At 43.3% G+C, this 251,600-nt stretch overlaps 4 protein-coding genes across 12 annotated transcripts; 2 read left to right on the top strand and 2 right to left on the bottom strand.

Annotated features, from left to right (window-relative positions):
- Positions 1-18,313: 18,313 nt before the first annotated feature.
- GLG1 (golgi glycoprotein 1) lies at positions 18,314-168,025 on the top strand. 3 transcript variants are annotated; one of them, XM_060650141.3, is made up of 27 exons: positions 18,314-18,784; positions 106,628-106,660; positions 117,370-117,456; positions 120,811-121,026; positions 127,212-127,415; positions 128,132-128,203; positions 129,113-129,296; positions 132,762-132,976; positions 136,794-136,915; positions 138,356-138,457; positions 140,035-140,188; positions 141,433-141,570; positions 143,782-143,868; positions 145,165-145,227; positions 145,944-146,057; positions 147,099-147,187; positions 148,311-148,428; positions 149,632-149,724; positions 153,285-153,422; positions 155,504-155,627; positions 156,550-156,692; positions 156,883-156,984; positions 158,168-158,275; positions 160,096-160,216; positions 160,835-160,941; positions 162,921-163,084; positions 164,127-168,025. In XM_060650141.3, the coding sequence occupies exons 1-27, from the start codon at positions 18,344-18,346 to the stop codon at positions 164,200-164,202; spliced, it is 3,615 nt and encodes a 1,204-aa protein (XP_060506124.1). In that variant the 5' UTR covers positions 18,314-18,343; the 3' UTR covers positions 164,203-168,025. The 3 variants fall into 3 exon arrangements, with proteins under 3 accessions (XP_060506124.1, XP_060506122.1, XP_060506123.1); XM_060650139.2 differs by having other exon boundaries at positions 18,315-18,784; positions 162,921-168,025; XM_060650140.2 differs by lacking the exon at positions 143,782-143,868 and having other exon boundaries at positions 18,315-18,784; positions 162,921-168,025.
- A 1,215-nt stretch (positions 168,026-169,240) lies between these two features.
- On the bottom strand, positions 169,241-179,882 carry LOC132690150 (uncharacterized). 2 transcript variants are annotated; one of them, XM_078438981.2, is made up of 5 exons: positions 179,266-179,882; positions 171,703-172,062; positions 170,859-171,152; positions 170,476-170,532; positions 169,241-169,804 (listed from the first exon to the last, which is right to left on the bottom strand). In XM_078438981.2, the coding sequence occupies exons 1-5, from the start codon at positions 179,573-179,575 to the stop codon at positions 169,500-169,502; spliced, it is 1,326 nt and encodes a 441-aa protein (XP_078295107.1). In that variant the 5' UTR covers positions 179,576-179,882; the 3' UTR covers positions 169,241-169,499. The 2 variants fall into 2 exon arrangements, with proteins under 2 accessions (XP_078295107.1, XP_078295108.1); XM_078438982.2 differs by having other exon boundaries at positions 169,242-169,804; positions 171,703-171,837; positions 179,266-179,880.
- Positions 179,883-191,743: 11,861 nt separating this feature from the next.
- Positions 191,744-217,411, top strand: LOC132690151 (pyruvate dehydrogenase phosphatase regulatory subunit, mitochondrial). 4 transcript variants are annotated; one of them, XM_081791564.1, is made up of 12 exons: positions 191,744-192,265; positions 198,384-198,677; positions 199,835-199,968; positions 205,348-205,429; positions 205,526-205,689; positions 206,359-206,480; positions 207,275-207,392; positions 208,124-208,273; positions 209,347-209,539; positions 211,705-211,785; positions 212,254-212,495; positions 217,253-217,411. In XM_081791564.1, exons 2-9 carry the CDS (start codon positions 198,454-198,456, stop codon positions 209,535-209,537), a joined length of 1,185 nt encoding a protein of 394 aa, XP_081647690.1. In that variant the 5' UTR covers positions 191,744-192,265; positions 198,384-198,453; the 3' UTR covers positions 209,538-209,539; positions 211,705-211,785; positions 212,254-212,495; positions 217,253-217,411. The 4 variants fall into 4 exon arrangements, with proteins under 4 accessions (XP_081647690.1, XP_081647688.1, XP_081647689.1 ...); XM_081791562.1 differs by lacking the exons at positions 191,744-192,265; positions 217,253-217,411 and adding exons at positions 192,311-192,854; positions 193,778-194,036 and having other exon boundaries at positions 212,254-212,306; XM_081791563.1 differs by lacking the exons at positions 191,744-192,265; positions 217,253-217,411 and adding exons at positions 192,963-193,264; positions 193,778-194,036 and having other exon boundaries at positions 212,254-212,306.
- PDPR (pyruvate dehydrogenase phosphatase regulatory subunit) lies at positions 212,489-247,833 on the bottom strand. 3 transcript variants are annotated; one of them, XM_081791559.1, is made up of 19 exons: positions 246,984-247,517; positions 245,802-246,060; positions 241,161-241,454; positions 239,870-240,003; positions 234,409-234,490; positions 234,149-234,312; positions 233,358-233,479; positions 232,446-232,563; positions 231,565-231,714; positions 230,299-230,491; positions 228,480-228,604; positions 226,621-226,776; positions 226,292-226,425; positions 225,560-225,708; positions 224,957-225,069; positions 223,752-223,846; positions 222,107-222,196; positions 216,605-216,787; positions 212,489-214,865 (listed from the first exon to the last, which is right to left on the bottom strand). In XM_081791559.1, the coding sequence occupies exons 3-19, from the start codon at positions 241,382-241,384 to the stop codon at positions 214,461-214,463; spliced, it is 2,637 nt and encodes an 878-aa protein (XP_081647685.1). In that variant the 5' UTR covers positions 241,385-241,454; positions 245,802-246,060; positions 246,984-247,517; the 3' UTR covers positions 212,489-214,460. The 3 variants fall into 3 exon arrangements, with proteins under 3 accessions (XP_081647685.1, XP_081647684.1, XP_081647686.1); XM_081791558.1 differs by lacking the exons at positions 245,802-246,060; positions 246,984-247,517 and adding an exon at positions 247,573-247,832; XM_081791560.1 differs by lacking the exons at positions 231,565-231,714; positions 232,446-232,563; positions 233,358-233,479; ... (2 more) ...; positions 245,802-246,060; positions 246,984-247,517 and adding an exon at positions 247,573-247,833.
- Between the last annotated feature and the right edge of the window lie 3,767 nt (positions 247,834-251,600).

Raw genomic sequence — 251,600 nt, 5'->3', positions numbered from 1 at the left:
GCAAGAGAGGACTTACCCTTTTATTCCTTTCGGTCAGCGGCAGCAGCCCTGGGCAAGCGTGGACTCTGGGTTCCTGCTCGGCACAGTTCTGGCCTCTTGCCTCAGCGTCTTTTTTTGCGTTTAGTTGAGGTATTTCTGTTGCCACAAATCACGGTTCCGGGATTAGGTTGGAAAGGCTGAAGATGTTTTCCAGCTGAACAGCAAACGGAGTATACTCGATTCCAGGAGGACCAGATCCATAGGTATAGGCTTGCTGTTGTCACGGAGCCTGGTGCTCCAACAGCGGATGACACAGGTCCTGGGAGTAACCCCCACATTCCTAAGAAACCAAACGCCATTATTTTCTCTTCCACAGTACTCTTGTCTCCCATCTCGGTGACTGGCTGTCAAATGAAATTCTGGAAACAGACATTTGTATGTCCTTGTCTTTTAATGAGTCAACTTCTGTGTGTTGGTAACAATTGCTTCTGTTTATTTATCCCTTTATAGTTTACAAAGTCCCTTCCTAATGTATTGATTAATTTTTAAGCAGTGTTGCAGAACAAGTATAGTTCTTCCAATTCACAGGGGAAGCAACAATTAAAAATCCTATTAAAGGAGAATGACAGTAGGTGGCGTGTAATTAAATTTTTCATATCCTCATGTTTACATCCTGTCCTTTACATTACTGACAGCTAAGCAGGATTTGGGAAACCTGGGTGGAAGTTCACTTTCATTCCTGACGTCTCCGTCTCCGGGGCAGCCTAGGCTGATTGCCCCACAACTTATTCCTCCTACGTTTAAAATGAAAATAAAGCAGACAGTCGTGAATATTATCGTTGATACTTTACCCTCTTCTGGGTGCCGCGGCCGGGAGCACCACCGCCCAGTGGAAGAGGCTAGACACATAGCTAGAACCACCCAGGTCAGGGCTCATCACAGAGGTCAACTGAAGGGGGAAAAACAGTGGTGGAGCTGTGTGTTTGCCCTAGAAAGCAGGGTGCAAGGCTGACTAAATAAGGAGGCTGGTGTTGGGATGGGATGTGAGGAGGGCTGCCATGGCCATGAACCTCACTAGCCCCTAAAAGTAACACTAGCTTTATCCGTATATGGCTACAATAAGCAGAAGGGCTCACCTACAGGCTGGACGTGGGCCGAAACTAACAATATCTGGATTTGGTTAAAAGGAAATGTTCTCCTCTGAGAGGAAAACAAAGGAAATTCAGGACTTAGCAGATGATTGGGTCAAAAGACCTGGAGGTTCTGTTCTGTAAGCTAAGCTGTGTGTGAGTTGCCAACAGTTGGGTGGACTGTGAGTTCATGAAAGTGGCAGGCTTGGCAGACCACTTGTTCTTGAAATAAAGGAGGGAATACCTTCCCCGGAATAAAGACCCTGCCGTCTGATTAAAATGCCACCGCTAGGTTAAAGCAGTGTTTCCAGAAGGATCCTGGTCAATTCCTAGGCTTGAGCTATGGTGGGGCTGTGAGATGTTGGTGTGGCTCAATCGTTTCTCTTACACGTGGTGTAGAAAATTGGTTGTCACTCAAAAGGTCGTATCTGGGGATATGAATCTGGGGCCTTACGAAAAAGACAGTTGATTGTTAAATTAACCAGGACCACGTAGGAAGGAATGAGGGCCTAACTTAAAGGGTGTGAGGACAGGAGAGGAGAAATTGCTGCGCAAGCTTAAGCCCTGTGAAGTGCTGACACCTGACTTGTACCCCAGTGGAAACTCTAGAATTAACCATGCCACCAGTTGGCCTCATGAGAATGGTATCCTGTCAAGAGTGACACTGCTTCACTAGGCGAACAATATGCTCCTTCCCTCAGCTCACATGAGTCATTTGCTACCTGAGTCAAGGAAAGGAAACCCACGTTATCAGTTGCTAATATTAAATGTCTCTGATTAAGACCCTCCCTCCCCCTCAAAAAAGGCATGAAATTCCTTTAGAGTAAGGACCACAGTTTGTGCAACTTGGCAAATTGTTGTAAGGGAGGTAGGGACATCCATACCCTAAAATGCTGGGTTCCTCTCCGGATCTTAGATTCTCAGCCTAGATAATCACTGACATGTCTGGGACAGACAAGTTGAGGTCCCTTAGCTGCATAACTTGGGCATGCCTGGAAGCATGTTATTACATTTTTTTTTTTAAGTGTATTTATTTTGAGAGAGACAGTGTGAGTAGGGAAGGGGCAGAGAGAGGGAGAGAAAGAATCCCAAGCAGCCTCCGCACTGTGAGCACAGATCCCAAGGTGGGGCTCAAACTCATGAAACATGAGATCATGACCTGAGCTGAAACCAAGAGTAGCACGCTTAATTGACTGAGCTACCCAAGTGGCCCTGCTTTTACATGTTTCATCCCCTAAGTCCCAATGTTATATGGTACACCTTTTACAGAATTTGCCCAGGTATGGTGGCCATGAAAATGAGCCACTCAGAACTCCCAACAATGGGGAGCATAATTGCTGTTCCAGCTTGTAAACTCTGAAAATCCATAAATGCATCCACAGTAGGGCCACACTTCCCAGGGGTTATTCCAGGCAATGACTGAGGATGGCAGGGACACTGAGGCCCATTTCTAGGAAAGGCTGAACAGTTCAGTCTCAATTCAGTCTAAGTTTCCACCCACACATCTTTCCATCCTTCTCCATTTCACACAGGGTCAGACCTGCATCATGTTTAACGGCTCTTTCACTCACCCAATTTTTCCTACAGATGTTATCCAAAATAATTTTTTTCGCATAGCTAATTCCTCCTCTTTTTTTTTTTTAACGTTTATTTATTTTTTAGAGACAGAGTACTAGGAAGGGAAGGGCAGAGAGTGAGGGAGCACAGAATCTGAAGCACGCTCCAGGCTCTGAGCCGTCAGCACAGAGCCGGATGCAAGCCAGAACTCATGAGCCATGAGATCATAACCTGAGCCAAAATCAGATGCTCCACTGACAGAGCCACCCAGGCGCCGCCCTGCTCCTTTTTTTTTTGCTAATTTTTGTATTATGGTATGGTAAAATGCACGGGACACATCTGGGTAGTTCAGTTGGTTAAGCGTCCGGCTTCAGTTCAGGTCATGATCACGGCTCATGAGTTTGAGCCCCACATCAGGCTCTGTGCTGACAGCTCTCAGAGCCTGGGAACTGCTTTGGATTTTGTGTCTCCCTCTCTCTCTGCCCCTCCCCTGCTCGTGCTCTGTCACTCTTTCTCTCAAAAATAAATATTTAAATTTTTTTTTTAATTCTTTAAATCTTATTTAGAGAGAGAGAGAGTGTAAGTGGGCAGGAACAGAAAGAGGGAGACACAGAATCTGAAGCAGGCTCCAGGCTCTGAGCCATCAGCACAGAGCCCAACGCAGGCCTCAAACCCACCAACCATGAGTTCATGACCTGAGCTGAAGTCAGACGCTTAACCGACTGAGCCACCCAGGCACCCCCCAGAAATTTCTTTTTTAAATGCACATAACACAATATACCATGTTACACATTTTTTTCTTTATTATTATTTTTTTAAGTAAGCTCTGTGCCCAATGTGGAGCTTGAACTCACGACCCTGAGATCAAGAGTTGCATGCTCTACCAACTGAGCCGGTACAGTTCAGTGTATTATGTTCATATTGTTGTGCATCCATGTCCATAATTTCTCATCTTGTAAAACTGAAACTCTATACCCATTAAATAATAACGCCCCATTCTTCCCTCCTGCCACCCCCTGGCACCAACCATTCTACTTTCTCTATTTTACTGCTCTAATTACCTCATATAAATGGAATCATACAGTATTTGTCTTTTTGTGACTGACTTAAGTCACTTAGCATAACGTCCTCAAGGTTCACCCATGTGGCAAGATATGTTAAAAATTTCCTTCTTAGTGGCACCTGGGTTGCCCAGTTGGTTAAACATCTGACTCTTGATTTCAGCTCAGGTCATGGTCATTAATTTGAGTCCCATGTCTGGCTCTGTACTGACAACGTGGAGCCTGCTTGGGATCCTCTAAACATGGAAAGGAAAGGAAAGGAAAGGAAAGGAAAGGAAAGGAAAGGAAAGGAAAGGAGAGGAGAGGAGAGGAGAGGAGAGGAGAGGGGAGGGGAGGGGAGGGGAGGGGAGGGGAGGGGAGGAAGGAAGGAAGGAAGGAAGGAAGGAAGGAGGAAGGAAGGAAGGAAGGAATTTCCCTTCTAAGATGGAATGATATTCTATTGTATAAAATACCACATTTTGCTTATTTATTCTGTCAGTGGGATACTTGGGCTGCTTCCACATTTTAGCCATTACAAGTAATGTTGCTGTGAACGTGGGTGTACAGATATCCCTTTGAGACCCTGCTTTCAGTTTTGTTCACCCAGAAGTGGAATTGCTGGGTTATGGTAATTCTGTTTTTAATTTTTTGAGAAACCACCATACTGTTTTTCCATAGCTGCTGTACTATTTTACATTTCCACCAACTGTGCACAAGGGTTTTAATTTCTCCACATCCTCTCCCACCTTTTTTATTTTCTGTTTTTTTTTTTTTTTTTTTTTTTTTTAATTTTTTATTTAAGTACCCAACACGGGGCTCAAACCCAAGTTCTAAGATCAAGAGTCGCATGCTCTTCCCATTGATCCATCCAGGTGCCCTCATTTTCTGGGATTTTTTTGATGGTAGCCATCCTATTGAGTGTGAGGTCATGTCTCACTGTAGTTTCGATTTGCATTTCCTTTATGATTAAGGTTATTTTAGTTTTATAAAGAGCTTGAGTGGGGGAGAGGGGCAGAGGAAGAGAAAGCTAAACAGGCTGCATGATCAGTGCCGAACCTGACACAGGGCTTGATCCCATGACCCTGGGATCATGACCTGAGCCGAAATCAAGAGTCGGATGCTCTCTTGATTTCAGCTCAGATCATGATCTCATAGTCTGTGAGTTCGAGCCCCACATTGGACTCTACGCTGACAGTGCAGAGCCTGCTTGAGATTCCCTCTCTCCCCCTCTCTCTCCGCCCTTACCCCCACTTTCTCTCTCTCTCTCTGGGATAGAGAGAGAGGGATAGCTAATTCCCTTTTATTGTCTGCTTCCTGGCAAACATAAACCAATAGAAGCTGTTCTGGGAGTGTTCCAGAAAACAGGTAGTAAGATGGGGACGATGGGACCCCAGAATAATAAAGACCAGACGGTGGTACTTAACTGCAAGCATTGAGGAGACCACAATTACCATTAATGCCACCAAGACTGAAGAGGCAACCGAAGGGTCAATCATCAGGGAGTTGTGGAGAGGGTTAATAAAAGATAGCATCCCTAGGGGCAAAATAGACGCAATCAACAAGGGTGATTTTTAACATCCATTACCAAAAAAGTCCATAGAAATGGAAGAGCGGGCACTAAGGGTGGCCATCTCCAGTAAGTCATGTTCCCGTGCCCAGTTTCTAGACCTGAGCCAATTTTCAGATCCAGAACAAATCAATGGATGAATAAGTAGCTGGGAGCTTACAAACAAAGATCCTGCAACACCAGGGAAGATGTATACCACCACAGTGATTTCCTCAGTCCTTCCCCCAGAGAGATTCATGGCCATTTACTTGGGTGACTGGATACTGGTGAAAGGGAAATAACCAAATATTTTGAGGACCATTGGACACTCGATCTGAGTTGACCCTCAGAGACCAAAAGTATCACTAGCCCCCTGGCCTCTGGGGGCCAGTAATAAATGGGATCCTAGCTAAGGTATGGTTCATAGGGGCCCCCCTTTGTCCAGCGATCATTTCCCAGTCCCAAATATATAACTGGAAATGATCTAGAATAATGCCACATTGCGTTTCTGGCCTGTGGGATAAGAATTATAACCGTAAAAAACAGATGTAAGCCTTGGAAACTGCTCTCCACCACTGGCCAAAACAGTAAATTAAAAGCATTGTTTTATTGGGGGATGAAGGATGGTGGAGATTAGTGCCACCATTAAAGACATGAAGGATACAAGTGTGACCCTGAAAGATGACGGAGAATGAAAAATATTCCCAACAAATGGAATTGCAAGCTGTGCCCTTGGCTTTCCGCTTTGTATGGAAGGGCAAGTGGTCTAAGGTGAGATTATGTACAGGTTCCTGGGCAGGTTCCAGTGGACTGGTGGATGTAGATGAACTGTATGGAAGAAGGTACAACATATGATTTTTTTGATATGCCAATGTGCACCAGAAAGCCTCCACCATAGAAGAAACACAAACAACCAAGTAGGCAAAATGACTAGGTCAATCGACATTAGCCCGTGTTCAGTCCTTGCAGACTTGACATGCTGGGCCCGTGAACAGAGTGGCCATGGTGACAGAGATGGAGGCTACATATGGACCCAAAGTCCATATGGGAGAATGGGCTCCCGCTTACCAAGGCTGCCTCTGAACGTCCACCCTGTCAGCGATAGAGACCGACACTGCATATCTGATATGCACTATTCCTAGAGAAGATCAAGCAGCTATGTGGTGTTAAGTCTGCTACAAAGTGCTCCTTCCTTCCGAGAAGGCCCAAAATTCATCCTTGTAGGGCTATTCTGGATATGGATTTGCCTTTCTTGCTCTCAGAGCGTCAGTCAGCAAAACGCCTAATTGAGGCACAGATTACCACACGGCATAACATCTCACCCAGGGGACTCAATTTACAGTGAACTCACCACCCAGGGTTGCAGAAGGGGGCCCATGACCATGGTATCTGCTGTTCATATCATATACTACATTCTCCAGAAGCAGCCAGCTAATAGAACACTGGTAATGACCTTCTAAAAGCACAGCTGAAGCACTAGCTCAGAAACAACACTCAAAGCATGGGGTGCCATTCTTCAGGGTGCAGTACTAAATAAGAGACCTCCATATGCTGCTGAATCCCTAGTAGGAGGAATACATGGGTCCAGGAACCAATGTGGGGAACAGGAGTGACCCCACTTACCATCACTCTCAATGACCAGGGTGATTTTGTGCTTCCCATCCCAACAACTCTGGGCTCCATATGGTTGAAGTCCTGTGTCCCTACAGGGGGTGCACCTTGCCAGAGGACACAGCAAAGGTCCTCCTGAACTACAAGTTATGACTGCTACTTTGGGACCTTGTGCCCAGGGACCAGTAGATATAAAATGGTGGCAGAAACTAACCCTGATCAATAGGAGGAAGTAGGGCTGCTTGCACATGGTGGGGGGGCGGGCAGGAGGGAATACCCAGGTGGTCTGCTTGGGTGCCTTCTGGTTCTCCGTTGCCCCTCTGTAAGTATAAACAGATATGTGCAACAATACCGCACCAGACTGAGAAGGGTACAATGACCAAGAATTCAGACACTACCACCACCAGCAACCCAGGAATGAAGTCTTGGGTCACACTACCAAGTAATCCACCGAGACGTCTAGCTGCTCGTTGAGGGTAATAGAAATTCAGAATGGAGAAAAGTGAATACATCGCAGCCCTGAGACAACTTGCAGCAGTAGATGGTAGTTTATCTCGCTGATCTCCCTCATCTGAGTTCTTACCTCAGAAAAAGAGATCCGTGGAAACCATGGAGTAGCTGTTCACCACACTAATGGAGAGAAAGAACTCTGCGGGGTCCAAAGGGTGGAGTATGGTGGTCATGAAAACTTGCCTCTCAGATCTCCAATGGTGGGAGCTCAGTTGACCGACAGACTGACAGTGCTCTGAAATCCATCACCGCGTTCACGCTGAGGCCACATTCCCCAAGGGCTACTCCTAGCCGATGACTGAGTGTGGCAGAGGTGCTAAAGTGGGCTCATTCCTGGGAAGGTTTCATCCTCATGAATCTCTTCCATGGCTCATCCTGTCTGGAGACTTCTTCTTCTCCTTCTCCTCCTTCTCTCCTTTCTCCTCCTCCTTCTCCTCCTTCTTTTTAATTTTACTTATTTAAGCAATCTCGACACCTAGCATGGGGCTCGAACTCACAACCCCACGATCAACAGTCACAAACTCTTTTGGCCGAGCCAGCCAGGCACCCTTGGAGATCGCTTCTCAGAGAACCCAGAATAACCCACCAGAAGGCAAATGGTGGAGTAGATAATGAAATGGCTGTGCTAAACCACAGTGCCATCCCCAAGGCAGGAAATAAGAGGTGCTCAGAAAATAAGTGCTATATAAATGAATATAAAAATGACATGTTGACAAGGGGTTAATCTTCCCAGGGAGGCTTCAAAAACGTTGCAACCTTTTGAGAGGAGTGTTGAGGAATAAGAAAAAAAGTTTCAGGATGAAAGTGTTAGAACTCCACGGGTCAGTGTGACTTCTCTTTGATCCTGAAACCTTGGATATGGCAAAGGTCAGGCAGTTGCCTGAGGAGAGGGAGGCCACCAGAGCAGCCCTATACCACAGTACCGGTTACTGAGGACCCGCGGGGATCAGTGCCAACTTAGTTGGAAAAGGCACACTCCTGGACACCGTAATCAGACACGTCTGCAAATCGCTCCAGTGACTGAGCTGCACGGCCAAGTTTGGGGAAGTGGCGCTGAACTGTGGAAGCCGCCACAGCCCTCCAATCAGAAGACTGTAGGAAGGGGTGGGCGACTGATCTACCCAATCACCTCTTTTCACCTTGTTTGCCCAAACAGCAGATGACAGAGCAACTGGAGGGTTTCAGGCACTTAGGACCCTTTCAGGCATCCAGCGGTAGGAGAAGCAGCTTGGCCATTCAGTAAGTCCTCACCGATTGCCCTCTGGGTGCCCAACACCACACCGAGCACTATGGGGGTGGTTGTGACGTGTTTAAGACTCTACCTTTACTAGCTCTTGCTTGGCGATCAACTCACACCCCTGCTGAAAACCTCCAAGGGCTTCCCGTTGCCCTTATATTCTTTTTCCCATTGCGCTTAAATTTAAGTGGATTTATTATTTTTTTAAATGTTTATTTAAAAAAATTTTTTTTAACGTTTATTTATTATTGGGACACAGAGAGAGACAGAGCATGAGCATGGGAGGAGCAGAGAGAGGAGGAGATACAGAATCCAAAGTAAGCTCCAGGCTCTGAGCCGTTAGCACAGAGCCCAACTTGGGGCTCCAACTCACAAGCCTTGAGATAGTGACCTGAGCCGAAGTCGGACACTTAATTGACTGAGCCACCCAGGTGCCCCAATGTTTATTTTTAAGAGAGAGAGACAGAGTGTGAGCCAGGGCGGGGCAGAGAGAGACAGAGACAGAATCCAAAGCAGGCTCCAGGCTCTGAGCTGTCAGCACAGAGCCCCACACAGGGCTCGAACCCATGACCCATGAGATCATGACCTGAGCCAAAGTCTGATGTTTAACCAACTGAGCCACCCAGGCACCCCAAACATGTGATTAACCTAAGCGAAGACAGTGCAGAGCCTGCTTGGGATTCTCTTTCTCTCCCTCTCTCTCTGCCCCTTCCCCCACTCACTCTTTCTCTCTCTCAAAAAAACAAACTTAAAAAAATCACATTTTTTAAAAAAATTTTTAATGCTTTTATTTATTTTTGAGACAGAGAGAGACAGAGCATGAGCAGGGAAGGGGAAGAGAGAGAGGGAGACACAGAATCTGAAGCGGGCCCCAGGCTCTGAGCTGTCAGCACAGAGCCCGACGCAGGGCTCGAACTCTTGGAGTGTGAGATCATGACCTGAGCAGAAGTCGGATGCTCAACCGACTGAGCCACCCAGGTGCCCCAAAAAATCACATTTTTAAAAAAATTCCAGGGTTTATTCCATCCCTGATTATACACTATGGGAGTCATACATTCCACTATTACACCTGTTATAAATCCCTCACTATTGTTGCTTAAAATCATATTCATTGTCCACATATTTATTCTGTCAGTGCTCTTTATTCCCTCCCGCAGTCCTAGGCTTCCATCTGGGGTCATTTTCTTTCAGCCTAGACTAGCGCAGGTCTGCTAGAAACGAGTTATCTCACTATCTGAGCTTCAGTTTTCGGAAAGTATCTTCACTTAAACTTTTTTAAGTGGATCCAATTGTATTCAAATGTTTTTATTGAGATAAAATTCACACAATATAAAATTCACTACTTTAACCATTTTTAAGTAAGCCATTCAGTGTTTTTTAGTATATTCACAAAGTCATGCAACTATCACCACTATCTGATTCTAGAGTATTTCCATCACCCCCAAAGGAGAAACTCCATACTTTTTAATTCTCCCTCCCACCTCCCCCCCGCCATCTCCTGGAAACCATTAATCTACTTTTTTGTCTTTATGGATTTGCCTATTCTGGATATTTCATATAAATGCAGTCATACGACGGATGACCTTTTGTGTCTGGCTCTTTCATTTAGCATTATATTTTCTTTTTTTTAAATTTTTTAATCTTTATTTATTTTTGAGAGAGAGACAGAGTGTGAGCAGGGGAGGAGCAGAGAGAGAGGGAGACACAGAATCCGAAGGAGGCTCCAGGTGCTGAGCTTTCAGCACAGAGCCTGACACGGCACTCAAACTCATGAACCGTGAGATCGTGACCTAAGCCGAAGTCGGATGCTCAACCGACTGAGCCACCCGGGTGCCTCTAGCATTACATTTTCAAGGTTCATTCATGTTTTAGCATGGATCAGTACTTCATTCCTTTCTATGGCAGAATAATATTTCATTGTATGAATATACCACATTTTATTTATCCACGCATCATTTCATGAACGTTTGGGTTGTTTCCACTTTTTGGCTTTTATGCATAATCCTTCCATGAACATTTATGTTCTTGTGTCAACACATGTTTTCAGTTCTCTTGGGTATATACCTAGGGATGGAATTGCTGGGTCATATGGCAACCCTACGTGTAACTTTTTGAGAAACCGCCTAACAATTTCCCATAGTGGCTGCACCATTTTACATGCCTGCAAGCAATATATGATGATTCTAATTTCTCCATATCCTGTTCAACACTTGTTATCTGGGTTTGTTTGTTGTTGTTTTTTTTTGGTCTTTTTCTTTTTTATTATATCATCCTAGTGGGTGTGAAGTGGAATCTGGTTGTGATTTTGATTTATATTTCCCTAACGACTAATGATGTTGAACATCTTTTCATGTGCTTATTGCCTTCTGTATATCTTCTTTGGAGAAATGACTATTCAGATCTCTTGCCCACTTTACAACTGGATTATTTGTGTTTTTATTATTGAGTTATAAAGATTCTACACATATTCTGGATACTACATATATACTTTGTAAATATTTTCTCCCGTTCTGTCGGCTGTCTTTTCACCTTGATAGTGTCCTTGATGCACAAAGGGTTTACGTTTTGAGGAAATCCAACTGTTGAGGAAATCCAGCTGTTCTCTTTCGTTGCTTGTGCTTCGGATGTCATATTTAATTTACCTTCATTTATGAAGTCCATGTTCTCTGGGTGTACAATTCCAGGTTAGCAATAATTTGTGGGTTTTTTTTTTTTCTTTCGGTATTTAAAGTATGTCATTTTGCTTTCTGGCTTCCATAGTTTCTAGTGAAAAGTCAGATATTAGTGTTAGTGCTACTTTGAAGATAATATGTCTTCATCCGCTTCTAAGATTTTTTCTTTCTTTTTGATTTTCAGCAGTTTCATGATGATGTACTAAGATGTGGTTTTCTTTGAGTTTAACTGCTTAGGGTTCATGGAACTTCTTGAATCCAAAGGTTGATACCTGTCATCAGTTTGGGAAAATTCAAAGCATGTCTCTTCAGATATTGAGCTGTGCCACTGCCTTTCCCCTCTCCTCTTGGGATTCTAGTTATATAGATGTTAGAACTTAAAAAAAAATTTTTTTTAACGTTTATTTATTATTGAGAGATAGAGAGACACAGAGCATGAGCATGGGAGAGGCAGAGAGACAGGGAGACAGAATCTGAAGCAGGCTCCAGGCTCTGAGCTGTCAGCACAAGCCCAACGCGGGGCTTGAACTCACAAACTGCGAGATGATGACCTGAGCCGAAGTCAGATGCTTAACTGACTGAGCCACCCAGGTACCCCAGAACTTTTTTTTTTAACATTTATTTATTTTTGAGAGGCAGAGACAGAGCATGACCGGGGGAGGGGCAGAGAGAAATAGGTTGACACAGAATCCGAAGCAGGCTCCAGGTTCCGAGCTGTCAGCACGGAGCCCTATGTGGGGGTCAAACCCACGAACCATGAGATCATGACCTGAGCCAAAGTCGGATGCTTAACCAACTGAGCCACCCAGGCGCCCCTAGATGTTAGAACTTTTGACTGTGTCCCATGTATCTCTTCCACTCTGTCCTTTTTAAAAATCTTTTTATTCTTTCTGTGCTTCCTTTTGGATATTTTCTATTGACCTGTTTCCCTCCAATAATTCTGTCTCTGCCATATAGACTGTTTGTGTCCCCTCCCCAACTATGAAATCCTAACTTCATAGTTTCTACTGAAAAGTCAGATATTAACGTTACCGCTCCTTTGAAAACGATGTGTCTTTGTTTTTAAGAGTTTTTTCTTTCTGGGCGCTAGGGTGGCTCAGTTGGTTGAGCATCTGGCTTTGGGTCAGGTCATGATCTCACAGTTAGTGAGCCCAAGCCCTGTGTCCCACTGGGCCCGGTGCTAGCAGTGCAGAGCCTGTCTGGGTTTCTTGCTCTCTCTTTCTCTCTGCCCCTCCCCGGCTTGTGCTCTATCAGGTGTGAATGAATAAACTTAAAAAACTTAAAATTTAAAAACAAAAAACAAAAACCATTAAACATTGTTTTTCTTTCTCTTTGATTTTCATGAGGGTACACAGAGTTCTCATGAATGGGAACAGTGTCTTAGAAGAGACCCCAGAGAGCTCCCTAGCGCCTTTATGCCGAGTGAGGTTTATAGCAAGAAGATGGGGCTGTCCGTGAACCAGGAAGTGGGCTCTCGCCAGGCACGAAATCTGCCAGCACCTGGATCCTGGACTCGCAGCATCCAGAACTGTGAGAAATAAATTTCTATTGTTTTAAGCCACCCAGTCTATGGTACTGTGTTACAGCAGCCCAAACAGACTAAGGCACTGATGTTAAAATCATCTAAGGAAATTTAATTCAGTTCTAGAACGTCCATTTGATTATTTGTAGAGAATCCAATTTTCTGTTGAAATGCTCTCTTTGTCATCTATTTTACCTTCTCTTTCTCTTAAGATTTTTAAAAAAATAATCTCTGCACCCAAGGTGGGGCTCGAACTCACAACCATGAGATCAAGGGTCACACATTCCACTGACTGAGCCTGCCAGGCGCCCCTGTTTTATCTTTTATTTTCTCTATTAGTCACAACTATTTTAAAGTCCTTATCTGATTAAATCCAATATCTGAATCATAGGGAGTTTGCTTTTGTTGACTTTTTTGTTCTTTTGGTTTTGGTTATTTAGTTCAGTTTTGCTTTGTTTTTAGCATGCCCCATAATTTTTGATCCAGTGCTGGATCGTGCAGATTAAAAATTGTAGGGGCAGGGCACCTGGGTAGCTCAGTCAGTTAAGCACCGACTTTGGGTCAGTTCATGATGTCACGGTTTTTGAGTTGGAGCCTCTCGCATTGCGCTCTCTGCTGTCAGCAAGAGCCCGCTTTGGATCCTCTGTCCCCCTTTCTCTGCCACACCCCCACACGTGTGTGCGTTCTTTCTCTCAAATAAACATTTAAAAACATCTTAAAATAAAAATAAAAATAAAAATAAAAATAAAAATAAAAATAAAAATAAAAATAAATAAAAGTTGTAGAGGCTTTCGATGATGTTATCTGTCTCCAGAAGGATTATGTTTTCTTCTTACTGAGTACTGGTGGGTCACTTAGACCCCACGGAGGCATGTTTTTATTAGGGTTGAACTATTGTAATTTTGCCTTTTCTTCCTGGCCAGTATCCTCACTCCTCGGGTGTTGTCCTTTCTCCTGGGGTGTGGCCTTTGTTCCCAGGGTGTAACCCTTCCAGTTTAAAGCCTGAGGTGTTTACCAAGGCCTCTGTGGGTCAGCCGGCTTTAAACTCTAACTTGTATTTCTTTCTTTAGCACACATGAGGCTCCTGAAAACGCTCTCAGTTTATTGCTTTCTCAGCTATTGTTTGCTTCTGAGTTTGCGGAGTCTCACTCTGTGCTTGCACAGCTTAGGAGTCAGCCAGAGACTTGAGAGAAATGTATTCGCAGATTTTTGGCTCTTTCTCTGTGGTTTTCTTCTCTCCAGTATTTTGACCCTTAAGCCCCAGCCACAATGGGTGCTTTGAACTTGTACCTGTGTATTTTCAGCCCTATGAGATTGCTGCTTTCTGTATGGGCTCACTTCTTTTGAGCCACAATTTGGATAGTACAACTCTGAAAAAAATCTGGGCTACGGAATTCCCTTTTCTCAAAGATTGTAGACCTTCATTTCCTGATTGCATCTGTTATTTCTTCTAAAAACAATTTTTTTTAATGTTTATTTTTGAGAGAGAGAGAGAGAGACAGAGAGAGACAGAGCTCAAGCATGGGAGGGGCAAAGAGAGGGAGACAGAATCTGAAGCAGGCTCCGCTCCGGGCTCTGAGCTGTCAGCACACAGCCCCATGCAGGGCTGGAATCCACAAACCACAAGATCATGACCTGAGCCACAGTCGGACTCTCAACCGACTAGCCACCCAGGCGCCCCTGAATTACTTCTAATGTCTTCAAAGACATTTTATTTTATATTTAAAAAAAATTTTTTTTAACGTTTATTTATTTTTGAGACAGAGAGAGACAAAGCATGAATGGGGGAGGGTCAGAGAGAGGGAGACACAGAATCTGAAACAGGCTCCAGGCTCTGAGCTGTCAGCACAGAGCCTGACGCGGGGCTCGAACCCACGGACCGTGAGATCATGACCTGAGCCGAAGTCGGGCGCTTAACTGACTGAGCCACCCAGGCGCCCCTTCAAAGACATTTTAAACTTTTTTTTTTTAAGTTTATTTATTTTTATTTTTTTTTTAATTTTCTTATTTTTTTAAGTTTATTTATTTATTTTGAGAGAGAGCACAAGCAGGGGAGGGGCAGAGAGAGAGGGAGAGACAGAATCCCAAGCAGGCTCCATGCTATCAGTGCAGAGCCTGATGTGGGGCTTGAACTCACGAACCATGAGATCATGACCTGAGCCGAGATCAAGAGTCGGACGCTTAACTGACTGTGCCACCCAGGTGCCGCTTTAAGTTTACTTTTATTCATTTTGAGAGAGACAGACAGACATCAAGCAGGGGAGAGGGAGAGAGAGAGAGGGAGGTGGAATACCAAACAGGCTCCACACTGTCAGGCAGACCCCATTGCCAGTCTCGAACTCACGGATCGTGAGATCACAGCCTGAGCTGAAATCAAGAGCCGGTCATTTAACCAAGTGAGCCACCCAGGTGCCATTCAAAAATATTTTATGTATGTTGTCTAGCTTTTATGATTTTCTTTCAGTGGGAATACAAACTCTTTGTTTGGAATCAGAATCCTCCCCAATTACATGGATATATAGGGTCTACAGGGCCCTCCATGATCTGCCTCTGACCAGTTCTCTGACTCCTTCCTCTATTCTCTTCTTTCCTCATTTCAAGTCAGCCATATAGGTCTTTATTTTGAAAGCTTATTCCCATGCCAAGGTCTTCAACTTGTTACTCTCTGCTTTTGAACATTTTTGCCGTGGTCTAAATGTTTGTGTCTGCCCTAAACTTATATGCGGAAATACTGATAGCCAATGTGATTATATCAGGAGATAGGCCTTTTGGAGGTGCTCAGGTCGCGAGAGGAGAGCTCTCATGAATGGGATTAGTGTTCTTATCAAGAACCCCAGAGAACTCCCTAGCTCCTTCCACTGTATGAGAACGTGGCGAGAAGTGAGCAGTCTGCAACCCAGAAGAGGCTTCCCCAGAACCTGGCCATGCTAGCCCTCTGATCTTGGACTTCCCACCTCCAGAACTGTGAGAAACAAATGTCTATTGTTTATAAGCCACCCGGTCTGTGATATTTTGTTATAGCAGCCTGAGTAGGCTAAGCCAACTTGAGATCCAGATGTTTTACGTGGTTGGCATCTGTATGCCAATTGGCTCTTAGTTCAGTTATCACTCAGAAAGCCTTTCCCCACCTGCCTTTCTATAAAAACCCTCCCTGCCTCAGCCACCGCGCATACCTTTTATTTTCTTCAGAGCACTTAAACCATCTGAAATGATCTTGCTCTTTATTGTCTTACTGTTTATCTCAGCCAGTTTTTGAGCAATGCCTGGCATAAACAAAACAAAACAAAACAAAACAAAACAACCCAAACTCAACCTATACATATTGAGTGCATCAAGGAAGTGAGGAACAAGAAACAAAAGGTACAATAAAGGGTAAACTGAATTCAGAGTTTGTGATAGGGACAGTCTATTTTGTACTGAAAAGTCACTGAGGTCAGGAGACCCAGGTTAGCTCAACCCTCTTCCCACTGGCTCAGGGGTTTGTGCCTTATATAAAGTCTAGACTTGCCTAACACAGTCTGGGCTGGCCAGGTTCCCAGATTTCTCTGGGTTTCTCGCTTCTTGGTCATTGTGATTTCAAGATCAGCACATACACTCCTCCCTATCTTCAGAGGCAATCTGTGGCTGGGTATGGGGTTTCCTCAGTAAGGCTGAGAGATAGGCAACTGCTGGCTTCTTTTAACAGACTGTCAATTGCTAGCCTTAAACTATTTATCTTTTAAATTTTTAAAAAAGTTTTATTTATTTAAGTAATCTTTACATGCAATGTGGGGCTCAAACTCATGACTTTGCGATTAAGAGTCACAAGCTCTTCTGACTGAATAAGCCAGGTGCCGCTAGTCTTAAATTAGTTTAAAATAATCTCCCACTTGTCTGAGCGCAATGCAGACCCATTACTGAAAATTAACGGCCCTTAGTGACTTTTTAAGAACTTCCGATGACTCCAGCCTGCTGACAACTTACCTATGCCATGTATCTCTTCATGAATATGTACATTTATGTGGCTTACCCTGGGCTGACTTAGTCAATGCTGAAGTTCGGCAGCAGCCTCAGGACCATTTTATGGCATCAGCAGGGGTGAGTGTTGCCAGAGAGGCCAACACACCCTCATTCCCAGTGATAGAGGCCTGCTGTCAGCCAAAGTGGGCAGTTTGTACCCCCAGAACATTCTCAATCTCAGGGGATCCTTATGGGTTCCCTGAGTCCACCTGGCTTTTTAGACTAGTTATGTCTGATCTGATCTTCACTGCCCATTCCTCTGTGCTATTCCTCAGTTGAATTAGAATCCAACCCAGGCCTGATACAAGGCTCAAATGACACAATGGGTGTGTAGACCTTTGAGAAGGTATCCTATCTCTTAAGGACATATCCTATCTCTTAAGGAGAGGGAGGGACACCAGTGTGAAGTCAATCAACCATTCCCTAAAGTGCCCAAGATGCTGCTTTCGGGTAAGCACAGTTCACCCTGAGCAACTTGAGGCCTCAAAGATCTTTTTTCTTCTCCTCCTTTATTATTACTTTTTAAAAAATGTTTATTTTTGAGGCAGAGAGAGAGAGTGAGAGAGAGAGCGGGCAGGGGAGGGGCAGAGAGAAAGAGATACAGAATTTGAAGCAGGCTCCAGGCTCCCTGTTGTCAGCACAAAGCCACACATGGGGCTCAAACCCATGAACCTTGAGATCATGACCTGAGCCAAAGTTGGATGCTTAACCAACTGAGCCACCCAGGCGGCCCTTCTCCTCCTTTAAACAGGAGGTTAAGTTCTAGTCTATAGTCTGGACTCAGGCGCAAAAGTCTTCCCAGCTTATTCATAGTATTGGCTATAACTTTTTGAATTCTATATTGTGGGCCAGGCACTTTCCTTATTATTATTTCTAAACTTCACAATTATACTTTACGTTAGAGCTCCTCCTCTTCTTCATGGGACGAGAAGAATAAGGCTCAGAAGTTAAGGGGCTTTCCTAGTCTTCAGAGCAGCAAAGATTATAACCGGGTCTTTCCTTAACTCGGAACCTGTGCTCCTAACCGGGGCTCCTACCCCTTATCCAATGCTGCCTTCTTCCCTGGGTAAGAAAGGTTCTGAGGCAGGTGGAAGGCAGCACGGAGAGATGCAAGAAGAGACTCTCAGGTTTCGGAATACACCTGATCGTGTAAAGTTCACGTCTACACACAAAGTTTTTTGTTTTTGTTTCCCCCCCACCTACCCCCGTCACTGAACAGGCGACATACTCTACCGGCCATCTTGGTTGTGGCAATCCCAATTCCTTTTTATTCTCCTGTGACGACAACGAAGGGAATTATTCATAGCCGCCCTGCCCAGGCTTTTTAAGGAACTCCAGCAATTTCCCCGGCAAAGAGCCTCTAAGGCCCAGGGCGTGGGCCGTTTCAAGCGCAGCCTCCTCCGGGGCTCTGCTCTCAGTACCCCAGTCGGCGCCAGCAGAGGAGGGGCTCGGGTGGGCCCCACCGGGCCCCGCCCGCGCCCCGCCCCCTCATTTAAATACGCGGCGCCGGCGGGTGCGTCGAGCTCGCCGCGGACCCAAGATGGCGGCGTGTGGACGTGTACGGAGGATGTTCCGCTTGTCGGCGGCGCTGCAGCTGCTGCTGCTCGCGGCGGCCGGGGCCCAGAAACTCCCGGGCCAGGGCGGCCACGGCCAGGGCCAGGGCCCGGGGGCCAACTTTCCGTCCTTTGTAGGGCAGACTGGAGGAGGCGGGCAGGCGGGTCAGTCGCTGCTCCAGATGCCTCAGTCATCTCAGCTCCAGCACCAGCAGCAGCCACCGCAGCAACCGCCTCAGCCGCCGCAGCCGCCTTTCCCGGCGGGTGGGCCTCCGGCCCGGCGGGGCGGAGCGGGGCCCGGCGGGGCTGGCGGGGGCTGGAAGCTAGCGGAGGAAGAGTCCTGCAGGGAGGACGTGACCCGTGTGTGTCCCAAGCACACCTGGAGCAACAACCTGGCGGTGCTCGAGTGCCTGCAGGACGTGAGGGAGGTAAGGAGGAGGCGGGACGGAGCCGGGAGGGCCAGGCCTGGTGCGGGCCTGAGGGTGTTGCCGGCCTTGGAAGCCGCTGACGCCGGTGCGCTGCTTCTCTGTCTTCCTCCGTGCTGCACTCGCTCCTTCCCTCCCCGTCCCTAGCTAGCTCCCCGGCGCATTCCGAGAAGAGGACCCCACCCCCACTCCCCATTCCCTCGCCGGGGCGGGGGTCTGGGAGTCAGACCCTGGCTCCTGGCCGCTATCTGCGAAGGCCCAGAGCGTGTTTATGTTTGCTTCGGTCTTTTGTGTGATGCTCTAAGCACAGTAGCTCCTCGCCGAAGACCGGCTTAGAATTTTCCTATGTGTTTCGACTTGGACAATTTGTAGCAGCCGTTTTAAACATGAAAAAAAAAAAATGGTTGTCGTACTTAAGCCGTTAAGAAACGCTCTTCTGTTTATTGGCAGTAGGTAAGGTTTGTTTAGGTAGCTCGGGTTCTGTTCTGATGTGTATTGTAGTCCAAACATCGAATTTACTGTCTTTACCCTATTCTTTTGTAATTCGCAAATTCTTACTATGAATACGTGCTGAAACTAATGTATGCCTTTTATTTTCTTAATTTCTTTTGGTCAATTTGTAGTGCATCTCAAGTTTAAGCTGTTACTCCAAGTAATTTAGAGTCCCAAAGCTTGAAAAGTTGGGACAGCAGTCGAAGCTGTAATACCTATACAGTATTTGTGATTGGGTTGTGGGATCTTGCCTTTCTGACGTCTGAATATGATTTTAACAGGACCTCTTAATGAGATCTAGATTTGATATTCTTTAATGTGATTCAGTTAAGTGACACAGAGAATGTCCTTTCTAGATTTAATGCTGCAGAATATTTGACAACTATCAAAGTGTCGGAGCAAATCTGGTAGGGGTTTGTTTTGTTTTAAGGTTTAGGTGTATAGAATTAGGCCCAAAGGTTGACAAATAGAATGAAACTGCTCTTGATAACAGTTTTATTTGGGGAATTGTATCATCAGAATTGTCTGGGGTGTTCATGATCATGGGAAGACCCCTGGTTTGTAGAAAATTTCTAGCTTTGGCAGTACACCCCTACCCCCATCCCAGTGTGGTATCTGCTTTATCTAGTATTCTATACAGAGTAGTTCACAAGAGGAAAAGACATACATAATCAGAAGACAGAAAGGAAGTTTCCAGAGCCAACAGAAATGTGGGGCCGCAGATGACTTCTCATCTACAGCTTGAAGACTAGAAGGATAATCCATTGCTATTCCTTGTTTTTCAGCTACTTCTCTTGTAGATACAGCTAAGATTCTTAACTGTCAGGCTTTTTGGAATTTTCTGTTTGGTCTCTGAGGGTATATAATAGATGTTGTTCCCTCAAAGTAGGACCCTGATATTGGTGACTGAACACTTTGTTAGTGGTTGTGGCAGAAACAGGATGTTATCAGGGAAAGTAGCAAAAAGTGGCCCATGCAGGGAGTACATGTCTCTTTCTTTGTGTGCATTAGGGGTGTTTGGAAACCTCCACTTATGGGAGCTGGCTTCCTTTGTCATGCATGTAGAAGTGTGTAGCAGCATATGTAATCCATAAATAACTTAGATTTGGCCACTTTTTGGAGTGTGTTTAATTTTGTGGACACTGTCTTGCATTACTTAGTGTAAAGAACCTGGCTTGAAGATGTAGTCTTTGCTCCACATTGACTGTGAGATTCTCAGCAAAGATATTTTTCAGTAACTATGTTTTTGTTTTGTTTTTTTTCCTTTATGGGGATGATATATAAACTCCTTGAGGGTAGTTAGTAGCTCCTGTATTTCCTTTGTAACTTTCCAGAGTACCTAATTCATTGCTGAGACTTAGTAAATATTGCCGACTGATTGAGGATGAATAAACTAACGGAGTCAGTTTTAGCTCCAGAGGAAGAAAGAAAAGGTGTCATGTAGTTTGGAGGTGGGGTATTTTGGAGAGCAGGGCTTTCCAAACTTCCAATTTAATTAATTTTCCTATAATTTTATAAACTTAAAAGTTGAAAGAAGAGTACCATGAATGACTGTTATTTCTCAGGAGGTGAAACCTTTTTTTTTTTTTTTTTTCTTCTGTTTTAAGTAGGCTCCACATCCAAAGTGGGGCTTGAACTCACAATCCTGAGATCAAGAGTTGCACGCTCTACAGACTGAGCCAGCCAAGCATCTGGAGGTGGAACTATTTTGAAACTACTTTTTCTTCCTTTAAAGACGGCAGAAGGAAGTTTTAACACACTTAGTTTGAGAATTAGTTAAATCTCATTTATATGTTTGAAAGAGTATATCTGAATTAAAGAAATAAACTGCCTAGGCACATTTGAAGTGAAATTATGGAATATGTTTTGTCTTTGCCTTTTGGTAAGTGGGACTGTTTGATAGGGAAGTTGACATAATGTGCTTCTTTATCCCTTTGGATACAAATTTGGAGAAGATTGTTCTCTGTGTACTTGCTATGAAAATTATGAAAAGGCAAAGCGTGTGAGTATTTAAATGGTAGTATAGTAGGGTTGCCTAGGTGGCCCAGTCGGTTGAGCATCTGACTCTTGATTTTGGCACAGGTCATGATCCCAAGGTTGTGGAATTGAGTCCTGTGTCAGGCTCCGTGCCCTCTCTCTCTGCGTCTTCCCCACTCTTGTTCGCTCTCTCTCAAAATAAATAAATAAAACATAACAAAATAATAATAATAAATGTTAGTATAGTAAACATTTTTATTTTGAAAAATGTTGTTTTTAATGTTTATTTATTTTTGAGACAGAGAGAGACAGATCGTGAATGGGGGAGGGTCAGAGAGAGAGGGAGACACAGAATCTGAAATAGGCTCCAGGCTCTGAGGTGTCAGCACAGAGCCCGATGTGGGGCTCGAACTCACACACCGCGAGATCATGACCTGAGCCAAAGTCGGAAGCTCAACTGAGTGAGCCACCCAGGCGCCCCAGTAAACGTTTTTATTTTGAAACAAGATTGGAGTATATAGTGTTAAGTCTTAAGTTCAGATATTTTAAGGTTGTACTGTAGTGTAGTGTTCAAAGTTTTATAGTAATTAACTTACAAAAGTTATTTGCAGGTATTTATGGTTACCTTTAAATAATTTCAACTGATACTTTCAGTTTATTTAATGCATCATGTGCCAACAAATTAAAAATCTATGTGTAAAGTATAGTAAATTTGCAAATGGGCTATAGTTCACAGCTTTTCCTCACTTTGCCCATTATTTTGAAGGTTATGTGTTATGTGAGGGATTTTTTTTAATCCTTTCAGATGAATCATGCTTTTTTAAAAAAAAATTTTTTTAATGTTTATTTTTGAGAGAGAGACAGTGTGAGCGAGGTAGGGGCAGAGAGAGAGAGGGAGACACAGAGTTGCAGCAGGCTCCAGGCTCTGAGCTGTCAGCACAGAGCCTGACGTGGGGCTTAGACTCACAGACTGCTAGATCATGACCTGAGCCGAAGTTGGATCAGCTGCCCCAGATGAGTCCTGCTTTTTAAAAGGTCAAGGATAGGGGCACCTGGGTGGTTCAGTCAGTTAAGTGTTCTAATCTTGACTTTGGCTCAGGTCATGGTCTCACAGTTTGTGATTTCAGACTCTGCACTGACAGTGTGGAGCCTGCTTGGATTCTTTCTGTCTCTCTCTCTGCTCCTCCCCTGCATGCTCTCCATCTCTCTCTCAAAATAAAAATACATAAATAAACAAACAAACAAACTTTAAAAGGTCAAGTATACCCGATGGGTGCACTATTAAATAATAGATGTAAGAGTAGTAATGGTAGTATAGTAATCCTAGTTATTTTTATATACATATACATATGTATATGTGTATACATTCATGTATATTTACATACTTGTTTATACATATAGAACTAATGGTAGTTCTAGTCATTAAAAAAATATAACAAGGATGTATAAAGGGGAAAAAGGAAAAAATATACTGTAGGCTATTCTACCAGGTGGAGGAATAATAATACCAAAGAAAGAGAAGATACTGCTGTTTAGTTAGTATTTAATAAAGAGATAAAACATGCTTTGTATTGAGAGTAATTTTAAGATACTTTATTTTGGCTGAAATGACCAGTATTATCTTGTGTTGAGAAGTTTCTGATGGAGACATTAGTTTTTTGGGAAAAGTTTATTACTTATGTGTATAGTTTTTCTTAGCTTTTTATTTGTGTTGTTTTTTGTTGGGTTTTAAAACAAAAAACTTTGTGGGGCATCTGGGTGGCTCAGTTGGTTAGCATCTGACTCTTGATCTCAGCTCAAGTTTTGATCTTAGGATCGTGAATTCAGACCCTGCATTGGGCTCCATGCTGGGTATGGAGTGTACTTAAAATTAAGTAATTAAGTAAGTAAATGAATAAACAAATAAATAACTTTCTGCTATGGAAAATTTCAAGTATATACATAAATAGAGTAGTATGGTGATTCTCCATGGTATGCATCACCCACTTTCACCTATCTCTACTAATTTTGTTTGTATGGCACAGGAGTTGGGAGACTGGCATCCTTTAAAGCAAGTCCCAGATACATGTCATTTCACTTTCTAACTACTTCAATATGTATCTTTGACAAGGACTTAAAAAAAAAAAATGTAGATACTTATTTAAGATATTTTATGTATTGAACAGGAATTAACATTTAAACATTGCAAACCATAAACCTGCTCTTAAACTCATAGGTGAGAATTTTTGTTACTCTCTTCTTTAAAAAAAATTTTTTTTAAGATTTCTGTTTTTAAGTAATTTCTACACCCAATATGGGGCTTGAACTTACAACCCTGACATTAAGAGTCACACACTCCACAAACTGAGCCAGCCAGGTGCCTCTATTCTCTTCTTAACCTTTCACTTAACTGTATCCTAAGATCATGTTCTGCACTTTCTATATCATCTCATTTAATGCTCTTGATAGTCCTGTGAGGTGAATATCTTATTACCTTAGTTGAGAAACAGGTTCAGAGAGATGGAGTGATTTGTCTGATGTTATGTCCTAAGTGGTAAGACCTGGTATTCAGTAAGTTCTTTTTGACTTCAAAAGACCTTATGCTTTGCAATCTGCCATGGATGGTTGCAGCTAAGGAAATTGAGACTGTTGAGAATGCCAGGGGTTCAGAAATGTACACAAAATAAGAAGAGTCACCTGGAATTAGAATCCTCTTTTCTTCACTACCAAGAACAGTTGGGTAGCAACAGCTCCTATGCATTGGAATATTGTAGGTTTCTCAGGCAGACAGACCAGCATTATTAGACAAAGCTAATTTAATTTATTAGTTTAAGTCCATCATGAGCAGAATTTCTGCTTAATGAAAAGATTTTCAAATCCGATCTCACCTTAAGCAGGATTTGTACTAGTATAATGGAAAAATTTAGATATATTTCTCTACTATTTGTATTGAATCCATGGAACGGCACAGTGAACTAGGACTAGAGCTGGCACTGCCGTTAGGAAACCATATGACTGTGAGCAAGTCCTCTTACCACTCTGAGTCCCAGTTTCCTCATGTATTAAATGACAGGTTTGGGTAATACAATTTGTAAGACCCCTGTTATTTAACCTGTACAAGTTTCTTATATCCTCTGCATGCATATGTCGTATGGTCGCTAGGATTTATAGGCATACCATCTCCTGATTCCTTTTTCATTCATGGGAGGAAATAGTGATATGAATAATGCAAATGGCAGTTAATCCAAACATTGTTTGAGTTTAGGATATATTATGATTGTTCTGTTTGAGCCAATGTGGAATTTCCTCCAGTGCTAACTCTCAGTGGTTGGAAGCAATCTAACCACAAAATCAAGGTATTTTTGATCTCTTGTTCTGCACCTGTCATTGTGAAAGAACACTAGTACTTTAAGACACCGCCACTGCTTATAATTGGTTTGATAAATGAGATTATAATCAAGAAACAATTATATAGGAGAGTGTTAATCCCTTGATGTCGTATAGACAGTAGATTCTTTAGGGCAATGAAAAGAGCAGAAAATTAGGATTTAAACTTGGGTGGACTCCAGCTCTGCTACTCTAAGCTTAAAAGTTTCCTGCCCCCTTGGTACTCCTGGGTGGCCCAGTTGGTTACACGGCTGACTTCTGCTCAGGTCATGATCTTGCAGTTCGTGAACTCCAGCCCTGTGTCAGGCCTCTGCTGTCAGCTTGGAGCCCATTTTGGATCCTCTGTCTCCCTCTCTCTGCCCCTCCCCCGCTCACACATGCTTGTGTTTTCAAGCCCACTGTTTCTCTCTCTGTCTCTCTAAAAAATTAAAATTAAAAAAAAAATTTCCCCTCGCTTAAATTGTGACTGTCTACTTTAACCATGTCATAAGTGAAGATATACATGAATTTTTGAGTTTGATGTGACAGTTATATTTTTCTAATATACACTAAACAAAATATATGGCAGTTAAAGTATACAATACTAATACCATCCGAAATTATCTTGCTTACCTTTTATGTACCTTTTACGGTACATGCTTTGGAAAATGCCAAGACTGGAATATCTTTTAATAGCTCTGATACTTTGCGATTCTGTGATCTGTAAGAAAGCAATTATGTGCAAGTGAATTCTAAGCACAGGTGAAAAGGGAAAATGCTTTAAGAAATTTAGGGGGTTGTACTGTCTGAAATAGAGAGCTTGAGAATTTTTTGAGTCCAGATTGTAAAGGGTTTTACATATACCACTGGCTTGTTTTTCAAGTAAAGCCCAGAAATGGGATGTGTTTTCATCCCAACCTGAGATAAAAATATTCCTGCAGATAATTGAGAGTTACCTGTAAAATACCACTGTTATTGATGAGGAATACTTTTGTTAATCTCTACACCCCACATGGGGCTCGGATTCATAATCCTGAGGTCCTGAGTCACATGCACCCCAAGAAATACTTTTTTAAGAAGTCTCTTGATAAAGAGTGCTTAATAGCATATATTTGCTTAATAATTATTGTTTTTTTGGAAGAAAGTAAAATACTTGAACAGTCTGAAAGATAAAATGGTACATTTCCTTTTGTATATTTCGCCTAATGTGTTCAAAAACAATTTAGCCAGCAACAATCCAAAAAATAAAACTTACCTGTTTATTTATTTAAATATTTATATTTGAGAGAGTGCAAGTGCAGGAGGGAGGGACAGAGAAAGGGGGACAGAAGATCTGAACGGGGCTCTTCGCTGGTGGCAGCGAGCCCATTGCGGGGCTCAAACTCCCAAACCATTTGATCATGACCTGAGCTGAAGTTGGACACTCAGCTGACTGAGCCACCCAGGTGCCCCAAAACTTACTTGTTTATATGAGATATTTATATATTTGAAAAAGAAGCAATTAAAATGGGTTATAGGATGTCATGCAAATTAGTTTTTCTTCCTTCAACAAACATTTATTGAATACCTACTATGTGTAAGACACTGTGCTTAGTGGTAGAGGGTATAAATACATGGTAATTGTTAGCATTTATTGAAGGCTTTTTGTGTGCCCTGTGCTAGCTAAGAGACCAGATGTTTTCTGGGCATTATGTCTCATTTAATCCTATCAGAGATGTATTATTATTATTATTAATTATTTTTTAATGAGGAGACTGCCTCAGGGCTAATAAGTAGTGGAATTAAGATTTGAAAGCAAGTCTGTCCAACTGTAAAATAGCTCATTCCTCTTCCTTCTGTCCCTGTGGTAGTCCAGTGTGGTAGTCACCACTTACATGTAGCTGTTGAGAAACTGAAACATGAATTGTCTGAATTGGGATGCCCTATAAGTGTGAAAGACACACTTGATTTTAAAAACTTAGTACAAAAAAAAACAAATTTAAGATGTCTCATTAATTTTTTATATTGATTACATGTTTAAATGACAATTTACTTTGGATATATTGGGTTAAGTGCTTTATTAAAGTCAATTTTTTTTATTTTTTAATATGACTATATAACAAGGTTGAGATGTGGTTTATATTATATGTCTATTAGGGCTGATCTAGAAGAAGAAAAAGATAGTTTTACTAAAAATTATTAATATAAGTTATAAAATAGTATCATAGAAGAATGGTAAATTAAATGCTATGGGCATTTATGATATGAGTAGAAGAAATGGTTGGGAGAATCAGAAAAAAGCTCTTCATTCTTCTTAAATTGGTTATTCATATCATGAAATTCCTTTTTTTTTTTTTTTAAGATTTTATTTTTAAGTAATCTCTACACCCAGAGTGGGGCTCAAACCTACCACCGTGAGATCAAAAGTCTCACGCTGTACTGACTGAGCCAGCCAGGTACCCCCATATCATGAAATTCTTAATTTAGCTACCTTAAAATGTCTCCTAATCTGGTTTATGGATGAATCTTGTCTTCCCTGTGTCTAAATTATGAATTGTAAGGGGCGCTCCTTTAGCTTGAGAAGAGCAATACTCATAAAACTGGAAGTCAGTAAGTGGTTCATCTTTGGTTGAGTTACATAAATTTGAAACCTACGAAGGAAGCTCAAGTGATGGTCCTCTGAACAGTGCCAGTACTAATCCTTGTATCTGCATCAAAATAGAGTGTGGAGGAACAAGAAGTGTGGACTGGAATCTAAAAACAATTAAGAGAACTAGGCATCTATTTTCATTCAGTTTTAATAATTTTATTGAAATTGGAAAGTTATGTTAGATTGAATTCATAGTATTTATAGTACCTTCTCCTAATGAAGGCTTGAATAACATGTATAACTCTTTGTAGGGGAAGTCATAGTGAAAATGGGTGCTGACTTGAATTCCTGGATCTGTACACTTATAAAATAGAACAGACTCTGAAACTGTTTTTGTGTCCCTTTAAAAAAAAATAACAAGTGTGATATATTTAGAATCAGAAGCAAGATAAACAGTGAGTTGAAATGGTATATAAGAAAAATTAACCAGGAGAATGTGCATACAAGCTATAAATCAGTTTAAGTGCAGAGTAACAACAACAAAGAATAAAAGAAAAAGAAATGTTTAAAGAAAGATACAGAAGGTATTTTCATTTGTAACTCAAGTTTAACTAGAAAGAGCCTGTAGGTCACTTAACAGAATTCCCAAAGTTCCTGCACTGTCCAAAGCAGCTCTGTAATGTGATAACCACTCTGAAGTGGACAGAAATTTCAAGGAGGGAGAAGGGGATGTAAAGGAGGGCTTTAATTATGAACAAAATCTGCCATCTATTAAATTAGTGCCATCTACTGAGCACACCTATTAAGGGAAGATTTAAAAATCAGAATTACAATCCTGGATTCAAATCCCAGCTCACTTATCGCTTACTGTGACCTTGGACAAATTAATTTCTCCAACTTTCAATTTTCTTATCTATAAAACTGAGATATGAAACCTACTCCCACAGGGTTATGGTGAGGATCAAACTTTTTAAAATATGTAGACCATGCATCAAATTGCATTTGCCCATAAATGGTCTTTGCCTTCCCTTTCTCTTTGTTGTTGCAGATGAAATTGTTCAAGATGAGGTTTTATGTTCACTGTTTTAAAAGAAATGTGAAGTGAAATGTAATGTGTCACACCTTTTATGTAATTCTTCCTAGGCTCCTTCATGAAAACTTTAGTTGAACTTACTTGAAGAGGAAGATCAAGAACATTTAGTCTTTACTGAGTATTAAAAATGTGTGCACTTTGAGATTATGGAGTGCAAAGGAGTGAATTCTCTGGGTAGAGGAATTCAGTTCTACCAAATGTTCTTCAGTTCTCATGGCCTAAATGATGCCTAAATTTGGAATATACTGCCAATCAGACAAAGAGGAAAGTCCCGTTCTTAAATAGGAGAGGAAAAGAATTAGTTCTTGTATTCTGAAGACAGCATTACTTAACGCAGATCCTCCCTCTGTAGAATGGAATGACTAAGAACATAGCTTTTTATTAGCTGAGAAAAAGAACGCATTGATTCTCTTTTTGCCCTTTGTAAAACCAGATAAATTTCAAAATCACTAAAATTTTCCTGAAAATTGGCAACTTTTCAGAGGGGGAATAATATGTAAAGACTTTGATATTGCTAAGGTTGCAGCATTCTCTGGCTTGTGAAACAATCTATATTAAAGTATAAATACATAAATTAATCATACATTAAGGGCATTGCGAAATATTTGCAGTATGTAAGCCTTCTTCTTGAGGTTATTTGGTAGCAGAGTTCATTTTGAATAAGTGTTGAAACAGTTAAAATTCCAGTCTCCTATTACAGTTGATTTGTTTATTAGGAACTCACAGTTGTTTATCATTTTAAGAAGTTTCAAGAATTTATACTATTGTATATTGATTTCCAACTTGAAAGCATATCTAAAATGGGAGAAAGTAGAGCAGTGAAAGCAGAAGTCAGAAGACATTGGTGTGGTTCCCTTCCTCTTGTGGAGACAAATTTACATTCTTTAGTGGGATGATCTATGCCTCTTTCTCCAGCTCTGCCTCCTGCTAGCTCATGCAACATCCTGCTGTTCTCCCACACAAATACATAGCCTAGTGGGGTAGGCTTCCAGAAAGCACTGCCTTATAGCTTGTGAGTTTACAGTTTTTATGTAAACAACATTTGTTGGTAAAGATTTTATATTCAGTGATTTGGGAATATTCTGCCCCAGCATATTGTTTAGTATCTTTCCCTTTGCTTGGTCCACTGCCCCTGTCCCCCTACCAGCACTTCTAATATTTGATCATATTTGACTTACAAAAAAACAGCAGTTTCATATGGTTCATCACAGTAGTTCCGATTTTGAGTAAATAGTATATGTGTCTGCAGCAACTTCATTGTTTACTCTTTTGTATCTTGAAATCTACAGCTAAGAGTGAGGAGATAGGATGAATTAGTCATTTTTGTAGGGCTTCACCTTTGGAGTCTTCCTGAAATTTTTCCCCCAAGATTTTCATTTGGTTTATCTGCCCCCAGAAAAAAAAAGAAGAAAATCGGTGTAGATTCACTCATCACTTGTAAATATTTATTGAGCACTCACTGTATGGGTTAATTGATGAGTGGGATTATCTGGCATAAAAAAGATGACTTGAGAGTTTTGTTTCATATAAAATGATGTATTCCAAAAAACTTCTTAGCTCTTTTTTTTTTAAAGAAGAATAAACGTTTTTGTTTTTGTTTTTGTTTTTAAACGTTGGCACGAGATCATGACCTGAGCTGAAGTTGGATGCTTAACCAACTGAGCTACCCAGGTGCCCCAGCTTTTCTTAACTCTTGGCATAGGGGAGGGGAGATGTGGGACCAGGTGTAATGTCAGAGAGGAACTCACCCTAATATGCTTGCTTTTTATAAACTAAGTGTTGGCCTAACAATCTTCTCCCTAAATAATTACTATGAGTCATGTAAGTTGCTATTCAATATGTGATTTATGGAATACTTTTTATATTATTTCCAACTCTTGACAAAATATACGGTAGATAGGATAGGACAGATTACCAGCCTTATTTTACAGATAAAAAAATGAATCAGATGGATTGTGATTTGTCCAAGTCATATAAGTTTTAAGAATAAGAGCTAGACTCCAACCCAAATCTTTTTAAATTTAAAGCCTCTGTCTTTCTGTGTTACCACATTGCTTTTCTTTTCTCTTTCCTTTTCTTTTCTTTTTTGAGGGAGTGCATGAGTGAGGGAGGAGCAGAGGGAAATGGAGAGAGAGAATCTTAAGCAGGCTCCACACACACCGTGAGATCCTGACCTAAGCAGAAGTCAAGAGTCAGACACTTAACCCACTGAGCCACCCAGGCACCCCTCCACAGTGCTTTTCTGATAACTTTTACATTTACATACATATTTTCATTTTGTTTTTTATAACCCTTTTCCATGTTTAAATAAATCTGTCAATAAATTTTGAACATATACTATGTGCCTGTTATTTCTTCAAATAGTTTTTCTGTCCTTCCTCTCCTGTGCTCTAATTTTTCATAGGTTAAATTGCTTGCTATTGTCTCAAGTCTTGAGGATCTGTTCTTCACCCTCCCCTCTCCTCTCCCCCTCTCCCCTGCACCAACAATTGTTTTTTCCCCTCTCTGTTTCATTTTGGATAATTACTATTGCTGTATCTTTGGGCTTTCTTCCGTGGTCTTCAGTCTGGTAAAGCCATCTAATGTATTTTTCATTTTTGATATTTTATTTTTCATCTGTAAAATAGATTGGGGTCTTTTATATAATATTCTATAGTATCCCATTTCTCTCTTTTATTATGTTCATGTTTTCCTTTACAGTCATTTTTTCAATTTTACTTTTTTTTTAATTTTTTTTAACGTTTATTATTGAGAGATAGAGAGATACAGAATGTGGGCAGGAGAGGGGCAGAGAGAGGAGGAGACACAGACTCCGAAGCAGGCTCCAGGCTCCGAGCTGTCGGCGCAGAGCCCGACGTGGGGCTCAAACTCACAAACTGCGAGATCATGGCCTGAGCCGAAGTTGGTCATCCAACCAACTGAGCCACCCAGGCACCCCTTTAATTTTACTTTTAAGTAATCTCTACACCCAACATGGGCTTGAACTCAGAACCCCAAGATCAAGAGTCACGTGCTCTACCAGCTAAGCCACCCCTTCCGTTATAATCTTTTTATTTATTTATTTTGAGAGAGGGGGGAGAGAGAGAGAGAGAGAGAGCACATATGTGTGCATGCATGCGTGAGCAGGGAAGGGGCAGAGAGAGAGAATCCCAAGCAGGCTGTGCACTGTCAGCGCAGATCCTGACATGGATCACAAACTGTGGGATTTGACCTAAGCTGAAAGCAAGTGTTGGACGCTTAACTGACTAAGCCACCCAGGCACTCCTACAATCTTCAGTGTATTTATAATAGCTGTTTTAAGGTCCTCATTTGCTAATTACATCAGTTGTCATTTCTTGGTCTTTTTCTACTGATTAATTTTTCTTCCTGTGGGTCACATTCTTGCTTCTTTGCATGTGTGGTGGTTTTTTACTGAATATTGACCACTGTGCATCTTACATCTTTGAGTGCTGAATTTTGTTGAGTTCCTTTAAAGAATGTTAGATTTTGTCTGGCACAGAGGTTACATGCAGATCAGTTTGAGCCTTTTGAGGCTTGCTTTTAAGCTTTGTTAGGGTAAGTCTGGAGCAGCCTGTAGTCTGTGCCTAATTGAATTCTACTAGTAGGATGTGACTCTTACGGGACTCTACCCAGTGTCCCAAGTTATTTAAGGTCTCTCTTTTCTGGCTGCTGGGAATGAACTACTGCCTTCCTTGTGTGAATGTCAGGAATTAATTGGTCTATTCGCTTTTCAGTTTTTTTTGTTTGCCACCACACGTGCATAGATAGGATAGGACAAAACCCAGGGTGATCCCTCCACAGATATCCTGTATTCTCTCTTTTCCAGTACTCTATCTTGCAAGTTCTAGTCCCCTTAAATCCATTGAACTTTTGATTTCTCTCCTCTTCTCAGTGAGGACACTAGATTCTGTCTGGGTTCCCCGTCCTGTGCTGCAGCCTAGAAACCACCTCCAGGCAGTAAGCTGGGGTAATCATCAGGTACACCTTGTTCGTTTCCCTTCTCTTAGGGATCACAGGCCTATGCTGCCTGTTGTCCAGCCACTGAAGATTATTTTATATTTTGTCTACTTGGTAATTACTATGGGGGCAATTCCAGTAATCCTTCATAAGCAGTAGTAGAAATCACTGTGACTTGAATTTTAATTTCTGACGTATCAAATGGGAATGAATAGGGGTAATTTGTTAGAAAAGGAGATCGTGAATTATTTATAAAAATTGTAAAAAATGTATAGATCTTTTGACCCAATAGACCTTCTTCTGAAAATTTATATGTAACAGTATGAACAATGTGTAGGAAGTATTTGATTGATGATTTCATTTTTTTTTTTTTGTAATAGCAAATAATTGGAAACAATCCAAAACCTCTTAATAAGGGGGTGATTAAATAAGTTATTGTGTATCCATACAATGAGCTATTGTATTACTGTAGAAAAGAAGGTGTTTATGCCAGGTATGGAAAGATCTCCAAGATCTATTATTAAATGAAGAAAGTAAAGTTACCACTTGGTATAGTATATTACCTTTTTTGTAATCAAAGACAAAGTAAAAAGAAGAAAAATATTTATTAGTATTTGCTTGTATTTGCATTAGAATGCTCTGAAAGGATACAGAAGAAACTAGGCTATTGGAGGATAAAAATGTGTGAGAACTTTCCAATATACCCTTTATATTTTTAATTAAAAGAAACTTGAGCCAGATATGTTACCTATTTGACGTTTTTAAAAATTAAGTTAAAGATCTTTATTGCCCTATGTTGACAAAACTACTTTAGCAGGAGAGTGCCATAGGTATAATTTTGTTAAGTGCCAAGGGGTCAGCTTCTCTCTAACTGGGTTGAGCCAAGCCTTTTACTAACTTAGAAGATAAAAGATTTCCTTTCAGTTAATGTATTATTTAGGGCAAAACTAACTGCCACAGTGAATTCCAAAATATCAGTGGCTTAACATAGGAAAAGTTGTGGGAGACTGTCAGCCATCTGGTGATCCAGAGACCCTGCCCCCTCCAATCTTGTGTTTTTGTTTCCTAGGGCTTTTTTTTCCCCAGTTAAAATTTTTTTTTAATTTTTATTTATTTATTTTTTTTTTTATTTTTAGCGTGAGGAGAAAGAGAAAGAATCTTAGCCTCCACCCTCAGTGCTTGAGCCTGACCCATGGGGGCTTGACCATCCAGGCACCTCCCCCTGTTTTTTTTTTTAATTTTTTTTAATGTTTATTTATTTTTGAGACAGAGAGAGACAGAGCATGAACAGGGGAGGAGCAGAGAGAGAGGGAGACACAGAATCTGAAACAGGCTCCAGGCTCTGAGCTGTCAGCACAGAGCCCGATGCGGGATTCGAACTCATGGACCGCGAGATCATGACCTGAGCCGAAGTCGGACGTTTAACAGACCAAGCCACCCAGGCACCCCATCCCCCTGTTTTTTTTATCCTTCCTTCCTTCCTTCCTTCCTTCCTTCCTTCCTTCCTTCCATATAATCCACATAACATAAAATTCACCCTTTCAACCTCCTGTTCTAAAAATCCCTGGCCCTCAGGTGATCACTTCTCTCTTATTCACATTCCAATGGTGATACCTTTTCAGGTGCAGGCACCTAGATACACCAGGGACTGAGTAAGTACTCCCAGTGACAGTTTGGTGCTGTGAAAAGGAGAACAGAGCACACAAGTCCTGCAGACAGCTAGCAAGCTTTGTCTTAGTTGTTTGGGCAAGTCAGGTCAGTTTCATGTGCCAGCCTTTGATTTGTCACATGAAGAAGTCATGTTCTTTCCCATTTTCTTTAGGAAGGTGAAAGTTGATAAACAATCAGGTTTTTCTTTTTTTCTGTTCTAAGGGTGTAGAAAGTTTTTTCTTGTGATCAGTTTTCTGTGTTATATAGTCTCTTTCATATAAAGTATGGAAGCAGTTTCAATAGTACATAATTGATCTCAGTTCCAATTTTATAATATTTTTTTAATTTATTTTTTAAATTTGTATCCAAGTTAGCATACAGTACAACAATGATTTCAGGAGTAGATTCCTTAATGCCCTTTACCCATTTAGCCTATCCCCCCTCCCAGAACCCCTCCAGTAACCCTCTGTTCTCCATATTTAAGAGTCTCTTATGTTTTGTCCCCCTCCCTGTTTTTATATTATTTTTGCCCAGTTTCATAATATTTACTGAGGATCAGGCAAATCTTGACCTGTTCCTGGTCATTAAGCCCCAAGCCCTAGGTTAATGAAACAGTCTTCCTTCCTTCCTTCCTTCCTTCCTTCCTTCCTTCCTTCCTTCCTCTTTTTTTGGTGACATGGTTTTTAATCCATCCTTCTTCCTTCCTTTCCCTGGCACCTAGGGGATTCACATTTTCTTCCGAGTTTACCTATGACTTTGAAAGGACTTTGTTTATACTGTTTATTGATGAAGGCTTTTCAAGTTATGTTTTTTGCTGAAGAACATAGATGTTGCTAGAACCTGAAGTTGTTGACTTTTGAGGCAGCCCATTCTTTGGATAATTGACCTTGTTCAAAAGGGACAAAGAAATTATACAGGGCACCTGCTCTGTGCTTATGTACATTATCTTGTTTAATGACCACTGTTTCTAAGAGGTACATTTCATTTTAGCCCCCATTTTATTATGTAAAATTTCAAGCATACAGAGAAGTTTAAAGAAATTGTACATTGAAAAAAAATCATACATTGAACACTCACATACTCAATCACTGAAATTCTATTAATATTTTACTACATTTGCTTTATCACATAAAGATGTTAGTTTTTTTTAAGATATTTGTTAGTTTTTTTTAATGTTTATTTATTTATTTTGAGAGAGAGTGCACATGTGCTCATGCGAGTGGGGGAGGGGCAGAGTGAGAGAGGGGAGAGAGAATCCCAAACAGGCTCTACACTGTCAGTGCAGAGCCTGATGCTGGGCTTGAACTCATGAACTGTGAAGTCATGACCTGAGCCAAACACTTAACTGACTGAGCCACCCAGGCGCCCATGTTTTTTGTGTTTTTTAATATTTATTTTGAGAGCGAGGGAGAGCGCTGACACGCATGCACGAATGAGGGAGGGGCCGAGAGAGAGGGAAAGAGAAAGCCGAGCAAGTTACGAGCTGTCAGAACACAGCCAGCCTCCATCTCACGAACCATGAGATCATGACCTGAGCCAAAATCGAGTTGGAGCCATCCAGGTGCCCCAAAGATGGTAGTGTTAAACACTTACTGTAAGCTGGGTGAAAAATTGTATTCCATGTCAATTTTAATTCATAGTTTTTATTATACCTACTAAACAAAACATCATCCTACTGCCAGAACTTAAAACAAACAAACAAACAAACAAACAAAAACAACTCTTGCACCTTAGTAGAAAGCAACTGAATTTCCCTTCTTGAAGTTAGGAAAACCAGTGTCTTTTCTGAAGCCATGTTGGCTTCATTCGGCCCTGGAAAGCCAGTATCCTTAGACTTTCCTTTTTCACTCAGTTTCTCAAGATGTTTTTTTCATAGTTGTCTGGTTCTGGATGTGTTCTTTCCATTATTTTAAGTATCAATTTACGTAACTTAAAAAGAATTCCAGATGCTTTAAGGTATACCAAACTTGGGAAATTGAGCTTTCTCCTGAGTGGCAGACCCTGCAGCAAAGCATGGCAATCTGAATTGATACATGTTGGAACTTTTGCTATTATACTGAGGGTTTAGCAATGCCACATAATGGTGATTTATAGATTGCCTTGAGGTAGTGAGATAGATTTATTCTTTAAATTAATTAGAACATATCCAGTAGGATGTAGCAAAAATGCAGAATAATTGTTATTCCGAGCCAGTATCCTCCATCACCCAAAATCATTGTTTGTTTAATAATTTAGTTATAATAATAATAGTTTCTATAGGATGTTGTTAATCTTTTGTGAAATGTCCGTGTTTAGTTTACTTTTTAAAAAATTGCATTATTTCATTTCTCCATTGGGTGATTGAGAGATCAGTATTTTGTGATGATAAATTAATTCCGTTGATGCGCTGAAGTTTAGACATAGGTTTATTCTGTATTTCTTGGATTCAGAAGATGGCTGTCAGGTGAAAGTTTCTAAGTCAATTTAGTATGATTGGATATATGTTAAAATGCTTTGGTGTTAGTAATGACTCCTTTTTGCCAGAAGGCGTTTAAAATGTAGGGTTCTGGGTTATTTTTTCTTTAATATGTGGTTAGGTTACAAACTAGAATACTTGTGAAATGATGCTACTTGTTGAGGCAAACAAACTCATTTATATAAAATGTATTTATATAACATTTATATAATATTTCTCCCCAATGGTTAATTTCTTTCCTTGCAGCACTTTTGAATTCATCATATTTCTAGCAGAAAAAAAAGAAAGTAAATTCAACCATGGCAAATTTTTGCTATCAGCACAGAAACAGATTATTCAAGAAATAGTTGTGTGTATGGTTTTTTATTTTTTATTTTTTATTTTTTAAAATTTACATCCAAATTAATTAGCCTATAGTGCAACAATGATTTCAGGAGTAGATTCCTTAGTGCCCCTTACCCATTTAGCCCATCCCCCCTCCCACAACCCCTCCTGTAACCCTCTGTTTGTTCTCCATATTTATGAGTCTCTTCTGTTTTGTCCCCCTCCCTGTTTTTATATTATTTTTGTTTCCCTTCCCTTATGTTCATCTGTTTTGTCTCTTAAAGTCCTCAGATGAATGAAGTCATAGGATTTTTGTCTTTCTCTGACTAATTTCACTTAGCATAATACCCTCCAGTTCCATCCACATGGTTGCAAATGGCAGGATTTCATTCTTTTTGGTTGCCGAGTAATACTCCATTGTGTGTGTATATACGTATACGTATATACATATACATATACATATACGTATACATATACATATACATATACATATACATGTACATATACATATGTGTGTGTGTATATATATATATATGTATATACACCACATCTTCTTTATCCATTCATCCATCAGTGGACATTTGGGCTCTTTCCATACTTTGGCTATTGTCGATAGTGCTGCTGTAAACATGGGGGTGCATGTGTTCCTTCGAAACAGCACACCTATATCCCGTGGATAAACACCTAGTAGTGCAATTGCTGGGTCGTAGGATAGTTCTATTTTTAGTTTTTTGAGGAACCTCCATACTGTTTTCCAGAGTGGCTGCAGCAGCTTGCATTCCCAGTGCATATGGTTTTTGCAACAACATGCGGTCATTTTGCACATATTCAAACTAGTGATGCCCATTATTTAGTGTTTGTTTGTATTTGTGGGTTTTTTGTTTGTTTTGTTTTTTTTAAGTCTATTTTGAGAGACAGAGAGAGAGTGGGGTAGGGGCAGAGAGAGAGGGAGGGAGAGAGAATCCCAAGCAGTCTCTGCCTGGACAGTGGGGCTCGAACCCATGAACCATGAGATCATGACCTGAGCCAAAATCAAGAGTTGGGCACTTAACTGACTGAGCCACCCAGGTGGCCCAGTATTTGTGTTTTTAATTCTGCGCCACCCGCCCACCCCTGCCCCACAGCAAACTGATTAATTGGTGAGCAAACATTTAGTTATTCATTGTAATGAATTCTTAATATCCGATTTTGTCGCACAACTTAGTTTAGAAAGTTAGTGGTTATTCAGGCTGTTAGGCCTATTCTGTTACTAATGCTTTATTTATTGATGAAGGAAAGTATTTTGATTAAGGATGAATATATATAATACTTTTTAAAATTTTGGAGTCAGAAATCCATAGATGCTAAATTACTTTGTGCAGGTCAATTTGGTGAGCTTGTTTCTTTAACTGTAAAAGTGAGCAGTTGTAAGGAGTAAAGACTGAGTGAGATGTACTAGACTTGAAAGCATTTTGTAAACTGGAAACCTTTCTGTGGTTTATAAAGATCTCTACTACTTATCAGGATGTTCTGTGGGAGTTGGCAGATTATTTCATGTCAATTTAGGGTTACTTGGAAGAATTATGGGCCTTTCAATTTTTGCAACAGCTTATGAACAAGTATTTAAAAATTATTTTTAGGGACGCCTTTGTGACTCAATTGATTATGCGTCTGACTCAGCTCAGTTCATAATCTCACAATTCCTGAGTTTGAGCTCCGCGTCGGGTTCTGTGCTGACAGCTCGGAGCCCGGAGCCTGCTTCAAATTCTGTGTTTCCTTCTCTTTCTGCCCCTCCCTGTTCACACTCTGTCTCTCTCTCAAAAATAAATATAAACATTAAAAATTAAAAATTTTTTAGATAATTTAAAGGAAGTATTCCCATTAATGTATGATTAATTTGATATTTGTATGTAAACTTGGATTTGATTTAATATTTTGGATTAGCGTTTATAGGCTGGTTTTTATGTTAATGATAAGTTTAGTGATAGAGGCCTCTTGGTGTTACGTGTCTACACCGTTTGGCTTAACTTGAGGGCTTAGACCTATGTCTGTATTTGCTTTACACTTTTAACAAAGGTAATTATATGCAGTACCATTTCAAAACAGGTTCTGTGTTTATGCCACTATATCATCCTTATACCCTTTCTCCTTTGTTTTCATTTTGGGCAAATTACCTAATGTCTCTGGATTTAATGTTACACTGGAGATAAAACACAGAACAGTTCGATTCCTTGTTTAGTTCCTTTTGAAAAACCAAATTGGAATTCTTTTTAAAAATTGGTGGCAAAATTCTCATTGTCTTTTTTTTAGTTTGGATATGGTGTGAGGACAGAATTATTTCATAAAGTTCAAGGAGTGTGACTGTTAAGGTTTTTTGGTTTGTTTTTAAATAGTGTTTAGGGACGCCCAGGTGGCTCAGTCGTTAAGCACTGGACTTCAGCTCAGGTCCATGATCTCACGGTTTGTGGGTTCCAGCCCTGCGTCGGGCTTTGTGCTGACAGTTCAGAGCCTGGAGCGTGCTTCAGATTCTGTGTCTCCCTCTCTCTCTCTCTGCCCCTCCACCACTCGCTCTCTTTCAAAAATGAGTAAATGTTAAAAAAAATTTTTAAATAGTGTTTAATCATGAACCGAGGTCCATTTCATTCTCTGTAAGCACTAATTTTTGCAAGACTATTTGATAGTCTTCCCTTCCTGCAGAATTCTTGGGTCACATTTACTAGTGGTTTTCTAGTTATGTGGTACCTGCCTGACTGTTTGCCTACCTGTTTATTCTTTTTCTAATCCAGAGGTATTCTAACTTTAATAATGCAGCTTTTTAGTTTAGGAAGTTGTTTGTATTAAAACATGAATCAAATTATGCAGGCATGGGATTAGATCTTTTAGGTGTATAAAGGTTTTGAAAATAAAGAATCTTTTCAAATTTTGTTAATATTTCTCTCTGTGGTTCTTAACTATATATAATGTGAAAAATCCGTCTGGGAAAAACATTATACTTAACATTAGAAAACCCACTTTATTTATTTATATTAAAAATTTTTTTAATGTTTATTTTTGAGAGAGAGAGAACACGAGCAGGGGAGCAGCAGAGAGAAAGGGAGACACAGAATCCAAAGCAGGCTCCAGGCTCTGAGCTGTCAGTACAGAGCCTGACGCGGGGCTCAGACTCAAAGACTGCAAGATCATGATCTGAGCCGAAGTTGGATGCTCAACCGACTGAGCCACCCAGACACCCCTAGAAAATCCAGTTTAAATTATTGGTTTAAATAATGAGAAACTAAGCCACTTGATTGTGTTACATACTATTATATTTCATAAAGATTTTTGTATCATAGCATAGTGACACATTATGGTTGACTTTTTTCTTATTTTTAAGGATATGTTTTATTTATTTTGTATAGAAACAATTTTTTGAAAAGGAAATGTGAAGTTTCTGAATGAAGTGTATTATACTGATAGATTTTTCTAATGTTGAACCAGGCTTCATCTGTTGTTTTTGATAGCAGAATTTAATTTGCCATAATTTTACTTAGAATTTTTGAATCAGTGATCATTAGAATTTCAGGACAGATTTATAAAATGAAATTTTTCGAAACTATTATCAAATAATTGATAATATTATAAATAATAATATTAATTGTACCTTGGAAGAAACACATCCTAAGAGATGGCTTGTAAATCTAGTGCCAACAAAACTTGGTTAATTAATATTAGGCATTTGTGATGCAATTAATAGTAACATTTCCAAGGTAATATTACTGGTGGTGGTCTGCCAGGAACTTAGAATAAAGGGGATTCAAAGAGAAGGAAGAATCAGTGTGTTTCAAAGCCATGGCTAGTGGGAAGAGCTGCCCTGAGTAGCTGACATTAGTATTCATGGCAAATTGAGGTTTTTAGTGAAATGTCTGCATTCATTTAGATTTGTTTTTGAGAGAAATAAGAAGTTCCTGAAAATTATGGGTTTGGATAATGGCATGGTAAAATGATTTATGTGTACAGTGTAGATTGACATAAGGAAAATATGAAGGAGCTCATTGAGGAAGCTGCTTTTGTAATTAAACTGTGAAGTAAAGACCTGGACAGTGGTGGTCTAGTAGCGATGGAAATGGGATTGATGGGAGACTCATTAGCTAGGAAACATTTAGAGTACTTCTGTACATTTATTTGAAAGTTTTGGGTAGATATTATTTATTTCACGTCCAAAACTTAATGATGGGTGCTATGAATATGGTGATTTTCATACCCCTCACCTCCCACTCTTGAAAAGACATGCTCCCTGCTCTCATGGAATTCACCATCTAGTGGAAGAAGTAGCCATTAAAGAATCCACAAAATAAATGGAAAATTAGAGCTATGAGAAGTGCTGTGAAAGATAAGTATGTGGACATTTGATTAATCAGAGTCAGGAAATATTTTTCCCGAGGAAATGATTGAGCTGAAGGAACACTAAGGCTTAAGCAGGTGACAAGAAGTCAAAGTTTAACTGTTAGGCTATCTCCAAAAATACATAATTCTTAGCTTGTATTGAATTTGAAATGACAGCCAGGTATTTCAAGCAATTTCCAGTAAGAGGATGTAAATTTGGAACTACATCTTGAACTGAATCTAAATTTTAGTCACTGAGCTTAAAAGGCTGTAGTTGGAGGTATGAAAGTGGTTGGAGCCTCTTAAAGAATGTGTAAATAGAAGAGTATGATTGCAAGGACTGAGCCTGGGGAATGCTCACAATTGAGGGTTGGAGAGAGGCTTGTGAGGGAATTACAGGCAACAAAAGGAGTGGTTGAGAGTTAAAAGAAGATTTAGAAGAGTTTAATTGTGGAAACCAAGGAGGGAAATTTTAGTTGTGGGAGCCAAGGAAGGAGAAATTTGAAAGGAGGTGGTAGTGGTAGTAATCAGTAGGGTAAATAGCGGAATAGTTAAGGTTGATAACTGAGAAAAGAGCATTACTTTTGTCAAATTGAGATAGAATAGTTTCTATAGAATCCAAATTTGGACTATTTGAGACTGTTTTAGTCTATTTCAGAAGTTTGTTAGAGGCAGGAGGGGAGACTATTTGGAAGGAGGATATCCTAGTTAAATAAAGATTTTTCACGATTAAGGAAATAAGTTTATTTTAGTTTAAGAGGAACCAGTAGAAGGTGAAAGATTGGAGGTGCTGGAGAGGAAGAGGATGAATATAAATGCTTATAAAAGAAGAAAGGGGTGAGCAGATTCAAATCAGTTTGGTAACAGAAAACAAGATATATAATTTTTTTGAAGTACTAAAAGGCTATACCCCTGGACTTTACAAATCTTACCAGTTCCCAAGAGAGTTGATATCTCAGGTTTAACTTACGATCCACAGAGTAAAGATTATTCTGCTTTTCTTCTTTTTTTCCTTCCTCAGAACTGTTTCATTCTGAAGTTAAATTTCAGCAAAAGTAAAAAGATGTTTAGCTCTATTGTCCAAAATAATTGTGTAGCTACTTTCTAAATTGTCATAGTGTTAATATTGCAGAGTAGTTTTGGGGTGAAACCAAACCGTGGAGGCTTTGCACCCCACAAATAATGCCTGGGTGATCTCTTAAGAAAGTCGACAAAAAATGGCTTAAATGCCATTCTGGAATAGATCCAGAACAGTTGGGAAAAGCACCACAAGCAGCTCCTGTAAAGAGAAATTGTAGCTTTAGGAATGTAAAATGTCAGGATCACTAAGAGTAAACATTCTGGATCTAGCTAGAAGTTTTTCAGTACATTATATAATACCTAAACTTTCTCAGTGCGTCTCCTGATTTTGTGTCTTGTAGAAGGACCTAGCTTTGGGGGGCTCTAGGGACTTAGTTGGTTAAGTGTCCACCTCTTGATTTTGGCTCAGGTCATGATCTGACAGATTGTGAGCCCTGTGTCAGGCTCTGTACTGACAGCATGGAGCTTGCTTGGGAGTCTCTCTTTCTTCTCTCCCTCTGCTCCCTCTCTCTCTCTCTTTCTCTCTCTCTCTCGCCCATGTGTGTGTGCATGTGTTCTTCTCTTTCAAAAAATAAATAAATGCATAAAAAAATAGTAACCATTGTAATGAATGTGAAGTGATATCTTATTGTGGTTTTGATTTATTCCCTAATGATTAGTTTTGTTGAGCATCTTCATGTGCGTATTGACTATTTGTATACCGTCTTTGATTTGTATACCTTTGTTGGAGAAATGTCTATTTAAGTCTTTGCCTATTATTAATTGGGTTGTTTTTGGTTGTTGAGTTGTAGGAGTTCTTTATATATTCTGTATATTAACCTCTTATCACATAAATAATTTGCAAATTTTTTTCATCCTGTCGGTTGTCTTTTTCACTCTGCTGATTGTGTACTTTGATGCACAGAAGTTTTTAATTCTGATGTATTCCAGTTTATTTTGTCGTTGTTGTCTGTGCTTTTGGTGTCATAGCCAAGAAATCATTGCCAGATTCAATGTCATAATAAGTGTTTTCCCCTGTGCTTTTTTTATAAGAGTTTTATAGTTTTAGCTCTTACATTTAGGTCTTGGATCCATTTTGAATTAAACTTTGTACTTGCTGCTGTAAGGTAAGGGTCCAGCTTATTCTTTTGCATGACGATATTCAGTTTCTTTAACACCATTTGTTGAAAAGACTGTCCTTTCCCCATTGAATGGTCGTGGCATCTTTGTTGAAAATCATTTGATCATATATGCCCAAGTTTATCTCTGGGCTCTTTATTCTTTCTCATTGGTCTATGTGTCTTTATGCCAGCAGCACAGGTTTGTTTGTCGTTGTTGTTGTTGTTTGTTTATTTGGAGGGGAGGGGCAGAGGGAGAGAGAGAATCTTAAGCAGGCTCCACACTTGGCACTGAGCCTGACATGGGGCTCGATCCCATGACGCTAGGATCATGACCTGAGCCAAAATCAAGTGTCGGGTGCTCAGCTGACTGGATCACCCAGGCGCCCCAGCACCAAAGTTTTGATTACTATAGCTTTGTAATAAGTTTTGAAATCAGTAAGTGTGTTTTGGCTATTCAGGGTAGGGTCCGTTGGGATTCTATATGAATTTTAGAATGGATTTTTCAAAAAACATTATTGGGACTTTCATAGGCATTGCGTTCAGTTATAGATCTCTTTGGTAGTATTGACTGCATTAAGTCTTCTGGTCTGTGAACATGGCATGTCTTTCCATTTATTTGTGTCTTTAATTTGTATCCAGAATGTTTTGTGGTTTTTAGTGTGTAAGTCTTTCTCCTCTTTGGTTAAATTTATTCCTCTGTATTTTTTTTTTTTTCTTTTTGATGCTGTTGTAAATGAAATCATTTACTTAGTGTCATTTTCATATCATTCATTCTCCTGGGTTTTTAACTCTCAAGCTTGTCCACACTGAGCCTGGAGCAATCATCAATTACAATTCCTGTGTTCCCCTGAGTACTGGTTCTAGCAGTGGTCTCCTCCTGGACTTCAGCTTCCTGTAAGCTGTGATTCTCTGTACTTACCTGTCTCTCCAATTTTTTTCTAATGCTTATTTTGAGATAGAGAGACAGAGACAGCAAAGGAGGAATACAGAGAGAGAGAGAGAGAGAGAGAGAGAGAGAGAGCGAATCCAAAGCAGGCTCCCGGGCTCTCAGCGCAGAGCCCAACACAAGGCTCAAACTCATGAACCTTGAGATCATGAACTGAGCCAAAGTCAGAGGCTTAACTGACTGAGCCACCCAGACACCCCTGTCTCTCCAAATTTTGGCCAGAGTTTACCCTGTGACTTCAGTTCTCTGATAGATGTAAGAAGAATTGTTAATTTTTAGTTAATCTTTTTTCTTGTTGTAAAGATGGGAGTGATGATTTCAAAGCTCTTTACATAGCGACCTAGAACCTGGAAGTCTCTTAGGCTCATTTGGTACTATTTTCTAATCCTTAACTCTACAATCAACCACTTCTCCAAGGATCTCTTTGCTTTTAGTGGAGAATGGTATTTAGAAGCCAAGGTCCAGGTGCTAAATGTGCTCAATGCTTCTGAAGTGTTACTGCTTCAACAGGCAGAGCCAGAAAATGTATAAAGTATATGTGTGTGTGTTTGTGGGTTTTTACATACACACTTTCATATGTACATATGCGTACCCATATGTGTATGTATACACACAGACATCTGTTCATATCTATATGTATAGACACACATGTTAAAAAGTGATTTTTATTCATATCAATACCTCCAGCACCACAAGGTTCATTCTAGCTTTCTCCCTTTCCATGTTTATAATTCCCTTCTCTGACAGTGAAAAACTTGGTTCCTATTATCCTCAAATTATTTATTTAATTTCTGAATCCTGTAGTATGCTTAAAATAATTTTAGAATGCTAAGCTATGCCTTTGTGAGAAAACCTAGTAGAGTTCAGTGTTTGTTTATAGCACTTTTTGTCATTAGACTGAGGATATAGAGTAAAAAAATACTGTGTTAATGAGCCACTTAAGTTATTCTCCCTTCCCCTTCCTTCTCTCTCCTTTATGGTTATGCTGTTAATTTGAAATAGAGTTAGGTTCATTTTTTTTCCTTTGAATTGCATTTTTGCCTCCCCCCAGTCTTATTTTTAAAATTTTGGGTCAGTAAAAATAACATGGTTCTAGAATTACCTTCCTGCTGAACCTTTTACCCCATTCCCATCCTTCCATCCTTTCCTGCACATCCCCAGCGTAGCCAGGCTCTCAGTTTTTAGTGTATACTTTCTGTTTCTTTATGTACAGGTGAGCAGATATACGTATATTTTCTTAATTTCCTTTCTTACCCCAGATGCAGCATAGTTTACTCTTTTGCACTTTGCTTTTTTTCACTTAACATTATATTTTGGAAATCACTTTAAATCATTTCATAAAGATCTTCCTTAGTTTATTCAACCACTTTCCTATGCATGAGTATTAAAGTTATTTCTCTTATTTCACAGCTATGAACAATTCTGCAGTGAAATGCCCTGTACTTAAGTACACTTCCTAGAAGTGCAATTTTGTTGGCTTTTGCTACAGCACCAGCAGAATATAAGCTCAAAAGAAAATAAAAATTTTTGAAGTTTTGTACAACTTATTGTTCACAAACAGTTGATTTTTCAAAAACCTATTAATAGATGACTTCCCGAGTACTGCTCCTGGGTGATGTAACCTGGCTGAAAAATTCCACCTAGCTGAATTGTTCTAAAAGTTAAACATGCAAAAAATCAAAACAAGAAGCATCTCCTTATCTCAGTAAGTTATATTCAAGTTCGTAAACTCACTTTTAAGTCACAAAATATTATATACTATTTCATAATTATTTTTCTTAATTAGTTGTTTGTAGTTGAGTTTTGGGGAAGAGATTATGTCATCTACAGCTCTGCAAATATTGTGAAGTACAGGCCTGTCACTTCTAGGGGAAAAAAGCTAGAAGTATATTAACAATACTTAGACTTTTAAAAATTGGTGCTTGATTTAAAAACCAAAAACACCACAGCATCTATCGTTAGTATGGATTTGATTCTCAGGGACTTCTATGGTGAACCGTTGTTTTTCTCTTACCAAACCCTTGGATCTCCTAGGCCTGGAAAAAGCTCACTGGGATTTGTTCTTATCCCTACTAAGAGCAACATTTTCAATTTAGTTCTTTGATTTAGCATCTTTAATAACCTTTAGGATTTAGATCTGTGTTTTAAAAAAATGTGCAGCATGAGATTCAGCTATTCTGGAAGTGTTGAGCTAATACCTTTAAATGAAGATCTCTTAAGTTTTTAAAATAGTTTATGCATTTAAATTTTCAAATCCTAGTGTGTTATCACTACTTAACATTTCTGGGGTAGCCTTGAACCCTCTGATTCATGATCCCAACCCATTTATATGGATTATTAAGAGCTGGCTCTTAAAACAGTTTTCAGGATCAGGACACATTAACCTATTTCCAACTAGTTAAAGATTACTGAAATGCCTTGTAAGACCGTGTCATCTTGGTGAAAACATTGTTTCAGAGGTCTTTTTTTTTTTTTTTTTTTTTTTTTTTTTAAGTTTATTTATTTGAGAAAGAGACACCTCAAGAGGGGAAAGGCAGAGAGAGAGGGAGACAGAAAATCCCAAGCAGGCTCTGCACTGTCAGCATGGAGCCCGACATTGGGCTCGAACTCAAAAAACCATGTGATCTTGACCTGATCCAAAACCAAGAGTTGGACGGTTAACCGACTGAGCCACCCAGGTGTCCCTGAAAGGTCTTTTCTTAAATCTTGTTTTAACTAGAGGACTCAGGATAATCTATGTAAATGGTATTTTGGGAGAAATTAAGAAAACCAAACCAAGCCTATATTTCTAGACTGGGTAACTTTTTGCATACTGAACCACAGCAGAGCAGAATAGTGGTACAAGTTCAGAAGATGCTCCCATAGTCTCACATAGACACTATATGTCCTGGCAGACATATGGCTTTAGTCTTTTTCCCTCTCCCACTTTTTTTAAGTGAATTCTTTTTTTTAAAGTTTATTTATTTTGAGAGAGAGAATGAGTATGAGTATGAGTAGGGAGGGGCAGAGAGAAAGTGGGGGGACAGAAGATCTGAAGTGGGCTCCATGCCCATAGCAGAGAGCTCCTTGGGAGGCTCAAACTCACAAACTATAATATCATGACCTAAGCCTGAGTTGGATGCTTAACTGACTGAGCCATCCAGGTGCCCCACCCATCCTTTTTTTTTATTCAAGTAATACATACATAGTTTTAATACATGATTATACAAGTCAGAGTGCTACCAGGTTTATAATGGAAAACTGTAATCTCTATTTTAGCTCTCCCCACTTTGAACTCAATTTTAGCATTTTATTTTTGCATTTACCTAATTTTTAAGTAGAATATTTATGTTCTTCTCTTGTTACTTTTTAATATTAGATGTTATCTATTGATTTATTACAAATGATTTACATTTAGTCCTCATAAAGCACACTTGACAGTATTTACTTTGAAATTGAACTTAATAGAGCAAGAAATCCTACAAAGCAAAGGATAAAATAGACTGTGCTATACCACAGACAGTATTTAGACAAGTCTGTAGATGTAGAATATGGTATTAATTGGCTCAGTTCTGCAGAAAGCTTTTACCTACTTTAATGAGATCAATTTTGGTCCATTTCCTTTTTGTCTCTGTCTCATTTTTATTCATCAATCATGAGTCATCAACATACTCATATAAGTAAACAGTTTTCCAAAAGAGAGATCAAACTCATTGCCTTTAGGTCTGGTTGGTTAAAAAAAAAAAAAAAAAAAAAAAAAAAAAACAACAAAAGCAAAAATCAACCCAAAGTTGTGTTTTATTCATCCTTTTAGCTTTAACAGAGAACAGAAAACAAGTCTAAGTGATTGCTATAAGAACATTTTAGTGTGAAGTCAGAATACTTAGAGCAAAATATGTGATCCCCCTGCTTTGATGTTTTATACTTTTTGTCATTGTATGTGGGATTCTCATTACAGGTTACAGTCGTTACAGATTACACTCCTTTAGCTATGTTTCTTTCTCGATCCATAGTCATGACCCATTTTAACTTTGCAGAGTTCTTTGTCAGAAGACATTTCTAGAGTCTGCCTTTGGTGATTTCCTTTGTGATTCAAACAATTGATCGGAATAGATTTACTTAGAACGTGTGTGAATCTAGTTTTTAAATTGGGAAATGTTTCCTTCTACATAGGAACAGCTAAGCGTATATATCTGGTCACTTTGACAGAGATTTATCTGAATTGGCATTCAGTTTTTAAGTTTAATAACTACTGAAAACACCATTTATATAAAACTCCCTATGGATTTATTTTTCCCTTTATAAACAAGTATACCAGGCAGCACTAATACAAAAGCTGTTGCCCTAGCTTTGGCATTTTACTGATCTTAGAGATTCATTTCTCTTTCTTAACGTTTATAGAACCTGTATAGGCTTTGCTATTAGCAAAGTGGATAGGGTAGTCCTCTGAAAGTTATTCTTTGTGTATTTTTGTTGAAGTCCAGGTTTGTGGAGGGTGGGGTCCAATATATAAAGTATGATAGAAGTCATTAGAAAAAATGGTTTGACCTCAGTAAGATTTCAATGTCTATTTTCCTACATTAGAATTGATACATGATTTTCTCTAAGCAGTAAAAATAAAAATATTTCTTCAGCTACTCATTCAGGTTCCTATGCATAAACAGAACCTTGTCAAGGATTGGATTTTATTTAAAAAAACTTTTTAAGTTTATTTATTTATTTTGAGAGAGAGACAGAGAGAGAGAGTGAGTGAGTGAGTAGGGGAGGAGCAGAGAGAAAATGAGAGAGAATCCCAAGCAGGCTCTGCACTGTCAGCCCCAATTGTGGGGCTTGATCCCATGAACTGTGAGATCATGACCTGAGCCCAAATCAAGAGTTGGACACTCAACTGACTGAGCCATCCAGACACCCCCAAAGATTAGATTTTAAATGTAAAGAATAAAAAGTAAAGTTTTTTTCAGTAGGCCTCATTGTTTTGTTTTGTTTTGTTTTGATTTGGTTTAGCAGTTCCTGTTAAAGCATTTTTCCCAAACCTATTAAATTAAAATCCAGAATAGATCTGTTCGCTAATTTCTTTAGCAGTCTTGTTTTATGAAGCACCCATTTATGCCCATTTATATCTTAGACCAGACATTGGCAATCTACAGCCCATGGACTAAATCCAGTCCACAGCCTGTTTTTGTGAGTTTCTGGAGGTAAGAATGGTTTTTATAGTTTTAAAAGATTGTTAAAAGAAAACACCAAGATTGTAGAGATTGTATGTGGCTTGCAAAGCTGGCAGTAATTATGACATGTCCCTTTGTAGGACAAATTTGTCTTAGAATATAATATATTATGTACATATATCTCTTTTTAATGGTTTACAGTCCATCCGAATTAGCATCATCTTCAGCTAGAACAATGTTTTGCTATAATCTCTTTAAGTAATCCTGCATTTTTGTAGGAATTTGCTGAATTTGTCAGTTTTTATATTTGGTATGGACTTTTATTAATTAGGGCCAATGTGATGCTGCAGACTTTGATTAAACTGGTTTGGGTTTTTGAGAGACAGAGAATGTGCATGGTGCACACGTGAACCAGCACACTTATGCATTCTCTCTTGGGTGGGTATGTACATTTTTGTGATACTGCTTTAGGGGTGGTAATGAATTTGAATATTGCTATTTCTCCATAGATGTAACATTTTCTCTTTGATACCTTTGCTGCATAGAGAGAGTGTTGTTTCCTTGAGGCTGTTGTTTTGATGTTAAATTGGGTTGTGTATGGTTGGTTTGGCTGAGAGTTTTAATACTGGTAGACAGCTTCTGGCAAAAATCCCCTGGTTGCCTGGTTATAATGTTTTGTCATATTTTATTGGTGGTAAAGCATACTTTTTATCTTTTACCTTAACATCTTTGAAATCAGGATGCGTCTTAAATTGTATGACATAATTATAATTGGCAGAGTTTTTTTTTGCTAGTGGTACATGAAATAATGGGGCATCTTAAAATCAGTAAGGTATGGCTTATTTATATTGTCTGTTAGGTGCATCGTTTTCTTATTCCTTACATTAATTTCACTCCTTCTTACTTTGATATTGCAGCCAGAATTCATTACTTTGGAATCTTTCATCATTTAAGGGTTTTAAAGGTTTGCTTTGAGGGTTATTGTAATTCTTAAGTTCGTGTATTGATTTAGATCATAAGCACCATCAGCTGTATCTAGTCAACAGAGCAATTTTAGAAAAATGAGCAGTTAACATAGAATATTTTGAGTAGCACAGTATCCAGATCTTTTATTGTTAGTTTAGTTAACAGATGGCCTGTAGCCTGGTCTTTTATATTAGTTACTATTTTGTTCAGTATATTGTAGAAGAACATTAACCAGAAAACCTGTTTAGCTTTAGCCTTAGCTGAAATTTTCTTTAATGCTTGCAACTGGGAATACCCTGTGAATTTATAGTCATATCCTCTTGACGAAAAATAATTAGAAATTACATAGTAATTGTTTTAAGACCTTTAATATCTCCCAAGGTGAGCCTCTTTGTATTACAGAAGACAGTAAGTTTTTAAAAACTTATTTCAATGTAGAATCACATGTCATTAACTTCAAAAAAGGCAAGCCAAATAAAAGAAGAAAGAAGGTGGGGATTAATGCCAACTTTAAATATGCAAGGCCTAAGATAGTGATTCCAAACCCTAGTTGCACTTTGGGTGATTTTTAAACTATCAGTGCCTAGATGTCTCAGGTAAATTAAATCAGAATGGGAATGATTGCTGACATTGATTTTTTTTTTTTTTTTAATTTTTATTTTTTAGAAAGAAAGCATGAGCAGGGAAGAGGGGCAGAGGGAGAGAGAGAGAGAAAGAGAAAGGGAGTTGGAGGGACAGAGGGAGGGAATCTTAAGCAGGCTCCATGCTCAAGTGTAGAGCCCAGAGCCCAGTGCGGGGCCCAATCCCATGACCCTGGCATCATAACCTGAGCTGAAGTCAAGAATCTGACCTTCAGCTGACTGAGCCACTCAGGCGCCCAGAGCGTTGAATATTTAAAAAAAAAAATTTTAATGTTTATTTATTTTTGAGAGAGAGAGGGAGAGACAGAGCACAAGTGGAGGAGGGGCAGAGAGAGAGAGGGAGACACAGAATTCAAAGCAGACCCCAGGCTCTGAGCTGTCAGCACAGAGCCTGATGTGGGGCTCGAACCCATGAACCGTGAGATCATGACCTGAGCTGAAGTCTGACGCTTAACGCACTGAGCCACCCAGACTCCCCTGGAGCATTGAATATTTTATTTTCGAGAGAGCACGAGGAAGAGAGGGAGACACAGAATCTGAAGCAGGCTCCAGCTCCGAGCTGTCAGCACAGAGTGCGACGCGGGGCTTGAACTCACAAATTGAGAGATCGTGACCTGAGTGAGCCAAAGTCAGTTGCTTAACCGTCTGAGCCACCTGGGTGCCCCGAGCATTGAATATTTTAAATACTTTAAGGGGTTGTTATTGTATTACAAAAGCAACTGGCATTGATTTTTTTTTCATTCTATTATTATTTTATTACAAAATCAATATTTTTATAGATTTACCCTCATATTCAGCACTTTCTTTGTTCCTCATGCCTTCTTGCATCTCTGATCTTCCATTTGGGACAACTTTCCTTCTGCCTACAGTACATTCTTTGGCATTTCCTTTAGTGAGGGTCTCCTAGTGGCCAGCTGTCAGGTTTTGTTTGTCTGGAAAGGTCTTTATTCTACCCTATTCTTAAAAGATATTTTTGTTGGGTCTAGGTGTCAATTATCTATTTCTGGATAACAGACCATCCCAAACTCAATGACTCAAAAACAACAACTGTTTCCCCATGTATCTGTAGGTCAGCAATTTGGGCAGGGCTCAATGGGATGGCTTGTCTCTGGTTTACAGGGTGTCAGCTCAGCTCATTCGTGTATCTACAGTCATTTGTCAGGTCATCTGGGGGCCAGACAGTCATATGTCTGGTGATCTGCTAGGGTGAGAGGGGTAACTGGGCAACATACCTCTCATCATCCAGCTGGCCAGCCTAAACTCCTTCACGTTGTGACTACCTTCAAAAATCAATATAGAAATGATAAGTTCCTATGCACAAGCACTTTACAAACCTTTGCTGTCATATTTGCTGATGTCTCATTGACCAGAACAAATTGGGTAGCCAAGCCAAGATTCCAAAGAGTGGAGGAATTAGCCTCCATCTCTCTTTTTTTTTTTTTTTTTTAACTTTATTTAGAGAGAGAGAGAGAGAGAGAGAGAGAGAGAGAGAGAGTGTGTGTGTGTGTGTGTGTGTGTATGAGTTGGAGAGAGAGGAGAATGTGTGTAAGTGAGAGAGAGAGAGGGAGAGAGAGAATCCCAAGCAGACTCCATGCCATCAGTACAGAGCCTGACACAAGGGTCAGTCTCATGACCCAAGAGACAGTGACCTCAGTGGAAACTGAGAGTTCAGTGCTTGACCAACTGAGCCACCACGCACACCTAGACTCCATTCCTTGATGGGAATAATGATACTATCAGATTCAAAAGGGTGTTCATAAAGAAATGGGAGGGGACAAAAAGAAATGGGAGAAATTTGTGGTCTTAAAAAATCTTTCCGTAGAGAATTTTAGTTTGGAATATTTTTTCTTTTAGCACATTTCCTTCTGTCCACTGTCTTTTGGCTTTCACTGTTAGTATTGAACAGTCAGTTCCTGTGGCTTCTTTTCAGGTATCTTCTGTTTCCCTCATTCACTATGATTTTTCTGTGTGGTATTTTCCTTTTATTTGTTGGGCTTAGGGTTTACTGAGTTTCTTTTGATTTAAATTTTTGAATTATTTTTATTTATTTATTTTTTTGAGAGAGAGAGTGCACATGTGAGCAGGGAGGGGCAGAGAGAGACGGGAAGAGAGAGAGAATCCCAAGCAAGTTCTGTGAGTCAGTGCAGAGCCTGATGTGGGGCTCAAACTCACAAACTATTAGATCATGATCCAGCCAAAATCAAGTTGGACGCTCAACCAGCTGAGCCACCCAGGCGTCCCTGAGTTTTTTGTTTTTTGTTTTTTTTGGTTTAGTGTCTTTCATCCATTCTGGAAAATTCTCAGCCCTTACTTGCCCTACTCTTTCTCTTCTAGAACATCAACCAAGTTAGATTTCTTGCTGTTTTTCCATGTTTATTTATTTATTTCTGTGAAGGTTTTAATATACACAGAGTGGGGAGAGGGCTCAGTCCTTGGCAGCTGCAGTCCTCTTGGCAGTCAAGACTTTCTCAGGTCTTCATGTTTCCTATTGGCCTGGTTGTGTGTCCTCACTCTTCTCTTGATGATCCCGAGGGCCTGCTTATCCTTGGAGACTTATAACAGCTTCAAGGTGCTCTGCTTGTATGAGGCAAAGCCACATAACTTTCCAGTCATGTCCCAGAGGAATTTGGTATGTGTGGTCAGGCATCCACAGTGGTGCCTGTGCCTCAGCTTGCTCACGTTCTTGGTCATCTTGTGGCCTTTGTTGAGGTGCATGGCCATGGGGTATCACAGAGCCTTTTGTTCTGTTCTTCACTGGCTGCTGTGGTGGAAGGTTTCACATTTATTAACTTATTCATGCTATGTTCTGAATAATTTCTTTTGACTTACCTTGCAGTTTACTAGTTTTCTTTTCCATTATGCCCAGCTGCTTAACTCTTTGTACTTTTTTTTAAACTAAATTACTATAGTTCATCATTTTTTCCTTTTTTACATTAAGATATACTTTACATGTAGTAAAATTTGCTTTTGTGTGTATGTGTGCACACAATCTGTGAGTTTTAACACATGGATAGATTCATTCCTTTTGTCTCTATGCTTTTGCCAGTATCTCACTCTAGATTACATTTGCTTTATAATAAGTCTTGAAATCTGGTACAGTGTCTTTTTACTTTTCTTTTTCAAAATTGTTAGGCTCTTCCGGTTCTAGATCTGCTAGATCACTTTTTATATTTTATTCTGTAAAGATTATGTCAGATTTTTCTTTAACTTTTGCTGTACTATAAGGTTCCATTGGACCCAGTTTTAGTTTTTTAGTTTCTCTTTTGAAGAAGAGTATTTGTAAGAATTGATATCTCAAGACAGATACCATATGTTTTCACTCTTATGTGGATCCTGAGAAACTTAACAGAAACCCATGGGGGAGGGGAAGGAAAAAAAAAAAAAAAGAGGTTAGAGTGGAAGAGAGCCAAAGCATAAGAGACTCTTAAAAACTGAGAACAAACTGAGGGCTGATGGGGGGGTGGGAGGGAGGGGAGAGTGGGTGATGGGTATTGAGGAGGGCACCTGTTGGGATGAGCACTGGGTGTTGTATGGAAACCAATTTGACAATAAATTTCATATATTGAAAAAAAATAAAAATAAATTAAAAAAAAGAATTGATATCTCATGGCCTTTATTCTTTCTTAGAAGTCTTTCGAGGAGAATTTAGTTTCTATCTTGCAGTTACCATATGGATGCATTACACTCTGGTAATTCTAAGATACTATTTTCATAGTTTAGGCTTTTGTTGAACACAGTTGAAAATTAAGAATTTTTCATTTTCTGCCCATACTGGCAAAGAGAAGAACATTGACAGAAGAAAATACTTCACAATTATATGAATTAGGAGAGAAATGTAAAGAGACAAATAGCAGCACTATAGATTTATGCTTTTTATTTGTTTTGAGAGAGAGCGAGAATAGGGCAGAGAGAGTGGGAGAGAGAGAATCCGAAGCAAGTTCCATGCTATCAGTGCAGAGCCTCATGTGGGACTTGATCCCATGACTACAAGATCATGACCTGAGCTGATACCAAGAGTCAGACACTCAGTCGACTGAGCCACCCAGATGCCCCTACTTTTTGGTATGGTAGCCACCAGCTATGTGAGGCCATTGAGCACTAAAAAGTGGACTTGAGGTGTGCTGTAAGTGTAAAATATATATGGGATTTCCAAGACCTGGAAAGAGAAAAAATGTAAAATATCTCAATTTTTTATGTTGATTACTTGTTGAAATAACATTTTGGATATATTGGGTTAAATAAAATATATTAAAATTAATTTCACCTGTTTCTTTTTACTTTTTTATTTAATTAATAGATTTTTGGGGGTTGTATAGATTTTATTTTTTTAATTTTATTTTTTAAATTTACATCCAAATTAGCATATAGTGCAACAGTGATTTCAGGAATAGATTCCTTAATGCCCCTTATCCATTTAGCCCATTCCCCCTCCCACAACCCCTCCAGCAACCCTCAGTTTGTTCTCCATATTTAAGAGTCTCTTCTGTTTTGTCCCCCTCCCTGTTTTTATGTTATTTTTGCTTCCCTTCCCTTACGTTCATCTGTTTTGTATCTTAAAGTCCTCCTATGAGTGAAGTCCTATGATATTTGTCTTTCTCTGGCTGACTACTTTCACTTAGCATAACACCCTCTAGTTCCATCCATGTAGTTGCAAACGGCAAGATTTCATTCTCTTTGATGGCCGAGTAATGCTCCATCGTACATACGTACCACATCTTCTTTATCCGTTCATCCACCGATGGACATTTGGGCTCTTTCCTTAGGATCTTTGGCTATTGTTGTTAGCTCTGCTGTGAACATTGGGGTGCGTGTGTTCCTTCGAAACGGCACACCTGTATCCCTTGGATAAATACCTGGTAGTGCAATTGCTGGGTCCTAGGGTACTTCTATTTCTAATTTTTTGAGGAAGCTCCATACTGTTTTCCAGAGTGGCTGCACCAACTTGCGTTCCCACCAGCAGTGCAAAAGAGATCTCTCTCTCCGCATCCTTGCCAACATCTGTGGTTGCCTGAGTTGTTCACGTTAGCCATTCTGACAGGGGTGAGGTGGTATCTCGTGGTGGTTTTGATTTGTATTTCCCTGATGACGCGTGACGTTGAGCATTTTTTCATGTGTCGGTTGGCCATCTGGATGTCTTCTTTGGAGAAGTGTCTATTCATGTCTTTGGCCCATTTCTTCACTGGACTATTTGTTTTGTGGGTGTTGGGTTTGATAAGTTCTTTCTAGATTTTGGATACTAACCCTTTATCTGATATGTCGTTTGCAAATATCTTCTCCCATCCCGTCGGTTGCCTTTTAGTTTTGCTGATTGTTTCCTTCGCTGTGCAGAAGGTTTTTATTTTGATGAGCTCCCAGTAGTTCATTTTTGCTTTCGTTTCCCTTGCCTCCAGAGACGTGTTGAGTAAGAAGTTGCTGTGGCCAAGGTCAAAGAGGTTTCGCCTGCTTTCTCCTCGAGGATTTTGATGGCTTCCTGTCTTACATTGAGGTCTTTCATCCATTTTGAGTTTATTTTGTGTGTGTGGTGTAAGAAAGCGGTCCAGGTTCATTCTTCTGCATGTCGCTGTCCAGTTTTCCCAGCACCACTTGCTGAAGAGACTGTCTTTTTTCCATTGGATATTCTTTCCTGCTTTGTCAAAGATTAGTTGGCCATATGTTTGGGGGTCCATTTCTGGGTTCTCTATTCTGTTCCATTGATCTGAGTGTCTGTTCTTGTGCCAGTACCATACTGTCTTGCTGATTGCTTTTTATTTTTATTTTTTACTTCACACCCAACGTGGGCCTCGAACTCAGTGACCGTAAGATCAAGAGTCACACACTATGCTAACTGAGCCAGCCAGGCACACCTCTGTTTACTTTTTTAATATGGTTACTAAAAAATGTAAAATTACATATGTTGCTCATATTTCTGTTGGGCAGTACTGGTCTATAATATTATAGAAGCATCATTTCGGACAGAGTATTCAAATGACAATATCCTGGGTAAATTTTCTGAAACTAAAAATTCAGTGGGTGAACAAATTATTTCTAAGGATGAAAACGAAATACATCTCATGTAATTAGTTATTCATCAAGAAGGTCTTCATCATGCGGTATTTTATGACAAGTACCTAGAACATCTTTTGCTAGAAGAGTATGTGGCAGTGTTTGTACATCTATTAAATTTTTGCACCAAAATTTACTAGACCAGTGGACAAATGCTTAAGTCAAGTGTGTATACAGAGATTAATAGTAGGATATAGGTGAAGTAAAAATGAAAACATTCTTTGGGTTTATTATTCTGATTGGCTTTTATTAATACATAAATGAAATGTTTTGTGGTAATAGAGCAAAGAGGCAGTCCTGTTTCCCACAAAATTATGAGGTATCAAAATTTTAAAAACTGTTGCATTTTGATAATGAAAGTACAGGAAGCAGCAGAAGCAATGATGAGATGGAATCTATTAAGGATGTATTTGAAATCTGGGATCAATATTTACAAGATGGATATGCTTTAGATTTGTCACTGACAGCTGATAAAGAGCTGGGTATGTATACCTTCAAACCCAGGATAATACAGAATAACTGTTTGGGTGTACTGTGTTAAAAGGTATATCAAGATTTTTAATTAAGTTTTCTACTTTGACTTATTCTACTATAAATTATTCATGAAGTATTTAATATAAAAATGGTAAATGATGATTTTCCTAGTATTTTTCTTAGTATTCTCATGATTCTGGTGATTACCTACATGATTTTTCCTAGTATTCTGAAGGTTAAGTATACCATTTATGGGGGCAGGACCATCTTCGGCTCAGGTCATGATCTCATGGTAATGAGTTCGAGCCCCACGTTGGGCTCTCTTCTGTCAGCACAGAGTCCACTTCAGCTCCTCTGCCCCAATTTCTGCCCCGCCCTCCCCCCCACTGGCCCTCTTTCTCTCAAAAATAAACATTTTTTTAAAAGTATGGCAATTATGATTGTTCTCTTATCTAATTGTACCAATAACTGAAGTCTTTAAAGATCTGTTTCTTTGTCTTTCTGCTGATTCTCATTCTTGGTGTCTTATTGCACAGTATGTTTAGTTATTTTTACTATATGCCACTCATTGTTTTTTGGGGAAATCATTTGTAGGAATGATTTGGGGCCTAAGATAAAGTGCTGTTTTTCAGAAAGGATTTTTATTTCTTCTGTTAGGCATTTCTGACTGCTACCAGTTCCATCACCCATCACCACACCAGGATCACCTTAAATCAGTTTCAGAGTTTTAAGGTTTTCTGAAATGGCCAGACAATGCAAATCTGAGGAAGAGCTAGTTTAATTGTAGTTTGCCCTTAAGAGTGTAGCCTTTTGAGATTCCAACTTAAAGCAGGAGCATCTCTTATTAGACTTTTTACCTTGGGCAGATCTTGGCTTCATTTCTGCCCACATAGCCCTTCAAAAAGGAGGACCCATTTTGATAAGTATAGCAAGTATATTCAAGGCAAAAATGAGATTTTGAGTTCTCTGTTTCTAGGTATCCTTCTTTCTTTCAGCACTAGTTTGGCAATACCTATAATGTTGTTAGCTATTTGTTGCTTTTAAGAAGATTTTTAAATTTTTCAACAATTTGAGTTGATTTTGGTTGGGTTTTTCCTAAGTAACCAATAACCGATAACCTCCATTATAAGAAATATATTATCACATCTGTTTTTTGGTTTTTTTTTTAAAGCTTCTCCAGTAGATCACGTGTACACTAGGTTTAGGATACTATTGATTAAGCAAATAGAAGGTATACATAGAACTGTAAAAATTAAATAGGTAGGGAGTCAAATTTCAGGAGGGAGAACCCAAGAGTCATTAAAGTCATTGGGTAATGTTCAGTTTAAACACAAACACACACACACGCACGCACGCACGCACACACAAACTTGATTTTCTTCAGTTTAAGAAAAGAATTATCTTTGGGTCTTTTGAGTTGGTCAGATATGTTTGTTGTTGTGCTTACCAATATAGAAAATTCAGGCTTGTTATGAAAAAAAAATGATTACCAAAACACTTACTGAAGACTTCTGTAGTGCCTGGACAGAAGATCACCCACCCTATACTCAGAAGTTGTGACATGCCTAGTGGAAATGTAGTGTTCAACTCTTATATCAACGTTATTTTGAAGAAAGCTTAATCTAGTAACTGATATTTATTATAGGTTTCAGCAGTTGTTTTTTTTTTTTTACATTAAGCCATTTTTCTAAGTTACCTTATATATGAGAACCAAATCAATTGTAATTTGACATTCTCCAGTCTAAATCTACAGGTGAGATGTAAAAGGATGTCATCTAATTATTTTGATTCCTAAAGATTTTCCCCTTCCAACAAAACAAATCAGAAAGATTTGGGTAAGAAATACCCAATTTCTGTTACATTTACACACTGGTATAGCTAGGGAAATGACAAGTTTTTCAATTAACATCTAACAAGTGGCTTTGCTGGCTACTCCTCTTTAAGAATGTGGTTTATTATGTTGCTCTGGACTACACAAGCTAGGAATTAAGGTATTTAAGTATTACAGGAAGATGAGATATTTTAGACATTTATAGTAGACTGTTGCTATGATTCTTGGTTTTGGTGTTAGTGGTCTCAAATTAGTTATGTCTTGAGTAACAAAACAGAGTTTTAGAGCAGTAGTCAGAGACATGGCAGAAGGTGAATCAAATTGGTGTGGTGATGAATGGAAGCTTAAGGGTTGGTACTTAGGTCCCCTCTCATACTGAATCTTGTGGTTAACAGAGGCAAAAGAAGTTAATTACTTAATGTAGTTGTGCCATAAGGGATGACATTTTTGCCCCGTATGTGATTTGACAACTCTGCTTTGTAACGTGCTTTGGTTTATTATGCATCAAAGTCAACACTGATGTTTACATTTTACACAATGAATTATGTCTAGGATCATTGTCAGCTGAGATAGTCACTATAAAGTCAAACTGGGGTTATCCCAGGCATTGAATAATTCAAAATGCTATGAATTGAAAAATTGAGAGTGTTAGTATTTATTAGGCTGTAAACATTTAACCACATTAAAAAAAAAATTTTTTTTTAATGTTTTTATTTATTTTTGAGACAGAGACAGAGCATGAGCAGGGGAGGGGCAGAGAGAGAGGGAGACACAGAATCCAAAACAGGCTCCAGGCTCTGAGCTGTCAGCACAGAGCCCGACGTGGGGCTCGAACCCACAGACCGCGAGATCATGACCTGAGCTGAAGTCAGATGCTCAACTGACTGAGCCACCGAGGCACCCCTTAACCACATTTTTATATCAATGATCTAGCCCCACTGTTACGAAAATTTGAGCAAGTTCTGTTGCTATACTTGTCTTTTTGTTTAATACACTTTTTTTGTTTGTTTTTTCTCTCTTGACTCTTGCATCCTTATAGTAGTTGCAGCAGCAACAAAACTCTTGAGTTTTGATTGGTTTCATTTCACAAACCTATCTCTGAGAAAACAAATATGATGACTTCTTTCCAGGGGTACTTACATGTCACCACCTTCTGGGTCTTCCAGAGAGGCAGGCATTTTATTTTTAATAGTTCTTCAAACCTCATTTGATTTGTTCTGCTGTGAGACTATCATTGAAATGCTTTTTAGGATTTCAGCATACTATAGCTGTAGCCAGGGATCTGTTAATAGAATTTGTTTAATATTGAGATATAAACTTAGTAGTTTGCCAGGTGCCCATTAAAAAACAGATGAGACTTCAAATAAGTAGGTGAAAATTTAATAACTCTTCTAGGCCTTATTGAAAAATATAATTTAGTAGGCTGAGAGATCCCATTGAGATTAGAAAGATAAATGATACAAAAGTACGTCACGTTACTTTTAGAAGATACTAGACAGAAATTGTTGTATTTAGGAACTAAACAGGCCCATTTGCCGGAGTATAGAGTAGTAAACTTTAATGTCTTAAAAGTATTATGTTTCTTTTTCCCATATCCTCTTAAATTTGACTAGTGACTTCATTGCTCTCTGCATATAGTATGCATAATACTATTTGATTTCTTGAAAAGAGGCCTTTACTGTGTTGTCATTACAATTTTAAATAAACAGGGTTACATTAAAGATAGTAAAATTATTCTGTGCGGCACCTAGGTGGTTCAGTTGGCTGAGCATCCTACACGTGATTTTGGCTCCGGTCATAATCCCAAGGTCTTGAGATTGAGCCCAGCCTCAGGCTCTGCGCTGAGCATGGAGCCTGCTTGAGATTCTCTCTCCTTCTGTTTCCCTCCCCTGCTTGTGCTTGCACACATGTGCTCTTTTCCTCTCTCAAATGAAAGAAGTTAAAAAAGAAATAAAAGATAGTAAAATTATTCTAATATTTTTTCTTCACCTTTGTTTTATCTGAGTGACATTTAAGTAAGTACACGTTCCTTACTAAATCAGTTAAGGGTGTGACTCTTTTGTAGTGACAGAAAGCCCTCTCCAAACTAGGTTAAGCTAAAAAGAGAATTTGCTTCTTATAACTATAATAAGGAATAGCAGTGGCTTCGGAGTTAGCTAGATACTGGAGCTCAGCCTCTTAGCTGGACTCATTTTTCTCTTCCCTCCACTTCGGGGTTGGCTTCCTTCATGGCCTCTACCTGGTGGCAAGGTAGCCCGAGTAGCTCTGATCCCTACTGCATCTGTGCCAGCATTATTTGCAAATGTTTTATTGTTCGTTATTGTCTCAGTCCCCGAAACACTTAGGAATGTCACATGTATAGTCTGAGAGTGGAATCATTTGATTTACTTTCTTAGGAATGAGTCTCACCTGAAGCCACTGGAACACAGTAGGACTAAAAGTGGGAGAGACAAACAGGACCTCACTGTATGTAGTAGGGTTTGAGTATTGGAAGCAGTGATTTTTGTCTTTGGGAGTTTTACTTCTGAAGTGACCCAAATCAAGATCAGTCCTATGTCCTAGGAAACTCTAATGTTTTTGATTCACTTCTTTCATTAGAATAAAGAGATACCTGCCACTTGGCTCATTTCATATTCTAACTAGCTGGCGTTGCAAACATCACTGAACCACCGTGAGCCAGGCTAGAGCTGAGGGAGATAGATGTTACAACACAGATGATTGTGTTCCTTCCACCAAACAACAACAACAACAACAACAAAACAAAACAAAACAAAACAAAGGAGGCAGAAAATTCTCTCTCTCTCTCTCTCTCTCTGAAAGGCAACTCTAAGAAGCCAGTACTCATGTTTCATACCATGAATTATAGATCTCAGCTGTTAATCATTCCTCAGCAATAAACTTGAGAACTTTATAATAATGAAGTTTTGGTGTTTTGCTGATTTAAACAGTTTTCAACCTTTATGCAATCATATCTCCCTATATTAAAAAAATAAGAATTTAAAATTCTTTCTAGTCAGAAATGTTATTAGCATTTTATAAAAGCAAGGAAAAGTAAATGACATTTGGGAAACTCATACTTTTATTTCCTCAATAAGAGTAAGATTTGTCCCCCCTCCCTGCCTTGTTTTTCTGTTTTTGTTTTTGTTTTGCCACTGTCCTACCATCCTTTATTTCATGTGTTAAATAAAGAGTTGGCAAAGCTATACCATGTTATCTCCTGCTTACAGGTCAAGAGACAGGATTGGATCCCTGTGGTATAGGATATGTCATTTTAGTCAGGATTTTCTCCTGTAGAAAGGTCAGGACATCAGGTTTGGGGAGACTGTTGAGGAGTCTGGATTCTTAGACTCCCTACTTTCTTTTTCCAGACAAAGACATTTTTCTTTCCTTAGCTTCTTACTTATAGTTTTGCAACACCTTAAATATTTTCTTATCTAACATTTACATACCTCCTTGTACATTTACATTCATTCACACCTTGGCAATATATGTTAGGTTTAAAATAATTAACATTTAAATATTTCTATTGTTTATTTAATTTTTTACAGGCTGTCTTTAATTCCTACCATGGAGATTACTGTGGTGAAGAAAAATATCGTTGTATTTTCTACTTCTCAGCATTTATTTATTATGCACTTTCTGTATTCTAGATACAAATCTAGAGTCAAGAATACGGTTTCTACCTCTGCAAACATTTCTTTCTCATACAGTATGATTGTGTTGATATGAAAGGCAGATTGGAGCCGAAAAACACATGGAGGGGAAAAAAAAAATGAGATGTGCTCAGAGCTTATTTAAGTCGTCTAGAACATGAGGATGGCCTGGATTAAAGCAATGACAGAAGAAAAAGATATTGACTAAGTCTGAACAGCAGTGAAAAGTGACTTGGGAGAGCTTGTTATAGGACTAAGATACAGAACACGCAGGAGTAAAAGGAATCAAAGTAAACCCAAAGTTCCATTGGGTATGTGGGGGTTGCTCACTGAGAAAATGCTATTGTCATTCATGGTTGAAAGGAGAACTGACATGGAGACAAATTAATTTTATTAAGTCAATAAATGGGAAAGAAGAGACAAGTTTCTATATAGAATAGCAAATAATTTATATGGATATTTCCCCCTTTAGAGGTAGAGCTTAGCTCACCATTCCACCTTGAGTATGGGCTGAGCTTAGTTCTTTGCTTCCAAAGAGTAGGCTCTGGGAAGGTGGATGGGAGTCATTTTACAGTGGAGAAATCTGGCAGACACTCCCTTGACCAGATGATCAAAGTTAGCATCATTAGTAATGTCATGTTTATATCATGTATGCCTTTGATATGACGTGTTGAAAGTGGTACTTCCTCTCCAAAACCTGTAACCTGTGAGAAAAATACCACATAAACCTAAATTGAGGGATAGTCTACAAAATACCTGACCATGCTTCCTCCAAACTCTCAGAGCCATCAGAGACACAGAGGCTAGAGAGATATAATAACCAAATCCTGGATGAGGATAATGTTTGACTAAATGTTTGAATGTTTGGGCACTCTTTGGCCTAGTCAAGTTGGTACATAATCTTATGTCACTGTCCAAAACTAACAGAGGATAGAGGGTTAAAGAGGATAAAGCATTAAGGAGGAGAGAGTTGTTTTTTAAACAGCAAAAACAGCAGAAAAACCTCAAGATGGTTTAGAGAGGATTATTTTTAATGTTAAAAGTCACATGAAGCAAGAAATAGGGAACTGTAGTTAGATTCTTCATTTAAAAAGTAAAAGGAAGGTGTACAATGACAGAATGGATAATAGAATTAGCTTAAAATTTCATTTTATTTTAAGATTAACTTTTTGAAGATGGATTTAAATATTTTTATCTGCCCTTCTCTTAGAACATCCTTTTCTTCTAACTACTTTAGTTTCCCAGTACCTGTAGGGCCAAAGTTAAGTAACTAATACATAAAACTGTCCTCAATTCCTGGGGAGAGAAAGCAAGTTTAACAGCCCCTGCTCTCAAAAAAAGCAAATTCTTCACATCCTCTAAAAATGTCATGAGGTTCTCAAGTACTCAAATTTATGAACGTGTATTCATAGAAACATGGATGGAAGCCATATAGGTTAAAAACTTAACGTGTTATAAAGCAGGTGTTCAGTGAGTTAACAAACATAAAATTCTAAATTGCTCTTAATCTTTTAGGTACAGTCTTCAGTAATGTAGTTCAAATATTTGTGTACATTCTTTCATTTATTATCCATCCTTCATAATTGAGTACATGGAAAACTGGCTTAAGAACAGAAAGCAATCAGTTCAGTTAGAGATGCTTCTTTTTGCTAATATTAGCACTTGTGCCCTCCCCCCATCTTTCCCCACTAATTCCAACTAATGCTAATAATTTCACAAAGGTGCACCTTAAGTGGTGATACTGCCAAAGGTGAAATATTGGTGGGCAGGTGGTACCTCCACTTAGTAGCTCAAAAGTTTTTCAGCTGGAAAAGTTACCAAGTACACATAGTCATCATAGGGGATGACCATACACAAGACGATTCCTTCAAGTTTAGGAGAAGTAGCTGCTCCACCTAATCCGTAGAAACAAATACAGAAAGTCAAGTAAAATGGAGGGACAGAGAAATATGTTCCAAAAGAAAGAACAAGAAAGAACCTCAGAAAAAGAACTAAATGAAATGGAGGTAAGCAATATGCCTGTTAAAGAATTTAAACTAGTGATCATAAAGATACTAACTAAGCTGGATACAAGAGCCGAAGAACTCAGTGATACCTTCACTAAAGAGATAGTAAATAAACAAGAACCAATTAGAGTTGAAGAACACAGTAATAAAAAACACACTAGAAGGAATCAACAGAAGATTAGCGATGCAGAAGAATGTGTCCATGATCTGGAACCCAGGGTAATGGAAAGCACACAAGCTGAACAGCAAAGAGTAAAGAGTTTGAAAAATGAAGATAGGTTAACAGATCTTTTGGACAACATCAAGCAAACAAACATTCACGTGATAGGGGTCCCAAAAGAGGAAGAAGAGAGAGAAAGGGGTAGAAAACTTATTTGAAGAAATGGTAGCTGAAAACATTCCTAACCTTGGGAAGGAATTAGACGTCTAAGTCCAAACAGCACAGAGTATTAACAAACAAGATGAACCCAAGAAGTGGGGCATCTGTGTGGCTCAGTCAGATAAGCATCTGACTCTTGGTTTTGGCTCAGGTCGTGATCTCACGGTTTCGTGAATTCGAGCTCCACGTTGGGCTCTGTGCTGGCAGTATGGAGCCTACTTGGGATTCTCTTTCTCTCTCTCCTTCCCTCTCTGCCCTTGCTGTCTCTGTCTCTCTCAAAATAAATAAATAAACTTAAAAAAAAAAAAAAGAACCCAGGCCAATATCTATATCTCTAATGAACATAGAGAAATCCTCAGCAAAGTATTAGCCAGTGGCACATAAATACATTAAAAAGATCATTCACCATGTTCAAGTGAGATTTATTCCAGGGCTGAAAGGATGGGTCAGTATTCACAAATTAATAAACATGATATACCACATCAAAAAATGCAGGATAAAAACCGTATGATTATCTCAACAGATGCACATAAACATAAAGCATTTGACAAAATTCAACATTCATTCATGATGAAAACTCTCAACAGAGTGGGTTTAGAGGGAACATACTTAAACATAGTAAGGGCTATGTATGAAAAATCCACAGTTAACATCATCCTCAATGGGGAAAAACTGAGAGCTTTGTCTCTAAGACAAGGCAGAAGAGAAGGATGTCCAGTTTCGCTACTTTTATTCAATGCAATACTGGCAGCCCTAACCACCAGCAATCAGACAAAAAAGAAGTGAGGCTTTTATATTCGTGAAGAGGAAGTTAAACTGTCAGGTATTTGCAGATGACATGATACTGTACATAGAAAATCCTAAAGACCTCACTAAAAAAACTACTAGAAGTAATAAATGAATTCAGTAAGTTGCAAGATATAATAAATTAATACGCAGAAATTGGTAGCATTTATATACACTAGCAATGAAAGTAGCAAAGAAATTAAGAAAACAACATCACTTAGAATCGCATCAAAGAGAATAAAATACAAACAAACAAACAAATAAATAAGGGGTGCCTGGGTGCCTCAGTTGGTTGAACATCCAACTTTTGATTTTGGCTCAGGTCATGATCCCATGATCATGGGATTGAGCCCTGCATCGGGCTTCGTGTTGAGTTTGGAGCCTGTTTAAGATTCATTCTCCATTTCTCTCTCTCTCTCTCTCTCTCTCTCTCTCTCTCTCTCTCCCCCCCCCATCTCCCTCCCTCTCCCTCCCTCTCCCTCCCTTTCCTTCCCCCTCTTCCTTTGCCCCTCTCCTCTGCTCTTGCTCTCTCTCTTTAAAAAGAAAGCTTTGGCACAGTGAAGGAAACCATCAATAAAACTAAAAGGCAACCTACTGAATAGGGCGAGATATTCGCAAATTATATATCCGATAAGGGATTGATATTCAAAAAATATAAAGAACTTACATAACACCAAAAAACAGATTAAAAAAAGAGTAGAAGATGGGGCGCCTGGGTGGCGCAGTCGGTTAAGCGTCCGACTTCAGCCAGGTCACGATCTCGCGGTCCGTGAGTTCGAGCCCCGCGTCAGGCTCTGGGCTGATGGCTCGGAGCCTGGAGCCTGTTTCCGATTCTGTGTCTCCCTCTCTCTCTGCTCCTCCCCCGTTCATGCTCTGTCTCTCTCTGTCCCAAAAATAAATTAAAAACGTTGAAAAAAAAAAAAATTAAAAAAAAAAAAAGAGTAGAAGACGTGAATAGATATTTTTCGAAAGAAGACATACAAATGGCCAACAGACACATGAAAAGATGCTCAATATTACTAATTGACAGGGGAATACAAATCAAAACCAGAACAAGATATCCCTTTACATATGGTAGAGTGGCTAAATTAAAAAAGACAAGAAATAACAAGTGTTAGCAAACATATGGAGAAAAGGAACCCTCATGAATTATTATTGTTGAGAATGCAAATTGGTGCAGCTACTATGGAAAGCAGTATGGATGTTCCTTCAAAAATTAAAAACAGAAATAACATATGACATAATAATTCCACTATTGGGTATTTACCTAAAGAAAATGAAACACTAATTTGGAAAGATATATACACTCTTTTTTTTTTTTTTTAAAGTTTATTTATTTATTTTGAGAGTGCGTGAGAGAGCAGGGGAAGGCCAGGGAAAGAGGGAGAGAGAATCTCAAGCAGGCTCTGTCCTTTTAGCACAGAGCCCAACGCAGGGTTTGATCTCACGAACTACAAGATCATGACCTGAGCAAAAATCAAGAGTCGGACACTTAACTAAGCCACCCAGGTGCCCCAGAAGTTATATGCACTCCTATGTTTATTGCATCATTATTTACAATAGCTAAGATACAGAAGCAACCTAAGTGTCCACTCATAGACAAATGGATGTGGAAGATGTGATATTTATATACAATGGGATATTTCACAGCCATAAAAAATGATGAGATCATGCCATTTGAGACAACATGGATAGATCTAGAGTGTGTTATGCTGTGTATTATGCTGAGACTGAATAAGGGAAATGCCATTTGATTTCACTCTTGTATCTAAAAAACAAACAAATGAATAAACAAACACAAGCAGAATCACACCTATAAATACGGAGAACAAACTGATGGTTGCCAGAGGTGAGAGAGTGAAGGAATGGGCAAAATGGATGAAAGGGAGAGGGAGGTAATAGGTTTCTAGTATGGAGTCATGGGGATAAAGAGAACAGCGTAAGGAGCGTAGTCAGTGATACTATAGTAGTGATGTATTGTGACAGGTGGTAGCTACACTTGTGGTGAATATAGCATAATGTATAAACTTGTTGAATCATTAGGTTGTTCACCTGAAAATAATGTAACACTATGTCAACTGTACTCAGAAGTAAAAATTGCAATTTATATCCCTTGCATTAAAAAAAAAAAAGTTGGTGAGATGGTAAATACAAAATAGGAAGTCAACATTTAAAAGTCTCTTCGGTATCTAAATAGATAATGTATGAAAATCAGACTGAAAGTTGAGGACCATCTGTAAATCAAAATGCAAGTATTTAAATTTTTTAACTACCAGGGTTCTGTTGTTTTACTGCTTAATTTAAATTAGTATGTATCTGCTGTTTTAAAATGTTCTTTATTTAGTATATGTTCTTTCCAAATAACTAGTATATCTTCTAAAAAGGATTCATTTTACTTCCCCTTTAGTATAGGGGAAACTGATTAAAGGTCCAGGCTCAAGAGAGGACAGTTTCTATCAAGTCACCAAGCTGACTACTTCTAGATAGCTGCACTAGACTTTCAGGATGCTTTCGGGATACAATCTCCTGACCAAGATCATCAGCCTTCTTTGCTTCCTGTTATCTGTTAAGTTTTAAAACTCGTCACTCAAGCGTTTGATCTGTTTTCCTACAGTGTTCAAACCTGGAATCGTGTCTTAATTAACTGTGCACAGAGTTTTGGCCTACCGGTATCTTCAAATTGTATTCACCATCCAGTCACACCCTCTTAGATCAGCATATACTCTGGTTGTTTTCTAGACCCAAACAGAACTTCCTATTTTAGTACCTAAAAACCTCTATGATTAAAATTTGCCTTAATTGGGAGTCTTACTGCTTTACTTCATCTAAATTATTGTATAGTAAAATGAATATCCAGTAACAATATCCCTAAAAATAAAATGAAACTCACAACCTAATAGTGTGTAGTTACAGAATTGGAAAAGTTTTGTGGGGTGCCTGGGTGACTCAGTCCTTTAAGCTTCTGACTTTTGATCTCGGCTCACGTCATGATCTCAGGGTTTGTGAGTTCAAGCCCCGAGTTGGGCTTTGTGCTCACAGTGGAGAGCCTGCTTAGGATTCTGTCTCTCCTTCTTTCTGCCCCTTCCTTGCCCGTGTTCACGCACACATGTGTGTGCTCGCTCTCTCTCTCCAAATAAATTAAAAAAAAAAAAAAAAAGTTTTGTAATCTTCCAGTAAGGATTTGTCAGAACAAAGGCCCTTCTAGTTTTGCTGACTACGTGAATATGGAGCAGGAGTGGAATTGGTTAGTAAAAATTCATCCTACTGACTAACGTATGAAGGGTAAATCTTCCTCATACCAAATTAATCAAGTTCTTCACTATTCCTGAACAGTGAAAATCTGAAGAGATTTTCTTTATGAGAATACGGTTAAGTTAATTAAAATCATACTATTAGAATTGTTCTTACAAATTGTTCTTAACTGTCTTACGTATAATGTAAACAGCCTGTATGCAGTGAGACTATTAGTTTCAGCTCTACTTTACTCCTTGGCTCCAGACTTTTAAGTTATTTTGTATGTAATCCTCATACTAAGATGGTCCAGACAAAAACTTGTTAAATTAAAGTTCTTGAGTTACCTCAAACTAAAACAATTTTGTGGAGAAAAGTTTATGTCTCCTAGTAAAAGACTTTAAGCTTTCTAGTAGAAGAACTAATTAAGTCAAGTTTTATAAAATAATGAAGTAATCCATAGGTTCTTATTGTTGCTTGTTTCTAACATTTTGCTTTTCTCCTATAGGACTATTTTGCTTTCTTGTAGTAAAAATAAAACGGATTTTTAGTGGTTTAGGAATTTGGAATTAACTCTTACTGTAATATAAAGTAGATGAATTTCACCAGCTTATAATTGTCCCTGAATGAATTAGTGCTGAATTTTTTCCCCAGAAGTTGTTTTTTTTTCTTAAATTTTTTTTTGATGTTTATTTTTGATAGAGAGAGAGAGAGAGAGGGAGGGTAGAGAGAGAGGGAGACACAGAATCCAAAGCAGGCTTCAGGCTCTGAGCTGTCAACACAAAGCCCGAAGTGCGGCTTGAACTCACAAGCCATGAGATCATGACCTGAGCCAAAGTCTGATGCTTAACTGACTGAGCAACCCAGGCGCCCCTTCCCAGAAATTGTTTAAATCCTGGACGAATTGTTTCTGAGCCATTGGTCCACCTATATTCAGGAATGGGGACACATTTTAGTAATTGTTTACTAATTGTTTATGTTTAGGAAAAACATAATTAATAAAGTTAATCTATTGTTACGTGAAACCATATGATATTCCACAGCAAAATACAAATATAGGTTTATATATTCCAAACCAAGTTTCTTAGTTAGCATTAATAGAGAAAGCCTGGGAATGATCCTAGTTCTTTCCATAGAAGGAGAAACTAGCAATGGGCTTTGTTTTCTGCCATCTTTTGCAGTATGTGAGAAGTTTGCCTCTGCTGCACGATATTACAGAAACATTAACACATATCAACAGTTGTTGATGTTATGCGTGGTTATTTTATAGAGAAACATAAAAACAGTTGTAAATCATATGGAGAATGGGATCACATTTCTTGATGATTTAAAGGAAACTTGTGCTAAGTTTACACTTGTGGGTTTTTAAAATTTTTATAATTTTTAATAATTATAATTAAATTTAATAAAATAGTTAAATTTTACAATTTTATTTAAATCCAAGTTAGTTAACAATATAGTGTTATAATGATTTTAGGAGTAGAATTTAGTGATTCATCACTTACATATCACACCCCGTGCTTATCCCAACAAGTGCCCTCCTTAATGCCCATCACCCATGTAGCCCATCCCACTACCCGACACCCCACCAGCAACCCTCACTTCTCTGTTTTTAAGGTTTTTTTTTCTTGTTACTTTAACATGTATTGATTAAAAAAATAATAAAGGAGGGGAGAGGTTTTCAACGTCATTTTAGGATAACTTTCCTAGTATAAAAAGACATTCTCAATAACTTTGCTATTGACCAGTGAAGGAAGAAATGCAAAATCTTGCAAGTCAACTCAAAGGCAGGCTTTGCTGGAAAGGCCTGCTGACCAGAACCCTAAGTTTACGTTTTTAACGTGTGTTCTATACAGTGGATCCTTTCACAACTGAGTAATTGACCTGTTTTATGTTTTGTCAGTCTGGAACAAAGCCACTAGAGAAAGACAAGATTGTGATTTGGGTGTTCTGGTGACCCCAACCAGTTTCAAAGAAGGAAAAGTTGCAATTTGTGAACGTATTTTTATTTTCTTAAAATTTTTTTTTTCTTAATATTTATTTATTTTGAGAGACAGAGTGCCAGCTTGGGAGGGGCAGAGAGAGGGAGACACAGAATCTGAAGCAGGCTCCAGAGCCCTGATGTCAGCACAGAGCTGTCAGCACAGAGCCCTGATGTGGGCTCCAGCTCGGACCGGTAAGATCATGACCTGAGCTGAAGTCGGGCGCTTAACCCACTGAGCCACCCAAGTCTTATGAATGTATTTTTAAAACCACAACAGTCATCATTTGGTCAGTATGTGACAATAATCCATCTAGTTGGTATTTCCTAAGCACAGCTATAACTGATTAAAACTATCTTTATTGATGGATGTTTTACATTTCACCACAAAATCTTATAAAACAAATGGAAGGAAATTACATTTTTTTATATTAGAATCTCATTTTTATTTGGGTACCTATCAGTAGTAGTTCCACTGTTGAGCAGAAAGCTAGTTAAAGTGACAGTGATGTCATTGGATTTGCAAGTTGAAGAAATGAATATTAATAAGATACATCAGCAAAAGATAAATTTATTCATGCATTTTACAAAGTTTCCATCTCTAACAGTTCTTTTTCTGTTAATTTTCATCATGGTTTCATGAAGTCCCATCTAACTTTAAGTGACCAACTCATATTTAGCAGCAGTCTATTGAGAAAAATGTAGGAGTCCCAACCATTTATTGAAGAAATCCTGTCTTAAATCATTTTGGAAAAAAAGTAGGATTTAAATACGTAATGCTGAGGAATTGAACAAAAAAAAATTTTTTTCGAGACTGATTTTGTGCAAACAGTAATTCCCAAGCATCTCCTGTAGATGACCATTTTGTGTTGTACCACCTGGTTTCTAAAGACATGCTACTGAGGTTTATCGTGGTTACAGCCATGTTGCCACAGTTAAGAATGTTGGATGCATATGCTTTGATTGAGGATTTTTAATAATCTCATAATAAATCTAGATTGATAATTTGTATCTTTGTATATGTGAATCCTGATGATGGAATTTTAGGGTGATTGTGGGGAGTTTGAAGCTGATGGCCAAGAAAGAATTCTTGAAGATGTCTTTGGTACAAAAAGGTGATTTTATTAAAGCACAGGGACAGTACCTATGGGCAAAAAGAGCTTCACTGGGGTTGTGACAGGTAACTGATTATATATCCTCAGGTTGGGAGGGGTTCAGTAACAGCGTCAGTTCCTAAGGAATTTTGGAAGCTGGGTTTCCAGGACCTTGAGGTGCTAGCTGCTGTTAGGAAAATACTATTTATTACTGTTAATAAAACCTCAGTCATGAGACCCTTCAGATATATATCAGGAGGCGATGAGCTTGGAGTATGATTGCCAGCATATACCTTGGGGGAGTTGAGATAAAGGAAGTTTCCAAAGGAATTTTTATATGTTAAAGTAGATTTACAGGATCCTGTGGAATGGGGTGGGGAGAGGGTCAGGATAATGTTAAGCCCATATTCCCTTTTGCCCCTAGCAAAGTGTTATCATCCAGGCAGCTGAGCTTCTTGAAGGATGTCACCCTGTTTCAAGGACTTGTCAATGGGCTGTAGCCAGTAAAGGAATTTAATTTTTCATTTGCCTTAGTTTCCCACATCATCATGGCAAACACTTAAACCTCTTTCCTTTGTTCTTGGGTAGCCAGGAATGTCTGAGGATTATCACACATATTCTACCTTGGGAGAGGGGGCATGCTATTAGCCTGTACTTTGCCCTCAGCTTGCTCTGTGCTCCCTCATCACTGCTGTTATCACATGGCTCCTTCTATAAAAGAACTGTTTGCCATTGTGGAATTTGGATATACAGTGAAAACTCAGCTTTTATCAGCCACAAGAAGACCAAAATAATGGCAAAGTGTAAGAACTGGAATTGAAACTTCTGTGGGGTCTATACCTATTTTAAAGAATATTCAATAAAGTTGTCATTTATTTAACTAATGTTGTTAAGTTAGAATCTGAATAGTCAAATCTTGAAGAAAGATGAAGCAGGGTTTTGTGATTCAGCCATGAACTGAAATACAAGTTACCAGGGAGAATTTCTGTCTCCTGGAAGAGGAAGTAAAAGTTGGATTTAGTGAGTTATCTGGGAGAATGGGGAATTCTCCCTGAATCGTAACCCACACTCTTCTGAGGATATGGCTGAGGTGTGGCTGCTGAAACACTGTAAAGATAACTCCTTTGAAACCACTTCTGTTGCTCTGGGTCCTTATTTTGCTTGAAATGACCCAAGCTAATTTTGATTTAAAAAAAAATTTGTTTAATGTTTATTTTTGAGAGAGACAGAGACAGAATGCGAGTAGGTTGGGGCAGAGAAAAGGAGACGCAGAAGCAGGCTTCAGGCTCTGAGCTGTCAGCACAGAGCCTGATGCGAGGCCCAAACTCACGAACAGCAAGATCGTGACCTGAGCCAAGGTCGGATGCTCAACTGACTGAGCCACCCAGGCGCCCCTAATTTTGATTTTAAAAAGGCAGTTGCAGTAGCAGACTGATCCAACTCATACACACTACTTTGACACTGGTATATTTGTGGCATATTTACAAGGAAACAAGTTTCCCTCATTTTTAAAGAGTTGTGTGATATGATAAAAAGTATATTTGGTCTGACTGTCCCCAGTTCCAGGCTCAGAGCTCCTAAAACCCATGGAATTTCCTGAATGATAGGAATTCTTTTGTTATTCATAACAAGCCTCTTTCCATTACACCTGAGTTTAAATGAATGGGGTGAGGCCCCTAGATGGGGCTGGTCATTTGAAAGACCAAGTGATTAGAGGATTGGAATTTTTCAGTCCCACCTACCAACTCCTAAGAAGGTGGTGTAGGCAATTGGCTAGAGGTTGAGCTTCGTAAAAGCTCTTGAACTAGAAGACCTTCGGAGCTTCTGGGTTGAACATATCAAGGCGTTGGGAAGGTGCTTGGAAGCCCTGTGACTCCTCCTCCCACTTTGTCCTAAACATCTCTTCCTTTTGGTTATTTCTCAGTTGTGTCCTTTATAATGAAGTGGTAAATGTAAATAAAATGTTTTCCTGAATTTTGTGAGTCAGTCTAGAGAATTATCAAAACTGAGGAGGGAGTGTTAGCACCCTCAAATTTGTAGCCAAGTTGGAAAGAGGTCTAAGTGTCTTTGGACTTGGGACCTTTGACTGGTGTCTGAAGTGTGGGCAGTCTTGTGGGACTGACCCTTCAATCTTTGGGGTCTGTGCTAATTTGGGGTAGTATAGAATTAAGTTTTTTGACACCCAGTTAGTGTAGGAATCTGAGAGTTGTCACAAAAAGTAAGTTTTGCTTTGCTTTCACGTGTGCTTAGTAGATATTAAAATTTGCATTAAAAAATAGTACATTAAGAATAAGCCTGGTGAAAGAAAGTAAAGATCTAAATAAATAGAGATAATCTTCCTGGATTTGGAAGACTTGCAGATTCAATTGAATGCAATCCCAATCAAAATCCCAGCAGGGAGGGGAGGGATGGGAAGGTAGGAAGTAGAAACTGACAAGCTGAGTCTAAAACTTATATGGAAATGCAAGTGAACTAGAAATAGCGTCGACAACTGAAAATAAAATTGGATACTTTGCATTATTTGTATTTCAAGACAGTTTATAAAGGCTTACTATAAAGTAATCAGAACAGTTTGGTATTATCAAAAAGATAAACTTATAGATCAGAGGCCTGTGAAATGGCCTGTGTTTTGTAAAGAAAGTTATATTGGAACAAGGCAAACCTGTTTCCTTAAAGATGCTTTTGAATACAGTTTCCACGTTGAGTACAAGAGAGACTGTATATGGCCCCCAAGCCTAAAATACTGTCTATCCCTTGAAGATGAATGGTTCAGATTAGAAAGTCCATAAGTAGGTCTATATATTTGTGGTGTTTATTCCAGTTGGATGGGGGCCCCCAAATGTGGGGGTGACCCAATTGGGTGGAAGCCGGAGGCACTGGCAGTGAAAGAATTCACTTGAGGTAGAGCAAAGGAGATAAAAGTTTATGGAATATACTTTAAGGGAGTGGGTGGGCAGGACGGCAAAGCAGAGATTTTCTGCAACACAGCAATGGTAGGAGGGTGTGTTTAAGGGGGGAAAGTGAAGGAGGTATGGGAACATGTAGAATATTCCATTTTGATACCTGTGCCTTGTTGTAAGTAGCCCATTGGTTAGAGTTTATGGATATTGTGAGGTGGGTCCTGACAGGCCTGTTTGTATTGAGCCAGGGGGTTAACAGTGGGTCCTTTTCCCTTGGTCAGGTTTCCATTGCTCAGGTCTTTTGCCTAAAAGCGGCCTCTACACATATGTGTGGTCAAATAATTTTCGATAGAGGTGCCAATCAGAAGGAAAAGATAGTTGTGCTAGCACAATTTGTTGAAGAGTCTGTTATATGAGAAAAAATTAATTTCAACCCTACCTCACACCTTCACAGAATTCAAATTGAAATGGATCATAGACCTAAACTAAAACCGAAACTAGTAAGAATTCTAGAAGAAAATACAGAATATTCTTCATCAACTTGGAATAGACAAAGAATTTTTAAGACACAGAGGTACTAACCATAAAAAGAAAACAATGGGTAAATTTGATTTTATAAACATTAAAATTTCTGCTCCTTTAAAGTCACCATCAGGGTCACCTGAATGGCTCAATCGGTGGAACATGTGACTCTTGGTCTTGGGGGTGTAAGTTTGAGCCACACGTTGACTGTAGAGATTACAAAAAATAAAATCTAAATACATACATACCTACATACATAAATATATAAATATAACCATCAAGAAAATGAAATGGTAAGCCACAGATTAGAAGATATTTGTATCTAGAATAAATCAAGAAGTCTTTAAATAATAATAACTCCATTTTAAAAATAGGAAAGGGGCTCCTGGGTGGCTCAATTGGTTAAGCGTCCAACTTCAGCTCAGGTCATGATCTCACGGTTGGTGAGTTCAAGCCCCACATGGGGATCTCTGCTTTCAGCATGGAACCTGCTTCAGGTCCTCTCTCTCTCTGCTCCTTCCCTGCTCACTCTCTCTTTCAAAAATAAATAAAAACATTTAAAAAACCAAAGGAAAAATATTTGAACAGTGCTTTCCAAAAAAATATTAAAATGGACTTTTATCACATGCATAAATTCTGTATATCATTAGTCATCAAGGACATTCATATTAAGCCATGAGATACCACTTAACATCTACTAGAAGAGCTAAAATTAAAAACACAAGCAAGTGTTGTCAAGGAGGTGGAGCAGCTAGAGCTCTCATACATTGCTGGTGGTGATGGGGTCTGAGTTGATATAACCACTTTTGAAAACTGTTGAAATTTTCCTCTTTCAACATACACTTAACGTGTGACCCAGAAACTCTGCCCTTAGATATTTACCCAATAGAAATGAAAACATAGTAGGGCACCTCGGTTGCTCAGTTGGTTAAACCTCCAACTCTAGATTTCAGCCCAGGTCCTGATCTCTTGGTTTGTGAGATGGAGCCTCAATCTTGGCTCTGCACTGACAGTGGGGAGCCTGCTTAGGATTCTCTCCCTTCCTCTCTCTGTTCCTTGTACATGTGAGAGCACTCGTTCTCTCTCTCTCTCTCTCTCTCTCTCTCTCTATCTCTCTATCTCTCTCTCTCTCTCTCTCAAAATAAGTAATAATAAAAAAAAGAGGGGTGCTTGGGTCGCTCAGTCTGTTAAGCTTCAGACTTTGGCTCAGATCATGATCTCATGGTTTGTGAGTTCAAGCCCCACATCGGACTCTTTGCAGAGCCCGCTTCTGATCCTCGATATCTCTCTTTCTCTCTCTCTGCCGCTACCCAGCTCCAACTCTCTCTCCCTGTCAAAAATAAACATTAAGAAAAAAAAGAAAAGAAATGAAAATATACTCACATGTAAAGATCTTCATGTGAATGTTCAGAAAAGGTTTATTCATTAAGAGCCCAAACTGGGAACAACCCAATTGTGGGTGAATGGATAAGCAAATTATGGGGTACTTATGCAACAGAGTACCACTTAGCAGCCAAAAGGGAATAAATTACTGATATACACAATGGCAGGAATGACTCTCACAGGCATTTTGCGATTAAAAGTGGATAGATATGAAGTGTTTCCATTCATAGGAAATTTTGAATAGGCAGATGTTATCTACTGTGATAGAGCAGAGACCATTAGTTGCCTAAGGCCGGGGTGGGGACAGAAGAGATTGTAGAGGGGCAGGAATGAACTTTGGGAGATGTTTTGTATCTTCATTGTGGTGGTGATTATGCAGATACATACATTTGTCAAAAGTCATCAGCCGTACACTTGAAATATGTGAATTTTATTAACGTAAAGTATGCCTCACAATTTATTTTTTAAAAGAATTTTATTGAAAAGTGATGAATAAACAATTTCTTTTACAGAAGTAATTTCATCTTGTCTATCCCCTGATTGAACCTTTAACACTGGGGTGCCTGGGTGGCTCAGTCGCTTGAGCGTCCGACTTTGGTTTAAGCCATGATTTCATGGTTTGTGAGTTCGAGCCCCGTGTTGGGCTCTGTGCTGACAGCTCAGAGCCTGGAACCTGCTTGATTCTGTGTCTCTCTGTCTGACCCTCCCTACCACTAACACTGTCTCTGTCTCTGTCTCTCTCTCTCTCTCTCTCAAGAATAAATAAACATTAAAAACTTGTTTTGAGGGGCGCCTGGGTGGCGCAGTCGGTTAAGCGTCCGACTTCAGCCAGGTCACGATCTCGCGGTCCGTGAGTTCGAGCCCCGCGTCAGGCTCTGGGCTGATGGCTCGGAGCCTGGAGCCTGTTTCCGATTCTGTGTCTCCCTCTCTCTCTGCCCCTCCCCGGTTCATGCTCTGTCTCTCTCTGTCCCAAAAATAAATAAAAAAAAAGTTGAAAAAAAAAAAATTTAAAAAAAAAAAAATAAATAAAAAAAAAAAAAAAAAAAAAAACTTGTTTTGAAATCCTTTAACATTTTCTCATTGTATTTCTAATAAAATCCACACTCTTACTTTTAAAGTTGATTTATTGTGAGAGAGAGTGCACATGCATCGTCAGCAGGGTAGGGGCAGAGAGAGAGAGAGAGAGAGAGAGAGAGAGAGAGAGAGATAGAGAATCCCAAGCAGGCTCCTTGCTGTGCCCAATATGAGGCTCAGTCCCACAACCGTGAGATCATGGCCTGAGCTAAAAATCAAGAGTCAGACGCTTAACTGGCTGAGCCACCCAGACAGCCCACTCACTTTTCTTTTTCTTTCTTTCTTTTTGAATACATTTTCTTCACTTCTCTCTGTGCTCTGTCCATACTTGCCTTCTTCGGCTGCTTAAACATGCCAGACTCTTTATTATATGATGTTCCTTCTGCCTAGGCTGCTCTTGGTGCCTCCCCACCTCTCCTACCCACTTTTTCACAGCTGCATCCTTTCCCTTCAGAGCTCAGCTGAAATGACACCTCCACAGAGAAGCTTTTCGTGCCCTCTTCACCTAAAATAAATCCCACTGTTGTTCTTTATTCACTGATTTGTTTCTTTCACAACAGAATTTGCTATGATTTTCGTCTGCCCCTTTTTTCTTTACTGAAGTCCTCTCAGAATGTCAGCTCCCTGCGGGAGTGTCCATGACTGTCTCAGGCGCATCGCTAGCCTCTCTACCAGAGGAAATGAAGGAGGGAATGAACATTGTCCCCTCAGCCTGAAATCTCTCTTCCCTGTCATCTGTTGAAATTCCGCCTCCTCTTTCAAGAATTCTTCCTCATTCTGGTGCATAGTTCACCTGGTGCATTTGAAACCAGCCATATAACATCGTTTTAGCCTTTGGCATAACACTTAAAGGCAAGCCCCTTGTCTCCCAACACGCATACTTGCACACAAAACCAACTGCACTTTAGTTTTTTTCAATTTTTCAATTTTATTTAAATCCAAGTTAGTTAACGTATAGCGTAATCATGTTTCAGGGATAGAACCAACTGCACTTTAAAGTTGATATTTTCTTTTATTAAAAAAAGTTGGGGGTGCCCAGCTGGCTCCGTAGGTTGAGCGTGCGGCTCTTGATCTCAGGATTCTGAGTTTGAGTCCCACTTTGGGTGTAGAGATTACTTAAAAATAAAATCTTAAAAAAGAAACTGCACTCAAAGGCATTTCTTATTTCTTCCTGTCATCAGCTTCTGATTAATATATGACTTCTAGGCATTGATATTCTTAGGAAATTATAACAGCAAATGTAGCAGAAAAAACCAAAGTTGTTAAATTGCTTTTCAGCAACAATGATCTGTATTTGACATATTTTATTTTTCTTAGATCAAAAGCCCAAGCCTTCATTGGTTTTTAAACTAAAGCATCCATTGAGTCATCTGCAGCCTTGAAGTTACAACACAGATTTAGTAGATCTACGGGTAGGGGTCTTAAGAATTTGCAGATGCCGATATTGCTGCACTTTGAGAACTTCAGTAGCTTGTGCGACTCTTTCTACATATTGGGGATGGCTGAACCACAGCCTTCTTTAGGTGAAAGTTATTTGCATTTACAGTTCGCTTTACTGTAGATAATTTGTGCAACGTATTGGGCGGGCAGGAAAATGGAGTTTTCACTTGTAATATTATTTGTTTTATTTTTTAATGTTTATTTTTGAGAGCGAGAGAGACATAGCACTAGTGGGGGGAGGGGCAGAGAGAGGGAGACACGGAATCTGAAGCAGGCTCCAGGCTCTGAGCTGTCAGCACGGAGCCCAGTGCAGGGCTAGAATCCCACGAGCGGTGAGATCATGACCTAAGCTGAAGTCAGACGCTTAACCCACTAAGCCACCCGGGCACCCCTCACTTGTAGTTTTAGATTCAACCAAGTCCTTAATCTTCAGATTTTCTTGTCTTATGTAAAGCACTTCATAAAACCCATTTTATTTCAGGGCAAACTAAAAGCTATTTTTATGACTTATAATTAACCTAATTCAGGAAAAAGGAGCAGGCTTGGGGAAAAGGCTAGCATTGACACAAGTGTGGAAGCTCAAAAATTGCTTTTCTGAAATTAATATTACCAGCCTTAATATAGCATTTGAAGTTGTTGTTTTTAGAATCCTGGACCTACTTACTCCAATCTAGGACTGCACTTGTAAGGGTTAAGTACAAGCACTTGTAAGTAGTTTCTTGGATTCAACATGAATATTTCCAGGCTTGCTCTGACTTCAAACATTAGATCAGCTTATTTGAGTACTTGGAGTTATCTTACTGTGCTTAAACTTGAAGTGGCTAGAGAGAAATATAGAATCCATCCTATGGATGAACCATCTTTGACCTTCTCGTATATACTGCCTTCGTTTGATGTTTTCACAATGTAGTATTTCAAAAGCTGTTTTATACATTGCACCTTTATATTTGTGGTATAACCATGGAGTTTTCATTTCAGTCCTTAAAACATTATTTTCAGAGAAGAGCTGCCAAGTATTCCCAATTCTTGACTTTTGTGTGCATATTTGTCCTATTTCAAAGACTGAGAGCTGTTACCCTGTTGAGCCTTGATTACAAAAGTCCAATATTTGAAATCTTTAAAAAAAGATATTTGTTAGTTTAAAAATTCTTAATGTTTCAAATTTGGGATTTATCACGTTTCATGGCCGAAAATAGCACATTGAATTTTTGGCAGCTTCTGTCCTGCCCATGCCAATAAAAGTAGCACCATATGGTATGACTGCTGTTCCACTAGGAAACCCACACCCTGTGGAGACATTGCCTGGCATGAAGCAAAGCCGCTGCTCCCCATGTGCTTATCTTTTTAAGTCAGCATATTGGCCAAGATATATTAAGATTCCAGGACATTATGGTATATACTACCAGTTGAGTCTTGCAGCTCTTTTTCCCACCAGCTTTAACGTTTGGCCACATTATAAAAACACATACTCAAAATTTCATGGAATCTCTCACCCATCTTCAGAAAAAAAGCTTTTGAATGACTTGCAAGAAAGGGAAGTATATACTTTTTAGAACACAATTAATACAATAGATTTAGCACCCTTGTGGTTCTAGTACTCCACCTCTGTCTTCTCTGAATAATAATCTCTTCCCCTCCTATCCACCTCCTTCCCTGATCAGCTATCCAAAGGAAAGTTATTTGCGTGCTCGCTTCGGCAGCACATATACAAAGGAAAGTTATTTGCAAGTATTGGTCCTAGGTGTGGGCAGAAGTGTTGGAAGATGGGCTGAAATTTGTAGTTCTATGTGATGGAAAGAGTTTAGAACATGACAGACAGAAGGGACCAATTGTTGTCCTCTCACTTCTGTGTATTTTGTCCTTCCTTCGAATAGGTATATTGTATTTTCCAAATAAGTGTCCTCTCCCTGTTCTTTGTTTTGTGCTAGAGCTGTCATTTAGTTCATTGTGACCTTCATTCAAATGTTTTTTTTTTTTTTTATGTTTATTTATTTATTTTTGAGAGAGAGAGAGAGAGACAGACAGACAGAGCGTGAGCAGGGGAGGGACAGAGAGAGAGGGAGACACAGAATCCAAAGCAGGCTCCAGGCTCCGAGCTGTCAGCACAGAGCCTGACACAGGGCTCGAACTCATGAACTGTGAGATCATGACCTGAGCCGAAGTCAGACGCCCAAGTGGCTGAGCCCCCCAGGTGCCCCCAAATGTTTCTTAATTTTATAAAATTACTGTTAAGGCTTTCCAGTATAAAATTAGTTGATTCTCCTGAAAATAAAGACATGCAGATAAGTTTTCTTTATCATATAGTTTACTAGTTTTCAATACCCTTGCTTATTTATTCTTAAAACAGTTGTAAGCGCCTACTGTGTGCTAGCTAAAAAAGTGGAATAGACAAAATTTCACCCTCCAAGAACATAGAAGCATTTCAATAATACAGTTTAATGCTTTACTAGAGAGATATACTATGCTTATATTCTCAGGCAGCTGATGAAATGACACCTTCTAATATTTTTTAATGTTTTTATTTATTTATTTTGAGACACAGAGAGAGCATGAGCAGAGAGAGAGGAGAGAAAATCCCTAGCAGGCTCTACGCTGTCATCATGGAGCCTGACGTGGGGCTCCATCTCACGAAAGTTGAGATCATTATCTAAGTGGAAATCAAGAGTGGGACATTTAACTTACTGAGCCACCCAGGTGTCCCTACACTTTTTAAAGGCTCAAAGTGGGGCGCCTGGGTGGCTCAGTCTGTTAAGCGGCCGACTTCGGCTCAGGTCATGATCTTGCGGTCCGTGAGTTCGAGCCCTGCGTTGGGCTCTGTGCTGACAGCTCAGAGCCGGGAGCCTGTTTCAGATTCTGTGTCTCCCTCTCTCTGACCCTCCCCTGTTCATGCTCTGTCTCTCCTTGTCTCAAAAATAAATAAAATGTTAAAAAAAAATTTTTTTTTTAAATAAAGGCTCAAAGAAAAATACTACATTTCAGCAGTACAGAGAAGTGCTTACAAATGTTATTGCTTGGTCTGTCAAAGAAAATGCTTAAAGCTGAGAGGAAATTAATAAGCCTGGTTCCAACTAAGTGACATATAACTGAAAAATTAAATATCTCTTTAAATACTTGATGTTGTTTCTAAAATTTGAATATCTGGTAGTCATGTGTGATCTTTCAAACAAAATTTGGGGAAATTATATTTTTTGATTTGCATATAGTAGAATACACACACACGAACACACACACACGTATTTAAAATTTTATTTTAGAGAGCAAGAGTGCAGCAGGGGGAGAAAGGGCGGGGGGGGGGGGGGGAGAGGGAGAGAATCTTGAGCAGGCTCCACGCTCAGCAAAGAGCCTGAAACAGCTCCATACCACGACCCCAGGATCATAATCTGAGCCAAATTGAAGACTTGAATGCTCAACAGACTGAGCCATTTAGGCACCCCTAATTTGGAGTATTTTGTTGGTAATGTTGATGCCTTATATTTAAATATTTTAGAATAAGAACCTACAGGTACTTTACCTTTTGAGATGCTAATAGGAACATGGTTCAAATTGGTGTTTTTTCAGGAAGAATGCTTTTGGTGTTTAGGAGGGACCATTCCTCATTGTGCAGGACTGTCCTGTGCATTGAAGGACATTTTCATACTAAGCCCCTTTTATAATTTTTGTATTTTTATCAAAAGATAAATGCCTGCTTAGAACTGTTTGCCCTAATAACATCAAGGCAGGTTTTATTAAGTGTAAGTGAATACAGTATATATTCCTGATTTACTTATTTTTTATTTTTTTTTAATGTTTATTCACTTGTGAGAGAGAGAGACAAAGGCACGAGTGGGGGAGAGAGAGAGAGACACATACAAACACACAGAATCTGAAGCAGGCTCCAGGCTCTGAGCTGTCAGCACTGAGCCTGATGTAGGGCTTGAACTCACGGACCATGAGATCATGACCTGAGCTTAAGTCGCATACTTAACCAAGTGAGCCACCCAGGCTGCCCCTGATTTATTATTTTTAAAAAGAGTAAATTGTAGTTTAAACATTGCCCTCTAAATGCCAGTGTTAGCCCCAAGCCAATGTGATAAACAAAATTTCTCTATATTTTCAAATATACCTGATTGGGAATTGGTTACTGTTAAAAAATAAAATACAACTGAGTAAATTTAAAGGTCAAATTAGCTTTACTCGGTGATGAATCGCATAGCACCACATGTAGCAAATAGAAAGGAGCTCTGAGCTGTACAAAATGGGAGACTTGTGTAGGCAGAACGGGGCAAGGACAAGAACGGACCAAAGTACCTCATATCTTTCTTTGAGGACCACAAGGGATCTTTCAGGCAGAAGACCTCACTAGTGCTGACTAGGAAATTCCAGTTTGAGTGGTTTAAGATTACATTCCTGAGAGAGACTGAAACTGTCAATTAGGTTAGGTATGAAGTCTTGAGTTAGCACAAGTGACTCCATTTTGAGCCTTTTAAAATTAAATACCATCTATTTATAACCTAATACCTTTGCTTTCTGTATATGTGTACCAGATTTTACTTTCTGACCTTTGAGGACTGCCATGAACTTTAATAAATAAAACATTTCTCTCTCTTTTTAAAAAATTAGAATACATGCTTAGGTATCTGTGGGAGGGGTTTCCAGCTTGCTTGGTGTGGGAGCCTATAAATTTTCTTTATTATAAATCTCACCACACATTTTCTTACACTAGAAATAGTATCCATATCATGGTGTGGAAGATGCAGTACTCAACCTTACCTTTTTTTCTAAACAGCTTTATTGAAGGATATTTAACATAGCCACTCATTTCAAGTTTACAATGATTTCTAGTAACTTTACTGAATAATGTAACTATCACCATGAATCAGTTTTAGAATATATTAAGAACTTCTACATCTCGACACCCAAAGGACAAATAATCCATTTTAAAAATGGGCAGAAGACATGAACAGACATTTCTCCAAGGAAGATGTACATATGGCCAACAGACACATGAGAAGATGCTCGACATCATCATCAGGGAAATGCAAATCAAAACTACAATGAGATATCCTCTCACACCTGTCAGAATGGCTAAAATAAAAAACACAAGAAACAACAGGTATTGGCAATGGATGTAGACAAAAAAGGAACCCTCTTGTACTGTTGGTGGGAATACAAACTGGTGCAGCCACTGTGGAAGATAGTATGGCGGGTTCTCAAAAAGTTAAAAATAGATCTGCCCTATGATCTAGTAATGGCACTACTAGATATTTACCCCAGAATTACAAAAACACTAATTCAGAGGGATACATGCACCCCTGTGTTTAATGCAGCATTATTTACAATAGCCAAATTATAGAAGCAGCCCAAGTGTCCATTGATTGATAAATGGATAAAGAAGAGATGGTGTGTGTGTGTGTGTGTGTGTGTGTGTGTGTGTGTGTGTGTGTAAAACGGAATATTACTCAGCCATAAAAAAGAATGAGATCTTGACATTTGCAACAACATGGATGGAGCTAGAGAGTGTAATGCTAAGTGAAATAAGTCACAGAAAAACAAATAGCACATGACTTCACTCATGTGGAATTTAAGAAACCAACAAGCAAAGGGTAAAAAGAGAGAGAGGCAAACCAAGAAACAGACTCTTAACTATAGAGAACAAACTGATGGTTACCAGAGGGGAAGGGGATGGGAGGATGGGTCAAATAGGTGATTAAGGAATACACCTGTCCTCATGAGCACTGAGTGATGTATAGACTTGTTGAATCACTATATTGTACACCTGAAACTAATTTAACACTGTGTCAACTAACTGAAATTAAAATAAAAACTTTAAAAGACATTGCTCTGTGGCTTTTCTGTCAGATTCTTCTTTCTCAGTCACCTCCTTATAATCAGGTGGTTAAGTGTCATGATTCTATTCTTACTTGGTTGAGGTAATTTCATTCCCATCTAAATGTCGTGATCCCCATATCTCTGTCACAGGCCTAAACCTTTTTCCTAAGCTCCAGAAACATAACTGTATGTGGAGGAACTCCAGAAATATAATTCTTGATAACCCTTTTCTTCCCTGTCCTAGTGCTTTTCCATCAAGAAACCAAAATAGTGGACTTAATTTTTTAAGAGTAGTGCTCTTTGATCTCTTTATTTAGTAATTTTTTTGTCCTGTCCAGCTTAAAGTCATTGCATAGTTTTGGTTTTACTTTGGGGCTATATTTGCTTCAGATTCTGTCTCCCTCTCTTTCTGCCCCTCCCCTGCTCGTTCTTTATCGCTGTTTCTCAAAAATAAACGTTAAAAAAAATTAATTTGGGGCTGTGTTAGAGAATTAGTGTTGAAATTAAAAGACCTGAGGGGTGCCCTGGTGGCTCAGTCGAGTCGGTTAAGCCTCCGACTTCAGCTCAGGTCATGCTTTCACGGTGAATTCAAGCCCTGTGTCAGGCTCTGTGCTGACAGCTCAGAGCCTGGAGCCTGCTTCGGATTCTGTGCTTCCCTCTCTCTCTGCCCCTCCCTTACTTGCACTCTTGTCTTTCTCTCAAGAATAAATAAACATTAGGGGGCACCTGGGTGGCTCAGTTGGTTAGGCGGCCTAATTTGGCTCAGGTCATGATCTCACAGTTGATGGGTTGGATCCCCATGTCTGGCTTTGTGCTGACAGCTCAGAGCCTGGAGCCTCTTTGGATTCTGTCTTCCTCTCTCTCTGCCCCTCCCCTCCTCATGCTCTGTCTCTCTCAAAAATAAATAATCATTAAAAAAAGTTAAAAAAAAAAAAAAAAAGAATGAACAACAAAAAAAATTTTTTTAATTAAAAGACCTGAAAAATAGACCCAAAAGGAAGAAATTTCAGAGAAGTTTATTTCATTGTGATGCCATTGTCGGACAGCTTGCCTTTGGAAGCCTAGAGATCAGATAGGATTTCTGTCAACCAAGTAACAAATGTATATGGAATGCCATTGTATGCCTGGTATTGTGGTGGCCCAAACTGTGATCACTGCCTTCCCGGAACTGCCCTCAGTTATCTTAAAAAGAAAAACACTGCCAGAGACTGGGGGGGTTTTGTGATCAACCAAAAGTTTATTGCATTAGGATTTTAATACTTTCAGGAAGAATTTCAAGATAGATATAACTTGTAGCCAAATTATTGCAGCACAGTTATTTGTGCCACTGCCTGCTCTGTGATGTCATGGTTGCACCAAGTAAGAATTAGAGCATAGCTTTGAAATTCTTACTCAGTTCAGAATGAATAAGGTGCCCTGTGGCAGATATTTTTAGAATGGAGGAGCAGCTCCAGGGCTTGCTGTGAGTCAGGTTCTCATTCAGAAACTGATCCTGAATATCGACTTTAAAACTTGGAATCTTTCATCCTGAATTAGTTATTCTTCTCTTCTGAAAATTCAACTTTAAGCTGTCCTCAGTATATCTCACAAGAATGCAACTTTTGGATCAGAGACCATTTAAGTGATCCCTCTTATTGGAAGTGGGTATTTTTCACAGATACAAGGTGTTGTGAGTTGGTAATTATACTACCAAAATTGTCAGAGGGCTTCAGAAAGGTATGGCTCTATTTTTTGTAGGGAAAAGGTTTGAAAAATGTGTTTTTCTCTTTTCACTGTAGTTCAAAATCAAAGCATTCTGTGGCAGAGGATGAGATTAATGATTGGCTTTGCCCAGATCATAGCATAAATTAACTGGTAGAATAAGAATTTGAATTAACAAGTTCATAGTCTTACCCGGTCAGTTGCTTTCCTCGCTATTATGCAAAAAGAAAGCTTAAATATGAAAAAACCCTGAATTTTGTCATGAGTAGAAACTGTAGCCTTAAGCCATTACATAGATGGAAGATACTTTTGTCTGATCTCTTTTGGTCGCAATTAATGATGTAAGCTAGAGCTACTTAAATTCTAAGGCAAGGGTGATTAGTCATCTTTGGAAGAAGAATGTTTATTTATTTTTTTTATTTCTGATGTTTTTAGAGAAGATAGATAATTATATTAATTAAGGTATTAGTGAAATAGGGAAAAGGTTGAAAAGAAAATTTACATTTATAGGATTTTTTTGTGTTTGCTTGCTTTTAATTGAGGCACTACCCCCAAGAGGGCAGGAGAACAAAATAAAACCAGAAAAACTTAGGAATTTTTAGTGGCCCCAAAGTGAACTAATAAGAGATTGTTTTAAACCAGAGAAGTCAATTTCCTATTCTTATGCACTGTTTCTTCATCTGGAAGCAGGGACAATTTTAGTAACCAGTTGAATAAATTATCTTGGTAAGTCGTGTATATTGAGGTCATTTATATAGTGGCAGACCTTTTGGAAAGGAGGTATTAATGCATTCACTTTTCTTTTGAAACTTCATTAACTTGCTCTTAGGCCAAAATTATTCCATATTATTTTATGTTTTAAAACATGTATTTGTTAATTAAAAAAAATTTTTTTTAATGTTTCTTTATTGAGAGACAGAGTGTGAGTGGGGGAGGGGCAGAGGGAGACACAGAATGTGAAGCAGGCTCCAGGCTCTGACCTGTAGCACAGAGCCTGACGTGGGGCTCAGACTCACAAACCGCAAGATCATGACCTGAGCTGAAGTCAGATGCCACCCAGGCATGCCTGTTTGTTCTTTCTTTCTTTTAAGATTTTATTTTTAAGCAATGTCTACACACACGTGGGTAGATCAAGATCACCCAGCCCCAAGATCAAGAGTTGCACACTCCACTGACAGACCCAGCCAGGCGCCTCTGTGTATTTGTTAATCTGAGATAAAGTTTTAAAAATAAAGTTATAGCCAATGGTTTTTAGTACATTACTTAATTAGTACTTAATGTGCTTCTTGAATTCCTTAGGTTAATGGCATAACTAGGTAACAACATTTATAACGTTGTAAGATTTTTTTTTTTTTTAATGTTTATTCATTTTTGAGAGACTGAGAGCACATGAGTGGGGAAGGGATAGAGGGAGGGAGGCACAGAATCTGAAGCAGGCTCCAGGCTCTGAGTTGTCAGCATAGAGCCCGGCGCGGGGCTTGAATGCACGAACTGTGAGATCATGACCTGAGCCGAAGTCGGACGCTCAACCGACTGAGCCACCCAGGCGCCCCAAGTGTTGTAAGATTCTTAACCAGACAAATGACTCAGAGTAGACATATACTAGTGTACAACACCGTTTACATCTGAAGTGTATATTTTAAATGTCAGAATGTTTCATTTTGTGGATTTTATTTATAGTACGTATTACAGAGAAGGTAAGCCTCATTTAAATTTATTTATTTATTTATTTATTTATTTATTTATTTATTTATTTATGAGAGGGAGAGCACATGCATGTGTAGGAGAGGGGCAGGGAGAGACAGAGAGAGAGAGAGAGAGGGAGAGAGAGGGAGAGAGGGAGAGGGAGAGAGAGAGAGAGAGAGAGAGAGAGAATATGAATCCCAAGCAGGCTCCAGGTCCAGCTCAGAGCCCAACTGGGGGCTGGATCTCACAAACCGTGAGATCATGACCTGAGCTGAATCAAGAGTCACACACCTCACCAACTGAGCCATCCAGGTGCCCCAGTTCCTCTCATTTAAATCTTAAAACTTTTGGGGTGCCTGGGTGGCTCAGTCGGTTAAGCGTCCGACTTCAGCTCAGGTCACGATCTCGCGGTCCGCGAGTTCAAGCCCCGCGTCGGGCTCTGGGCTGATGGCTCAGAGCCTGGAGCTTGCTTCCGATTCTTTGTCTCCCTCTCTCTCTGCCCCTCCCCCGTTCATGCTGTGTCTCTCTCTGTCTCAAAAATAAATAAACGTTAAAAAAAAATTTTTTTTTTAAAAATAAATCTTAAAACTTTTGGGGCGCCTGGGTGGCTCAGTCGGTGAGGCATGTGACTCTTGATTAGGCTCAGGTCATGATCTCACAGTTTGTGAGATCCAGCCCGCAGTCGGGCTCTGAGCTGGACCTGGAACCTGCTTGGGATTCTCTCTCTCTCCCTCTCTCTCTGCCCCTATCGTGCTCACTCCCTTTCTCTCTCAAAATCAATAAATAAACATTACAAAAAAATAAATGCTTGAAGGTTTTTTTCTTTCATACTAAGTAAATAAAAATAAATAACATGGAGAATCTAAGTAGCAGGTTAAAAAAATTCTTCTTGGCACCAGAATCAAGACTTTTAGTGAGAGCAGTCCAAGATTGACTTTCTGCTATCCATCCCACCCTGGTTTTTGTTTTTTTGTTTTTTTTTTTCAACTAAAATGTGTTTTGGTTTGGCGGGGAATCTATCTGTCTATCTATATGGATGTATATGTATATGTTTTGGGTTATTAGATATCACCTCTTGCTTCTGAGTAGGTATATTTTCCCTGATACAGAGAGCCTTTCCCCAGACAAATTCTGTATTGTGGATTATTTAGTAAGCTTTCAGTTAGGAAAATGTTTGCGTGCTTTTTGTAGCTCACTTATGTTGTTTATAAGGTCTGTCCTTTTTCTCTGGTCCATGAGGCATTTCATTTGTATCACATGTTAGCCTTTAAAATATTGTCTTTGAAATACCAAACTTTACTCCAGTCATCGATTCTTATCTTCTCTATTTCTTGTGTAGACTAAAGATCTAAAGACCTTTAATCTAAGCCCCGTATTTTTTAAAGTTAATTTATTTATTTTGAGGGAGACAGACAGACAGACAGACAAAGCAAGGGGTAGGGGCAGAGAGAATGGAAGAGAGAAGATCCCAAATAGGCTCTGCGCTCAGTGCGGAGTCTTATGAAGGTTTCAGTCCCATGAACTGTGAAATCATATGGGGCTCGATCCCACAAAATGAAATTAGGACCTGAGCTGAAATCAAGAGTTGGACACTTAACTGACTGAGCCACCTAGGCGCCCCCAGAGCCCCATATTTTAGACATTAGATTTCCCATACTCTTCGGAAGAATAATAATTGTGATGATCAAAGTTTTAAAGATACTGTTGTAAGATCTGAGTGTATTTGAAAGAATTATGGTATAGTCCTAGACCTTGTTTGCACTGTTTTATATTTATTACCTGTTTATAGGTGGCTGTCAAGTGATTTGAAATAACACAGACAGATGCATGACATTTAAACTGAATTGTCAAAGTCATTGATCTTGCCTATTAAACTGACCACAAGTAGTATTTACTTGCACAGAAGGAGTCCACTTGAGTTTGGTGTGAGGAGAGAAGTGCATCGAATGCCAATGGTAGGCTAAAAACATTTCCCAAGTAAAATTTAGAAAAGTGATTTTACTTGAGTAATAGCCTTAGTTTGTTTGCACATTTAAAAAGAACTGCATCTGAACAGTTGGATTTAAATACAAAGGCTGTTTGGAGCCTTAAAATATATGAGTGAACAAAACCAAAACTGTTTAAACCTCTCATGTTTACGTAGAAGCAACCTAAATGAAGTTCAAAATAGGCATCACATCTGGATTTGTATATGGGTATTAGATTGAGAGATAAGGGTGGAGGCAGGCAGAAATTCCATACACACATAATTGTGCTAAGCAACTTGATAAAGTCACTTAAAGATTGTTCTTTCCATTGGCATAAGATTTTTCTACCATAATTTCCTAAGTTAATTTATTCCTTTACTCCAGTTTATCCTAATGTAATTTGGATAATTACATTAATAAATAGTTACATAAATAATGTAGCTATTAATTATCACTTTTGTAATTGAACTATATGTGTGTGTGTGTGTGTGTGTGTGTGTGTGTGTGTGTGTAACTTATTGTCAAATTCGTTTCCATACAACACCCAGTGCTCATCCCAACAGGTGCCCTCCTCAATGCCCATCACCCACTTTCCCTTCTCCCCCACCCCTGTCAACCCTCAGTTTGTTGTCAGTACTTAAGAGTCTCTTATGGTTTGCCTTCTTCCCTGTCTGTAACTTTTTTCCCCCCCTTCCCCTCCCCCCTGGTCTTCTGCTGAATTTCTCAGGATCCACATATGAGTGAAAACATATGATATCTGTCTTTCTCTGCCTGACTTATTTCACTTAGCATACCACTCTCCAGTTCTGTCCACTACAAATGGCCAGATTTCATTCTTATTGCCAAGTAGTATTCCATATTGTGTGTGTGTGTACACACACACACACACACACACACACACACACATATCACATCTTCTTTATCCATTTGTCAGTTGATGGACATTTAGGCTCTTCCCATAATTTGGCTATTATTGAAAGTGCTGCTATAAACATTGGGGTACAAGTGCCCCTATGCATCAGCACTCCTGTATCCCCCTTGGGTGAATTCCTAGCAGTGCTATTGCTGGGTCATAGTGAGGACCCTTCACACTGTTTTCCAGAGCGGCTGCACCAGTTTGCATTCCCACCAACAGTGCAAGAGGGTTCCCGTTTCTCCACATCCTTGCCAGCATCTGTAGTCTCCTGATTTGTTCATTTTGGCCACTATCTTTTATTCATTTAAAAAAAAAAATTTTTTTAACATTTATTTATTTTTGAGACAGAGCATGAACGGTGGGGGGGGGGGGGGTGGCAGAGAGAGAGGGAGACACAGAATTGGAAGCAGGCTCCAGGCTCTGAGCCATCAGCCCAGAGTCTGATGCGGGGCTCGAACTCATGGACCGTGAGATCCTGACCTGAGCTGAAGTCGGACACTCAACCGACTGAGCCACCCAGGCGCCCCTCTTTTATTCATTTTTTGAGAGAGTGTGGGTGGGGGAGGGGTAGAGAGAGAGGGAGACAGGGAATCCGAAGCAGGCTCTAGGCTCTGAACTGACAACACAGCCTGACGCGGGGCTTGAACTCACGGACGGTGAGATCATGACCTGAGCTGAAGTCAGACGCTTAACCAGCTGAGCCACCCAGGCGCCCCTGTAATTGAACTGTTAAAATTGAAGTTGCCTTCCTCTAGCTAAGAATCTATAGATCTACAAACTTAATCCTGAAGTTGAGGCTTAAAAGAAAACCTCTTTTTACTTACTTTTTTCCTTATTTCTGAGATTGATTTATTGCTGTGTTTTGGAGTTAGGGCAGTACAAAATTAATAATCTTCTAGAAGTATACTATAATAATATTATAGATAATATTTATTGTATGCTTATTGTGAGTACTCATAGGTGCTTTAATGTGCTTTGCCTAATTTATTCCTGCATATGTAATAAATACTCATCCCCATTTATAGATAAGGAAATTTAGGCTTACAAGAGTTAAATAATTAGTCCAGCTAGTACTTGGAAGAACCTAAATTTGATCCTAGTTCTCGCAAGTCTATGCTGTATAACCAGTGGTGTAGACTATATAGTAATGAGTGCTTAGAAATACCTGGGAGCATCTTTAGTTTCCATTATTTGAGGTGAATGTTCTTTACCCGGAAAGTAATGCGTACTTGAACCATCGACATACTTTATAAAGTATTTAAAAATAGTAAATCTAAAAGCATCTGGAACTGTTCTACCTTTGTCCTTTCACCTTCTCCCAGTGAACTACTCCTTTTCTATACTTTCACTATTCCCTTTCTGTAACAGTATTTTCCCTTCCTCAGAAAGGTAGTATTGGTTTATGGAATCATAGTAGATATGCAACTAGTTGGAGTCAGAATGTCTCACTTTTTATGTAGTTTTCCACCAATTCCAACTGAAGTGTTGAGAGTTATGATCTATTTAAGTCATACAATGAGCACTGGCTCAGTTGGAGTACCATTAAAGGATCCTCCTGGTCTTTTGTTCTTTGCATTTTGATTTCAAAATCCATTAATTTTATAATAGAAAAATACCACTTTAAAAGGCAAAGATATGGTTTGGAGATTGTGGATAATTCTTGTAAAATATTGCATGTTTATTGTTTACATTAATCTATCAATATTTCCCAAAGTAAGTACTTAATTTACATCACTTCAGCATTTGATATAGTGGTGATTATTGATGTATACTTGGTAGTATCTTGTTCTATCAACTGTAGATTGATGTTATCTAAAGAAAAACGTGGGAAACTTGAGAAGATTTCATTAGATTATTCATGTTACTGATGTTTATAAACCTCAGAAGATTCAGTTTTTAAAATATATCAATTGAGGTTTTTCCAATTCAGCCCCAAAGTCCTTCTTTGAGCTAGGTATTGAAGGATCAGTTGGTATGGACCCCAATATACTTTGCTGAATTACGCCAATCTGTTAATAAAGCAAACCTGAATTTATTAGTACTTACTACAGATAGGAGGATACCACCTTGACAGGAAGAAGTCAAAATTGGGATATTTAAATGCCTTTGAGATCTGACATCAAATGGTTTCAAAGGGTCTTTTAAAGAAGGGAACTGATTGTGATTGGACAAAATTTGCAATACAATAATTTAGAATTGGTGGACACTTCGAGTTAGAGGTCTTAAAGCAATTCTTCTTAATGTTTTTTTTTTTTTTAATTAATTTATTTATTTTGAGAGAGAGAGAAAGAGAATGACCTGAGGAGGGGCAGAGAGAGAGGAGACAGAGGATCCAAAGCGGGCTCCAAGCCGAAGACAGCAGAGAGCCCAACGTGGGACTCGCACTCATGAACTCTGAGATCATGACCTGAACTGAAGGCGGGTGCTTAACCAACTGAGCCACCCAGGCACCCCTAAAGCAGTTCTTAATGCATAAATATGTTAGATAAGGAAGTCATTTGCTCAGATGAGAAGATTCTTGTCTCTGGTAAATTGATCTATTAGGAATTCCCTGAATCAAATGGTGAAGTTACTGATTTGCAGTCTGTCTTTCTTGGGCAAAGATGCCCTGAAACAACAACTATGTCATGTTTAACATAGGTGGTCTACAGTCTTACGTTAACAGAATTGGTCTTGGTTATCTGTCCCCTCTTATCCTTCTTCAGCCCAGACTGAAAAATGGAACATTATCATCTGGGGATATGATCAATCTGGATGTAGACCACTGTTTTAAAGAATTGTGGTTGCATATCTAGTTTCAGGTAGTAGTCATTTCATCCACTACATATATCAACTTTTCCTGTTTGTATTGTAGGATGATCATTTGTTTGTTGTATCATCTGATCCATCATTTAAGACTGGAGATGATGCATTTGAACACTGCACCTCAAACAGGAGAGAGATTATGATCAGAGTTTGCAATCCATTTCTAAGCCAGGAGCCTAGAGTGCCCAAATTAAAACAAGAGAACACATCTCATCCACAGTCCAGAGAGATTTTGTCCATAATCCAAAGAGCCTGTACATCTACATGTGGGGCTATCAGCCAGATTACTTAATTTCATAATTTCTTTGATTGTCTAGTTCCCATTTCAATCTGTGAACCATAACATATAAGATTTCCCTAACTTTGGGGGCGCCTGGGTGGCTCAGTCGGTTGAGCGTCCGACTTCGGCTCAGGTCATGATCTCACAGTCTGTGAGTTCGAGCCCCGCATCGGGCTCTGTGCTGGCAGCTCAGAGCCTGGAGCCTGCTTTCGATTCTGTGTCTCCCTCTCTCTCTGCCCCTCCCCTGCTCATGCTCTGTCTCTCTCTGTCAAAAATAAATAAACATTAAAAAAAAAATTAAAAAAAAAAAAAAAAAGATTTCCCTAACTTTGTCAGTTATCAAGTGTGTTTGAAGAAGTTTGAGGGTAGAATGAAACAGTCCAGAATTCTTGTTGAGTAGTTAAGTCTTCAGATTTCAAATTGAGGCCCACTTCTTTATTTTACTGGCATTTTATGGTAAATACTCATAACATAAAATTTACCATTTTAAAGCATACAATTCACCACACAGGCCCACATTTTCTCTTTCTTGAGGGAAGTTATCTGGTCTCATTTTTTTTGGAGAAAGAAGGGGACTGGTGGACCAGAATGGACCCTGACTCACCATCAGTTTACCAAGCTAAACCTGTCCAGTTTGCTGGCAGTAACCAATAGGCTTTTGTACCACAAATTAGGATCAGTCATTAGGGTCTACCCAATGATCAGTTCTTGACCAGAATATTCCTATAGGATTGCCAAAATTTAAGGTATAGTGTTGCCATTCAAAAGAAGTTAGATGCCAGGTAGGAGACTATAAAGTGGAGATATCTCAAGTAGATAAAGGGCTAGATTTGATAGGGAATCAGAAGAGTTACTTACAGAGTAAAAGGCCTATAAATATGAGACAGGTATTAAATACACACCATCTTTTTCATGTGACAGTTTGGTTATAGACTAGCTCCTGAAAATAATCATTAAGTGTTGTTTCAGTGGAGGCTGAAACCTCTTTCCTAGGTGTGACATGACAGGAGGTTTTAAATTTGGGGTTTTAGAATGGAGGTTTAAGAAGTAAAGGAAAAGGTGGAGTTTTCCCTTGAGTTTGGGTTTTTGTGTTGTGGTGCTGGCTTTGCTTTTTGATTTTTGAAGGAATATATATTTTTTTACAGCCGTGTTTTCAAATCTCAAAACAATGCTCAAGTATGCTAGGCTTTCCCAGTTCAGTTTTCACACAGATTGAGTTTTCTTATGTACTTAATAGCATTTATATGGAACCTTAAGGTTTTCATTCAGCCGTCAATTGATTCAATGACATTGAGCAAACACCATCCCCATTTTGGACTTAAGTGGAGGGGCAGAGTGGTACAGGGGTGGTTGGGGAAGTGGTTTGGGACTACCTCAGTTGTGTTGAGTCTGTGGTGCCTTAGATAGTCATGAGGAGTAAGGAGGAGGTCCCAAAAGTTTGAAAATTTCTTGGATAAATTGTCTCTAAATTACGCTTTTAATTCTCTGACCTTCTGATGATTCTCTAAGCTTCAGGACATAATATCTTTTAAAGCTTTTGATCAGAATTATTTGCAGCAATGTCTGTAGGTTCTGATAGCTATATTTGTCGTTATCTTTAACTGTATTCAATTTTTTTTTTTTTTTTACATTTCTCTGTTACATTTATCTTTCTCCATATCTACTGTTGTTCAGTGGTGATTACTTTTCCTTGCATAGTTTCTTGATGTGACTCCCTTTCCAGGAGACACTATTTGTATAAAACTATTTGCTGCTTCTCTGACACCTTTTGAGTCCATTTAAGCATCTATTGATGCCAAGGTACCAGGTACCCTTCTTCCCCCGTTTCAGCTTAGCATTTCCCAGTATTCAGATGGCCTTTATCTTTCTCATCTAACCTAAGATTTGTCCCCCTGAGGCTCCTGCTTCAAAGCTTACACATGCTTCGGAATTATGCAGTTGCTCTGTTATTCAGATGGAAGGCTAGTCCCTGAATCAAAGCTGTTCTCTTCAGAAGCACTAGTCATAGTGGGACCTGGGTGGCTCAGTCGGTTAAGTGTCTGACTTTGGCTCAGGTCATGACCTCACGGTTCGTGAGTTGGGGTACCACATCGGATTCTCTGCTGTCAGCACAGAGCCTGCTTTGGATCCTCTGTCCTCCTTTCTCTGCCCCTTCCCCCTGGCTTCTCTCTCTCTCTCTGTCTCTCAAAATAAATAAATAAACTTAAAAAGAAGAAGCAGCAGCACCAATCATTTGTGCTGGGTTATACAGAAAGGTTTTTGCACGTTCTGGCAGCTCTGTGCTCTTTGCCTCTCTTTAGGCCAGTTAAAGTAAGTAGTGCACTAACCCCTGGTCAGTATGGAAGAGATGTGGTATTTTTAGATACTTGAGTATGGTTCATGAGAAATTATATTTCATTTTGGGACTTTTTTTGCATCTTGTAATTTTATATGCCTTTTTTGTTTTTATCTTCTCACAATTACAGAAGTAACATAGTCGGATTGGAGGTACTGAGCTGCATTGACAGAATCAGTCCAGATTTACTGGCCGTAATCCCTAATAGTATTGTCACATGCCTGGAAAACTTCTCTCTCTTTTCGTTTCCCACTTTGCATTTGGCTCAGTAGCTTCTGCTTTGACAAATTTGGACCTGTATATTCAGCTGTTCCAAATCAACTGAGATGGCAAATTAAATAAAACATATAAAGGATGCCATATAAAAATTGATCTTTTGTTCCTTATTCATACTATGTCCTTCAGAGAATTTTGTTTTCACTTCTCATTCTCAAACTCCCACATAGAAGCGCCTGGGTGGCTCAGCTGGTTGAGCGTCCGATTCTTGATTTCAACTCAGGTCATGATCCCAGGGTTGTGGGATCAAGCCCCACATCGGGCTCCGCACTGAGCACAGAGCCTGCTTGAGATCCCCCTGTCAACTCAGGCCCTCTTCCCACCTCCCTGTGCGTTCATGCATGCTCTCTCTTTCTCTCTGTCTCCCCCCTAAATAAAATGGAAAAATAAATAAATAAATACATACATACATACATACATACATACATACATACATACATAAATTTCTCACCTAAAAGTTGAGCATACGGACACAACTAAACCATAAAATGGTTAATGTGCTTTTCTTAGAACTACTACTCTAGGACTCTTAAGAGGACCAGATTGCTACTTGCCATGTTCTAGAAAGTGTGGATTTCCCATATTTCCCTGCCCCAACCATCCCCTTTGAAATACACACTGAAAGAGAAAGAAAATAGAAAAATATGGACTGCAAAGAGTGTATCGTCGGATTCCCTTAGGTGCCTTACCTATGATGTATTCCATATATTTTCACAAGTGTCTCTGTTTGTCTTTTTTGTTTATTTTTGAGAGAGAGAGAGAGAGAGATAGAGAGAGAGAGAGAGAGAGAACAAGCAGGGGCGGGGCAAAGAGAGAGGGACAGAGGATCCTAAGCTGGCTCCATGCTGACAGTAGGAAGCTGGATGTGGGACTTGAATTCACAAACCATGAGATCATGACCTGAGCTGATGTCTGAAGCTTAACCGACTGAGCCATGCAGGTGCCCCGCTGTGACTTCTTTCTGTTATCCTACCCATAGTGGGTAAGGGGGACTTTCTTCATTCTTTTTTTTTTTTTTTTTTTTTTTTTAATTTTTTTTTTTTCAACGTTTTTTATTTATTTTTGGGACAGAGAGAGACAGAGCATGAACGGGGGAGGGGCAGAGAGAGAGGGAGACACAGAATCGGAAACAGGCTCCAGGCTCCGAGCCATCAGCCCAGAGCCTGACTTGGGGCTCGAACTCACGGACCGCGAGATCGTGACCTGGCTGAAGTCGGACGCTTAACCGACTGCGCCACCCAGGCGCCCCTCTTCATTCTTTAAAGTATCAGGCCCTCTTCCCACCCCAGACTCCACTTTTTGTATAATGGTTAGGTGTAGACTCATGTTTTATCTTCCCTACCACACTAATTGATTTACTTGAAAGCCAACATCTATAATCTGTGTCTCATACCCTTTTTAAAAACAAATCTCCCACTGGACCTTTATAGTAAATTCATTCTGAAAAGTTGGTTGAATGTTAAAGAATCACACAAAAGCACAACTCTTTAGTGAATCAGTAAAGCATTGTTGGAGGGCACAAAGCCTATGCTAGTCACTGTCCTTTTGGAAAAACAATACTTAGCAGCAATCCCTGGGTACAAATAAGAAAAGTTAATTCTCATTGGCCAGAATAATGTACTGAAAAGAACTTGGTTATGAATCTGACAGAAGATTAAAATTCAGTTTACACTTGCTCACGGAAAGTTCACCAAGACTAGAAAACTGACTTTAATTATTACCAACTGTATTATATTGAGTTTGCTTTTTTTTTTGGTGGGCAGGAGGCAGGTGGATTGGGTCATGTTAATAAATGAATTGTTCATATGATTGGCACTTTACTGGGTTCTTAATGAACAAACTCCCAGAAGAAGAATCTCCTTACTATTGTAGGAGACTGTTTCTAATCACAGGGAGACATCAGGTTGTTGCCCAGCCTTCAGATTTGTGCAAGGCTATAAAAGCACTGATACTGTTGACATTTTTTCTTTCTTTTCTCCCAGGTGATTAATAAACAGCGTCTATTATCACTTAATTTAGTACCAGGTGTGATCTGGTGGGTAGTTCAACTTCAGTCTAACTGTAGAATGTTCCAAATTTTAGACACAGTCCAGCTCCCAAGCATTTCTATTTCAGAAACTGGGACAACTTCCAAGTAAGTTTTGTGAATCCTTCAATTTCTCCTGCCAGACTCATTAACTCAGCCTGTTCACCTTGGGGAAATCAGAGTTCAGACTTGTACTTTCTGTAAAAACCATCCTTTTAAGTGAATGTGATGGTTGATTTAATTGACAATATTCAGACTCAGGCTTTTCAGTAGTTTATTCTGAAACCTGTTGTGCTTTGGCCAGCAGAGAATGATTAAGACGAAGCACTGGGAAACTGTAGTCATAATATGCAAATTACCCACATTAAAAGACATGGAAATCAATAAATACTTCTATTTCTATTTTCCACATCTCACATCTTATAGCCTCCTACAGCTGCAAAGAATCTCAACCATCTTAGACCACTGTTTCTTAATTTTTTGGTGCCTTATGGCTCTTTGTGAGATTTATTATGACAGCTATGAATTCTCAGAAAAATATACTTGCGCACAAAAGTTTGTATTCAGTTTCAAGAGAGTCTCACCCCTAAAGTCAGTTCATGATCCTAGGTGAAGAAATCCCTGTTCTGTCCTCAGGGGTCTGGAGAAGTTAAGTGACACACCAAAATCACACAGCTTCTATAGCTGAATATTTTCATGAATCCGTTGTCTTTTTTTTGTCATTGTATCCCTTTAGTTAAAACCCATTTTGAAATCACAGAGCTTAGAGGAAGGACAAGTAGTTTTAAGCCTTAAAGTCAACTACATCATCTTTTGCTTACCCAACAAGGAGACTGGAGTACAGTAATACCCAAAACATTTAAATCATTGATTTAGAAAGGCCAAGTGAACTAAGCAAAGTTTTTTTTATAACTTGCTGTAGTTACTATAGGGCTACTCTGGATTCATAGTTGGTCTAATTACTCCAGCCTTTACTTACCTGTGCTTCCTGCATGTAAATTAATCATGTGGCTGTCAGATCATTCTAGAGTACTTGTTCTGTTTATTCATGCTGTCTGCCTTTCTTTTTCTTGCACCTCCTAAAGATCCTCCACCCCATCCCCCACCGGTCATTGTGCTCAACCTGACCTTATGGAGCCTTTTTTGGGAGGCATCACACTGAAAGCATCACAGTGAGCATTAGTTGCCATTTATTAGCATTATTTAAATTCCTGTTGTGCTGTCTCCTAGAAGTGTACTTTGATCACATTACTCAGTTTTTCTGGATTTTGAGATCTCCATCTGTAAAATTGGACACAAAACCATTTATCTTGCAGTCCATCATGTCAGAAATGAATTTGACATCTAGCTCAGTTAAGTGACACTTTTACCTTTTCCTGCTATCCATGGCATTCTTTATTGGAGTCAGGCCGATGTCTCCAAGCACTCAGTGCTTATCTCCTTTATGGTGTTATTGCCACATTGTTCATTCAGCATTATTTGAGCTCTTTCTCTGTTTCAGTCACTGCCGTGTTGGGTTGAGGGGATGTGTCACACTCTCCTTTTCTCTTTCCTCTGTTCATAAATTTTTTTTATCGATATTAATATATGTAATTTCAGCAGTCTCTTCTACAAAGTTTGGTCATTAAATTAACAGCTATTTATGAGGCTTTTCATAAATTTTTCTCCTCCCAGATCCATTGCCAAGAGGACAATTAATTTATTTTCCATGAGGAAACACTCGATGTAAGAGACACTTATTTCTTCTTTTGTTTTTAATGTTTATTTATTTTTGTGAGAGAGAGTGCCCATGTGAGAGTGCATGTACAAGTTGGGGAGGGGCAAAGAGACAGAGAATCCCAAGCAGGCTTCACACTGTCAAGGGCAGAGCCCGACACAGGGCTCGAACTTGTAACAAAGAGATAGTGACCTGAACCGAAATTAAGAGTCTGATGCTTAACCCACTGAGCCATCGCAGCACCCCAGAGACACTTCTTTTGAAGTCCACTGTTCTGTCTCTAGAATGATGGAGAGCAGCTAATAATATAACAAAGCTCACTGTCTCATTTGATAGTTCCACAGGCTAGGAGCCTGCTCTTTGCCTCTGATTTAATGGGGAGAGAGTGAGGATAGGACTCCTAAACTGGTTACAAGGAAGGTTTCAGTTCTTAATCCTCTATTTTGATCATGTTCTTCTTTATCATTTGAAAAAATTACTACATATACCACAATATTTTATAGTTACTTATAAAATATTCTTTTTTTTTTTAATTTTTAAAATTTTATTTTTGAGAGAGAGAGATAGAGCACGAACGGGGAAGGGGCAGAGAGAGAGGAAGACACAGAATCCGAAGCAGGCTCCAGGCTCTGAGCTGTCGGCACAGAGCCTGACATGGAACTCGAACCCACGAACCGCAAAATCATGACCTTAGCTGAAGTTGGATGCTTAACTGACTGAACCACCCAGGTGCCCCTTAAGTATTCTAATATATGCATTATAAAACCTTAAAATGTAAATTAAAAGATGATTTTTTTTTTTAAGAAGAGGTTCTCTGGGCGCCTGATTGGCTAAGTCGATTGGGCACCTGACTCTTGATTTCAGCTCAGATCACGGTCTCGCAGGTTCATGGGTTTGAGCCCTGCGTGGGGCTCTGCACTGACAGCATGGAGCCTGCTTCGGTTCCTCAGTCTCTTTCTCTCTCTGCCCCTCTCTCACTTGCTCTCTCTCTCAAAAATAAATAAAACATTAAAAAAGTAAAGAGAGATTCTCTTATTTTCTTCTTGAGCTCTAGGGGATCATCTACCCTGCGTACTCCATGGAAATCATTCCTTTGTCTCATCTTTCAGGCCTAGCTCAAGTCCCAGTTCTTGCTTAATTGCATGACTTCACCATTTTATCTCTTCAACTGGATTGTAAACCACCTGAGGTTAGAGACAGTGTCTTATCTTTCTTCTGTATCCCACAACAATCCCTCACACAATTTTGGGTCCATCATAATTATCCAGTATTTACTTGTTGCTTCATTTCTTGGGATAATTTCAGAGTATTATTTCATTGATAACAAAGTAAACAAAAAATCCTCAGCCTTATTCTACCTTAGTAATTCTGGGTTTTATTCTCTATGCGATTAATCTTCTTAGGTTAAAGGTAATCAAGCCTATCTGCATTTATAGTTTTGCAGAAGTAGATACATACTATGTCTGATGAAGTGATTTGATTGGGACATCATGGGAGTGGTACAGTCTGAGAATCAAATCTGCATCCGCACCCACATCTGTTTTTGGTCCCTGATAACTTTTGCCTTTTAGAGTCTTATCAAATGGCCGTGCTAAACCATAGCATCTTCTTTTTACACTTCCTCTGGAGTTACTTTGTGCTGGCACTCATGTTCCCACTGTTTGGGTATACTACTTTATTTTTTATATTTTGCAGATAGGTCTCTGTTCACTTCCTCTGAACCATCTCTATGACCTTTGATTCTACAGATCCTTTTAAATTTCTGAAATTATTTGCAATTATACATAGAAAATCTTCATAGCTGTTTAGTTCTGTTAGTCTCAATGGCCTAACATCATAACCTGGTTCTTTTTTTTTTTTTTTTTTTTTAATGTTTATTTTTGAGAGAGAGAGAGACAGAGCATGAGTGGAGGAGGGGCAGAGAGAGAGAGAGAGACAGACAGACAGACAGAATCTGAAGCAGGCTCCAGGCTTTAAGCTGTTAACATAGAGCCCCATGTGGGGCCTGAACTCAAGGACTGAGAGATCATGACCTAAGCCAGAGTCGGGTGCTCAACTGACTGAGCCACCCATGCGCCCAAATCATAACCTGGTTCTTACAGCATTCCTATGTTGTCATCTTCTCTTTCTTGGAAGAGATACTAAATCTAAAAAGAAAAAAAAATAAGTTTATTGCCTATTGCAAATTAAGATGACAAAAGAGACGAAAACGAAACACTGGGCTCCAAATGTGCAGTTCATTTGTGTCTCCGTGGCTCACGTGTTTCTTTCATAAAAGGCTATAGTACTCTGTATTTACTAACATAATTCACTAAATTAGATTGTAGCTATTATCAGTTGTGGCTTAATGGATTTCAGATTTTTATTATTCCATTTGCTTGATAGGTATATTATTCATTTTTTTTCTTCATAACAATCTCCCTCAATTTCAAGTTCTCATAATGACAGATACTTACTTTTCTTGCCCATGGCTCTGCAAGTCATTTAGGATGGCTCTGCTCTGGGCTATAGGTAGGGTTTAAGTCTGCTGCACATGTCTCTTTTCCTTGTACTAGCAGCTGCCTGGACGTGTTCTTCTCTTGGGAAATGGCAGGAGTGTGAGAGTGAAAAGCACATTTAAAACTTCTTCTATTGGGGCGCTTGGGTGGCTCAGTCGGTTAAGCGTCTGACTTTGGCTCAGGTCATGATCTCCTAGTTCCTGAGTTTGAGCCCCGCTTGCCAGCGGGCTCTGTGCTGACATCTCAGAGCCTGGAGCCTGTTTTGGATTCTGTCTCCATCACTCTGCCCCTCCCTTGCTCATGCTCTCTTTCTCTCTCTCTCTCACTCAAAAAATGAATAAACATTTTAAAAAGTAAATAAAATCTCTTCTATTGTGTCTATTTAAAATCCCATTGGCTAAAGCAAGTCAATAGTAGCCTAGCCTTATATCAGTGGAGCAGGGTGTATACTCATTGCGCAGCAGGAGGCTGTGCAGAGTTACAGAGCAAATGTTGTGGGTATCAGATGCTATTAAAGAGGAGTAAAAAACTAGGGGAAATAATCCAGTCTACCAATGTAGGGAAGCAAGCCATTAAAACTGTCAATTTGCTCGTATAGGTCCTGTGAACTGTAAACATAACACTTTTTCCATGAGCAACTTGCATATTATGTAAATAAATTATTTTGAAAATGCTCCAATGCTCTGGATTTCTTTCAAGAATTCTCCTTTTTTAGGGGCGCCTGGGTGGCTCAGTCGGTTGAGCGTCCGACTTCGGCTCAGGTCATGATCTCACGGTCCGTGGGTTTGAGCCCCGCGTCGGGCTGTGTGCTGACAGCTCAGAGCCTGGAGCCTGTTTCAGATTCTGTGTCTCCCTCTTTCTCTGACCCTCCCCTGTTCATGCTCTCTCTCTCTGTCTCAAAAATAAATAAACGTTAAAAAAAATTTTTTTTTTTTTTTAAAAGAATGCTCCTTTTTTAAAGTAAGCTGCGTGCTCAACATGGGGCATGAACTCACAACCCCTGAGATAAAGAGTCGTATGCTTTACTAACTGAGCCAGCCGGCTAGCCCCCCTCAAGAATGCCCCTTTAATCCAAAGTTATTGTGTAGTAGAAATGAATACTAGTTGAAATGATAGTGTTACTAATTGGCTTTGTGCTTTGTTTGAGAAAGAGCAAGAATTGCTGATTGATTGGAAAATATTTAAGGGATAGATTAAAACAGGATAAGGCAGAAAGCTGCCTAAACAAAATAAAGCTTTCTTGCTAATAATAAACTGTTAAGAGATGTAAGACAAGCACTTGGGATTGAAGTGGAGGGAGCAGAGTTAAGCTAGTTTCAGTCATAGTATAGAGGCTGATTTCTGAGACTAGAAAGCCCCCCCCAAAAAGACATTACCTGTTTTTATGTAGACAAGCGGGGGAACAGTCCAAAGATGGTATGTTGTAATTTTATGATTACCTAGGAATCTAATTAAAGTCACTTTTCCTTTTGTGTGTGTGTGTGTGTCTATTGATTTTGAGAGAGAGTGTATATACGTGGAGATGAGGGTCAGAGAGAGAGGGAGATAGAGACCCCCAAGCAGGCTCTGCGCTGACAGCACACCTCGGGGCTCAGTCCCGGTGAGATCATGACCTAAGCCAAAATCAAGAGTCGTACGCTTAACCGACTGAGCTACCCAGGCACACCTAATTAAAGTCAGTTATCATATTTTATGAATAAGTACAAAAACAAGTTTTTATATTAGTGTCAATGCCTATTAAATTCTACAGTGGAATTAGTAGTTCCCTAGAAAACTTTTTCTTTCTGAAGTGATTGATGCTAGTTGTGGCTGCTTGACTTGTTAATATTTACTATTTATTGCCTTATCTCTATCCGTGAATAGAGAGAATCTTTTTATTTTGAAAATGGCATCTTTTAGGACCTGCTTTGGTGATATTTCATAGAAGGTGCACAGAATTCCCTTCCTTTGAACAGTTTGGAATGCTATGGAAACTCAAATGAAATGGTATTGTCTTACAATTGTATCTTTTTTAAAGGCACGAACAAGGAAACTGAATATGTGTATTGCCGTTATGTAACATTAAGCATAACCTAGCTTACTTTTTAAATTATGGAATAGAAAGTTCATTTTACTTCTGGTACATGTACCTGGCTTTGCAGAGCACATATAGTCATGGGACTATATATATAATTTCTATTTTTTAAAAAACTTTCTATTTTAAATGATATACTTGCAAGATTATAGGCTCCTAAGAAGTTACATAGAGGTCCTATGTACCCATGACCTCACTTCACCTAGTGGTGGCATAAGACTAGTTTTTAAATCATTTGATGGACCTTCTTTGTCCTCTTTAAAAATTTTTTTCTTAATATGTATTTATTTTTGAGAGAGAGACAGAGACAGAGACAGACAGTGATCGGGGTAGGGGAGCAGAGAGAGGGAATCACAGAATCAGAAGCATGCTCCAGGCTCTGAGTTGTCAGCACAGAGCCTGATGCGGGGCTCAAACTCACAAACTGCAAAGTCATGACCTGATCCACAGTTGGATGCTTAACCGACTGAACCACCCAGGTGCCCCTGCTCTCTTTAATAAGTCTGTTTTGTGTTGTTTTTTTAAGATATCTAACTTTAGAAAGGACACCTGTATTGTGCCTGATTTTCTTTAGCTTTCAGAATTATGAAGTGTTCTGTAAGGATCCTGATGTCCCTATAGCTTTGTTTCTTTAGTACTTTATTCTCCCCTGTCCCTATTTTCAGATCAAACCATTGATTACGAAGGGGTTATGTCTCATCTCCTTTTCTGGTATATTTCTCCCCAGCTATCTAAAAGATATATAAGCCCCATTTTCCTTCTTAAATTGAAGAAGCATATTCAGTTAAATATTCACATTTCTTGTTTTGAGTTTATTTTGGTGGTGTTTGAAAACTTGAGTTTTTTTTTTTTTAACATTGTCTTTTTCTTCCCCCTTTTAGCCTGAAAATGAGATTTCTTCAGACTGTAATCATGTAAGTATGGATTTTCTAGAGTTCACTGTATACGCTTTATATGTGTGACAGGTTCAGGATGCTTTTCCTGTTATTCTGAGAAATATTATGTCTTCTTAGATTGCCTCCATCTTAACCACGATGATCGGCCTTATTTAAGGATCATGGTAAATCTGCAAATACCCTTCCATTCTAGAAACCAGCAGGTTTTGTCAAATAATATTTACGTACTTAAGTTTAAATTTTACTTCAGTTATAGCTACCATATGAAAATAATTGTTTCTCTGCTTATCAAGTTTACAACTTTAGAATTCCATATTTTAAAGTTGTTTTATTCAGTCATAATACAGTCACATACTATGTACCGTACACTGTGATAGAAACTACAGGCACCTACAAGTGAACACCTTGAAGACAGAGGCCTGTATTAGAGTTAGCGGAAAGAAAAGTGAATTTTGCTCAGGGGGGATTGATGTCAGGAAAGACTTAAAAGTGGAAATGAGACTTGAGTTGGGTCTTAAAAGAGGAGTGAGTAGTCCTATATCTGACAGTGCTGGAAGAAATCACTGTCACAGTGTAGAAGGCAGTTTGGAGGGCAGATGTAAGAGCAGAGAAGCAAGCTAGCTGCTTAGATTGACTGCTTATTCTAAAGAATGTGTAGATAGGTCAGAGATTCAAAGTAAAAATAAAACCACAGGAGTACTAGAAGAAAACATGAACACGAGGAAGGTGTTTTAAAACATGACAGAACATTAAGAACTATATTTGTAAAAAAAGATTGGTAAATTTGATTGCATTAAACAAACTCAAAAGATTTTATTTTTCCTTCAAAAATGTTAGGTATATTATGAAAAAGTATTTGCAACACCGATAAAAAGGCCTATATTCTTTAATAGAAAGCGCTGTTAATAGACACAGGCAACAGATATTTATATACTATTCACAGGTAAAGAAAAAGATGTCCAGTAAATAATGAAAAAGTTGATTCTCTCTTATAGTTAAAAGTGTGAAAATTAAAAGACAAATGAGTGCATTGTTTTCACCCATCTGATTAGCAAATATAAAAAAATTAATAAGTACACAGTATTGATGGGAATATGGGGATTTAAGCTCTCTAGCCCACTAATCAGCAAACTGCTACCCATTGGCCAAATCCAAACCACTGTTACACATAAAGTTTTATGGGAATGCTCCCACGCACATTCAGTTACATACACTGTCTTTGGTTGCCTTCCACGCCATAATGGAAAGGTTGAGTAGTTTCTACAGAGACTTTAGGTCCCTTGAAGTATAAAAGAAAAAGTGGCTAAATACCTCTCTAGCCTATGGATAGGACTATAAATATGAAAAACTTCTTTATAAAGCAGTCAACTTAAAACGTGTATATTCTTTGGCCTAGCATTTTTACTTCGAAGAATTTATGTATAGTTATACTTAAAAGAATGGATTCAGATGTGTCTATAAGATAGTATTTGTTGTGGCATTATTTATAAAGCATAAGATTGGGAATAAAATATCTGCCATAGGGGAAATCCCAGAAAGCAGCTTATCTGTGCCCTAGAACCCCAAAAGGCTTTGGGGGTTAGGAAGGATTTGACACTACTGAATAGGGGCCAAATAGTATACAGAAAACAGGAGAATTGACGTCCTTATAAAAAGAGAAGATTAGGACATAGACACAGAGGGAAGACCATGTGAAGATACAAAAAGATGATGGCCATCTACAAGCCAAGGAGAGAAGTCTCAGAAGAAATCAGTACTGCCAACACCTTGATCTCAGACCTCCAGACTCCAGAGTTGTGAGAAAATAAATCACTGTTGTTTAAGACACCAAGTCTGTGGTATTTTGATGGCAGTACTAGCAAAGTAATCCACTTTTGGGTCAGAATAGGATGCATTATAATTTTTCCCATTAAAGTTAATGGAACAAATTTTAAAAATTAAACAACTTTCCACCTAATAGGGAGTTCTGGAATGAGTTAGTGTTGTCAAGCAAGAGATAAGATTAGTTATGAACAGTTTTTAGGCCAATGCATTTGAAAATGTTTACCCAGTGAGCAAATTCCTAAAAAAACAAACTTAACCAAAACTAACACAGGAAGAAGTAGAAAATCTGAGTAACCTGTATTTACTTTAAAAAAATGAATCTGGGGGCGCCTGGGTGGCTCAGTCGGTTGAGCGTCCGACTTCGGCTCAGGTCATGATCTCACAGTCCGTGGGTTCGAGCCCCGCGTCGGGCTCTGTGCTGACCGCTCAGAGCCTGGAGCCTGTTTCAGATTCTGTGTCTCCCTCTCTCTCTGCCCCTCCCCCACTTGCACTCTGTCTCTCTCTGTCTCAAAAATAAATAAACATTAAAAAAAAAAAAAAAATGAATCTGGAGGTAAAAATCTTCCCATAAAGAAAACTCCAGGACCAGATGGATTTATTGTTTTGTTTTTGTTTTGTGTTTTTAAATAAACATTTAAGGAAAAAATAATACCAGTCAGTAATTAGAGATTACAATCACACCTGTCAGAATGACTGTTATCAAAAAGACTACAAATACCAAGTGCTGGTGAGGATGTGGAGCAAAGGGAATTCCCATGCACTGTTGGGGGGAATGTAAATTGGTGCAGTCACTATGGAAAATAGCATAGAGCTCCTCAAAAAATTAAAAATAGAGCTACCATACGATCCAGAAATTTCACTTTTGGGTGTTTATTCCAAGAAAATGAAAACACTGACTTGAAAAGATACGTGTACCTTCATGTTCATTACGGCATTACAGTAGCCAAGACATGGAAACAACTTAAGTGTCCATTGATGGATGAATGAATAAAGAAAATGTGATATATATACAGTGGACTATTATTCAGCTATAAAAAAGTATGAAATCTTGCCATTTGTGACAACATGGTGGGACCTTTGAAAGGCATTATGCTGAAGTGAAATAATGCTAAACATTATGGGTTTTTTTGTTGGTTTTTTTTTTTTTTTTAACATTATGTTAAAGTGAAACCCAGTGAGCTCTACTGAGTGCCTGGCGAAGCCTCCTGTCCCTGCCTCTTCTTTCCTGCTGGAGGTGGGGATCAGGCCAGGCAGGCTAGTTGTGGGTGTTTGGGACAGGGGCTGTCTTTTAAATTTTTATATTGTTGGGGTGCCTGGGTGGCTCAGTCAGTTAAGCATCCAGCTTTGGCTAGGGTCATGATCTCACGGTTTGTGGGTTTGAGCCCCATGTTGGGCTCTGTGCTGACAGCTCAGAGCCTGGATCTTGCTTAGGGTTCTGTGTCTCCTTCTCTCTCTGCTCCTCCCCCACTCGTGCGCTATCTCTGTCTCAAATATTAAATTTTTTCTTAAATTTTATATTGTTGTTTTTATTATTTGTAATTTGAACCCAGGGACTTGCACAGTTGTCGTCTTCCACCCAGAGGAGGAAGATCCGGGCGCTGCCTTCCCTCTTGTTGGCGGGGAGTTGGGGGACCTGGCACCTCAGCAGCCACCAAGACTGAGAGTCCATCCTGGCCTGGGCCAGAGCCGGGGAACTGGTACCCCCCCCAAACCCACCTGGACTCTCTGACCTCTGGGAGCCAAGCCGGCTCCTGTGTCAGCCCTCAGGGTCTCGCTTTCCAGACCCTGCCCCACAAGGCCTACTGGCCTCTGGACTGTTCCTGCAGGAGCCCCACCCTCCCCCAAGGGCTGTCTGCAAAGGCCTGTAGCCCCAGTAGTGCCCTGACCCCTTCTCCTCCACCCTTGGGCAGGGATAGAGTAAATGTTTGTATGGATTTCTTTTAAAAAAAGAACAAAAACAAAAACACTGGATGCTCCCTCTTCTGTGCTGAATCTAAATAAATTTAAAAATTAAATAAACTAAGCTCATAGTTACAGAGAACAGATTGGTGGTGGTTAGGGGAGTGGGACAAAGGATGAGAGAAATGAGTGAACTGTTTTTTGGTGGTTCAGTTTGTTTTTCTTTTTAATTTAAGTGACTTTTAAAATAGAAATTATGCCATAAGATAAAATACAACATAACTATCGGATGGATAAATTTGAGATAAGCCATTTAAAAAAAAAAAAGGAAAAAGGAAGGGTACCTGCCTGGCTCAGTTGGAAGAGCATGCGACTCTTGATCTCCAAATTCGTGAGTTCAAGCCCCACATTGAGTGTAGAGATTACTTAGATACATAAATCTTTAAAAAAGGAAAAAAAAGAAAAATGGGTAAGATAGTTGAACATCCATTTCCTAAAGATGATGGTTGAATGACCTATAAATACATGAAAAGGTACTCAACCTCATTAGTAATCAGGGAAATGGAAATTAAAACCTCAGTGATTCACCATTAGATAAATTGCCAGAATTGTAAAGACGGATGGTATCAGTACCAAGGATTGATGTGACTATGGAATAAGGAAATTTTCATGCATCGATAGTGATAATGTAAATTAGTATAACTACTTTTGAAGCTGCTTAGCATTTACGTACTAAAGCTGAACATAAGCATAATACATGATACAACCATTTCACTTCCAGATATTTATTAACTCAACAGGAATGTTTGTGTGTCATTTCAAGAATGTTTATAGCAGCTTATTTTAATAGTCCTGTGAGTGAAAGGTTAATAAAACCCTTTCCCTTTCCTCGTGAGAATTTGAATTCTACTCACTATGTAACTCAGATCTCTGGTGGTCTGGTAGTAGTAAAATACTGACTAAGATTTAAGGCAGTATAGGTCATGATGAAAATGATCCTAAATGGTACATTCTGTTTGGACCCGAAAGAACTGTAAGTGAATTGTAATTACTCGATAGGGGTGCCGTACTTGGGGCTTCCCTGAAGCGGTGACTCATACCTGAGTGTGTCCCTTGCAGAGACCCTGAAAACTTTGCCCAGAGGGTTGTTATAAGAGATAGTGGTTCCCACGGGGCATGAGTCTTCTAAGCCAAGGCTCCTCCCTGTGCCCGTTGCGAGTCTTTTCTTCTCACACCTGAGCTGTTATCTGGAGAGAACACACAGATGACTAAGCCGACTGCCGCCAGGGTTTCCCTGGCGCAATTGATGACAGTGTGTGGTTCCTGTCTGGTTCCTGTCCTGTCACCTGTGTTCTCTGGTGACAGTGTGTGGTTCCTGTCTTTTATCTAGCCTACTCCTTTGCACAGAACTCCACGCTCCAACTGCTGACTTCACATTTTTACTCTGCCTCATAGTCCTTTCTAGAACCAAACTCTCTACTTTTCCAGTTAGAGATTGGGGATTAATTGGTAATGACCATGGAGAAAAATAGGCCCATGAAATAAATGACTGTTAACTCTGTGACAGACTATAAGTGGAAGGAATGAAATAATAATGTTCTCTATAGCTCAGCATGTATACTTTTGTATAGCATCACTAATGTAAATACTCACCATCTGACATTATCATTTAACTATACTGGGAGAATTGGGATCAGGAAGAAGTATATAGAAGTTCATTCCTTGTCTTTTACCATATAAAGTTTTATAGAATATTACAGAATATCTAAAACTAACAAATCAAGAAATAGCAGTTAATTAGGTAGTTTAAAATTGTAGAGGTAATTTCTGTAAAAAAAAAAAAAAAAATCAGCAAAAGGAATTTGAAATATTTGTCTCTGGGGAGTTGGTAGGACTTCAGAAAAGGACTTGTCCGGAAACTGCTTGTTTTGATTTTTTAACTACTTATTCAACTAAACAAGATTTAAAAGTTGTAAGATGAATGGAAGAGGAAGTGGATAAAATGAGCTATACTTTTCAAGGAGCTTGGCTGTGAAGGAAGCTTTTTGCTTCACCCTCCACACCCAAAACTTGTCATTATCCCAAATACCTCGGATACATTGCATCTTCTCCCAGCCAGCAGTACATGGCTTTTAACTGGTCTGCTAACCTCCCCTCGTCTTGCCCTTCTCTGCACTGTGACCAGAGTTAAGCTTTTGAGTTCTCTGGTTAAAATTGTTGATTAGCTTCCCATTTCTTGTAAGGTAAAATACGCATTCTTTAATGTGATCTCTAATACACAGTGTGATCTGACCCCTGCCTGCAACCTGCCAGCCCCAGCTTTCATCCCTCAACTGCAGCCGTTCTGAACTGTGGATGTCCCCAGAAGTTATTATTGCGCTCTCTGTGCTCTCTAGCTTTGTACTCCTAGAACCCCAATCTCCCACCTGACAAAATTCCTTCTTATTCTTGGGGATCAAGCCCAGTATAACTTGGTCTTTGCTTCCCACACCTGCCCTTCCTCCACATTCACTGAGCTGTATTCTTCCTTTGTATTCCCATAATATCTTCTGCATGCATCTGGTATCAGATTTATCACTATATATATATACACATGTATATGTATATGTATATATATATACATATATATATACATATATATATACATAATTATTTTCTTCTCAGTCTGACTCTTTCAAATCTTTTGGCTCCTGTGGTTGAGCTCCTTGAATGCCGAGACGGTGGCTTTTTTCCTTCATTCTTCTCAATTTTGTCACCTAGCTGGATTCCAGATTATAGCAGTTACTCAATATGTGTCTGGGTGAGGGAGATGGGTATGTAGATGAATTAAAAGTGAACATCTTATGTTTAAGAAAGTTGAAGCTGAAATGCATTCTGCTAACTGATAGCACTTATTGTCAGTTGCACTTATTTTTCTTAGTTGATTATAACCACTCAGGAGAGGACATTTGTCAAGTATGGTATGAGTAATCCACTGTCAGTAATGAAGTGTGCAATGTGTGTTTTCTAGAGGAAAAGATACTGGTGGCTTCGTGTGCTAAATTCCCTTTCTACTTAGAGTAATAATCATTACTAGGTCATGTTAAAAATAAAAGAGCAGGGGGTGCCTGGGTGGTTCATTTGGTTAAATGACTCTTGATTTTGGCTCAGGTCCTTATCTCACGATTCGTGGGTTCATGCCCCAAGGAGGGCTCTGTGCTGACAGGGTGGAACCTGCTTGGGATTCTCTCCATCCCACCCACCCCCCCATCTCTCTCTGCCCCTCCCCCTTCAAATAAATAAACTTTTTTTTCTAAATGTTTGTTTCTTTTTGAAAGAGAGAGCACGAGTAAGGGAGGGGCAGAGAGAGAGGGGGGTGGGGATAGAGGATCCAAAAGTGGGTTTCGTGCTGACAGTAGCAAGTCCCTTGTGGGGATTGAACTCAATCTCATTGAACCATGAGATCATGATGTAAGCCAGAGTCATGCTCAACTGACAGAGCCACCCAGGTGCCCCAATAAATAAACTTTAAAATATAAAAGAGCAGGAAATAGATTAATGGTTGCCAAAGAATGGGAGCAGGAAGGATGAGGAGTGACAAAGTGAGTGTAGGGTTTCTGTTTGGGGTGATGAGCGTGTCCTAGAATTAGAAAATGGTGATGTTGTACCACCTCTGAATACACTGAAAACCACTGAATTGTACACTTTAAAGTGGTGGCTTTTATAGTATGTGAATTCTTTCTCAAAGTAAAAGAAAGAAAAATAAAGGATGAGGGGTGCCAAATTAAAAGTTAAAGACATTTCAGAAGATCTAAGTGATTATTTAAATGGCTTTGACAAAAAATCAGTTTCTAGCCCATCATAGGACATCTGAGTTTGCATAAAAGTAAGGAAGCAATCTGTGGTTTGTATTTTATAATTTTTCTGTCATTTCTTGCTGTTTACTCTAAATCCTTGAGCTATCAGACAGCTTTTCTTGCTTGCTTGCTTGTTCTTTCCTTCCTTCCTTCCTTCCTTCCTTCCTTCCTTCCTTCCTTCCTCTCTTTGTCTTTCTGTTTTCTTCTTTCTTTCTCTCTCTCTTTCTCTCATTCTTTCTTTCCCTCTTTCTCTTTCTTTCTTTCTTTCTTTCTGAAAGAAATGGCATTGAGTCAGCTACAAGTCACTCAATAAGGAGGGAAATTTTTAATCTATCTTTGGTTAGATATACATACAGAATATTAGAATGTTCTTAATGTTAAAAGAAGAGTGTTGCTTTAATTTTAAAATATAAAATTTAATGACCAAGTAGTATGGACTGAATTAATAGATAATTGTAAAATGTGTTTGTCTAAATTCTGACCTTGTCTTTTGATTCACTGGATTCATCTTTGCTTGTGAGGAACCAGGAGGCCCAAGATTTCTTCAGTTAGAGCTAAGCTTCTGTTATACCCCTTCTCAGTTTGGCCTCATATGTCCTGTTGTTTGAACTTGTCACTCATAATGGTATAAGTTTGTTCTTTTGTATATCTATTAAACAAATATTTGTTGATACCTATGTGTTCCATCATTCCCTCTTCAGGGCACTGGGCATACACTGTGCTGAACAAGGCAGAAGTTCGTCCTCTTAGAGATTTTGTTATAGATGGTGGCCAGATTCTACTCCTTTTTTTTTCTAAAAACTCACTTATTGATGAGAGTCGAGAGATTAGAGCTTTTTGCTGGCTTTTTTTTTTTTTTTTTTTTGCGAGAAGAGGAGCAGAAATCCCACTCATTTTTCATGTTTTATTTATTCACAAAATTTTCTTTAGTATTCCTATACAGAATTAACTGCTTATTTCTGTATTGTTCCTAACACAGGTTATATAAGACTGTTCTCGGGGCGCCTGGGTGGCGCAGTCGGTTAAGCGTCCGACTTCAGCCAGGTCACGATCTCGCGGTCCGTGAGTTCGAGCCCCGCGTCAGGCTCTGGGCTGATGGCTCGGAGCCTGGAGCCTGTTTCCGATTCTGTGTCTACCTCTCTCTGCGCCCCTCCCCCGTTCATGCTCTGTCTCTCTCTGTCCCAAAAATAAATTAAAAAAAAAAAAAAAAAAAAAAAAAAGACTGTTCTCCTTCTAAAAAGCAGATCTGGTCATGTCATTCCCTTTCCCTTTAGTGACTCCCTGTTATTCTCAGGTTGGAGCTCAGACATAGCTTATTAGGGGTTTATGATCTGGCCTTGGGCTGCCTCTCCAGAGTCAGTCTTCCACTGGACTCGCGTTCCTCTGGCATGCCCTGCATCACTTTCAGCGAGCTTCTGTGCATCCTGTTTCGTTTACCTAATAAAATAGTCTTCTCCTTACCCCTTTACTATGGCTAACTGCTTGTGTTTCAGGTTTTGTCTTAGATAGCACTTTCTATGGTAAACTTTACTGGACCAAATGCCCCAACGCAGTCTCGGGTACTCCTTCCCTGTACTGTTGTGGTACGTTGTGTTGCTGTTAATCAAATACTTGCAGTACTTTGCCATTGACCATAGCCACCACTGGACAGTCTTTGTCTTTCTCCTCTTGTTTTAACTTCCAGCTCCTAAAACGGTACATACTCAGAACATTTTTTTCTATTTCCTGTAATAGCCTATGAAGACCTTGAGTTTAGACTTGTGTGGTAGATCATAAGTGCTAACCAGATGTTTGAGTGAATCAGTGAGTGATTGAGTGCATTGTTTAGTCTTGGAATATAGGAGAAAGACTTGTGAACTGCTTCTCCCTCCCCCAATCTCTCCATTTTCAGCATCCTACAAAGTCCCTGCTCTGTCTCTCCAGCTGAGCCTAGAATAAGGGATCCTTTTGGCTACTTTTCAGAAAATGAGTCATATATTGGAAAAATTTTAAGTAAAGCTGCAAAGCTAAGGTAATATTAAGCCCTCACCTGTGAACAGTAATGGCTTTAGATATTTTGCAGTTTAAAACATGTTAAAACAGTTGTGTAAAGTAGACCTTATGGTGTGTATGTCAAGACAAGGTAGAATTTTAAAGGAATAAAGATAGGAAAGGAATTTTAAAGGAATAAAGGAAACTAGATTCTGGGCATCTCTCCTTCATAAAACTGATCTATGAAAGCACCGTGGATTGTGAAATCTGCAACTAAAGCTACCAAATCTCAGCTTCAGGGTTATACTTTTAATAGGCTTAATAAAATTTAGCTTGTACAACTTTATTAATGTTTTCTCTGAAAACCTTACCAGAGATACTAATTGCAGTTTTTCTTGACTTAAAAAAAATTGTTCTTAAGTGAAAAAATAAACAAGTATGTCTGAGTGGTAATATTTTATTTTGTCTGCACATTTTTTTAAATGTTTATTTATTTTGAGTGAGAGGGTGAGCAGGGGAGGGGCAGAGAGAGAGGGAGACACAGAATCTGAAGCAAGCTCCAGGCTCTGACCTGTCAGCACAGAGCCCGACATGGGGCTTGAACTCTCAAGTCGAGCTGTGAGATCATGACCTGAGCTAAAGTGGGACCAACTGAGCCATCCAGGTGCCCTTGTCTGCACATTTTTTTTAAAGAGAGAGAGAGCATGTGTGCATGTGCCTACGTGAACCGGGGAGGCCCAGAGAAGAGAGACAGAAAACCCAGCAGGCTCTAAGCCATCAACACAGAGCCTGATGAGGGGCTCAGACTCACCAACTGTGAGATCATGACCTGAACCAAAAGTAAGAGTAGGACACTTAAGCAACTGAGCCACGCAGGTGCCCTCATTTTTTTTCCCTTTTATCTGTAAACAAAATGACATTTTTATCTTACTTTTCTTTTTCTTTTTTTTTAAAGATATAATTTTTTTAAGTCATCTCTACCCAACGTCGGCTCAAAGTCACAACCCCAAGACCAAGAGTTGCATGCTCTACTGACTGAGCCAGCCAGGCACCCCTCTTACTTTACTTTTCATTAACTGAATATGCTTTTATCTGACTCTGTGTAATGGACTTTTGTCACTTACGGTAACCATTGATGGAAAATTTCATACTATTTTAACTGCAGTGTTTTGTTTGTTTTTTTTCTCTTATACCTAGTTGTTGTGGAATTACAAGCTGAATCTAACTACAGACCCCAAATTTGAATCTGTGGCCAGAGAGGTTTGCAAATCTACCATATCAGAGGTAGGTTGTGACAGAATTTTGTGGGTATTTAATGGCTTAGAAGAGAAAATTACATCTGTTGACCAGACGAGTCATTAAGGGAGGAATAACTGACTCAGTTACTTTACTTTTCTTGGAATTCACACCTACATTGTCTGAGAGAGGCCACTGCAGTGGGGAGTATAACTAGCCTCCTGTATTCACCTACAGTTACAGTAGGACGCTATTGATTCAGACACATTGGAAATCAGGCTCCGTTGGTCCCCAGATGGAGGACACAACTGCCTCTGTCATCAGTGCTGCGGTCACACTTTTTACAATCTGCTGATGTCTGAAGCATATCAAAATGGTCTCCCCAAGAGGCTTATCAACGTTTCTGAGTTACACGTTTGGATCAATTGGACCACAGAGGCATATGCTTCAAATAATAGGAGTTAGCATTAAAAAGGTTTGTGGAAGGATTGTGTATGTTGTTTTAGTTAGATGTTGAGTATAAAAATAAAAATAATGAAAATAGTATAGCATTGTATGGGTGCTAATTGGGGAAACTTTTCAACTGTCTTGGTTCAACAGATGATATTAGTGAAAATTGTGGTATTGAAATTTTTATTTTATTTTTTGGCATCAGTGATAGGAATTTCAAAAAGCCAGAGATTTCTGCATACTGAAGTATAAGAATCACAAAGAACAGTTGCTGTTTTTCCACCTCAAGTTAATAATTGTACATTTTGCAACATCTAGATCTGCCCTCAAACTACCCTACTGATGACTCAATTCAGGACCACTTTCTTAGCTCTAAGGGTTCTTAGCAGGACCACCCTCTTCCAACCAGATAAGCCCTCAGCTTTGTTCCTCAATTACATCATTACGGGACCCTGTTTAGAATCTGTTTGCTTCCTCACACCTTCTAATACTGGATCTGATATGTTTTATTCTTTTAAAGCAGTTAGCCTTCTTCATAGTTACCTTGGGGCTTCAGAACAGAATAGCGTATCTTTGAAAACATTGGGCTTCGGCTTTAGTATTACACACCTCATAGTCCCTTAGCTAGCTATATGGTTAGCTGTTTATACCACTTTGATTGCCTTGTGGAAATTTTGCCCAGAGTCTCTGCATATTCATCAGAATAATTTCACTCTTGGCTGGCTTATAAAAGATATATATACGTATAATTGGTTTTCTTATAATGGGTATGTAATAATGGTTCTCTTGTAACCTTTTGGGGTGTTGTGGTTTTGTCAAAGATTTCAAGTAAAAACTGGAATTTATCCCTCCCTAGAAGGGAGATTATACTGGAATCAGGAAAATTAAAATCAGGAAGAACCTAATTGCCAACAAAATGTTTTATTCTGCATCTCTCTCCTATCTTCTTTCTTGCAATCCTATTTGCAAGGAGAAAAACAGCATCACAAGAATACCTGCAAATTGCAAACCCAACTTATTTACTCTGTAGTTGAAGCAAATACTGCTCGCTTCCTGCTTTCCTCCTGCTTCATGTCAAAAACAGAGTGACAGCAGCATTTTTCTAATGGCACCTTATGAATCTGCTCCCCAGCCGCTTCAGAGTTTACTCCCATTCATAAATATGTTGATGATTTATTGCGGTTCTTGCTGTTAATCTTAGAAATTTTCCTTCTGTCTTATTAAACTTCTAACCAATGGAATGGCTGAAGGAAAGCATAATCTTCTGAATCAAACACCATGCCCTATTGTAACTGGTGGTGAACTAAAATACAAATAGGTACTCAGTCTCTGTGCTTCAGTAAAATCTCAAGTGATTAAAGCTAAATACACATTTATTTTCTTATTGGGGCTCCAGTTCAAAATGTGCTCCTGGCTTTTCTTCAGATTTATAAACTTGATTGCCCAGTATAAGGGCTGTATTGAACTCTTGCACTTTATTCAGTTTTAAAACCCAGGTGTCTGCCACTGGTTTTGTGTTCTTACACAGGCTTTTCGTTGGTTGAATTACAAATGCCTTCCTTTCACTTTTGAAACTTTTGTTTTACTCAAAACAAAACAAGCCTTTTTCCTGGAAATACATTCATGACCCTCTTTTTTAGGCATCTCCCAAAAAAAAAAAAACAAAAACAAAAAAACAAAAAACCTCAGGGTTAAGTTGAAAGAGTTGCATTCATCTTGATTGTTGAAGGTCTCTGCTGCCTCTTGAAGCCAGAGTTAGACTATTTACTTAAATTCTCAAGTTTGCTTCTTTAAAAGTAAACAGTCTTCTGTCTTGAACAGAGTGTCTGACTTGATCTGGATTTGATACAAGAATTAGACATGAAGAGACCTAGTGGGCTATAGGATGATGTGTGTGTGGTGTATTTGTTTTGCCCTCTATACATATTTACGATAAGTGTGATAGTAGAGAATGGTCTCTATTGGTTTCAAAAAACCAGTAAAACATTCTCTTCCCATTTATAGTAAAAATAAAAATTTACATTTGGGCCCCTTACTCTTGTCGAAACTACCATTTTTGTTTGTTTTTAATTTCTTCAAATGCAGTAGGATTTTTGCAAACAACTTTCCCCATTTTATAATTCAAGCTTACAACCCTATAAGTAGATTTTACTCTTTTAGGACTGAATTTCAGCATTTTTTGGCTAGTTTGCTTCATTAGCACTTGTGGTTTGGGGTGCACTTTGCAGGAACAGTAACCATGTGGAATTACTCTGTGCTTGATCCTCTAGAACATGTTGTCTAAACCACCCAAATTAGATTTGCAGTGGCCTTCCCCTTCTCAGACTTTTTGCCAGACTGCACTGAGCATCATTTTAAACATGTTTGTGTTCCAGACCACAGTGGCGAAGCTGGGACTCTACTAAAGTTCAAAAACACATGTCCAAATCCACAGTTAATTCAGAACACATTAATGTCATATCAAGAAGTAATATTATGCCTTCCTGCCTCCCTCCTTTTGGCCATTAGTTTTCCCTGACAGTAATGGTTTGCTGTGTAGCTTGACTTGGGACATGGTACTAGACTTCACTTCTGCACCTGTTTTCCAGACCTGTTTCCCAGATTAATCTCACTGTCCATTGTCTTCTTTGCGTGGATAAAGGAACTTTTCAGTACAGCCATTCTGAAGCTGTAGATGTTAGAAGCTCTTTTTATTTATATCTCAATAAAGCTGAAATTGTAAAAATTTCTTGCAAAACACATTTCGCGGGTATTTCCTAGAGAGTACAACGATCTGAATATGTCCGCCACTATTTTCTTTAAAATAAATGTATTTCTAAGTGTTTTCCTCTTTTTCTCCCAAATACAGAGATGGGAAATCAATAAGAAAATATCACACATTCTCTCTTTTATAAAAGTTACATGATAGGAAAATAAAATACTTGTGTAAAACAGCCACTTTCTTTGGAGCAGATTAAAGAATGTGCTGATGAACCAGTTGGAAAAGGTTACTTGGTTTCCTGCTTGGTGGATCACCGAGGCAATATCACTGAATACCAGTGTCACCAATACATCACCAAGATGACGGCCATCATTTTCAGTGATTACCGTCTAATCTGTGGCTTCATGGATGACTGCAAAAATGACATCAACATTCTGAAATGTGGCAGTATTCGGCTTGGAGAAAAGGTATCTACTATACTGGCTTCATCAAAGGGGTCCTGCAAACTTGATGAATGTAAAGTGTTGTATAACTGGCACGGGAAAAATTTAGGGCTGGAGATGGCCTTGAAGTAGAGGTCCAGACAGCCCTCAGATCTAAGGCTCGTTAACCTGTGAATGCATTTCGTTTGTTTGTGTTTCAGTACTGTGTGGGGAAGCAGAGGAATTAATATCAGCCAAGAGTAGTGTCATCTTCAAAATACTAAACCACTTGCCGGGTACCTGTATTGTTCCTTGCCAGAGCATTTTGTCGTCTGTAGGCAAAGTGGTTGGATTAGAAGAGACTTGAATTTTCTAACATTTCTCTGCAAATACCTTATTGCTGCTATAAAAAAAAAATTACTTAGTAAGCATACTGCTACAAAAGAAGATATTTAAATATTAGAAAAGTTTAAGGTACATAAAGGTACTTTGGGCTTCTGACAAGAAAGGTACTCTATAAATGTGATCTGTTGTTATCTTTCTCTCAAAAGAACTAGTTTTAGTAAAGATAGGAAAGAAAATAACTACCTAGCTAATTTCTTCTTTCTTAATTATATCTGGTCTTCCTTTTGTTCCTATGAATCTGTTGTCCAGGGGGTCATAATGGAGGTTTGGCCAGGTTTATTCTGAAGTTGTTGGCTCAGCAAAATGAAGGAAACTCCTGAGAAGTAACAGCTGCCGAGGGAGAGGTGGTCTGAGGCATATGTCTGGCATCAGCTATTAATTGCCACTGCTCATTAATCTGCTCTTTAGGAAATAGGATAGAAAATAAAACCCCTTTGTCGCTTTGCCCTCTATTTGTTCATTGTCCCGTGGTTTGCGGGCTTCTGTCACTGACCAAGGGGGCCTGGTGTTAGAATGCCAGAGCTGCACACACCAGTTCAGTGGAAGCTTTTAGTGCTGGTTCTTACCTGGCTGTCACCAAATAACTTTTCCTTCCCACCAGCACAGGGCTCTGGCCCTTTCACAGGGCACCTCTGAGTCAGTCTTGAAAGTGCTGTGAATTTGGCGTACAGCTTTTGGCAGCTAAAGAAAGGCCAGTTTTAATCAAGAAGGCAGATTTTTTTCCTTCCCAGCAGACTCTAGAAATGGCACAAAAGCACTTAAGCTACCCTAATTATTCAGGAAGCGCCTCTGCCTTTATTTAGGGTGTGAGCGATTATTTCCAGTTCCATATCTCACTCTTTTTAAAATCTTCACGTAAGTGTCCTAGACACATTTTTTTAGGAATCAGTGATGACACTTTTCCATATTTGTGATTAGTGGTCCACACCGTAGAGTAGACCATTACGATTCATCTCTCTTTGTAGTAGTTTTTCCTTTTGACACCAAGGTAGTTGCTGTTTAGCGTCCCTCCCCCTGGCAATCTGAATTGTCAGAATAAAACCTGCTTTCAACTGCATATATGAGTTACTAAGTTTCAGTGACTGAGACGATCGCAGAACACAGTAGTACTAGAGCCCAAAGACAGGACAGTGAGGACTATTTGCCCAGCTTTGTTAAAATAACAGAAACACTTCTATGGATCATCAGGCTGCGCATTTTTGTCATGGTTATCTTTTGCCATGCCTACTGCTTAGGTGAATTTCTGTTTATATCAGATCCCTATCCTAGCATCAAAGACTTTCTTCTGTATTTCGAGGACAAGAAGATAGATTCACACCTGCACTCGAAAAAGCATGCTCGCTCCTATATAATCCACTCTGGTACTGCAGCCAAGTTTAAAAAGGAGGGAGGCAGGTCTTTAGCCTTTCTTGGCTTTTCTAAATGGTAGTTTCCTTTTCTGAAGCCAGTTATTTAGATATGCAGATTATCCTGAAAATTAATGAATCAGCTTCTGACCACAGAAGAAAATAGGCTCATCAGTTTCATATTTGCCAATGAAGCTTGCAAATTCCTCTGTGACTGGCTTTGAACTGACTTCCTCCAATGGTCAGAGGAAAGGGGTCATGGTTAATCTGTACCCTGCCTCTGTATGAATATAGAAAAGTCATGATTTTAAAACTATTATTTTTTTCAAAACGTTAGTATATATAAATTTGAGAACAAAGATTATGAATTTTTTTATAATGTTTATTTTTTGAGACTGAGAGAGCATGAGCAGGGATGGAGAAGAGAGAGAGGGAGACAGAGTCTGAAGCAGGCTCCATGCTGTCAGCACAGAGCCCGATGTGGGGCTTGAACTCACAAACCACAAAGACCATGACCCGAGCCGAAATCAAGAGTCGGATGCCTAACTGACTGAGTCACCCAGACGCCCCAACAAAGACTATATATTAATAACATTTTTTTCTGAACAAACACAGTTAAAATGAAAGGGCAGATCATCTGAAGAAAAAGTACGGTGTATCATCCATTATAGGAACTTAATTAAAGAAATGTGCCACATTATTACTACTTTTAGACTTTTCATTCAGTAGTTAAATAATTTTATCATTCCCTGCTTTTAACCAACTACTTTGAACATGTTTGGACGGTCTTTTTCTCTCTTTGTCTAGTAAGGAAGATCACAGAGGACACCAAAATATTGAAATAGAGAATGGTTTATAGCAGAAATGAAAACTGAGTTCTTCCCTACCTTTTTGAGATTAATGTTATTTTTCTCTGTTCTTAACAAAAAAAAAAAAAAGGACAAGGTTTATGGGGAAGAAAAGATACTACCTATCAAATTGCTAAAAACTGATCAGGACACTTAGCAGTAGTTTTAAGACCTTTGTCTCACCACAGAACTTTTAAAGTTTCATTTTAAGTCCATTAGCAAGATCATTTGTTTCTCAGTGTTAAGCCTATATATTAGTAACGTAACCTTTTTTAACCTAAGTAATTTTATTTTCCTGTCAATGGTGTGCCACTGTGCAGTTTTCCTCCCTTGCTTTCATTCTTATTCTGGAATTAGCCATACAGTCTTCTTTTCAAATATTTACATACATTTCAGTTATAAAAGTAAAACGGGCTAGACTGAAAAGCTCAGAGCCTCTGGGGAACCAATAAGAATACTTGAAATATCTTTATTTGAAAAAATTGTCTATCTAAAGTTAAGATGAATGAAAACCTCTAATGGAGATGATGTTATAGCCCAGTACCAATATGTGGTGCTACAATTGCTATAATTATGATTAAATCTTAGATTCCTTAGGGGGTCTTAAACCCAGATGCTGCTGCCTTTATTTAAATCCAAGAAGAAGCAAATGGAACCATTAGGAAATATAACAGCCCTAAATAGATAATCTTACTGATGGCACATTTAAAACCATTACAAACCCTGAGTATACAGGGAAACACTTAAGACTCATTACACGGAAGTCATTTCTTTACCCTGTGACCCAAGACTAAAGACTAAATATAAATCAAGAGTTGACTCTCAGGGGGCGCCTGGGTGGCTGAGTCGGTTAAGCGTCCAACTCTTGATTTCAGCTCAGGTCATGATCTCACGGTTTCATGAGTTCAAGCCCCGTGTTGGGTTCTGTGTGCTGACCATCCAGAGCCTGCTTGAGATTCTCTTGTGTCCCTCTGTCTCTGCCCCTTCCCCGCGCACGCACACACGCATGCACACACACACACACACACACACTCTCTCTCTCTCTCTCTCTCTCTCTCTCTCTCTCAAAAAAAAAAAAAGAGAAAAGTTGACTATCAGATTATTATTTTCATGTTTATATGATTAAGACCTAGTTGCTAGCAGCCACCTAATTAAGTTAATGGGCTACTCAACTTTGGTAAAGGATCTTGTTTTGTTTTACAAAATAAAATCATGTTTATAATAATCTTTTATATACTCTGAATAGTAAGTGACTGAGGTTTCTGGCCAAGCCTTTGTTATCATAGGTTTGTTTCTCCTTTGGAAAGTGGAACATGTAGGCCTTGCTTAAATGGGCCCTAGTCAAACCTGAGTGTCACTCATGATTTAGGAAGAAAAAATGAGCCTTATTCCAGATTTCTGGGGTTTGTGTCAACTTTTCTCTCTGTCCTTATCTTTTTGTCACTTCTCTTGGAGTTCTGTTTACCTATTCAGAAGTGCTCTTTAAAAAACCTTCTTGGTCCTCTTGGGTTTTTAAGCATGGGATAGAATCATACAGCTAGTGAGCAAGGTTCAGGTACAGATAGAGAATAGGAGGCATGAGAATCTGCTAGTAGAGTGTGCTTCCAAATCTTTTTTGGGTCAGCACACCTTTTGAAAATTTAATGAAAACTGTGAACCCTCCTCAGGAAAAATCTACAACATCCACATACAGATTATAGGAATATCCTAGAACCCCAAGGTCTGGAAAAATAAATGATGGACTGTTAGCTAGGCACCTTCCCTTCTGCAACTCAAGACAAGTTGATAAACTCTAGGCCTGTATTTACTCCTCTGCACAAGAGGTACCACAGCTCTTACCCCTCTCCACAGCTATAATGGGAGACAACTTGGACATTTTTCTGGAAATAATTTAGAAATTAATGTGCTATATAGAACAAATCGCATTACAACAAAGTAGAAAAAAAAAACCACAATTTTTTTTGTTGAATTGAAATTTCGCTTAAAGTAGATGTTTCCCTGCTTGTTTTAGGAATCGTTTTATTATGTACAGATGATTTCATAGATATGGTATTTTACTCTAACAAGATTGTGTGTATAAATAAAAAATAGCGGGGCGCCTGGGTGGCTCAGTCGGTTAAGCGTCCGACTTTGGCTCAGGTCACGATCTCGCGGTCCGCGGGTTCGAGCCCCGCGTCAGGCTCTGGGCTGATGGCTCAGAGCCTGGAGCCTGCTTCCGATTCTGTGTTTCCCTCTCTCTCTGCCCCTCCCCTGTTCATGCTGTGTCTCTCTCTGTCTGAAAAATAAATAAAAGTAAAAAAAAAAAAAAAATTAAAAAAATAGCATATACTTCCTACTGCTTGGTTTGTTGTATTTATGGTTATACCTGTCACGTTTTTGAGCCATATCTTCAGAGTATAGCAGATTAGGACTCCTGAATAAAAAATATTTAGGGGAAATTTCTCATATTTTTAGTGAATGGATGCTTGTGGTTGCCATGGGGATGGTGCGATACACAATTAAAGATAATTGGATGGTTTTAGGAGAGCTCTCAAAAGCAGTTTGTATAAAAGGTGGTAATCTCATTAAATCTCATTAGGATAGGGGCGCCTGGGTGGCGCAGTCGGTTAAGCGTCCGACTTCAGCCAGGTCACGATCTCGCGGTCCGTGAGTTCGAGCCCCGCGTCAGGCTCTGGGCTGATGGCTCAGAGCCTGGAGCCTGATTCCGATTCTGTGTCTCCCTCTCTCTCTGCCCCTCCCCCGTTCATGCTCTGTCTCTCTCTGTCCCAAAAATAAATAAAAACCGTTGAAAAAAAAATTAAAAAAAAAAAAAATCTCATTAGGATAAATCCAAAACATCAAAGTGAGTATTACACTATAAATTGTACGTATTGGGGTCTTTGTGGACAGTATAGAGTAGAAAAATGAGAAGGAGGGTCTCTGTAACATCTTTTCTCAGTGGCTTTTGTGGTTTGCTTTTTTTTTTTTTTTTCCCCAACTTGACTATTGGGGAAATACCTCACCTTTGAGGTAGACGAACAGAGATTTCTGCAGTGTTATTTCAACATTGACATGAACCACAATCAGAACGTGGAGCTAATGTAAATTCTTAAAACTTTTCTGACATTTTAAACTTAAAGAATTCAGGTTTCTGTTTCTTTCTTTTTTTTAATGTTTATTTTATTTTTGAGAGAGAGAGAGAGCGAGAGCTTATGTGCGAGCTGGGGAGGGACAAAGAAGGAGGAAGACACAGAACCCGAAGCAGGTTCCAAGGCTCTGAGCTGTCAACACTCACAAGCCCGAGATCATGACCTGGGCTGAAGTCAGACACTTAACCAAGTGAGCCACCCGGGCACTCCCTCGGGTTTCTATTTCTAGTGCTAACTTAACTGTACTTAAATCTCCCAGGATCTCTCTTTCCATTTGTAGTGTGCAAGTATTCCATTGTAACAGAAGACTGTTGAGGACATTTTCTGTAACTTCCACAGTGTGGTTGGTTCCCAGGGTGGTTGGTTCCCACCTGATTTCTCAACAGAACGTGAATAAGCCAACTATATATTGAATTGAGAATTTTTTTTTTTAAAGCAAATGATGTTTATTTGAAACTCATTGTGGTGAGAGTTTTACAATATTAGTATCCTTGCTGTTTTAGGATGCACATTCACAAGGTGAGGTGGTATCATGCTTGGAAAAGGGCCTGGTGAAGGAAGCCGAAGAGAGAGATCCCAAGATTCAAGTCTCTGAACTCTGCAAGAAAGCCATTCTGCGGGTGGCTGAGCTGTCCTCAGATGACTTTCATCTAGACCGGCATTTATATTTTGCTTGCCGAGATGATCGGGAGCGTTTTTGTGAAAATGTGAGTCAGCTCAGAAACTGCTCTTCTCTTTAAAATATTTTTTAATACTTTAGTCCAAAACAAAATAAACCACACACTCTCCTGTGCACATAAGGCACTGAAAGGGAAGGTGGAGTTGGTCCCAGGATAACAGAGACTGATGGAATCCTATTCATACCTATTTCGTGGCTAAAACTACCATATTACATGTTATTTGTTTTGGGCTAAGATAAACAAAACAGCAGGTGGCTATCTTTTAAAATGAAATCCTTGATTGCTATCTGCAGACCTTCTAGAAAAACTTGCTAACACATGAAATGGAAGAGTCTCCATTCTTACAACAAAGAACTGAGAGTGACTTGTGTACATTTCCACCCTCTGCTGTTTTGAATAAGCAGTTTTAGCCATCAGAGCCACTGATTATGAGTTTTATTGGCTCCAACATAATGTAAGAAGAGACTGACAAGACACTTCTCTTGGTTCCCTGAGTAACATTATATCTGGGAACAAAGGACAGTAGCCAAGCATCATGGGAAATTTTTTTTCATCTTTCCTGCAATCACCATTTTCTTCCAAAGGCCACTAAATGTTATAAATGGCTGAGCCATTTGTTCAGAAGTGCTCACCATTCTAATAATTTAACAGGAGGTTCTGTATAAGGTTGTGGATAGGGCCCAGCATAACTACTCAGCTGATTGTTACCATCCTCATCATCATGTGTGTGTTCCATCTTACAGACGCAAGCTGGTGAAGGCAGAGTGTATAAATGCCTCTTTAACCATAAGTTTGAAGAATCCATGAGTGAGAAGGTCAGTATTATTTTGAAATACACCAGTATTTTATTCATTTCTTAAAGTTTTCTCAAATCCTCTCAAATAATATTCTTATAAACTCATTACCAGGATATAAATGATAAAGCTTACCCTTTTCAGAGGAGAGACACTTGGCTTTCAGTAGAGAACCAAAGCATATTTTGCTTAAGCCCAGAAAATGAAGCCTTGTGATATCTAGATACCGGGAAGCCAGTTGAGAATCAATTTTGGAAGTAAAGTTGGAGAATTTTGTATCACGGTCACATTGAAGCCAGCCTCACATACTCAGGAAGTTTAGGCTAACCAAACCAATGTGCTTTGCAGGTAATTAGCTATTTAATTTTTCGGCAGCTCTCATTAAGCATTCTCATTACCATTAGTCTGCTGTTCCTGGATAAATGCAAGAATCTTTTATGACTTTTAAAAGAATAATTATTCTTGGTTTTGCTCTCCTGCCATTTACTGTCATATGCAGCTGAAGAAATGTTTCATTTCAGTTGCTTATATAATTTACTATTGAATAATTATATTTTAAAAGCATAGAATGTAACTTACAGAGTGCTCTGTCAGTTGCCACTTTGATTCTTGTGAAATTTACTTTAGGGATATTGTTGAAGAGGAAAAGCATACTTTGTCAAGCTAATGTATTAGAATCTACCAAGTATGTTTTTAGGTACTGTTGCAGCAACAATCAGTAATTCACTGTAGAATTCCAAGGGTTTCTCCATCCACTTATCCCTGCCTCTTACCCCAGCACACTTGTGTTCACTTTTAGCCAAACTTAAAGGTAGGCATTTTGGTAACAACTGCAGTTGTTGACATACCCTTGACCGTGAGCCTCTGCTTGTATGTGTGAGCAGCCGAACCACCTGAGTGGTCTTACTCTTTGCTACACTCTTTATTCAGTGTCGAGAAGCACTAACAACCCGCCAGAAGCTGATTGCCCAGGATTATAAAGTCAGTTATTCATTGGCCAAATCCTGTAAGAGTGACTTGAAGAAATACCGGTGTAATGTGGAGAACCTTCCACGGTCTCGGGAAGCAAGGCTCTCCTACCTTCTGATGTGTCTGGAGTCAGCTGTGCATAGAGGTAAGAATTAATTTATTTTTCTCCTTTTCATTCCTTTTGGATTCACATTCTAGCGTCTCTTGTACACGTAAATGTTAATTTCCTCCTGTATTTGCCCTTCTGAGTTTACATGTGCCTTGTGACTCAGGAGCCTTTGTTTGCAAGCATAACTCCTGGAGCTGAAGGCTTAGTATCCCTAAGCCTTATTAAAGGCCTCTTTCTCTTAGCTCAATAATTGCCAATTTTGTTTTTCTTTACATGCCAACTTTTTTTTTTTTTTAAGATATATGTCTCAAATCCAAATAGTTTAATTTTAATTTTTTTTTTTTTTTTAATGTTTATTTTTGAGACAGAGAGAGACAGAGCATGAACGGGGGAGGGTCAGAGAGAGAGGGAGACACAGAATCTGAAACAGGCTCCAGGCTCTGAGCTGTCAGCACAGAGCCCGACGCGGGGCTCGAACTCACGGACCACGAGATCATGACCTGAGCCGAAGTTGGACGCTTAACTGACTGAGCCACCCAGGCGCCCCTCAAATAGTTTAATTTTTAAAATGCATATTCAACATTTTTAGGAGAGTCATAGCATAGTAATTTAGCATATGAGCTTTGGGTCAGAGAGGCATGGCTTTAAATTAATGGCTCTATCACCAAATTTAATTAATGGCTAAGTGACCACTGTTAATATTTCTTAATCTCTCCCAAACTCATTTTTCTTTTTCTCTTTTAAGATTTTTTTTTTTTTTTTTTTTTTTGAGGGAGCGCAAGTTGGGGAGGGGCAGACGAGAGGGACAGAGGATCAGCAGCAAGCCTGATGTGGGGCTCTAACTCAACTGCAAGATCATGACCTGAGTCGAAGTCAGACGCTTAACTGACTGAGCCACCCGGGTGCCCCACAAACTCATTTTTCTTATCCAAAAAACATAAATAGTATTTATGGTGGGTTCTTATGAAGATTGAATGAGGTTATTTGGAATAGCACTTAACATTCAATAAGTGATAGGTACTGTTATTGTTACAACATCGATGATACTAAGAAACTGAACAGTAGGGATGCCTGGGTGGCTCAATCAGTTGAACTTCCAACTCTTGACTTCAGCTCAGGTCATGATCCCAAGGTCGTAGAACTGAGCCCCACATCAGGCTCTGCACTGAGCATGGAGCCTGCTTAAGATTCTGTGTCTCACTCTGCCCCTCTCCCCCACTCACACTCTCTCTCTCTAAAAAAATAAATAAATAACATAATAATAATAAACTAAGCAGTAAAAGAAGAAGGGATTGACCCCTTAGAACCACACTCATGGTCTGTTGAGTCCAAAAGTCAACCCCTGAAAAGGAACCAAGAAGGTCATATAGAAGATGAGGGTTGTCTTTCTGAATATTGGCTGTAAGCTGTAAAAATTAAATTCCTAGCTCTTATTAAATAAATGATGCTGGGACAGTTGGTTAGTGATTGAAAAGATAAGGGGAAAAATCAATCATTAAATAAAACTCGGAACTTTTTGGTGATTTTTTTTTTTTTTTTTTTTTTTTTTTTTCATATCTGGATAGTGAAAAACTCCTAAGCTTCAAAGCCATGGAATAGCAACCTGGGACAATACATGGTCTTGGGTTGAATACCAAATAAAGGACATTTTGGAGACAAACGGAGATTGTTGATTATGGTGTGAATATTAGATGAGATTGTCCTAAAATGGAAAGGTAGAGATTATTGACTAGTACAAGAATATTGTGAAACAGTATGCATAATATAATCTAATTTTGGTATTTATAAAAGTTAATATTCTTAAACTGCAGATTAATAAGAAACACAGGAAGACTCAGTAAATACACTGCCAAAGGCTATGTGCAATAATTCAGAAAAATTATACCAATTGCATAATATTAAAAAGACTGACCATATTATGTGTTAGTGAGAATGTGGAGGAACTGGACTATCTAATGCTTCTGATGGAATTTAACATAGTACAACAGTTTTGGAAAATAGTTTGCCAAATTCTTAGAAGTTAAGCACACATCTACCATATGACCCAGCCATGTGCCCAAGAGATATGAAGGCATATATCCATATAAACTCTTACAATTGAGTGCTCATAACAGCTTTATTTGTAATAGCCCCAAACTGGCAGTGACCCAAATGTCCAACAACATTTGAAGGAATAAGGAAATTGTAGTCTGTCCATGTCATGAAATAATATTACTTAAAAATAAAAAGGAATGTGCTGTTGATACATGGATGAATCTAAAAATAGTTTTGCTGAGTGAAAGAAGTTAGACAAAAAAAGAGACTGTACTGTCTGACTCTGTTTATATCAACTACTAAAAAGTAGAAACTAGTAAACTAGTCTGTAGTCACAGAAAGCAGATCAGTAGTTGATAGGGGAGGGGCTTAGGTGGAGAGGGAGGGAGAGATTCTCAAAGACCATAAGAAAAGCTTTTGGAGTTGGTGGGTATGTTCAATATCTTCGTTGTGGTGATGGCTTCAACAACGTATACATATGTCAAACTTCTCCAATTGTACGCTCTAAAAATACAGTTTATCTTATCTTAATTACACCTCAGTAAAGCTGTTTTTTAAAAAACTTTCTTAAGATTTCCCAGTTGGCATTTTTTAGCTCAATGAAGGGGGCTGAAGAGGCTGTAGTGAATATTTGAAGTGTAGTCTTTTCCACAGGCTTTAACTGTGCATACCAGTAGGGGTTGTTCTTAGCTTTCATTGTTACTCTAAAAGTTACCTTATTAATAAGACTTCGATGGAGAGCCTGGGTGGTTCAGTTAAGTGTCCAACTTTGGCTCAGGTCATGATCTCACAGTTTGTGGGTTCGAGCCCCACGTCAGGTTCTGTGCTGACAGCTCAGAGCCCCGAGTCTGCTTTGGATTCTGTGTCTCCTTCTCTCTCTGCCCCACCCCCACTTGCACTCTGTCTCTATCTCCTTCAAAAATAAGTATTAAAATTTTTTTTTTAATGGGGGCGCCTGGGTGGCGCAGTCGGTTAAGCGTCCGACTTCAGCCAGGTCACGATCTCGCGGTCCGTGAGTTCGAGCCCCGCGTCAGGCTCTGGGCTGATGGCCCGGAGCCTGGAGCCTGTTTCCGATTCTGTGTCTCTCTCTCTCTCTGCCCCTCCCCCGTTCATGCTCTGTCTCTCTCTGTCCCAAAAATAAATAAAAAACGTTGAAAAAAAAATTTAAAAAAAAAAAAAAAAAATTTTTTTTTAATAAAAAAAAAATAAGACTGCCATCGGCACAGCATTTGCATTATTAGTTTAGTAGTATAACATCTGTATAATGCAGAATACTGTCAAGATAAACCCTAGTCTCTGAAGTCTCAAACTCATTTTATGCTGATGCTTGCTATATCCTAAGCTTTTCAGTCTAGCTAATAGCATAACTGGTTTTATATTCTAGAGGAAAACATGTACTTTTATGTGTGGTGATATCTGATTGTAATGCGCACCATCCATAATGTCGTGACTTAAATCCTAATTTAGGACGACAAGTGAGCAGTGAGTGCCAGGGGGAGATGTTAGATTACCGGCGCATGTTGATGGAAGACTTTTCTTTGAGCCCCGAGATCATCCTGAGCTGTCGGGGGGAGATCGAACACCACTGTTCTGGATTACATCGAAAAGGGCGAACTCTGCATTGTCTAATGAAAGTAGTTCGTGGGGAAAAAGGGAACCTTGGAATGAACTGCCAGCAAGCGGTAAGGAAAAATTTTCTACTGCCATTTGGAATGTTCTATTTTATCGGCTGAGGAGTCTCCTCCTGATGCTGTCCCAGCTTCCTTTATCTAGATCGTTTGTGGCATCACAGTTAACACTGGGCACTAGGAACCAGACACAGAATATTGTTCAGGCATACCTTAATAAGAACATGGAATTTGCTGCAGAGCAAAAGTTTGAATTCATAAACAATAAATGGAGCTATATATATATATATACTTAAAGAAATAGGTAAAATGCATTGTTTGCTGGAGTTTTTAAAGGAAAGTAACTTGCTAGGTGAAATTTGTAAACTCAGCACCAAGGCAAACCAGGTTCTGGTAAATTAGAAAACATCCTGCACCAAAAGACGATTTGCCTTTCTCTATAGGCTTGATTAGATTGAGGCTGAAAAAGAGCTGAAAGGAATTGAAAGTTTCTAAGAGTTTGTTGTTTTTTGTTTTTGTTTTTTTTTTTATTAATGTGCAGCATACTGTGAATTCTTGGCCACAAGGATCAAGAGAGCATGTTATTTTCAAAATGACACCATCTTTCTTGTTACACCAGGGGCAACTGTGCATGGAAGGGTCTTTCTTTCTCTGGCCCCAAACTGTACATGAATTCTATAAAGATATTTGGAAAAGATGAGTGTACTTCTTGGGAAGATAAAGTTATTCCTTTTTTTTTCCCTTTTTTTAAAGATAAAGTTATTCTTGATCTAGGGTTCATGAACAGTTGAATAACTACAGGTGAGGGGCATAATATAAAGTTAACAAAATACTATAGATGCAGTGCATCTGTTTCATTACCATTGTCCACATTTATTACTTTTTACTGAATAAGAGTCTTTGAACCATTCTCGGTACCAAATGGAACAGTGGTACCCTGTACAGTGTACCCCATACATCCCTTAGAATGCACAAAAGATACCATTTAGCTTTGTATCCTAAATTAGGGAGTTGAGTTTCTCAGTGAAACTTTAGAAAACCACAATTCAGTTGTTTTTTGTTGTTGGCATTTTTATTAAAAAATGAGTATTATAGAAAACCAGAATTTGACAATCTGAAGCACAAAATGTCCATAGCATTTTGATGTGGAGTAAAATTTCATCTTCGCTTCTCTTACTCACCCTGACCCAGAGTCGAAAGTAAATTATACATCCAGTGGTGGAAAAAATAGACAAATATATATATATTCTCCAGAATCCCAAACCCAGCTAGAAGGAAGGCTTCAGGAATCTACTGTGGTTTTAGTTGGAACATTGTGGTTCTTCAGGAACAATCCTTGCTGGTGATTGTCCTGGGAAACCTCTGTGACAATATGTGTGCTTGGGCCTCAGACCAAGAGTGAATCAAGACATCCTATACTTGAAGCTCATCCTTAATGCAGCATGTAAAGGGGAGGGAGTTGGTCAGGAATAAACCTCTTTACTGAGGCTACACTTATACCAAAGTGTACAAAAAAAACCCAAAGTAAGTTGGTTTAACTTAATTTCACACCATCTACCTCCAGGGCTTTTTGAAATTTAGCTTGTTAAAAAGAACTAGTGGCTCATCTTGGAAGGTAAATACGGACCTCCCGTCTCACCCTTTTTGTCTAGAAGAAAATTTCTCACAAGCATTTCCCCAGTTTTTTCCTAAGCAGTCAGGGGCTGGAATAGATATATAATCATGTAGTGATTTTTGTTCATAATGTTTGTTTCCCACACTGCTGTCCCTGGGCTCCAGAGTGGCAGTGATTCCTTGGGCTGTTAGCCCTCTAGAGTCTGTAAGGCAGTCATTGTCTCCTTTTAGGAGCTGCAGTCTGGTGTGTTCATTTTGAATTCTCAAAGTTTGCCTGTCACTTATGGATATTTAACCTGTACAGTTCTTGCAGAGACTTCCAGATCCCCATGATACTTAAAACTTCCCTCAGAAAAAGATGTAAATATTTTGGTCTTTGTCAGCAAACGTTACTACTAAAATTGATGATAATCTTCCTATCAGCTAAGCAGAGCATTTTGTAGCTTCTCCAAATTGCCACCGACAATTGGTATAAATAACTCCCTTCCCAGAATATTGAAAATCTTTTGTTTTCTTTTCTTTTTTAATACTTTTTAAAACATTTTTTTTTTTTAAGAGAGGGAGAGACAGAGTACAAACAGGGGACGGCAGAGAGAAAGGGGGACAGAGGATCCAAAGTGAGCTTTTCACTGACAGCAGAGAGCCCAAGGCAGGGCTTGAACTCAAAAACCACTAGATCATGACTTGAACCAGTCAGATCCTCAACCACTGAGCCACCCAGACGCCCCAGAAATCTTTTCTATTTCTCTCATCTTGATTGTTGACTTTTTAGGATAGATAGAATTGGGATTTTCTTTCTTCATTTCCTTTTGATCTGTGTTCTCTCCCCCCATGTGTGATGGGGTCAGTGCTTTCGTATGAGCCCCTGTGGGATTGTAGGTCACATGTATGAAGATCAGAGAAGACTCTCCTCCAAAGGCTAAATCTGTGACACAGAAAGGACTTTAACTTGGAAAATAGGGAACCCAAACCAGAAGGATTCTAGTTTTTAAATTTGTTGTCTGTTATTTAAGATTCCCACCCCAAAACACCATCTGCTATCCATCTGTACTAATAATGATCTTTTACATACGTAAAATGCTTTGCAGTTTATACATCCTTCTCTTGTATATGACTCTTTCTTGTAATTCTTCCTCAGTTCAAGAAACTGCAGCTAGAGGTTAATCATGACCATGTTCTCAAAACTAATTTCTGTCAGAGCCAGAACTATTAATAGAACTCAGGTCCTCTGATCCCTAATTTGGAGTTTTTCCTCTGCCCCAACTGCTTTCTCCTCAAAGACCGGAAAAAAGAATTAGAGGCCCATCTTCTTATGCTCTCACTTTATTCCATGACAGAGAATGGACCAGGCAAAAATAGATGTTAAAGAAAATACTCTCACTTTCAGCTGTATAATGACAAGTGTTTTTTTTTTAATGTTTATTTATTTTTGACAGAGAGAGAGACAGCATGAGCAGGGGAGGGGCAGAGAGAGAGGGTGACACAGAATCTGAAGCAGGCCCCGGGCTCTGAGCTGTCAGCACAGAGCCCATCCCGGGGCTCGAACTCACAGACCGCGAGATCATTACCTGAGCCAAAGTCGGACGCTCAACCGACTGAGCCACCCAGGCGCCCCGACAAGTATTTTTCTGGATATGTATAATGAGCAAGTTCTGCTTTACCTCTTCGTTATATAAAAAAGATAATTGAGGAAAAATGGAAATTATAAGTATTGCATTCTTGTTTTTTTAATTGATATTTCTTACAAGTTAAATGAAATCTCACATTTGTTTTTAATAGTGTGGAGCATGCTTGTTTTAATGCCAGTGTATTGGCTGCATAATCCAAATTCTAGATTCTTACGACCAGATTAGGTCTCTGACTGGAAATGTCTTCTCTTTACCCTTGTCCACTCAATTCTGGCTTGGCCGTGAGGGTCAGATTTAGCAATCTGATTAACAAATAGGCAGATATGAGGGAAAAGGCAGGCTTTATATCATAAAGAGCTTTTGTTTTGGAAATGTCCAGAGATGATCCAGACAGGTAGACAAGCAATCCCCACAGTAGCTTAAACAGAAAAACTGAGGCTCAAGATAGAGAAGCCAGTTGGAATGTATTTGACAGGAGCTCTTATGCTTGGCCAGTGACAATTGTTAATTGTTAAACTTGTTAACAGTACATTGTGATATACCAGACCAAGTAAATATTTGAAAAGATGACATTGCTCTTCCCTCATATGTAAGAGATGTTCCTCTTTCTTAATTTTCTTTTAATCCAGCTGCAAACACTGATTCAGGAGACGGACCCTGGCGCAGATTACCGCATTGATAGAGCTCTCAATGAAGCTTGTGAATCTGTTATACAGACGGCCTGCAAACACATAAGATCGGGAGACCCAATGTAGGTTATCTTATTTGTAGTATTTATTTACATTGTATTGTATTTGGCAGTGTAGCGCCAGAAACATTCCTTCTAAACAGAAACACATACCAACTTTTGATAGAACTAGTACTGAACTGGAGCCCTTGGCTCTGCCTCATCCATGATGTAGAGACGCTGAGACCCAGCATTGTGCTGAAGTTCACTGACTGTGACCGAGCATGTATGGGCCTGTGCATTAAGTCGCTGAGTAATCTGTTTAATGGTCAAATGAAAACGAGAGAGAAACACTCAGGATAAAGTGACACATTACTTTGTCTCTGTAGTTCATCCTGTTTGTATATTGACTCATTGTATACATTGGCTACTTGATAATTATTAGAAATTAATTAAATCTAATTGAAATAAAAACTGTTGTGGTTGGAGGATATAATCATGAACAAAATGAGCTCTGAAGTTGCGTCCAAGATTTAGGAAAGCTATAAAATGCTATACTAAAGTATTTGAATGTCATGCAGTAGTTTTCTCCATGTGATGCACAAACTAGTTTTAAAACCAGGTTGCAAGTAAAGAACAGGTTTCCCATTCTGCACAAATCCTCGTAGCCTGCAGCTGGCAGTAATCAACGATAAAATGAATGCAGTCCATATTTGTCATCATTCTGTTAGGCATACACTCCCGCTGTTCATGCTATAGCAGGGGATTAAAAAAGGGTATTCTTCTTTAAAGTTTTTTATGCAGTTGGAGGAGATAGACAAACACAGTGAAGACTAATTAAGAATATTTACCAATATAAAAATAACTGCATTGAGCACAAGGGGTCAAGGGAGAGGGAGGGAAGGAGAGAACTGCTATAGCTAAAAATCATTTGAAGAGACTATCAATTAAATGCAGCGTGTGGACCTTTTCTGGGTCCTGGTTTGAATGAACATATAAAAAGGCATAAGAGAATTGGGAAAAAATTTGAAAACTAACAGGATATTACATGACATTAAGGATTTTAAAAATTAATTTCTTTTCGTGGGTTGTAGTATTATGTTCTCATAGAGAAACATGCTCAAGTATTTATGAATAAAATGATAAGGTATCTGGGATTTGCTTCAAAATACCAGCAAGGGGGTGTAGAATTAAAACAAACTTAGCCATACGTTGATAAAGTTATGGGAAGGGAAGGTGGCTAATGTATGATTCTTTACTTTTGTGTGTGTTGGAGATTTTTCACAACTAACAGTTAAAAATAAAGCAGCTGCACACAGATCTTAAGTAAGCTGAGTCCTAAGTGCTAAGTGGCCCTGAAGTTAGAAGCCATAATCATTGTCAGACTGATTTGAGTTATTCTCAGAAAAGTAAATCCCTGATTGCCCTCAAAAATAGCTCAATGACTTTTTCTACAGACCAAGGAAATATTGATGTGAGAATTCCAAACCTGTTGCTACAATTTCATCCCTGTTTTATTCCCAGGATCCTCTCGTGCCTGATGGAGCACTTGTACACAGAGAAAATGGTGGAAGATTGTGAACACCGTCTGTTAGAGCTGCAGTATTTCATCTCCCGAGATTGGAAGTGAGTATTTTGAAGCCAGAATCAAGTGTAAGCCTCAGCATGTTCTCCTGTGTAGTCAATATCTTTTGTATTATTTGAAATAACCGGTAGGAATATGTTTTTAAGTTCTGGGATAGCTGACACACTCCAATCCTTTGAGAAATCTTTCTTGCTTTCAGAATAGTATCTCAAAACTGAGGCAGCCCCTGCAGGTCTGTCCCCGTGTGCCCCCATTCACTACTATTTTGGAAGTCAGAGTCAAATGTTTCTGATACCACAAACATCTATCCGGAAAGGACTTGGGCACCTGTGGGGCAGCAGAAGCGTCTTCAGATACGTTTCTAAGAAGATACTAGTGCATTTTAATTTTTATTGATTTGTGCTGGATACGGGAATTTACTTTTATTCCTTTAACTATTCAAAGTTACTGCATTTTCTATCTTAAGAGGCTCTTATCAATAAGTGACAACTTGATTCTCTAATTCTCTTCTCATCCTGTTAGTCAAGAAAGGAGGGGTAGGGGACGAAATAGAAGAAGGATCTGTGTTGCAGTCAGAATCGCTGTAACTTACTGGCTTCAGTGCCCTCCTCTTTTTATGTCTCAGTTTCCCCTCCACTTCCAGAGCAGCCAGGACCCGACCGCTTGGGAAGCTGGCTTTTCCTGCCGCACCCAGGCTCAGCTCCTTCCTGACTCAGTTATCTCAACCCCTGGAGTTTGGTCATTAACTTTTTCTAGTGATTGAATATGTCACCCACAAACTTTACTGGGAAGTGATTATTCAGAAGGTTCAATGTATTTTTATTTCTGTGTCCTCAGATTAGCTCTGGAAAGGACTACAGAAAAGTACATGGGAATTTCTCTGTACTTTCTCAGGCCGTCTAAGCCTGAGTTTAGACTCAGAGTCTAAACTCTGTTTACGTAGTTTACTGAGTTTACTGCCTTAATCAAAACTCTGTTTTTCCTCTTCTGCAACTCCTTTACCCATGATCAAAAAAATGCTTCACAGGCCTAAAAGCTACTCATTAAGTATTAGCTTTTCTCCTCCCATTCACTAGCTCTCCCCTGAAGTTGACATTATGATGTGGACAGAATTAAGCATCTATTGGTCTGATTTGGAGAAGCCGCAGGCTCATTGCCTTAATCCATTGTCTCCAGAGTCAGAGTTAAATGTCAAGTTTTTTAAGCTGATAAGCATATTCAGGTAAACTAAAAATGGAACTGCCTTAGCTTGCATGGGAGGAAGAAGAGTAACAGTTTTACTGGAAAGGAAGTCGAGTGAGGGATTTTGTTTATCTTGCCATTTCCTGATCCTATTGAATCTAGTGTATCAGATAGGATTGAATTTCACACTTAGAAAAAAAGTATTGAGTGGAAAGTTGTGAATTGCCTGGTGATAAGGTACAGCCCTTATTTTCTCATTTCAGCCTGGGCGTGTTAGTGCTGAGTCTGCTGTTGTAATGTTGCGCATCTTACATAGCTGTCTTGGCCTCTTTGAGGTAGAACTTAAATCCTCTGTGCCAAGGTCAACAGGCTTCTACAGATTGACCACTGTGTGTTCCTGAAGAACAAAATTCAGGAATGTCTTTTAACTTTATAGGCTGGACCCTGTCTTATACCGCAAGTGCCAGGGAGATGCATCTCGTCTTTGCCACACCCATGGTTGGAATGAAACCAGTGAACTTATGCCTCCCGGAGCTGTGTTCTCCTGCTTATATAGACATGCCTACCGCACGGAGGAACAGGGCAGGAGGGTATGCATTCAATACTGACTTCATTTCTTCTTATCAACCATTTGTTTTTTTAGTTAGTTTGTTGTATTGTGCTGACTTCTGTCATTGTAGGACACTTTGTTTATTAGTATATCTGGCAGGGAGGGGTTGCTGCACTACTAGAAACTTCCATTATTCAGTGACTATACATAGAGTTGCTTCACCAGCTTCTTTCCATCTGATTTTACATTTTCAACAAAGTAAGTCAGGGGACATTTCCAGTTTTTTCTTTAAATTACCAAAATCTATTTTTTTTTTTTTTTTTTACATTGATTTATTTTTGAGAAACAGAGTGAGACAAAGCATGAGCGGGGGAGGGGCAGAGAGAGAAGGAGACACAGAATCTGAAGCAGGTTCCAGGCTCTGAGCAAGCGGTCAGCACAGAGCCTGATGCGGGGCTCGAACTCACAAACTGTGAGATCATGACCTGAGCTGAAGTCAGACGTTCAACCGACTGAGCCACCCAGGCGCCCCTAAATTACCAAAATCTAAATGACAAATAGACAAATATTGCCACCCTAACTTTATTTAACTTTAAAGTTCCATTAGAAGCTCTTAACCAGGATACAGATGGTTTTTAGACTTATTGTGAGTTTAGGTAAATTTGAACTTAATGTTCCTGACCCAAGTGTGTGCCTTTTCCTGAACTGGAGCCCGCATTCTACTCTACATTCATAGAGTAATAGCAGATTAGTTCCGCTAAACAAAAAACTCTAACCTAACCTGAACAAATCCGGTTCACTTTTTATCAGAGTATTTTGAGAAAAGGATGTTGTCTCAATAGTGTATTAGAAAATATTGAATGTATAATCTCATTCCTAGAGATACAGGCTTTTAGAAGTCTCCTAGAAAATTTAATGCTTATTCTGGAAGAGATTTGAGGTATAAAGTTTATATAAATTACTATAACGTTCTCTGTTAGTTTCCTGACAACAGATATCCTTTATCTAGTGCTTTTTTGTTTCGGTTATGGTGCTTTTTTATTTTAATGTTTATTTTATTTTTGAGCGAGAGAGAGCGAGTGTGAGCAGGGGAGAAGCTGAGAGCGAGGGGTCAGAGGGTCCTAAGCAGGCTCTGCGCTGACAGCACCAAGCCCGATGTGGGGCTTAGACTCATGAACCATGAGATCATGAGATCATGACCCAAGCTGAAGTCGGATGCTCAACCAACCAGGCACCCTTGCTTCTGGTACTTTTAAAGTATTTTGCTTGTTCTTTCTCATATAGCTTTCACGAGAGTGCCGAGCAGAAGTCCAAAGGATCCTACACCAGCGTGCCATGGATGTTAAGCTGGATCCTGGCCTTCAGGATAAATGCCTTATTGATCTGGGAAAATGGTGCAGTGAAAAAACAGAGACTGGACAGGTAGCTCACATAGCCACCTATTTATCTTATAGTAGTAATAATCATCATCATCATCACAACTAACATTTTATATAGAGTACAGACCATAAAATACAATCTTTATTTTTGTTACATTATTCAGTGTCCTCTTCATAAGAAATCCTAAGGAAATTTTTCTCTTTCGTCTCTGTGGAAGGAGTACTACTACTTTTCCTAAGCCGTTGGTTCGTTTTTATATTATGGTTACTGTATTTTGTAAGCGATTATTTTCCCCCTTCGTGTTGCCTCTTCAAAAGCCTGGAGCCAAAGGTATGACCTGCCTCTAGCAAGTATATGAGATTTTGTGGGAGGCTTTTGTGTACCAGGTTTGCTGCTAGCTCCATCCCCCCTTCTTTACCATATTTTCTTTTTCTTCCTATTTTTTAACTCATTCTAACTTTATTTTATATTGCCTTTTTTTTCTCTTCTCACTTTTATGAGGTACGTTAAGTCCTTTCGAGAGAAGGCAGTGTATAAATATAAACAATTCTAAATACTGGCATACATGAATAGCATGCATGCCATCCAGTAGTCCTATAAGATATGTAGGAATGGGAATTATCTTTTCCATTTGGTAATTGACAGAATTGAGACTCAAGAAGTGACTTCCTTTCCTAATACTCAGGTGTAATCCTAACCAGACATCTGGTCCATTGTGTCATAACCTCTCCGTACCGGAAAGCATAGAGAAGAAACAGCCCCCAGAATTACATGCATGCTGTGAATGGTGCCTAACGATTTTGTGCCTGCTTTAAAAAAATAGAAAAGCTACATTACTGCTTTCTAGCAAATTAAGTTAGAAGGTAGTGTGTCCTCTGTGGTGAGGAGCAAGTCCTTGTTTAAAGCTCCAGTAATACTAGAACAAAGTGTGAACTCAGGTTTCCAGGTTCCATTTTTACTACTCCAGAACATCCTCTGGGATTAAACTATTAAAAACTTACCCGTGCAGGAATTGGGTATGTTTAAGAAGCAACATGGCTCACTATTCAGATCTGCTCACCCTGGGAATGCCATTTTCAGCAGGCTACCTCCTGGGCCTGCTGCAGTTCTGTCAAATTTATTGTTAGAAAACGCTTGCAGTTCAGCTTTCTGCTGCCTCTGTCTAATGAAACAAAAGATATGGTCACATGGAATCCCAGAAAACAGTTTCTTTCCATACCCCCTTTGAAGTAACAGTGAGAAAGCTATGCTGTGTGGCAGTCCATTGCTGTGAAGCTTGGCTCAGGAAAGGATTCTATGACTGGGATTTTTCCCTTAGCCATTTATCTTACTCCCGAGGTTTTATGCATTTTCCTTTAGGGATTCCCCACCCCACCCCCGCTTTCTGGGCATTGTATAATTCCTACACCCCCCTGCTCATCCCTTCCTATTCTAATTCCAAAACAGAGACTCTTGCAAAATAGTAAGTTAAACTTGATCCTTTAATAGAGCCCTTTGCTGAGAAATAGCTGTTGATATGCTTTGGGAAAATAAGCTTCTGTTCTACTTAAAACCTCTATGTTTCTAAAGGGAATAGTCATGGAATGATACTACGAGGTCTCTCCAGGTCAGTTTCCAAAGCCTAGACAAGATAGTGTTTAGATGTCCAAACCCTAATGTGCTCACTTGCTTTGCAGTTTTCCTCAGGATCTTTCTATGTGGGCCAAGGTTAGAATCCCACATTTGACTTGCAGGAGCTATAAGTTCTATGCTGTGTTTTGGATCCTGGGTCCCAGCCTACTTTGCTCATGAAAAGTCTTAAAATATTCCATGTCTTTCCCTGTAAATCTGTTGTTCGTTGATTATTATTGGTGCGCAGATTTAAAATGGGAGCAAAGGTGATCAAAACATAGGTTAAAATTGAATGGCAGGTTGTTGATAGAGTGGAATAAAGGCCTGATAAAATTTTTAGACTCTGAGGACGTCTCGACATTGATTCTTGTTGAACTTACTGATTGGGCCTTCTGGAGGATTTGCATGGCTATTGTAGCCCCTTGTGACCCTTTTAACCACCCTTTTACATCAAGTACTTATTTTTCAACAATCCCAGTTTGGGGACTCAAATAAAGCTTTAGTGTTCTGTTCAGTGAAATAGTTTTTAAAAGGAAAGATAAGGAGGACCACTGAAAAGGAAGTAGTAGACCCTGTTCTCTCTGCTTCCCTTGTTCATTTATGTAATTGACACATGCCAAGGGATTGCTTTCTTACTTGCAGGAGCTAGAGTGCCTCCAGGACCACCTTGACGACCTGGCTGTAGAGTGCAGAGATATAGTCGGCAACCTCACTGAGTTAGAATCTGAGGTAAGCAGTCTGCAGCTTGTAGATGGCGGCAGTCCTGGCAGCAACCTGTCCTCTGTTCTCAGGCTTGCTGTTTTTCAGCCCCGAGAGTGTCACTTCTCTCCGCTGGCTTTACCAAGAAGTGTTTTGTTTTGTTTCCTAAACCCCTCTCCTCATTTCTCCAGAGAAATAGCCCATACATTTAGCCCTTTGGTTTTCTTCATAAATTAGAATTATCACAGTGATTAGACCAATCTTTTCCCTGGCCTTTAAGAAAAGCTAGCAGCTGTGCTTCAGCTCTCTCAACCACGTGCAAGACCAGTCCGAACATTCCCGTTCCTGTTCTCTTACCTTAGCTCTTTCGGTTAGGTCATCTGGTAATGTTTGTGTCATCATTAAGAAAATAAAAGGCTGGGATTTCCACTTAAATGTGGAAGATTGAATACACGTGTTTATCCGTGTTTCATCCTGTAACTCACTAAAATATTAAAAAAGAAATTAGAAAGCCTCATAGCAAGAAACACTATTTAGAAATACAGCATTACTGGGGAAGGAGCAGATAAAAATGTTAAAATGGTCTTGTGGGGGCAGAAATCAGGGAAACGGGAAATTGCTATTTTTTTTTATCATAAGCCTTTTAGAACTGTTTGAATTGTCAAAAGTATCAATACGTACAATTACATTGCTCAGCTAGTCTTTTTTTTTTTTTTTTTGCTTTCTATTTTTCAAAAGTTTATTGCTTTCTTTCATCTTCTGTCATCTCCCTTCTCCAATTTTCATTGTCCTTATGGGCTTTTGAGGACATTCTGGGGTGTGTCACTCTTTAAAGGAAGATATTATTTCAGCAGCTAGTGCTGCACAGAGGTTGCTGTCTGCTTAAAGGCATTTGTGTATGTTCCCCAGAGGCAGTGGTTTGTCGTCTGTTTTAGGAGCTTATAAGCTAAAGACAGATGTCAGTTACCCGCATTTTCATTTTGAACTGCTTAGCCATTTGGAAAAACTCCAAAGGCTAAACACTAGGATTACTGTTAAATGTTTTATTTTCTGTACTGTTCTTAATTCTGCCTTATCTTTTGCTCAGGCCCAAGGGGTATCTGCCTCTAGAAAACCTTGCCTTTCAGAATATAATGAAGGAGCAATTCTCTCTGTGCTGTGGCTGTCTAACCTAAAGACCAGACTAGCTTCCAGATGGACACCTTAGATTATGGCGATGGCAAATGCCCATCAGTTGCTACTGACTCAGAAACACATACTTGCCCCGCTTCCTAAACTACTGGCTCTTTCTAAAGCAGAATTATTCATATGTTTAATCTCCTACAGGATATTCAGATCGAAGCCTTACTGATGAGAGCCTGTGAGCCCATAATTCAGAACTTCTGCCACGTAAGTAATGTCTGGAGAAATGGATTCAAAACAAAACCAAATTCACTGGGACTTTGTGTGTTGCACTAACCTCCTTGTCTTCGGCATACATTACTCCTGAGTGATCATCAGATTGACAAATTAAAGTGAAAAATGTAAACAAAATCAAGAGACGGGTGCCACCATCCTCAGAAACCTTATTTGATTATCATTGGTAGATGACCTGGTATGTGGTTAGTGGCAGTTGTGGAGATGCCCTTTACAGGGGGCAGGGGGAGGCCCTCCTGAGCATAGCTGTGTTGCCGCCAATACATCAGCCTGGGGTTTGTTAGCATTAATAGTAGCTGCACCTCCCGACTCTCTTCTTGTAAATTAAATTAATTCTGTTATTTTGAACTAGCTAAATTACAGGGGTGAAACCATGCAGGAACCAGGAGGCAATGTTGGGTGTGATGCTGAAAGTCAGCTGCTGGCGTCCTGTAGGGGAAGGAGTAAAAACCCTGCACAGTACATGTTCTTGTCGGAGCTTCATGCAGGGCAGCTTGCTGTGCCAATACTGATAAATACTGATAAACATCCCTTGTAATTTCACAGGCTTATTTTGGTATAATTTATGAGGTATGTTGTTGGTGAAGTCTCTAGAATCAGTCTCGTTTTCCATTTTTCTATGAACTAGGGTGCACGATTTGTTCACTAATTGTTGGAAATGAAATGTAAATGTGCACTGCCTTCCCCAGGATGTGGCAGATAACCAGATAGACTCTGGGGACCTGATGGAGTGTCTGATTCAGAACAAACACCAGAAGGATATGAATGAGAAGTGCGCCATTGGAGTTACCCACTTCCAGCTGGTGAGTAACACCAGGCAAATCCTGACCGTCTTGGCTGCTTGGATGGCTCTGAATTCCTTTCTCTTCCAGAGCATCAGGGCACCTCTTCTGTGAGAAATCTTTTTTTTCCAAATATATGTCCTCTCTGGTTCTCAAAAAATACGGTCTTTTCCACTATGGCCAGGCACGATGGTAGGCTCTAGGAATGCAGTGCTAAATAAAGATGGAGTCTGTACCCTTAGGGAACAGGCGGTCCAGCAGGAATAGAGATGAGTCACATTGTTTGCTTTTCGTAAGATACGTTAACCTTTGCTTGCACAGCAAGTATGAGTGGGATCTGCTGTTTTGTCATTGTTCAGTGCAGCAGCCCAAATGTCTATCAGTGTACTGAACTCTTAAGCCTTTTTTTTTCTTCTAAATCATACTACCCAGGTCTGGCATCCACATAAGGTTAAACTGTACTTTTCACAGTTACACATGTCTAAAGAAAGTGTTTCTGGTAAAGCAAGCACTTCCTTCCCGGGAGGATGGAATCTGTCATCTGTATAAAATTGATCTCTTCCCAGGGCCTATGGACTACATGGCTGCCTTTACCAAATGATATTGAGGGCCTCTGGAGTGTGGGTACTGGAGACACTGGGCAACAAACCCTGCCCTTGTCTGTTCTGTGTTCTAGTAAGAGAAAGACACAAAACACGTTTATAAATAAGTACAGAATCTCAGGTGGGCTAGAGCTGCATAAGGGCTAGAGGATGAAGGAGAAAGGGGACTTGAGAAGGAGATGTTTGAGTAGAAATGCTGAGGAGGTGATGCACGGACCAGGGAGGATCTGGGAGAAGAGCTTCATGGCAGAGGGAGCAGCATGATTGGAATGGCAGGGACGCCAGGGTGCCCTTAGCAGAGGGAATAATGGGGAGGTTGGCAGGTCACGAAGTCCGAGATGGAGGGCAAGTTTCACAGGGCATGGAAGGCAGGCTTCTGCAGTCTCTGTGCAATCAGCCAGCACTGCCAATCGGAACTTGCCACAGAGCTGCTGATTTTCTTTCTCATCATCTTTTTCAGGTGCAGATGAAGGATTTTCGGTTTTCTTACAAGTTTAAAATGGCCTGCAAGGAGGATGTGTTGAAACTTTGTCCCAACATAAAAAAGAAGTATGTAACGTTTAATTGATTAATTCTGCTTCCGTAAACTCTGGACAAATGTCCTGTGTACTGGTAGGGTTAGCCTTGGAGGCCTCCACACTCCCTTGGTAGTATGGCCATGCGCTTGGGCTGTGTGGCCACGTGATCTTCGTGGCTGCCTGCAGCCACAGGGGACGGTGGTGGTTCTGACACAGAGAGCCTGGAGGCTAAAGGGGCGATTTTAATGTTCCCAGGTTCAGGCTGTCTGACAGAAGAGGCAGATTTAGATTGTTACTTAGAGAAGCCAGTTATAGTATGAATAAGAGGTTAACTGCCTCCCAACATCATTCCATTATGTTAACTCTTTGGGAGAGCAGCAGGGGCTTTTACTGAATTAGAGGTCTAGTTTGGAAACAAAAACTTTATTCATTTATGAATTCAGTCTCAGGGTGCCTGGGTGGCTCAGTCGGTTAGGCGTCCCACTTTTGATTTTGGCTCAGGTTGTGATCTCACATTTAATGAGATCAAGCCCCGCATCGGGCTCTGCGTGGACAGTGCGGTGCCTACTTGGGATTCTCACTCTCTTTCTCTGCTCCTCCCCTGCTCACACTGGCTCTCTCTCAAAAATAAACATTAAAAAAAAAAAAAAAGAATTAGGTCTCAGTGAAGACAGTGATGGGCTTTTACAGCATGGCTGCCTGAATTCTTCCATCTTACTCTTTGCAAAGGCATGTTTCTAGAACACATCTCTCTGCCTCATATAAATCAAGTTCCCATTTTGCTCAAGGTTCTGTACCTCTCAAGAATGAATTTCACAGCTCATCAAAGAAAGACACAGTCTAGAGTTAAGAGCAGCATTCCTCTCTGGTCGCATGTTTTTAGCAAAACAAGCATTGAACTGTCCTTACGTCCCCTCTGTGGCCTCCCTACCTGTCAGGATTGTAGTGCGCCTTCAGTCATTTGTGACATAGAGAGTCAGGTTACTGCTTTTAGTGCTTTTAACACAATGAGACTTCTAGAAAAAGCATTCAAAAACGTGGTAAAGAGGGTCATGCGTTCTGGAGTGTTGATGTGGCCCCTGCCCCGGCTCAGCCCCTGGCTCTCTGCCCTCATGTGGCTCCAGCCAGTCTCAGCCTTCTCCTTTCCTTGGCAGGGTGGACGTGGTGATCTGTCTGAGCACCACCGTGCGCAATGACACTCTACAGGAAGCCAAGGAACACAGGGTGTCCCTGAAGTGCCGCAAGCAGCTGCGGGTGGAGGAGCTAGAGATGGTAATGCCTCGTAGCACAGCCTCTGGTCCCAGAAACACAGAGGCGGGTCTGGAAAGTTGGGTGAAGGGTGAGGGCAAATTGAAAGGTTTTAGCCATTATTATGATTGTTAAGACTTGGAGCCTTGTGCTCAGATCTTACCATGTGACAGCTTCTTGCTGCACTTTTCCTAACCGATGAAGTATTTTTACCACATGTAACTGGAAGCTCACTATAGGACAAGCTGTAAGCACATGATACAGTCCGTGCATCAGTAATGCCCTCAAGGATCAAGGGTCTCTCCCTGTTTGCTTTGCTGTTCATGGCACCAGCTTCATGGTAAGGCTGCTTCCCCTCACCGTGGCTACCTGCAGCGGCTCTGGCCTCCTGCTCCACGTCGTCTCCAGCAGGAAAGTAGAACAGGAGAGACCTCCTCCCTCCCCCACAGCCTGTAGCCAGATCCTCCCCTCAATTTGCTCGTGTCAGCTGGAGATCTGTGCCCACTCCCTGACCAACAACAGTCTCCAGGGGAATGCCATGCCCTGAAGAGCTTACAGATCACGAGGTACAACAGTTACTGGCAGGTCAAATGCAGCGTGCGCTCTAAGGGGAAACTTATGTTACTTTTGAGGTTAAGCTAAACAGCTAAAAATGTTTAGTATATTCTGTATTGCGAATTCTACTTATTTCACTTCAGTCTAAATAAAAACTAAAAACTAGTAATGAACACCAAACACCAGTAATATTGCAAAAGTTACGTTACCAGATTTTCACGTAGGGTGGGAGTGATGCAGTGGTAATTATGTGTTAAGTGGAGCTCTCCTCGATATCCTAGTGTAATTGAGACTTTGGGTCCCTAGCGTTGGACCTCGCTCTTTCAATAAAACAATAATAAAAGTAGAACCCTACATTGATATAATGCTTTAATTTCCTGAAGTGGTTTCCACATCATGTTATCTTACTTCATTTCACAGCAGTCCTGCGAAGGGGCCGGGTAGGTGGCAGCATTTTGTTTTGCAAAAAAAGTCCAAGGCCATCTAGCTAGTTAGTGCAGAATTGAAACTAAATGCCAGCTCTCCTTTTACTGCGGTGGCCCCACTGCTCCTATTTTGCTGTGTAAAGATTGTGGTCACTAGACAAGATCTGGTCAGTACATGAATATGTAGAACATTTGACATCTCCAGTTTCGAGTAACCACTTTTCCATGCTGGCCCCCTCCCATACAGACAGAGGACATCCGTCTGGAACCAGATCTGTATGAAGCTTGCAAGAGTGACATCAAGAACTACTGTTCCACTGTGCAGTATGGCAATGCTCAGGTAACTGTTTATATTTTTTAATTGTGAAACTGTGAAGGTAACATTTTGGGACACCTAAGTGGCTCAGTCGGTTAAGTGTCTGACTTTTTATTGCAGCTTAGGTCATGATCTCATGGTTCATGAGTTTGAGCCCCACATTGTGCTCTCTGCTGGCTGTGAGGAGCCTGCTTGGGATTCTCTTTCTCCCTCCCCCTCCCTCCCTCCCTCTCTCTCTCTCTCTCTCTCTCTCTCTCTCTCTCTCTTTTTCTCTCTTTCTCTTTGTCCCTCCCCAACTTGTGCGCTTGTGCTCTTTCTCTCTCACTTTCTCAAAATACACTTGAAAAAATTTTTTATTGTTATGTTTATTTATTTAAAGAGAGATTGAGAGACAGAGTGCGAGGGGGGAGGGGCAGCGAGAGAGGGAGACACAGAATCTGAAGCAGGCTCCAGGCTCTGCATTGTCAACACAGAGCCCGATGTGGGGCTCGAACACACGAGTGTGAGATCATGACCTGAGTCAAAGTTGGACGTTCAACTGACTGAGCCACCCAGGCACCCCTCAAAATACACTTTAAGTAAAAAAAAAAAAAAGGGGGGGGGGGGCGCCTGAGTGGCTCACTCGGTTAAGTGTCTGGCTCTTGGTTTTGGCTAAGGTCATGATCTCACGGTTCATGCGTTTAAGTCCCACATCAGGCTCCACACTGACAGCACAGAGCCTGCTTGGGATTCTCTCTCTCCCTGTCTGTACCCCCCCCCCCCCAATCTCTCCCTGCCCTTTCTTTCATAATAAATAAATAAACTTAAAAAAAAAGAAAATGTGAAGTTAACATTTTAGCCGTGAATTCTTTGCTGGTGGAATGAGCCTCGTCACATTCTGTCCAGCCTAGTCATCCCCTCCTAAGCTTTACCAGACTTTCCCAAAGGAAGTTCCTTACCTGCATTCCTCATGTTCTCCTGTTCATTCTCTTCCCTCTTTCAGGTTAGCTTGTCCTTCTCCACCTTGCTAAGAAGCTCTTCACAATCCTTCAAATGTCTCCTCCTCTCTGTAGTTTTTCTAACACCGTGTACCTCCAGAATTGATTATTCCCTTACTCTGTGCCTGTTGCACAAAAGTTCTTAACTGGAAGTCACATAGGAATCACCTGGGAAATCTTGTTTCTTTAACGCACAGAACTGGGCCCTGTCCTGAATTAGTATTAGTCAGGAATGAAGTACAAAGAAGTGATTTTTTTTTTTTCTTATAATGTTCTTCTAGTGACTCGGCTACGTTTTCTAGTTCAGGGAATTGCCCTGAAAGCACCACACTGGTGCTTTAGCCTTTGAGATAGTGGCTTCATTATCGTCTTGTATCTGCTATTGCTGATGTCTATCTCACTCTCGTGTCTGTGCAGATCATCTACTCTGAATTTTCTCTTTATCTTTAATGATCCATAATTCCGCTGGCATGTAATCAGGGATGGGTTTGGGTTTTTTTTTTTTATTTCTTTATCTTAGTTGGCTCTTTCAGTCTCAGAATTCATGTTTTTCTCAATTTGGGGAAATTCTCAATTATTGTTTTCTTCCAAATACTGCCTTGCTTTTACTTCCTTCTAGAAATCATATTAGACAGTTGGAACATCTGAATCTGTCCTCCATGTCTCTTCACTTTTTCTTTCATACTTGCCATTTCTTTGTTATTTGTACTGCATTGAGGTAATTCCTCAGGTCTATCTCCCAGCTTAAAGATGTATTCTTAAGCTGTGTCCATTCTGTTTTTAGAGAGACTCCCAGTTGGGAGTTTTATTTTTTGTTTCCAGAATCTGTTACTGGTTCCTCTCATAACCATCTGTTCTTGATTCTGGTTTACCATTTCTTTCTGTATTGTTCTGAGGACATTAAATATATTTTTTTAATTGTTCTCTTACTTTTTCCTCTCAGTTATTTGGTGATTCTTGGTTGTCCCTTGAGGATTTCATAGAAGTCTCATGACTTTATGCTACAGCTCTAGTTCCTGCAGATTCCCATCTGCTTCCCTTCTTTATCATTTATTTCATTTTTAAAAAAAATTTTTTAATGTTTATTTTTGAGAGAGAGAGAGAGAGAGACACAGTGTGAGCAGGGGATGGGGAGAGAGAGAGGGAGACCCAGAATCCGAAGCAGGCTCCAGGCTCTGAGCTATCAGAGCAGAGCCTGACGTGGGGCTCAAATTCATAAACCCTGAGATTGTGACCTGAGCCGAAGTCGAGGCTTAACGAACTAAGCCACCCAGGCGCCCCTCATTTTTTTTTTAATAATATCTAAAAGGTTGGTGTAAGGAAGGGGAGATTTATACTCAATTCACTATCTTAAAATCCATCATATGGCACTTTATGCTTTTATGTTAACCTGCTCATCTTTTTTTTTTTTTTTTAAGGTTTTTTTTTTTTTTTTTTTAACGTTTATTTATTTTTGAGACAGAAAGAGACAGAGCATGAACGGGGGCGGGGCAGAGAGAGAGGGAGACACAGAATCCGAAGCAGGCTCCAGGCTCTGAGCTGTCAGCACAGAGCCCGACGTGGGGCTCGAACTCACGGAGCGCGAGATCGTGACCTGAGCTGAAGTCGGACGCTTAACCGACTGAGCCACCCAGGCGCCCCTCATCTTTTTTTTTTAAGTCTGTTTTTGAGAGAGCGAGAGACAGAGTGCAAGCGATGGGAGGGTCAGAGAGAGAGGGAGATAGAGAATCCAAAGCAGGCTCCAGTCTCTGAGCTGTCAGCACAGAGCCCAACACAGGGCTTGAACTCACGCACTGTGAGACCATGACCAGAGCCGAAGCCAGATGTCCAATGAACTGAACCACCCAGGCACCCCTCGTCTTTTTTTTTTTCTTAGATATTTGTTTATTTTTTGAGAGAAACAGAGGGGAGGGTGGAGGGGAAGAAAGAGAGGAAGAGAATCCCAAGCAGGCTTTGCAGTGTCAGCACACAGCCTGACACAGGGCTTGATCCCACGAACCATGAGGTCATGACTTGAGCTGAAATCCAGAGTCAGATGCTTAACCGACTGAGTCACCCATTGTTTTATTTATTTATTATTTTTTGATTTGTTTATTGTAGTTGTTTATAAAAGTTTGCCCTGTGAGACTGCGTATTTATCAGGGGTAGCAACTGGGCCTCATTCATACCTGGCATCTAATGCTCTATTCTCATGGGGTAAATGGTGAGTGGAACTGAACCTCCTAGCTTGTGCCTACTGACTAGTCAGGGATACTGCTCCCTAGAAAGGCAGAGTGCCTAATGTGTGCTCCAAAAGGAGTCTTGACAAAGAAGAGCTAGAGGACAGAAAAAACCAAGAGTTTTGAGGGGGATTCCTTCCTTTAGCCTCCAGTGCAGCCTGCTCAACTCATCCATTATTTTTATACAGTCTGGTTCACTGTTAGACCTAAAGCTGCAAATCTGTAAGCATAATTCTCCTTGGTGAGGAAATTCTGACTCCTCTTACCTTGGAATTAGGAATGGAATGAAAGAGAGGGGATGCACTAAGAACTGAATGCTGTAGTGAGAACATATAGATTATCAATCCCTGATACATCCCTTAACTTGACCATAATTCTTATGCCCTAGATTATTGAATGCCTGAAAGAAAACAAGAAGCAGCTAAGTACTCGTTGCCACCAGAAAGTTTTTAAGCTACAGGAGACAGAGATGATGGACCCAGAACTAGACTATACACTCATGAGAGTCTGCAAACAGATGATAAAGGTAAGGGATCCCAAACCAGGGGCTAAGTACAGGGTAAATAAAAATAACAACATAAGCTTCTTTAAACTTTGGAGCAAATTTTATAATCTTTCCACTCAACCTGTTTTATACAGAGGAGACATTGGTTCTCGTGGTGTGGTCCCTAGCTCAACTGCATCATCAGCCCCTGGAAACTTACAAATGCTTGGGCCCCACCCTCTGCCTACTGAATCAGAAACTCTGGGAGCAGAGCTAATAGCTTTAACAAGCCTTCCAGTTGATTCTGATGCACGCTCAAGTTTGACAACCATTGAGCTAAGCTAACTGACCTCACTTTGACCTAAGGCACAAGTAAATAGATACCCAGTAAATATATGATTGATTTTGAGGGCAGTTAGTGGTAGTATGTTGAGAAAGTCACCACCAAATGTCTTGATCATCCACCTACCACAGTCAAAAGGCTTTTCTATTTTATATGTTCTTTTGTTTCGTATACTTCTCCAGTGAACGTTCTCTGTAACAGGCTAACTTGAGAACCTAAATGCCAGTTCCTTGTCGTATCCACATGTATAAAGAGATTTAAATTTAAGGTTCTAATACACTTAAGATAAAATAAAAGCAAATGCTTTTTTAAAATAAAATGTTACTTAAAAAATAAAATACTACTTTTAAAATAAAATGCTGGTCCACTCTGGAAAACAGTATGGAGGTTCCTCAAAAAACTAAAAATAGAACTACCCTACGACCCAGCAATTGCAAAACTAGGTATTTATCCAAGGGATACAGGTGTGCTGTTTCAAAGGGACACATGCACCCCCATGTTTATAGCAGCACTGTCCACAGTAGACAAAGTATGGAAAGAACCCAAATGTCCATCCATGGATGAATGGATAAAGAAGATGTGGTGCATATATATACAATGGAGTGTTACTCGGCAATCAAAAAGAATGACATCTTGCCATTTGCGACTATGTGGATGGAACTGGAGGGTATTATGCTAAGTGAAATTAGTCAGAGAAAGACAAATACCATATGATTTCACTCATATGAGGACTTTAACAGACAAAACAGATGAACATAAGGGAAGGGAAACAAAAATAATATAAAAACAGGGAGGGGGACAAAACAGAAGAGACTCATAAATATGGAGAACAAACTGAGGGTTGCTCGATGGGTTGTGGGAAGCGGGATGGGCTAAATGGGTAAGGGGCACTAAGGAATCCACCCCTGAATCATTGTTCCACTATATGCTAACTAAATTGGATGTAAATTTTTAAAAATTAAATTAAAAAATAAAAAAGTAAATAAATAAAATAAAATAAAATAAAATAAAATGCTGCTTTTCACTCTTTCAGATACCAAATAGAATTGTGAAAGTTAGTAATGTCTTTAGTTGACCCTGGTAGATTTGAGTCCTGTGTAAAAGCTGAAATGCCAGGCTCTGATCTGAGGGAATTTTGTAAGATTTTGATGACTTTTGTAAAAATCAGTCATCAACTTATATTAAGATATCCGTAGGCTGTAATTAGCAGATACACTGTTGATTAGCAGATAGAGGTAGAATTTATTGTTAGTCCAAAATGGATCTCTGACTTCAAGGACACTAACAAGTGTACAGGGAGTAGCCCCACACCGTTTGGTAGCATTATAGCCCCCATAGTTAAAAGATGAACTAGACAGGTCCTTAACCCACATTCCTGTTCACATTGTTCAGTGGGTAATTTTTAAATTTCCCATTGGGATTGGGTGGATATGGCTTGAGGGCTACCTGGCCACCTGGTACAATGTTATGTTTTTACTTAAACAGTGTTTAAGATCATGAGATGCCATGTAATGTAACATAGCCATGCAGGTACAGAATCAATCCTGTGCAAAATAGGAAACAGTGAGGGTAGTAGGAAGAAATGTGAGAGATATAGTAGAGACTCAATAAAAGGAGAAGTAGAGTCTGGGTGTTTATTCAGGCTTAGCTGTTTCTCTTGTACCAAGTGATATCTTCAAGCTGATTTTGTCATTAGCTCACCAGTAGGTGGAAGGGTGATGCAGATGATGTTCATTGCCATATTTGGATAACTACGTTTGTAAATCTTTGTTTCTTGCAGAGGTTCTGTCCAGAGGCAGATTCCAAAACCATGTTGCAGTGCTTGAAGCAAAATAAGAACAGTGAATTGATGGATCCCAAATGCAAACAGATGATAACCAAGCGCCAGATCACTCAGAACACAGGTAACATCATGGCTTGGCTTTCCTGGTTCCATTGAATGTGGCTTAAATGGAGCTGAGTCGACATATATCTACCTAATTAAACTACAGATATTTTGTTGCCTGTGGATTTCAAGGGAAGAGTCTGGATCTAGTAAGGAAAATAACATATTCTTCCTTCAAAGAGTATTTGGCAGAACAGAATGAAAGTCATAGGAAAGAGGAGACAGAGGAAGTCAAGGCTGGAGTTCTTTGAAAAGTCTAGAGATTTAACAAAACTTCATGCACGTGGCAGGAGAATATATGGGTAATGTTTTTTAGAACAGAGAAATTTCAGCTCTGAGTTGCAAGACCTTATAACATAGTGGGCAAGATGAGTCCAGTATTCTCAGTGTTTTCCAGAACATCTGTTATGGGGAAGGTTGGTGATGGCTGAGTGATTTTTTTGAGAACTACTAAAGAGTACTGGTACCAGCAGACCCCACAGACGTGCTGCAAGGTAGAATTCCTGGAGTCTCTGTGTCCACATCTACCCTTTCATTTAATTATATTGCTGATTAAAAGCAGTGTAGTCAGGACTCTTGGGTGGCTCAGTAGGTTGAGCATCCACCTCTTGATTTCAGCTCAGGTCATGATCCCAGGGTCTTAGGATTGAGCCCTGTGTTGTGCTCCACGCTGAGCCCACGTGGAGCCTGCTTAAAATATTCCCCCCCTCTTCCTCTCCCCCCCCAAAATAAAAAATTAAAACATGCACCCAGAAAAAAATTTTTTTAATTTAAAAAATAAAAACAGTGTAATGAATGCTTGGTAAATGTTTAGCAAATAAACAAATCAGTAGTTTATTTGTGGTCATTGATGTAACATGTACCCTTTTGAAAGGTAGATCTTGAATATTTTTGAATCCAGGTGGAATATTTTATCACATACTGACAACTTTCCACTCTAGATTACCGCTTAAACCCTGTGCTAAGGAAAGCCTGTAAAGCTGACATTCCTAAATTCTGCCATGGTATCCTGACTAAGGCCAAGGATGATTCGGAACTGGAAGGCCAAGTCATCTCGTGCCTCAAGCTCAGATATGCTGACCAGGTAAACAGTCCTGGGCTCTCTGCAGAGGTGTGTTTATAGAGGCCCCTCTACTCCTGGCAGGTTTTTCTGTGGAAGCCCCTAGCTTACTCCTACTTTCCCAAGACCTTTTTCGTACCTTCCCAAACCAGGGACCAAATAAAAAGCTGAAGCTGTCTAATAGGCTGATGAACTCTCCTTTTGTCACATGTAGCGGCTCTCTTCGGACTGTGAAGACCAGATCCGGATTATTATCCAGGAGTCTGCTCTGGATTACCGACTAGATCCTCAGCTCCAGCTACACTGCTCAGATGAGGTAGGATTTGGGTCTGAAGCTGGTTGTGAACAGAGCTGGTCAGAGAAGTGTTTATTGAAGAAAAGTTCTGTACCGTCTTTCCCTTTAGCCCTGAATCCAGGGCCCATCTTCTGGACTTTTCATTGTTTGAGTTTCTGGTTCCCTGTGACACTGAATTAGACTTGACATTCATCCTATCACTATAGAGTGTTGGTTCTATATTTCTCTGTTGTACTAGAGTGTTCTTTTACTATATCTGTCTCCATATAGTTCTTCCTTCTCCTTATTCTGATGCTCAACCTAGAATTCCCCAAGACTTGCCAGAAAGAGAAAGTGCTCCTGGGGTGCCTGGGTGGCTTAGTTGGTTAAGTGTCCGACTTCAGCTCAGCTCATGATCTCACAGTTCATGGGTTTGAGCCCCACATTGGGCTCTGTACTGACAGTTTACAGCCTGGAGCCTGCTTCAGATTCTGTGTCTCCCTCTGTCTCTGTTCCTCCCCCACTTGCGCGCGCGCGCTCTCTCTCTCTCTCTCAAAAAAAAAATAAATAAATGTTAAAAAAGCGTGGGGGGGGGGGGGGGAAGAAAGTGCTCCTATAATAGCGCTAAAGAAATGCCTATCTTTGGACTTTGACTTCCTAGCTAGAAAAGCCCATGTGGAGAACTGTGTTCGACATATGTCAGTTTTAGGGGTTCATAGCTGAAGATTTTTTAAAGATGCTCACTCACAGCTCCCAAGGAAGACTTAAGTTTTTAATCTTTGGTGTGGACTGTGTTTTAGAACCTGTGTGTGTGTGTGTGTGTGTGTGTGTGTGTGTGTGTGTGTTGCCAAGCTGTGAGTTGAGGTTGACTCTGAACCTTTATAAATGTTAGCCATTTGCTTTTAGTATTTCACTTGGCTATGTAACCTTCCTCCTGTGGAATCAAGGAGTAGCCTTCTTTGTGACCAGTCCTGGGACACTCTGACTCAAATGTCAGGGTTGACAGCATAAACGTCAGTATACTGACTGGTTTTTGACTCTGTGTGCCAGTCTTTGTGACAGTGAATGGAGCCCAGCATCTCATCCAGGACAGGGGGCGGGGCGTGAAGTCCACTAGGAGACTGAGGAGACATCCAGACCATATGGGAGGGTCACCAAACCTGCAGGTTTCAGAGACAGGGTTTCTGGTGACAGCAGAGATGTGTTTTGTGTGTCTCTGGAACAGATCTCCAATCTGTGTGCTGAGGAAGCAGCTGCCCAAGAGCAGACAGGTCAAGTAGAAGAGTGCCTCAAAGTTAACCTGCTCAAAATCAAAACAGACGCATGTAAAAAGGTAATACCGCCAATGGCCTTGTTTCCCTGCCTGCTTTTCACAAAACTTTTTCTTCCCTTCTGATGCTGTAGTCTGCATATCTTAGCAAGAACATCTAAACCTTCCTTCCCGGGATTATACGTTTCTTCCCTCTTACGAAACTTTCACTAGATTCTTGACAATTAATCACCTATAATTGAAATATCCTTCCACATGTACTGATTATTCATGAACATGTCTGATCCCCATGACCAGGCCATGGTTTAAGGCCCTGTGAGTGCAGAACTGAAAGCAAAATGTCAAGTCCAATAGTATCAGTAAAGATACTGCATTCATAAAAATCATTTCAGAAATAGCTTATAAAAACGAAGTTATCAAAACATGACTATTAAGCATGCATTATCTTGGAAAATTGCAAATGAAATAATATATTTGATCTTTTTAAAAAAGCTTTGTCTTTTTTTGAAAAGTGTTTGAGTGGTGTCATTTTTGAGTCACTGAATATTGTACACAGATATTTTCATCTGCTGAAATGTTTCTGATTCCACACGGCCTGAGGAATAATGGGAGATGGCTAAAAGCTAAATCCAGGGGCGCCTGGGTGGCGCAGTCGGTTAAGTGTCCGACTTCAGCCAGGTCACGATCTCGCGGTCCGTGAGTTCGAGCCCCGCGTCAGGCTCTGGGCTGATGGCTCGGAGCCTGGAGCCTGTTTCCGATTCTGTGTCTCCCTCTCTCTCTGCCCCTCCCCCGTTCATGCTCTGTCTCTCTCTGTCCCAAAAATAAATAAAATACGTTGAAAAAAAAATTTAAAAAAAAAAAAGCTAAATCCAGATGTTTTCCTTGGACTAGTTTGTCATCAGATGATCCCATTTAACTTTGAAGAGTAATATTTGAGTTTTGTTTTTTGTTTTCTTGTTTTTATTATTGTTGCTTTACAGGGCCTGTAGTCTTTCTCTTGAGAGCAAACTAATTTTTATTTAAGAAAGCACTTTTGGCCTGTTGTTACCTCCTGTTCTTTCAAGTCTAAATGGAAAGTCTGCAGAGCTGATGTCACTTCCATCATGGTTATGATCCTCTTGTTTAGGACATCTTTAGACTCACTAAGAGTTTTTCTTGCAGTAAAAATTATGCTCTGTGAATCTTTTTTATCTTTTGAGGATAACGGAGGTAACATGAAACATTATGCAAACATTTTTCTTTGTTTGCCTGGGAGTTTTAAAACTCTGGTTTTTATTTTTTTTATATATTTTTTTAGTGTTTATGTATTTTTGAGAGAGAGATAGAGACAGATCGCGAGCAGGGAAGGGGCAGAGAGAGAGACACACACACAGAATCTGAAGCAGGCTCCAGGCTCTGAGCTGTCAGTACAGAGCCCAAGGCAGGGCTTAAACTCACAAGCTGTGAGATCATGACCTGAGCCAAAGTTGGACACTTAACCAACTGAGCCACCCAGGTGCCCCAAAACTCTGGTTTTTAGATTTCACATTTTCATTTTTCTTAAGAAAATAGCCGTATTATACCAACCGATATAAATACTAGCATTTAGTATGCAACATTTACAGCCCACCAGACTGCCAGAAACCCACATCTGATCTTGTAGCCCCCGCTTCGTTTAGCACATAGCTTTGATCATACTAGGCCTCCGAGTGTATGGAATCAGTTGCTAAAAATCTGCATTCTTTGTGTCATCACCACATTGTCCCTGTCTCAGAGTAAGTTCTGTTGTTAACCCACACCCTTCCCTCCTTGACTTTACTCTTCGTATGTAAAGTATTTGCAGATAACAAATCTGATGTATTTCCTCTATAAAAGCTTGCTCTACGATGATTCTTCCTTCTTAGGAAGTGTTAAACATGCTGAAGGAAAGCAAAGCAGACATCTTTGTGGACCCAGTTCTTCATACAGCGTGTGCCCTGGACATTAAGCACCACTGTGCAGCCATTACCCCCGGCCGAGGGCGTCGTAAGTCACTGTTCACTCTGGCCCTCTCTGAACTACCTTGGGAGGAGCACAGACTCCTTCTGAGACAGCACTTGCGGGTACTCTGTTCTCTAGCTGCAGCACAACCACAGACAACATCCTCTGGGGGCCTGGTTGATGCCGGGACTAGGCTTTTGTGGCAGAATGAATTTAGGAATGAATAATCCTGCAGGTTTGAACTGACCTAGCCATAACCAGAGGTAAGGTTCTGATGAAAAGGGAAGGTTGAGTTATTTATCAGGGAAGCAAAACTTAACTCATGATCATGGCCTCTTCCCCCTTGGCCAAACTAGAGCAGCTTCATCAGCTCACCCAGTGGCCACACTGGGTGGATCCCGGGCAGGTAGAAGAAAGTTGTTTCTGAGCCAGACATGCCCAATAAAATAAGAAGGTTTTAAGGGTCTCTGGGCAGCTGGTCCCTTGGAAGCTCAACATCATTTTTCTCCATGTTAAATCTTTGGTCAAATTTCCTAGAACGGATTTAACTTTGTGTAGCCTATACATCTGAATTCTCTGGTGATAAGGTGCCCTCCTCCCCAGCCTCATAGAAATTTCTGTTCTGTACAGTTTTAGACTCTTCTCATCCCTTTTCTTTCACAGAAATGTCCTGTCTCATGGAGGCCCTGGAGGATAAGCGGGTGAGGTTACAACCTGAGTGCAAAAAACGTCTCAATGACCGGATTGAAATGTGGAGTTATGCAGCAAAGGTAATGCCCAAGAGAATCTCCTGAAGCGGCCATCTCTGTCCGTTCCCCGGATATTCCACTTGTCTTTTTGTCCTTGTTGCAAGACCAGCAGTAAGTGTATTTGAAAAGTCTGTCACTGCCCTTGGAAGCCTCCCTGGCTGTCTCTGAGCCTGCGGCCACCATCTCCTTTTGCCAGTGTCTGCAGGCTTTGCCGGGGCCACTGCTTTCTCCTCACTTGCCCATAGTCCACCGTGGAAAAGTGAGTCACCCAAAGGATGGGATAAAAGCCAGCTGTGCAAAGAGAACCAGAAATCATGCCCAGGGGAAAGCAACCAGGCTGGCCACTGTTGTCTTAAAGCTCGTTTTTCTGATTTTAGTCAGTGTTTGGCAGGAGCATATGTATGTGGGACTAGCCCCGGCCTTCGCCCTCAACTAGGCTGAAACAGGAACGCTGATAGGGTAGAGAGACATCAGGACAGGTGAATGTGTGTGATACCCAGGCAGACTTGGGCTAGGGGAGATTTTTCCTACAAAAATGCAGCCTCAGCGAGAAGAGGAACAGTTCTTCTCATGTGCACGTTGCTTTGTGGTGCGTAACACTTCGCTGGACATACTACCTCACTGAACCTTGAAACGCAGCAGGGTAAGTGGAGTGATTATTTCCCCACTTTACAATGGAGGAAGCTGTGACCTGCCCAAGGTGCCTCAGCGAGAAAGTCAGGTTTCTAGATCCACATTCTATCACCCCACATCGGGGTGGATATTGCCAGTTGCCTTAGATTAAGAAAGCGATCATGAGGACCCCCCTGCTTCTTGGCCAGTTCCTCCTGTCACCCACATGAAAGGTCAAGGGTACCAGGCAAACAGGAAAGACCATGACAAGTCTTCACACCTAGAAGTAAGGGAAATGAAGAGAAGGGATCGCAGCTGTCCAAGTAGCACATACGCCCCTCACCCCTTCTCCCAAAGGAACGAAGTTGGCTTGGAAGCCCTCCGTTAAGTGAGGCAGCGGAGAGGGGCCAAGTCAGTCTCTTCCTTCTCTCTGCTTCTGCCGGGGAGCTACTAAACGTTGCTGCAAAGGGATTCCACTGCTTGTTTTGTGTCGACAGATGTCAGCGCTCAGATCACGTTAATCTCACTCTGCTCTACGTATGCGGGACGAGCATAGAAACAGATGTAGCCAGACATCTCTGGGCACACCCTCTCAGGCACCCAGGCTAAGTTGAGACCCAAAAGAGCAGGTCCGTGTGCACCCGGGGAGCCTTTTGGCCCTGATTCTGCCATAGCAGGCTGCATAGAGAGAGGTCCGTTCAGAAAAGCAGTGAGGCTAACTGAGAATGAAGACTGGCTAGGCTGCAGAGCCTGTGATTACAGGAGCAATGCAGTGTACTCGGTCAGCCTGAGTCATACTTGCACACTGTTTCTGATGGGACCGCGCTCCTTATTTAATGGTGAGTGACGGGAAGTCAAGATACAGAACCAGCATCCAACACAATCTCAACTGTTTGTTCTCTGTGGTTTTTAATAATAAATCCGAATACCTAAGACCCTGTGTGACCTGGTACAAGTAATCACGTCCCACCCCTTGGCCTGTGGGTCTTCATCTGTAAAATGGGAGGAATACAATCTACTCTCAAGGATTGGTACGAGGACTAAATGATTGAAAACCTGTTGAGTGCTCTGCGAGGGCTTATGTGGCCAGGTCTTGAGTGTGAGGGCTGCTGTCAGGTTGGCAGGGGCGGGGATGGCGTGAGGTGGATAATATGAGACCCCACCTCTTTGTAGTTGTCTGTATTTTCTCACCTTGTGTAGTAGATACATACCATAGTGTGATCAGGAAAAGGAGTTGTAGCTCTGTGTTTGATTGTCTTGTCCCTTGCCCTTTCTCCCAAAAGGAAATGACATAAATTAAACTAGGAATTGAGAGGGGCAAGTTAGAGCTAGCCCTGCCTCCAACCCAGTTCTGTGTCCAAGGCCTATGCTGCTGTGTGTCCTTCTAGGTGGCCCCGGCTGATGGCTTCTCTGACCTCGCCATGCAAGTGATGACATCTCCATCAAAGAACTACATTCTGTCTGTGATCAGCGGGAGCATCTGTATATTGTTCCTGATTGGCCTGATGTGTGGACGTATCACCAAGCGAGTAACACGAGAGCTCAAGGACAGGTAGAGCCACCGTGACCACCAAAGGAACTACCTGTCCAGTGCCCAGTTTGTACAGCCCTCCTGTATAGTGTACCCACTCACCTCGTTCTTCTAGGAGGTGGCATCAACACCCATGTTAGAGCAGCAGCAGGTGTCCTCTGCGTTGTCCCATCTCAGACTTCGCCCGTGTCCATGGTGTCCTCCTCCTTCTCGACCATTTGTGCAACAGCAGCAGCTGGCCGCTTTGGTTATTGCCTTTGTTGGCAAATTTGGGTTTACCTGCCCGTAGACAAGTCTCTCTCGTACCAATGGAACTACCAGTACTTCCAGAACCAACTTACCTGACCTGCAACTCAAATGATTTTTAAAAAACAAAACAAAACAAAACAAAAACCACCAAAAAAAAAAAAAAAAAGAAAGAAAGAAAAAAAAAGAAATTTTTAAAGAAAGAAAAAAATGTATATAATAACACATCTCCTCCAGGCTTGACTTGGGCAATGGGGTTATTTCTTCTCTGTGACTGTAAAATGAAGCAGGACTTACGGGGAAAACACAGCACCCAATATGCTATATAACTGGGATGTCTTGCTCATTTCTCAAAAGCACCTTTGGACCATGTGGGGGCCACGGACTTCACCGACGAGTGGGAAATCAGTGACCAGTCTGCTTTGGGTCTTGTTTTCTTCTGCTAAAACAGTGATGCCTTCCAGATCTCACCTTAATAGAGCCACTGCTGGTCAGGACCCCAGGCCATGAGTATTTCTATGACCCCCTCACTTCAGTGAGGTAAAGCAAGCATGAGCTTCCCTAAGCCAGAGGCAGATGGGTTGGGGAGGAGATCAAAAGTGGGAAGCTGGTCAGAGGCTGGACCCTGAGTCCCGAGGAGCAGGATCCCAGGAATCTTCCTCCTCCAGGCTAGCACAGGACTCAGTTACATTCGGATTGACCCTGCTGGGGATAGTGGTTAGTCTGGAAGGCCTGCGGGGAGGCAGGGACTGAAGCAGAGAGGGAGCTCGGGGCAGGAAGGAGGAGCAGGGATTGATTCACTTTGCTCAGTTTTTAGGCAACAGTGCAAGTCAAAGACAATGGCTTATAAAGATTTAGTGTGGTCTCAAGATGTGACTGGCAGTCCAACCTGACCCTTGTGCAGGCTCAAGGCCACCTTCCCAGACAAGCTCCCTTATGCCTCTTTGTAGAGAGGACTTGGAAAGTTATTACGTTAAAAGATGGAGCCTTTTATCTGTTTTTTTTCTTTCTGTCCATTTGCTGCGTACACCCACTGTAGTAGGCATTGGCTGAGTGTTGTACTTTGATGAATCATCAGATGTTGTACTTCCAGAATCTAGCTTTATGGAAGCAATCTTCCTGGCCGTCCTCCTTTGTCCCTCCAGTGTGGGATGGCAGGTTTGGAGTGTAAAAGGGGAGGAGTGCAGGCATCACAGTGCAACTTGGCACACCTTGGTTTGAGTTTGGGGCAGGGAATTACAGTGGGTGCACAAGAGGGCGGCATGTACAGTAGGAGATATATTTATATAATATATATTTTATTAACCTGTTAGACGTCCACAGAGTATTATAAATCACGTGCCTAAAACTGTCCACATAGACCATGGCGCCCCTCCTTGCCCTGCCCCCCCTTTGCCACTGTCCACATGTGCTGCGGGACGTATGCAACATTTGTCTCCCCTGAAATGTGTTCGATACAAAGTGGGTCAGTTTGTGGATCGGTTGATGCAGATTACTCCTTGTCTCATCTGAATGATGTGTATTTGAATACTGTGGTTTTCTTTGCTCGTTGCTCCCCTTCCGGGAGGCAGTGCGATCCAGAAGCCAGCTGTATCCCCCTGCCTAGGGTACTGCGAGTTACCAAGGGGAACTGCTCAGCTGCTTGGTCCCTTCAGTCCTGCTCTTAGGGTCTTCCTGATTGTCAGCACCTGTCCTGGGGTTCTTCCAAAACTTGAAACTCTCGGAGTCCGAGCAGCATACCCCTACCACCACCATTGTTGGACTGAATTGAGCTGGTCCGGATAGTCCACCTCCAGGAGTTCCCACCTGGGCCTGGGGGCTTGGGATTGAGAACCGGGGATGTCCTCTCAACGCAGGCCCCCACTGACCTGTCTGGCATGGTTCACAGGATAGAATAAAACATTCACCATTTGGTGAGTGTGCGGCTACCATTCTCCATCTCTGCGTTCTCCCTCCTAGTGTTTGTAAAACAAACCAATAGTTTAAGGTATCTGGACATTTTGGCTTTGTCTGAAGCATATCTGGAAGCTTGAAAAGGATTTTGATTCTTGAAACACTTATCATCTTTAGAAATGATACAATAAATAAAAGGGATAATTCTGCCAGTATTTTTGTTGCTTTTGCTAGAAAGCATTTCACCATCCTGCTTGGAATAGTTTCATATGACTGGTTCTTGAGAGTCCCAGGTAGTGTCCTGAGCAGTTTTCTACCTGCAGGGGGCCCAGCACCTTCTGAACCTGCAGCTCAACTGTATCCATTCTGCCCCCCATTTGGTATAATAACACAGGTTCTGGGGCACCTCTGGTCACTGGCCTCAGAGGTCAATCATGAGTAAATCACCTAGTCGACTCAAGAAGAAATCGCCCTAGTGGAGAAGCTGATGATGGACCTTGGCCTTTATCTCTTCTGATGTCTAGCCTGTGGACAATAACAAGCAGCTGGTGGGGGGTTTTCCACAGTCAAGGCCTCAGGCGTTTGCCGAAAATCCAGGTAACTCATCTGACCTTATTAGCTCTCTCCAGGGTCTGGGGAAGTCATATGAAGTGTGCCCCAGAACACTCCAGAGGCCCCGAGAGGTTACTCTCCTGGCCTGGAGGCCCTCCGGTACAGGAGATCGGAAATGCAGGGCGACTGTCAAGAACAAGACTCTTCCCTCTGAGTTTCTCTCCCAGAAGGGTAGCCCTGGAAGTGAGACCCTTTCCCTGGTGCGGCCCTGACCATCCTCTGCTATTGCTGCTCTCCCAGGAGACGTGTGCTAGCAAGATGTGCTGAGGTAGGAGCATAGCCGAGGCTTGGGTTCACTCCAGCAGGAAAGTCTTCCTCCTCTACATTCCCTGGAGACCCTCTGGCTGCCACTGCCAGTTCTGTGGGTCCAGTCAACGCACTCCAAACCAGTGCATCCTGAGTACTGGTACTCAGCAGGCATTGGTTCGAATTCACTGCAGGCCTCCGGCTGTCTGATATCCTGTGCTTCCTTTTTTGGGGAACAGTGAGCAGCTCTGCCTGGGGGAGAGAGGGAGGGAGATTCTGCTTTCCTAGAAGAGGTGACAGAATTGTCAGAGTTCACTTCTTCCTATTTCCTGAAGTTGTGTCATAAAAGCATCCAGTGGTAAAGAGGTCTATAGTATCCATTTACTCATCAGACAAAATGGAACGGGACTTCTGTGCCGACTTCCCTGTCTTCCCAAGAAAAGATTCACTCTCTTGTGTGAGTATGACTTCTGGAAATGTCTCCCATCCTCCCCACCCCCAGGCTTGCGGTACAGCTTCTGTCCCACAGATCCCCACTCTAGGGAGTCATCCAGGGGGAGAGAGATGGCTTCATGGGCCTCCTTTCTTACTTAGCTGGTCTCAAGTTCTTCTGAGAAAAAGCTTTCATATCCCGTTTCTTCCCCTCCCCCACCAAAAACTACATGTTCTCCACATCCAGCTTCTTTTAAGCAAGCAGATACAGAGAAGGAAGCTGGAAGGGACCCGTGGCAGCCAGCCAATCCAGCCTGACCCATTCAACCTAAATTTTGGCCACAGAACCACAAGCATAGGGCTTTTTGAATTGTGTGCATTTTGGTATATATATTTGTATTTCAGGTTCTTATGGATTTGGGAAACCTGAAAGATCCTTTCTTTCTCCCCTGCTTTGGACAGCACCTACGTAGCTTTATCGAATGCAGCATTCTGGTACCCTGAATTTCTCCTCGGCCTTCAGGGACACTTCTCTCCTTCACCTCTTCTCCACTGCTCCCTGATTCCCAAGGGCCGTGGGGCCACAGCTCCTGTTCTGGCCTGCCCCTCCTCCCGTCCTCCCTCACTCTATCTCTCTCTCTTGTCTTTGGTTGGTCATCTCTCTAATACACTCCTCTTGGTCCTCCTCTCCATTAGGACCAGGGTCGCATGTTAGGGCATTCAAGTCTGAAGCCGAATCCCCCTTCTTGCCCTGACCTCAGACAACAGATAAGTCATAGCAAACACAGACTGACTCTTCTGAGTGACAAGCTTCTCCCAGCTGTCTAGTGAGATCACTATGGAGACCCCAGGACTGCTTGTTATCTGGAGCACAAGGTGGAACTATCTGTTTAGTCTGGTGGTAGCAGGATCCTGACGGTGATTTCCTCTCCTTCCTCCTCCCCAAGATCTGTCACAACACACCGGTAGGGATGTTGTTGGGATACATGGAGTAGAGAAACCTTCCTGGGCAAGGAGAAAATTCAGATAGTGCCTCTATATTCTGTTTTTGCCTTCCCCCAGCATGGAACCCATGGAGCCCATGGAACCCATGGAACCTGGACCCCAGAGCCCAGCAGGCCTATGCCAGGAGCTAGGGAGGTTGGAGAGGCCCCGGGCAGACTGCAGTCAGTGCACGGGGTCGGGTGGCCAGCAGGACAGCCGGCAGCAGGAGCCTTCCTAGCAGCTTCTCCCGGCACAGTATTCCCAGGTCAGTCCAAGCAGGAAAACAGACTGAACAGCAGATGCTGTGTGACATCTTAGGCCTTGAACTTTTTTTTTTTTTTTTTAAGAAAGAGAAAATACAGAAAAGTAAAATTAACAAGCCTCTTTTGTAAATGATTTTTCTTTCTATGTATAAAATCCCAGCAGTTCCTTGTTTTTACATGTTCATGCTGTGTAATTTTGAGATGTTACTGAGATCCTGAACATAATGTGCATTTTTTTCTGTACAGATGAAATGGGAGAATTTAATAAAGAGTTTGCAGGTTTTTACTTGTTAAATCTTCTCTGGTGACTGGGAGGACGCCCCCAACCAACTGCTCTGTGAGGAGCATCTCCCGAGCTGTGCACCCTGACCCTACTCGCTGCACTTGGTGGTGTCGTTTCTGTCTCCTCAACTAAATAGGTCAAGCAGGGTAGGACCACAGGAACTTTAGAGGCCGGATCCTAGGTTTTCTGACCGTCAGGTTGATGTGTCGGGAATTACTCACTTGAAACCACATCATAAGGCTCCTTCCTGGGGAGAGCGTAGCTGGGACCCATCGTTGCACATAAGGCACGTGGATGCACTGGTCTCTAGTGGTCACCTTCCCTCTGGGCCCAGAACTAGGCCACATTTCTTGTCCGTGCCCTGTCAGGTCCCTGTTCATCAGCCCTCACCTCCCCGTTCCAACAGCCCAGTCCCAGGGCCAGTGACCCCTGTGACACCCTTCCTGAGGCTTCTGTCTCCTTCGCTATGGCAAAGCGAATTTGCATGTGGGTGTTACAAAATCCTCACTTAAGGAGTTTGCATGGACACAAGGATTTCTCGAAGTAGAAACATCTGTACCAGGATCTGAGTGCTAGGATGCCCGGTGAGAAAGGACCAGAGGACCCTGGGCCCAGGGTTTCTTCCAGAACTCAGATCCACTTTTTGCAGCTGTCACATGGGAGATGGTGGGCCTGCGTGTAGCGTGGAGGCCAGGAGAAGGCGAAGCGTAGAAGAACAAAAGAGGAAGAGAGAACAACTGGAAACACTCTGTAAGGAACTCTGGGCAGCCATCGCCCTGGATGGGAGGAGTCTGGGGCCAGATGCTCCTGAGAGTCTTAGAGAAGCTGCCTGCTGTGGTGCAAGTGTGGGAAATGAAGTCACTGGTATTCCCACAAGGGAGAAGTGGGTTCCCCAGCTCGCAGCATCGGCCCCTTGACGGGATGCCACAGCAGTAGTGGGGACTGTGCTGCCTTAGCAGTCTCTGAAGGAATCACCCTACCCTCAAATTCTGTGTGATCTTTCGGATTAAAAACCCTTGGCCAACTTAAATCCTCAGAAGCATTTGGCATTTGTTCTCAAAAGGGGCTGAGGAATGAAAGGATTTTAGCCAAAAAGGGGGAGAACTTTAGATACCCAACCCTCTGCTAGATGAAGAAGTGAGAGAGGGTGGGTGTGACCCGGTTTTCTCAGCTAGTGAGCAGCAAAACATGACGGTCTGCCCCTGCCACATGCGTTTCCCTCTGACCGGCCAGAGTGGCCTTGGGACCTGTATGACTTTCAGGCTCCAGCCTGCAGTGGCTGACCTGTCCTCAGAGCCAGACCATACCCTGGACGTCCCTCCCCTGGAAGCTATTGGCCTTGGTCCCAGGATCCCACCTCCCTTGCCCAGAACAACCCACAGCACAGCAGTAACTTCTCAAATTCCCTGTATTTATGGAGAAATTTGGACAGCCTGAGAGAGAAAGGGGGACCCGATGGGTAACGAAAGGCAGCAGACTAGGAGGAAGCCAGCCGGAGCAAGGAGGGAGGGTCCGGGGCATGGGCAGCCCCTCGGAGGACGTGGAAGCCCCTGGGGCTCGGCCACTTGTGCTCCGGGGCCGCGGCAGGAGTGCACCTCCTGCCCACCTGTGCCCTGGAACCGGGGGCCGCTCCTTGACCCCCTCTGGGGAGTGGCTCCGTAGCGTGGGCCCAACAACAGCGATTCCTCCAGAGAGCGGCCAGGATGAGGCCGTAGATGAGAGATGCGCCCAGCAGACCCAGGTAGCAGTAGGTGGTGGCATTGAGGATCTGCTCCAGCTCCACTGTGAGGGAGACAGGCACAGGGTGAAAGTGGGCCCACAATGAACAATGCATCTTCATGGGCTTCTCCCTGCCCCTGGCTCCTCCTAAGGAGGCCTCTCTGGCTCACTTTATCCTCTGTGAAGTTGTGTTACTCCCCATTTATAGGATAAAAAGTTAGACTTAAGATCTGTAAGTGCAGAGATGGTCTGGACTGGATGGGGTAAGTAGGTAGGTGGATCCGAGGCCAAGAGAGGGTAAAAGACTCCTCCTCCACCTCCCCCCCACCCTAGGGGCCACAGAATGTTGAAGGCTGAACCAGGACTAGACCCAGGTGCTTTGGACTGGGTCTACACCTTTTCCAGTCAGAATCTCAGGGCTCAGCTCTGACTGCATCAACACAGGAGCTTCCCAGACCCCCCTGCGGGAGGGCCCCTCTCCTGGCTGAGCTCCTGAATATTTCCTGTGTTCCTGTCCTAGGACCTTTAGTGCAGTGTTCCTTGCATTTTAAACCTTGGTTCAGTGTCTGACCTACCCCTCTAGACTCACTAATATTCAGACTGTGTTCCAGTCACCTCTCTGCCCTGGCAAATACTTAGTACTCCATAAAATGATTGCTGAATGAGTCGATGACCATGAAAAGTCAAGGCTTCGCCACCCAGGGGGTCCCACGTCAGTGTTGGGGGGTCCGTACCTAGAAGAATGTGTCCACTCTTGTTCGCATTCTCCACTTCCAGCGTTCTCCTGTGCCCTGGAACAGAGCAGATGCCCTTCGTATAGCTTCCCTCTGCTCTGTCCCCCAAAGGAAATAAGCAGGCATTCACCACTAGGGAACACAGAAGCCAGGAGTGACAGAGTAGGTATTAGGACTTTGGGGGTAGCTGGTCCCACAACACTGCACGGGCTCCAAAGCCACGTCCAGGCTTCACCAGAAGCCAGGGCAGAGCCAGGGGTTCTTTGCCACACACAGCAGTGCTTATCTTGACTTTCTGGTTTGCCAGGGAGTTATTGATGTCTGGGTTCCAGGTGGTTGCATCAGGAAGACTGGAGCACAACCCCTGGGTCCTCTCTACTCACCTCGGCCCCAGGGCAGGGGCAGCACGACTTCTAAGGCTCCACTCTGGTGCAAGCCTCGGCAAGTCACAGACATTCCTGCCACCTCCTGAGGCAGCTGCAGCCAGCTGACCATGGGATCCCCAGCTCCCCCAGTGGAGTCCTCTTCCTCCTGGTATTGGCCTTCCAGGACCCAGGACACCCTCAGAGGGTCAGGGTTATGTCCTAGGGCCACACAAAGTACATGGAAGGGAGGGCCGTAGGCTGGGATGAACAGGCTCAGCTCAGGTGGCTGCAGAGCCAGGGGTTGCCTCTTAGCTGTGGGGAATGAGAGGAAGAAGGATGTTACCCAATACCACCAGCCTCTTCCAAACTCAGTCCTATTGATCCCCCTCCATCTGGGGCCTCTGGAGACTCTTCTACCCTTCCTCTATGGCCTTCCCTCACCTTTGTCAGAATCTACTTTGCCCCACTACTGGCCTTCTGGACTGTTGAGCAGAATATGAGCTGAGCTTATCTCTGCCACATGTACCTTCTGTCCTCCGGGCCTCCAGTATCCTTACTACAGAGCAAGGGAAGGGAAGGGATTTAATGTTCTTGATGAGGCTTCCCCTCCCAGGCCTAAAAATCTGGTCTAAGGTGTTTCTGTCCATCCTCAAATGCTTCCAGCCAATTCCACCATCAAGAAGCTTGAGCATTTTCCCTGCTGGCAGTCTACTCTCCTGGGCCCTCCTTCTCTTTCCCTCGTCCTACTGACAACAGCTTCCTCCAAGGGGGCTCCACCATCTACACCTTTCTGCCCACTGCCACCAGCTCCATTGCAATCGTATGCACTAGGGGCACCAGATCCCCACGCTCTTAGACTCACCCTGATAGAGCAGTTGGGTACCTTCTCCAAAGACATACTGGCCTGAAAACCATATGGCACAGTAGTAGGTGCCCTCATCAGCAGGGCTGGCATTGCCCACAGTCAGGAGCGCAGCATTCTGGGCTGGGTCCATCTCTGCCAGAAAGCGAGGATTCACACCAAAACCATAGGTGGGGGGAGCCCCTTCTCGCTGACTCAGCAGGAAGGTGGGGCCACTCCCCTTCAACTGCTGGTACCAAGACAAGACATGAGCCCTGGCAGGGCTTCCCTGCACCACACACCAGATCTGTGGATTGCCTCGTCCACTCACCACAGAAGACCGAGGCTGGAACAGAGAGGGCTGGAGGACTTCTGAGGCACCTGAAGAGGCAGAGAGGATAGTGACCCACTCAAAACAACTCAGTAGTCCTTTATTAGACACTGTCAGCTCAGCCGAAGCGTACCGTCTCACCAGAAGGCTATTTGACAATACCTGTCAAAACTGTACATCATCACACTCTGTGATCTGGCAATTTTACTTCCATAAATTTACCTTAGGAAAATAACTGGACTCAGGTATATTGGTAGACCTACAAACAGGACTGTTATAATGAGAAAATAAATGTAATTAGAGGAGAGGATAAAGTTTTAAATGAGACACCCGGTCTATGCAGTACTATGCAGGCCCCATAAAAGAAAAATGAAGAACTCTCACTTCTGGGTAGGATGGAGTTGTTGGCAGCCAAATAATGTTCCCACTGAAAACAACTAGAAAAGCCAGAGGAACAGACGATATTTCAGGTTTAAGAGAGGTACAGAAGCAACAGTGGCCAGAAGGGTTAAGGATGTGCAGAGGGAGGAACCACGGAGGTGCAAAGTGACACCTTTCAGCCACCTGCAATTGCCAATTCTGGCAAGAGGCTAAGGATCAGGGTTTTCCCCAGGGGGAAGGCTGCAGGTGAGACAAGAGAAATCAGCAGAGCCGTTTATAATCCCACAGGCTGCAGTGACAAAACCGAAAGCCTGAGGAACCTCAAATATATGTTCACTTATCACCATTACCTGAAGTCTGAAATTTTATAAGATGGGAACCTTAAAAGCTAAGCCCAACCTCTGTGAAGCAGAGCGGAATTTTGCAGAGTCACAGTGCTGAGAAGATAAATGATCAGAGTTTGACATCTCTCAAAAGGAAACCCTCTGCTGTATACACCAGGATTTCAGTTCAAGGTCCCAAACGGGTCAGCCCTAGGAACAAGGCAAATGAGTAGTAGATGGAACTCTATTAAAACTGCATTCCATACACTTCTAATTGTAGAAGGAATTCTGGAATTAGGAAGCCACCATTTGACAACCACCATAGGAATCATCACTCAGACAAGAAGCATCAATAGATGATAAAACATTTTGGGTTTGGGTAAGTTTATTTATTTATTTATTTATTTATTTATTTAGAGAGAGAAAGAGCACGAGTGGGGGAGGGGCAGAGCGAGGGAGAGAGAGAATCCCAAGCAGGCTCCACACCATCAGGGCAGAGTTTGACGCAGGGCTCGATCCCATGAACAGTGAGATCATAACCTGAGCCCAAATCAAGAGCTGGACGCGGAACTGAATGAGCCACCCAGGCACCCAGCCACATGAGCAAAATTAATATCAACAGGAACGGGGCAAATAGACATCATGTGCCTCCTGATACGGGGCACTGAGAACACAATCTTTCGGTGGTATTCCTGTCATAAATGCATGCCTGAATCTGATCATGAGGAAACATCAGGTTTGAAGCATCAAACCCAAGTTGACATATATTCTACAGAATAACTGGCCTGTACTCCATCGTGAAAGGTGAAAACTAAGGAACTGTTCCAGATGAAAGGAGAATAAAGAGACATGATAACTAAATGCAGTGTGTAATCATGGATTGGATCTTGGACCATATATATATATGGTCCATATATATAGAGAGACCATATATATATATATTACTCTAAAGAATATTGGAGAGAAAACTGGTGAATTTTGAGTAAGATTTGTAGATGGAATCATATTAACGTTGGCTTCTTCATTTTGATCATTGTACTGTGTTACACGAAGACTGATGGATGACTTCTCATCAGAGATGATGGAAGCCAGAAGACAATGAAAAGACATTTAAAGTTCTTGCGTGAAAACAAACAAACCTGTCAACATAGAATTTTTTCTTACCTAATGAAACCGTCTTGAAAATAAAGACGTTCCCAGATAAAAGCTGAGATAATATGTCACCTACAGGAATCCTAAAGGGAAATCTCCAGGCAAAAGAAAAACGACCCTAGATGGAAACAGGGAAATGCATGAAGGAATGAAGAGTAATAGAAAGGGTAAATATGTAGTTAAATATAAATAAATATTGTCTGTACAAAGCAATAGAAATGTCGACTTGAAATGTCTTATAAGAGCAACACAGAAGTTGGGAGGAGGCAAGTGAAGTTAAAATACTCTAACATTATAGCCTCATTAGAGAAGTGGTCAGGGTAGTATTATATTAGACCATGAAGTCAGAAATGCATATTTTAATCTGTAGGAGTAGCCACTAAAAGAATAATAAAAGAATGTATAATTAACAAGTTTTTAGAGGAGGGAATATTTTTTAAAAGAATCCAGGGGCACCTGGGTGGCTCAATTGGTTGAACATCTGACTCTTGATTGCATCTCACGTCATGATCTCACAGTTAGTGAGTCTGAGCCCTGCGTCGGACTCTGCACTCACAGTGTGGAGCCTACTTGGGATACTCTGTCTCCCTCTCTCTCCCAAAAATAAATTGAAAAAAAAAAAAAGAATGCAAAAGAAGACAACAAATAAGAGAAAAGGGAACGAGAAACAAGGACTATAGTAGGTATAAACCCAAATATATTAGTAAATACGCTAAATATAAGGGGACTAAATTCTACAATTGAAAGACTAGGATAGACAGAATGGATCAAAATCTAACAACTATAACCTGCTAACAAAGATCACACCCTAAATATTAGGCCTTGAAAACACTGAAAGTAAAAGTATCATTATCACTGATACACCTATGCTAACATCAGATCAAATAGGCTTCAAGGCAAAAAATAGTACGAAGAGATGAAGATGTACACTTAACGATGTAAAAGGGTCATTCCACCAGAAAGACATAAACCCAGCCATTTCAATAACCATATTAAATGTAAGTGGTCTAAACACCTCAATTGAAAGTCTGATTGGACAGGAATCCTGTGGATATTCCATCCACAACAAACCCACATAAGGACAAAAATAATTTAAAAGAAAAAGGATGGAAATGTCATACTATGCTACTATGATTTTTTTTTTTTTAACAGAAGGGGTAGTATCAAAATCAGATAAAGTTGATTTCAGGGCAAAGAATACTACTAATAGTAAAAAGTTTTATTTCATAATGTTAAAGAGTTCAATTCATTAGGAGAATGTAACCATCTTAAACACTTACACACATAATGGAATTTCAAAATAAAAGAAGCAAAAGTAATAGAACTGCACAGAAAGACAGACAAATCCACAATAACGGCCAGAGATTTCAACACCCATCTTTTAATATTTGATAGAACAAGTAGGTAGAAAATCGCTGAGGATACAGACGCCTTGAATAATACCATCGACCCATTTACAAAACGGTACTTACAGAGCCCTCCACCCAACAACCCCCAATTACACTTATTTTTCAAATAAGGTTCGAACCTTATTTGAAACCAAATAAGGTTTGAACCACGGAACCTTTATCAACTTAGATCATATTCTGAACATAAAACAAGTCTTCATCCATTTAAAAGGATTCAAGTCACACACACAATGTTCTTTGACCACAGTGGAATTCAATTAGACACCAATGACAAAGATGTTTGGAAAATTCCCAAATGTTTGGAAAATAACTTAGTTCTAAATAACCCATGGGTCAAAGAGTAAATCTGGAAGTATAGCAGTATTTAGAAGTAAATGAAAATAAGAAGGTGATGGGTCAAACAATGTGTGAGTGCTGCTGACACAATAACTGGAAAGAGACCCGGGGCATCTATCCAGATGATAAAAGTGCTCTAAGACTCAATGCTGGTTACAGTTGCACTGGTACATTGGTAAATGTACCGATAAACTTGGTACGTTTGTTGAAAACAACTAAATTGTACAGTGCAGCTAAACTGAGTGGATTGCGTGACACGTATACTTCACAGAAGTTGTTTCTAAAAACACCTAAGGACTGTTAAAGAAGAAATAAAATCGCATTTGCAGACAACCTAGTGGTAAACATAATAAAATTTTAAATGTATAATCTGTTAGAATTAATAAATGAGTTTATCAAGGTCACTGGATATAAGGTAAGTATAGAAAAATAAATTATAGTTCTATATTAACTATAAATAGACAATAAAATTAACAAAATACTACTTATGATAGCATCAAAACCAACAGATACCTAAAAATGAATCTTTTTTTTTAAGTTCATTTGGAGAGAGAGAGCACGCACACAAGCTGCAGACGGGGAGGGGGAGAGAGAGAGAGAGAGAGAGAGAGAGAGAGAGAGAGAGAGACAGACCATGGCAAGCAGGCGCCGTGCTGTCAGCGTGGAGCCCCATGTGGCGCTGAAACTCTAGAACTGTGAGATGATGGCCCGAGCCGAAATCAAGAGTCAGACGTTTAACCGACGGAGCCACCCAGGTGCCCTCCCTAGAAATAAATCTCCTAAAACTATGCAAGTCCTCTACACTGAAATGTACACAACATTATTGAAAGAAATGTTTACAATGTAAGTTAAGTGGAGACAGATACCACGCGCATGCATTAAAACATTCACTGTGATGGAGTTGTCAGTTTTTCCTAAAGTGATACACAGCGTCAAACTTAGCTCCTCTTCTGAGCCATAAAACAAGTCTTAGTACATTTAAAAGTTCCCATCAAACCCCAGCAGGTCTTTTTGTGGAAAATGATAAGCTGATTCTAAAATTTTTATGCAAATGTAAAGTTCCTAGAATATCTAGGGCAATCTTGAAGAACAGCAGAGCTGGAGGAGTTACACTCCCAAGAACCAAAACTTTCAAGGGGCTGATGTAATGAAAACAGTGTGGTATTGGTGCAAGTATACACAAGGGATCAGTGGAACATGAGCCAGAATCCAAAACGTGTCTACAGTTTTATGACAAAGCGATGCTATAAGGCTATGGAGAAAGGACAGTCCTTTTGTGCTGGGTCAACTGGATATGCACATATGCACAAGCAGTGAGTTTGTTTGTTTGTTTGTTTGTTTGTTTTGCACAAGCAGTGAACTTTAACCTCCAACTCTTACTGGATTACAACCAAAAATTTCAGCTGGATTACACATCTAAATCTGGAATGTAAAACAGGAAAGCTTGGAAGAAAAGATAGGATAATATCTTCCTTCCTTCCTTCCTTCTCTTTCTTTCTTTCGAGAGAAAGAACGAGAAGAGGAAGGGCAGAGAGAGAGGGAGACAAAGGATCCTAAGTGGGCTCCGCGCTAACAGCGGAGAGCCTGATGCGGAACTGGAACTCACAAACTGTGAGAACGTGACCTGAGCCGAAGTCAGAAGCTTAATGAACTGAGCCACCGAGGCACCCCGAGAATATCTTTACCAGCATAAACCTCGGAAAGAAATCTTAGTAGGCAAAGATTTCTTAAATACGACACCAAAAAAAGTCCGTTATAATGGAATAACTATTATGTAAACAACATTAAAATTGGGAGTGGCTGTTTATCAGAAGACACCATTAACAACAGTGAAAAGATCCATGGACTGGAAGATACAACACAAATAACCAACAGAGGAGTTCTATTTAGATTTTTAGTTATATAAAGATCTCCCATAAATCATGAACAAAAAGTCAAATGAACCAATAGAAACATGAACAGAAGATTTGAACGGGCCCTTCACAGAACAGGATATCCTAAAGGTCAACAAACATGAAAACGCGCTCAATGCCATTATTCATCAGGGAAACAGAAACTAAGACTATGGGGAGATTAAAAAAAAAAAAAAAAAAAAAAAAAGACTAGGAGGACATCAGGCGCACGCGTACCTCAATGGCTAAAATGAAAAAGACAGGTAATTCTCAAGTCTCGGCAAAGATGTGGAGGAACGGGAATTCTCTTACACACGTACCTATCTGTTTTTGCTAATATCCCAAAACCTGAAGGAATTTTTAACCGTTAACAGCAGTAGCGTGTGGGTTCGGGACCATGGGAGGTCTTAGGGCTTTTAATAAATCTACTGCTGTGTAATTTTACTTTGCAGGCTTTACTCTCACCGTCAGAAATGAAAAGTTTCACATTTTGAAAAGAACAAGTCTCTCCCATCACGCTCGAACACCAAGCCCCAGGACGTAGTGGTATTTCCTCGCCCTCATCTCTCTTGACCTTTCTGTGGCACTTACCTTGACCACTCCTGGGTCAAAACCCAGGGGCTGTCCCTGCCTTCAAACCCCAGGGGCTGACCCCACTCTGCTCCCCTCCCACCCGTCCATCAGCCCATCTGGTGCCTCAGTCTCGGTCCCTGGGATCTCTCCGTCACCCTCTCTCCTGGCTCCTGGACAAGCACACTGGGGGTAGCTCTTCCCTGAGGGCTCCTCAGTTTCTCTCCGGCCTCATTTCCACCAAATTAGAGTGAGGAAGATCCACCCCCCACCCCTGCATTCCCCATCCTCCAGCTTCCCCAGCCTGCAGACAAGTCCCAGTCTCCAGGTCCTGCAGATCCTGTCACACAGCTGTCCTCCCCTCCACCAAAGCCTCTTGAGCCTGGGTCACCTCCTGCCACCCGGATGGCCCCCAGCCTCCCGCTGCTCCTGCTGGCCCCAATGTCATGCCCCAGCCCATGTCACACACACCCCCCCAACTCCACCGCTTTCACCAGACCCCCATCTACTAGCTAGCTGTGTGACTGTGGACACCTTATCTAAGCCTCAGTCTCACTCTAAAATGAGGGTTGTAGAATCTACCTCACAGAATTGTCATAAGGATTCCATGAGATAAAGTCTAGCATACAGTGCCTCCTTAATCAATGTCACCAGTTTCTACTCTTTCTGTTCAGCTCCACGGGACCGCAAGTCACGGATGATCTGACCCCTTCCCCAAGTACCGAGACCGCCCCTCCCACCCCTCAACTGCCCCGCCCAAGCCCCTCTGTCTGTCCAGGTCCGGCCCCTGCACCTCCCCCGCCCCCCTTCTCGGCACCCTGCAGTCACTCAGGCCTAGGTTCCTCATGGGAGGTGAGAGTGAGGGGTCCACCCGGCTGTGCACCAGCCGCTCTCCCGCCTTCCGCTTCCAATAGTCCCCGCTACGCTCCTAAACCAGAATCTGTCCACAGTCACAAACCTCCATCCCCATTAAACGCGAGAGGGGCGCCTGGGTGGCTCAATCGTTGAGCGGCTGACTTCGGCTCAGATCATGATCTCACGGTGGTGGGACAGCTCAGAGCCTGGAACCTGCTCCCTGTCTCTGCCCCTCTCTCGCTCTCTCTCAAAAAATAAATAAACATTAAAACAGTATTTTAAACGGAGCGAGAGGCCTAATTAGGATCTGGGACAGGGAGAGGGGAGAAGCTCACCTGAGACAGAGCGCAGCAGCCAGACACACAGGGCCCAGCCACGCCAGGACGCCGGGACTCTACTCGGGAGCTTTGGTGGCGACGCCATCTCTCTCCGTATCAGCCCGGGGCTGGACTGAGCGTGCAGCGCTTCTCCAACCAGGCCCTCACCGTGGCCCCAGAACGAGGGGCCTGACGTCGGCTTCCTCCCTAGGTGCGGAGGGGGTGCGGGGGGGGGGGGCGGTTTACAGACACAGGCGCGGTGCAATTGTGGGCCAACCCCAATATCCGGGTCTCTCGGAAAGCCCCTGGAGGGGTGGGGGTGGGGCATCTGAGTGCTGGGGCGAAGCACAGAGGACTACTTGGTTTGCAAGCAGTTCAGCAGAGGACTTGGTTTACTGGCCCCTGAAACCAGTCTCGGAGAGGTCGAGGCCTCGGGTCTGGCTGGGTCCGCAGGCCTGAACTGTGATGTCAGAGGCACACCCCTTTCTTTGTCTCTGCTCTGTAGCCGTCTTTCTTTCCGTTTGGTTTGCGGGCAGGCTCTCCACACGTGATGGAAAGATGTCCCCCAGGGCCCAAGGCTCAGGTTGGCCAGCGTAGCCACCTCGGGGAAAAGGAAGAGTCTCCTTCCTGTTACTTGAAGCAGAGGTCGGACGCTGATGTTGGTCGACCTAGCCTGGACCTTGCACCTGCCCAAACCCATCCCTGTGATCAGTGGGCTGGCTGGGCCTGGGTCACCTGTGCCCTCTGGAAGCTGAGGCATGGGGGCAGTTTCAGAGGGTCTCTGGGGACTTGGAGTCACAGCATGGTGGTTCCCAGAGGAAAGCTGGATGCAGTCACCAGAGGGTCCAGAGCAGGCACCTACCTGTCCAAAGGGGCTAATGTAACAGAAGAAGGGGCGGGGGGCTCTCCGGCCCAAGAGGGGCCCCTCTGCTGCCTCCTTCCAGCTTCTCAGTTCGGCAGCCATGTCCCCACACCCTCTCACAAAGCCCCCACCTGTTTCTCCACGTTGCTCTGCTTCCTGACTGTCCCAAGAAGTGGCCCGCAGTTTCTCCTGCGGCTCGGGAAGAAAAGCCTTGATGGCCTGCTCACCAGAGCCCTGAGACATCCTTCCGTCCCAGAGAGACCCAGACCTCGTGGTTCTGTCATAGCAACCAAGATAATCATAACAATAGATAATTGGCCACCTCCTCATCTTCCCTTCAGGTTGGGTTATCCGGTGGACTCGGCGCCAGTGCCACGAGGCACTTAGCACACACGGTACCCGGCATGTTGGAAGCACCTGGTGAATGAGGTAGGTCATGTTTTCCAACATGGCCTCCACAGTGCCTCTCCCCCCACACGCCCTTTCTGCTTCCACCCGAGTTGGCATTCATTTTCCAAGCTGAGATACAACGGACGCACAGTAAGCTGTACGTATTCAAAGTGTGCAGCTTGGTAAATTTTGACTTGCGTACGCCCCTGAAACCATCACCGCTGTCAAGATGTCGAACACATCCACCAGCCCTAAAAGTTTCCTGATGCCCCTCTGTCATCCCTCCCTCTCCCCACCTCTAGCATCTGCAGGCAACCGCTGGCGTGCTTCCCGGCACCACAGGTCAGTTTGCGTTTTCTAAACGTTTTATGTAAATTGAATAATACTGTGCATGCACTTTTTTGTCTGGTTTCTTTCACTCAGCGTCGTAACTTTGAGAGCCGCCCACGTTATTCCATCTACCCATAGTTAATTTTTTTTATTGCTGATTTGTACTTCACCGTATGCCATAATTTACTTATCTGTTCGCCTGCTGGTGAACATTTGGGGTGTTTCTCATTGTCGGCTCGTTCAAATAAAGCTGCTGTGAACATTCACGTGTAAGCCCTTGTATACACTCTCCTTCCTTTCGCAGTGATTACCTTGGAGTCACATGGCTGGGTCACAGGGTAAGTGGATGTTTAACTTCCTAACAGACCGCCCGGCCCTTTTCCAAAATGTTTGTACGAGAGCATCCTTGACACCCCTGCGCATGGTCAGTCTTTTTTGTCTCAGACATTCTGGTAGGGGTGTAGTGATAGCTCATTGTGGTTTTAATTTGCCTCGTCTAATGACTGATAGTGTTGCTGGGTTGCCGTGCTGGGAGGAAGCCAAGCAGCAGCAGGCAGAGCCCACGTGTAGGTGTTCAGCTGACGACCAGCCACAGGCAATAGACATGTCGGTGACCCTCAGATGGTCCCAGCCCCCGGCCTTCAGGCCCCCCCCTCCCCCCGCCGATGCCACACGGGGTGGAAATAAGCTGACGCCACCAAGCCCTGCCCAAACGACAGATTCATGAACAAAGTAGACGACTGGTGTTTTAGAGATGACTTTTTTAAGCTTATTTATTTATTTTGAGAGACACAGAGACAGCACGAGTGGGGGAGGGGCAGAGAGAGAGGGAGAGAGAATCTCAACCAGGCTCCGCGCTGTCAGCACAGAACTGGACGCGGGGCTCCAACTCACGAGCCGCGAGATCCTGACCTGAGCCGAAGTCAGACGCTTAACCGACTGAGCCACCCAGGCGCCCCCAGAGTAGAGAATTGAGGAGCTTAAGCCCTCCTGTTGTGCTGCCTGGATTGGAATCCTTCCTCCACTACTTCTCCTCTAAGTCAACCAAATTCTTTAACCTCTCTGAGCCTGAGTTTTAGCTTCTTCAAATTGGGAACAGTAGAACCTGCCTCAGAGGGTGGTTATGAATCTAAAATGACCCGTGTCTGGCACAAAAACAGACATTCAGATCAATGGAACAGAATAGAGAACCCAGAAATGGACCCCCAAACGTATAGCCAGCTAATCTTTGACAAAGCAGGAAAGAATATTCAGTGGAATAAAGACAGTCTCTTCAGCAAGTGGCGCTGGGAAAACTGGACAGTGACATGCAGAAGAATGAACCTGGACCGCTTTCTTACACCGCACACACAAAATAAACTCAAAATGGATGAAAGACCTCAATGTAAGACAGGAAGCCATCAAAATCCTCGAGGAGAAAGCAGGCGAAAACCTCTTTGACCTTGGCCGCAGCAACTTCTTACTCAACACGTCTCTGGAGGCAAGGGAAACGAAAGCAAAAATGAACTACTGGGAGCTCACCAAAATAAAAACCTTCTGCACAGCGAAGGAAACAATCAGCAAAACTAAAAGGCAACCGACGGGATGGGAGAAGATATTTGCAAACAACATATCAGATAAAGGGTTAGTATCCAAAATCTAGAAAGAACTTATCAAACTCCACACCCACAAAACAAATAGTCCAGTGAAGAAATGGGCCAAAGACATGAATAGACACTTCTCCAAAGAAGACATCCAGATGGCCAACCGACACATGAAAAAATGCTCAACGTCACGCGTCATCAGGGAAATACAAATCAAAACCACCACGAGATACCACCTCACCCCTGTCAGAATGGCTAACGTGAACAACTCAGGCAACCACAGATGTTGGCGAGGATGCGGAGAGAGAGATCTCTTTTGCACTGCTGGTGGGAACGCAAGTTGGTGCAGCCACTCTGGAAAACAGTATGGAGCTTCCTCAAAAAATTAGAAATAGAAGTACCCTAGGACCCAGCAATTGCACTACCAGGTATTTATCCAAGGGATACAGGTGTGCCGTTTCGAAGGAACACACGCACCCCAATGTTCACAGCAGCGCTAACAACAATAGCCAAAGTAAGGAAAGAGCCCAAATGTCCATCGGTGGATGAACGGATAAAGAAGATGTGGTACGTATGTACGATGGAGCATTACTCGGCCATCAAAGAGAATGAAATCTTGCCGTTTGCAACTACATGGATGGAACTAGAGGGTATTATGCTAAGTGAAAGTAGTCAGCCAGAGAAAGACAAGTATCATAGGACTTCACTCATAGGAGGACTTTAAGATACAAAACAGATGAACGTAAGGGAAGGGAAGCAAAAATAACATAAAAACAGGGAGGGGGACAAAACAGAAGAGACTCTTAAATGTGGAGAACAAACCGAGGGTTGCTGGAGGGGTTGTGGGAGGGGGGATGGGCTAAATGGGGAAGGGGCACTAAGGAATCTACTCCTGAAATCATTGTTGCACTATAGGCTAACTAACTTGAATGTAATTTAAAAACATAAAAAATAAATAAATTAAAATCTAAAAAGAAATAAATTAATACATAAAATGATCCATGGCAAGAACTTAGCCGACTCGGCCTGGCACCTGCTGCTGGTATTTTTACCAGCGTTGTCCGATGGCTGTATGGATATAAAAACGCCCTCCCTCATTCTCTCCCAGGGAGCTTGTCTGCCCAGCTCCTGGTGGAAAGGCCTCAGGTGTGTGGGTCGGATGAGTTAATATTGATTGGTCTAGGCAATCTACAAACATGGGATCGCTTGGGTTTTTAAAATCTGGACTCTCTCTGGGGCGCCTGGGTGGCTCAGTTGGTTAAGCGTCCGACTTCGGCTCCCGTCATGATCTCACAGTTCTTGGGTTCAAGCCCCGCGTTGGGCTCTGTGCTGACAGCTGAGAGCTCAGAGCCCGGAGCCTGCTTTAGATTCTGTGTCTCCCTCTCTCTCTGCCCCTCCCCTGCTTGCGCTCTCTCTCTCTCTTTCAAAAATAAACATTAAAAAAAATTATTTAAAGTCTGGATTCTCTCCTTTTAGGGCATGTATTGCCAGGCAAATGTTCTATCCCTCTGAGCCTGCTTCTTGCCCCCCAAAACAGGGTTAAGGCTGTCTACCGAACAGGGTGAATACGTAGGGATGTTATAAGGCACCGTTCTGCCACAAAGTGAGTCCCTGATAAATAGCAGCTATTAACACTAGTAACACTTATCCTGTGATACAGCAGGTAACAAATTAATTACTTTGGAAGGAAAACAAGGGTGGGGGATAACCTTTTTTTAAGTTTGTGTTATTTATTTTGAGAGAGGGAGAGAAAACATGCATAAGTGGGGGAGGGGCAGAGAGAGGGGGCGGGGGGGGCGGAGAGAATCCCAAGCAGGCTCGGCACTGACAGGCCAGAGCCCAATGCAGGGCTCGAAGTCATGAACCGTGAAATCATGACCCTAGCCAAAGTCACATGTTTCACTGACTGAGCCACCCAGGCACCCAGGAATCACTTTTTAATGCAGAATTTGGGGAGCTTTAAAATTTTTGTATTATCTATATTGTTTTAAAATTGTAATCCACATTTTAATAAATTTTAAGAAGACTAATACATTCAAATTATCAATAAAAATTTAAATATGCTATATTGTGTGCCACATACAAATTTTTATCCCCATTTACAGGTGACTTGAGGCTCTCATTCGTTTCTACCAGACATTCCATTTGTGACCAACGGCCGCTGGTCAGAGCTCGGTTTCCCGACCGTGGTCACGCCAGTCTCCCTCCTGCTGGCCTTACAGAAAATCAACCCAAGTATCCCACAAACGACTAAATTCTAGAAAGTTACACAGCTGTGGAGGAGGGGAGGGGCTGTGCTCTTGGGGAGCCTAGATGGGGAGGGGCAAGGCCACGCCCCGGGTCCGCAGTGGTACAGGCTCCGCAGACTCCCGATTTTCCACCAGTGCCCTCCTCCCTGAAGAGTCCACACCTCGCAGGGAACTGGAGAATCAATAAACAAGAACAACGACATAATATCCTGCCTCCAGCGCTTATGAAGGTCCCTGCTTGAGGGGAGAAGACGGAGTGAGGGGGAGAGTGCTAGATTCATGTCAAAAACCAAGGGAACCAGCAGTTATCCCATAACAAAGTCCTCCAGCTCACGGGAGAAACCAACAGACAGACCTCCGTGGGATTCGGGGAGGATAAAGAGCCAGCTCAAGACTCTGCTGTGCCAGGGGGCGCCTGGGTGGCTCAGTCGGTGAAGTATCTGACTTCGGCTTCGGGCCTGATCTCATGGTTTGTGGGTTCAAGCCCCGCGTTGGGCTCTGTGCAGACAGCTCAGAGCCTGGGGCCTGCTTTGGATTCTGTGTGTGTGTGTGTGTGTGTGTGTGTGTGTGTGTGTCTGCCCTTCCCCTGCTCGCACTCTGTCTCTTTCTCTCAAAAATAAACAAACATTAAAAACACAAAACAAGACTGCGGTGCCTAAGTAAGTGGGTGGAGTGAGGGAAGGGAGAACACTGCAGCAGTAGTTTTGATTCATTCTGCAACGGTTAGGTCTAGTCACTTAGCCGTGCGTGGTAAGAGACTGGAAAACAATTGAAGAAAGATTCCCACTAACTCTGACGTAGGAGTTTCTCAGCGTGGGGCATCGATCGGGTTGTCTGGTGAGAGCTGGTGTCCTCAAAGCAAAGAGAAAACAGATTTTGCTCAATTACTCGCCACCGACATAACGGTCCGAGCGTCTCAAAGTGCTCACGTGAGCAGCAGTGAAACAGATACGATTACCTTGAAAGGGAAAAAGAAGATTCTGAGAGCCGACCACTGTCAGGTGGGAAACAGGAAGCCAGTAGCCCCGTGCTAAGTGATTCATCAGCAGATAACGTTGAGTGGCTTAACGTAAACACCCTGATGGAAGGCTGCCATTAGAGCTTCAACCCAAACCCCTCGAGGAAGAGGAGGAAGAAAAGCAGGAGTTTTCAGTTTTTAAACAGACAAATTTAAAAGTGAGTATTTCTTTAAGAAATAGAGGACACGTACACTACGCCCCCCCCCCCAAATGTATAAGAAATGGTACACGTAGGTTTTTCATTGTAATTAAATTTTACTCCCTACCCCCTAAGAAAACAAAACCAAAAACCAAAAACTTGAAATACACATGGAACTCTAGTTAATGATACAAAAGCTGAACTGTTTTGGAGGAGGAGGGGTCAGCTTCCATGATGAAAGAGAATGCTCCTACCAAACTGACCTTCCAAACGGTAACAGTTACACGTTTAGGACAAAATACAGAACGCAATGACCCCAGCCAAACAAAGGCAGGCAGTTTTTAGAGGGCAGTCAAAACGGAGCAGCAACCTGACCCACCGAGCAGCTAAAACTCCAACAGTAAAACCCACCAAGCTCTGGACACCAGGAAAGGCGCCTCAGAAGAACCCAGGCTGCAAGAGAGCCAAGGGGAGCCTGAGAAAGGAGACTGTCAGAGAAGGAACATGCCCAATTACAGTGAAAACTCACTCAAGTCTCGGGCTGGCCCTAGAAATGTGCTTTGTGGTGCAAATCGTTTCAGATATGCCAACCCCTAGTCCCGGGAGCCCAACTTTTCCAATCTCTACTCTCTCCATCTCTCTCTCTCTCAGTATATATATGGGGAGGGAGGTATATGGATATATACCCACATACCATATATATATATATATATATATATATATATATATATATATATGAGGGGAGCTTTAAAATTTTTGTATTATCTATATATAATATATATATTTATATATCTATATGTATAGATATATCTATCTCCTATAGGGTCTCTCTCTCTCTCTTTCTATATGGTCTCTATTGGTGCCTAATCCAGAGGCGGCTCAGGAAAGCTAACATCCCAGAGTCATCCACCAAGGAAGAGGCAGCGCAGGCATTCAGACCCAGGCCAGGTCAGCTCCAAAGTTATGCTCTTGACCAAATAGGACAGCGACCCTCTGACCTCGGACTCTGGGGGACTGAGTCAGATGATGCCCCAGATCCAAGTGTCTGAGGGCCCCTAACTCTACAGAGGCCCCTCGAGGTGAGGACAGCAGGAAGGAAAGCGCACCTCCCTCTTTACGAAGCCGCACCAAAGAGCCTCTCCTCAGTCCCTCCCGTGCCACGGGGGCCGCATGGATTATCACCTCTCAGGGGGAGATTTGACGAGTCGGATTTGGGTTTCTAGTTAATCCTGACTACCTGCACTCCAGATGCGGGGCTGGGAGACCCGGGAAACCTCAATTCACGTGTCTCAGCGCCACCTACCGGTGAGTTGGTACGCCCAAGGCAGAAAAGAGTCCCCGAGGCCACGAGGCCACGACGAAACTGCCATTTCACAGATTGGCAAACGGAGCTCGCGCTCACCGCTTTCCCTCAACTAATCATCTGGTGGATGCAGGGCGCAGCACAAGATGGGTACGGGGAAGCCAGTCCTCTTGGGAGGGACTGACACGCGAGGAGGGGAGAGGACCACGTAAAGACAGAGGCGGAGAGAGTCCAGCGGGCCACACCAAAGGGAGACCAGGTATTGTGGGGAAGGGGAGGCTTCACCGAGAGATGGTGGTGATGTGGGCTGAGGTTCTGAAATTCTGGACGGTCTGCCAGGCTGACTGGAGGGGCTTGGAGGGGGGGGGGGGGGGATTTGATTCTAAATGGAGAACTCTTCCCCGAGCACAGCGGGACAGGTGCCAGGAAGGGCATCTTAGCGAGCGAGAGATGGGTCTGGCGGGTGTGAGTGGAGAGCAGGGTGAGAGGAAAGATGAGCCGCACACACACACGGGGCAAACAGGCCAGGAATCGGGCCCCAGCGTCGCACAGTGTGTGGGCCCAGAGCGAGTTCCACCATGAGGACCGCGCTCTGCCATATGCTAAGGAGTCCGGACGCAACCTCCGCAAGGACTGGAGTCATGAGGACGTGCTAAGCCAGGGAGTACAACGATCCCACGTGTTTTGGAAAGACAGCCCTGCAGAGCGAGGACAGGGTGGGAGCAGGAGCGGGGCCATCTCTTCGGGGATCGTCATCAAAGCGAGGGATGCTACTCTCTGAACGCCGGCAGCAGCGGCAGGAACGAGAGGCTGGAAGAGACCAGAGGTCCGGGGACACCACTCGGTCGTGCTGGGTGACGAACCGGAGGTACGGGGAGAAGCCAGCGGGGCGACCAGATGACCCCGCGGTTTCTGACCCGGTTGACCATTCGTGGACTGGAAATAAAAGGAGATTTGGATGATGAGGTCGTTCGCGACGTGTCAGCTTGTGGGGTCCTCACACGTAGTGGCTCAGAAGCTGGTTAGACGAGCGGAACAAAAGACCGGTGACTCCCGAGTTCGCGGCGAGTGAAGAGTCCCTCAAGGAGACGGAGGCCCTGACTGCGTCGTTCCTGTGTGGCCACGCGGCCAGACGCCCTCTATCTGAGCCGCGAGATGGCTGCTACACCCCAGCCCGGGACCCGGTGCGTCACACGAGCACTTGGCCTCACGCTTACGGGCCCGCAGGGGGCTGCGGTTTGGCGGGCGGCCGTGGCGGGCTGGGGGTCGGCGGGCTGGGCGTCAGGCCGGGTTCAGATCTGTTTCCCGAGTCTCCCCTCGGGTGTGATCCCATGACCCTCCAAGACACGGTGGCCGCTCGGGGCACCATCGCTGATGAAAAGCCGCACCCGGGAGGGCTACGGACGCCCGTAATTTGCCTTAGGGCCTCGCTCCGGGCCTGCACACCGCGGTCTCTGCCGACCTTTTATAAAAGTCCTCAGGACGGCTGACACGTATAGTCCAACCCTTTCACGCACTGCAAGGTCACCTGGCAGACGGCACGAGGGCCTGGAAAGATCTGGGGAGCACAGGCTCCTTACTGTTACATTGCGTGCTCTTTTCTCGCTCTCTGTCCCCAGCCTCAGACGTCCTCCTGGCCACCTGCCCTATGCTACGGCGCAGATGGCTTCTGGATTCAGAATGAACACCTCGGCTCCGTTTCTAGATCTTCCCACAAGCGGCGTGATCGTGGAAAAGTCACGTTACCTCTGAGCCCACATCGTCGGCTACAACCTCACCTCCTAAGATTGTCACAAGATCAAATGGGATGAGGTATGAGAAGAGCCCTGTCCGGCTCTAAGTATCTTCCTTAGGAGCCAGCGAGAGTCCTTCTGAAGCCACAAAGCTTTCACGGCTACCATTTGTCCTCCGGACTGCTCAACTCTTGGCACACAGCGGTTTCTAGACACGAGAGAAGTTCCTGGAAGCCTCTCGAGAAGTACGGGTCAGACTTCCAGCCTTGGTGACTCCAGTTCACTTAGAGGGTGTTGCTTTACGTGTCCCGAGACGATTCCGAGGCACCACCGCTGGTGCCTACCGCGTGCTTAGCACTTTCTTGGCTGGTTCAGTCTTCCGCGTGTTAAAGACTTAGATGTGAGTCCTCACAACCTTCAGAAGAGTAAGGGAGTCTGTCTGTCTCTAGCCATGCCGCCACTGCGCGGAGGGTGATGGGATGCCTGTGTGTGCTGTGCCTTGGTTTCCAAACCCTGTTTTATGCTCTGGTAACACAGATGGATATGGTTTTGTGTACCGTGTTTATCCTCTGTTATGGCAAATACTTAACACCCTGTCGCCCAACATGAAGCACGTTTCCCAGTGGACTCAGCCAGAGTAATTAACGTGTCTGTTTATTCATTTGCAGACCCGGTCGCATGAAAAGAACACGTTAATTAGACTCCGGCTTGATGGAAATACAGGGTAGGATGTTAATACCGCGCCCGCGGAGGCAGAAATGCTGGTCACTCCGGGCGCCTCAAGTCCCCGGGGCTCCTGTGAAAGAGCCCGTGCCCTAAAATGCCTCACGTGTCCTCAGCACCCCATGCTGTCACTACACACACACAGAAAGGGGCTGAGCAAACTGCACATTTGCAAAATGTAAACAAGGAGTTACAGCGCTGTACGATAATTACAGTGGCATTTTCCTGTATCCCAAGAGCACACCGGAGAGTGAAGCGTTAACTGTGCTGCTAGAAACCCCTTGATTGAAACAAGCTGCAGAAACTTTCTACCCAGCAGGCCAGGCCTTTGATCTGGGGAAGAGAGGCTATGGGGGGTGGAGGGGAACCCTCAGACCGAGTGATTGACTTTCTCTTTGTCCTTCCTGTCTACACCTACCGTGGGACATCCTGGCGTAAGGCAGGAGAACTGAGAACCGAGAACTGGGCTTGGAGCAGAGAGGTGCTCCGAGCTCCAGTTCCTGGTGTGCAAAGGAAATCCTGGCATGGATCTCTTGAAACAGATGCTGAAACTATCCTCCCCACCCCTGGTAATTTCAGTCCTTGCGAGACAGAAAACCAAGAAGGCAGAATGTTTGCAACGGTGAATCCAAATACCACGAGTGAAAAGTCCTGTCAAGACGTGTAATTGTGCATGGGATGGTCTGCTCTGTGAAGTATCGTACAAGAAGTCACTCTGACGTTTCATGGAGTAGAAGCCCAGAAGACAAAACAGTCAGTCCTCCTGAAGAATAGGGCATTTGGTGGGTATGAGAGCCTCGAAAGTACAAGAATCAACGTCGACCATAAAGGAGCCGTGGGACTTAGCTTTTGAACGTGGAGATGTAAAATAGTGACGGTTGAGGGGCACCTGGGTGGCTCAGTCGGTTGAGCCTCTGACTCTTGACTTGGGCTCAGGTCATGATCTCAGCGTTGGTGGGTCCCAGTCCTGCATCCGGCTCTGCACTGGTGGTGCAGAGCCTGCTTGGGATCCTCTCTCTCTCTCCTTCTCTCTCTGCCCCTCTCCCCCGCTTGTTCTCTCTCCCTCTCTCAAAATAAATAAACATCAAAAAAATAGTGATGGTTGAGGTAAGCAGGGAGAAATGCGTACAGCGGGTTCACTACTTAACTGCACGTAAACAGAATGGAATTTACAACACCATCACTTCATTTCACCCACCATTTCGTACAGACAACTAGGTTTCTCCCCAATTCACAAGCCTGAAAGTGGCATAGGTGAAACTACTCATCAGGAAAACTTGTGAAGTTTTTCTCCCCAAACTGCCACATCTGGGCCGTCCTCAAGAATACAACCTCAGATGGGTTGGTCTATTTCCTCTCCCTTTTGGGCAGTCAGGGACACCAAGCTCTAAGCCATAAGCTAAAATACTGAAGAATTTCTCTGCACAGAAGCGCAGAATGTCTTAAACTTTTATGTGTCAGACTAGCAAGAGGCGGAGTTTCCATCCTCAGGCAGCCAGAACCCGGTGCAATGTAGCATGTGAGTTAACTGGCGAGTCAGTGGGTAGACAGTTATGCAGGTTGTGGGCCGGCCTGGTGCCACCGGGGTCCCTGAGCTTTCCTGCCCCCCCCCCCCCCAAATGGCAGCAGCCCTCCGGTTCTTGTGCACTGCGGAATCCCATCATCAGAGGCCAGAAGGAAACAAGACTGGCTCGTGTGGCAAGACGGGCTTCAATCCCAAGACCGGGACGTGGAGAGTGTGGCCCACCGTGCAGTGGCGGCCGTGCCCTCAGAACGCTCCCCGTTCAAACGAATACTGACTGGACCATGCGCCGAGCGCTGCTGCAAGTGCTGCCGTGCCTGAGATTGAGGTTCTGTCGACAGGGTCCGGGACCTGCAACTGGTGGCAAAGGCAGTCAGCGAACACATACTTTAGATAGTGATGAGTTCCACGAGGGAAGGAAAACAGGGCCAAGCGATGGGAAGGGAGGACTGGACGGGAGGCTTCTCAGAAGATGGAGTGAATGACTCCGCTTCCTCGGGCCCAGGCCAGCCAGGAAGGTGCAGAGTGAGATCCCGCCCAGAGCTCAGGGTCGCTAAACCCGCCTCCGAGGTCGGGCCAGGCCCGCAGACCGGATTTCAGACGCTCTGCTAGAGCCTGGCCCAGGAAGAGCCGAGCGCCTTCCAGAGACAAGGGACTGTCGGTCCACGCCGCCCTTTTGCGCCAGGGACTGGAGTGGCTTTGAGCCGCGGACCCGCTCGGGGACAGAAGCGGCAGGGCGCCTGGAGGGCAGAGCGAAGCCCCGCGCTCCCGACACCCCGGCAAGGCCGGCGACCCACCGCAGCATCCCCGCTCCACTTGCACACTTCAGAAAGCAGCCGGGACCACTGGGGCGGGGGCCGAGCTCCCGGGGCGGGGCCTCGCGAGACCCAAACAAGCCCCACGTGGCAGGGGCGGGGCCGCCGCGGGGACGTCACGGCGCGCGCGTGCGCGTGTGCCAGCACGCGCGGGCGTACCCTTGCCGGGGGCCGTAAAGCGCGGAAGGTCGCGGTCTCCCGCTTCCCCGGAACTTTTTACTCCCTCCGCCCCGCCCCCTTCCCATTCCCAGTGCCCCGTTTCTGGCGGCGGGACCCCCGGCAACTGTTGTGGCTGCTGTCGCGCTGCCGCCGGGGTGCTGCTGACGGCGGAGCCCGCGGCGGCCCGTGAGGTAAGGAGACGGCGGCGGGGCCGCTCTGGCCTCCCCTCCGCGCGGGTCTCAGCGCCCCCCTTTTCGCTTTGGTCTTCCTCGGGGGTGGTCGCGGCCGCCCCTCGTTTCCTGTCGCTCCTGCCGGGTCGCTGGGGACTCCGGCGGCCCGGGGCGGGAATGGGTCTGCCTCGTCTCTCTCAGTCGGTCTGCGGTTGTGCGGCGTCCGGCCGAAGGGGTCCGGGGTCCGGGCCTTGGGGCCCCGTGCACGGCTGCCCCCGGGCCTGCGCTCCGGCTGCTCCAGGCGTCCGCGGCTCAGCCCGATGTCCAGAGCGGCCGGGGTGCCCTCGCTTCGGGCTCCCCGCCTCGGGCTTGCACAGCGCCTGGCGCGGGTTTGGCTGGTCTCGCCCGCCCTTCTCCCTCTGCAGGTGCAATCGTTTTCCCGCCTGGAGACGTGCTGTCCGCCTCTGCTTCGCTAACTTGTACGCCTGCTGCAGGGTGCGGCAAGCCGAGTTACCGGGAAAAGTGTAGGCCAGGGTGGTGAACTGTCTTCGTGATGTTTGGTCACTCGGGACCCCTGTGAAGGACATTCACATTAGATTCGGGAATCTCTGTAAGCGTGACCTCCGGGCACGCGGGGGGAGGGGGGGGAGGGTGGGAAGGGGAGGAGGGGTGCCGGTGCCGGGCCACGGGGCACACTTTTCCAGCGCTAGGGATATGTATTAATTTCTTAAACTTGCCTGATCACCTGGTGGCACGTTTTGACAGATACTCCCCCGGGACCAGCAGGATCAGACTCTCCAGAGAAAGAGCCTGGGATAGTGTTGGGGTTTTTGTCTGTCTGTTTGAAAGAAATGTCCCAGGTGGCCCTTCTGCTGAGGCAAGAGTGGGAAGTGTGTCGGTGGAGCTCCACTCACTAGGCTTCCTTGTGGCCAGCGGCCCATTTGTACACACGCTGGGACCATACAGGGGAACAACCCAGAGGGACTTGGAGCTGTCCCTTGCTCTTCTTGTCGTAAGCAGGTGTGAGCATAACCAGTCCCAATATTGAGGTTGCCTTAGCGATTCTTCTTAGAGGGAGAGAATATTATAGGGCCATCTTAGTTTTTTGGTTTTTGTTTTTAAATATAACTTATTTTAAACCTGGCTACACCTTTTATTTCTTTGTCTTTGACATCTTCAGATTCTTCTCTACCGGCCTGGGTGGCTCAGTTGGCTGAGTGTCCCAGTCTTGGATTTGGCTCAAGTCACGATCCCAGGGTCGTGGGATGAGCCCCAGATCCGGCTTCATGCTCAGCGTGGAGCCTGCTTAAGATACTCTCTCTCCCTCTGCGGCCCCTCCCCGGCTCCTGCTGGCTCCCTTTCTCTCTCTAAAAAACAAAAAAAACCCGAAAACAATTTAAAAAAATTACTCTATGTGATTTAGATATCCCCTGAAATCTTGGAGCCTAGCCTCAAGATCTCAGAGTCCTCACTGAATTTTTTCCCATCTCGTTTATTGTATATTCTCATTCCTCCGTTGATTATATTTCCTAGGTGCCTACCCTGAATGCCGGCAGAATCACGTTGAAGCGGTAACTGGTCTCAGCTCCCAGAGAGCTCCATTGTAAGAGGAGACTAAAAACTAGCACTTACTGAGTGCTTCTCGGGTGCCAGTTACCATGCTTTTCCTGTATTGTCTGACGTAGTCTTTGTGGCAACCCGGCCAGGCAGGTGTTCGTAGCTCACCTTGTGGATGAGGAGCCTGGAGCACAGAGGTGGAATGACTTGCTCAGAGCCATAGAGCTGATGAGAGGTGGGGGAGATTTTCAGACCCATACCTGTCTGCCCCCAAAGCCTGCATTTTCAGCGGGGTCGTTGTGCCGTTTCCCTGATTGGCAAACAGGCCGTGACAGTGTGGGAGGCTCTGTGCTGGAGAAGTGCAGGGTGTTGTGGGAGAACACAGAAGAGTCACCTGAGGCGGTATTGGGGGAGAGGGGGTCTGATAAGCTGCGAAACAGGGTGAGAGCTGAGGGGATTATCCATGTTTGGGGGGCAGGGGGGCAGGAACTATGCCGTGTGGTTCGAAGGAACAGTGTGCCCAGATCCTGGGGGTTTCAGAGAGACTCAATGCCTGTCCTGTTGGAGGAATTATGAGTATGTCCGTCTGGCTGGAGAGGAGAGAAAGAGACCAGAGGTCAGGAATGAGCCTGATGATGAAGGATCTTGCACACTTCCTGTTGAGGAGAATGCTTTTTTTCCTCAGGGCATCAGAAAGCCATTGCAGGGTTTTGAGTAGGGGTGTGAACAAGAGTTTCATTTGAGAAGCCTCCCTCCACGCCCCTCCTCGGAAGGATTGAGGGGGGGTGGGGAGAATGGTGTGCGGAAGCCCTGTCGGGAAGCTTCTGCCTTCATCTGAGCGGGGATGGCGGTCTGTACTCAGGTAACGGCAGTGAGGAGGGGGAGAAGTCGATGGTCTGAGGGAACTGTCGCCTGTGGAATTGTTAGTCCATGACGGTTGGCCGTATAGAGGAGGTGAGAGAGAGGGAGGAACCCAGGGTGACACCTGGGATTCTTGTGTATGGTGTCACTGCGGGACACAGAAGTGGAGCAGATTTGGAGATTGAGGCAGGTGGGTTTCCCTTCTGGATGTGCTCGGTGTGACCCACGGGAACCCAAGTGGACATGGCCATTGTTCAGCTCGAGGTGCGGATGTAAAGCTCGGGACTGTTGTGGGCTTAGACGTCAGTCTTGGTACGCGTGAAATGACCCTGGAGGGTGGCAAACTGAGAGGAGAAGCTGGTCCCAGACACCCCGAGGGACAGCAACACAGAAGGATGGGCAGGGGAGAGAAGGCGGTGTAGATGTGACCGGGGTAGTCGGTGTCAAAACAGGGACAGAGTGCGTGAGTAGCGGGAGCGATCGGCGGTGTTCAGTGCTGTGGAGAGGGTGAGTGAGATGGGCCCAGTGTCCCTGGAAGGTGGCAACAGTGGCATTCTTGGTGAGAGCAGTATTCCGGCATGCGGGACAGGAGCTTAACCGCTTGGGTTCAGGACGGTGGAAAGGGGGGAAAGTGACAGATACCATAGGAAGCCCTTCTTGTCAAGTGAAAAAGACAGGTTGTGACGTCATAGTAAATTTTGGTGTAACCCGCCGGCAGACTGTGCAGTCACTGAGGTGTAACAAAAAGGACTTTAAGACAGGTGGTGGCACACGGGTGGATGTCAGGGGAGCACGTGCTGCAAGATAAATAAGTCTGGGGAAATTTCATCAGCCCTGGAATTGAGTATTTTGCATGATGGGAGATCTTAATTTCCTTCTGCGTTTGTGTTGTTTACAAAGACCACAATTTTTATAATTCAGAATTTGTAAAATTAAAAATCAGCATTGGAAGACTGTTATGGAGCCTTTCTTGTATTTCTTAAGTCAGTTGGGAGGGACTTGAGCATATTAAAATGCTGAGGACTGGAGGGGACACTGAAGGTACGTGGAAGGGGACAGTTGATGGAGCGGAGTCAAGGGAAGGAAGGAGAGAGAGGGATCCAGGGCACGTGGGGAGGGATCAACTTTTGACCCTACGAGGTTGAAGGAAGAGGTGGTCGTAGATGCAGGTGGAGTTTCAGGGGTTGAGGAGACAGGTTTTGCGTTTGGAAGGAAGGAAGGAGGTGGGGTACCAGGTTGGGAGAGGAGCAGTGTTGTGGGTTCAGCACCTGAATGTCGACAGACATCTGCCTGTGGCTGAACACGCAGTGGCCCGGGGCTCGCTACGGGGTGCCTGCTAGTGTGAGCCATGAGGGAACAGGGTCTTTTCAAGCATGACCAAGTGGTAATGGTTCTGAAGGGAGAAGGGTGCCCGCCTCCCCCCCTCCTGATGGCAAGGTCAGTGGGACGGGCTGGCCACGTGGCAGTGGCGTTTCCCTCAGTAGAGCTGTGTCTCTGTTGAAGCAGAGGTGGAGAGAAGCTAGGTGAAGGGCTGCGTGTTCCAGTCTGGAAAGGATGTTCTGGAGGACACGGTGGAGAGGTTTGGAGGGGAGGACAGCAGAGAGAGAGAGAGAGAGAGAGAGAGAGAGAGAGAGAGGGAGAGAGGGAGAGAAATTGGTCATATGGAGATGAGATTGTGGGAAGTCTGGCTGTGGAGAAGCTTCTGTCTTGAGACGGTTTGGCGGGGACCAAGGAGGTGAGGCCTGGAGATCACCACAAGGTGGCCAAAGTAATCAGCCCTGCTTGGATGGGATTTCCTTGGGACGCAGTGGAGGCCTGCTCGGTCTCAGTTCTGAGATCCTGTCTGATGGATGGGCACCCACACCTTAGCCTTGGACGACCTGGGCCGTCGGGGGCCCTCCGTGGGTCCCGGGCTGGTAGCGGCGTGCTGGTGGGCGCACGGGCTGCCAGGGCTCTCCTCTGAAGTGTCGCCGTCTCCCCACACTCGGAGACCGTGCCTTCGCCCACAGGGCTGTCTGCAGTTTCTTAAAAATTGAACAGTCCTCTTATGCCCTTAGAGTAATTCTCCCTGGTGGCCTGAACCTGTCCGCTCCCTAATCTACCTCATGGTGTTAGTCATCTCCGAGGGACATGCGCTTGGTCGCAGCTTGTGACTCCCGTGGTTCGTCATAAGCCCGCCATGACCGGTCCTCCCCTGCTTTCAGGAAGGGGCCGTGGGACCTGGCGTCTCCAGTCCGTGGCCTGTGCAGACGCGGGGCACGCCGTCCCTCACTGCGGCTTTGGGTTCGTTTTCTCTTCTCTTCTCTTCTCTTCTCTTCTCTTCTCTTCTCTTCTCTTCTCTTCTCTTCTCTTCTCTCCTCTCCTCTCCTCTCCTCTCCTCTCTCCCTCTCTCTCTCCCTTCCTTTCCAGGACCTCATTCTTTGTCACCGCCTCTCCTTCCTCCCCCACCTCTTTCCCTCTTCCTGGCCCTTCTCGCCAGCCCTGAAACAGTCTCCGTGGCTCCCACCTTTACAGACAAATAGCCTTGCTCCACCCCCATTCTCTCCTCCTGTCTGGGGTTTCTGCTCCCTCCGGGCAGCACGTGAAGAAGCTGTGCACACTCCCTCATCTCCTTGCTCTTGAGCTTGCTCTAGTCCGTGCTTCGTCCCTGGCACTCCCCTGGGAATGTCCTCTTTGAGAACACCAAGGACCTCTGTGTCGTCAAGTCCCAGCAGGCACATGGCCGTCTTGCTCCATCCCTGGCCACCCTCTGTAGTGAACCATCTCCTCTCTCGGCTTCTGTGACACCTCTGCCCGGTTCCCTTTCCGCCGCTCAGCCGTTTGGACGCTCTGTGAGTCTGCCCCAGCGCGCAGTCCCCCGTCCAGTACTTTCTTTCTCTTGCCAAGCTGTGCCTGCTGGGGAGCCTCAGAGTTGTTCCTCAGACTGCCGGGTCTCCGGATACCCCATGTCTTCCCCAGGCTTCAGGCCTGGTTATCTAGCTGCTCGGCACTTCCACGTGGATGGATGCCTGCTAGGTGTCTCGCCCTTGACACCTCGGTATGCGCGCACGCGCCCTCACCGCCTCCCTCTCCCTCTCCTTCCCGCCTCCCTCCGCATCCCTAGTCCTTCACACCTTAGGAAGTGGCACCCGTCGCTTAACCTGGAAAGTTTGCCATCGTCCGTCTTTCTCCCGCTCCCCATCTTAACATCCGGTTTGTTGGCAAGTTAAGTACTGTCATTTCACCATCCACAACGATCCAGTCATGGCTCTGACTCCACCGCCACCATCCTTGTGTGAGCCTCCGTGCCCTCCCTCTTGGACTCCTGCGGTAGCTTCCTAGCCCTGCCTTTCCTCCAGTCCAGTCCCCAGTGTGGAGCCAGGCTGATCTTAGGAAGAGCGTATCGGATCATTTCATTCCCTGCTTTAGTATTTTCCTTTGCACTTGGAGTAAAATCCCAGCTCCTCGTGAGGCATCCAAGCGCTTGTGTCATTGCTTTCTGCCTGCCTCTCCGGCCTCGTCTCTGGTCGACTGTGCCTTGCCGTCGAGCTGTGGGCACACTGGCCTCCCTTCTGTGCTCGGACTCCTTAAGGTGTGCCTCCCCTCAGGGCCTTTGCGTGTGCTTGTGCCTCTGTCTGGATGAGGCGTGATGACTATCATTCTCTGTTGCCTCCTTTTCTTTTGTCACTAATCCGGCGCACTGAGTACAGTGGAATGAAATCTGTTTGCTTTCTCTGTCTAGTTTGAATTGGGGAGAATCTCCTCTTTGGCCCAGTGGGAGCACATCTCCGAGCTGCTGACTGACAGACGTGATGTTTTCCCGGTTGCTGTCGGTGGCCCGGAGACAAAGGACCGGCCGAGGATGGCAGAACTGGTCGTCGGGGAGAAGCGGTGCGCCAGCTGCCGAGGCGCATTCTGTCGCCCTGCCTGCCCAGGCACAGGTGGTCATCTGTGGCGGTGGAATCATGGGCACATCCGTGGCCTATCACCTCTCCAAGATGGGCTGGAAGGATATTGTCCTTTTGGAGCAGGGCAGGTAAGGACCAGACGGGACCCGGCTTGGGGCCATGTTGCACCAACTGCGTGGGCTTCCCTCACCCCCTCTGCTCCCGGTAACCTGTCCCGGCAGTGGCTGACCTGTCGCTAAGTAGCATGAGAACAGTCACGGAAAGGCGAAATCTCCTGTCCGTGGTTTCACGATGTGCAATACCCGTGTTTTTGGGCTCTGAGACAGGTGGCAGATGCCGCGAAGCCGAGTATCCGAAGAGGGTGCGTTTTATTTCAGGGTCCGGGCACATCTTACCATCTTGTTCTCTGGGTAGGGGCGGTCAAATGGCAACGTAGACCCCGTGACTCTGGAGCTCCCTCTATGGGCTGAAATGAAATTGGCTGCATCCTGTCTTCTTTCTGTTCCTTTTTTTTCCCCCACTGAATTAACTTATTTTAGAGCCGTGCTAGATTTACAGAACAAATGCAAAGGTTGTACCGAGTTCCCGTGTGCCTCACGCCTGTGTGCACCTGGGACTGACATCTTAGGTTGGGGTTACCGTTAAATATGATGAATCAGTATGGATACCTTATTACTGACTAAGGTTCACACTTGGTACAAGTTGTCTCACTTTCCCTTAAAGTCCTTTTTTGTTCTATTGCCTACCAGAAATTGAATGACATTTAACAAGTCTGTTGTAAATCTCTCCGAATAGGCAATGCATTTACACGATTCAGAATTAAAAACTGTAAAAGAGTGTGCAGGGAAAGTCTGCTTCTCATCCCTGACTTCTAGCTGAAGTTTCCCTCGCTGGAGGCAAATTAAGTTCCTGGTGTGTCGTTCCAGACACCCCCCGTGTATATAAGCAAACGTGTTGGTCAGTGTGTACATGTGTACGTGGGTCTTCACTTGCTATTTTTTTCTCTTTTTTTGTACAAGTTAGTAGCATATTAAGTAGTGCTCCTCCCGTGCTGTTTTCATTAGGATTCCCATATTGTTGCAGAAGAGCATTCTCGTGCCTTTTTTATGGCTGCGCGGCGTCCCGTCGTGTAGGTGAACGCCAACATTTGAAATCCCTCTCCTGTCGGGATATTTAGGTTTCCATCTTTTGATATCACAGTCGGTGCTAGTAACGAGGGTCTTTGAACTAGTTGCATTCACAGATATGCGAGCCTACCTAATAGCATTTTGGATCCATCCCGCAGGCTGGCCGCTGGCTCTACGAGGTTCTGTGCCGGCATCCTGAGCACCGCCAGGCACTTGACCATCGAGCAGAAGATGGCAGACTATTCCAACAAACTCTACCAGCAGTTAGAGCAAGAAACAGGGATCCAAACAGGTAAGCAGGTACTCGGCCATTTACTGGTCTGCCTGTGCCCCGGACTCGTTTAGTCAGTACCGTATGCGGTCCGACGCCACGCCTGCCTGGGGATTTTAGTTGAGGCTTGAGTTTCAGTCCGAGCTCTGCACTCGTCCTGGTCTCACCTCGGGCAAGTGTGTGAGCGTGTTGAGCTATCTCCCGTTTCCTTATCTATCGAGGGGATTCGGTCATTATCTCGGATCCTATCCAGATGCCAGAATTCCTATGATGTGAAAGTTTTCCTGTGCCATTTCCTAGTTCGCTCTCTGAAGTATGTATTAGGTGGCCACATCTGGCTCCTGAATGAGGAAGAGAAGGAAGTGCTTAAGTTTTGGTGCTTGACAGTGAAATCGTAGTCTGGGCCACTGAATTTCACCAGCTGCGCTTAAGGATATTTGTGACTGTAAAGCTTAAGCGTACGTTACCCCTTGTGTGCGTCACCAAGGGAAAAGAACCCGGGGAATCGTGAGCCGAATACGACTGGAGCAGGTAGAACGGGGAGAGCAAGCTATGGGGCGGTCCCAAATGATAACAAGTAGGAAGCAGGTCTGTCAGCTTGTTGCGAGGTGACGGACTAGCCAGAAGCCCAGGGTTGGGCCTGTGTCGTAGCTGGTGAAACCGTTTGGCGGCCGCGGGAACTGTCCTAAGCGAGTAGCTGGGCCTAGTCGCTCGTGTAGCTCAGGGCTGCTCTTCAGAACACCTGCGTGATTCACATCACAGAGAAGTCAAGACTCCCCCTGACAAGGACGGTGGCTCGATCTGTGTGCCAGCTGAGGTGGCTCTGCCATGTGGTCACGGGGTACGCACGGCCTGTGGCTCACTTTGCCGGCCAAGTGGGAATTATGTGGCATATGACACAGTTTCCACTGGGGAAGGTGAGATTATAATCATTAGAGATTCTGACGACAGACTACGGTTTTCTAGCTTTCCCTTTCATATAATTCGTACTCTGGTGCAGTGTGACCTTGTTTGTCAATTCTGGGTTAAGATGAGCGTCCTGTAACAGGATCGGGTAGATGTGGCAGTGGAGAAGGGGAGATGCCAGGAGAGGAGCTACAGGCAGGCAGGAAGAGGCTGTACATGCTTGGGCACGTGAGCAGGGTTCCCCGGCCGGCCCTGCGCTGGCCCAGTGCTGAGAGCGGGCGCCTCAGCCGCCTCACCCTGGTCCCTGCCCGGTAGATGAGCCCGACTCCCGTGGTGTCCTCGCTCTCGGCCAGGCTTGCTTTTGAGAGGCGAGGACTCGCGAGCGAAGACGGTAAATGTGCTTGGTGCCTGCCGCTGCACCGTCTCGGGCTTCTGTTAGGGAAGATGCGGGATACGCGCGGGACGGGCGGGAAGAGTCCCTCTGGGTTGGATTTAACTTGATGGCAACCGGTACTTGAATCGGGTATCTACCAGGGATTGAGTCAGCAGAGGGTCCGTGTAATGGGCCCAGCGCCAGAACCGCTGACTTCCGGTCCACCGGTTCAGTTCCTCGTGCTTTGCCCGGCCTTGTGGTGCTCAGCTGGTTGGGTGCTAGAGGAATCAGGTCCTAGGCCTCCATTCCATAAGGTAAAACAATTTCCTTTGAGTTTTGGGTCACCATGAAACCCTTATTAGGTCCTGTATCCCCTTGATGCTTGTGGGACAGCACGGAAGTCAGGCAAGGGAGAGTCCGGGGATCAGTCAGTCCGTCACCCCCAGTGCAGTTTAGCGGTGGTGCAGTGAAAGGTGACTTGGGGTACCCCGATGGAAAATTCTGTACCCGGCAGAACGCGCAGGTGTGTGCTGCTTGGATCGCTGCCAGTCAGTGGGCTGGTTTTGAGACATTAAATGAAGACGAGTGACCTGTGTACAACCTGGACTTCACGATTAGGATACTACATGCTAATCTTCTGAAAATAGTTCATTTACGTGAGGGGTATGTTCCCTACTTAAATATTGTGACACATCAGTACTTCATGCAGTGCCTGTTCCAGACCATGTAGCCCACGCGGATCTTTTTTCTCCAAATTTTGCTTTACCTTTGTCGGTGCTGTTTATTTAAGAGTTTATCATAGGCTCTTTGTCCCATCTTTTTATTGGGGATTATTTCTCCACTCTGTGTTACTTTCTTGTTCCTCAAATACAGAAATACTTTTAAATATATTTTTAAACATTTATTAATTTTTGAGAGACAGAGTATAAGCAGGGGTGGGGGGGGGGGGCGGGCAGAGAGAGGGAGACACAGAATCCAAAGCCGGCTCCGGGCTCTGAGCTGTCAGCACAGAGCCCGACACGGGTTGTGAACTCACGAACCGTGAGATCATGACCTGAGCCAAAGTCAGAGCTTAACTGATTGAGCCACCCCGGCGCCCCCAGAAACATTCTTAATAATAGTTAGATGAGGGGCGCCTGGGTGGCTCAGTCGGTTAAGCGTCTGACTTCGGCTCAGGTCACGATCTTGCGGTCTGTGAGTTCGAGCCCCGCATCAGGCTCTGTGCTGACTGCTCAGAGCCAGGAGCCTGTTTCAGATTCTGTGTCTCCTTCTCTCTCTGACCCTCCCCCGTTCATGCTCTGTCTCTGTCTCAAAAATAAAAAAAATAAATAAAAACGTTAAAAAAAATAATAGTTAAATGAATGTGTTTTATTAAGTGCTCTTCAAATCAGCTCATATAAATAACTCGTCGTGTTTGTTTATACCTGCAGAGGAATGTGCCATAGTATGTGTTGGTTTGTTTATCCATTTTCCCCTTACCTGACATTTACAGTTTCATCTTCTTTTTTTACTCATTTTTTTAATGTTTATTTTTGAGATAGAAATAGAGCATGAGTGGGGAAGGAGCAGAAAGAAGGGGGGGGGTACAGAATCCAAAGCAGACTCCAGGCTCTGAGCTATCAGCACAGAGCCCAATGCAGGGGTCGAACCCACGAACCGCAAGATCATGACCTGAGCCGATGTCAGACACTTACCGACTGAGACACGCAGGCACCCCATAGTTTCCTCTTTTTTTTTTTTTTTTGTTCTAAATAATGATGCAGTAAAGATCCTTGTCAGTATATCTTTGTTTTCTCTTGTTATTTCTAATGGATAGATTTCTAAAAGGTGGATAATTTGAGCAAAGAGTGTGTGTATTTTAAACTCTGCTAGGTATTGCCAGATCAGCCTCTGAAAGGGCCACCCTCTCACCATAAGTGTTTGAGAGCAGTTATATCTTTTTAGTCTTTCAACGCTGGGTATTACTTTTTATATTATTTTTTTCTTAAGTAATCTCTGTGCCTAACATGGGGCTCCAACTCATGACCCTGAGATCAAGAGTTGCCGGCTCTACCCGCTGAGCCAGCTAGGCGCCCAACATTGGGTATTATTCTTTTTGCTAATCTGAGAGATGGAAGAAGTTATCAGATCCTAATTTGCGTCTCTTTCTTTTAAACATTATTTTGTGGGTTTATTGGCTGTTTATATTTCTTTTCTAACTCGTCTTTTAATATTAGATGTGTACTTTGTTCTTATTGAATGTAAGAGTTCTATTTTATGGCTTCACACCTGTAACAGGAAATTTTGTGTCAGAAAGCTCTAGACCAAACTTTAAAAGTCCTCTGTGGGAAAACAACAGACCATTAATCTTGTTAACAGGTGATATGTTGTTATCACAGGTGGTTCTGTTGGGAAGAGCACAATTTGACATCATGTGTGAAATGCGATGCGTTGTGTAGCTTTGTATACAGTGACACTCTCCTCCCATGTGGGATCTTTGGTAGGAAGTAGGAAGTGACTGCTGAACCCTTTGCAGTGAGATTCAGAGTGTGATGAGCCAGTGAATTACTGGCCAGGATCACTGCACTGGTCTGGTGTAGCTACAGTTTTTATTTTTTATTAAAAAAAATTTTTTTTAATGTTTATTTTTGAAAGACAAAGTGTGAGCAGGGTGGGGGGGGGTGGGTAGGTGAGGGGGACAGAGGATCCGAAGCAGGCTCTGCTCATGACCTGAGCCAAAGTCGGATGCTTAACTGATTGAGCCACTGAGGCTCCCCTAGCTATAGTTTTTAAAAGCCATTCTCTGAAATTTCAGTTCTCCAAACTTAGATAGACATTCTTGTCATGTCAGGGAAGGACATATTTATCTGATGGTTTCAAAAGAGATGAGGAAAATGTTTAAATGATCTTCTTGTACTGCCTTTTTAAGGTGGCTCAGTCAGTTAAGCATCCAACTTGGGCTCAGGTAATGATCTCACAGTTTGTGAGATCTCACAGTGGGTTCGAGCCCTACATTGGGCTCTGTGCTGACAGCTCAGAGCCTACAGCCTACTTGGATTCTGTGTCTCTGTCTCTTTCTGCCCCTCCCCTGCTCATGCTGTCTGTCTCTTTCTGTCAACAGTAAATAAACATTTAAAAAATTAAAAAAAAAAAACCAAAATGGTAGCTGATTCAGTTTTTTCATTGTTAGAACTGAGAGTCATTGCACATTAGGGGGGTCGTCACTGACCAAAGCATGATCACAGGTGTGTCATATATGTTGACTGCAAAGAGCAGGAATCAACTCTGGCCAGCGTGGGCAAAAGGAGTTTGTTGGAAGGCCCTCGGAGCCAGTGAGTTGGCAGGAGGCTGCCGGCTGGAGCAGGCAACGTGGAGGCCAGGCCGTGGGGAACCCACAACAGGTAGCCCCTCAACTGAAACAGGGCCGGTCTGGCCAGGACACTGCTGCTTCCGAGATGACTGGCCTCCAGCCATTCACCCACTTGCTCCAGACCCAGTATCCCAGGGGGTCTGATTGGCTGAACTTTGGCCACGTGCCCATTGGCCATGCTGGGGAAGGAAAGGGTGGGTCTAGCTCCTGGGTGCCCATGTCGTGAGTGGCCTGCATTTAGGGCCATACTCCCACCTAAACCATGAGGAGAAAGCCTAAAAAGACCAAAGAAAGAGGTGGGTTCTGGGGGTACATTCCCCTCCCAAAGGCTTTGTAGCAACAGTTATCTCTCATTTTGACTTTAAGAGTGATTATTTAAAGGGGCACCTGCGTGGCTCAGTCAGTTAAGCATCCAACATTGGCTTAGGTCATGATCTCACGGTTTATGAGTTCGAGCGCCACCTCTGGCTCTGTGCTGACAGCTCAGAGCCTGGAGCCTGCTTCAGATTCTGTCTCCCTCTTTCTTTGTCCCTCCCCCACTCATGCTCTGTCTCTCTCTCTCAAAAATAAACAAACATTTAAAAAAATAGAGTGATTATTTAAGATGTACATTAAAATCCTACTCACTCCGCCCCAAACCCCAGCTGAGTATGTTTGGATGGGGCTATGCCAGGACCGCTCACGTGTCTTCTAACCTGTTACCTAGTGGGCTCGCCCACCTGATCCCTGTAGCTGGCCTGGTCTGCTCAGTCTGGGCTGGTTTTCCTTCCAGGTTACATAAGGACAGGCTCCATCTTTCTGGCCCAAACTCAGGACCGGCTCATCTCCCTGAAGCGTATCAACTCCAGGCTGAAGTATGTATGAGACTAGAAGCCTGTCCTGACACTCCTGTCAGACTGACCTCTGCCAGAGGGCCATGCATGTCATTGTCCCCTTGTGTTCTGTGGCAGTGTCATAGGCATCCCTTCTGAGATCATCTCCCCCAAGAAAGTGGCCGAACTTCACCCTCTCCTAAACGTGCACGACCTGGTGGGGGCCATGCATGTTCCCGAGGATGCGGTGGTGTCCTCTGCTGATGTGGCTCTTGCCCTGGCAAGTGCTGCCTCCCAAAATGGTAAGCATGTTTCTGGGTGAGGAGGATAGAGGTCATGTAAGAAGGTGTCTCCCAATCGGCAGTGACCCCAACTCGGCTTCCATATTTGAACACTGGCTCTTAGAATGTTTGTTTGAATATCCTCTCTTAAGTTAATAAGTGTTTTTCCTCACGGACACATTTTTCTTATTAAAGTTCTAAGGAACTGCTTTTTAGTAATGACCATAAGTTCAAACTTAGGGGAATTCCCCCCCACAGAACGTGAGAAGCTCCAAGGGCAGAAGACCTGGTGGGAACTGAGTCCGAAAGCTGGTCATGTCCTGGGTTTGGAATGAATGAGGGGAAGACTAAGTAGCGTCCATGGTGTTCTGCACTTTGGATGAACTGATTCATGGTGTGGGTGGATTTGGATTTAAGACGCCCTATTTAACCTTCTTCTCCCCTCCCCCTTTTATGGTTCCTAGAATTGAATTGTGTATTAAAGTAACCTGCTGTTTTCAGTCACGAAAGAGGCCCATGGACACTGCCCAGGATGTGGTTCCTGGAAGTTTTTGTGTTTTTAAATTAAAGCATTGACCTGGCTTTTTCATCATTTCTCACGGGTTTAGAATCTGCTGCAGAATCTGCTGCTGCCTTAATTCTGGGCCATCCGAAGATGGATGCACTGCCTCTTTCTTTACCTTGGAACAGGTGTGCAGATCTATGACCGTACAAGCGTGCTTCATGTAATGGTCAAAAAAGGCCAAGTAACCGGTGTGGAGACCGATAAAGGACAGATTGAGTGCCAGTATTTTGTCAACTGTGCTGGTCAGGTAGGTTAGCAACAACACTGGGTCACTGATCTAACGTAACAACAGTCACTGCCGGGATTTGGGGCGTGAAGACGTAAGGTTAATACTGTGACGGACTAAGCAGGTGTCAGGGACCACCTATTCCTTGTTTGGACTAGAAACCTCAGAATTCTTGTGCACTCCATCAGAAGCCTGTAGCTAGTCCTCAAGGAAAAGCACCGTCGTGACCTTTTCCTTCCTCTACCCTGGGTTAATGCGTGCTCTCCTGGCCAGGAAGGCCACAAAAACGGTTGGGCATTGACACATCCTCGTTGTTGGGTCTTCCTGTGGCATTTCATTTTATTCTACAACCCAGCACATAAGTATTAGGCTATCTTTTGTGTCAGGAGCCTGGATTCAGTTCAGAGCACTCAGCTGCTTCTACTTTTAAGGCATATTGGTGCCTTGCCTTCCACTCGACAATCTTCAGGTGACCGACGGGTACTTTTTGCCTCATGAAGATCACATATGATGGTATTTGGGGTTTGTAGTCGAGATCGGGCGTTTTGTTCGAAGGGCCTCGCTTGCCCCCCACGAGCTCCTAAGTCTGTCGTTCTTTGGTATAAGAATAATGGTTATGGTTTAACAAGCATGGTGTTGCTCCCCCCCATGGAACTGAGCTAAATAAAGCAGGCTGCAGTGTGGCTTCCCGCCCCAGACGTTGGGACAAGAGCACACATAGGCCACTTGAAATTAAACTCTTTTCAAGCGGCTGAACTTGCTCATTTGTCTTTCTGTTCCTCTTCCCACCCACAAATCAATCCGTCCGTTTGTAGTGGGCATACGAGCTGGGTCTGTCCAACGAGGAGCCGGTTAGTATCCCGTTACATGCCTGCGAACACTTCTACCTTCTGACTCGCCCCTTGGAGACCCCTCTGCAGAGCAACACACCAAGTGAGGACTTACGCTTTGTCTTTAATCTCATTTCCTTGCCACTGTTCTGTCCTCTGAAAAGGAAGACTTTGTGCTAAGGACAGACTCTGCTTGAGAGAGCCTTGTCTTTTCTGAAGCATGTTACAGGGAGGCGGACCCAATCCTGACTTTCCCGTAAGAACTCCTTACGAAAGGATGGATAAAACGGGCATTCCACTGAAGCCGTGTTTTGGTTTGTTAGTTTTGTAAGCTAATTGCAGTCCCAAACAGAGGTCCAGATTGAGAATATTTGGAATATAACCTGGAGTTTTTGACTTGAATGGCATACGTTGTAGAGAGCTTATAGGTAAGCTACAGAGTCAGGTTGCTCAGGGACCCCAAGCACCACAGGAGAGGGCTTGACGTCACGTGGCAGGTCTCAACCCCTAGAATGAGCTCGCCGTACCCCCTTTCTGCTAGGCTTTCACGGTCACTACAGCGGTTCCATAGTCTGGTTGTGAGGACTGGACAGAGCTTCTCGGGAACTAAGCAGGTCAGGGATAGAGAAATCGTCTCCACTGTAATCTGAGAGGGAGGATCCTCCCCCATCACCTTGAAAGCTCTGTGTTCACTGGATGCTCTTCACTAACAGAGCCAGTAGGCGTTTTTGTTCTGCTTTTTTGTGTCCCTTCAGAAAGCTGGCTTGCCTCTAAACCTTGCTTTTCCCTTCTACCCACCCCACCCCCCACTCCCCTGTCATTTCTCTTCCTCAGCTGTTGTGGATGCTGATGGAAGAATTTATATCCGGAACTGGCAGGGTGGCATCTTGTCTGGGGGCTTTGAGAAGAACCCGAAGCCAATATTTACTGAAGGCAAGAACCAGCTGGAAATTCAGAATCTGCAGGAAGACTGGGATCACTTTGGTGTGTGAGCTACAGGATAACTATAATGCCCTGTGTTTGCGTAAGATGCTGTCTTTTTGAAAGCATTTTCAAGAAGAGATTCTTCTTTGGTCTTTGTAACAGCCCCATGAGGTGCTTACAGAAGGCAGTCCGCAGGGTCTGCCTGGTCTAAGGCTGCGGTCACTGGGTGCTGGATTCGGGGGATGAAAATCTTGGTTAGGGGACCCCAGGCTTATTACTTAACTAAAATCGTTGCTGAAATTCTAGGCTAGGAGGAAACCTTTTGCGTAGGACTGCGTGTAAGACTGAAGACGTTTTCAGAAGGCAGAATTGTTTTGTTAATACAGTCTTTCACTCGGTTTTTGCTTTTATTGAAGAACTGACAGACAGTACTGTACTAGTTTCACGTGTGCCTCACAGTGATTCGATAGTTATGTTCTACTCAGTTTTGTGATAATTTTATTTACTGGCTAGTGAATAAAGGCCCATGTTTCCAAATTCAAAAGATAAGAAACTGTCTATAATGAAGAGTTTGCCTCCCAACCCTTGGTGGACCTTTTAAAAAATAAACTTTTTATTCTGAGGGATTTTAGACTGTCAGAAGTGGAGACAGTAGTATACAGAACCTTCCGTGTACCCACCAGCCAGCTTTAGTCTGGTTTCATCTCTTACCACTGTCCCATACGATGGACTTATTTTCAAACAGGCCAAGGTCCTGTCTTCTGCAGCTTTTCCAGCTGTGGAAATCCTTGCCTTTATCCTCTGTCTCCTCGAGTGTCACTGAAGAGCTTTCCACAAACAGTAATCCCTTGGAGATCTTATCTGTAGTCACATGTATCGTGTGCCCTTCCACAGCTCCTGGCCTTTGCAAAGAAGTGTCCTTTTTCTTAGTCTTTATGCCATGCGCTTTGTAGGTGTGTCCATTAATTACACCAGGGTTTCTACTTTCTGATCTAGGGCCCATTTGGCGCTTCTGAGAAAACCCCTTTCAAGTGATTTTCTGAAAGGAGAGGGAGTAGGAAAGTATAAGGAGTCTGAAGTCTTTGAATTCCCTAAAGCTGAGGACTCTATTTGGGTTTGTTTTTATGGCTCAGAGCCCCTGCTGAGTTCCCTCCTGCGTCGGATGCCAGAACTGGAGACTCTGGAGATCGTGAAGTTGGTCAACTGCCCCGAGACCTTCACCCCAGACATGAGGTGCATCTTGGGTGAGTCTCCTGCAGTGCAGGGCTACTACGTCCTAGTGGGAGTGAACTCTGCTGGCCTGTCGTTTGCAGGAGGGGCTTGAAGGTAAGTGTTTTTGCTTAGATTCTGCTTGCTGGGCTCTGCTCTGCTTCCTAGAGTTGCTTGTTACTAATATGGTGTGGAGTGTGTGTATAATCTGGGGTATTGATAGTAAGGAGGAGATACACCTCATTTGAGAGTTGTCCCCTTCAAGGAATCATTGTGGGATATTCTAGCAATGTCACTGTGCACAGGGTTTCAGGAACCCTTATATCAGAATTGCCACAGAGCTTGTGGGATGTACTTTTGTATTTAATGTTGATCATTCGATGATCTGGAAATTTAACAAGTGGTTTTGGAAGACAGATTCATGCGATTATTATAGACATGTTTGCCTATCTCAGTTCACAGACTGTGGCTGCTTAACAATAGGTCAGTAAACAAAGACCAGTGACTGCATTTTTAGATTATAGGGAAAGATCACTGGGTGCTCCTCTCCATTTTCTTCTCTTCCTACTGTGTGTGCAAGAATATATAGAGAGCCCATTTTTCCACACCAGCGTGGGCTTTCACATGGATGGGGGATATGTCAAGTGCCAGGTTCCTTACTGTGCAATCAACCGTAAGGCAGGATGGGCGGTCAGATCCAGTGACTGAGACCGTAACTTCAGATAATTGGGGACTTTCTCTACACCTGCCAGCCCGACACAAAGGGTAACATAATGCTTGTGTCTTACCTTGGTTTCCACATTTTTTTTTTTTTTTTACACGCTTTGGTATAAATGGTTTTATGGGGAGTGCTTACCCCTTGTGATGGCAAATACATCAAGTTACTAGAGATGAAGAACATTTCACAAGTTGCTATGACCAGAGTAATTAAAATGTCTGTTTATTCATTTACAAACTTAATAACATGAAGAGAACATCTTAATTGGAATCTGGCTTGAAAGAAATACAGGGCATGATGTTAATACCGCATTCATAGAGGCAGAAGTGCTCAGTCACCCTGGGTACCTAAAGTGACCAGGGCTCCTGAGAAAGATCCCATGCCCTAAAGTGCCTCACATGTCCTCGGCAGCACCTGTCACTACACACTAAGGGACTGAGCAAACTGCGTATTTACAAATGTAAAGGAGGAGTTACAGCACTGTACAATAATTACAATGGCATTTTCCTGTATCCTAAGAGTAGACCGGAGAGTGAAGTGTTAACTGTGCTGCTAGAAACCCCTTGATTGAAACAAGCTGCGGAAACTTTCTATCCCTGTTTGATATGGGGAAGGGAAGCTATGGGGGGTGGCCGGGGAAACCCTCAGACTGAGCGAAGTTTCTTTTCATCCTTCCTGTCTACACCTACCATGGGACATTCTGGTGTAAGGCACGAGAACCGGGCTTGGAGAAAGGTGCTCCAAGCTCCAGTTCTGGGTGTGCAAAGGAAATCCTGGCATAGATCTTTTGAAACAGATACTAAAAATACCTTCCCCACCCCTTGTAATTTCTGTCCTTTAGAGACAGAAAACCAAGAAGGCAGAAGGTTGGCGAAGGATAAAAATAGGTACATCTAAATATGAGGAAGAAAGCCCATGAAGAAATGTATAATTCTCCAAGGGATGCAGATTCTCTGCTCAGAAGTCAAGAATCATATTATACAATGACTAAACTCTGGTGCTTAATGGACAAAGAGAAGGCAAAGACATACAAAAATAGTTCTCTTGAAAAATAGTGCATCTGTAGTGATGAGGGAGTGTGAACCCAGGTCCTGTACGGATGATGGAGGAGCCTTACAACTCAGCACCTTAGCATGGAGGCCAGGGTGGGGGTCGCGGGGAGAGGCACAGCCAGGAGACCCAGAGCTTGCTCCCAGACTCTGTCACCTACCCTATCATCCCCTCTGACATTTCTTGACTCGTGCAAATTTTCCCTTTTTCATGCTGATGAAAAGCTGCTCCTGGCAAGTTTGGGAGGGATGTGGGTTAAGGGTGGTGTGCAGAAAGGAAATGAAAACCATGGAAAGTTCTTCAGTACTAAGCACTGGTGACCAAACCCCTACCTCAGATACTAAAGGGGACCCTTGCTGATTATACTGACCATGCAGCTGCAAAGATGCAAAACACCGAACCTGGTCACTAACCCTTGAAAGCAAAGCCAGTGCAGTTGTACCAGGACACAGCGTTCTGGGGTCAGAACCACCAGGACTACAGCTTATGGAAGATTCCCTTTTATCTCCCTTAGGTTGTCAGAGGATGGTGAAGACTCAGATGCCAGCACATGCGTTCATCAGGCAGAGGATAAGAAGAGCCCGAAATCAAGGTGGTGGGTTCTCCCTTCAGTGAAGCAAAACTGCTTTTAGAAAACTGTCATTCCTGCCACTTCCATGGTGGGGGGGCGGGGTTAACATTTCCAATGCATTCAGAGGCAGGGTAAGGGAGAAAGGTGGAGCTACTTTCCACTTTTAGAAGGGAAAGAGGTAAAACTGTTGGTGTGTTTAAGAAGGCAGAATCAAAAAAAAAAAAAAAAAAAAAAAGGCGGCAGAATCCAGGGACAGCATGTCTCCTGGTGAGAGTCCAAGTAGCTGGACTCTCCTCCTGCAGAAACGGGATAACTGAGGTTACTCACTGAGCTTAACGGTCTGTGGGCCCCTGTTCTGAACAGCATCTCTTGTATTTGGGGGTACAGGGCCCCCCAGCCGGGCACAGGCCATCAGGTAGGCTATCCAAGCAGGTAGATCTCGTCCCTTTTTGCTCTGTGTTCGTCTGAGGCTGGCACGCTTTCTGTTTCCAGATACAACAAGATTGTCCAGTTGAATATGTGGACAAGACAGAAGAACACAGAGCCCCTCCCTCAAGAGACCACAAGAAGTGATGAAGGATCATTTCACAGAGAAAAAAGTACCAGCCATCTGAGACCCAAGTCCCGCCACGCATTCACAAAGCATCCAGATCCTTTGAATCTCTAGGGACAGAGGAGCAGACACACAAGGCAAACCCATGATGGGAACGACAGACTGCAGGATGTTCTGTCAGGTATGCTGAAGTCAGGAACGAGTCACCCACTTCAGGGTTAGGACCAAAGAGAGACAAGTGCCAGATTCACATTGTTAACCAAGAAAGATTTCCAGGGTGAATTTTAAAGTGCCAAAAGCTGAGTGTGTGTGTCAGGGCACTCAATAAATACACCTTGCCCGAGTCTTAAAAGTGTGCCCCTATTTATGGACAAGATGTAATTTACACATAAATCTAGAACTGCTTTTAAATTCTTCAAAGGCGAGAGTGGTACAGGGCAGGGGATACCTTTAGCTCTACAGTGCCTGTTTCCAGCTTTCTTGGTCAGTTGGGCCCCTGCTGCTAACACCTGTGTTGAGCAGGTGCCTGATTCCTGCTCTCCCCCATGTGTCACAGCTGCTGCGCCCTGTCCTACGAGGTGACACCTCTCCCCCAACTTCCCCCCACCTCCTTGCGGCAGCATCTCTCAGCCCATCACTTAGCGAGGCCCTAACAGCTGTAACCACATACTCCCTTAATAAATCAACGAAGACCTCTTTTAAAAAGTGGACACTACAATCAGTAATCAAGTAGGAACTGTCTGGCTAGGCAGAGGACAAGAAGTTTCTATAGGGAATCTATCAGATGAAGGGGATAAACCGAGACCCCAAAGAAACGCCAGAGCAGGCAGACACACGTGAGAGTCCTAAGCTGCTCACGGAGAACAAAAGGCCCTTCTATAATGGACTGACAGACTCGTCAGAGCTGACGCTTCCAAGATATCAAGACAACAGTTCATTCAAATCTGTGACAGCACTTTGCATATAAACTGCCCCCATTGGACTTTAAGTGCAAAGGGTGGACAAGTTTCTGACAGCCCAGCCTCACCTTTAGCAGACAGACACTGCGTAAGAGAGTGGAGAGCCCGGTCATTTTCTATTCCAGAGCTACAGAGAGATGGCTGGATGAAGAGCAGACTCTCACAGGACCCTCCCCAGACTCCTGAGGGTCATCTCTGTGCAGATCTGTCTGTTCTGTGCCCGAGGAAGCAAAACTTTAGAGTCCAGTAGCTCTTGAACTCTGCACGGCCAGCATGGTTTAGTTCCTCCCCAGGACCACACACCCTCCCTGTTCCAAAGGGACAGCAGTGTTTGCCGAGTGGGCCTGCTGCAGAAGGGGCAGGTAAGGAGAGGGGACAAAGATGCACCTGGAGAAGAGGAAGGTCAAGATGGGAAGAGTGAGCAGCTGAAAGCAGCAGCACTGTTCGGACAGCAGAAAACCACCTCTGTGCGGTACATTTTCCAAGAAGATCAATACAAAAGGCAACATGGTCTTTCCCTTTCAAACACTGGCTTGTTTACTCAGGCCCCCAGACCCTCTTCTAGAGATCAGCAAGACGTGAAGGAAATGTTAGGAGGGTGGCCCTGATCCACAAGTCTAGTAACTGGGTCAGTAGGGAGGCTGGGATGTCCCAGGCTGGCTGTTTGCTACAGACCAAAGAACATGCACGTGGTGCCGCTCGTGAATGAGGTAGATGGTCATCCTCTTGTAGAGGGATCGGTGCCAACCCCCAGCACGGGCTCTCGCAAGGGGCTGCCTCGGATCCACAGCAACCCGCCAAGGTGAGCAGGTTATTCCGAGAAAAGTCAGCCTCACAGAGCTGGACTCTTGCCCTGCAGCCTGCATACCACCAGCTTCCCCTGCTTCTAGACACAGCCAGAGAAATCAGACCCCTGGCTCCCCACTTCCACGAGTGCAGTCTTTACCTGTCCTGCCTGTCACACATGCTTTGTGTCACCATGAGGATCTGAGAGGGGTGGAGTGGGGGGCTGGAAGAACAGCCCAGAGGGAGTATTAGATGGTTAACTGCACTGCAAAAGGGAGGAGGGAAGGTGGAAGGAGAAGAGAGGTTGCAAAGCAAAAGGTTTAAAGCAGGTGAAGCTTAAAATCCTATCCGGGAGGTAAAAGATGGGAAGCAGAGGGTTGGGACCGGAGGGGAGCCCGGCATTACTTTCCATGCAAGTCACTTAGCTCCACATCATCCTTTCGGCGCCTGTGGGTAAAGAGGGAGGTGACAGGGTAGAGCTTGGCCTTGGCCTGGAACCGGTGTCCAGCGATGTCAATCTCATACTCTCCCCGGTTGATGAAATCTGCCGTCACAACCTGTTCTTCCCCAGTGTCTTCGGAAAAATTGTGCACGAAGCCCAGGCAAATGTGGCGCTCCAGGGTGTAGCTGTAGGCGCTGCTGGTGGTCTTGCCTGCGTACTGCCCGTTGCGGTAAATGGGTTCTCCCCACCAGGGCCAGAGGTCCAGGTCGGTGTCGTGATCGTCCAGAATGAACATAGTGAGGCGTTTGTACACCCCGTTCTGTTTCTGCTGCAGCAGGGCCTCCCGGCCAATGAAATCCATCCCCTAGGAGAGAACGGCAATGCTGAGAGCGGGCTGACGTGCTGATGCTGGGCGCAGAACGGGCGGTGGGTAGGGTCCCCTGATGTCCCTGCCATGGGGGCAGCGCCCCCACTCCCCAGATTTGGGGAAAATGTAGGTTTTCCACCTTGTGAAAAAACTGCATTCACAATATAGAAGACCTACTCAGAAAATTTCTGTAACACAGGTGTACGTTTTTCTCTTTTGTAAACATAGATTTCAACCACAAGACCACACAGAAAAAAAATACTTAGGAAGAAAAATTCAAAAATACTTGCTATAATTGTTTTCAAAAAACCATGTTTTTAGATAATCTCAAGAGAAAACCCACACATGTATGTATTTGAATGTGCGAGAAACATGAGCAGGGTAAAAAAAAAACTCAAGTGATTATGTACAGATAAAATAGGTGATTTGGGGGGCACCTGGGTATCTCGGTTAAGTGTCCAGCTTCGGCCCAGGTCATGATCTCCTGGCTTAAGTTCGAGCCCTGTGTCAGGCTTGCTGCCCTCATCTCAGAGCCTGGATTCAGATTCTGTCTCCCTCTCTGTCCCTCCCCCAGTCACACTCTTTCTCTTAAAAATAACCATTAAAAAAAAACTTATAGGGGCGCCTGGGTGGCTCAGTCGGTTAAGCGTCCGACTTCGGCTCAGGTCATGATCTCATGGTCTGTGAGTTCGAGCCCTGCGTCGGGCTCTGTGCTGACAGCTCAGAGCCTGGAGCCTGTTTCAGATTCTGTGTCCCCCTCTCTCTCTGCCCCTCCCCTGTTCACGCTCTGTCTCTGTCTCAAAAATAAATAAACGTTAAAAAAAAAAATTAAAAAAAAAACCATAAAATAGATGATTTTTAATTTTCTTCATATTTTTCCCTATTTTCCAAAATTTAGTATTCATTACTTTTATACCTGAGAGAAAAAGTGATCCGTAATTGCTCACAAAGACGACTAGAAATCTCCTGTACTGATAGGGATATTTTGTACTGCTAAGGTATTTTGTTAGGTTTAACCTAAAAAAACAAGGTGTGGGGCGCCTGGGTGGCTCAGTTGGTTAAGAGTCTGACTTTAGGTCAGGTCATGATCTCCTGGCTCGTGAGTTCGAGCGCCACGTTGGTCTCTGTGGTGACAGCTCAGAGCCTGGAGCCTGCTTGAAATCCGCTCATGCTTTCTCTCTCTCTCTCAAAAATAAACATCCAAAACAAAACAAAAAAGTGCCATAACACAGCAGGCATGTGGTGCCCAGCCATCCAGGTTCAAGTGGGGAAAGTGTTCGCTTGTGTGTTTGCATACCCAGAGTTCTCGAAGCAGAGACAAGCTGCTGCAGCTGGGAGTGCAGTTTGCTGGGCTTCAGAGGTGGGAAAGAGACTTGTCACTAACATCCTCTTGACCTAGGACTTTGTAAAAAATGATGTTCCTATTTACTCTGGGGGAGAAAAGTCTGTCGAATAGAAGACTGATTTTTACAAATACCTGTGGCACGTTCTTGGAAAAACTTCCCTGCAAGTGCCAATCTAAAAGGGAGCGAGTGGGGCACACGAACCTCAGGGGGGTCCGGTTCAAAGAGCAAGCCAGGTGCTCAAAACCAGCGTTCTCCACATACTATGTTTTCCTATCAGGCCGGACACACTTTTCATCCTGAGGACTCCTCACTGTCTTCGTCCACCCGAGGCCCTTCGCGGGCCTCCACTTCAGCCCTTCCTTGCTAGGGCAGAACGTGCCGATACCGTACCTTGTCCAGTTTCACCCGAGATTCTCGTCCGCATTCCAGGGGTGTGGTGAGGGTGTTTAAATCCTGACCCCAGAAGGCAAAGAACTTCTCGATTCGAAGACTACGAAGAGCATAATAGCCAGCATTCCGGATTCCGTATTTCTGCCCAACACTCATCACTTCGTTGTACACGTGGAGGGCATACTAGAGGGAGAAACGAGAGGTCAGCAGCCCGCACACCTTCAGAATTCAACACGGAGTGTGTCTGGCAGCACCCAATGGGGGACACCATGAACCTCAACAAGGGAGGAGGGTGTATGAAATTCTCAGGTGGTCTCATCCTCGAGCAACTGAAGCGTCACTGCCCAGGAGTAATGAGCCAGGGTCACCCTAACCCGACTTACACTCCACGGAAGCAGGACCCATAGCTTTCCCTTCTCTGTGGAGCCTGGGACAGGGAGCCAAGCACACAGCAGTCCTCAAATGAGAATCCGACACACACACTCACCACCCCGTCAACGGCCAGGCCCACAAGTGCCTCTCAGTCCGCTCAGCCACCGCGGCTCTGCTCTCGCCCCAACTCCCCACCCCATCCCCACTCGTGCATTGCCTGTGCTGGGAAATGTGTGTCACACAGGACTCCGTGGGCAACGTCTGTTTTTTCCACAGATGGCACATCTCAGAGACCCGCCCCCCCGCCCCCTCAAGTGACTGAGCCAGGAAGGCGGCACACCCTACCCGTGTCCCACAACGGCCAGCCTCTCATGTTATTCTTGGTCCTGGAAACTGTAAGTATCAGACACCCTAAATAAAGTTTTCTCAACTGAAGGCAGATACTCATACTGTGTGATGTTTAAACATATTCTGTGACGTCTAAAGCCTACTAACAGACTACATTATTAGCTTTAATAACTAAAAAGACAAAATGACAAGAGAAATTAGAGAAACGTCGTATGATCGCATTTACGTGTACAGTCGCAAACAACATGACCCAGATCTGCAGAAAAAGAGGCTGGAGTTGTTGTTGGCAGAGGTGGGGAGAGGAAAGTGGGGACTGGAGGAAGGGAGGCAGAAGGTACAAACTTTCAGTTACCAGACAAATGAGAACTAGGTATGGAATACCCAACCTGATGTCCGCAGCAGACACTGCTGTGTGACAAGTAACACAAGTTGTTACAAGAGTAAATCCTAAGTGTCTTCATCCCAAGGAAAAAAGCTTTTTAACAATGTTTATTTTTGAGAGACCTAGCCAGGGTGGGGCAGACAGAATTCCAAGCAGGCTCCATGCTGTGGGCTCGAACTCACAAATTGAGATCGTAACGTGAGCCGAAATCAAGACTCAGATGCTTAACCCACTGAGCCACCCTGTGCCCCACAAGGATCTAGGACACACGAATCTATGAGACATAAATGGTGCAAAATGAAACTTACCACGGCGGTCATGTCACAGGGCATGTCAGTCCATCATTCTGTGCACCTTAAACTTGTACAGTGATATATGTCAATTATATCTCAATAAAACTGGAAGGACGGAAAAGAAACTGGCTTCACTGGTGTTGCAGTTCTGTACCCTGGCTGGGTCTGCTGCCCTGCGTGTTGCTCTCCTGCAGCCAAAGAGGCATCTACTGAATGGCCACGGTGGTCAGGACAGCTTGAAAAGAGTTGTGGAAAAAGAGAATCTGTGCGGCCCCCGTGCAAGTGACACACCTGAATGAGCAACGGTGGGGGCAGGAGGCCCATGGGGATGGACAGCAAACGAGAATCATCAAAAGCCAGCATCTCTGTTGCACTCACTGCTTCAGTGTCTCCAACTGAATCGTTAAGAGGAAGGCCAGGGAATAAAGATTTGAAGCAGGTAACTAGTCTTGGATTAGATGAGAAAAGCAGGTCCCCATCATATATTCCTTTTCTAGCTGTTGGGGATTTAGTGTGAGCCAAACAAGAACCTGCCATCTGTCCCCATGTTTTGGGGATGTTTTCGTTTCCCCTCAAAGAGACAAGTACAGTTAACATGGGTTTGAACTATGTGTGTCTCACTTCGATGTGGAGTTTTCAGTAAGTACAGTACATGACTAAATGTATTTTCCATATGATTTTAATAACATTTTGTTTTCTCTAGCTCACTGTATTAGAAGAATATACAACACGTGTAGCACACAAAACGTGTGTTAACAGTAAGGCTTGTAGTCAGTGGTAGGCTATTAGCAGTTAAGGTTTTTGAGGAGTCAAAAGTTCTATGTGGAGCTTTGACTGAGTGGGTGGTCGGTGCCCCTGACCCCCATGTTATGCCAGGGGCAGCTGTATACCCTTCTTGAGGACAGAAGCCAGCTTGTAAAGAACCCAGGCAGGGCACAAACCACCTTGTGGACTCACTGAAAATCATAAAAACAAGACCAGCCCAGGAAAATGAGTAGAAACCAAGGCCTCGAGTAACAAACCTGCTGGAGCCACTCTTGATCGAGTTTAGTGAATTCATGACAAGGGCACCCAGGTGACATTTCAGAACCAGCCCCTACCTGTACAGGGACAGCAGATCAGCTACATTTGTAGCAACTCTTCTCAAATTGCGAATAATCCCTTCATCTTAGTGTCGTTACAGTTGTCTCGACAAGCATATGGAATTTCATGGGCTAGTAAATTTGTGCTTCAGTTAGTAACTCTAAGAAAGCCTAACCCCGTAAAAGTAATACAACTAATATCAGGAACAAGAAAGATGCCTACAATCCCTACTCCTTGTCACAACTGGACAAAGAAATTGTAGGAATTAAAACTTAAGAAAAAAGAAAAACCATTACTGTTTCTATGATAAGACTGAACCCTGAAAATTCCAGGTACTCAACTAAAAAACAACTATAGTAAGATAAATTAGTAAAGAAATATAGACTAGAAAAAATAGCTTTCAAAAATCATAATCGCTTAAAAGACAATGGAACAAAGACACCCTTCCCACTCACAACTAGCGACAACAAAATATTATTCAAGTAAACTTAAAAAATGTGTAACATCTATATAAGGAAAACTTCAAAATACCTCTGAAGGTCACCAAAATACTTGAGTAAAACTACAAGGCATTCTTTGTAAGATTTAACATATTTCGTCAATTCTCCCTAATATATAAATGTAACATAATCCAAAAAATACCAGCAGCAGTATAATTATACTAGATAATTATAAAGTTTCCAAAGGAAAATAAGGAAACAGGAATTATTTTTTTCCAGAGTTTGCAAGCTATAAGGGACAATAAGCACTAGCAGGTATTAAAATATATAATAAAGACTCCATAATTAAAATAGCATAATCCTGGATCATGAACAGATAATCCAAGGGAACAGAATAAAGGTCCAGAAATAAACCTGAATGCATACAAGAATTTAGTATCTGGTAAGGGTACAATGTGAAAGCAATTGGTCATCCACGTGGAAGCATGTGTGATCCATAGCTCATCAAGTACAGCAACAGACACTGCAAAAGGATGGGGCATTTAAATATTTAAAAAAAACACAGGGGCACCTGTGTGGCTTAGTGAACCCACTAAGTGTCCAACTTCGGCTCAGGTCATGATCTCACAGCTTATGAGTTTGAGCCCCTCATTGGGTTCTGTGCTGACATCTCAGAGCCTGGAGCCTGCTTTGGATTCTGTCTCCCTCTCTGTTCCTTCCCCGCTCGCACTCTTGTCTCTCTCTCTCAAAAGATTTAAAAAAATTAAAAAAAAAAAAAACCACAAACCCATACTCAGCAACACCACTAACTGTAAAAGTAATGGAAGAAAACTGGGAAAATTTTATAAGCCTGGAGTGGAGAAGTCCCTTTTATATATCAAACTCTAGAAGGCACAAAAGACTGATCAACTCAATTACAATAAAAATAAAAAAATCTTCTGCAACATATGAAACATTTTCCTAATTTTTTAAAAAACCCTTCTACATGACAATAAATGAAAAGACAAATGACAAACTGGGAAAAAAACTTATAACTCTACAGCAAGGACTATCTGACTCAGACAATGCTCAGAAACTGGTAAACAGACCAATCATTCAATACAAAAATGTACAAAGGTATGACCGGAACATTCAGTTATGCAACATTTCTTAAACATTTACTATGTGCCAAATACTTCTCTAGGTGCTGGGGAAATAAAAGTTAAGACAGGCAAATATTCCTGCCTTCGGAGAACTGACACTTAAACAAGGATAACTTGCCGAACAAAATAAAACAGATTTTATCAGACAGTGGTAGGCACTACAGAGAAAAAGAAAGTGGCAAGGAGGAACGGGGGAACCAGGGGATGGGGCCTCATCCAGAAGATACCACTCAAATAAGACCTGAAGCAGGCGCAGATGCGAGAGTCTGCCGGGGGGGGGGGGGGGGGGGGGGGGGGGCGGAGACGAGCCAGGAGAGGGAGAGGAAATGCAAAGGCCCTGGGGAAGGAGCAGCAGCACATTCAGGGACCAGCAAGTAGCGGGACAGGTAGAGAAGGTAGGATCACATCAGAACAGGGTGGCGGACGGGCAGGCAGGAGTGTGCAGGTCCTAAAGAAGAGCTTTTCCTTGGAAATGCATTCCAAAAAGTTGCTTCATACTCTGGTTTCTCTTCAGATCGCATAAATCTTTCGCCTTTTACAAAAAGTTGCTTCATCCCACGTATAAAGAAAATTACAACTGCACTGACAATTCTCTGTCAGCCCAAAGTGTGAAAACCCCGTACTGGTACACGCACACACGTACAAGGAAAGAGAAGCTCTTGTACACGGAACTGTTTATAACAGCAAAGGCCTACAACCGGAAACGCCTCTTAGTACCAGCCTAATGATTCAACGATCTGACAGAACACTATCCTGCTGTTAAAAAAAGAAACCGGGGGGGCGCCTGGGTGGCTCAGTCAGTTAAGCCTCCGACTTCGGCTCAGGTCATGATCTCACAGTTCGTGAGTTCGAGCCCCGCGTCGGGCTCTGTGCTGACAGCTCAGAGCCTGGAGCCTGTTTCAGATTCTGTGTCTCCCTCTCTCTCTCTGACCCTCCCCCATTCATGCTCTGTCTCTCTCTGTCTCAAAAGTAAATAAACGTTAAAAAAAAATTAAAAAAAAAAAAAAAAAAAAAAAAAAAAAGAAACCGGGAGTGCTTCCTCTTTAGGGACTGACAGGGCAGATCTATACCATCAATTGGTGAAGAGATAAAGATAAAGGACAGCAGTGTGCTTCCAACTATGTTTCTAAAACGGGACTAAGAATGTCTTTGAACTTGCTCGCATATGCACAAAAATCTCTGACATGACCTTCAAATACTAATAGTTGTATCACTGGTAGTGGTTGATAGGAACTGGTCAGGTGGCACTAAATACTTTCCATAGGTTTTAAACCACGTAAACGTATTTCCTATTCGAAACAGTAAGTAACTTAGTCCAAAATGTTAAAGTGCCCCTAATGCAGCCTGCCTCCGTTCCCGAGGCCCGGTCAGATCTGGCTCTCTAACCCCGCCAGTGCCCGGCAGGCGTGCGAAAGCCGGCCACCTTCCTCCGCGGGACTCACCTCTATGGGGATGTAGAGCATGAATCCCGGCTCTCCCGTGTGAGTCATGCTCATCACCCTGATCCCATTTGCGTAGCCCACACTCATCTCCTGTGGAAGCAAAGGGAGGAGGTCAGCACAGAGAGTCTCCAGGGGAAGTGAGCGCTCAACATGTTTGTTAAAGGAACGAACTCCTGAGGTAAACCTCTTATCAGCTCCGCACCCTTTGACCCTACGGCAGAGCCATGCGCCTGAGAGAAATTCATCCCCAGAGTGGTCTGTTTTCGAGTACTGGGGTCACCAGAAACGGAGCACGGTCTTTACACTCTTCTCATGAAACATCACCATTTCAGGGGCACTAGCCAAGCTGCTGGTGGGAAGTGGAGGCGAAGTCTTTACAATCGTGAAACATTTCTTTTCGCAAAGTCCTCCTAAAGGTTTGTTTTAGGGGCGCCCGAGTGGCTCAGTCGGTTAAGCGTCTCTTAATTATGGCTCAAGTCATGATTTCAGGGTTCATGGGATTGAGCCCCAGTGCAGAGCTTGATTGGAATTCTCTCTCCCTCTCTTTCTGCCCCACCCCACTTGTGCACGGTCTCTAAAAATAAAGAAAGAACCTTAAGAAGATTTCAGTCAAGAGTGTCAAGAGCAACAAAGACCAGGCCCGTGTCTTCTCTGGGGCATCTGGCAGGCAAGTCCAGGGCACCTGCCCTACAAAAGAGGATGCCTGATGACCACAGAACATGGTGCACCTGCTACCCTGGGGTCAGAGATGAGGCTTCTAATTCAAAATGTGTTTACGGCAGCTCAGTTACCTAACAGGCCTCTGACACAATCCCTGTTCCTATAATGGCAAGTGGTTAAGTCCCAGAAGGCACTGGAGCAAACTGTTCCCACAGGAAGCCCAACATAACTTGCTACCCTGTAGGCTCACATATGTGCATCATTCGTTCCAGAACCCAAGGCCATGCAGGGAAGGGTTGCTGATGGCTAACGGTGAGAGTGTTCTGTTGCTTTCACTCTGCCACGGAGAAAAAGGGACACTGTACAATGAGTACGTGGATCTCCGCTTCGGTTTGAACTTCAAAGAGCCTCCATCAGTCAGTAGCTGCCCCACAGCTGTTTCGCTACAGGTTGTCAAAACACTAGTCTGTCTGCACCTCTCTTATCGGTATTGTTACTACTTCTTTTACTCAGTTCCAAGATGCTACTGCTGCCAAATATAAGAAACTTATGTAAGTTGTTTGGGGCTTCACCTGAACATCTCTTACCTGGAGATGCTACACACACAGAAGTGACTCTGTGAATGGAAAAGGAGAAGCACTGCATGGAGAGAAGGAACCTGACCTTAACTGGCATTTTTGGCGTTAGTGTCCTAATCCTTTAATTTGCACATTTAATCCACTGCTACAAAAAGCAGTAAATAGAAAAGACTGATATTCAGAGAAGTTAAATCCACTTCAAAGATATCCTAATGCTTATTAAATAAGGAGACCTAGAAAGGTGAAAAATAAAGGGACGAATTTATTGAGACATTTTATTTGCTCCATAAAAGCCCCAACACCCTCTCTCTGTGGACATTAACGCTGTAGTAAAACTGTGTAATTGCTATCCCTATAAAAGAAATATTCCCTGTCCATTTAAAAACTAGAACTTAATTAGCACCCACCTTGCAGAACAGACTTGGGAAGTGGTCTGGAGTCATAGGGGCATAGGACAACTCGGACAGCACATCCACAGCTCGAGGGCCAATCAGATTGAGGGCTAAACAGAAAAGAACAAGAGATGTCTGGCCAGTCCAGTCCCCGCTGAGCCAAAGGGAAAAGTCTGTTTGGGACTTGCTCTCTCACGGCCAGGCCTGGGTGATAAGCCCACGAAAGCGCCTCTCTGCCTAGGCAATCCCAGGATGGACACAGAGCGCCCCAAGTCTGGCAGACACCTCTCCTGACAGGCCCGGTAAATGCATGCACTGCTGACTGCTGGCCAGAGACAGCCTGGCCAGCGTGTTTCCTCTTCCCGGGGACACGGGGAAACATCCCATAGCCGCCTTTGTGGTTAGACGGGGAACGTGAGACCGCGTCCTGGCCAGGGCGATAGGAGCCCACTTCCAGGGCCGGCCACAAACCTCCCACACGGTTCCCATCGCCTCCTTCCTCCCACTGTTGCTATATGGTGAGAACGGCCCAATCCCCGATCAGCACCTGGAGGAGAGCGGCCCAACCTGCCCAGGTTCCGTCATGGCACAGCAGCCTGTGGAAATTATACCCCAAACACCCTCTTGGGCTAGGAAACAACTTCGGTTCAGTAAGATTGTGTAGTTTGCCAATCTGGTAGCAAACAAACAGATCTGCTGCTGTGATGAACTGGCCACGAGGACATGTTGGGGGTGAGGGGCAGTGAAGTGGGGGATAGGCAAGCATTAAAGCTGGAATGAGGAGGTGAGGGAAGGGGCTGCTCCCTGACAAGACTGCTGAGGAAGAGGTAGATCATCAGGAAATTAAGTCCTCCTCAAAAATTATTCACTCACTTAAAAAAAAGTTAAGGAGAAATTTTGAAGAAAACAATATTTAGGTAGTAGATTTAAAAATGTATTTTTGAAGTAATTTTCATTCATCCAACCAATATTTGCACTCCTCCATCCTCGCTGGAGGGGGCACAGCGGGAAACAAGACAAACGGACTGAAGCACAACTCACCCCTCACTTGCAAAAATGCAGGGACATATCAGAGATCAGTGTTCTATGACCAGGGCGCCTCCAGCACGCTTCTCACTCTGACCCCCATTTCTGAATGTCAGCTATAAAGAAGGCAGATGGAGAAGACGTATCTGGACAGGCTGGCCTCTTGTGCAGCTGAGCCTGGAGGGCCGGCTTACCGGTGTATTTCCAGGTGACATCTTCCAGAAGCAGGTTGCTGTCTTCTGGCATGTGTTTCTTAAGCCAGGCCCAACAGTGGACCTGCTGGTCAGTTGGGGAAATCATGAAGAAACTGAAAGGGAGACCGGAAAGTAATGTAAGCCAGGCAGCAGAAAAAGCATCAGGAAGCAGTCAAGTTAACTCGTTTCAAAGCAGCCGATGAATGAGCAGAATACTGGCAAATGACCTCTTCGCCTTCAGAGGAGGCCAGGGGCACATAATTCTAGGACATACCACATAAGCACCGAAGATCCCGGCTTCCTGTTAGTGCCAAGATATACAGACCTACTGACACACCAGAACACTTTTTCCCAGTAGGGGGACTGTTATTTCCACCTCGATTTGTATATAATCGGGTATGTTTCTTCCCCATTTTCCCCCGTGGCTTCTATTTGCACTGCATTGCTAAGGAACTGGCCAGGAGTTACCGAAATGTCTTTTCGTCCTCAGTATGGTCATGGTTTCCCGGACTGTGAGCCGGCGTTCTGCTCTGCGAGGACACCTCCAGGAGGCAGCGCACCGCAGGGGTGGGGGGTGGGGGGCAGGGCGGCAGCCAGCCTTACCTGCGCTTGCTGAGCCGCGCTATGCTACAGTCGTTTTCATACCCTCCACCCTCATTGAGCATGCCGGTGTGCACAATGTGGCCCACGGGTACATCGAGGTCATTGGAGAAGAGGTACTGAAGAATTTCCAATGCCTGGTCCCCGGTGGACTGGAGGGTGAGGGAAGAAAGCAGAGAGAGTGAGCACAAGAACAGCTGGTTGGTAACACAGTCTGCCGAGCAGTGTGACCCCCTGAGGCAATTCAATTAGCCAGTTCCCAACTGCAACTGAGAAGCTCCAAAGAAAGCTCGTTGTTTTTGTTTGTTTTCTTTTTACTGTTTACTTATTTTTGAGACACAGAGAAGACAGCATGAGTGGGGGAGGGGCAGAGAGAGAGGGAGACAGAATCCGAAGCAGGTTCCAGGCTCTGAGCTGTCAGCACAGAGCCCGACGCGGGGCTCGAACTCACAGACCGCGAGATCATGACCTGAGCCAAGGTCGGACGCTTAACTGACTGAGCCACCCAGGCGCCCCAACTGGCTCTTGATTCTAATGGTTAAGGGGGCCTCTACAAGCAGATGAAAACCCAGAAACAAAGAGCTAAAACTTCAGAAAAATGTATTACAGTTTAGTAAAACACTAAAACATACCAGAGGTCTTACGAAATTGGTTTTGAAGTGGCAGATAAAAAAGGAGACATTCGACAATATTCAGAAATTTCTAATCTATTATTTGGGTTTCTCAAGCACTTACTGTTATTTCGAACTTTGTGAAAGAGGACATGTCAATGACACACACAGCTTCCTTACAGCACTTGACTTCAGACTCCACAATGTCAAACCAGTCTGGCTTATAGAAAGTCTTGCTCTGCTCCAATGCCAGGAGGTCTACAGACCGGCAAACAACAAAAGAAAAAGAGAAAAGGACATTTATATTGAGGACTCTCCCTGTGTGCATTAGTATAGTGTGACAGGTTTTTCTTTATTCCTCCAGGAACACATTCTAACTGTAATACATTTAAAAATGGGTTTTATTAGTTCTCAAGGCAACAAAAGAATAAACATGAGAACGGGCCTTCTTACCCTTGTCTGGTGGCACGAAGTACTTCGGCCTCTCAAATCCATGTTTTTCCATCCACCTGGCTCCTTGTGCGTCCAGCCGGTCATAGAGAGGAGATGTGCGTAACTGTCTCCCGGTCTGGAAGTCCCAACGGGGAACCTTCAGGTCATACAGCAGAGCTAGAACAGAAATAACAGTCTCTGCAAACCCAAACCACCGAGCCGAGAACACAGCATCTCTAGATTCGGGAGTCGCTCCTGTTCAAAAGAGCATGCTTTCCAGGCTAACGGGACCTAATGTGCAAACAGTCCCCAGTATAACAGGTAGGCTCTGGAAGAAAGAATGATGTTGCAAGAGCTGCCCTGATCCTTCCACAGAGTTACAGGGCCGTGAGTCAGGTTAACAACTCCAAGTCTCTGTCCTCAATGACTGTGTCAAGTTAGTAGGCAGAAACAATGGGAGAAAGGTCATGCTTGTAAACCTTGCTAAGTCCCACAGCAGAGACGAAGACTGTATCTGAGGAGCAGAGTGTGAAAACATGGCACTTGCTTCTTTACAGTGCCTGTGTTGCTGGGATCTCAGGACTGTTAGACACATTTCCTCTCTAACATTTAACCCGTTTCTGAGGTGAAAGGGAACACAGCATACCTTGATTTGGTGGCTGCACAGTACTGTCCCAGTCACATTATTCACATAACAAAGCTAGGGTCACAATTCATTTCTCCTAATGTCCAATCTGCAACAGCAATAAGTAAAAATAGCCAGAAAGAGTGTGATCTCTAGTCCCTTCCAAAGAGAACAGCTGACCTCAAACATCCAAACAAGAGGTACATCAGAATGGGGAGGAGGCTGAGAAATTAAAGAGAAGGAAGCCACGCCGGTTGCCTTATCTTGCGACAATTTTTCAGTCTTCTCCGGTACTTTAGGTTCTATTCACCCTTTTCTCGTTTCCTGTCATGCCTCCCATTTCTATTACATGAGAATCAGAGAAGGCTACCCAGCGTGTCAGGTCATCACAGGGAAACTCGAGCTCCATTATGATTTGCACGGGTTCTAAAGTAACAAATGGCTGGGGAGATTGAGACTTCTGGCGAGTCAACATTTTAACCAAAATATTTGCCAAAAATAACCTTAGCGGCCACCCATACTGCTGCCGGGTTGTCTCCCACCAGTAGTTCTCTACGACAGGCTAAGAGTGAACACACAGGTGCTAAAGGTCGTTCAAAGGCCTCACCGTGAATGGGACCGCCTGCTATTAAACCAACAATTCATCGTCAAAGGATGGCAGTCACAGCATATGTAGAAACTCATGCCGGTATGGTAGAGTAACAAGTTAGAATGAAGCTGGAGAGAAGTAGGAATGAGGAGAACAGAAATGTATGTTTTGTATTTATATGAGAAATAGTTTCCTATCTTGCTAGCATGTGACAGTTATGACAAAAATCACTCAGAGAAGCTTGAAGCTTTGAGAACAAGCCAAATCGATTTCTCTGCCTTGGAAAGCAAACTGTAATCTCAAAGATCAAGTGAGGAGAGAGAACATTCACCTGACATGGGCGCTTTCCAAGCAAAGTGGAAAGCAGACGATGCTAGGAATATACAAGAAGCTGCTGCGGGAAGTCTGATGGCAATTACCACCTGTAAGTCCTTTTCTTCTTTCCTGTTCCCAGAGGTAAATAAAGGACAACATACTAAAGAGATGGTTATGTAAAGATCACATGGGCCTAATGCCCCAACATGGGCCCCCTACCAGTCAAACTTGAGAGGCCAACTTGAAGCGATTCTTAAATAACTGAGGGAAAGATCTGCTCCTCTGAATGATCCAACAGCCCCCAAGGAAGACACCTTCGACTAGATGCAAATGGGATCAAGCTCTACTCACGCATGACTTCCATGACCCGGTGGCGCAGAAAGGTACGGCTGCTCTGGAGGGCTCCAAAACGTTTCAAGTCCAATTCCCAGATGCTTTCTGATGGATAACCATGCACCATCCATTCAGCGAGGTACCTGTTTAGATGGGGAAGTTGCTGGGCCTCAGATGGGATACTCTCCTAACTGTACTAGGAAACAAGAACCAACAGAATCAAACATCCTGTCTTGTCACAGACTGGTTGAGAAATTCTGGGCAATTTCCTTAATTTTTCTGAAGAAACAAACACGGATCCATCTACTGCTTTCAAATCTGCTATGACAATCTTAGTTCTAATGATAAGGTTCCCTAGAAAGTGTTTTAAGACATAAGTGACATCTATGAAAAACATACTCTATTCATACATCCAATGGGCTTTTTCTGGAAAACCTTCAGGAGGTTATACATCTATCTGATCATATCTCTACTTGTGGTAACTCCTCTTCCATGACTGTTTTCAGAACCATTCTACAAGTCACTCAAGAAAAGTGGCCTCAGTTGGTTAAGCTTCCGACTTCGACTCAGGTCATGACCACACAGTTCGTGAGTTCAAGCCCCGCATCGGGTTCTGTGCTGACAGCTTGCAGCCTAGAGCCTGCTTCGGATTCTGTGTCTCCCTCTCTCTCTACCCCTTGCCCACTCACACTCTGTCTCTCTCTCTCTCAAAAATAAACATTAAAAAAAATTTTTTTAATTAAAAAACAAAGTGGCCTCGGGGTGCCTGGGTGGCTCGGTTGGTTAAGTTTCTGACTCTCTTCAGTCGGTTCAGGTCATGATCTCATGGTTTATGGTTTGAGCCACGTGTCAGGCTCCACACTAATAGTGCCGAACCTGCTTGGGATTCTCTCTCTCCCTGTCTCTCTGCCCCTCTCCCACCAGTCTCTCAGTTAAAAAAAAAAAAAAAAAAAAAAAAAAAAAAAAGTTGCCTCATTGATAAAAAAAGTAACTTTTAATTGTGGCAAAATACAAAGAACATAAAATCAACCATCTCAGTCATTTCTAATTGTGAGGTTCAGTGGCATTAAGTACACTGACACTGCTGTGTAACCATCACAACCATCCACCCCCAGAACTCTTCATCTTCCCAAACTGAAACTCCATCCACCTGAGAAGCAGTCCCTCTCCATTCCCGTCCACAGCCTTGGCAACCACTGTGATACTGTCTGTCTTCATGAACGGTACTGCACACAGTATTCGTCCTTTCTGACTGGCTTGTTTAATCGGTATGTGATTTTTTTATTACATATACACATACATGTTTATTTGTTTATTTTGAGAGAGAACAGAGAGAAAGGGAGAAAGAATCCCAAGCAGGCTCCACACTGTCAGTGCAGAGCCCAATGTGGGGCTTGAACTCACGAACCTTGAGATCATGACCTGAGCCAAAGTCAAGAGTCGGCAGCTCAAGCAACCGAGCCACAGAGGTGCCCCATAATCAATATGTAACTTCTAAAGAAAAGTTGTACTACTCAACATGATCGTCTGTGTCACTCACCATACTTACTGTTTACAAACTCAAATGCACACTCAAAGGATCAAAACAGCTGAAAAGTACATCCCACAGGCTCCGTGACTAATTCCAAAAAGAGTTACTGAAACCCTGTGCACAGTGACACTGCTAGAATATCCCACAGTGATTACTGTGAAGGGGACAACTCTCAAATGAGGTGTATCTCCTCCTTACTATCAACACACCGGATTATATACACACACTACACACCATATTGGTAACAAGCAACTCTAGGAAGCACAGCAGAGCCCAGCAAGCAGAGTCTAATCAAGAGAGACTTACCTTCCAGCCCCTCCTCCAAACGACAGGCCAGCAGAGTTCATTCCCACCAGGACGTAGTAGCCCTGCACTGCCGGAGACTCGCCCATGATGCACCTCATGTCTGGGGTGAAGGTCTCGGGGCAGTTGACCAACTTCATGATCTCCAGAGTCTCCAGTTCTGGCATCCGACGCAGGAGGGAACTCAGCAGGGGCTCTGAGCCATAAAAACAAACCCAAATAGAGTCCTCAGCTTTAGGGAATTCAAAGACTTCAGACTCCTTATACTTTCCTACTCCCTCTCCTTTCAGAAAATCACTTGAAAGGGGTTTTCTCAGAAGCGCCAAATGGGCCCTAGATCAGAAAGTAGAAACCCTGGTGTAATTAATGGACACACCTACAAAGCGCATGGCATAAAGACTAAGAAAAAGGACACTTCTTTGCAAAGGCCAGGAGCTGTGGAAGGGCACACGATACATGTGACTACAGATAAGATCTCCAAGGGATTACTGTTTGTGGAAAGCTCTTCAGTGACACTCGAGGAGACAGAGGATAAAGGCAAGGATTTCCACAGCTGGAAAAGCTGCAGAAGACAGGACCTTGGCCTGTTTGAAAATAAGTCCATCGTATGGGACAGTGGTAAGAGATGAAACCAGACTAAAGCTGGCTGGTGGGTACACGGAAGGTTCTGTATACTACTGTCTCCACTTCTGACAGTCTAAAATCCCTCAGAATAAAAAGTTTATTTTTTAAAAGGTCCACCAAGGGTTGGGAGGCAAACTCTTCATTATAGACAGTTTCTTATCTTTTGAATTTGGAAACATGGGCCTTTATTCACTAGCCAGTAAATAAAATTATCACAAAACTGAGTAGAACATAACTATCGAATCACTGTGAGGCACACGTGAAACTAGTACAGTACTGTCTGTCAGTTCTTCAATAAAAGCAAAAACCGAGTGAAAGACTGTATTAACAAAACAATTCTGCCTTCTGAAAACGTCTTCAGTCTTACACGCAGTCCTACGCAAAAGGTTTCCTCCTAGCCTAGAATTTCAGCAACGATTTTAGTTAAGTAATAAGCCTGGGGTCCCCTAACCAAGATTTTCATCCCCCGAATCCAGCACCCAGTGACCGCAGCCTTAGACCAGGCAGACCCTGCGGACTGCCTTCTGTAAGCACCTCATGGGGCTGTTACAAAGACCAAAGAAGAATCTCTTCTTGAAAATGCTTTCAAAAAGACAGCATCTTACGCAAACACAGGGCATTATAGTTATCCTGTAGCTCACACACCAAAGTGATCCCAGTCTTCCTGCAGATTCTGAATTTCCAGCTGGTTCTTGCCTTCAGTAAATATTGGCTTCGGGTTCTTCTCAAAGCCCCCAGACAAGATGCCACCCTGCCAGTTCCGGATATAAATTCTTCCATCAGCATCCACAACAGCTGAGGAAGAGAAATGACAGGGGAGTGGGGGGTGGGGTGGGTAGAAGGGAAAAGCAAGGTTTAGAGGCAAGCCAGCTTTCTGAAGGGACACAAAAAAGCAGAACAAAAACGCCTACTGGCTCTGTTAGTGAAGAGCATCCAGTGAACACAGAGCTTTCAAGGTGATGGGGGAGGATCCTCCCTCTCAGATTACAGTGGAGACGATTTCTCTATCCCTGACCTGCTTAGTTCCCGAGAAGCTCTGTCCAGTCCTCACAACCAGACTATGGAACCGCTGTAGTGACCGTGAAAGCCTAGCAGAAAGGGGGTACGGCGAGCTCATTCTAGGGGTTGAGACCTGCCACGTGACGTCAAGCCCTCTCCTGTGGTGCTTGGGGTCCCTGAGCAACCTGACTCTGTAGCTTACCTATAAGCTCTCTACAACGTATGCCATTCAAGTCAAAAACTCCAGGTTATATTCCAAATATTCTCAATCTGGACCTCTGTTTGGGACTGCAATTAGCTTACAAAACTAACAAACCAAAACACGGCTTCAGTGGAATGCCCGTTTTATCCATCCTTTCGTAAGGAGTTCTTACGGGAAAGTCAGGATTGGGTCCGCCTCCCTGTAACATGCTTCAGAAAAGACAAGGCTCTCTCAAGCAGAGTCTGTCCTTAGCACAAAGTCTTCCTTTTCAGAGGACAGAACAGTGGCAAGGAAATGAGATTAAAGACAAAGCGTAAGTCCTCACTTGGTGTGTTGCTCTGCAGAGGGGTCTCCAAGGGGCGAGTCAGAAGGTAGAAGTGTTCGCAGGCATGTAACGGGATACTAACCGGCTCCTCGTTGGACAGACCCAGCTCGTATGCCCACTACAAACGGACGGATTGATTTGTGGGTGGGAAGAGGAACAGAAAGACAAATGAGCAAGTTCAGCCGCTTGAAAAGAGTTTAATTTCAAGTGGCCTATGTGTGCTCTTGTCCCAACGTCTGGGGCGGGAAGCCACACTGCAGCCTGCTTTATTTAGCTCAGTTCCATGGGGGGGAGCAACACCATGCTTGTTAAACCATAACCATTATTCTTATACCAAAGAACGACAGACTTAGGAGCTCGTGGGGGGCAAGCGAGGCCCTTCGAACAAAACGCCCGATCTCGACTACAAACCCCAAATACCATCATATGTGATCTTCATGAGGCAAAAAGTACCCGTCGGTCACCTGAAGATTGTCGAGTGGAAGGCAAGGCACCAATATGCCTTAAAAGTAGAAGCAGCTGAGTGCTCTGAACTGAATCCAGGCTCCTGACACAAAAGATAGCCTAATACTTATGTGCTGGGTTGTAGAATAAAATGAAATGCCACAGGAAGACCCAACAACGAGGATGTGTCAATGCCCAACCGTTTTTGTGGCCTTCCTGGCCAGGAGAGCACGCATTAACCCAGGGTAGAGGAAGGAAAAGGTCACGACGGTGCTTTTCCTTGAGGACTAGCTACAGGCTTCTGATGGAGTGCACAAGAATTCTGAGGTTTCTAGTCCAAACAAGGAATAGGTGGTCCCTGACACCTGCTTAGTCCGTCACAGTATTAACCTTACGTCTTCACGCCCCAAATCCCGGCAGTGACTGTTGTTACGTTAGATCAGTGACCCAGTGTTGTTGCTAACCTACCTGACCAGCACAGTTGACAAAATACTGGCACTCAATCTGTCCTTTATCGGTCTCCACACCGGTTACTTGGCCTTTTTTGACCATTACATGAAGCACGCTTGTACGGTCATAGATCTGCACACCTGTTCCAAGGTAAAGAAAGAGGCAGTGCATCCATCTTCGGATGGCCCAGAATTAAGGCAGCAGCAGATTCTGCAGCAGATTCTAAACCCGTGAGAAATGATGAAAAAGCCAGGTCAATGCTTTAATTTAAAAACACAAAAACTTCCAGGAACCACATCCTGGGCAGTGTCCATGGGCCTCTTTCGTGACTGAAAACAGCAGGTTACTTTAATACACAATTCAATTCTAGGAACCATAAAAGGGGGAGGGGAGAAGAAGGTTAAATAGGGCGTCTTAAATCCAAATCCACCCACACCATGAATCAGTTCATCCAAAGTGCAGAACACCATGGACGCTACTTAGTCTTCCCCTCATTCATTCCAAACCCAGGACATGACCAGCTTTCGGACTCAGTTCCCACCAGGTCTTCTGCCCTTGGAGCTTCTCACGTTCTGTGGGGGGGAATTCCCCTAAGTTTGAACTTATGGTCATTACTAAAAAGCAGTTCCTTAGAACTTTAATAAGAAAAATGTGTCCGTGAGGAAAAACACTTATTAACTTAAGAGAGGATATTCAAACAAACATTCTAAGAGCCAGTGTTCAAATATGGAAGCCGAGTTGGGGTCACTGCCGATTGGGAGACACCTTCTTACATGACCTCTATCCTCCTCACCCAGAAACATGCTTACCATTTTGGGAGGCAGCACTTGCCAGGGCAAGAGCCACATCAGCAGAGGACACCACCGCATCCTCGGGAACATGCATGGCCCCCACCAGGTCGTGCACGTTTAGGAGAGGGTGAAGTTCGGCCACTTTCTTGGGGGAGATGATCTCAGAAGGGATGCCTATGACACTGCCACAGAACACAAGGGGACAATGACATGCATGGCCCTCTGGCAGAGGTCAGTCTGACAGGAGTGTCAGGACAGGCTTCTAGTCTCATACATACTTCAGCCTGGAGTTGATACGCTTCAGGGAGATGAGCCGGTCCTGAGTTTGGGCCAGAAAGATGGAGCCTGTCCTTATGTAACCTGGAAGGAAAACCAGCCCAGACTGAGCAGACCAGGCCAGCTACAGGGATCAGGTGGGCGAGCCCACTAGGTAACAGGTTAGAAGACACGTGAGCGGTCCTGGCATAGCCCCATCCAAACATACTCAGCTGGGGTTTGGGGCGGAGTGAGTAGGATTTTAATGTACATCTTAAATAATCACTCTATTTTTTTAAATGTTTGTTTATTTTTGAGAGAGAGAGACAGAGCATGAGTGGGGGAGGGACAAAGAAAGAGGGAGACAGAATCTGAAGCAGGCTCCAGGCTCTGAGCTGTCAGCACAGAGCCAGAGGTGGCGCTCGAACTCATAAACCGTGAGATCATGACCTAAGCCAATGTTGGATGCTTAACTGACTGAGCCACGCAGGTGCCCCTTTAAATAATCACTCTTAAAGTCAAAATGAGAGATAACTGTTGCTACAAAGCCTTTGGGAGGGGAATGTACCCCCAGAACCCACCTCTTTCTTTGGTCTTTTTAGGCTTTCTCCTCATGGTTTAGGTGGGAGTATGGCCCTAAATGCAGGCCACTCACGACATGGGCACCCAGGAGCTAGACCCACCCTTTCCTTCCCCAGCATGGCCAATGGGCACGTGGCCAAAGTTCAGCCAATCAGACCCCCTGGGATACTGGGTCTGGAGCAAGTGGGTGAATGGCTGGAGGCCAGTCATCTCGGAAGCAGCAGTGTCCTGGCCAGACCGGCCCTGTTTCAGTTGAGGGGCTACCTGTTGTGGGTTCCCCACGGCCTGGCCTCCACGTTGCCTGCTCCAGCCGGCAGCCTCCTGCCAACTCACTGGCTCCGAGGGCCTTCCAACAAACTCCTTTTGCCCACGCTGGCCAGAGTTGATTCCTGCTCTTTGCAGTCAACATATATGACACACCTGTGATCATGCTTTGGTCAGTGACGACCCCCCTAATGTGCAATGACTCTCAGTTCTAACAATGAAAAAACTGAATCAGCTACCATTTTGGTTTTTTTTTTTTAATTTTTTAAATGTTTATTTACTGTTGACAGAAAGAGACAGACAGCATGAGCAGGGGAGGGGCAGAAAGAGACAGAGACACAGAATCCAAGTAGGCTGTAGGCTCTGAGCTGTCAGCACAGAGCCCAATGTAGGGCTCGAACCCACTGTGAGATCTCACAAACTGTGAGATCATTACCTGAGCCCAAGTTGGATGCTTAACTGACTGAGCCACCTTAAAAAGGCAGTACAAGAAGATCATTTAAACATTTTCCTCATCTCTTTTGAAACCATCAGATAAATATGTCCTTCCCTGACATGACAAGAATGTCTATCTAAGTTTGGAGAACTGAAATTTCAGAGAATGGCTTTTAAAAACTATAGCTAGGGGAGCCTCAGTGGCTCAATCAGTTAAGCATCCGACTTTGGCTCAGGTCATGAGCAGAGCCTGCTTCGGATCCTCTGTCCCCCTCACCTACCCACCCCCCCCCACCCTGCTCACACTTTGTCTTTCAAAAATAAACATTAAAAAAAATTTTTTTTAATAAAAAATAAAAACTGTAGCTACACCAGACCAGTGCAGTGATCCTGGCCAGTAATTCACTGGCTCATCACACTCTGAATCTCACTGCAAAGGGTTCAGCAGTCACTTCCTACTTCCTACCAAAGATCCCACATGGGAGGAGAGTGTCACTGTATACAAAGCTACACAACGCATCGCATTTCACACATGATGTCAAATTGTGCTCTTCCCAACAGAACCACCTGTGATAACAACATATCACCTGTTAACAAGATTAATGGTCTGTTGTTTTCCCACAGAGGACTTTTAAAGTTTGGTCTAGAGCTTTCTGACACAAAATTTCCTGTTACAGGTGTGAAGCCATAAAATAGAACTCTTACATTCAATAAGAACAAAGTACACATCTAATATTAAAAGACGAGTTAGAAAAGAAATATAAACAGCCAATAAACCCACAAAATAATGTTTAAAAGAAAGAGACGCAAATTAGGATCTGATAACTTCTTCCATCTCTCAGATTAGCAAAAAGAATAATACCCAATGTTGGGCGCCTAGCTGGCTCAGCGGGTAGAGCCGGCAACTCTTGATCTCAGGGTCATGAGTTGGAGCCCCATGTTAGGCACAGAGATTACTTAAGAAAAAAATAATATAAAAAGTAATACCCAGCGTTGAAAGACTAAAAAGATATAACTGCTCTCAAACACTTATGGTGAGAGGGTGGCCCTTTCAGAGGCTGATCTGGCAATACCTAGCAGAGTTTAAAATACACACACTCTTTGCTCAAATTATCCACCTTTTAGAAATCTATCCATTAGAAATAACAAGAGAAAACAAAGATATACTGACAAGGATCTTTACTGCATCATTATTTAGAACAAAAAAAAAAAAAAAAGAGGAAACTATGGGGTGCCTGCGTGTCTCAGTCGGTAAGTGTCTGACATCGGCTCAGGTCATGATCTTGCGGTTCGTGGGTTCGACCCCTGCATTGGGCTCTGTGCTGATAGCTCAGAGCCTGGAGTCTGCTTTGGATTCTGTACCCCCCCCCTTCTTTCTGCTCCTTCCCCACTCATGCTCTATTTCTATCTCAAAAATAAACATTAAAAAAATGAGTAAAAAAAGAAGATGAAACTGTAAATGTCAGGTAAGGGGAAAATGGATAAACAAACCAACACATACTATGGCACATTCCTCTGCAGGTATAAACAAACACGACGAGTTATTTATATGAGCTGATTTGAAGAGCACTTAATAAAACACATTCATTTAACTATTATTTTTTTTAACGTTTTTATTTATTTTTTTTATTTTTGAGACAGAGACAGAGCATGAACGGGGGAGGGTCAGAGAGAGAAGGAGACACAGAATCTGAAACAGGCTCCTGGCTCTGAGCAGTCAGCACAGAGCCTGATGCGGGGCTCGAACTCACAGACCGCAAGATCGTGACCTGAGCCGAAGTCAGACGCTTAACCGACTGAGCCACCCAGGCGCCCCTCATCTAACTATTATTAAGAATGTTTCTGGGGGCGCCGGGGTGGCTCAATCAGTTAAGCTCTGACTTTGGCTCAGGTCATGATCTCACGGTTCGTGAGTTCACAACCCGTGTCGGGCTCTGTGCTGACAGCTCAGAGCCCGGAGCCGGCTTTGGATTCTGTGTCTCCCTCTCTCTGCCCGCCCCCCCCCCCCACCCCTGCTTATACTCTGTCTCTCAAAAATTAATAAATGTTTAAAAATATATTTAAAAGTATTTCTGTATTTGAGGAACAAGAAAGTAACACAGAGTGGAGAAATAATCCCCAATAAAAAGATGGGACAAAGAGCCTATGATAAACTCTTAAATAAACAGCACCGACAAAGGTAAAGCAAAATTTGGAGAAAAAAGATCCGCGTGGGCTACATGGTCTGGAACAGGCACTGCATGAAGTACTGATGTGTCACAATATTTAAGTAGGGAACATACCCCTCACGTAAATGAACTATTTTCAGAAGATTAGCATGTAGTATCCTAATCGTGAAGTCCAGGTTGTACACAGGTCACTCGTCTTCATTTAATGTCTCAAAACCAGCCCACTGACTGGCAGCGATCCAAGCAGCACACACCTGCGCGTTCTGCCGGGTACAGAATTTTCCATCGGGGTACCCCAAGTCACCTTTCACTGCACCACCGCTAAACTGCACTGGGGGTGACGGACTGACTGATCCCCGGACTCTCCCTTGCCTGACTTCCGTGCTGTCCCACAAGCATCAAGGGGATACAGGACCTAATAAGGGTTTCATGGTGACCCAAAACTCAAAGGAAATTGTTTTACCTTATGGAATGGAGGCCTAGGACCTGATTCCTCTAGCACCCAACCAGCTGAGCACCACAAGGCCGGGCAAAGCACGAGGAACTGAACCGGTGGACCGGAAGTCAGCGGTTCTGGCGCTGGGCCCATTACACGGACCCTCTGCTGACTCAATCCCTGGTAGATACCCGATTCAAGTACCGGTTGCCATCAAGTTAAATCCAACCCAGAGGGACTCTTCCCGCCCGTCCCGCGCGTATCCCGCATCTTCCCTAACAGAAGCCCGAGACGGTGCAGCGGCAGGCACCAAGCACATTTACCGTCTTCGCTCGCGAGTCCTCGCCTCTCAAAAGCAAGCCTGGCCGAGAGCGAGGACACCACGGGAGTCGGGCTCATCTACCGGGCAGGGACCAGGGTGAGGCGGCTGAGGCGCCCGCTCTCAGCACTGGGCCAGCGCAGGGCCGGCCGGGGAACCCTGCTCACGTGCCCAAGCATGTACAGCCTCTTCCTGCCTGCCTGTAGCTCCTCTCCTGGCATCTCCCCTTCTCCACTGCCACATCTACCCGATCCTGTTACAGGACGCTCATCTTAACCCAGAATTGACAAACAAGGTCACACTGCACCAGAGTACGAATTATATGAAAGGGAAAGCTAGAAAACCGTAGTCTGTCGTCAGAATCTCTAATGATTATAATCTCACCTTCCCCAGTGGAAACTGTGTCATATGCCACATAATTCCCACTTGGCCGGCAAAGTGAGCCACAGGCCGTGCGTACCCCGTGACCACATGGCAGAGCCACCTCAGCTGGCACACAGATCGAGCCACCGTCCTTGTCAGGGGGAGTCTTGACTTCTCTGTGATGTGAATCACGCAGGTGTTCTGAAGAGCAGCCCTGAGCTACACGAGCGACTAGGCCCAGCTACTCGCTTAGGACAGTTCCCGCGGCCGCCAAACGGTTTCACCAGCTACGACACAGGCCCAACCCTGGGCTTCTGGCTAGTCCGTCACCTCGCAACAAGCTGACAGACCTGCTTCCTACTTGTTATCATTTGGGACCGCCCCATAGCTTGCTCTCCCCGTTCTACCTGCTCCAGTCGTATTCGGCTCACGATTCCCCGGGTTCTTTTCCCTTGGTGACGCACACAAGGGGTAACGTACGCTTAAGCTTTACAGTCACAAATATCCTTAAGCGCAGCTGGTGAAATTCAGTGGCCCAGACTACGATTTCACTGTCAAGCACCAAAACTTAAGCACTTCCTTCTCTTCCTCATTCAGGAGCCAGATGTGGCCACCTAATACATACTTCAGAGAGCGAACTAGGAAATGGCACAGGAAAACTTTCACATCATAGGAATTCTGGCATCTGGATAGGATCCGAGATAATGACCGAATCCCCTCGATAGATAAGGAAACGGGAGATAGCTCAACACGCTCACACACTTGCCCGAGGTGAGACCAGGACGAGTGCAGAGCTCGGACTGAAACTCAAGCCTCAACTAAAATCCCCAGGCAGGCGTGGCGTCGGACCGCATACGGTACTGACTAAACGAGTCCGGGGCACAGGCAGACCAGTAAATGGCCGAGTACCTGCTTACCTGTTTGGATCCCTGTTTCTTGCTCTAACTGCTGGTAGAGTTTGTTGGAATAGTCTGCCATCTTCTGCTCGATGGTCAAGTGCCTGGCGGTGCTCAGGATGCCGGCACAGAACCTCGTAGAGCCAGCGGCCAGCCTGCGGGATGGATCCAAAATGCTATTAGGTAGGCTCGCATATCTGTGAATGCAACTAGTTCAAAGACCCTCGTTACTAGCACCGACTGTGATATCAAAAGATGGAAACCTAAATATCCCGACAGGAGAGGGATTTCAAATGTTGGCGTTCACCTACACGACGGGACGCCGCGCAGCCATAAAAAAGGCACGAGAATGCTCTTCTGCAACAATATGGGAATCCTAATGAAAACAGCACGGGAGGAGCACTACTTAATATGCTACTAACTTGTACAAAAAAAGAGAAAAAAATAGCAAGTGAAGACCCACGTACACATGTACACACTGACCAACACGTTTGCTTATATACACGGGGGGTGTCTGGAACGACACACCAGGAACTTAATTTGCCTCCAGCGAGGGAAACTTCAGCTAGAAGTCAGGGATGAGAAGCAGACTTTCCCTGCACACTCTTTTACAGTTTTTAATTCTGAATCGTGTAAATGCATTGCCTATTCGGAGAGATTTACAACAGACTTGTTAAATGTCATTCAATTTCTGGTAGGCAATAGAACAAAAAAGGACTTTAAGGGAAAGTGAGACAACTTGTACCAAGTGTGAACCTTAGTCAGTAATAAGGTATCCATACTGATTCATCATATTTAACGGTAACCCCAACCTAAGATGTCAGTCCCAGGTGCACACAGGCGTGAGGCACACGGGAACTCGGTACAACCTTTGCATTTGTTCTGTAAATCTAGCACGGCTCTAAAATAAGTTAATTCAGTGGGGGAAAAAAAAGGAACAGAAAGAAGACAGGATGCAGCCAATTTCATTTCAGCCCATAGAGGGAGCTCCAGAGTCACGGGGTCTACGTTGCCATTTGACCGCCCCTACCCAGAGAACAAGATGGTAAGATGTGCCCGGACCCTGAAATAAAACGCACCCTCTTCGGATACTCGGCTTCGCGGCATCTGCCACCTGTCTCAGAGCCCAAAAACACGGGTATTGCACATCGTGAAACCACGGACAGGAGATTTCGCCTTTCCGTGACTGTTCTCATGCTACTTAGCGACAGGTCAGCCACTGCCGGGACAGGTTACCGGGAGCAGAGGGGGTGAGGGAAGCCCACGCAGTTGGTGCAACATGGCCCCAAGCCGGGTCCCGTCTGGTCCTTACCTGCCCTGCTCCAAAAGGACAATATCCTTCCAGCCCATCTTGGAGAGGTGATAGGCCACGGATGTGCCCATGATTCCACCGCCACAGATGACCACCTGTGCCTGGGCAGGCAGGGCGACAGAATGCGCCTCGGCAGCTGGCGCACCGCTTCTCCCCGACGACCAGTTCTGCCATCCTCGGCCGGTCCTTTGTCTCCGGGCCACCGACAGCAACCGGGAAAACATCACGTCTGTCAGTCAGCAGCTCGGAGATGTGCTCCCACTGGGCCAAAGAGGAGATTCTCCCCAATTCAAACTAGACAGAGAAAGCAAACAGATTTCATTCCACTGTACTCAGTGCGCCGGATTAGTGACAAAAGAAAAGGAGGCAACAGAGAATGATAGTCATCACGCCTCATCCAGACAGAGGCACAAGCACACGCAAAGGCCCTGAGGGGAGGCACACCTTAAGGAGTCCGAGCACAGAAGGGAGGCCAGTGTGCCCACAGCTCGACGGCAAGGCACAGTCGACCAGAGACGAGGCCGGAGAGGCAGGCAGAAAGCAATGACACAAGCGCTTGGATGCCTCACGAGGAGCTGGGATTTTACTCCAAGTGCAAAGGAAAATACTAAAGCAGGGAATGAAATGATCCGATACGCTCTTCCTAAGATCAGCCTGGCTCCACACTGGGGACTGGACTGGAGGAAAGGCAGGGCTAGGAAGCTACCGCAGGAGTCCAAGAGGGAGGGCACGGAGGCTCACACAAGGATGGTGGCGGTGGAGTCAGAGCCATGACTGGATCGTTGTGGATGGTGAAATGACAGTACTTAACTTGCCAACAAACCGGATGTTAAGATGGGGAGCGGGAGAAAGACGGACGATGGCAAACTTTCCAGGTTAAGCGACGGGTGCCACTTCCTAAGGTGTGAAGGACTAGGGATGCGGAGGGAGGCGGGAAGGAGAGGGAGAGGGAGGCGGTGAGGGCGCGTGCGCGCATACCGAGGTGTCAAGGGCGAGACACCTAGCAGGCATCCATCCACGTGGAAGTGCCGAGCAGCTAGATAACCAGGCCTGAAGCCTGGGGAAGACATGGGGTATCCGGAGACCCGGCAGTCTGAGGAACAACTCTGAGGCTCCCCAGCAGGCACAGCTTGGCAAGAGAAAGAAAGTACTGGACGGGGGACTGCGCGCTGGGGCAGACTCACAGAGCGTCCAAACGGCTGAGCGGCGGAAAGGGAACCGGGCAGAGGTGTCACAGAAGCCGAGAGAGGAGATGGTTCACTACAGAGGGTGGCCAGGGATGGAGCAAGACGGCCATGTGCCTGCTGGGACTTGACGACACAGAGGTCCTTGGTGTTCTCAAAGAGGACATTCCCAGGGGAGTGCCAGGGACGAAGCACGGACTAGAGCAAGCTCAAGAGCAAGGAGATGAGGGAGTGTGCACAGCTTCTTCACGTGCTGCCCGGAGGGAGCAGAAACCCCAGACAGGAGGAGAGAATGGGGGTGGAGCAAGGCTATTTGTCTGTAAAGGTGGGAGCCACGGAGACTGTTTCAGGGCTGGCGAGAAGGGCCAGGAAGAGGGAAAGAGGTGGGGGAGGAAGGAGAGGCGGTGACAAAGAATGAGGTCCTGGAAAGGAAGGGAGAGAGAGAGGGAGAGAGGAGAGGAGAGGAGAGGAGAGGAGAGAAGAGAAGAGAAGAGAAGAGAAGAGAAGAGAAGAGAAGAGAAGAGAAGAGAAGAGAAGAGAAAACGAACCCAAAGCCGCAGTGAGGGACGGCGTGCCCCGCGTCTGCACAGGCCACGGACTGGAGACGCCAGGTCCCACGGCCCCTTCCTGAAAGCAGGGGAGGACCGGTCATGGCGGGCTTATGACGAACCACGGGAGTCACAAGCTGCGACCAAGCGCATGTCCCTCGGAGATGACTAACACCATGAGGTAGATTAGGGAGCGGACAGGTTCAGGCCACCAGGGAGAATTACTCTAAGGGCATAAGAGGACTGTTCAATTTTTAAGAAACTGCAGACAGCCCTGTGGGCGAAGGCACGGTCTCCGAGTGTGGGGAGACGGCGACACTTCAGAGGAGAGCCCTGGCAGCCCGTGCGCCCACCAGCACGCCGCTACCAGCCCGGGACCCACGGAGGGCCCCCGACGGCCCAGGTCGTCCAAGGCTAAGGTGTGGGTGCCCATCCATCAGACAGGATCTCAGAACTGAGACCGAGCAGGCCTCCACTGCGTCCCAAGGAAATCCCATCCAAGCAGGGCTGATTACTTTGGCCACCTTGTGGTGATCTCCAGGCCTCACCTCCTTGGTCCCCGCCAAACCGTCTCAAGACAGAAGCTTCTCCACAGCCAGACTTCCCACAATCTCATCTCCATATGACCAATTTCTCTCCCTCTCTCCCTCTCTCTCTCTCTCTCTCTCTCTCTCTCTCTCTCTCTGCTGTCCTCCCCTCCAAACCTCTCCACCGTGTCCTCCAGAACATCCTTTCCAGACTGGAACACGCAGCCCTTCACCTAGCTTCTCTCCACCTCTGCTTCAACAGAGACACAGCTCTACTGAGGGAAACGCCACTGCCACGTGGCCAGCCCGTCCCACTGACCTTGCCATCAGGAGGGGGGGAGGCGGGCACCCTTCTCCCTTCAGAACCATTACCACTTGGTCATGCTTGAAAAGACCCTGTTCCCTCATGGCTCACACTAGCAGGCACCCCGTAGCGAGCCCCGGGCCACTGCGTGTTCAGCCACAGGCAGATGTCTGTCGACATTCAGGTGCTGAACCCACAACACTGCTCCTCTCCCAACCTGGTACCCCACCTCCTTCCTTCCTTCCAAACGCAAAACCTGTCTCCTCAACCCCTGAAACTCCACCTGCATCTACGACCACCTCTTCCTTCAACCTCGTAGGGTCAAAAGTTGATCCCTCCCCACGTGCCCTGGATCCCTCTCTCTCCTTCCTTCCCTTGACTCCGCTCCATCAACTGTCCCCTTCCACGTACCTTCAGTGTCCCCTCCAGTCCTCAGCATTTTAATATGCTCAAGTCCCTCCCAACTGACTTAAGAAATACAAGAAAGGCTCCATAACAGTCTTCCAATGCTGATTTTTAATTTTACAAATTCTGAATTATAAAAATTGTGGTCTTTGTAAACAACACAAACGCAGAAGGAAATTAAGATCTCCCATCATGCAAAATACTCAATTCCAGGGCTGATGAAATTTCCCCAGACTTATTTATCTTGCAGCACGTGCTCCCCTGACATCCACCCGTGTGCCACCACCTGTCTTAAAGTCCTTTTTGTTACACCTCAGTGACTGCACAGTCTGCCGGCGGGTTACACCAAAATTTACTATGACGTCACAACCTGTCTTTTTCACTTGACAAGAAGGGCTTCCTATGGTATCTGTCACTTTCCCCCCTTTCCACCGTCCTGAACCCAAGCGGTTAAGCTCCTGTCCCGCATGCCGGAATACTGCTCTCACCAAGAATGCCACTGTTGCCACCTTCCAGGGACACTGGGCCCATCTCACTCACCCTCTCCACAGCACTGAACACCGCCGATCGCTCCCGCTACTCACGCACTCTGTCCCTGTTTTGACACCGACTACCCCGGTCACATCTACACCGCCTTCTCTCCCCTGCCCATCCTTCTGTGTTGCTGTCCCTCGGGGTGTCTGGGACCAGCTTCTCCTCTCAGTTTGCCACCCTCCAGGGTCATTTCACGCGTACCAAGACTGACGTCTAAGCCCACAACAGTCCCGAGCTTTACATCCGCACCTCGAGCTGAACAATGGCCATGTCCACTTGGGTTCCCGTGGGTCACACCGAGCACATCCAGAAGGGAAACCCACCTGCCTCAATCTCCAAATCTGCTCCACTTCTGTGTCCCGCAGTGACACCATACACAAGAATCCCAGGTGTCACCCTGGGTTCCTCCCTCTCTCTCACCTCCTCTATACGGCCAACCGTCATGGACTAACAATTCCACAGGCGACAGTTCCCTCAGACCATCGACTTCTCCCCCTCCTCACTGCCGTTACCTGAGTACAGACCGCCATCCCCGCTCAGATGAAGGCAGAAGCTTCCCGACAGGGCTTCCGCACACCATTCTCCCCACCCCCCCTCAATCCTTCCGAGGAGGGGCGTGGAGGGAGGCTTCTCAAATGAAACTCTTGTTCACACCCCTACTCAAAACCCTGCAATGGCTTTCTGATGCCCTGAGGAAAAAAAGCATTCTCCTCAACAGGAAGTGTGCAAGATCCTTCATCATCAGGCTCATTCCTGACCTCTGGTCTCTTTCTCTCCTCTCCAGCCAGACGGACATACTCATAATTCCTCCAACAGGACAGGCATTGAGTCTCTCTGAAACCCCCAGGATCTGGGCACACTGTTCCTTCGAACCACACGGCATAGTTCCTGCCCCCCTGCCCCCCAAACATGGATAATCCCCTCAGCTCTCACCCTGTTTCGCAGCTTATCAGACCCCCTCTCCCCCAATACCGCCTCAGGTGACTCTTCTGTGTTCTCCCACAACACCCTGCACTTCTCCAGCACAGAGCCTCCCACACTGTCACGGCCTGTTTGCCAATCAGGGAAACGGCACAACGACCCCGCTGAAAATGCAGGCTTTGGGGGCAGACAGGTATGGGTCTGAAAATCTCCCCCACCTCTCATCAGCTCTATGGCTCTGAGCAAGTCATTCCACCTCTGTGCTCCAGGCTCCTCATCCACAAGGTGAGCTACGAACACCTGCCTGGCCGGGTTGCCACAAAGACTACGTCAGACAATACAGGAAAAGCATGGTAACTGGCACCCGAGAAGCACTCAGTAAGTGCTAGTTTTTAGTCTCCTCTTACAATGGAGCTCTCTGGGAGCTGAGACCAGTTACCGCTTCAACGTGATTCTGCCGGCATTCAGGGTAGGCACCTAGGAAATATAATCAACGGAGGAATGAGAATATACAATAAACGAGATGGGAAAAAATTCAGTGAGGACTCTGAGATCTTGAGGCTAGGCTCCAAGATTTCAGGGGATATCTAAATCACATAGAGTAATTTTTTTAAATTGTTTTCGGGTTTTTTTTGTTTTTTAGAGAGAGAAAGGGAGCCAGCAGGAGCCGGGGAGGGGCCGCAGAGGGAGAGAGAGTATCTTAAGCAGGCTCCACGCTGAGCATGAAGCCGGATCTGGGGCTCATCCCACGACCCTGGGATCGTGACTTGAGCCAAATCCAAGACTGGGACACTCAGCCAACTGAGCCACCCAGGCCGGTAGAGAAGAATCTGAAGATGTCAAAGACAAAGAAATAAAAGGTGTAGCCAGGTTTAAAATAAGTTATATTTAAAAACAAAAACCAAAAAACTAAGATGGCCCTATAATATTCTCTCCCTCTAAGAAGAATCGCTAAGGCAACCTCAATATTGGGACTGGTTATGCTCACACCTGCTTACGACAAGAAGAGCAAGGGACAGCTCCAAGTCCCTCTGGGTTGTTCCCCTGTATGGTCCCAGCGTGTGTACAAATGGGCCGCTGGCCACAAGGAAGCCTAGTGAGTGGAGCTCCACCGACACACTTCCCACTCTTGCCTCAGCAGAAGGGCCACCTGGGACATTTCTTTCAAACAGACAGACAAAAACCCCAACACTATCCCAGGCTCTTTCTCTGGAGAGTCTGATCCTGCTGGTCCCGGGGGAGTATCTGTCAAAACGTGCCACCAGGTGATCAGGCAAGTTTAAGAAATTAATACATATCCCTAGCGCTGGAAAAGTGTGCCCCGTGGCCCGGCACCGGCACCCCTCCTCCCCTTCCCACCCTCCCCCCCCTCCCCCCGCGTGCCCGGAGGTCACGCTTACAGAGATTCCCGAATCTAATGTGAATGTCCTTCACAGGGGTCCCGAGTGACCAAACATCACGAAGACAGTTCACCACCCTGGCCTACACTTTTCCCGGTAACTCGGCTTGCCGCACCCTGCAGCAGGCGTACAAGTTAGCGAAGCAGAGGCGGACAGCACGTCTCCAGGCGGGAAAACGATTGCACCTGCAGAGGGAGAAGGGCGGGCGAGACCAGCCAAACCCGCGCCAGGCGCTGTGCAAGCCCGAGGCGGGGAGCCCGAAGCGAGGGCACCCCGGCCGCTCTGGACATCGGGCTGAGCCGCGGACGCCTGGAGCAGCCGGAGCGCAGGCCCGGGGGCAGCCGTGCACGGGGCCCCAAGGCCCGGACCCCGGACCCCTTCGGCCGGACGCCGCACAACCGCAGACCGACTGAGAGAGACGAGGCAGACCCATTCCCGCCCCGGGCCGCCGGAGTCCCCAGCGACCCGGCAGGAGCGACAGGAAACGAGGGGCGGCCGCGACCACCCCCGAGGAAGACCAAAGCGAAAAGGGGGGCGCTGAGACCCGCGCGGAGGGGAGGCCAGAGCGGCCCCGCCGCCGTCTCCTTACCTCACGGGCCGCCGCGGGCTCCGCCGTCAGCAGCACCCCGGCGGCAGCGCGACAGCAGCCACAACAGTTGCCGGGGGTCCCGCCGCCAGAAACGGGGCACTGGGAATGGGAAGGGGGCGGGGCGGAGGGAGTAAAAAGTTCCGGGGAAGCGGGAGACCGCGACCTTCCGCGCTTTACGGCCCCCGGCAAGGGTACGCCCGCGCGTGCTGGCACACGCGCACGCGCGCGCCGTGACGTCCCCGCGGCGGCCCCGCCCCTGCCACGTGGGGCTTGTTTGGGTCTCGCGAGGCCCCGCCCCGGGAGCTCGGCCCCCGCCCCAGTGGTCCCGGCTGCTTTCTGAAGTGTGCAAGTGGAGCGGGGATGCTGCGGTGGGTCGCCGGCCTTGCCGGGGTGTCGGGAGCGCGGGGCTTCGCTCTGCCCTCCAGGCGCCCTGCCGCTTCTGTCCCCGAGCGGGTCCGCGGCTCAAAGCCACTCCAGTCCCTGGCGCAAAAGGGCGGCGTGGACCGACAGTCCCTTGTCTCTGGAAGGCGCTCGGCTCTTCCTGGGCCAGGCTCTAGCAGAGCGTCTGAAATCCGGTCTGCGGGCCTGGCCCGACCTCGGAGGCGGGTTTAGCGACCCTGAGCTCTGGGCGGGATCTCACTCTGCACCTTCCTGGCTGGCCTGGGCCCGAGGAAGCGGAGTCATTCACTCCATCTTCTGAGAAGCCTCCCGTCCAGTCCTCCCTTCCCATCGCTTGGCCCTGTTTTCCTTCCCTCGTGGAACTCATCACTATCTAAAGTATGTGTTCGCTGACTGCCTTTGCCACCAGTTGCAGGTCCCGGACCCTGTCGACAGAACCTCAATCTCAGGCACGGCAGCACTTGCAGCAGCGCTCGGCGCATGGTCCAGTCAGTATTCGTTTGAACGGGGAGCGTTCTGAGGGCACGGCCGCCACTGCACGGTGGGCCACACTCTCCACGTCCCGGTCTTGGGATTGAAGCCCGTCTTGCCACACGAGCCAGTCTTGTTTCCTTCTGGCCTCTGATGATGGGATTCCGCAGTGCACAAGAACCGGAGGGCTGCTGCCATTTGGGGGGGGGGGGGGCAGGAAAGCTCAGGGACCCCGGTGGCACCAGGCCGGCCCACAACCTGCATAACTGTCTACCCACTGACTCGCCAGTTAACTCACATGCTACATTGCACCGGGTTCTGGCTGCCTGAGGATGGAAACTCCGCCTCTTGCTAGTCTGACACATAAAAGTTTAAGACATTCTGCGCTTCTGTGCAGAGAAATTCTTCAGTATTTTAGCTTATGGCTTAGAGCTTGGTGTCCCTGACTGCCCAAAAGGGAGAGGAAATAGACCAACCCATCTGAGGTTGTATTCTTGAGGACGGCCCAGATGTGGCAGTTTGGGGAGAAAAACTTCACAAGTTTTCCTGATGAGTAGTTTCACCTATGCCACTTTCAGGCTTGTGAATTGGGGAGAAACCTAGTTGTCTGTACGAAATGGTGGGTGAAATGAAGTGATGGTGTTGTAAATTCCATTCTGTTTACGTGCAGTTAAGTAGTGAACCCGCTGTACGCATTTCTCCCTGCTTACCTCAACCATCACTATTTTTTTGATGTTTATTTATTTTGAGAGAGGGAGAGAGAACAAGCGGGGGAGAGGGGCAGAGAGAGAAGGAGAGAGAGAGAGGATCCCAAGCAGGCTCTGCACCACCAGTGCAGAGCCGGATGCAGGACTGGGACCCACCAACGCTGAGATCATGACCTGAGCCCAAGTCAAGAGTCAGAGGCTCAACCGACTGAGCCACCCAGGTGCCCCTCAACCGTCACTATTTTACATCTCCACGTTCAAAAGCTAAGTCCCACGGCTCCTTTATGGTCGACGTTGATTCTTGTACTTTCGAGGCTCTCATACCCACCAAATGCCCTATTCTTCAGGAGGACTGACTGTTTTGTCTTCTGGGCTTCTACTCCATGAAACGTCAGAGTGACTTCTTGTACGATACTTCACAGAGCAGACCATCCCATGCACAATTACACGTCTTGACAGGACTTTTCACTCGTGGTATTTGGATTCACCGTTGCAAACATTCTGCCTTCTTGGTTTTCTGTCTCGCAAGGACTGAAATTACCAGGGGTGGGGAGGATAGTTTCAGCATCTGTTTCAAGAGATCCATGCCAGGATTTCCTTTGCACACCAGGAACTGGAGCTCGGAGCACCTCTCTGCTCCAAGCCCAGTTCTCGGTTCTCAGTTCTCCTGCCTTACGCCAGGATGTCCCACGGTAGGTGTAGACAGGAAGGACAAAGAGAAAGTCAATCACTCGGTCTGAGGGTTCCCCTCCACCCCCCATAGCCTCTCTTCCCCAGATCAAAGGCCTGGCCTGCTGGGTAGAAAGTTTCTGCAGCTTGTTTCAATCAAGGGGTTTCTAGCAGCACAGTTAACGCTTCACTCTCCGGTGTGCTCTTGGGATACAGGAAAATGCCACTGTAATTATCGTACAGCGCTGTAACTCCTTGTTTACATTTTGCAAATGTGCAGTTTGCTCAGCCCCTTTCTGTGTGTGTGTAGTGACAGCATGGGGTGCTGAGGACACGTGAGGCATTTTAGGGCACGGGCTCTTTCACAGGAGCCCCGGGGACTTGAGGCGCCCGGAGTGACCAGCATTTCTGCCTCCGCGGGCGCGGTATTAACATCCTACCCTGTATTTCCATCAAGCCGGAGTCTAATTAACGTGTTCTTTTCATGCGACCGGGTCTGCAAATGAATAAACAGACACGTTAATTACTCTGGCTGAGTCCACTGGGAAACGTGCTTCATGTTGGGCGACAGGGTGTTAAGTATTTGCCATAACAGAGGATAAACACGGTACACAAAACCATATCCATCTGTGTTACCAGAGCATAAAACAGGGTTTGGAAACCAAGGCACAGCACACACAGGCATCCCATCACCCTCCGCGCAGTGGCGGCATGGCTAGAGACAGACAGACTCCCTTACTCTTCTGAAGGTTGTGAGGACTCACATCTAAGTCTTTAACACGCGGAAGACTGAACCAGCCAAGAAAGTGCTAAGCACGCGGTAGGCACCAGCGGTGGTGCCTCGGAATCGTCTCGGGACACGTAAAGCAACACCCTCTAAGTGAACTGGAGTCACCAAGGCTGGAAGTCTGACCCGTACTTCTCGAGAGGCTTCCAGGAACTTCTCTCGTGTCTAGAAACCGCTGTGTGCCAAGAGTTGAGCAGTCCGGAGGACAAATGGTAGCCGTGAAAGCTTTGTGGCTTCAGAAGGACTCTCGCTGGCTCCTAAGGAAGATACTTAGAGCCGGACAGGGCTCTTCTCATACCTCATCCCATTTGATCTTGTGACAATCTTAGGAGGTGAGGTTGTAGCCGACGATGTGGGCTCAGAGGTAACGTGACTTTTCCACGATCACGCCGCTTGTGGGAAGATCTAGAAACGGAGCCGAGGTGTTCATTCTGAATCCAGAAGCCATCTGCGCCGTAGCATAGGGCAGGTGGCCAGGAGGACGTCTGAGGCTGGGGACAGAGAGCGAGAAAAGAGCACGCAATGTAACAGTAAGGAGCCTGTGCTCCCCAGATCTTTCCAGGCCCTCGTGCCGTCTGCCAGGTGACCTTGCAGTGCGTGAAAGGGTTGGACTATACGTGTCAGCCGTCCTGAGGACTTTTATAAAAGGTCGGCAGAGACCGCGGTGTGCAGGCCCGGAGCGAGGCCCTAAGGCAAATTACGGGCGTCCGTAGCCCTCCCGGGTGCGGCTTTTCATCAGCGATGGTGCCCCGAGCGGCCACCGTGTCTTGGAGGGTCATGGGATCACACCCGAGGGGAGACTCGGGAAACAGATCTGAACCCGGCCTGACGCCCAGCCCGCCGACCCCCAGCCCGCCACGGCCGCCCGCCAAACCGCAGCCCCCTGCGGGCCCGTAAGCGTGAGGCCAAGTGCTCGTGTGACGCACCGGGTCCCGGGCTGGGGTGTAGCAGCCATCTCGCGGCTCAGATAGAGGGCGTCTGGCCGCGTGGCCACA

Source organism: Panthera onca, chromosome E2 (genome assembly GCF_046562875.1).
Source record: "Panthera onca isolate mPanOnc1 chromosome E2, mPanOnc1 haplotype 2, whole genome shotgun sequence".
Classification (NCBI taxonomy): Eukaryota; Metazoa; Chordata; class Mammalia; order Carnivora; family Felidae; genus Panthera; species Panthera onca.
This window is presented reverse-complemented; position numbering and strand designations above follow the sequence as displayed.

Excerpts from the sequence above, each read along its gene's own strand:
- GLG1 (XM_060650141.3), top strand. The coding sequence starts at position 18,344 with ATGGCGGCGTGTGGACGTGTACGGAGGATGTTCCGCTTGTCGGCGGCG. Across the intron at positions 153,423-155,503 it reads TCTGCAAACAGATGATAAAG|AGGTTCTGTCCAGAGGCAGA; the intron begins GTAAGGGATCCC and ends TGTTTCTTGCAG. Across the intron at positions 160,217-160,834 it reads TACCCCCGGCCGAGGGCGTC|AAATGTCCTGTCTCATGGAG; the intron begins GTAAGTCACTGT and ends TTTCTTTCACAG.
- LOC132690150 (XM_078438981.2), bottom strand. The coding sequence starts at position 179,575 with ATGCCCCACCCCCACCCCTCCAGGGGCTTTCCGAGAGACCCGGATATT. Across the intron at positions 171,153-171,702 it reads TACCCAACTGCTCTATCAGG|CTAAGAGGCAACCCCTGGCT; the intron begins GTGAGTCTAAGA and ends CATTCCCCACAG. Across the intron at positions 169,805-170,475 it reads GAGTGGACACATTCTTCTAG|TGGAGCTGGAGCAGATCCTC; the intron begins GTACGGACCCCC and ends TCTCCCTCACAG.
- LOC132690151 (XM_081791564.1), top strand. The coding sequence starts at position 198,454 with ATGTTTTCCCGGTTGCTGTCGGTGGCCCGGAGACAAAGGACCGGCCGA. Across the intron at positions 205,690-206,358 it reads AAGTGCTGCCTCCCAAAATG|GTGTGCAGATCTATGACCGT; the intron begins GTAAGCATGTTT and ends ACCTTGGAACAG. Across the intron at positions 206,481-207,274 it reads TTGTCAACTGTGCTGGTCAG|TGGGCATACGAGCTGGGTCT; the intron begins GTAGGTTAGCAA and ends GTCCGTTTGTAG.
- PDPR (XM_081791558.1), bottom strand. The coding sequence starts at position 241,384 with ATGTTTTCCCGGTTGCTGTCGGTGGCCCGGAGACAAAGGACCGGCCGA. Across the intron at positions 226,777-228,479 it reads CCGGGTCATGGAAGTCATGC|CTCTGCTGTATGACCTGAAG; the intron begins GTGAGTAGAGCT and ends TTTCTGTTCTAG. Across the intron at positions 216,788-222,106 it reads TGCTCTACATCCCCATAGAG|TATGCCCTCCACGTGTACAA; the intron begins GTGAGTCCCGCG and ends TTCTCCCTCTAG.